The sequence below is a fragment of the Cervus elaphus genome, chromosome 18 (assembly GCF_910594005.1).
Source record: "Cervus elaphus chromosome 18, mCerEla1.1, whole genome shotgun sequence".
Lineage (NCBI taxonomy): Eukaryota > Metazoa > Chordata > Mammalia > Artiodactyla > Cervidae > Cervus > Cervus elaphus.
The window spans coordinates 56250944-56539301 of NC_057832.1; the positions used below are offsets into that span (position 1 = coordinate 56250944).

The 288358-nt window shown below is 40.1% G+C and overlaps 2 protein-coding genes, 1 long non-coding RNA gene, 1 other non-coding gene and 1 pseudogene across 10 annotated transcripts; 2 read left to right on the forward strand and 3 right to left on the reverse strand.

The window, feature by feature from the left end:
- Positions 1–835: 835 nt before the first annotated feature.
- CCDC71L (coiled-coil domain containing 71 like) lies at positions 836–2704 on the reverse strand. Its single transcript, XM_043872821.1, has one exon. The coding sequence runs from the start codon at positions 2433–2435 to the stop codon at positions 1734–1736; it is 702 nt and encodes a 233-aa protein (XP_043728756.1). The 5' UTR covers positions 2436–2704; the 3' UTR covers positions 836–1733.
- A 25446-nt stretch (positions 2705–28150) lies between these two features.
- LOC122674533 lies at positions 28151–142071 on the reverse strand. The gene is made up of 3 exons (XR_006334989.1): positions 141948–142071; positions 139417–139547; positions 28151–28421 (listed from the first exon to the last, which is right to left on the reverse strand). It is a non-coding gene; the product is annotated as an uncharacterized LOC122674533 (long non-coding RNA).
- Positions 92463–92565, forward strand: LOC122674965. The gene has a single exon (XR_006335126.1). It is a non-coding gene; the product is annotated as a U6 spliceosomal RNA (small nuclear RNA).
- Positions 142072–154292: 12221 nt separating the features above from the next.
- PIK3CG (phosphatidylinositol-4,5-bisphosphate 3-kinase catalytic subunit gamma) lies at positions 154293–190009 on the forward strand. 7 transcript variants are annotated; one of them, XM_043872844.1, is made up of 12 exons: positions 154349–154659; positions 154789–154867; positions 156554–158560; positions 161931–161996; positions 162107–162332; positions 163717–163820; positions 166273–166419; positions 167953–168043; positions 168947–169077; positions 170054–170165; positions 171518–171675; positions 186421–190009. In XM_043872844.1, the coding sequence occupies exons 3-12, from the start codon at positions 156566–156568 to the stop codon at positions 186697–186699; spliced, it is 3309 nt and encodes a 1102-aa protein (XP_043728779.1). In that variant the 5' UTR covers positions 154349–154659; positions 154789–154867; positions 156554–156565; the 3' UTR covers positions 186700–190009. The 7 variants fall into 7 exon arrangements, with proteins under 7 accessions (XP_043728775.1, XP_043728779.1, XP_043728778.1 ...); XM_043872843.1 differs by having other exon boundaries at positions 154789–154824; XM_043872840.1 differs by lacking the exon at positions 154789–154867 and having other exon boundaries at positions 154293–154392.
- Positions 190010–255457: 65448 nt separating this feature from the next.
- LOC122673859 lies at positions 255458–256104 on the reverse strand (annotated as a pseudogene).
- Positions 256105–288358: the final 32254 nt, after the last annotated feature.

The following is a 288358-nucleotide window of genomic DNA, read 5'->3' on the forward strand; positions in this document are numbered from 1 at the left end:
ATTTGAAATCTAAGAACACAAGAGTCAAAATTGCAACTCTTACTATTCTCCTAAGAAGCTGCCAAGCAGAGACAAATCTTAATATTGAGGACTTCCTATGTTAAGTTCCAGCCAGTGTAAGTAGTTTCATGGCAGAATACTTAAATTTGAAAAACTGTGGTACAAAAACACCACTTGACCCTTTAGATATTGCAGTAAAATCTGGCTGTGGCACCACTGGCTAAAAACCATTAAGTCTTGCTGCCACCAATGACCAAAGGCACTTGGATAATCAAGAATTCCACTCTGGGCCATATGGTATAAATGCTATTACAAAAGTGTATAAGAAGGGTCAATACTCAGTGTGAATCGCCCGTTGGCTTCCTGTGGTCTTCAGCTGTCAACAAAGACAGGTAAATGCAAACATAATTATGAATGGAATTAAGATAAAAAAGGATACTCGTGGAGGAAAAAAGACAAATGTCACGATGTCTATAAAGGTGATGGGTATTAGTCGGGGCACTTTCTGCTATTCAACACAAAGTAGAGAAAGATCTATTTTGCCCAGAGTAACTGCAACAAGTTATTTGATAGCAAGAAATGCCCCCACCCCTCTAAAGAGCTACTAGTTCTGAGAACTCTAATGGGTATTCTGTTTACCATTTTAATCACCAGGTTTACACACATTCATTTCTCCTACGTGGCTCCCAATTTAAAATAGGTTACCTTTGAACTTCTCCTGGATTTGTATGTTAGACCAGTACAAAGAGGCCAAACCATTTCCAATAGGATTCCATCCATCTCTTTAACCAACACCAGTTCTTTGTAACTCATTTTTTCTTTATCACAAGCCATGTGGTTTCAACGTACTTTTTTATTTAATCAAAAAGAATTTAACAAATCAACTTTTCCTAAACAGAACTTTATATGAGTTTCTACCATTTTCTTTAGGAGCTCAGTAAATATAAACATTAAATCTCAATATAAAATCTTTAGAAACACCTCAAAAATGTTGAAATAGTTGTACTTTGCATCTCTTTGTTTGTAATCACTGAGCCCATGGCATTCAAATCATACAAATCCTTGCACTCTTAACATTAAGTCATAAGCTTGAAAAATATCCTTGGTCAAAGCTTTGGAATCCGGTTAAAATTAGGAAACGAGTGGGATTCAGAATACCCTGAGCACAAACGGGTGCAACAGCACAAAACAGGTTCGATCTATCGTCCAGACAGGTTCGATCTTTCGTCCAGAAAGAGGGGTGGCAGTTGAAAAGAAAAAAAATGGGGGTAGGGGGTGGGAAGGAGCTCGGGATAGAAGAGCGGGGTGAAAAGCAAGTAGATTCTGGCTTTATTACACAAGCACGAAACCAAATTCCTTTGGAAAAAATAACGACTTCTTCGGAGGACTTCCAGACCAGTGAGGTAGAGTCCAAAGGGAGGAAACGGATCTGCCCCTTCAGTCCTGGAGACGTCTCAGTCCGGGGTACGGAAGCAAAGGGCCCTCCCCCCTCCCCCCGCGGGTCCCGCGGTCTCCTCTGCTGCCCGGCACTGGGAGGGGGTGGAGGGCGCACCTGCCCCGGAGTTCCAGACGGCGGTGCCGCGGGCCCGGGAACACCATCCGGTGACTTCTTCGCCCGTAAAGTGCATGAGGGGACGGGGTCCTGGCCGGATCTGTAAACACTCGACTGACACTTGTCCATCCCTCCGGGCGGGAGCTCCGTCCCCGGCTGGGAGGGTGACGCGGGCTGCGCGTCACGCCCGGGGCACCGGGAAGCGGCGGAGCCTCACCACGGGTTCCAGGTTCACTCGCAGGACTTGGCGCGCTCTACGCCGTGCCGCCGCCAGGCTGCGCTCGCCCCACACGTCGCCGCCGACGCGGATGGTGGGGAAGGTGGTCAGCGTCGGGGTGGCCGCCCTCCAGATCTCCTCCAGGGTGCGGCCCCCGAAGCAGGGCTCCGGGGCCGCGGGCTTGACGGGGCAGCTCTCCTCGGGGACCGGCGGCGGGGGCGGCGGCAGCTTCCTCCGGCGGGCGGCTGGCGCCCGGGCTCCGCGGCGCCTCCTCCTGGCCGCCGCGCTCGGGGCCGGCCTGCGCGTCGGGCCGCGGGCGGCGGGGCCCCTCGGGGGGTCGGGGACGAGGGCCCGGCAAGAGGAGTAGCCGTAGACGTCCTTGCTGCGCAGGATGTGCGGGGAGAACTGGTGCTTGAGGCTGCAGAGGAAGCTCCAGAGCTCCGCGTCCGAGCTCATGAACTCCGTGCTGCGGGGCATGAACAGCTTGAAGGCGTCGCCCAGTGCCTTGGTGCTGTCGGCCAGCGACAGTTGCGACCGCGAGTACACCACCTTCTCCTCCCGCGCCTCCAGACCGGCCCCTCCTCCCGCCCTAAAGCCGCCGCCCCGGGCGGCCGCGGCCGGGGCCGCCGGGGGCCGGCGCCGCCGCCTCTTCACGCTGCGCCGCATCGGAGGCCGCTCGGGGCCGCCCGCGCTCGCCGGGTCCCGCCGCCGCCGTCCCCGCCCGTGTTTGGCTCCGCGGCGGCGGCCGCTGCTGGCACCTCCCGCCCGGCGCGTCTCTCGCTACTTTTCTCGCCTCCGCCGCCCCTCCCCCTCCGAGGGCGGAGGACGCGGGTGAAGATCCTGCTGCCCGGTACAAGATGGCGGCCGGCGCCCACCCCTGGGCTTTGTCATTGGACGGCGCCTCGCCCCCCTGGTTTCTCTTTCTTCTCCTCTCTTGCCTCCTTTCGCCCTCTGCCTTTCTTTAAATGTGCCCGCCTTTGGCCCCTCCTACTGCAGCCCCGACTCCACCCATTGGGTGCTCTCAGAAGAGGGCGGGGACTAATGGGGGAGAGGCCAGTTCCTGGAAGATGGTGCTGGGGTGGGTGATGGTGGCTCTTGAACACGCGTCAACAGTTGGGTGGGTATATGGGGAGGGTGCCTTGTCTAGAGTAAGGGGTGGACATCAGTTCCACTTTGGGGGGAGTCACTCTACTCTCGGAATGAGTGGATGTGCATTTATGGATTGAGCTGGGAGGTCTACCAGCCTGAATAACAAAGGGAGACCTACCCAAAGGCTGTAGTTTGTATCACAGAAAGGGAAATTGGGTGTAAGTCTAGAGGGAATGGGCCTTCCACAATTCTCTTCTGAACCTCCAGAGGCCTCTTTTGCATCTTCATCCAACTCTTCCCCACTTTGACCCCAATCCATGTCAAGCAACATGGTAGTAATCCAGAATCATTCAGATAATACGGATGCTGTCAGTAGCATGGTCTCCTTCTAGACAATGGAACCATGTTCACATTAGGAGATGCTCTGTTTATCAGGAAAGTAAAGCCTGTTATACCCATAGAACTTTGCTCAAGTTGATCAAAGATCAATTACAACAAAGCCATTCTCCTTACAGAAAATATAATTTTTAAATATACAGTTGATTTTAAATGAGTGCACTTCACCTTTCATTTAGTTTTAGTATGTCCCTTTGCAGTACTATCTCTAGCGCAGAGAAAGGATGCAGTTTCACAATCAAAAGGTTTCTGTTGAAAAGAACAGGTTGTTAAAACCCCATCACCTTTTGTACTTGAGAGGAGGGGATTGAATGTTTATAGAGTAATGCACAATCTTCTGTCATTTTCTATCCTCAGTACTTAGTTCAGCACCTGTCAGACAGTGGGCACTCTATTTCTGTTGAGTGAACCAATGAAAAACATAATGATGTGAGAAGCATATATTCAAATTGCTAAGAACAGGACAATTTCCCATTTTACGTTTCAGGTTTATCTTAACTCCATTAAAGTTTTAAGGTTAAAAAAAAAATCTCCTAATACTTAGAACTGTGAGGTAGACGCAAATTTTACCCCTGAGTGAGCACTTTATCTTGCAGTAGAAAACTGATAGAGCGGAGTTTTGTGATTCACACATAGCTGCTATTGGTTCCCTCAAATATTTGAGCTAAAAGACACCTAGTTCAATATCCTTATTTCATGGATGAGGAAATTTGGATCCACAGAGGTTGGGTAATAAGGCTTCTTGATTGTAGGACTAGGACTATAGTTTAGGTCTTTGGATTCCTAATCTTAGTGTTCTTTATATTTCACTGGAGATTTTACAAATTGTGCTGCTCAGACTCAAAGAGGTTCAGTAGAAAATGCCTTCTGTAAGAGTGGAGTGACCAAGGAAAAGAGCGGTTCACCTGATTCCACTTCCGGCTGCTCCCAGAATTGAGCGTTTTTAACCTGTCCAGTATACTGGACTTATAGATTATATTTTCTTAGAACCAGATTTTGTTTAACTTCAATAAAAAATAAAACAAAAATATTTTGAAAGTTGCTTCTCTGTACCAGAGCATCCTGTCCATGCACTGGGTTTATGTGAAAACCAAGCTTCCTACCAGAGGACCAGTTCTCAACCTACCTAAATCATGGTAAGTTTCTGAAGAGAAAATCAGTTTCCTAGAAAAGCATATCCTGATCTCAGAACAAGATTATGGAGCCAGTTATCAGCTTCCTAAGTCCTTATAAAGAAATGATATTACAACTCTTTGCATCACAATTAGTTCTGTTGGTAATTTTGGGAACACATACTAATGTGAAATTTGTATAACTTCCAATGGAATGCCCCTGCAAGACAGACATAGAAAATCTCATAGAGTAAGCCAGCAGAATGGTAAAGGGGCTTCATACTGAAAGAAAAATAAGGATTTATATACTCCTAGCTTCTCGTCTTGATATTTCTTCCCTTTCATGTTAATCCTGTTTTAAGTACTTAGGGTTCTTAAGTATGGAAAGGCTTAGGGTCGTTTGCTACATAAATATACCAGACATCTATACAAACTTACAGAATTGATTTCGATTGAAAGGATAAATCTTATGAGACTATTCTCATACTAAGGAAACATAGGTCTCAACAAATTGCAGAGCATTCAAAAGTTCATTTTATAATACATACTCATTTAATTTACTTAAACCAAACAATATCTTTGTGAAATATTTTTAGGAATTAACATCATGTCAAGTGCTTAAATTATTGTATAATTTTAAATTTGGCATTGTTTGATTTCTCTGTTTCTTATTTTTACATTTCTTCCTGCTTCCACCTTTTGATTAGCTTAAATAGTCCTACAAATGGTACTTACCATTCTCCAGAAGTGAGTAACATTTACACATAATTTTTTCTTTTAGTTCCTGAGACTCTCCTAAGACACTACAAAGTTTTTGGAAAGTTAAAATTAAATTTATTTAATCTTATTGCAAATTAAAATCTTGTTCTTGAGGAAACACTGTTTAAAATGCTGAGTTTATTTCTTTACCTCTCAAGGAGAATGATGCGTCCTTCCTATATCTGATAGTGGTGAATAATAAGAACAAACTGAACAAAAAATTAGCTATGTGTGTATATTTCTGAATTTATGCAGTTTAAAATGTAGTTTATAATTTATGTAGTTTAAAAATGAAACTGAAAAGAATAAAGTGATTAGAGAAATTAAAAATAACATATATCTCTTTGCTATCCAGAACTTGTGCTATAAGATTCTACTTCTATAAAATAATTTGCTTCTTACAAAGTGGCCAAAAAATTTAAAAGTATCTGTAAATGGCTGGGAGCATCCACTCTGGAATCAAATAGACTTGGAACCAAACAGATCTTTATAACATAATATCCTTAGATATTTAAAAAATCTTTCTGAGCCTATTTCTTCATTTATAAAATGGGTGTAATCTCTGCTTCAATAGATTATTTTGAGGATTGAAGGAGCAAATATGAGTAAAACTTGTACTAGAGTGTCTGGATCATAGTAGGCATCTGATAAATAATAGTTATCATTATTTGTCTTATCTAATTATGAGGATTTTGTTTGGTTTAGCCTACATATTCCAAATCCTACATTACAGTGGGAGTCTATAGATTTCTTAAGTAATAGATGAGGGGAAAAGAAAAATGTTACAGCAAGAAGGAAATTTAGAGATCATCTAATGGGTCCAACACTCTTAATTCAGATGAGAATATTAAGATGCCAAGAGAGCTGCCAAAGTTTACACAGCCGAATGGTGGAATACTCTGAACTAGAACCTAGGTCTCTAACTGTTAATCCAAAGTTGTTTCTAACAACTCTGGTATTTAATCCAAGGAGATAGCATTAATTTGTAGTCCAAATGAAATTACATAGAACATGATTCATCAATTTCAGCCTTTTCATTAAAATAATTATGAAGTACTGTAGATTTTTCTATAAAAGTTACCTCAAACCTCTGATATGCTCCTGTGTGTGTGTGTGTTAGTCACTCAGTCGTGTCCAACTCCCTGTGACCCCATGGACTGTATTTAGCCTGCCAGGCTCCTCTGTCCATAGGATTCTCCAGGCAAGAATACTGGAGTAGATTGCCATTCCCTTCTCCAGAGGATCTTCCTAATCCAGGGATCGAACCCTGGTCTCCATTGCAGGCAGATTCTTTACCATTTGCTACAGGGAAGTCAAACTGTCTAATTTAAAATACACAAAATACACATATAAACTGAGAGGCCAGGACTTCCACTTCCAAGAAAATAAAATACATGTACTTTCCCTATTCCTCCTGCTACTTTCAGTTTAAAACCCTGGGCATTATATATAAAAGGAACATAAGAAGACTGAAGAATGGAGAGGAGAAAGCCAGTCTAAGGATTTCAGAACCCAAAGAACAACACATTAGTGAGTTCCCTGGGTTTTCTTTTTTCTCTTTTCTGCACATACCTTAGACTGGGTGCTGGAGAAGTCAGCAACCAAGAAACACCAACAGACATAAAAGTGCTGACAAGATCATGTTCTCTCTAACTTTACAACCAAGAAAGGCATAACCTACCAAGACAAAAACTTTCAGAAAATTATCAATCTACCACAGCAAAATAGCACCAAAAAACAAACAAACAACTATGGCTTCTACCCTCTCCAGGCTATAAGTTGGCACTCCACCACCCCCACTGGAGTAGTGTCAGAGAAGGTCAAGTAGAGACTCATCAATCTCATCCCTGCTGGGCAAGAGAGAAGCTATTCTCTTCTAAAATGTCAGTGCAGACCATGTGGGGAGCAGTAATAAGACACTCCTAGTCCTCTCAGTAGAGGTCTAGTAACCAGCTAGCATTCCCACCCCCACCAAATAACAATGAGGCAGAGTGGGAAACTTGGACTTATACTCGGCAATAGTGAGGCAGCATCCCTTCCTTTCCTTTCTGTAAAAATGTCAAAGGAAACCGGCTAAAAACAGATGGTTTAAATAATATCCAGAGTCTCATAACATAATAGCCAAAATGTCTAGGTTGCAACTGAAAGTCACCTAATGCTGAGAACCAAGAAGATCTCAAATTGAATAAAAAGGGATCATCAATAAATGTCAACACTAAGATGAGAAAGATGTCAGTATTTTATAGCAAATATTTTAAAATAGCCATTATAAAGACATTTTAACAAGTAGTTATGAACACACTTGAAACAAATGAAAAAGAGTTGCTGTGAAGAAATAAAACATCTCAGCAAAGAAACAGGAGATATAAAGAGGAACCAACATGGAAATTTTAGAACTAAAAAATACAATGATTGAAATATAAAAAATTTAGAGAATGGTCTCAACAGCAGAATGGAGAAAAAAATCAGTAAACTTAAAGATAAAACAATAGATTTAATCCCATCTGAAAAAAAGAGAGGAAATATACTAAGAAATCAGAACAGAGCCACAAGGACCTATGGGACTATAAGATCTATTATTAGTGTCATCAGAGGACTGGAAGGAGAGGAGAAAGAAGGCTGAGCTGAAAAAGTACTTGAAATAATGGCTGAAAAATGTTCCAAATTTGGCAACAGACATAAATCTATAGATTTAAGAAGCTGAACACGCCTAAGCAAGATACACCCAAAGAAATCCACATCAAAACAAATCATTGTCAAACATCTGAAAACTAAAACCAAAAAGAAGTCTTGAAAGTAGCAAGATAAAAAGTACACCTTACAGATGAAGGAAAACTATTTGAATAGCAATAGATATTCTCACTAGAAACCATAGGTATCAGAAGTAGCTCAACATTTTTCAAGCCCTAAAAGAAAAGAGCTGTCAGCCCAGATTTCTATATCCAGTGAAAATATCCTTCAATAATGAAGAAGAAATCAAGACATTCACAAATAAAGGAAAACTAAGAGACTCTGTCGCCAGCAGATCTACCTAAAAGAATGGCTAATGGAAGTTCTCTGAACAAAAAGAAAACAATAAAATGAGGAAAGCTGGGACATTGGGAAGGAAGGAAGAACAGAGTAAGCAAAAAATGAGTAAGTATAACTTCCCTTTTCAAAATTATGTTTGATGATTAATATGAACTGAATGTTTGTGTCCTCCTGCCAAATTCATTTGTTGAAGCCCTAAGCCTCATTGTGGAGTTGCTGAAAATTAAATAAAGGTCATAAAGGTGGAGTCCTATTTTGATAGGGCTGGTATCCTTATGAGAAGAGAAAGAGACTCCAGGGTGCTGTCTCTCTCTCTAACATGTGAGAATATAGAGAGAAGGATACTATCTGCAAGCCAGGAAGTGGGCTGTCACCAGGACTAAACCAGCTGGCACCTTGATCTGGGACTTCTCAGCCTCCAGAACCATGAGAAAGTAAATTTCTGTTGTTGAAGCCACACTGTTTGTGGTATTTTGCTATGGCAGCCCAAGCGGACTAACACAATGGTTGAAATAAATATTATAACACTAATGCATGCATTAAGTATATATGTAAAGGAAATATTTAAGACACATATATTAGAAATGGAGAATAAAGGGACATAAGGGAGATAAAATGGAACTCGTACTTCACTGTAACTCATAAAATGACATGAGTTGCCTGGGATAAGTTATGTTTATATAGGATAATACCTAGAGCATTCACTAAAAAATATAAAAAGAGACATACTTAAAAATAATATAGGTAAATAAAAATAGAATTCTAAAAAAATGTTTAAGTGACCCACAGGAAGGCAGGAAAAGAAAATAAATGAAAAATAGAAAACAGAAAATGAAATAAAATGAAAGGCTAAGTCTACAACATAAAATTAATATAATAGTAGTTACTTATAAATGATTAATCAAATCAGCAATTGACCAGATGGGAAACAGACTAAGAAATAGATCAGACTTGAAATTAGCTCAGTTCAGTCAGTTGTGTCCGACTCTTTGCAACCCTATGGACTGCAGCACGCCAGGCCTCCCTGTCCATCACCAGCTCCCAGAGCTTACTCAAACTCATGTCCATTGAGTTGGTGATGCCATCCAACAATTTCATCCTCTGTTGTCCCCTTCTCCTCCTGTCTTCAATCTTTCCCAGCATCAGGGTCTTTTCCAGGGAGTCAGTTCTTCACATCAAGTGGCCAAAGTAATGGAGTTTCAGCTTCAGCATCAGTCCTTCCAATGAATATTCAGGACTGATTTCCTTTAGGATGGACTGATTGGATCTCCTTGCAGTCCAAGGGACTCTCTCAAGAGTCTTCTCCAACACCACAGTTCAAAAGCATCAATTCTTCAGCGCTCAGCTTTCTTTATAGTCCAATTCTCACATCCATACATGATACTGGAAAAAACATAGCTTTGACAAGACGGACCTTTGTTAGCAAAGTAATGCCTCTGTTTTTTAATATGCTGCCTAGGTTGGTCATAACTTTTCTTCCAAGGAGCAAGCATCTTTTAATTTCAGGGCTGTGGTCACCATCTGCAGTGATTTTGGAACCCAAAAAATCAATTCTGTCACTGTTTCCATTGCTTCTCCATCTATTTGCCATGAGGTGGTGGGACCAGATGCCATGATTTTAGTTTTCTGAATGTTGAGTTTTAAGCCAATTTTTTCACTCTCGTCTTTCACTTTCATCAAGAGGCTCTTTAGTTCTTCTTTGCTTTCTGCCATAAGGGTGGTGTCACCTGCATATCTGAGGTTATTGATATTTCTCCTGGTTCTTTGTTCCTCAGGTCCAGTTAAAAGATTTTTCTTATATTTAATTAAAATCTCTTCTATCATTTACCCATTGTCTGTATTCATAGAACCCATCTGGAAAACTAAGTTTTTGATGGTCAAAACTGCAAGGTAAGCAACTTCTTCATACTGTTAATTCATATTAAATTTAAAGTCAAATAAAAACCTTAATATTTTCCCCATATGAACTTTTCCAAAATCATGTATGCCTCTACCATACAGTACTGTACATGGAAGACTTTATATTTATCTTTGTTCAGTTTCCTTTTGTTAATGTCAGTCCAACATTCTTACTTACCTACTGTGATACTTTTGAATCTGGATTCCGTCACGTCTGATTTTGATGAATCCTTTCAGTAAACTAAACAAGCACGCTTCCACGTTAAACCAAGTCATCAATGACATAATCAACTAGCACAGATTTGATGAAAGACCTATGTCACTCTACTGGAAACTTGTTCATGCTGGTACATGTTCACTCTTTGGACATGATTGGTTCATTAGCCTCAAGCCTGCCTTATATTATCATTACCCAGCTCATGCTCTCTTAATGTTATAAAAATATTGTCACGTTTTTGTTGAAATCAAAATATGCTATGTTGAAATCAAAATATACTGTAGGCCTTTCCAAAATCTACTAAAACTGATATCCCTATCAAAAGTGAAATAAAGTCATCACATTTTTTATAATCTCTGTTTGATGTCAACTGAAGATACCCACTTGCCCTATTCATTTTCTTGATAATTTTGGAGCTCAGCTGTAATTATAAGGAAAGATAAGTAGCCAGTTTGAGACTATTAGCATCAGATTGGAAAAATATTAACATATTGAACCAAAAATGGGGAAAAGACAACTAAATAAAATAAATAACTAAATGAGTAAGAGTCAACAAACTAGTACCATAACTTTAAAAACAATATTGCCATTTGGACACAAAAGTAGGATGCATACATAGACATGTAAAATTCTAGAATCACAAAGTAATTTTTATAATCTTCTTAATATCGCTTAGATTAATCTCAACACACAGTTCCAATCCCACTCCTTTAACACTGAGAAATCTTCAGTGAATCTCCATTGCCTACCAAATTAAGAATAAATTCTGTAGCCTGATATTCAAAAAGTTTCAAATTATGACCCTAACCTACATTGAAGCCTTATTTTGCCTAGACCAAAACAAAACGTCCTGCCAAACTTCACCATAATGTATTTCTAGAATGTCTGTTCATTCAACCATTCAAATAATTTCTCTAGAGCCTACTATACACCAAGCCAAGTGCTGGCAATAAACCATAAGCAGAACTGTATCCGGAACCTGTCTCTTGATGCTTATAGGTTAGGGTTATTAGTTTCCTATTGCTGCTGTAACAAATTACCACAAACTTGGTGACTTAAGACAACACAAATGTATTATATTACAGTTTTAGAGGTCTGCAGTTTGACACTGGATTAACTAGGCTAAAACCAAGTTGTAAGCAGGACTTCATTCCTTCCTGGAGGTTCTAAGGGCAAATCCATTTCCTTTTCTTTTCCAGCTTCTTGAAGCCATCCATATTCTTTGGTCTTTTCTCTGGTCTTTTCTCCATCTTCAAAGGCGGCAATATTAAACACATGTGACCATTCTTCAAAAGTTATATTTCCTACTGACTCTTGATGCTTCTGCTTACTTTTTGAACTAAGATCCCTTACAATTACACTGGGTTTCCAGGGGTAATCCAGGATAATCTCTATTTTAAAGTCAGCTGATTAACAAACTTAATACCATCTACCGTACAGTTGTGTTTATTTCACCTACTAGTAAGGCTGTGCTCACGAACCTTCAAGTTAAGCTTCAGCAGTATGTGAACTAAGAACTTCCAGATGTACAAGTTGGGTTTAGAAAAGGCAGAGGAACCAGAGATCAAATTGCTGACATTCTTTGGATCATAGAGAAAGCAAGGGAATTTCAGGAAAACATTTACTTCTGCTTCATTGACTATGCTAAAGACGTTAACTGTGTGGATCACAACAAACTGTGGAAAATTCTTAAAGAGATGGGAATACCAGACCACCTTACCTGTCTCCTGAGAAACCTATATGCAAGTCAAGAAGCAATAGCTAGAACCTTACGTGGAACAACTGACCAGTTCAAAATTGGGAAAGGAGTATGACAAGGCTGTATATTGTCATACTGTTTTTTTAATTTACATGCAGAGTACATCATGCAAAATGCTGAGCTGGATGAATCACAGGCTGGAATCAAGATTGCTGGGAAAAATATCAACAACCTCAGATATTCAATTGATACCACTCTAATGATGGAAGGCGAAGATGAACTAAAGAGACTCTTGATATCAGAAGGTGAAAGAGGAGAGTGAAAAAGCTGGCTTAAAACTCACCATTCAAAAATGAAGGTCATAGCATCTGGTCCCATTACTTCATGACAAATAGAAGGGGAAAAAATGGAATCCAGTTACAAATTTTATTTTCCTCAGCTCCAAAATCACTATGGATGATGACTGCAGCCATGACATTAAAAGATGCTTGTTCCTCGGAAAGAAAGCTGTGACAAACCTAAACAGCACATTAAAAAGAAGAAACATCACTTTACTGACAAAAGTCCATGTAGTCAAAGCTATGGTTTTTCCAGTAGTCATGCATGGATGTGAAAATTGGACCATGAAGAAGACTGAGCACCAAAGAATTGATGCTTTTGAACTGTGGTGCTGTGGAAGGCTCTTCAGAGTCCCTTGGACTGCAAGGAGATCAAATTGGTCAATCCTAACGGAAATCAACCCTGAATATTTACTGGAAGGACTGATAATGAAGCTGAAGCTCCAATACTTTGGCTACCAGGTGGGAAGAGCCGACTCACTGGAAAAGACCCTGATGCTGGGAAAGACTGAAGGCAAACGGAGAAGAGGGTAACAGAGAATGGGATGCATAGATAGCATCACTTACTCAATGGACATGAATTTGAGCAAACTCTGGGAGATAATGAAGTACAGGGGAGCCTGGCAGGCTGCAGTCTTTGAGGTTGAAAAGAGTCAGATACAACCTAGTGACTGAACAACAATTCCATCTGCAACCTTAATTCCCCTTTTTCATGTAAACTAACACACCTTCACATTCCAAAGACTAAATGTGAACATCTTTGGGGAACCATTATTTTGCCTGCAGAATTATAGGTTTAACTAGTAATAGCACAATTTTAACATAAACTGGATATTCATATTCTATGCCAGACCCCATGTTAACCATGTCACAGGAATCACTTCATTTAATATTTATAACAGTCCCATGAGGTAAATACTGTTCTATCTGCCCCACTTTACAAATGAGCAAACTGGGACTATTCTTTCCCATCTACTTTTCCACTCATTTCTCCCATCTTCCTCTTTGCAAATCTTATCCATCCTTTGAGGTTCCTAGCAAATGCCATATTATCCCCTATGTTCTCTCTTCCTTCTCTGAAGTCTGTGTCATTTTGCTTTCATCTTCCACACTTTGCCATCCATATCTATATTCCACTTTAAACTTGCCTCCAGGAGAATCATTGTTACTAAGCAGAATGTATTGTCTCTCTCAGTTGTGATGGGACAGAAGAAAAGTTGCAAACCATCTAGATTATAAACTCCTTCACAGCAAGACACATGGAAAGGGAAAAATATTGAAGATGCATCTTACTCATCTTTCTATTTGTCATATTTGTCACATATATAGCAATAACTCCTTAATATTTTGCTCTGCACATAGTACTTTATAGTTTAAAAAAGTACTTTATCTGATTGGATCCTCAAAGAGCCAAGTCAGTGAAACAAGAAAAGAATGTTATTATACTCATTTTATGGAGGAGGAAACTGAAGCCCAGTAAGGGTCACTGATGTGCTCAAGGTGAAAATGATAAAGCTGGATCCTGAAACAAAGGTTTCTGATTCAAAGACCAGTATTCTTTTCAATACTGTTTCTCCTTACTCATGGTTTTTAAAAAAACACTCAACGATTATTTTTAAACAAATCTTTTTAAATATTATAGAATGATTTATGGCTATCTTTACAACTTCACCCTTTATGTTCTCATTTTGTTCTAATTTTATCATTTGGTGACATGAACCAACTAGATAATCCATTAAGATGACATTAAGTTCTAAAATTCATTGAACAAAAGGGATAGAAAATAAAGCCCTTTTAAAAAATGATTAGACACAGAAAGTTCAACAAGTGGTTCTCAGTCAGTTAGGAAGCCAAGCCCAGGCAGCTGAGGCAGTGACCCAGGTCCTATGTTAAGTGCATCCTGTGTAGGAAGAGCCCCAGCCCAAGTGAACACTGGACAACCCCAAGGCAAGGGTTCCCACAGCAATGATCTCCTTCCGGTAGTTTCCACCACATCCCAGCCTGGGCACACAGTTGGTGGAGAATTCTCAGGGGATAAAATTTGTTATGATTATGAAAAAGAAAGGGAGAAGTTAGCTTAGATCCCAGTTTGTGACCCTTTGTAAGAGCTACCAAGAACCTTAAGGTGGAAGCTGCCTTAGACACTGCATATTTGCCTGCCACTCAATGGTGAATTCCTGCTACCAAAAAAGAAAAAGCACTGACCCCTCTGTTAGTCTCTTCACCATACAAGAACCTGTGCTTCTCAGCCAAATTCGCTTCCTCTGACAGAGGAACTTTTATTGGCCGTTCACCAAGAGGGAGGTCCACAGAAGCCTTCACTAAGAGACTTGTTTTTACTACTTTACCATCATAATAAACACTTTATCCAATCTAACCAACATCTGAGGAATATGACACATTACTTGTCCTTTCTGCTTTGTGCTCTAGAGTGGGAAGCCATGATGCTTCAACTTTTTGTAACCCTCTTGCAACTGGGAGGCAAAAATCCTGGGGATGAAATTTAAGCTGAGAATGGGGGTGAGGGGTGGGGGCTGGGAACAAGAGCCTATATTCTCAACCATATTGTTGAACCATCAAATCAACCCCAACATTGCTCATTTCCAGACATCTAGTTAAGGAATCAGTAAATGTCTGTATAACTTAAGCTATTATTACTTGAAGTCAAACACATCCTAAATGATACAGACACCAGGTGATTGTGAAATGCACTGCACACCCCTTTCACAGATGCTCCCTAATCCCCCTGCCCCCACTGACTACCAACGTTAGGGACTGTGCCAAAGCTCTTTGAGATTTCAAAATATATGGAAATTACCCTCCTGAGACATTCCCCCCACATTCAAGTAGAAATTCATAATAAATAATCACTGTCTCAAGCTAAACACAATTAATTTACAAAAATATGTTGAAGAAGAAAAGACCAAAGACCACAGCATTATGTCATTTGTAAAATATTTCCACTTAAATTATTGAACTCTTAGTTTAAAAGATCTGCAGCTAGATTTGCTGAAACTGCTTTCTCCAAATTGTGGTGAGCAAAACATTTCTACTATCTTGTCAACCCGCCCCCACCCTCTGTCCAGAACCTAGATTATATCTCAATGACTCTTCCCTTCCATACAGACAGAGGATTAAGGATCCTCTCCCAGACGGTTTTTCCAGCTTCTATTGCACTGTTGCACTGTCCTCACCAAGGATTTTTCAAACTAATCAGACTGCAGTATATATTTTTATATGGTATTAGTAGGAAGCTTTAACATAAGATACATTTATTATGGAAACAATATTACATTAACATTGATTTTTAAGATGTAAATTAAAAACTCACTTCATTCTATCCACAATCAAATATCTATTTTCATATTTCATTAGTCTAATTTTATGTGTCATATGGTTTTTCACTTAACATATAAATATTTCTCTGTAAATAAATAAATATTTCTTTTACCAGGATGTTTGTATATAATATCTGTATAATATTTAGGCCATAAGGACATTGTTTTCACTTTTTTTAGGGTTATAAACAATGTTCTAAAGCACCTCTTCCAGTATTTTTTCTTCTTTTCATTACTTCCGTAGCATAAATTTCCTGGGCCAAGAAGTAAAAAATCTGAGACTTCTTAATACATATTGTTATACTGATTTCTAACAAGATCACAACCATGTTACAATACTTCCAGCAGTATATGACTATGTATTTTATCTTCCCAGAACTAGGTGTTTTACATATTTTAAGCATTTTTGCCTGCCATAATTATTATTTTAACTTGTATTTCTTCTATTACTAGTGAGAGTGAACTTTTTCTCTTATATTTCTTACCTTGCATTTATTGTTATTTTAATTATCCCTTCATGATCTCTCACAACTATTTATTGTGAGCTCTTGGTGGTAAACACTTAAAAGAAAACATATTGGCCTAGTATGTTATTAAAATATTAACTCTTTTATGACATATCTATGTATATATTCATTGAAATTTGGAATTAAGATCTACAGAGGCGGTATTCTCTTTAAAATGTAGCTTCTTTATAATTGCGCTTATGTAGGTATATACCTTGCTTTAAATTATTAGTTTCTGTTTAGGATGTGAAAGAGCAATTTCCTATGCTCTGTCTTTTACCATTTTCAACATTTTGATCAGTGCTTTAGATAAGAGGATGGGTGGTGAACTTATCGAACTTAGAGATTCCATGGAGTCATTTAAGATAGCTAATACCTCCGTCTAAGCCATCTAAAACAATGAACCAATTCTTTTAAAAATGTAATTTCATAGAAACAAGTATAAAGTCTAAACCTGGAGTCTAACAACTCAACTGTAGAAGTATTGATATAACACAAAAGAACTATGCTTAATAGCAACACACACTTATTACTCACCCATTAAAAAGAATGAAATAATGTCATTTGCAGCAACATGGATGGACCTGGAGATGATTATACTGAGTAAAGTAAGTTAGACACAGAAAGAGAAGTATCATATGTTATGGTTTATATGCATAATCTAAAAAAAAATACAAATGAATTTATTTGCAAAACAGAAACAGATTCACAGTCTTAGAGAATGAATTTATGGTTACTAAGGGGAAAGGGGTCAGGGAGAGGGATAGATTGGGAATTTGAGATTGACATGTACACACTGCAATATTTAAAACAGATAACCAGCAAGGACCTACTGTAAAAAAAAATAAAATAATAAAATATCAAGAAGGGTCAGTTGGTAGCAAGCTTAATACGGTTGAAAATTTGCCCAAGACCTTATGTGATCCTACAACTTTATTAATCATAATCACTATGGCTCTGCACCCTTCAGACCATTCCTGGAGTACTGTATCTAGTCTTGGGACATGGGCACACAGGAGCTTACTCTCTAGAAGAATGAGGTGGGAGACAAAATGACTCAACACTAGGTCATGGAAAGAATGGACAGATAGTTTGGAGTATTTTGTTTGGAGAACAGAAGTCTCAATAGGATATTATTAATGACTCTCAAACATTTTAATATTTGCATATTCTCTCTAAACAGGAAGCAACTTGATTAGAAAAAAGCACCCACCTCTAGGCAAATGAATTAGAGAAAAGTACCCCCGCCTCTGGGCAAGTAGAATGTCATACTATGGCACAGGATATGGCAAAGGAAATATGGGTACATTTCAGTCCACACTTGTCCCCTTTGTCACTCATTTTTGTGCAAAGATCAGTCAACTTTATGCAGTGGCCCTAGCTCTATGATAGGGTCAGCAATCTATGGTCATGGACCAAATCAAGCCTATGGGTTGTTTTTTTAAATAAAATGTTGTGGATGAGAGCTACATTCATCTATATTGCCTGTGTCTGCTTTCCCACTACAATGGCAGAGATGAGCAATGTAAATAGGGCTGTATGTCCTGCAAAGCCTCAAATATTTACTCCTTGGCTTTTTACAGAAAAAGTTTACTAACTCCTGCAATATAATGCTTTTTTAAAAATTATTAAGTTATGCTTGACATATACTATTAGTTTCAGATGTAAAACATAGTGATTCAATATTTTTATACATTTTGAAATCATCATCACAGTAAGTCTAGTTAATTTTCTTCTACTCACAAATACAAGGATTTGGAGAGGTGGGCAATTAGGAATTTAAAGGTAGGTGTTCATTTTTAAGAAACAGATTTGGGGGGAAATTTTCACTCCTTGATTTTCCCAGAAGCAACCATTTTCAATACTAGCATTTTCTCTCCATGTTTTGAAATAACATGTTTATACTGATATTCCTTGCTTCCTTGGTTTTAGATATTATTCATGTAGTTCTTACTATATAAGATGGGGATTCTCCTTTCCTCTACCTCTTAACATATTTCTATCACATATTTTTGCTAAACCTGTATCTGGCATTTACACTGCCATGACTATGTAAATAAAGCAAACTTTCTAACCATTGAAGCCTTCAAAAAATGGAAAAATATCTTGCAAGATTAGCAAGTTCCTGTAAATATCTGGAAGGCAGATATTTCCTTATTTCTCTTTATATCCCCAGTACCTGCTACAGCTGCAGTATATGTGAGGTAATCTTTAAATGGGAATGTTTATTGTGAAAGAGTTTAGCATTTCCTATTTCCCGAGAAAGCATCAGAGTAGCCTCATGGGGGAAGTAAAATCAGAAGTGTGTTAGATTTCCTGACTCTTAGTTGTGATTGGAGATCATAGAGAATGATAGATAAGAAGAAGAGTGCTACAAACTCTCCAGGGCTTCAGGTTTCCAATGGCATCTGGAGGTTGCGAAAGTGTGGATGGATATGGCACCCACATGTCACAACGTGTGGCTGCGGTGGCTTGGATACAAGTGAAGAGAGGATGTCTAGGAATGGAGAGTCCTTTAAAAACTAGGAATAAAACCACCACATGACCCCGCAATCCCACTGTTAGACATATACCCTGAGGAAATCAAACCTGAAAAAGATACGTGTACCACAATGTTCATTGCAGCACTATTTACAATAGCTAGAACATGGAAGCAACCTAGATGTCCATTAACAGATGAATGGATACAGAAGCTGTGGTACACACACACACACACACACACACACACACACACACAATGGAATACTACTCAGCCATAAAAAGAAACTCATTTGAGTCAGTTCTAATAAGGTGGACGAACCTAGAGCCTATTATACAGAGTGAAGTAAGTCAGAAAGAGAAACATAAATATCATATACTAATGCATATATATGTAATCTAGAAAGATGGTACTGATGAATTTATTTTCAGGGGGACAATGGAAAATCAGACGTAGAAAGCAGACTTAAGGACACTGTGGGAGGGGGAGAGAGAGAGGGTGAGATGTATGGAGAGAGTAACAAGGAAATTTATGACATCATATGTAAAATAGATAGCCAATAGGAATTTTCTGTATGACTCGGGGAACTCAAACATGGACTCTGTGACAGGCTGGAAGGGTAGGATGGGGAGGGAGATGGAAGGGAGTTGTAGTAACGATGAATCCTTCATTCACTCGACTGTACATTTATTGAATCTATCAATTTGTCTCTCAGTATAAAATAGGGGAGGAGAAGAGGGTGTTATTTTTTATTCAACAGTGCCAGCCTGAGTTAGATGCTTTACCACACTTATTTAAGTAATATACCATGAAAACCAAGAAGAAACCAATCTGAAATTTTCTTAACTTTGAGCATTGGTTATAACATTGGTTTTCAGTGACAGGACATAGACTCTCCCAAGATCTTCTATAAGATGAATTCCAATTTTTATATAGGACTATAGCCTTGGCGCGGGGTTGCGACTCTACAAAAATGCTTCATTTGAACCTGCACAGAATTATAGTAACCATGAAACTTTAAAAGAATTACAGTTCTCTGGCTGTTCTTGAAAAATGTTACTCCTGTCACTACTGGGTCCTCTTTCAATATGGTCACAAGGCTGGAGCTGAGGCTTTGTAACCTATATGCCCTCAATAATGTGTGAGTCTACAATCCTTGGACTGTATGAGATTTCAAGATTGTTAGATCAAAGTTTATTGTCTTAATACTGGTGGTACTGCTTGTCCCCACTTCAGTACTGACCAAGTTTTGGCTAGCTTCAGGAACTGAAGTCACATTCTGGTGACTTGAAAAGTAGGGCTTATATTGGGAATAATACTAATAGAGAAGACTTTTAACACATGTGATGGACACAGCTTTGTCGTGGTGATGTCTAGCACTTCACTTTTTTTTGACTCTGCCTTCTTGAAACCAGTCTTCTGTTTTTATTTGCTTATTTGCAAAATGTTTGGACAGTATTTATGAGGCAAAAGCCCTGATAGGCATCAATCCTATTGAAAAGGTAGGGCAGAAAGTCAATGGAAAACATATTCTTTTAACAGGATACCAATGAGGATTACATTAAGTAAATGATTAATTAATGTTAGAAAAACTATTACATAGTACAGTACTAAAACCACCGGACAACATTTCCCTGAATTCTGTAAGGATCTTTGTAAATCACTAAAAATACGCCTCGATGAGAAAACCAGAAACTCCAGTGCAGAATCATGTGGATAACAGTGTGCTGATACCTGGGAACTTGTTTTGTTACAACTATCAGCATTACTCCTTATGTAATATTTTATCCATATCTGCCTTTTAGCACTTAACACAGTATTTTGTAGTTTGTTTCCGTGTTTCTTTCCTAAAAGTCTTTAAGACATGAATCAGGTTCAATTTCCTTTACATCCTCAGCTCTTAACGGAGTACTTGGTATTTAGGTGTTCAGTAAATATTTGTTGAATGAATGAATATATCAATTCATTAATCATACAACAGGCAACTTTTGAAGTAATTAACTATTACTACTCAGATGTTCACATTTTAAAACTTGTGTCCTGAAATAACCTGAATGATTGGTCTCTTCCTTAGTTTCAAGCCCACGCTCCTGCATGCTTGTGTGCACCTCTGTGTGCACGCACATGTGCATGCGCATGCTTTCCCTACCATCTCCTCTCACTTGGCATCCTCTGAAGATGTTTATGCAGCTGACGTCAACCCACAGAAGACTTGACAAAATGCCCAGCCTGGACCATGAAGCTTACAGTAGTTACAGTTCACTGCAGTAAGTATGAAGGGATGATTCTCAGCCAAGAACACGAGGATTTCAGTGTGGTTTCTTGAGTCTTAAAGTGAGAGACTTCAGTTGATGGCAGTAATAATCTGCTTGTCCAAGGTAAGGTCCTACCAGGGGCAGGAAACCCTTGCGCCTAATCAAACCTGTAGTGCCCTCCAACCAGGTCACTCTTAAACTCCAGCATAATTTCCTTAACTGGCCTGTAGAAATAAAAAGCTGCTTCTCACAAGCTAGGTTCCCTGGATCTCCCATTGAGATGGCAGATACTATTACCTACTGTGCCACCAGGACCTTCCTGCTACATCATCTACCTGTTACATAATAGTGACTGGGTGTGAAATATACTAGCTGCATTTGTAACACTGACCTGACTGTGGGCCCTCTGTGGGCACACCCCCATCATCAGAGTGGTTTGTTGACTTAGTGTACATCAGAATCACCCAAGGAACTTGATAAACATACATTCTTGGACGCCTACCCCTAGATATTCTAACTTAATAAGTCCAGGATGGCGCCAGTTCACCGTCCAATTTTAGCAAGCACCTCAAGTGATTCTGATCAAAGTAGCCCACAGATAATGCTTTGAGAAACTCTTCATTAGAGACTAAATTACGCTTTATTATTTACCTTTTCTACAGCAGCTATCCACTAGCAATCTTTCACTCCCCTTTCCCTGATCTCCACAAGTTCTTTAGAAAACTTCTTTGGTTGTAACTTAGTTTTCTCTATAATCTAGGCACAGACATAGAGCTATTACCCTTCTGTTTTTAAATAAGTCCCCCATATGCTTTCCTGTAGACCAGCAGTTTTTGTGCTATGCTCCACAGATATTCAGGATTGTATGAAGACCTTCTAAGGGATTTTAAATTTTTCATATGTGAAGAAATGTTTTCCTTTGATGTGTTGCTTTATTTGAGACACACAAAATATGTACAATTTCCACAACCTAAAACAGAAAAGGAAAAACAGCCAATAGAATGGTTGACAACTTCATAATACAATACATATTTATGAATGTTTGCTTAATTTCAAATAAATACTTAAAAACTTGTGTTTCCCTCTACAAAACTTCCAGGAAAATTCACAGTTGACAAAAAGAGTTAAGTCAGATAAGAATATATCCTAGGTTCACTGCACAGCAGACAGGCTTCCCATAAGTCTGATTGCTTTGCAGCTGTATGCTCTCCAATCAAAGACAGGCTTTAATCTTTATAGCATCAGGGGTTCAGCCTTCATCTGTAATATTTGAAGCATAAGAATTAAAGGCAGAGTAGAGTTTCCAGGACCTACATTTTGATTAAACCAAATTCTTCTACGCTCCTATGCTTCCTGTTTTCAAATACTTTTCATTCTTTTGTGAGGATTTGGTCCATTAAGATGTCTGAAATGTTCATCCTTTGGGCGTGCTTAACAAAAAGCCCGGCGTGGTTGGTCTGCCAGAGTCCATCCCCTGTGAATGAAGCTGAATGCACTTGAATAAGCAGTGATGTATGAATACCCTTAAAAAGAAAGGCACTGGTGATGGAGCTTCAGCTCCATTCTAAGTACTGAACCCTTCAAGATGCAATGGAGCAGTCTCTGCCAAGTCAGATGACCACACAAACACAAACCATCAGCTCTATTTACATAGCCAGAGGAAAATGGAGGAGAATGAATGCATGCTCATGATGAGGTTTTAGTGTATCTTTCAGAACAAGTCAAGCTAGCTCAGCAAATATTTATTGAGCACCTTCTATGTGCAAGAGTATCAGTGAAAATATTCGTATTACTGAAGGACCAAGAAATCTTTTCCATTCACTGAGGCACAACCAAAACTCCAAGCTTGTCTCCAGAGAACCTGATGGAGAATTGTCTGGTTCAATGTGAGATGGTCCTATTGGACCCTCCCCAACCCCACACCATGAGAGTGTGATTGAAACAACTGGCCCAGGGATCATATTAGGTGGGAATTTCCTGTGAGGGATGGAGTCCAAAACAGCAAATGGTGGTGTTTTTTAAATTGCTGGTTACAAATCAATTAATGCCACAACCCAACATGTGTTTAAAAAACAGAATAGAACAGAGAAAAGGAGAAAGTGTCAGCATATTACAAATAGTAAAGCTAAGCACTGCTTCATGAAATATGACTTAGTTGTGTGGGAGGAGAGACAGGATGAGTATGCCTGTGTGCATGTGTGTCTGTGTGCCCTGTGTCTCTGTGTGTGTCCTAGGTTATTACATGAATATATTCAGATGGTGAGTAGAGGTCAAGAAAAATTGAAAGCCGTTGAACAAATGATTCACTAAAATCTTTTCCAACACCAAGATTCCACAGTCCCCAAATTTTCTAACTTCCACGTGATTTTTAAATTACCTTGTATCAGTTATACTTGTAAACAGTTTTAAAACTCAAATAATTCTACAATTTAAAAAACAATCAAAATTCTAAATGTTACCTCTTCCCTCCCCAATTTCCATGCCCTAAGGAAAGTAGTAAAAGCTTACATTAATTTAGAGGTGAGACTGTAAATTCTGTTTATAGCTGTTATTCATAGTTAGCTCCATATTTCAAAATATGGATAGTACGCTTATACTATTCTTGACTTGATTTGTTGAATCTTAGAAATTATATATTTTTTTCTATGAAAGATGAATACTGAGCTCTCTTACATCACACACACACACACACACACACACACCCTACTCCAACAGCTAATCCCATTTCTATTAAAATTATCTAAATCAATTATCACTATGATTAAACGACTCTATGACTTATTTCCAGCTGAACAAGTAGGATAATATGATTATATATTTTTGCTTATTTTCTGTTATCCTGGAGTTATATATAGCTTTTTTTTTTTTTTCATTTCTTTAGCTTCCACGTATATCTCTTACTCATACATAGACTTTCATAAGAGCTATAAATACTCTCTTAAGACTGTTAAACACATCTGGCAAAACATCAGTTTCATTACTTCTTAGACACCTCCTCTTGACCTCCTCAGCCTTCTTGTGCCAAACTGAATTAGTGTTTCTCTTGACCTGATTCTCTGCTATCATCCTGGGTTCTCTCTCTTCCACCATTGTGAATTCCCTTTATCTTTTTCCTAGGATGGATTTCCTCAGATATCTGGATCTTATGTCATCATCTTCTTTCTTGGTTTACTCCTTTGTTTAGTGGAATACCTCTTCCTATAGTTTCTTTAAAAAGAAGGTGCATGTGAGTTAAATCTTTGGAGAGCTTTGTACCTAACTCTCACAACTGATTAAAAGTTTGACTGGAAATGGAATTCTGAGTTGGCTATCACTTTCCCTCAGCATTTTAAGAAGACTGTTCTATTTTCTTCCAGTTTCCAATTTTTCTGTTGAGAAATATAATGCCATTTTGATTCCTGAACCTTTGTATATGACTTGTTCTTTATTTCTGTAACTGTTAGCATCTTCATTTTGTTCTCGAGAGGCATGAAAATTAATGATTACAATAGTTTGCAGTTTGTTCCCCATGCATCATGCTGGGTGCTTAATGTGAAAACTCAAACCTTTCCATTCTGGGAATTTTTCATATTATTTCTTCATTTTCTCCCTTCTACTTTCCTATCTTTCTATTTCTAGAACTTATTCCTTCGGATATTTTTCTTACTATTTTCTTCTTTCTTCCTAACTCTATTTCTTTCCTGCCTACTGAAATATTTCCTACCTTTATCTTCTAACCTTCCATTTTTCATTTCTGCTATCATAAACTTAATGTTAAGACACTGTTGTCATTTTCTGAATGTTTCTTTTCATGCAAGTATTATCTTCTCTTACCTTTCAAATTTTCATTGTAATTTTCTAGTGTTTTCTGCTTCCTGCCTTGTCTATGTAGCCTCCAAATTTCTTTTTTTTTTTTTAAAATTTCCCTTCAGTTCTGTATACTGTTTTTCTTATTGCTATGTAGACGCTAGGTCATGTCACACTCTTTCGACCCCATGGACTGCAGCATGCCAGGCTTCCCTGTCCTTCACCATCTCCTGGAGTTTGCTCAGATTCATGTCCATTGAGTCACTGATGCTATATAACCGTCTCATCCTCTGCCACATGCTTCTCCTTTTGCCTTCAATCTTCCCAGCATCAGCAACTTTTCCAATGAGTCAGCTCTTCTCATAAGGTGGCCAAAGTATTAGAGCTTCAGCATCAGTCCTTCCAGTGATTTCCTTTAGGATTGACTGGTTTGATCTCTTTGCTGTCCAAGGGACTTTCAAGAGACTTCTCCAGCACCACAATTCGAAAGCATCAATTCTTTGGTGCTCAGTTTTCTTTATGATCCAACTCTCACATCCAAACATGATTACTGGAAAACCATAGCTTTGACTATATGGACCTTCATTGGCAAAGTGATGTCTCTGTTTTTTAATATGTTGTCTAGGTTTGCCGTGTTTTCCTTCCAAGGAGCAAGCATCTTTTAATTCCATGGCTGCAATTACCATCCACATTGATTTTGGAGCCCAAAAAAATAAAATATGCCACCATTTCCACTTTTTCCCCATCTATTTGCCATGAAATCACAAGTCTGGATGCCATGACCTTAGTTTTCTGAATGCTGAGTTTTGAGCCAGCTTTTTTACTCTCCTCTTTCATCCTCATCAAGAGACTCTTTAGTCCCTCTTCACTTTCTGCCTAGGGTGGTGTCATCTGCATATCTGAGACTGTAGATGTTTCTCCTGGCAATCTTGATTCCAGCTTGTGAGTCAACCAGCCGAGAATTTCATATGATGTACTCTGAACATAGTTAAATAAGCAGGGTGATAATATATAGTCTTGACATACTTCTTTCCCAATTTCAAACTGCTGTTCCATGTTTGGTTCTAACTGTTGTTTCTTGACTGGCATACAGGTTTCTCAGGAGACAGGTAAGATGGTCTGGTATTCCCACCTCTTTAAGTTCTTTAAGAATTTTCTACAATTTGTTGTGATCCATACAATCAAAGGCTTTAACATAGTCAATGAAGCAGAATTAGATGTTTTTCTGGAATTCCCTTGCTTTCTCTGTGATTCAACAAATGTTGGCAATTTGATTTCTGGTTCCACTGCTTCTTCAAAACCCAGCTTATACATTTAGAAGTTCTTTGGTTCAAGTGCTGCTGAAGACTAGCTTGAAGGATTTTGAGCATAATCTTCCTAACATGCAAAATGAACACAATTGTATAGTAGTCTGAACATTCTTTGGCATTGCCCTTCTTTGGGATTGGAATGAAAACTGATCTATTCCAGTCCTGTGGCCACTGCTAACTTTTCCAAATTTGCTGGCATATTGAGTGCAGCACTTTAATAGCATCATCTTTTAGGATCTGAAATAGCTTAGCTGGAATTCCATCACCTCCATTAACTTTGTTTGTGGTAATGCGTCTTAAGGCCCACTTGACTTCACACTCCAGGATGCCTGGCTCTAGATGAGTGACCACACCATCATTGTTCTTTGGATCATTAAGACCCTTTTTTGGATCGTTCTATGTATTCTTGCCACCTCTTCTTAATTTCTTCTGCTTCTCTTAGGTCCTTACCATTTTTGTCTTTTATCGTGCCCATCCTTGCATGAAATGTTCCCTTGATATCTCCAATTTTCTTGAGGAGATCTCTAATCTTTCCCATTCTATTGTTTTCCTCTACTTCTTTACATTGTTCATTTAAGAAGGTCTTCTTATCTCTCTTTGCTATTCTCTGGAACTCTGTATTAGTTAGATATATCTTTCTCTTTCTCCCTTGCTTTTCACTTTTTTTCCCTCAGCTATTTGTAAAACCTCCTCAGACAACCACGTAGCCTTCTTGCACTTCTTTTCCTTTAGGATGGTTTTGGTCACTGCCTCCTATACAGTGTTACAAATCTCTGTCCATAGTTCTTCAGGCACTTTGTCTACCAGATCAAATCCCTTGAATCTATTCGTCACTTCCACTATATAATTGTAAGTGATTTGTTTAAGGTCATACACGAATAGTCTAGTGGTTTTGCCTACTTTCTTCAATTTAAGCCAGAATTTTGAAATAAGGAACTCATGATCTGAGTCACAGTTAGCTTCAGGTCTTGTTTTTGCTGACTGTATAGAGCTTCTCCATCTTCGGCTGCAAAGAATATAATCAATCTGATTTCAGTAGCACCCATTTGGCAATGTTCACACTCTATCTCATGTTAAATGGGTTTTACCCTCAATTTTCTGGTGACCCTTGATCTTTGATCATATTTAAAGATGGAGCACTGAAACCTGGGTAGTGGGTGGTAAGGATTTTACCTTCACTGATTGGACAGGGATGCAGCTATTTTTTGGGAATTCTAAACCATCAGGATCTGTTGGTTTTTCTCTTGGGTTGACCGTCCCCCAGAGAAGAATTCTGCAAACTCCTGCCTAGGGTGTGTAAGCCTCTCGATCAACATTTTTTAGAGCTGTGTAGGCTATAGGAAGGAATCATTTTACCCATCTAATACATAGATTTACCTTGTTTTCAGGGCAGCCCTCTACCCACAGGTGAGTCTGCTGTCCGTGATGCCAGAGTCCATCTAATTCAAAGACTTCACTTCCATCTCTGGGAGAGTAGTTGCTGCTTGGTATGGAGTATGGGTTGACAAGATCAAATGGAAACCCACTCCAGTATTCCTGCCTGAAAAATCCCATGGGCAGAAGAGCCTGTTGGGCTACAGTCCATGGAGTTGCAAAGAGTTGGATGCAACTGAGCAACTGAACACACACACACTAAATACACATTGAGTATGATAAGAGGACCTGACTAATTCTCATTTGGAGTTTCAATCCAATTCACATTCAGATTCAATTTCTGGGTGTTTTGGACGTTCACAAGCAAAAGTTTACCTCCTCCTAAGCACTCTTCTGGAGAAGGAAATGGCAACCCACTCCAGTGTTCTTGCCTGGAGAATCCCAGGGACAGAGGAGCCTGGTGGGCTGCCGTCAATGGGGTATCACAGAGTTGGATACGACTGAAGCGACTTAGCAGCAGCAGCAAGCACTTTTCACTGTTGAATTAGCCTCTAGCTTTCTGTGATCTCACTATTTGCATTTTCTCTCCCACAGTGTTGTTGCCATCACTTTCTTTTCCATTCTTCTTGTCTTTTGGGGATATGTGCCTTTATTTTACTTTGGTGGATTTGCCAGACGTTAATAGATGCCATGTTTTTTAAGCTTTTAAAAGACTATATTTAATGTCACATTTTATGTATGATTTTCACAAATGAATTTTAAGTCCTGCATTCCAATACTATGCAATAAATTTAGGGTGGGTAGCAGCTTAAATTGGTATGATGTTTTATACAGGTGGTATTTTTAAATGCAGTTTGGTACTGAATTATCAATATGGCATTTTTATCTGATGCATTAGAGAACTGGTTTTAATTCAGTTAAATTATGCTTGATTCTCCACAGTGACAAAGCAGGATTACATCAAAGGGTATATTCCTCCTTTCCTCCCTGCTTTCTCCCCATTGCATTGTATCCCAAATATCTTTACGTCACACGAACATGTTGTTCCCAGGCATAGTTCAGGATCTGAAAGAGAACACAGATGACAGCAAAGTAGAAAACAAGTGATCTAATGCATTGGTTGATCAGTGCCTGCCTTGCAATTAATCTCTATGTCCTTCTTATATCAGGAGTGAACTTGTGGTTGCTTCACTGGCTTCCTTTCCTCGCTGTATTCAGATTAGCTGCCATCAGGTGCCGGATGCTGTGCAAGAAAATGAGGAAGCAGGATGGAAAAGAGGTTTTCTTGACTCAATGCCTGCACTGTCTTACTAGTTGCAACCTTCTGGGGGCAGAGGAAAGATCAAGGCAAAACACTGGTGACAAGTAGAAAAGAGTTTTCCATAAGATGAATGAGATGAGACACATCTCTTTCAAATACTTCCTTCTCTTTTCTTTCCTCTTTTTAGATACAGGTGCACTGATTAGGGATAAAAAAGTTCCTCCTCAGTGCAGTCATGAAACAAGGTCTCCTACCAAGATCTTTAATTCACACTCAGAATCAGCACAGAGCACCAAGGGACCACGAATTTTATGATTCCACTCTTTTTATCAAAACTAATGAAATAATTTGGTCTTCATTTATGAGAGTCCTTTAAGTTTTTCATCATACATCCTTGTTGATGACAAAGTCTGAAACTGACATAACCAGCCTCACTGTCCTGGGAGCAGCCTTGCTCCCCGCATTAGATGCACTGTGACCCGTGCAGACACATCTCCCGCTGTGGGCAGAGGAGGCAGCCTGGAGTGCTGGACGGGACACTGCTCTGGCAGCAGATAAGCTCAAACTCTGGCTCTGCCAGTTATGAGCTGGTTGATTTTCTTTGAGTATGAATTTACACATCCTTTCAACAGAAACTGAAAGTTATTCAACTTCATTTCTTCCTTTTTTCTCCTTAGTTTCCAGAAAATTTAGAGCTAAACCATTACTCTGTTGTACCAGATGACTTACTTCAAGGAGCTGGTAGGGTCTTTTCCCTTTGTTTCTTTAGGTGATCTTTACTGTGTTTGATCATTCGTGCCTCATGTTATATTTCAGTCTATTTTAAAACAAATAAAGTCATCAGGTAAGAATCAAAAATACTTTTTAAATATTGATGCTTCTATTGATGTCTCTAATCCAGGCTAACGTTTCTCTACATGGCTCTTGATGCCACTCTACTCTCCCTTTGGCAATTTTGATTGGGTAAGTAGTGTGACATGCTGATTTCAGTTCATTTTATTTACTCCTTTAACAGAAAGGTGAGTTGGTGTTGATATTTTAAAGTCTGATTTTTTAAATTGTAGAGTTTTCTGAAAATTTAATGCAAAAGGTAACATGTTTGGAGCTACAGTTTTCACTTCCTATCAGAAGAAATCAGTTAAGTTCATAAAGTAAGGAATTCTCCTTAGAACTGCCAGCAAGCATTAACTTCTATTTCCTTTAAGTATACATGTAACCCATTAAGCAAGCATTTACTGCCAGAACTGTCCCCATCTCTCAGAATACAGACACAAAGAGGCAGAATTTGTTTTTGAAACATCTGGCAGCCCAGTGGGAAAAAAAAACTAATAAAAAATAAACAAGTACAATAGTGTGATAAATGCCATAGTAAAATGCTATGGGATCAAGGAGCTGAAGCCAACTCTTTCTAACAGGAACTGATCCTTGAATGCTTTTGAATATGCTTACCTTTCATAGATATCAGCTTCCCAAAGTGGCTGGGCCAACTTATTCTTTACTAGCCATGTATTTGTCTTTCAGTGGATTCCAAATCTTCACCCACTCTTGCTATTGGAAGTGTCCTCCTTTAGCCATTCTGGTAGATATGTCATATGTTGTGGTATCCATTCTGTTTTTAATTTGCATTTTCTTATGAGTAGATGTTGGTGGAGACAACAGGTAGAGAAGGGTGAGAGGAGGAAAGTGCATTACAGACAGTGAAACGCAAAGAGGACTTGAAGACTGGAGATATGATGGGTATGGGTATGCAGAGTATGGCAAGAGATGAGGCAATAGAGAAGACAAGGAGGAGTGTGAAAGGCTTAGGATAGCACACTAAACTTCCCATAGAATCACTGGAAGGTGAAACCACTAAGATATTTAAGTAGGAGAGAAATATAACCCGATCTGTAGTGAAATGATCCCTCTGACAACAGTGTGGAGGACAGATTGGAAGAAGCACTACCAGAGTAAACAGCTAGGGACGGAGACAAATTGGGCCTGGATACAGGTGATGACACTAAGAACTGTACTAAGAAGGTGGTTTTCAGAGACATTTAGCCAACAGAATTAGCAGATTGCCTGGACAAAGCAGGGGAGGAGGAGTATGGAGCCCAAGATGACACATAGGATTCTGGCCTGGTAACTAAATGCTGCTGCTGCTGCTGCTAAGTCGCTTCAGTCGTGTCGGACTCTGTGCGACCCCATAGACGGCAGCCCACCAGGCTCCCCCGTCCTGGGGATTCTCCAGGCAAGAATGCTGGAGTGGGTTGCCATTTCCTTCTCCAATGCAGGAAGGTGAGAAGTGAAAGTGAAGTCTCTCAGTTGTGTCCGACTCTTAGCGACCCCATGGACTGCACCCTACCAGGCTCCGCCGTCCATGGGATTTTCCAGGCACGAGGACCGGAGTGGATTGCCATTGCCTTCTCTGGTAGCTAAATAGATGCTGGTAATATTTACCAGTCCAGTGGATAAAGAAAAAGAAGCAGATACAGCGCAAGATAGGATGGGAGAGAGAAGCAAAGTTCATTTTAGTTATGTTATATTTAAAGTGGGGCTTCCCTGGCAGCTCAGTTGATAAAGAATCCACCTGCAAGGCAGGAGACTCCAGTTCAATTCCTGGGTTGGGAAGATCACCCTGAGAAGGGGTAGGCTACCCACTCCAGTATTCTTGGGCTTCTCTGGTGGCTCAGACAGTAAAGGATCCACCTGCAATGTGAGAGACCTGGGATCTATCCCTGGGTTGGGAAGATCCCTTGGTGGAGGGTATGGCAACCAGCTACAGTATTCTTGCCTGGAAAATCCCCATGGACAGAGGATCCTGGTGAGCTGCAGTCTGTGGAATCACAAAGAGTTGGACATGACTGAGCGACTAAGCAGAGAACATAGTTGAAGTGATGGCAGAACAACCAATTAGGTAGACATTTTCCCAGTACAACCCAGAAATCCTACTACTGGGCATATACCCTGGGGAAAAAGACACATGTGCCCCCATATTCATTGCAGCACTATTTATAATAGCCAGAACATGGAAGCCACCAAAATGTCCATCAACTGATGAATGAATAAAGAAGATGTTGTATATATATATATATATACACACACACACACAATGGAATATTACTCAGCCATAAAAGGGAACAAAATTGGGTCATTTGTAGAGATATGGATGGACCTAGAGTTTGTCATACAGAGTGAAGTAAGTCAGAAAGAGAAAAACAAATATAATATCTTAATGCATATATGACTAATCTAGAAAAATGATATAGATGAACCAATTTGTGGGGCAGGAACAGAGATTTGGACATAGAAAACAGACACAGGAGGCAAAAGTGGGGTGGAATGAATTGAGAGATTAGGACTGGCATATATACACCGCCATGTATAAGACAAATAACAGCACAGGGAGCCGACTCAGTGCTCCATGGTGACCTAGACGGGTGGACTTGGGGGCTGCGTGCAGGTGGCTGGAGGGAGGTCCAAGAGGAAAGGGATATATATACATATAGTTGATTCACTTTGTTATACGGCAGAAGCACACTGGGCTAACACATTGTAAAGCAACTATATCACAATAAAAATTAAAAGAAAAGAAAAACCCTATCCCAGAAGCCAAGCAGAGTATCCTTGGGTCTGATATTTCTTTGCCTTAGAAAAGAATTAAGAGGATATTGTTTTCAAACCTTAATCCATAGGAATATCACAGCTATATTTCTAAAGGGCCAAAGGGGCCCTGAGGATTGAAAGAGGAAATAAACAAAAAGTGCCATGGCCTTTGAGAGTAGGGAAAGAGCTCCCCGAGGAAAAACACCCTGCAGAATGAAGAGGGATGCTAGGAGGGGGATTGCTGTATGTCGCTTAGAGCAGCTGGCAGAGTCAAAAGCGAGACTGCATAGCAGAAAACAAAAGTATAAATTGCTGAGTTCTCCAGATTACATGCTGGTCACCATCATGTGTAGGGTGGTTAAAGCCACAGAGAAGGGTGAACTTACTCTAGGGCTGCTTGTAAGGTAAGAGGAGAAAAAGTCCAAGATGATGGGAAACATCAGTGTTCAGAGGTTAACAAGGGAACAAAAGGAGTCTGAAAAAAAAATTGCCCAGAGTGGCAAGAGAACCAGCAAAGTACCATGACTGGAAGCCAAGGAAGAGAGAGCTTCTAGAAGGAAGTCATCAATATGGTCAAGTGCTGGAAAGGAAAAACAAATAAATTGAGGATTTTCTTTTTTTTTGTTTGTTTTTTAAATTTTATTTATTTTTTTTTTTATTAGTTGGAGGCTAATTACTTCACAACATTTCAGTGGGTTTTGCCATACATTGATATGAATCAGCCATAGATTTACACGTATTCCCCATCCCGATCCCCGCTCCCACCTCCCTCTCCACCCGACTCCTCTGGGTCTTCCCAGTGCACCAGGCCCGAGCACTTGTCTCATGCATCCCACCTGGGCTGGTGATCTGTTTCACCATAGATAATATACATGCTATTCTTTTGAAATATCCCACCCTCACCTTCTCCCACAGAGTTCAAAAGTCTGTTCTGTATTTCAGTGTCTCTTTTTCTGTTTTGCATATAGGGTTATCATTATGAGGTACCATTACACGCCAGTCAGGATGGCTGCTATCCAAAAGTATACAAGCAATAAATGCTGGAGAGGGTGTGGAGAAAAGGGAACCCTCTTACACTGTTGGTGGGAATGCAAACTAGTACAGCCGCAATGGAAAACAGTGTGGAGATTTCTTAAAAAACTGGAAATAGAACTGCCATATGACCCAGCAATCCCACTTCTGGGCATACACACTGAGGAAACCAGATCTGAAAGAGACACGTGCACCCCAATGTTCATCGCAGCACTGTTTATAATAGCCAGGACATGGAAGCAACCTAGATGCCCATCAGCAGACGAATGGATAAGGGAGCTGTGGTACATATACACCATGGAATATTACTCAGCCGTTAAAAAGAATTCATTTGAATCAGTCCTAATGAGATGGATGAAACTGGAGCCCATTATACAGAGTGAAGTAAGCCAGAAAGATAAAGAACATTACAGCATACTAAGTTGAGGATTTTCAAGAGTCAGAAAGTCATTAAAGACTTTGCCAGACATTGAAACAAGTATACTATCAAGGGTGAAACAGACCACCAGCCCAGGTTGGATGCATGAGACAAGTGCTTGGGGCTGGTGCACTGGGGAGACCCAGAGGGATGGGATGGGGAGGGAAGTGGGAGGGGTGATCGGGATGGGGAACACATGTAAATCCATGGCTGATTCATGTCAATGTATGGCAAAAACCACTACAATATTGTAAAATAATTAGCCTCCCACTAATAAAAATAAATGAAAAAAGAAAAAAAAAAGACGTTGCCAGAGCCATTTCACTAGATTGATGGGTTATAGGCTTGATTATGGGGAGCTGTAAATGAATGAGCAATGAAGAAATGAGGGAATGTTTTATATTCTTTTATGGGGTTAAATAATGAAGTGGATAAAATATAAAGTGATCTCTAAGAGGGATTACAACTTTGGGGGAGAAAATTCTCGTTTAATATGGTAGAAATTTTAGCATAGTAAAAGCCTATGGAGAAAACAGTGACAGAGAAATTGAAAAAAAGGGAAAGAGAAAAGGTTAAGGAGTGACTGAGGCATCAGAAGGAAAACCAACAAAGAGGTCAAAGGGAAGGGAAGGCTATCAACTATACCAACTGCTTTTAAAAACTCATGAAACATAAGGAGAGAAAATAGTCTGCTGTGTTTGACAACTAGGACATCAGGAATGGCTTTTTGGCGAGCGGTACAACTGAGTGTTGGAGGCAGAAGCAAAGGTGCAAGGAGCCAAGATCTGAAGAGAATTTGGGAAACTGAAAACAGAAAGTTTAAAGTTATGCTGTCAAGACGCTAGCCTGTGGTGGAAGAAAACAGGTCAATTCACTAAACCTATCACCTCCACCAGGTCCAAGGTCCCTGGCCATTGTACAGGGACCCTGCCTTGCTTACTGGATAGGGGTGGGCACTAGAAAGGTGAAGTGAACTTTATGGGCACAGATGTCAATCGAGGTGGGACACCTAAAGTAACAACACTGACTTATTCTTGGTGGAACCTCTTCTTGAGGGAAATAAAAATTTATTCATGGTTCAATGATAGAAGCACAATACATGACTGGAAGAGATTCTTCTGTTTCTGGATAAAGGAAATATTCCCTTTTTCTTGGAGATTAATTGATCTCCCTAACAATTAGCTGTTGAAATAATGTTCAGAGATACACTCTCTGTCAGACTGCTTTCCAGAGACACATTCTCTACTAGATTGCCTTTCAGAAATCACATTTTTCCTTTTCTATATTCCTCATTATTTTGAGCCATGAATAGGAAAGCATAGTGCCAGTATGCAACCTGTGAATCAAATACTTTTGTTTACATACTCATGATCTCAGAATAGCTAAGAAATCAGTCAATACCAAAAAATAATTAGCTAAATAAGTTAATAAGCCAAATGAGTTAATAATCATTGATGAAGTCTGGCTTTTTTTGTATCAACTTACTCATTCTGTAAGTATGGACATTTATAATTATGCCCTTGAAGCTAACCAGGATTTTCAAAAGTCAAGTGTAACCATGGGTTGTGGCTTTTATTAGTCACAGCCTCCAGGAGTGTTGATTCAGCTGAGCAGGAAGCAACAGGAGGACTCACTCTGACTTAGTTGTATTCATGTGTGGGGGAAGGGCGTGGGACTGGGTAGAAGATGAATAAAAAAGAAGCAAGTAATTTTAAAAACACCTTTTACTGTGATTAAGAAAGTAGCATTTATTTTTCATTCCAGACGTGTTCAGTTTCACAATAGCTTATGAAGTTTTCTACATTCCTTTAATGATATCTGAACAGAGTAACAACAGAGAGGAAATTACTAAGCATGACTGGTAATTGGTGATAAATACTTTTGCACTGTTTAAAAATATTTAACATCCTCTGCTTTTGTTGTGCAAAAGGCTACACTGCCATCTTATTATCATTTTTTGAATGTTACAACTCAAGTTGTTGAGTGCCATGTCTAGTCTATCTAAGGTGAATGAAACAAAATCATCACTATTGAAAAAAGTCTCAAACACAAGGATAGGTTCATCAGTTTGTAGGTAACCTGCTTTTCTGAATACTTGACACCATTCTTTAAAACTATGAAGAATATAAAATTAAATTAATTTAAGAATTAAAGAAAAAGTTAAGAATTTAAATTGTAAAAATACAAACAAAAGGCAAAGCTAACTTGAGATAAAACTTTTGATCTTAAGAATCCTTTAAGATCTATCCTTCATGGATAGACAACTTTTCTTAGAGTAAGGGCTTTTGGTCCACTTTTTAAATTCTGCTTCCACCCATCTCACCCACTCTACAATTTCATACAGCACCTGACGCATATTTATTCAAGAAATATTTCTTGAGGTCAAATGTGTGCTAGGCATTTGCTAGAGGATAAGGACACAGAAATGGGTAATAAGGTACCTACTTTCTGTTGGAGGGTATAACGACCAACACCAAAAATATATAAATAAACAACTTAATGACATTAAGAGCTAGGGTTTATAGATGTTACATCAGAAATTGGTAAAAGATAGAGTACCAACTATGCAGAAACATCCAATGGGTCCAATGGGTCAGAAAAGACTTTACAAGAAGTGTCATGAGCCATATTTGATTCAAATATTCCTCACTGGGGAAAGGGATCAAACCAAGAGATGAGATGTCTAGACAATGAGATAGTTGAGAGTTCCACAATATAACTGTCTGGGCCCTGCCTTATGGCCTTCCAGCAAAGCCTGCAAACAGAAAGCCCAGCCTCCCCATACAGAGCTTGGCATCAGTATTTAGTGCCTGCTCATAAGCATGGGCACACAATCAAGAATCACCAAATATTTGAGGAAAGCCTCCAGCATGAAAGACACAATCCAAAACAAACAACCAAAAAAGCAATCTGCAGGAAAATCCAATTGAAAGAGAAATAATTTCTAAATATCAAAAGTGACATTCTTAGGAAAAATAAGAAAGGTAGAACACAAATAGGGATGGAATGCTATGAAGAAGGACAGAGACTAAAAGAAATTTAATGATATTAGAAATACAAAACTCAGTAGAAGAGTCAAATGAGAAAAGTGAGGAAGTATCCTAGGATGTAAAACTCAAGATGTTAGACTCTAGATGAGTCTCAAATCACAAGTTTTACAAAAAGAGAACAGAATAAACAAAGAAAGGAAACAATCAGTGGAAAACCTTCCAGAATTTAAAGACAAAAGTTTCAAACTATGATAATCCACGGAGGGGCCTAGCACAGCGTGGCAAAATTTCAGAATCCAGAAGAAAAGAGAAGCTTTAAAGTTTCTGGGGTAGGGGTGGGGGGTGGATTACATTCAAATAATCTAGAATCAAGATGGCATCAGACTTCCATTGCAATGCTGGTAGCAAAAAGACAATGAATGAACACTGCTCCCAAAATCTGGAGGAAAATTTACTTCAACCTAGAATTCTATACTCAGAAAAACTAATCAATCAAGTGGTAGACGGGACTAGAGTCATTTTAAGACAGACAAGGAGTCAAAACATTTACTTTTTCATCATCTTTTTGAGTTTGCTACTAGAACATACACTCCACCAAAACTAAAGAGTAAGGCAAGAAAAAGGAAAGCATGCAATACAAGAATTCTGAGATCTAACAGAAGAGGGATGTGAAGGAAACCACAAAGTGAAAGCTAATGGAAATGTCAGGACGGCAGTTAATACAAGCCTAGAGAGTACCCCGTCCAGAAGGGAGCAAAGCAAATCACACTCAAAGAAATAGTACCCTAGAAATAAAATGAGTGGGATATCTGAGCATTTAAATGTATTTATAAAAGATACAGGTTTTCCCAACAGTTTGGACAAGAAACAGAGAAATGGAAAACTAACCCAACAGATAAGGGAAATTATTAATTAAAGCAAATCAAAAAATTATACAAGAAAGAGAATTAATAGTTCATTACATGGTTCAGGTGGGAATACTGTTAACACAACCACAATAATGTGAACAATGAACACTAATCTAAGAATTATAATTGTATTGGGAAGAGAAAGAAAGGGGAGAATATGTACAATGTCTTGAGGGGTGAGAGGTGGTAAAAGAGCATGAAATATTTATTAAATACTTGTTTGCTATAATGAGAATTCAATAGAGAGGTCTAACTGGAAAAGAAAATCAGAAGAAAGCAGTATAAGGATGATACTTAGAGAAAAAGAAGCAAATACCAGAAGAAACATCTAAAAGACTAGATAGAAAGTAGTTGCCTCCAAGAAGGAGAAACGAAGATATGTGCCTACAAAAAAAAAAAAACCTGAGTTTTATTTAAAATAGAAAACTTGGAGAATTGCTATACTTCACTGAATTTCAAAGTACTAAAATGTAGTAAAATGCTCTTCTACAGTTTAGAAGTTTTTACATTGATTGAAAGAGCTATTTTGGCTTAGATATTTTTCTCATATCTCACTGTTACACATTCATAAAAAAGAAACTGTAAATTAAATAAATGTAGCCATATTATTTGTAAAATGTCCTTACAGAGAACTCTACTGAGTTCTCTCAGACTCAAACTTGTTGATCTCCATATTTTTCCAGACAGTATTTATCTCAGTGCTATTAGAGTATTAGCAATATACCGTATCTATTAAAAGAGTGCTTACTTAGACTTCCTAAGTAAACCACTTAATAATCTAATATTGTGTTTGGGTTTTCTTCCAAGCTGCTGACATCCATTCTGCAGGTTTTCATACTGTCATAACTTAATTTTACCAGGAGTTATCAATAAAAGTTTATTATAAAACAATTAAGACTCATATTCCTTCCTCAGATGGTCCTTCAATGATTACTGAATAAAACATCAGGGAGTTGCAGTTGTCCAATCATATCACCTTAAATAATAATCAAGTTTGTGCAAGAAGATAATAATCACTATGTTAGAATGACTTCTTGGCTGACAGCAAGTGGAAGACCTCATTAATTATAAGTGTATCCCAATTTCAGACATGTTAAAACATTAAAACAAAAAAAGCCTCAAAATTATCTTCAATACAGACTTTAAACTCAAGAAGAAGAGGAGGAGGATGAAGAAAAAGAGAAAGACTATTCTAACAATCCTGACAACTAAGGCAAAAGCAGTAAGAATGTAGAGAAGAATGGACACAGGTATATTTAGAAATTACAACCAACAGGTCTTGTGTGGATAGAAAGTTGAGAATGAGGGCAAAAAGGGAGTAGAGGATAACTTTCAAGACTCTTAGGTTATATATCTGGTTAGGGAGCAAAGAAAGTATTGGGCAAAATTAGTTCAGTTTTTGGATACAACAAATTTGAGGTTTCATTTGATATTCAGATAGAAATGTCCAATAGGCAATTGGACATATAAATCTGGAGCTTAATGGAGTTGCTTAGTCTGCAGATATAAAATTAGGAAACATCAATCTATAGTTTTGTTGTTATTGTTTAGTCACTAAGGCTTGTCTGACTCTTTTGCAACCCCATGGACAGAGGAGCCTGGCAGGCTGTAGCTGTCCATGGGATTTCCCAAGAACACTAGAGTAGGTTGCCATTTCCTTCTCCAGGGGATCTTCCCGAACTAGTGATTGAGCCTGCATCTCCCACAATGGCAGGCAGATTCTTTACCATTGAGTAACCACAGAAGCCCTCAATCTGTGGTACTGGATGGCCCATGGACAGCCAGCCTATTAAAACAGAAATAAAATCAAAACAAACCAAAAACACAAAAATCCCCCAACAATCAGTGCTGCATTGGTTAGTATTTATAAAGTATATACAAAGAAGAGAATCTACTGTGATTAGTTTTAAAGGAAAGAGATTTATTACAGAATAATTATAGAATAATTAAGTGGCTTCCTTAGGAAAACTAATGAAAAAGACTCTCCTAAGCTTTCAATATTTGGGAATAACAATTTCCAAAGCTACATTGCTGCCGTTAAAATAATCAGACATCTGTAATCAGGAAACTGTCTGCCACACCAGAAGCTATTGTTACAGCCACCTTCTCCGTAACTACCACATCATGCCCCAGAACTTTTCTAAAGGCCCTTTGCCCTGAGTCCCTCCTCTCAAACTAGCCTGAAATCTAAGTCTTATACAAATACATCTACCTGATTGGCAGAATTTAAATTATATCTAGAATTCTAGGATATTTAGAATTAGAAAATGTTTTGCTTTTTTTTTTTTTTTTTGCTGGGCAGTGGGGACTTGGAGGTTTTATTTGACTTTCTAGCTTCCATAATTAGAAGGAAGCTGGCTTGAAATGCATGATGAATGAGCCAAACCATGTTACTTACCAGGAGAATAAAAACAGAACACTGGGGAAAATGAACAATGCAAGTGTGAGAAATGAGTAAGAAAAAAGAGACAGCATGGTCAGAATGGTAAGCACAATGGTGAGCACAATACAAGCAAAGCCAGTAGAAAAAGGAATTTTTAGAAGAAAAAATGATTTAAACAAAACCCTGTCTGGTAGGAAAACATGAAGAAAAGCCAAGAAAAGGATGGAGAGAACAATGGATGTTTCCTATCGGGTCCTTCCTCAAGGACCATAGATACAGGGGAAGTCTCCCTATCTGAGGGTCTTGGGCATCTCTCACTGCCCACAAACAAGATGACATCCACATCATAATCCATGCATGGTAGAAGTGGAGTATGGCCAGGGTGACTATGTCTCTCCTCTAATCTATTTTTCATTTGTTACAAAAGTTCACAAGTAAATGAATTGTTTGGGGCAGGGTCAGCAGGACCCAATAGCCTTCACTATACTGATCATTTAGACCAATAAGTAGGTAGCTTCTGTTCTTCAAATAGGACACAGTTATGATAAAGAGATACGCAGATGCTCAAATTCTCCTTTAAGAAATTATTTGCTGCCCAGCAGCCAGGAGTATAAACAGCAAATGGCCTCCAGCTGACATCCTCTTCAGAGTCTGCGTCAATGTCAGAGCTTCCTCATCTGACCCCACACCACTGCCAAGCAGCCTGCATGCAGTGACTAACTAAAGCAGGGGTATAAAATTCTGGCCATTTTGCTCAGATGCAAGATGTATCTGATGTGCAATATTTGGTCCAGAGCTTACATGCAAGTTCCCTGAAACTTTCTTGAGCCTGCACTGCAGTTCACTTTTCACTTCCTCTTGCTTAACCTCCTTTCCTTTCGTAGATGTTGATCTCTAATAAATACTCTGCATCCCAAACTCAGATGGGATGTAGGGAATAACAATTCCCAAAGCTACATTGCTGCCATTAAAATAATCAGACATCTGTAAAATCAGGAAACTGTCTGCCACATCAGAAGCAATTGTTACAGCCACCTTCTCCATAACCACCACATCATGCCCCCAAAACTTTTTAAAGCCCCCTTGCCTTTAAAAAGGCACTTACCATCCACATCAGCAGGTAGGGAAAATAAAGATTAAATTAATAGCAAACATGGCTATTTCCTTTAACCTTCTGAAAGAGGAAGACTTCCAGACCAGCTTTCATAAGGATGCCACCTCCCCTCTGCTTGTTAACCTGTACCCCAACCTTTCTGCCTCACTCAATTTCCCATCACCCAACACGCAGTCTCCCTTTCATGATTTCAGTTTGATGACTCAACTCACCTCCCTGAAAAAAATCCATCTCACTCCCTAGGAGACTATGCCCTCCCTAGCCTCCTCCCATATTTGCTAACATGTGTAAAGCCTCGTGACTTCAGCCAGATGCTTACTGCAAGGCTCTCCTCTGTTGGTTACCACTGGCTCCTGAAGGTGCAGATAAGAACGGCTTGGGCTCAAGCTCTGAGTCTGAGTGCATGTGAGTTCTTTAAACCTGGTTTGGAGTTTCTGCTAGGGAGAGCTGTACTTACATACATCTGATAAAGGACTTGTATCTACAATACATAGTGAACTCTTACAACTCAAAAATAAAAAAAAGTAAATAACCCAATTTTTAAAGGGTACAGGATCTTATCAGACATTTCTAAAAAGAAGATATACAAATGGCTAATATATACATGAAAAAAATGCTAGACATCATTAGCCATCAGAGAAAAATCATAATGAGATGCTATTTCATACCCATGATGATGCAATAACCAAAAGGGCAGATAAGTGTTGACCAGGATGTGAAGAAATTGGAACCATCATACACTACTGGTAGAAATGTAAAATGGTACAGCCACTTTGGAAAACATTCTGGTAAGTCCTCAAATGGTGAAACAGAGTTACCATATGACCCTGCAATTTCACATCTAGGCATATACTCAAGAAAAAAGAAAATATATATTTACAGAAAATCTTGCACATGAATGCTCACACTAGCATTATTCAAAAGAGGATTTGTCCAATCCAAATGGCTTGCATCAAGTGATGAATGGATAAAAATATGAGTTATAATCATATATTGGAATACTATTCAATCAGAAAAAGGAATAAAATACTGATACATGCTAAAATATGGATGAACCATGAAGCATTAAGTTAAAGAAACCAGTCATAAAGGGTCACATACTGTATGATTCCAATTATATGAAATTCCTCAAATAGGCAAATCTATAGAAAAAGAAATAGATTAGTGGTTTCCTAGAAATTGGGTTTTGGGAGAACTGATGGAGTGGTGGCCAAGGGGTTTCTTTGTGTGGTGATAAAAATTTTTTCAAAACTGATTGTGGTGATGGCTATGCAACTCTGAATATACTAAAACCCACAAAACCATACTTTAAATGACATGTAAATTATATTTCAATAAGGATTTTTTTAACAGTGAATTTCCAAAACTGAATATAATAAGTGAGAGAGGTTGCCAGTCTAAATAAGTTCACTGGTTGGGGTAAAAAAAGAAAATTGACAAAATTCCCAACTGAAAATCTTTGCTTTCTCACTGAAAGAGAAGGCAAACGCATCTACTAAGGAGTTTTAATACATCCAAGGTAAAGACTACCAAGGTGGTCCAGTTCCTTGAAATCAACTTCCAAGGTCTATCATGAAAGAGGGTAGCTGAGGTGAAGTGGGGAAAGAACTGGTGGAGACTCAGGAAGTCCCTTACTACACATCTACTTATTGGACTGAATCAAAGAATTACTTCCTTGCTAGCACTTTATGAGTCAGCATTAAGGTATCAATATAATCTTTAAAATCTTAGAAATTATCACAGCATTTATTCTAGGCAATTTTCATTTTTATTCTACTCAATTCAGGGATAGTTGTATGAGCTCAAATGGAGACCATACTCAAGTTACCTTTCATCTATGGAAGAGGAAAAAAAAAAGATTTTTCAAGTACATTGTAATTGCATTAATCACATTAAAAGCTACTGAGAAGAAAATATAACAGAAAACCTGATTCCATATTTGATCTATTCCTTTAGTTCCAACCTTTGTGCTCTGCAACTGTGCTTAGTCATGCTGGCTCTGCATTTTTGAACAGGAATGTTGCCTAGAGCCTGACATATACATAATAGCCCTTTGTCAAGACTCTGTCTCCCAGGCATGATCTTTTAAGGTATAACACTTTTCATTCATATAGAGATTAAAAGTTACAGACTGGTAAGTAACATTTGTCTTATTGGAGGTTTACAAAAACACTGTGACCTGACCCACTTGGACCCCTGTAAGAATAAAGGATTATCACACTCCCTTTGGGGTCTGGCTAGTACTAAGAAGTCTGCAACAACCTGCCATACCTCCTCCCCTTTTAGTATAAAAGAAGCCTGAATTCTAACTCAGGTAAGATGGTTCTTTGGGATGATACTCTGCCATCTTCTTGGTATGCTGACTTTCCAAATAGAGTCACTATTCTTTGCCCCAACACCTCATTTCTCCATTTATAGACCTGTCATGCAATGAGCAGTACAAGCTTGGACTCTGTAACATGAACTTTCAGAAATTTAGAAGAAAACAATGAACATTCAGAATAATTAATAAAATACTAAACGCCTTTATCTACTGATTGAAGAAATTTCCCTAAAGCCCTTTTTCTTTGCAGTTCCAAGGTCAACAGAATCTGGGAACTCTGAAGGCACTCCCTCCTCACCCCACTCTGATGCAGACCTTCTCAGGTCCCAGTCGATCTCCCTATGATCAGACAATTTTCTTTCTATAAAGGTCACCAGTCTCACCTGCGGGGGTCCCTATATATCCCTATCTCTAAATAAAGTTTGGAGTTGATATAATCTCCACACCTACCTTGCCCCGCAAATCAGCCTCCCCTTACTAACACAAACACACAATGACAATCAGCAGTCAAGGCCAGAAATGGAAACCAATCTTGTTGTATTAAGCACTAAGGAATTTAATAAAGGAATTAGGTGTCTGCAAGGTAACTAGAATGGCTGGAGGAGCAGGCTGTAGGGTGGGCCTTCAGAAATAACCCCCAGAACAATGCAAAACTGACAAACCAGGCAACTGGTAGCTTGCAACAATCAGGATGGTGAGCAATCTGTAGGCGGACACTGGATGGAACTACTGAGTTCATAAATCATATGGTTCACAAGCAAAGCTGTGATGCAGGGATCAGACAAGGAGGATGAGGAAGCTATGGCTGCCACACAATTGCCTCTCCACACCCATGAAACTAGTGGCTGGGTACTAGAACCACTTCAGAAAATGCCCCCGAGATCTTGTTCACCAGCAGAAAATCAGCCAAATAGTAGAAGGAAGATAGCTTCTACTTCACTTCTGCTTTCGACATGTAAAGCAATATGTACATAATAAAATCCATCCAGAAGAGTCAAGCAAATGTAGTTTCCTGCTTTCCAGTCTCGGCAGTACAGGAAACCACCTAAACATGATGGAAATAGATACTGAATACCAGTCAGCTATATCCAACACACACACACACACACACAATCCATGATAACAATATTACAACCCCTTTCATTATGTGAATTTTTCAATAACACTTTCAGAAAACAAAACAGGAATAATAAGAAACAAGGAGAATTTCACATAAGCTTCAGTTCTGGCCTCTACAGTTCCTGGTTACTGATTTTCCCTAAGAGATTATATAGATGTCTGATGGGGCAGCTCTGTGCTTTTAATCCTCTTGAGGTCCAGGCTCACCAAGGCTCTCTGATACTCTGTAATAAAGAGTCTTGACTTAATTTTTTATGATTTGAGGTTGACAGCTTTCAAGCCCTGCCAAGCCTCCTTCCCCTTATACCTCCCCAATCTGGGCAAGGTGATAAAAAAAGACTAGGTGCTCCCACCTTTGGCAGTGTTAGGAAGTTCGAACCTGGTAAATCTTGGCTAGCGTGAGGGAACTCTCACCCCAGGCCCACCTTCTAACAATTATAAAACCCCAAGCCAGCCTCCTTCCCTGTTCTCTCAAACTATTTTCAGACCTATTTGGGAGTATGTTCTACTCTCCCAAGAAAGCCTTACTGTGGGAGTGATAAATCTTTCATATCTCTTGACCCACATGGCATCATCATTCTTGATGTAAGAACCACAAAGTGGAACATCCATCTTGCCCCTGAGGAATGTTCACAAGATACTCCACTCCACAACCTTCCCACAGCATACATTTCTGACTCCCAGCTTTATTCCTGTTAGTCCCTGTTCCCTGTCAACAGAGACAATCAAGGAAAAATGATTATTTCTTTGTCTTGAGTGGGCACTTGGCTTCTCTGGAGAATAAGACTGGGTGAGGTTCAATTAACTAGGGCTCTGCTATGCCCAGGAATGTTCTTCTCAGATCCCTTCCTCCCAGGGACCACATTCACCTTTCTCGCCCATTGGCAAATCCAGATTAATGTCTCATACCCACATGAAACCCTTCTACTAGACAATTTCATTCACAGTCACTTGTTGCTGTCATCTGTGTCTATTTTTAACTCTGCTATGTTCTTTGGGAACTTGATGCCTACTTTAGTACCTTGACCTCACCTCAAGACTCTTTTAACCTGGGAGCACAAGTGATGCTATCTTCAAAGTTCAGAGACCTTTAGTTCCAATGATATCTACTGGCAAACAACTAATACCACTACCCTACCTTTCATCATGGTTATCCTTCACTGCCAACCCAAATTCACACCTCTCCAGCCACTTGTCTTCTCCCGTACTTTCTTCTTAAAACTGCTCATTTTGCCTGGAATAAACTACCTTTAACATCTTCATCAGGCTTCCCTGATGGCTCAGTGGTAGAGAATCCTGCTGCAGAAGACATGGGTTCGATCCCTGGGTTGGGAAGATCCCCTGAGAAGGAAATGGCAACCTACTCCAGTATTCTTTCCTGGGAAAACCCATGGACAGAGGAGCCCGATGGGCTATAGTTCATGGGATCACAAAAGAGTTGAACATGACTTAGTGACTAAACAACAGCAAGACCTTCATCTGGAAAATTCCTTCTCATCTAACTAGTTTCTTTTCAGAGCTTTCTGTTCTCCACCGATGCTAAGACTGCCCTTTCATTATCCCCACTATAAAGGTAAATAAATATTAATAAAAGATAATAGGGATTGCAAATTGGCAGCTTGTAGTCTGATTCTGGCTAGAAGCTCTATTTCATTTGGCCTTAAGAGAGATTTTTTTTTTATTAAAAAAAAATTTTTTCCCAAAAGAATTTATATTGCAGCATTATTCACAATAGCCAAGAAGTGGAAGCAACCCAAATGTCCATCAAGAGATGAACAAGTGAAAAAAAAAAATGTGGTGTACAATAGAATAGGAGCATACAATAGAATGTATTGTACAATAGAATGTATTGTGCAAGAGAATATTCATTCTTTAAAAAAGAAAAAAATCCTGTTACACAGTACAACATGGAGGAGGCTTGAGGATATTTTGCTATACTGAACCATCTCCAAAACATTAGAATAAGACTTATTTGCTTAGGGTGTATGATCTTTTAATATCTTGCTATTATTCTCTTCTCCAATTTTTAAGTTACATATAGAGTTGGCCAAAAGTTCATTTGTGTTTTTCTATTACATCATATGAAAAAAACCCAAAGTGTACATTTTCAAAGTCCTAATTTGTTAGTGATATATTATGAAGTATTTATAGGTGAAAGGCTATGGTGTATGGATTTTCTTAAAGTACTCCAAGAGAAAAAGAAGTGGGGAATGGAGAGAATACAAAAGAGAGGAATAAATAACAAAAGTGGCAAAATGTTGATAATTGTTGAAGCTGACTGATAGTACTTAGCAAAGTATTGTATTATTGGAAATGTCTAAAATTTTTTCCTTCATCTGTATTAGTTATCCCTTTCATCTGTCTGAATGTTATTTATATTTTCTCCCTTTCTTCTAAATTAGTCTTCTGGAGATTCTTTTTGTTTCAGAAAAGAAATGTTTAAATTTATTTACTAATTATTTTGCTTTAAAAGTGAGTAATTTAAGTTTTTATTTTTAAAATAATTCATTCATTTGTATTTTTTAGGTCAATTTTGTTGTGTTTCATACAGCTTCTAGAAATGAATAGTTAGTTCATCTATTTTCTTTTCCTGGTTAGCAATTACAGCATGTAAGGCTATGAATTTCCCTTTAGTACAGTGCTGGTGGAACCCTTAAGTTTGCCAAGCTCAATTTTGTTTGCATGAGAGGCTACAGTGTACATGGTAGATCGGCACTTAATATTCATTGCATTGTGCTTCTGTTGTGCCTTCCTGAACATCAGAGCCCAGAAAGCTAAACACTGCATTTCCCAGATTCCCTAGCTGATAGGGTTTTGAAAGATACTTAGATCTGGCCAATCAGATGCAGCCGTGCAGATTTTGGAAAGTAGAAGAAAGGCAGAGGTAGAGACAGAAACAGATCCTCTACTGTTGGGTGTACCTGGAAGTGATTAATTTCTCTGCAGCTGAATTCGCTTTGGTCCCGGTGCCAGTCACTAATTTTAGAGATGCCGTAAGGCAGGCACAGGGCATCATTTCACTGGTGCAGACCACAGCTGAGGCTGTGTGGTTCTGGAGCCTGCGGTAGTAACGATCATTTCCTGTTTGTGGTGGCATCCTCCCTAAGACAGTCTGTTTGGTAGCAGCAGCTTTTATAGGATGGAAGACACAGCAGCTGCTTTGGTGACACCATTTTCAGTGTGGTTTTTCAGAGTCATTTCTGAAAGCTCAGCCTAGCATCTGGTCTTCAGCTCACTCTTAGCATTACTAAAAGTCATTTAATTCCCTATACTAATCTCCCTAAACTTGCCAGAATGAATTCTATTATCTGTAATTGAACCATAACTAATATAATAAATTAAATCAGCAGTGCGGTTCCATACTACTTATGATACAGGTTGGTTGCCCTTGACAGACGCAAATAAGCGGTGGCTTTTAAAAGAGAACTGTGTTTCTAACATAAATTTCTGAGCTAGTATTGCTGTTTCACTCTGCAAAGTTGAGGCCCTTTCTATCTTTTTGTTCTGATATTCCTCAGCTATTGCCCTTACCCACACAGTCAAAAATAGCTCTCCACTATGTCTGCATTCCAGCCAGAGAGAAGAGAAAGAAGGGGATGGAACATCTTCCATTCAAAGGCATAACCCAAAAGTTGCTCACGTGACTGAGGCTCACATCCCATCGGCCAGAACTTGGTTGCTAGGAACGGTGACCTCTTTTTGACTGGTCTCTGCCCCTTGATGTCTTGAATATCTTATTAGGATTATAAAATTCAAAGAGTGGCCTGACCTAGAAAAGGGAAACATCCCTAATTGTTCCATATCCTTACTGCTTATGATGTTCTAAATATGTGGAGGTAGTAGTTTTCTTCACCCAAGAGTTATTTGCTACCCTGGTATTCAAAGTGTGCCCTATGGGAACCAACAGGACAAGCATCACCTGGGAACTTACCGAAATGCAGGATCTCAGGCCCAACCTTAGACACCCACTGAATCAGAATACACATTTTAACAGGAAATACTGGTTCAGAAGTCAGAATTCTACCTCCAGACCTTGAATTATTAATAAATGAAAATGCAGCTCTCTTTTCCTCTTCCCCATTTCAATCCAACCCACTCTCTAAGAGGGATTCAAGGAAGTAGTTTCTCTACAGAGTCAATTTACAGGAAGCCCCATTTGTGATAAAAATAGCAACATAAGATAATGAGGTGTCACTGGAATTTGCTAGGGTTCAATTTCAGTCCCCGCTTTCTCTCTTGCTTTCTCCCCCTTTTCTCCTCTCCATTTTTTTTTTAATTTTAGGGGTTGCAACAAGTTGTCCAGGACCTAGGTTTGTATGTTTTGATTGGCTGTCATAGTTAAGAAAATCTGAATTTGAATGGCTTTAGATAAGTGTGTACTCTTGAGACCACCACATTCCCTACTAATTCTTACCCATTTTGCAGCAGCCCAGCCTGACTCACTTGTTTACCCTACTTCCCATTTGAATTAGTGGATCAAGCAATGCTCCTTTTTCTTCTGCCTGCTGGAAGAATACAGAGTTGAAGAGTCCACCAGCCCCCTAGGGATTTAAAGTACTGCTATTGATTGACCAAGACCTTTTTATTCATTTCCCTCATTTTATATTATCGGATTCCTGACATAATTATTTCCTTTCATTCAATCAAACTTTCATATTACATCATCTCCAGCCTAGTCTCTTTACAGTGTGAACCTGAAAAACTGGTACTACTGGATATGAATTTTAAAAGAGTTTGTAACTAATCATTCCTGGCACCTGACTTAAGTTCAGTCATCATTGATACTATGACACCCACAGTTGTATTATTTTCCTCACCATAATTTATCAGGAGATTGTTTTTCATTTTCCTGGAAACCAGTTTTCCTCTCATACTAAAAGTTCACACAAGGAGGAGATCAAGAAGGCAGAAGAGGAAGACTCTGAGCCCACCTCCCTCCATGAACACATCAAAAATACATCTACATATGGTGCAAGTCTCATTGAAAACAAACTGGAGACTGGCAGAAAGATTCTTACACGACCACAATCGTAAGGAAACTTCCACACCAGAGTCATTAGGAAAGAAAAAGAAGTGATCAGGTCAGGACACGGGCAGCTAGAAGACACAGATGAGGAGGGAGAATGCACAGGCTCAGAGATCCTACCTGGGGTATGAGTAATTCAACACATATTGGGCAGAATAGTACTGGGCTCTGACACTAGGAAGATGAGCCCCCTTAGGTGGTCTGAAAACCAGTGGGACCAACGGGAGGGCTGTAGGAAACCTAGACTTTGCTCATGAATAGTATGCACATGCTGCTTAGTCCCAGAAACAAGTCAGAAGAAGCAGATTGAAACAGCCTGGGACTGTGGCTAGTTTTCCACGACTGTCCCAGCCTGTGTCCCAGACCACAGCAAGCACCTGCTCCAGACCACTCCAGATGGGCACAGCTTCCCACCAGGGCAAAGACTGCTGTTGCTGAGGAAAGCGCATGGTTGTGGGGGACAGAGCTGGCTCAGACATGGCTCTGCACCTAATGAGGCAGTGCAGCCATTGCTGGCCCTCGTGGAGGCGACAGAGAGGGAGCAGTCTGGAGCTAGGACCGTGGGTTTGGACTGCCCCAGCATGCTCCACAGCCCACACCAGGCACCTGCTCTGGTCCCACTTGCTCCAGCACTGTTCCACTCGGGGGCAAAGGTGCTGATGCTGGGAGGGGTGAGAGAGAACATTGGAAGGATACAGAATCAATCCGGATCTAACCCTCAGAGCTTCTGCTCCAGCACCCTGGACCAACCTTGTCCCTGACAGGGTGCTGTCAGTCGCTGAGCATAGGAGAGACCCCAGCTCACACCTAGCTCTGACTCTAGCCCCTCCATCTCAGGCCCCACCTCCCACCAAAGTATAGCTGCCAGCACAAACTGAGGGAAGACAGGACTGTGCTCACTCTGGATCCAGCCTTCCCACCAAAGCCACTGGTCACACAGAGTGCAGAGGGACACGGCGACACAGAGATACCCCCTCAAGAGTAGGACAGGTAACAGTTTCACCTAATTTTATAGAGATAGAGAAAGTTATGCAAGATGAGAAGGCAGAGGAATTTGATTCAAATGAAAGAGCAAGAAAAAAATAGTTAAAAACAACTAAAGGACAAGAGATAAATAATTGAAAGATAAAGAGGTCAAAGCATTAGTAGTAAGAATGTTAGCTGAAGTAGGGAGAAGAAGAGATGACTACAGGGAGAAGTTTAAGAAGGAACTAAAAAACATAAAAAAGAACCAGTCAGAACTGAAGAATACAATAACTGAAATGAAAAGCACATTAGATGGAATGCACATCAGATTAGGTAGTATAGAGGAATGTATAAGCGATCTGGAAAACAGGATAATGGAAATAAACCAATCAGAAGAGCAAAAAGAAAAACAAATTAAAATGAGAAAGTTGAAGGAATCTCTGAAACAACATCAAGTATACTCACATTCACCTTAAAGGGGTTCCAGAAGGAGAAAATAGAGAGAAAGGGGTTGAAAATGTAATTGATGAAATTATGGCTGAAAACTTCCTAAACCTGAAAAATGAAACAGACATCCAGACACAGGGAGCATAGAGTCCCAAACAGGATAAGCCCAAAGAAACCCACACCAAGACTTACCATAATTAAAAAGGCAAAAATTAAAGAGAGAATTCTAAAGGCAGCAAGAGAAAAACAAAAAGTAAGTGTTTGTGTGTGTTAGTCACTTAGTCATGTCCAACTCTTTGTGACCCCATGGACTGTAGCTCACCAGGCTTGTCTGTCCCTGGAATTCTTCAGGCAAAAATACTGGAGTGGGCAGCCATTCCCTTCTCCAGGGGATCTTCCCGACCTAGGGTTTGAACCTGGGTCTCCCACATTCCAGGCATGTTCTTTACCATCTGAACCACGAGGGAAGCCCAGTCAGGGAAGCATCCAAATTGAAAGTGAAGAGGTAAAACAGTCATTATTTGCAGATGACATGATACTACATAGAGAAAAACACTAATGTTTCCCCCAAAAGAATTTTAGAACTAGCAGATGAAGTCAGCAAAGTATAAAATTAATAAACAGAAATCTGTTACATTTCTTTACACTAATAATACCACAAAGAAAGCAAGAAAATTATCCCACTTAAACATCACATCAAAAAGAATAAAATAACTAGGGATACAGTTAACCAAGGAGTGAAAGACCTATACTCTGAAAGCTATAAAACACTGATGAAGCAAAATGAAGATGATACCAAAAAAATGGAAGATACACCATCTTGGATTGGAAGATTAATATTGTTAAAATGTCCACTGTGCCCAAAGAAATCTATAGATCTAATGCAATCCTCATCAAAATACTCATAATAATTTTTACAGAACTAGAACAAATAATATAAAAATGTATATAAAACCACAAAAGGCCCCAAATAGCTAAGCAATCTTGAGGTAAAAAACAACGTTCCCTGACTTCAGACTATACTACAAAGCTACAAAAATCTGACAGTATGGTACTGACACAAAAACAACTGGATGTAGAAAAACTGGACGGCTATATGTAAAAGAATGAAATTAGAACATTTCCTCATGCCACATAAAAAATAAACTCAGAATGGACTAAAGACCTACATGTAAGAGCTGGAAACCATAAAATACTTAGAAGAAAACATGGGCAGAACATTTTTTGACAAAAATCATAGCAATATTTGTTTGGATCTGTCTCAGGCAAAGATAACAACAACAAAAAAGAACCAAACGGGACCTAACTAAACTTAAAACTTTTTGCACAACAAAGGAAACCATCAACAAAACAAAAAGATAGCCTACTGAATTGGAGAAAATGTTTGCTAATCACATGACCAGTAAGGGTCATATTTATTTAAAATATATTTATTAAAAAATAATTCATATAACTCAATATGAAGAAAAAACAAACTTCACTTAGAAATGGGCAGAAGACCAAAATAGACATTTTTCCAAAGAAAACATACAGATGGCTAACAGGTACATGGCCTATATGTATAGACACACATAAGCATATGCTATAAGAAAGAATTAAATTTTGCCATTTACAACAACATGATTGGATCTGGAGAGTATTATGCTTAGTGAAGTAAATCAGACAAAGACAAACTATATGTTATCACTTATATGTGGAATCTAAAAAATAAAACAAATGAATAAAAATAACAAATCAAAAACAGACTCACAAATATAGAGAATAAAGTAGTGGTTACCAGTGAGGAGAAGTAAGGGGAGAGGGGCAAGATAGGAATAAGGGATGAAGATGTACAGATTACTATGTATAAAATAAATAAGCTATAAGGGTATATTGTACAGCCCAGGGAATAGAGCCAATTTTAATAATAAGTTCAAATGGTGTTGAATCTACAAAAATATTGAATCACTACGCTGAACACTTGAAACTAACATTATAAATCAACTATACTTCAAAACAAAACAATACCTAGCAAATTAACAAGAAAAAAGAAAGAAAAAAAAATGCACACAAGAAACATAGAGTTACCATGAACCAGCAATTCTACTCCTAGGTATATACCCAACATGAATGAAAATATGTCCATGTAAAAACTTGTATACAAATGCTTATAGCAACATTGATTACAATAGCCAAAAGGTGGAAACAACTCAAATGTTCATCAACAGATGAATGGATAAATAGACGTGACATATCCATGCAAAGAAAGGAAAGTGAAGTTGCTCAGCTGTATCTGACTCCTTTGTGACCCCACAGACTGTAGCCTACCAGGTTCCTCTGTCCATGGGATTTTCCAGGCAAGAGTACTGGAGTGGGTTGCCATTTCAGCCATAAAAAGAAATTAAATACTATTATGTATTACAATATGGATGAAAACTGAAAACATTATGCTAAGTTATAGAAGGGAGTTACGAAGGGATACATACAGTATGATTTCATTTATAGGAAATGTCCGTAACAGATAAATCTATTAAATTTGTATATTAGTACTTGCCTAGGACTAAAGTGAGGGTCCCTTATGACTATACAGTGGAAGTGAGAAATAGATTTAAGGGACTAGATCTGATAGAGTGCCTGATGAACTATGGGCGGAGGCTCGTGACATTGTACAGGAGACAGGTACATGTACATCTCCATGGAAAAGAAATGCAAAAAGGCAAAATGGTTGTCTTAGGAGGCGTTACAAATAGCTGTGAAAAGAAGAGAAGTGAAAAGCAAAGGAGAAAAGGAAAGATATTCCCATTTGAATGCAGAGTTCCAAAGAATAGCAAGAAGAGATAAGAAAGCCTTCCTCAGCGATCAATGCAAAGAAATAGAGGAAAACAACAAAATGGAAAAGACTAGAGATCTCTTCAAGAAAATTAGAGATACCAAGGGAACATTTCATGCAAAGATGGGTTCAATAAAGGACAGAAATGGTATGAACCTAATAGAAGCAAAAGATATTAAGAAGAGGCGGCAAGAATACACACAACTGTACAAAAAAGATCTTCACGATCCAGATATCACGATGGTATGATCACTCACCTAGAGCCAGACATCCTGGAATGTGAAGTCAAGTGGGCCTTAGAAAGCATGACTGTGAACAAAGCTAGTGGAGGTGATGGAATTCCAGTTGAGCTACTTCAAATCCTAAAGGATGATGCTGTGAAAGTGTTGCATGAAATATGCCAGCAAATTTGGAAAACTCAGCAGTGGCCACAGGACTGGAAAAGGTCCGTTTTCATTCCAATCCCAAAGAAAGGCAATGCCAAAGAATGCTCAAACTACCGCACAATTGCACTCATCTCACATGCTAGTAGAGTAATGCTCAAAATTCTCCAAGCAAGGCTTCAGCAACACATGAACCGTGAACTTCCAGATGTTCAAGCTGGTTTTAGAAAAGGCAGAGAAACCAGAGATCAAATTGCCAACATCTGCTGGATCATCGAAAAAGCAAGAGAGTTCCAGAAAAATGTATATTTCTGCTTTATTGACTATGCCAAAACCTTTGACTGTGTGGATCACAATAAACTGTGGAAAATTCTGAAAGAGATGGGCATACCAGACCATCTGACCTGCCTCTTGAGAAACCTATATGCAGGTCAGGAAGCAGTGGTTAGAACTGGACATGGAACAACAGACTGGTTCCAAATAGGAAAAGGAGTATGTCAAGGCTGTATATTTTCACCCTGCTTATTTAACTTATATGCAGAGTACTTCATGAGAAACACTGGGCTAGATGAAGCACAAGCTGGAATCAAGATTGCCAGGAGAAATATCAATAACCTCAGATATGCAAATGACATCACCCTTATGGCAGAAAGTGAAGAGGAACTAAAAAGCCTCTTGATGAAAGTGAAAGAGGAGAGTGAAAAAGTTGGGTTAAAGCTCAACCTTCAGAAAACTAAGATCATGGCATCTGGTCCCGTCACTTCATGGGAAATAAATGGGGAAACAGTGGAAACAGTGTCAGACTACTTTTCTGGGCCCCAAAATCACTGCAGATGGTGATTGCCACCATGAAATTAAAAGACATTTACTCCTTGGAAGGAAAGTTATGACCAACCTAGATAGCATATTAAAAAGCAGAGACATTACTTTGCCAACAAAGGTCTGTCTAGTCAAGGCTATGGTTTTTCCAGTGGTCAGGTATGGATGTGAGAGTTGGACTGTGAAGAAAGCTGAGCGCTGAAAAATTGATGCTTTTGAACTGTGGTGTTGGAGAAGACTCTTGAGAGTCCCTTGGACTGCAAGGAGATCCAACCAGTCCATCCTAAAGCAGATCAGTCCTGGGTGTTCATTGGAAGGACTGATGCTGAAGCTGAAACTCCAATACTTTGGCCACCTCATGTGAAGAGTTGACTCATTGGAAAAGACCCTGATGCTGGGAGGGATTGCGGGCAGGAGGAGAAGGGGACAACAGAGGATGAGATGGCTGGATGGCATCACCGACTCGATGGACATGAGTTTGAGTAAACTCCGGGAGTTGGTGATGGACAGAGAGGCTTGGCATGCTGCGATTCATGGGGTCGCAAAGCGTTGGACATGACTGAGCGACTGAACTGAACAGAACTGAACTGAAAGTGAGGGTCATTTGCACGTAGAAGGTAAGAACTAAGGGATCCTGGGTCTTTTTTGGGGTTGATGAGCATATTCTAAAACTCATTGGGATGATGGATACACAACTCCACCCAGTATTTAATTAATATACTAAAAAGTATATTCAAAATAAAATGTACATTGAATTGTACATTTTAAATGGGTGAATTATATCTCAATAAAGCTGTTTTTAAAACCTGTATATGAGCCATTACATATAAAGTCAAATAATTTTCAACAAGAGTGTCAAGCCCATTTAATGAGGGAAAAGAGCATCTTGCTAATAAATTTTGTCAGGGAAGCTATATATGCATATATTAAACAATTAATATGGACCCTTATCTTACACAATATATAAAATTAAATCAAAATATATCAAAGATCTGAAACCTTAAAACTTCTAGAAGAAAACACAGGGATAAGCCTTCAATGCATTGGATTTGGCAATGATTTCTTGGATATGTCACTGAAAGAACAGGCAACAAAAGTGAATATATTAAGATAAATTTTACTACATCTAAATTTAAAAGTCATTTACACCAAAGGACACAAGCAACGTAGTGAAAAAGAAACCTTCAGAACAGGAGAAAAAGATATGTAAATCATATACCTGCTAAGAGGTTAATATCCAGAATATATAAAGAACCCCTAAAACTTAAAAAATAACCCAATTTAAAAGTGGACAAAGGACTTGAATAATCATCTCTCCAAAGAAGATAGGAAAGGACCCACAAACATGTGAAAAGATGCTCAATATCACTAACATTAGGGAAATGCAAATCAAGACCACAATGAGGGACTTCCCTGGTGGTCCAGTGGCTAAGACTCCATACTCCCAATCAATGAAGGAGGCCCGAGTTCAATTCCTAGTCAGGGAACTGGATCCTGCATGGCCACAGTGAAAACTGGACATCCCATGTGCCAAGAATTTAAAGCAAAGTCTCAAAAGAATATTTGTACACCCATGTTCATAGCAGCATTATTCACAACAGCCAAAAGTGGAAGCAACCCAAATCTCCATTAGTAGATGAATGGATAAACAACATGTGGTATCTACATGCAATGGAATATCATTCAGCCTTAAAAAGGAGTGAAATTCTGATATATGCTATAGCATCAGTGAACTTTGAGGACATTACACTAAGTAAAATAAGCCAGTCACAGAATGAAATATACTGCCTTATTCTACTTGATTAAGGTATCTTGAGTCACCAAATTCATAGAGACAGAAAGTAAACCCCTTGCAAGGGGTTGGAAGGAGAAAGAAAAACAGTGTTATTCAGGAAAGGGGGCCATAGAGTTTCAATTTTGCAAGATGAAAAATTCTGGATATTTGCTATACAACAATGTGGACATACCTAACATTACTGAATCATAGACTTAAAAATGGTAAGATGGCAAAGTTTATGTTTATTTTACTACAATTAAAAATAAAATAATTAACAAATCCATATTATTGGGCAGAATGTGGTGATTGATCCCTCGTTCACTGGCATAACTGTTACTTGAAAAAAAAAACAGATGTTAATTGCAGACCCTTGCTTCCCAGGTGGCGCTAGTGGTAAAGATCCACCGGACAATGCAGGAGACACAAGAGACTGGGGTTCGATCCCTGGGTCGAGAAAACTGCCTGGAAAAAGGAATGGCAGCCCACCCCAGTATTCTTGCCCAGAGGATCCCATGGACAGAGGAGCCTGGTGGGATAAAGTCTGTGGGGTCGCAGATTTGGACACGACTGAAGTGACCTCAGAGCAGCATGCACTACTAGTTCAAGGTAGCTTTGTGTTTATTTTTAATCAGAATGGTATGCAGCATATGCTATCTGCTGGACTTAGTGTTTTCTAAGAAGGTTTCTTTTTTAATTCATTTATAATATGACTAGTGTCCAGCAGATATTAACAAAGTTACTCAAAATCAGTGTTTTTTTCTGTTTATGGGGCATGGGCGGAAAGTAGGACATGTCATACATGATTCCCTCATACAGGCATATGGTTTTGTTTTTTTTGTTTTTATTAAATGAAAAGTTATTTAAATTCTATAGTGCTTTACAGTTTTCAGAAGGTTTGCATACATGATTTCATATAATTTTATAATAACACTTTTTCCCCTACCCCATCTTGCCCCTCCTCCCTCCCTCCTCCCATTGGTAACTAGTTTGTTCTCTGTATCTGTGAGTCTGCTTCTTCTTTGTTCTATTCATTAGTTTGTTGTATCTTTTATATTCCACATAAAAGTGATCACATATGGTAATTGTCTTTCTCTGTCTGACTTATTTCACTTAGCAGAAGAAGCAACTCCAGAATCCCTACAACCCAAAATGGCTCTTTCCACCTGACAACCTACCCAAATCGAGCTTAGCTTCCCCTCAGTCTACTTCCTTGTCACAAGGGCTCTTTCTCCCTTTTGTCTTGGACTGCACAGCCAGGTATGGGCTAGTATTGTGTTTCAGCAGCCTTATGCCAATGCCCATCAAGAAGTGGGGAGTTGTTGACCTTCTAACATTTTTATTTTGAATTAGCAGAAGAAACATTAGAATCTTCCTCATTGAGGGCAGAAGGTTCGAGAAAACCAGGGTCTCCTTCTTCCAGATTCCTCATCTGCATTCTTTTGCTTGCCGACTTCTCTGCACACTCTCAGTTCTTCTGAGCTTGCTGGCACCTGCTCCCTGCTCTGGCTCATTCCCTGCTTGGTTCCCCTTTGTCTCCTGATCCTCTGCTTGGGCTTACCTGCACACTCGGCCATGAGTGGTGTCAATAGGTGGATCTCCACTCCAGATTACACACAAGATTCTAGACACATCTAGCTCCTCCCCTCTTCGTGATTGGCCTCAAAGCTACAGCTGTTCCCTGGCCTATCGCTTCCAGAGATAGGTATGCATTAGAATCACCAGTGTGAATATCTGGAAGTTTTAAAAATAAATAGATGGCTTCTGAATTAGCAGTTCTAGGAGTGGGTCTCAGCACTGTGTCTTGTTAAAAGGACCCCAGGGATGGGGAGGGGACATATATAAACCTATGGCTGACTCACGTTGTTCGGCAGAAACTAACACAATTCTGTAAATCAACTGTCCTTCAATTGAAAAATAAATTTAAAAAAAAAGGACCCCAGAGAACTCTGATGATGTGAATGGAACACATGTTCCAGCCTTTGCTGATTAGCCTTCAGAATCACTCTGCTCTCTTATCCCCTTGCTGTTGTTATTGTCTAGTCACTAAGTCACATCCAACTCTTTGTGACCCCATGGACTATAGCCTGCCAAGCCCCTCTGTTTATGGGATTTTTCAGGCAAGAATACTGGAGTGGGTTGCCATTTTCTTCTCCAGAGGATCTTCCTGACTCAGGGATTGAACCCAAGTCTCCTACATTGCAGGCAGATTCTTTACTACTGAGCCACTGGGGAAGCCCCTCTCATCCTCTTGGAGTCCCTGAAGTCACAGTTTTTGTTTATAGAGGGGCAAATGTAATAAAATATTTCATTTAAATTGGGAGTAAGTTCTTTCTACCCCATGGCCCTTCTATCATTAAGACTAGACTATGGGACTAAGGACTAGTGACCCTAAGACAGACAGATCATGGCAGACAAAAGACAGATTTTGGGCTCATGTATTTCCAAAAAAAAGATCCTTGAAATTAATACCAAAGAGAATATATTGCAAAACCAAGGAATTCAACAGCAAGAACAAGAGTACATTCTTTGGGTGTCTGTTCATATCCAAAAAGTTAAGAACTTCATGCATCAACTTTATGCCATAAGCAGAAAAGCTGAGAAGATTCCTTGATTAAGGACTTAAAGTAAGTCCAGCAACAAGAGACAGAGGAGATTTAGTCTCTGACCTTGTGCTTCACCTCCACTCAGCATAGCCACAGGAGAGGACCCAAGTCACATCCCAGGGAAGCCTGGGGAGGCAGGAGACTTTCCAGAGAAACCTTCAGGGTCAACAACATGCAGCAGCAGCTAAGCAACAGAAATGGCATCATGTTGTGTCGTCCAAGAGGGCACATGCTGGTCTTCTAAGTCCCCTTTAGATCCAGAGGGACAAGTAGACTTCCCAAGGTTTCCCATGCTGCCAGGAGAGTTGCAGCAAGGCAGAAAGAGGGATGATGGATGAGAAGGGGCTCTGTGGCCACAAGGAGAGGATACCATCAGAAGGAGAAGCCTGTATGACACAGGCTGGCGTCTACAGCCAGACCCCTGGTTTCCATAGCACAATGGAGCTGCTGACCAAAGACCAGACCATTACATCTCAGAAGAGGCTGGAGAGGACACAGAACCATCAGGATCTGATGCCCCTTCCTGCAAATGCCTTAAGCTCTTCTCCCCATCTCACCTGTCCACTCCCTTTCCCAACCCCCACCCCACCCCCACAAATAAAACTCCAGGAGATGGGAGAGACAGTTCTCTGAAAGAAATGAGAAATCACTGAAGTGACTGAATCTGATGGGAAATAACTAGGTCACATTTTTGCCATCAGCAGAAATGGGAGCTTGAGGTAAGATTAATAACGGAGGGAGAATGTTGTATGCCTGAGATCAGCAGGGAATAGTCATTCCGAGCTGATACACAAGAAACTAATAACAGTCTGAATCTCATACATTCAGTATAAATATGATGATTCTTAATAGTACATTAGTTGGACACTTTGAAATACTCGGCGTAAATATGCTGACAGAGGTTCTCTGGGCAAGTCTTGATTCCAAAGGGAGGTAAGGGCTGCTGGGAATTTATAAAAGCTGGCTTAGCAGAAGGCTGGTTTAGCAACAGACAGCAGTGTGTTCAGGAATCCTGTGAATCATTTTCATCAGAAGCCCAAATTTGTACAGAGATGTCATTAGTGCTAATAACTTTTGAACTATTATTCTGGGCCATGGTTTATCAGATAGAGTGGCAGCTATTGTCAGATTTTTAAAAATTAGATTTTCAAGTATAGATTTTAAAGCTAATTTGGAAGATCTTACATGGTCTAGAGCTGTGTTCTTCAGACTTCCTTATCAATCCATCAATCTGAGCAAATAGACCCAACAATTGTGTGCATGCAGCCCCAATACTGCTAACTTGGGGAGGGGAGGGGCTTGAGTAACCCCTGGCAAACTGACTACAGATCCTTGGTTCTTTCACTTTTACCCTCCTATGGATTATTTCATTCCCTCTTCACTCTTCTCAAACCTCTACTTCTCCCCAGGCTTGCTCAGCTAATAATCTTGCCCTTAAATCTCTGATAAAACAGTCATCAAAACAGAAAGTCCACTTCTTCTATCCCCACATCTACTGAGCCACCTACTCTGTGGCCTACACTCCGCTTTCTGTCCAGGTATTAGGGATACTGTCTCTGTCTGAGACCCCAACTTCTTTCCTCTCAACTACCCCATGACATGTCTCAGGTGAGGGCTTTCTTAATTTTTGCACCCCAGATGCCTTGCTGGCCTCATCGAGTCCTGGTTCTGCCTCAAAAGTGTCCACAGCATCCCCAGCATCTCACCATCTCTACCTCTGCTGGTCTCAGCTCCTCCAGAGACATAAACTCACTGGTCTTTTTTGCCATATCACCTGCGCCATCTACTCTCAACACAGCAGTCCTAGTTCTTTCCCAGTGCCAATCAGCTGAGGTCTTTATTCACACAAAACTCTCCAATGACTTCCCCTCTACTCAGAGCAAAATCCAAAGTCCTAGTGGTGGCTGGAAGACATGACATGATCTGGAGGCCAGCAGCCCCTCTGACCGCAGCTCCTGCAACAAGGCCTCCCCACCCCACTGCCGGCCTCCCCTCTGGTCCTTGAACTCATGGAGTCAGGCCCACAGACAGATGCCGCTTTCGCTACCTCCTCTGCCTGAGATGCTCTTCCTCCAGGAATCTGCATGATTCAGCCTCTTTCTTTATATCTCTGCTCAAATTCAATCTGTCATCAAAGAGGCCCTCCCTGACCACTCTGCCAAAAAGAATGGTCCCCTTTATCCTGATATGTTGGTCTTCCACAAGCATGTCATCACCTGGAAGGCTTCATTCTCTCTCTCTTTCCTCCCATCTCCACCCAACTAGAATGTAACATTATGGCACCTCATTTGATTTTTTGCCTGTTAATGTAAAAATGCATCCCCACCACCGGCTACACAGCAGGACCTCCATAAACGTGTCTTAAATTATTATATGCACACTTATTTATGAGTTATTTTTATGCATGCCAATTGATCCACACATATGGTATTAATAATCTTTATTCCTTAATAAAATTAAGTTCTAATAGTCCTCTTTCTCCTCACCCCTACCTCTGCCTTATTCTATTAAGCTTCCTTAAGCTGGACCATTGTGCCCACCTCACGGACCACCCTTTGTTCCTTGTCACGGTGACCCGCTAGAGGGCCAGTATCATACTGTTCCTTCATGCTCAGGAGGAGAACTGGATGAGAACTATTGGCTCAGAACTTCCTCTGTTATTTTCACCGTAACATTTCAGAAATGGTCTAATGTTCCATCAAAGAAATACAACTATTCTCTAGAATTCTACTTTTAAACCACAAAAATATCTTCCCTCCCCCCCCCAAAACCCCCAATTCCATCACCATTATTCACTAATAATAAATTTATTCAAATCTGAATTAAAAATTAGGGGAAAAATCACTTTTATATATAAGCATGTTCATACTGGTATACAGTATATGTGCAGATAAAAATGTTTCTACTTATATAAATGCATATACATGTCCATCAACCTAGCAACTTTGTATATAGGCTTCCTTTAAAAAAAAAAAAAAAAAGCTGTAAAAATTAACACCAACTGTTAACACAAAAAAAGCACTTTAAAATGTAGCCTGGATGTTTCAGAATACAAAGCTTTAAGGGTGGTGCTCATCTAATGCAACAATTCTCTGAAAGTTAAGCAAAGATACTTTTCTCCCCTGTGGTTTCTTTTTGTGAATATAATGAGTCCTGGCTACCCCTCACCCACTCGTGCTTTGCGACCAGAGGCTTGATCATCTCCCATCTTTAGGCTTCATGCAAAAACAATGGGAGCCATGAGAATGGTGGCCACAGAAGCAAATGCCTGGCATTTTATCAGGGAGTGTATAGAGGTAAATGGCCTGGGGGTAGCGGTGGGGAGAGAGGGTGGGGATCGGAGAAGGCCTGATTTGTCCAGAAGAAAAAGAGATGATGCCTATTTCCTCCACGGAGAGGATGTTATATGAGGTGAGAGTCAGTGCAAATCAAGATTTCCACTGGCGGTGGGAGGTAGTATATAGACGAGCATTCAGGGTGTGGGAAAAGGGAAATCGCACCTAATTTCTTTCCTGCTTTTACAGTTTTGAAGGCACAGTCAACCTAACTTTGTGCCAGCCTCTTTTCCTTTTCTTTCTAATTAAAGGGCAGCACCAAGGGATAAGCGTGGCCAGAACAAAACCATGAGCACTGGGATGCTTATAGGAATGACCAGTGAGGGGGCGACTGAGACATTCTGAACAGCCAGCCTTCACCAGAATTGAACACAGGTGGTCCTCGAATTGGCTTTTATTTGCTTCATCTGTCTGGTCCTCAGGTCCTCACTTCTGCTTTCTAAGTGCGTTTACCCAGCCTGTATCTTCAACAGGCCCTCAAGGTGCCAAAGCTTAGAAGGCCCATGGAGTGGGATGGGGGGTATTATTCTAACTATTCTGTTGAAAAAACAAGATGTAGACTCAAATTTGCACTAGGCCTGTGAACAACACATACCCACACCCACCCCACCCACCCACACACACTACTTACACCACCACCACCCCTCCCTGCCCCATCTCCACCCCCACCTTTCCCACTGCCTAGCCAGACAGTAAGACTAGACTTGACTAAACTAGACTCCTCCACACTTATCTAGCAGCTACCCCCTCCAACTTCCCCTCTTCTTTGGGCCTCTCTCCATGTGCCCAAGGACAGGGGACAAGAAAAGAAAATCAAGCCAAGTCAAGAACCTCCCCACCCCCCACCCGCCCCAGACTGTCTCCATCGCTGGTGCTTTGGAGCCGGCTTGTACGGCTGGCTGGAGCATCCCGTCCAAATCCACCAGCATGGTGGTGATCACCAGGGTAGTCAGCAGGCAGCCTGAAGGCAGCTGGAAGGGTGGGCATGTTTACAGAGAAATCAAAATGTTACAAATCAGAGTGCAGGTTCTTTGGGGCAACCAGTTGTGAAACTTACCAGGACACCATTGCTCTCAACCCAAATATTTGCCTGGGTACTTTAAATGTCTAGGTGTCCTCATAGCTATTTCTGAAAGCACAGGCCCAAATTTAAGCCTGGTGCTCCTGGCAACATGAATGTTTAGTATTTCTGGGTAATGCTGGAAAATCAGTAGCAAGAGGGAAACTCCACTCTAAAAAGTTTTTTTTTTTTTTTTCATTGAAATGGTTTTTCTGGTTTGATGATAATAGGCTGGGAAAATACAGAAAAGAATAAAGAATGTAAAAATCTGTACTGTAAGTTTACTGTCTTAGAACGGAACAGTGCTGTTGTTTTTATACAGATCTTTCCAGGTATGTGTATCTGTGTCATGTAACCTCTTTTTTATAGGTTATTATTTTTACAAAATAATACTTATCTGTAAAAAAATTTTTTTGCTTATTTGTAAATATTCATATTCAAAAACAATGCTTGTTCCTTGACACAAATTTCAAGCAATATCATTGAAATAAAAAGTTAAAGACCCATACTCAACCCTTCTCACTTACATCAAACTCCTACTACCCCATGTGAACATTGTTCATGGTTTGCGGAACATTCTAGACCCTTCCCAGATGATCAGACCTTTAAAAAAAACAAAGGCCATATCCTATATAAATACTGTCTCACAATCTGATTTTCCCTCAATAAAATAGTACCATATCAATACATATAGATTTGTCTGAGTCTTTTAATTATTGTAGAGTTTTGTAACAGGAGCATACTACATCTTATCTAAGGGTAACTGAGCAGGGCTCTATGGGACCTCCCCAGAACAGGACTCTCCCCAGTGTCCTCTGCCTGCTTTCTGAAAAATTTTGGTCAAAGAATAAATTTAATCAGAGAAATGAGAAAATGCAGAAGGGAAAACAGTCAAGGAAGACAAAATAATAATAGTTATAATTAAACAAACTCAAGGACCTTTGGTTCCTCCTCAAGGGCTATAAATAATATTCTGAGCCATGTCCTTTGAGCTGTTTTGCGGATACTGAGACCACCACCAGGCAGAGAAATTGTATGCTGCCCACAAGCACATGGACCCCTAGATGGATCAGAACTAGATGGTTGATGATGTTAATTCCCATGTGTCTCACCATCAGCCATTCAGGAGAATGTCCACAAGCTGATCATGCACCCCACAACCTCCCTCCCTCACTCTTCTTTAAAAATCTTTCCCTGGAAGCCATCGGGGAGCTCAGACTTTTTGAGCACTAGCTGTCCCCAATTCTTTGTACAGCACATTACAAGAAATGCTGCACTTTCCTTCCCCACAACCCCATGTCAGTAGCTAGACTTTACTGTGCACAGACAAGGGGACTCGAGTTTGGTTCAGCGACAGAAGTATTCCTCTATTGGTGCAGACATTTGTCATCTTCTCCCATTCTTCCTTCATCTATTTATTCCTTTTTGCTATCAAAAATAATGCTGCAGTGAGCATCCACACTTCAAACACCAGTTTGAGAGCTCCCCTTTGTCTATTGCTATTTATAAGTGAAGAGAGGTGAATTTACACAAATGGGTGATCAGGCTCTCCCCGGAGCCAGGGAGTCTTGCTTCTCATGAAGGAGGGTTCATTGCAGGTTCTCTGTTAATGGACAGCGGGCTTCATTAGGCTGCTTCCTCTGAGGTTCATGGTCGGGGAACAGCCAATATTGGAAGAACACTGGGCAAAATTTTCTTGCATGAGTTGTTCTTTCTCTTAGTGCTTGGTGTGGACATCTGGTAGCAGTTCAAGCCCAGTTCTGTTTATTCATCAGAACCAACACCCATAAGAGCCCTCTCCTCTCCGGACAAATCCTTTATTTCCTATTAACCAGATGCAGTCACTTGAGCCACAGAGGGCATGAAAATAAAAATATTAGCATTATTTCTATGTCACTGTTAACCATGATTATGATAGAAATAATCCACATCAGCATGCTATAATATTGGTTTTATTCTTAAATGTTGTAATCTCTGAGAGGAAAATTATCTTTATTTGAAAAAGATCAAAAATGAAAATACAAGTTACAAGTCTTTGCTAGAAAATCATGGGAAATGGGTTAGATAAAACTATATGGAGTGGGAGAAGGTATCAATTAAAAATAGAAATCTAAAAACAGAGAAGGGAAGATAGAAAGAGCCACGGTATAGTAAACTTTACTGTAAAAATGAGCTTCAGGGATCTGTATAATAACTGTTCCCTAAAATTCAAGATGCTGTAAGTCATCAGTTAATTCTGCTTTTAAGCAATGACATATGGTTCTGACCAATTACCTTTAATTTTTCACAGTTTGAATTATTAGTTGCCTTCATGGTATAGCAGTCATAATAATCAAACCAGGAGTCTGGGACATTATTGTATATCTTCTCAGTGTGACTTTGAGCCTTAGTTTCCTCATCATTAAAATGAGGAGACACACACAATTTCCAGCTCTCAAATGCTATATATATCCTTCAGAGAGAGGCATTTCATTTATTTCCTTATTATCCCCATTATTTCTGAATACTCATATGCCAAAATGGCCTGTGCATGCCAGAAAAATTACCATGAAGAAAATCACAACCTAAATTGGTAAAACTCAGGTAATGTAAACAAATTCACATGAATTCTTAGGTATTATCTAATTCAACGCTGTATGTATATTCCCTTTTGTCAATATAACTTTAGAAAATTCTCCAACTTACCCCCAGAAAAGTCCCTTTTGAATCCAGTGACTGAGAAAACACACTATATAAAACCACTAGGATGCATTCTATAATGTTTTTAAATTGAAAATCTATTTCATTTATCATATATAACTGAAAAAATAATAATAATTCACATCACTAATATGAAGACAATGCTTGAGGTGTATATGATCTCACAGACCCAGTAACCAGTGTCTCTGTCCTCTCGCTAACCCCACCTCAGTGGTCTTCAGCCCACATGTCAAGAACTACTCCTCTACAACCTGCCACCACAAGATAACTTTAGAGGTAAAGGGACTTTCAGTTCAGTTCAGTTCAGTCGCTCAGTCGTGTCCGACTCTTTGCGACCCCATGAATCACAGCACGCCAGGCCTCCCTGTCCATCACCAATTCCCGGAGTTTACTCAAACTCATGCCCATCGAGTCAGTGATGCCATCCAGCCATCTCATCCTCTGTCATCCCCTTCTCCTCCTGCCCCCAATCTCTCCCAGCATAAGGGTCTTTTCCAATGAGTCAACTCTTCACATGAGGTGGCCAAAGTATTGGAGTTTCAGCTTCAGCATCAGTTCTTCCAATGAACACCCAGGACTGATCTCCTATAGGATGGACTGGTTGGATCTCCTTGCAGTCCAAGGGACTCTCAAGAGTCTTCTCCAACACCACAGTTCAAAAGCATCAATTGTTTGACCCTCAGCTTTCTTTGTAGTCCAACTCTCACATCCATACCTGACCACTGGAAAAACCATAGCCTTGACTAGACGGATTTTTGTTGGCAAAGTAATGTCTCTGCTTTTTAATATGCTATCTAGGTTGGTCACAACTTTCCTTCCAAGGAGGAAGCATCTTTTAATTTCATGGCTGCGATCACCATCTGCAGTGATTTTGGAGCCCCCAAAAATAAAGTCTGACACTGTTTCCAATGTTTCCCCATCTATTTCCCATGAAGTGATGGGATCTGATGCCATGATTTTAGTTTTCTGAATTTGAGCTTTAAGCCAACTTTTTCACTCTCCTCCTTCACTTTCATCACGGGGCTTTTTAGTTCCTCTTCACTTTCTGCCATAAGGGTGTGTCATCTGCGTATCTGAGGTTACTGATATTTCTCCCGGCAATCTTGATTCCAGCTTGTGCTTCTTCCAGCCCAGTGTTTCTCATGATGTACTCTGAATATAAGTTACTTTACTGAATACAATTTCCAGTACTCTCATTTTACCAGATATTAGCTATGGACTATCCAAAAATTATCAGTAGCAGAACTAAAGCTAGAACTCACATGTCTGGATTCCTTGTTCCCTTACTATTCTGGAATATGGCCAATCATCCCCTTTGTAGTAGGTTCTATGGGTGCCCTATCCAGACTCCATTTACCTGGCCAACGCCTCCATCCTCCAAAACTGTCGAGTGTTGCTGCTGACAGCTCACAGTTATACCCTTTACCCGGGAATTGCCTTCAGCAGAGCTGAGTTTCCTGGAGATGCTCATGAGGGCAATGCCTCTCCCGTCTCCCCCATGGGCAGTCCACAGGCAATGATGTAATGGCTTCAGAACTTCCTGTGGGGTCAGGTTGAGATTAGACTTTAGTTGAACTTCAAATTTAGTTGAAGCTCAGCTTCTTCTCTGGCCGTATCTTGCTTCCCTATTCTTCTGTAGTTTCCTCCTGAGAGGACATTCTCAATAAATCACTTGCACAAGAATCTCCATTTCAGGCTTTGCTTCTAAAGAACATGACCTAAGACCCTCATTTCCAAAAACAGAGCTGACACCCGTACGAGGCTTGCTATTCTGTCTTGATATAGCTCGAATCTTTAGAAAGGTTTTTTTATTATTATTTTACTAAGGTTACACCTGCCTCTATAATTTCCACCCATGGTTCTATGTAGAATAAATCTCATCCCTGTCCAAATGACAGTCCCTCAGATATTTGAAAGGGGAAGAACACCATGTCTTCCTTAAATCTTTTTTCTGGGATGTGAGGAAAAAAACAAATTTTTTAAAAAATCACAGAATGACATTTTAACTTAAGGTAATGTCTGAAAACAGACATTTCATGAAGCAAAATGATGGAACATCAACCAGAAGAGAATTTTAAGAAGGTTATGTTCAAATCCTCTGGGGAAGTGAAGCTATAATGCAGTATAGAATTGAGGAGGAGACCAACCCTCAGGGGGAAAAAAAAGACAGAAATTACTTAAAAACACACACAATGAATAACTAAAAGAATTCCATGGAAGAGAAATCTCATAATTCTCAGGATAAAATATCATAGAAATAGGTCACAGAGAAACTCTGGAACTCAAATGTCAATGCACAAACATATATATATATGTGTGTGTGTGTGTTTCTATATATATATATATATAGAATATATCTTATGTTTCTATATATAAGATACACATATCTTACATATATAAGAAGTATATATATATATATATAAGATACATATATCTTATATATATATATAAGATTTTTAGATAAGTAATGGTAAACAGTGTCTCAGAAACATCAAGACATTGATAAGATGCATACAATACAATATAGGAATATAACTTGTGCAAAGGGAAAATGTTTCAACGAAGGGATAAGATAGGAAAACTGTGTCAGAATGTCTACATGGGGATACACTGTTCTATTCTAGGCATGCATTTCATAAAAAAAAAAATGTATATGTTCCCATGGAAGTTCAAAATATGAGGGCAGAAGCATTTAAAAGAAAACAAACCCTGAAATAAAACTACTATCTTCATGAGAAAATAATAGAGATACCCAGCCAGATGAAAGTTTTAAAAATGCTGAACAGTATTTTGTGGGGACTTTATAATTTTAAACATGCTTTCTCAAATTTTTATAACTTTTACACCCTCACAGTAACCCTAGCAGATGAGTAATGTGTTATCACCATTTTATGGAAGTTATGTGAGGTTAATTATAATTTGCAAATCACCCAACTCTTAAACGGTAGATCTAAGGCTTGAGCACTAGTCTTCTCACTCTAAAGTCAATGTTCTTGCCACCTCACCACTCTGGCTTCTAACACACAAAGCAAAACTACTGAAGCATTGGCCATCTGGACCCTGGTGGTGGTTTTATGCTATTAACAACATCCTACGGTTGCCATGTATATTACCACAAACTAGGTGGCTTAAAACAACAGAAATGTATTGTCTCACAGTTTGGCAACTAGAAGTCGAAATTTAAGGTGTTGGCAGGGTCATGCCGCCTCTGAAGGCTCTAGGGAAGAATCCTTCTTGTCTCTTTCTAGCTTCTGGCATTGACTTGCAATTCTTGCCATTCTTTGACTTGTAGACACATCACCCCAGTCTTGGCCTGCAAGGCCTTCACATGGTGTTCTCCCTGGGTCCAAATTTCCCTCTTCTTATAGGAACACTAATGACACTGAATTTATTCCCCCACCCCCACCCCAGTCCAGTAGGATTTAACTTGATTATATCTGCAAAGACCCTGTTTTTCCATAAGGTCACATCCACAGGTTCCAGGTAGACATAAATTTGAGGGGACATATTCAAGCCAGGTAGCACTAGTGCTAAAGAACTCGCCTGCCACTACGAGAGACATAAGAGTCAGGGGTTCGATTCCTGGATTGGAAAGATCCCCTGGGGGAGGGCATGGCAACCCACTCCAGTATTCTTCCCTGGAGAATCCCATGGACAGAGGAGTCTGGCGGGCTGCAGCCCATGGGGTTGCAAAGAGTCAGACATGACTGAGCGACTTAGCACACAGCTCAGCTTTCAAGTCCGCACACGGCAGGATGAGTGACCTGTTCTTGGCCTGTGTTGCTGAAAATTTTCCCTCCGAAGGGAAAGAAAGAAATTATTTTTAAACTTTTATTCTGGATTCCAGTTTGACCGACGAGAAGAAAGAGGTTTCAAATGTCAAAACAAGGAAGCCTTGGAAGAAAGTGGCCTTGATATTGCACAACAGTGAAAAAGGTAATGGTCAGGCCTTCAGAAATGGGGCCTCAAAAAAAAATAAATAAATAAAATAACAAGGAGATATATTTAAAAGAGGGATGTGGACTTTAAAAATAGAATTCAGCGCTGTGATGTGTTTTTACGTGGCCGCCTGACGTGGAGCGGGCAGCGTGGGGCTGGCTGGTGACGGGCCTGCCCACGCTGGTCTGATGCCCAGTGAAGCACTGACGCGAGTGAGGGAGGGCTGTGGAGAACACCTTTCAGTTTTATCTCCATCAATAAAGTGGCCTTTCTGAAAAAAAAAAAAAAAATAGAATTCATTCATCCTATTATTATAAAAAATAGATAACTGTGGAGGAAGAAAACATGTTGCCTGGAAAGCAAATGTAATAAGTATCAATAGTCTCTCATAATTGACCAAAACTGAAGTCCTGGGGTTGAAACAAAAAAATCAACAGTGTGAATAGAGAGGTGGCCTTAGAATAGATGGCTCTCTGAGAGGAATTGGATGAAACACTGGATCTGGAATCATAAGACGTCAAATTCCTATGGCCCAGAGGGGTCTCTGATGAGTTCAGAAAGATGGGTGGAAGTGGACAGAGTCATGAGTGAGAAGAAAAAGAAGAAAACATAAAAACTAGAGTAAATAATATGAGAAAATAAAGGGCCAAAATAAGTTGGGACTAAGATAAACACTGAAGAAAACAAGAGAGCTGTTGTTCTTTTTAATCTCTGTAGTCAGGAAAAGATCAGAGAAGGAATAGGCATGCTATCTCTCAGGTAGTATAAACTTAACAAATAACAGCACAACAAAAGAACTATTCAATTTTCTGCTTTATCAATTTTCTACTCATGAAGCATCAATCTCTCTCGTGGAGAATGAACATCAGTTACAGAACAAACATTATTAAGAGATAATTAAAATGTACATTAGGAAAAGAGATAGATAGTAAGAGAGCCCTCACCCATTCTAAATGAGTTCAACTTCTATCTCAAAGTATGGAGAAAATTTGCATATGAAATCAGACAATTGCTGCTGAGAATGAAGAATAAGAGAGGTATTGAGTGGCTGGAAAATCTCTCTACTCCCAAAAGGGTGAAAGTGTGAGATTTGTATATAAATTAGTGAGCCTCATGCAGATTCCAAGCAAAATTCTAGAATGTATGATTTGTAAGCGATACATGATAAGGAATACTGAACACTGGCAATGAGAATGGATTCACTAAAGGCAAGTTATGTCAACCTCATCTCATTTCCTTTCTTAGATTTGGTTGCCCGTGTTTCAAAGAAACACACATGTGCACAGAAAGTGCTCGTTTTAACATAGCATTTACCAATTCTCACAGTGTGTTACTCTTATTGTTAAAATGGAAACATGTAGGTCAGGGGCTAGGAAGATGGTTGGGTAGTTTGCTTCATAGTTAGGAAACCAACCTCACTCAAAGAGTGTTGGTCAAAGGCTTGGCTTCAACATTGATAGAGAATTCAGGGAACTCCAAGAATTTATGATTTGCTCATTCCCATTCAATATAATAGTCAAAAACATGGAGACCAAACAATGTGTGTATGAGTACTTGGAAGACAAAAAAATTTGTTAGGGAGATCTAAAGCACAAGCTCTTCATGTAGAAATCCCCAAACAAAGAAAATGTAAGTTATTTAGAATAAATGTAGGTCCCTGTGCTTAAGCCAAAAAATAAAGAGAATAATAACAATAGCTAACATGTTGAACACTTGCTATGCATTATATCTTCACATGCATTGTACCTGTTTAACCTTACAATAGCCACATTATAATTAGAATAATAACTACTGTTGTTGTTCAATCACTCAGTCATGTCTGACTCTTTGTGACCCCATGGGCTGCAGCACGCCAGTCTTCCCTGTCCTTCGCCATCTCCCAGAGCTTGCTCAAACTCATGTTCATTGAGTTAGTGATGCCATCCAACCATCTCGTCCTCTGTCATCCCCTTCTCCTCCTGCCTACTTTCCCAGCATCAGGGTCTTTTCTAATGAGTCAGCTCTTCACATCAGGTGGCCAAAGTATTGGAGATTCAGCTTCAGCATCAGTCCTTCTAATGAATATTCAGGATTGATTTCCTGTAGGACTGACTGGTTTGATCTCCTGCTGTCCAAGGGACTCTTAAGAGTCTTCTCCAGCAATGCAGTTCAAAAGCATCAATTCTTCAGCATTTAGCCTTCTTTATGGTCCAACTCTCACATCCATACATGACTACTGGGAAAACCATAGCTTTGACCATACAGACCTTTGTCGGCAAAGTAATATCTCTGTTTTTTAATATGCTGTGTAGGTTTGTCATAATTATTATCCTTCACACAGAGGTCAAGGCTCAGAGAGACTAAATAACTTTTGCAAGTTACATAGCTAGTAAGTGGTGGGTCTCAAATCCAGCTCTGCCTAATTTCCAGAGTCTGTGACCCACTCTGTTATTCTCATCAATGCAGGAATGGAGACATGTGGTATAGCCTTTTTTTGAGTTTTAAGTGAAAACACCTAGACAAAAAGCAGCTAATATTGCATAGTAGCCACTCAATAACATCATCTTCTTTCCTTCCATAATATTGAAAATTTATGAGGAACATGATAGTTGAGTTCAAATATTTTAAGAATTGGTAAAACCCATGTAGCTCAAAATGAAAAACTTGGCCTATTTTTAAAAATTACACAGAGACAGATTTTTGTTCAGTAAGGTGAACTTACTTCTCTTTTGGGTCTACTAAGTCATGGAACAAACACCTTGCCCTGGAGTGAGGCCCTTATCAGCCTTTCTCAGGACTGTCTGAGAAGGGGTGCCTGAGCCATGAGGAGAAATCACTAGATTGACTTCTAGGAGTCTTCTGAAGCTAAGATTCAGTAAATAAACTCCAAGTTAAAGAAGTTGTAGTCTAAAGCCTAATTCTTCTGTTCTAACTCTACTTGGGAAGCATGAAACAGTTGGAGCACTTCACTTAATGTGTCATTCATCCTTAGAGTGTCTCTTGGAGGTAGAGCAGTCATTAGTATCTCTGCTTTATTTGATCAGAAAATGGGAGTAACTCCACAGCTCATGTGTGGTGGGCAGGGTGGAAAGGCAGTTCCTTTAGGCATCTGGTAATCTTTCTATGACCTCATTGCTTTCCCAGCACTAATTATCTCAACAGATCTTGCCAAGATTTTTAAAAACCAAATTTAAAAAAGTTAACTTTGAGTCCTTTCTTTAAAGTATATATGTGATATTTATAAGATAACATTCAAGAAAAAAACCTTGTCATTACAATTTCAAATAGACTGAAAGTCATGTTTATTTAAGGCTTTGGGTCATTTACTACCCCTTTGTCAAACATGTACTCATGTGATTCAGACCTCCATCCAAATGGTTTTGTGCAAATCCATCCACAGCCAGTAAATAAGAGCCACGTTTAAACAGAATTTTGCAAAGGCAGTCCTGGAATGTTGGCATGGGCACGGCATGGCATGCTAAGGAAGCTTAGTACTAGAAATCCAGGGTTGTACCCTAGCCCTTGGCCCTGATGCTGGGCCATGTGACCTTGGGCAAGTCTAGTAACTACTCTTGGTTCAATTTCTTGGTTTCTAAAATTTATAAAGTGCTTGAACTACATTGATCTCTAAAGTAGAGATTCCTCTAACTTGTAACATCTCTCTAAGTCTTGGTCTATTAGGAACACTAGCTTACTTGTGACAGCATTTCGTCTTTCACAGAGGAAATGGTTTAGTTTATAATCCCATTGACTTTTTAAAAATTTTATTGGAGTATAGTTGATTTACAGTGTTATTTTAGTTCCAGGTGTACACAAAGTGAATCAGTTATACATATACATATATCCACACTTTTTTAGATTCTTTCCCCATATAGGTTATTATAGAGTATTGAGTTCCTTGTGCTGTATAGTAGGCCCTTACTAGTTCTCTGTTTTATATATAGTAGTGTATACATGTCAATCCTAATCTCCCAAATTATCCCTTTTGCTCTTTCCCTGCTGGTAACCATAAGTTTGTCTTCTGCATCTGTGACTCTCTGTTTTGTAAATAAGTTCATTTGTACAATTTTTTAGATTTCACATATACGTGATACCATATGATATTTGTCTATCAATTTTTAATATTTCATACCTAGGTCCTATCAACCAAAATTCTGCATGATTATTGAGTCTGATTTCAGCAATATTTTTCTCTAATAATCTTAACCAAGTAATTTTTTGGTTGGAATAAATTTAAAAATAGGAAAATAATTTTGTAACTTTTTAACTGTATTCATGTATGTTGATTTAGCAATATGCCTTTTTCCCCCAATGAATTCAACAATGTTAAAATACACTGTTACACAAAAGACTCATGAAGGCAGAGAACTTTCTGACATAAATCGCAGCAAGATCTTCTTTGATCTACCTAGTAGAGTAATGGAAATAAAAACAAACAAATAGGACCTAATTAAACTTAAAAGCTTTTGCACAGCAACAGAAACCACCAACAAAACAAAACAAAAAATCCCCACAGAATGGGAGAAAGTATTTGCAAATGAAGCAACTGACAAGGGATTAATCTCCAAAGTGTACAAACAGCTCATGCAAATCTAAATCAAAAAACAAACAACCCAATCAAAAAATGGGCAGATCTAAATAGACACTTCTCCAGAGAAGACATACAGATGGCCAAAAAGCATATGAAAAGATGCTCAACATCACTAATTATTAGAGAAATGCAAATTGAAACAACAGTTTTCAGTGGTTTCACTACAGATACAGTGGTATCACCTCGCACCAATCAGAATGGTAATCATCAAAAAGTCTACAAACAAATTCTGGACAAGGTGTGGAAAAAAGGGAGCTCTTCTGAACAGTTGGTGGGAATGTAAATAGGTACAACCACTATAGAGAAGAGTATGGGGTTCCTTAAAAAACTAAAAAGATAATTACCATATGACCCAGCAATCCTACTCCTGGACATATATCCAGAGAAAGCCATAATTTGAAAAGATATTTGCAATCCATTGTTCATTGCAGCATTATTTATAATAGGCAAGACATGGAATGAAACTAAATGTCCATCTAGAGAGAAATGGATAAAGAAAATTGTGGTACATATGTACAATGGAATATTACTCAGCCATTAAAAAGAATGAAATAATGTTATTTGCAGCAATGATGAACCTGGAGATTATCATACTAAGTGAAGTAAGTCAGACAAAAATGACAAATATCATGATATCACTAATATTTAGAATCTCATTTTTTTTAAAAAGTATATAAATGAACTTATTTATAAAATAGAAACAGACTTACAGATACTGAAAACAAATTTATGGTAACCAAAGGGGAAATGTGGGGGGATGGATAAATCAAGAGCTTTGGGATTAACATACACATACTACTATATATAAAATAGATAACCAACAAGCACAGGTAATTTTATAAAAAAACACCACAAATTCTGTGATAACTTATATAAGAAAAGAATCTGAAAAAGAATCAGTGTATGTTTATGTATAACTGAATGATGTGGATGTACACCTGAAACTAATACAACATTGTTACTCAACTATACACCAATAAATATTTTTAATGAAAAAAAAAAAAGACTCATGGAGGATTAATACCAAGTCTCATATTTTGGCACCCATAAGCAGTCACCCACTGTTCCCATCTGAGAACTATCTAAACGGACCTCAAGTCTATATATTTGGTTGGTAGATGTTCGAGTATCTCCATTGTCTTCAGCCCCTTTGCACTCACTACCAGGCACAAGGGTACACTTTGAGTGAGGTTAACTCCTAGGAAATGATTGGATAGTGTATTGCTGAAACAAAATAACCTCCCTCCCTATCACATCTCCCAAGTCCTCCCCACCACAGCCCCCCTGCCTGGCTCAGTAGGCCTGAGCTGATGGCCCTCGCTGGTCTCCCACAGATGAGCCAGGGGAGCTGAGACCCCTGGCTTGGTCTCCTGGGGGCTCCCAAGTTCCTGCTGCCCACCCAGACCCTTCCCCTAACCACCTAGGTCCCAAGAATGGCCAGAGCTGTCCTCACAACTCTGAGCTATCTCTTCAGACCCCCAATGTCCAGACACCCACCTCTAGACAGGTTCTGTTGACAAAAAAATGTGTTGCTTTGCAAAAACAAATAAAAAGAAATTAAGGATATGCTAACATCTTTGAACTTCTAGTTTCTTAAAAACAAACTTTAAAAAATGGCAATTTCATCTCACCTAGTATATTTAATTCTACACTAAAAAGAATTTCACATTTATTATCAGACTGGGGGCTCAAATTAGGACTTTTTTCTAAGGAAAATCTCCAGAATGTCATGACCTAGTAAAGTTCAATTTTTTGCACATCATGATCTGTTACCATAAATACAGATGGAAATGAAGTAGTCAGAAATTTTTGTCACTTTAAAACAAAGAGACCAATTAGTAAATAACTTGCTTAATATATTTGTATTTTCAATATAAAATTTTCTAAATAAATAGTATAAAATATTAGTGTTTCTTTGAATGAATTTTAATAAGTGTCAATGACAAGGGTATTTTGGAGGGATTTTGTTCTCCATGAGGAGTCTAAGAATGTTGATTTTGCTGCCATTCTGTATTCACTGCAAATATTTCAGTTCAAAGAATAGTCATATGAGAGTAAGTGGCTGGATCTTCCTGGGCTTAAAAACAAAAAGAAGTTTTGCTTTCTCCATCATGTACCCTATCAGCAGTGACCTAACCTAGCTTTCTGATGTTATGCAGGAAATGAATGCTTTTAGATAACAAACTCTCACATGCTCACTTTTTTCCTTCTTTGAACCCTGCCTCTCTGCTGCTTTGTGATGTCAAACACCACAAAGCTTTCACTCGAATGGTGTCAAAACATAAAGACACACAGGACTGAATCAGCTCATGAATCCTCAAAATCAAAAGTCATTCTATCTTAGCCACACATCCAACATTTGTGACTTAGCTCAGTGAATCACAGGGCAGCAAAGTGAGAGCCACCCAAAAGTTCTTTTTTTTTATTCTATCACCTGTTTCTGTTTTCTGCAATGAAGAACTGTAGAATTCTCAATTCAAAGCGTATCTACAATGTACTGAAATGGACCTTTTCCTCCCCACAACACATTAGAAATTATAATATCAACCACTTTCACAGCAGTTGTTCATTAAAAAATTAAAGCAAGCATGTTTTGAAAATGTAGTTCCAACAAACAGCCACAGAAAACACTTTATTAATTTTACCATTATTTTATTAGGGCTTCCCTGGTGGCTCAGATGGTAAAGAATCTGCCCTTCAATGCAGGAGAACTGGTTTTGATCCCTGGGTCAGGAAGATCCCCTGGAGAAGGGAATGGATACACACTCTAACACTCTTGCCTGGAGAACTCCATGGAATTGCATAGATTAACTATATTGTTAATCCAGTACATGTTACCTCAATAACATGAAAAGGTTTTTTCTTCTTCTCTCATCCATTTGTCCCACTAAGTGGACCCCTGCATCCCTTATATAGCTCCCTTATACAACTCCCTCCTCCTCATCACCACTCCTCCTTCTTCCCGTGCCCCCCCACCCACCACCACCCTGCCTCCATCTACCACAAGTCCTTAAGGAGGATTGCCCCAGGGCTGTAATAATCAGAAAAAGTTCCTGGGGTTCCAAATTTAGGGGTGTCAGGAAAGCCTTACACAAAGAACCTGGGAAGACAGAGTGACTCATGTAAATTTACCCATGGATTCCAAGTGGGTAAGGAATTGACTAACAAATATAAATGTAAAGTACTAAAATTTACATCTTTTCCAAGCAACCAATTTTGTAAAAGAATTACTTTATTTTCAACAATTTGTTCACTCCATATTTGTCCCTTCAGTCTTTCCATTGTTCATGATTTCATCTTTGTATTCTTTTCCTGAGCTTTGGGCAAACGACATCACTCAACACGTCCAAAAATTGGAGGAAGTTCAATTGTTCATATTTGTGTTAGTATTTGCTGAGGATCACCAACATAAAAGAAGATATTCACTAGCACTAGAAGACCAACTTTTGGGACTTCCCTGATGGTCTAGTGGCTAAGACTCCTCAGTTCCAATGCAGGGGGCCTGGGTTCCATCCCTGGTCAAGAAACTAGATCCCACATGCTGCAACCAAGAGTTTGCGTGCTGCAACTAAAGATCTCACCTGCCACAAAGAAGATTCGCCACAGTCAAATAAATAAACTAATAAATAACAGATGTCTTTTTAAAAAAGAAGAAAGAAAAAACTTTCAAAAGATCTACTACTAATCAGAAAACCCATGCAAACTGCCAGAGGGAGATCCCACAATCGGACAATGTGATACAGCTTCACAGTCTTAGGGCCTCGTACTTCTTTGCTGCTGATGAATGTGTCCATATCTTAGATGCCACCTGTTATCAGTATGGACTTTTTTGGAACTTCAAGCAATATGCATAGACCTAATTCATGATTTATAATTGTAAAAAGCATTGAGCAGGCAGAGAGCTTGGCCTCCCCAAGGTGTGGCTTAACCAAGAAAGTTCAACAAAGTAAGAGTTGCCATGGGTGGGCAAGGGAGTGATTCTAATGAGATACTGTAGTGTTGCAGCTGGGTTTGGAGGGAACACACAGGATAAGATTATAGGTCCCAGTAGAGGTGAGGGATTGCTGGAAATGGGGTGTATTATGGGTTACATCTGTATCCTCTCAGATTCTATATGGTAAAGTCCTAGTACCTCAGAATGTGACCTTATTTGGAAATAGAGTCCCTGCCAATGTCATTCATTGCATTAAGGGGAGGTCATATTGGAATAAAGTGAGCCTCTAAATCTGATATGACTGGTGCCTTTTTAGAAATGAAGATTTCCACACACACACACACACACAGGGAGAATGCCATTTGAAGACAAAGGCAGAGACTGGAAGCCAATATGTCATGTGTCTGCAAGCCAAGGAAGCCCAAGGACTGCCAGCGAACCACCAGAAGCCAAGGGAGAAGTGTGGAGCAGATGCTCCCCCAACAGCCCTCAGAAGGAATCCACCTGCTGACACCTTGACCCTGGACTTCCAGCCTCTGACCTGTGTGAGAACTGTCTGTTGTTTAACCCACCCTGTCTGTGGTGCCTTGTTATGCAGAAAGGAGGGTGCTGGAGGATGTGTACTGGGAAGAGAAGAGGTGGGGGTCAGAGAAGAAGTGCATATATGGAGATTATGGAGGGCATATAGGGATGGGTAATGACGAGGTCTGGTTTGACCATGGGAGGGACAAAAGGTGAAGGGCTAGGGGGATGGAGAGACGGTCTACGTGTGTATTGAAGTTGCCAAGAGTCAAAACTGGAATAGGACTGTGGCCATAAGGCAGAAGCATAAAGGAATGACCTAGAGACGATGGATATCAGCAAAATGGGAGGAATGGATTACATTATCTGACGACCTGACATGCAATTCAAGATGTATTTAGGGAGGAAAGAGAATGATGATCCAGAAGTAACAATGAGGCTGTTGCTGCTACCAAGTCGCTTCAGTCATGTCCGACTCTGTGCGACCCCATAGACAGCAACCCACCAGGCTCCCCCATCCCTGGGATTCTCTGGGCAAGAACACTGGAGTGGGTTGCCAGCAATAAAGAGTGAAAAGTAAACGCGTCCTACCTCCAGGCCCCATAACATAAGACTGGGGGAGGAAACCATGGTCACCACGCACCAGGGATGCAAGAGAATAGGAAGGGAAAGTTTTCAATAAACAGTCATGTCTCTGTAACGATGACCCTATATGTGAGACAGAAAAAGAGACACAGATGTAAAGAACAGACTTTTGGATTCTGTGGGAGAAGGCGAGGGTGGGATGATTTGAGAGAATAGCATTGAAACATGTATATTAGCATATGTGAACTAGATTGCCAGTCCAGATTCGATGCATGAGACAGGGCACTCAGGGTTGGTGCAGTGGGATGACCCTGAGGGATGGGATGGGAAGGGAGGTGTGAGGGGGGTTCAGGATGAGGGACACATGTACACCCATGGCTTATTCATGTCAGTGTATGGCAAAAAACACTACAACATTGTAAAGTAATTAGCCTCCAATTAAAATAAATAAATTAATTTACCAAAAAAAACAAAGAGTCATGTCTCCATCAGAGCAGGGTGATGGCGGGAACATCCAGGGATGAGAGGTTGAGGATATTGGGATTTGTAAGAACAGACTCTGCGCTCCAGCAGGCCCAAAGAGAGCCGGGTTGAGGAAGAGTAGGAGATGTCCTCCTCTATGTTCATAACCAATGCTGATTCAGCTGGACTAATTTAATGCCTTTGTTCAAAGCCTGTATACTAGCCAATATATTATATATAATAAAAAGTCAATATAATATTCAGTTTCCAACTGTAATTACTCAGACACTTTCTCTTCCAGAATCCTCATCAACTCCATTTTCTGGCTGTTGCTAATTCTGTTCTAGTACCTGATCATTCCATAGTTAAAAGCAGTAGTGAAGCTTGGTTTTCTTCTGGGACTTATAGAAATTATGGCTGCTGTGGATGCCTATTCTTGCCCTGAAAAGCAATCTATCTCTTTGCTATAATGGAGAAGGGGATCAAAGGGAAAAGAAACCAAATATCCAGCTGAGCATCTCCTAAGACACTCCTATCATTCTCTAACATAAGCATCATCCTGGCACTTTTAATCTGTAGTGACTTTGGGGTCTCCCAGCAGATATATCCTTTTCACTACAGCCCAGGGTTTATTGATTTCATGATCACTTAGGATGGACCATGAAAGGGAAGTCTTCATTCCTAATTTATAAAACCTCACAGCAACTTTTCCAAAGCTGAGGGTTGTATCTTTGTGGGTCATTCATTTCTTCATTCAACAAGTATTTACTGAGTGCTTCTAAATGTGGCAGGAACTCAGTAAGCAGTGAGTCAAGAAACTAACTGATATATAAGACTCAGCAGTGATAAGGAAGATGAAGAAAAATATAGCAGAGTAAGAGGGTAGAAAATGCATGCAGAGAGTGATAGTTTAGTATCAGTTTTCCTTTCTTCACATCTACAAGGTAAACCCCTATCACACTGCAACAGATTTCAAGTGATTTCAAAAATTTTGTGCCACAGGCTTGTTGTTCTGCCTGGGCCATCTGAGGCTGCAAAAAGTCCTCTCCACAAGTGTACCATCTTTACTTTGTTGAACTAGAAATCCAACTCTATCCATCTACCCAAGGGAGATCAGACTCTGAGGAGCTGTTTTCAGCTAATCATACTAAAGGAGATAATTTTATAAGCCACAGTGTTAACTGCTTGATCTATAATAGGAGCCATATCTGACCAGGGAGCCATATCTCTGCTTTTTGCTCAGGTATGTTTTTCGGACAGGGAAGTCCTCTTAGAGAAACACATTATTTCATATTTAAATATTTGACTACCATGACAACTGATAGGGATCCTCCTGCATGGACCTAGGCCTGGAGGTATGTGATTAGAAGAGTTCAGTTCAGTCACTCAGTTGTGTCCAACTCTTTGTGACCCCATGGACTGCAGCACGCCAGACTTCCCTGTCCATTACCAACTCCCGGAGCTTGCTCATACTCATGTCCTTTGAGTCGGTGATGGCATACAACCATCACATCCTCTGTCATCCCCTTCTCCTCCTGCCTTCAATCTTTCCCAGCATCAGGGTCTTTTCAAAAGAGTCAGTTCTTTGCATCAGGTGGCCAAAGTATTGCAGCTTCAGCTCCAGCATCAGTCCTTCCAATGAATATTCAGGGTTGATTTCCTTTAGAATGGACTGGTTGAATCTCCTTGCTGTCCAAGGGACTCTCAAAAGTCTTCTCCAACACCACAGTTCAAAAGCATCAATTCTTCAGTGCTCAACTTTCTTTATAGTCCAACTCTCACATCCATACATGACTATTGGAAAAACCATAGCTTTTACTAGATGGACCTTTGTCAGTAACGTAATGTCTCTGCTTTTTAATATGCTGTCTAGGTTTGTCATAACCTCTCTTCCAAGGAGCAAGCATCTTTTAATTTCATGGCTGCAGTCACCATTAGAAGAATAATCAGTGATTTTGTGTGATTAGAAAAGGGCACCCTTTCTTCTGGTGGATGTAGGCTCATGTTAGGGCACTCAACTTGATGAAGAGAAGGTGGACTAGATTTCAACTCCCACTCATTTTTTAGGGTAGGTACTGTTATGCTGTGTACAACCTAGAAAACTGTATATAGAAGACCAAATTGAAGCAGTAAATTAAAAAAAATAGTAATTGGATATTTAAAGGGATATTTCCATTAAAGTATGTGGTATATAGTATCAAGAAGACTGAACATCATGAAATGATGCCTCTTATACCATCCAGTGTGTGTAAAACATGAAAAATCAGTCAGAGTTTTTTTTCATTTATCCGCTTATAAAATAATTGATTTAACTCTGAATAGGCCTTTTTTTTTTTTTTTTTTAAACATGCAACTATGGTTGAAGATATTTTAAAGTCATTCTGGAAAGTGTTCACATTTACACACTCTATCTCACTCCAAGAAGTTAGGGACAAATTCACTGCTGGGGGAGAAGCTGAAATCCTGGAATGAAAGAGATTAGATAACCTGGCTTTGCCCCTCCCCAAATCAGATAGAATTACACTGAACCCCATTCCCCACTTGTTAGAGGACAGGAGAGCAGGCAGGCTTGGAAGGGCTGCACCAAGCTTCATCCTTCCACCTAGTTCTGACCTACTTCCTCACTGGGACCCGCAGAGTGGTCAAGCCCCGAGGTAACATTTCCTTTCCTTCCCCTCCATTTGTCCTTCCCTGGCACTTGGCTTGAAGGACAATTTTTTGAACAGACGAAATCAATTCTAAGATGTTAATCATTTGAAAACATTGATCAGGTCTGCCCTTAGTGTTTGTGGGACCTAAGGCAAGAATCCAATAAAGGCCCACAAACCTAAAACTTCTGCTTATTTAGAAGTTATAATGCATACTAACAAGTTGCTGAATGATACATGTTATGTTCTTCATGATAAATGTACCTTCAAAAGGACCCAGAACACCAGGCACGGGAATGCAGCAGTAAGGGAGAGCCAGAAGCAGGCCCACAGCCACACTCCTGTGGACCACAGCCAGCCGTTCATGAGGTGCTTCTTCCCGCCACCGGTGGGTACATCAGCTGACACAGCCGTGCTCCACATCCTCACAAACAGCTGCCCCTTGCCAACACTGAGGCTGAAGGCCGCCTGCAGCAGGATGTGCCCTCTGGAGCTCAGACCAGGGAAGAACTTCATGCAGAACCTGGGAGGCAGCTCAGTGCCAGTTGGGCAGAAAATTTCAGGGGCCCGGTACCCAGATCACGGTCTAGAAAGTTTGCCCTAGACGCTTGGTGGTATATCCCCTTAAGTCGACTGATCCCTCATCACATGGGCAGAGCAGGATCCTCTAAACCTAAGACCCCAAAGCAGAAGCCCTTTGGTCTGCACCTAAGGGTGATACTGTCACTGATTATTTAATTTTTATTCTAGCCACTTCAATTATGCATCTCATCTTATCAAAATGTAGTCCAGAAGAAGCCTGTTAAAATGTAAATTCCTGAGTCTTGTAAGACCTATGAATTTACATTATCTGGATGTTGTTTCTAGTAATCCACATTTTAAAATGTTTTTTCTAAATGATTCTTAAAAATTGAGAACTGCTATCAAACAGCTAGGGCCCTGTCTTTCACATGGAATTCATCAACTCTACCAAAAGCTGGGCCCCTGAATGATCTAATGAACTGCTCTCCATTCTAGAGACATTACCATCCAGATAATCCTGCTGGTCCTCAGAAGCTAAGGTCAGACTCTTCAGCACAGCATTAGATAAACACTGCCCACACTGTACTCTCCAATTCCAAGAACACCATTACTTAATTCCTGGCAAGTTGCAGTGTAATTGAGTAGGTTGCAATTTCCTTCTAGCCAGTTTCCTGGGAACACCATGATCTCTTAATGAGAATTCTGGAAACACGCATGGTTTCCCAGTAGTAGTGGGGCAATTTTTAAATTATCATTAAACTCTGTGCCTTTTAATTCCTGTCACCCTTTCCTTTCACCCACCATTCAGCAGACAGTGAACACTTTCTGTATATATCACCTTCAAGGTAGGATCAACCAGGCAGAACTAAAATTATGGCTTAAGAGCTACCAGGAAGACTTGGTTAATCTGTAGCAGAGACTGTGGTCTGCGAGGCATGACTTTCTATTGTAAGTGGCATGAGTTTAAGAGAAGAAAGGAGGCTTTCTCTTTTTTAAAACAATTTAAACACTAAAGGCTTAACTCTAAATATCAAGATCCAGAGCCCACGGATTCAAGAATCTTATACCATAAACCATAGATGAGAAAAGAATGTAATTGCTGACTGAAAGTAGGTTAAAACATAATGAATGGGGCAAGAATCATAGCAGATATGACTAGGATTCAGACACGGGTAAGTCCCTGAGAAAGTACCCAGTTCTCCGTCCCCAACACCAAGTTCTGAAGGGGGTGTGGGAAACAGCAAGTTAGAAATCCAGATGGAAACCCTAAATGAGTCTGTGGAGGGCCGAAAAGGAGTAGGGCCAGAGCCTGGCCTCCGAGTGAGAGGCACAATTCCTGAGAGTCTGCAAACTTCATAGAGAAATCCCATGTCCAACATGGCACCTAAGTGAGAGATGAGCAGTGGCTGAGGCAAATAGCCAAGCAGATGGGCCTCAGAGAGGCCCGCATACCCCAACAGGGCACAAAAGTTGGAACTAAGAGCTACTATAATCTGGTAAAGGGCACTCAGACCAGAAGAGGTCCCTGACTGGCAGAGAACTCAGAATATATGAATTTGACAACGGAAGGCCATGATGGGGCTAGAGATATCATCATTCATGCAGCAGGAAGAGACAAGAGGCCGAAGACTGGGTGGGACAAACCACACCTCAGCAGAGGCCAGCAGGGACAGAAACTAGCTTAGCCCAAATGTACCTCATCCCACCCCACCCCTTAGATGTATCTGGGAGAAATAAAGAATAAAGATGGAGGGAATCTGAGTTTTAAACTTGAAACAACTGAATCACTTTATTAAGCTGCTATTACTATCATTAGAATTAGAAACATGTTAGTTGCTCAGTCGTGTCTGACTCTTTGAGACCCCACGAACTGTAGCCCACCAGGCTCCTCTGTCCATGGGATTTTCTAGGCTAGAATACTGGAGTGAGTTCTCCAGGGGATCTTCCCGAATCAGGGATCGAACCCCACATCTCTTGCGTTTCCTGCATTGGCAGGCATTCCTTACAATTTGAGCCACCAGGGAAGCCCATAGGCAAAGTTAAATTTCATTACAGAAAAACAGATTTTTCACACCTGGGTTACACAGCCTGATACTGGAAAATAGATAAAATATCCAACCTGCCACATAAGCAAGAAATTCCTAGAACCTAATCTGTTCTATTTCCAGATAAGGGTGTATCAATTTTTACCAGCTTCTTTTCCAGAAGAACTATTTCTGGACTCTTGGGTTCCTGAATTTAGATTCTGGGGCTATACCCCATTTAAAGCCCCGTTTGAGGCTTGTCATACTTTACACATCCTTACACATCATCCTCAAACATCTAACAAGTATGTGTCCTTGCTATGTCATCAGTTCAGTTCAGTTCATTTCAGTCGCTCAGTCGGGTCCGACTCTTTCTGACACCATGAATCGCAGCACACCAGGCCTCCCTGTCCATCACCAACTCCCAGAGTTTACTCAAACTCATGCCCATCGAGTCGGTGATGCCATCCAGCCATCTCATCCTCTGTCGTCCCCTTCTCCTCCTGCCCCCAATCCCTCCCAGCATCAGGGTCTTTTCCAATGAGTCAACTCTTCACATGAGGTGGCCAAAGTATTGGAGTTTCAGCTTCAGCATCAGTCCTTCCAATGAACACCCAGGACTGATCTGCTTTAGGATGGACTGGTTGGACCTCCTTGCAGTCCAAGGGACTCTCAAGAGTCTTCTCCAACACCACAGTTCAAAAGCATCAATTTTGGCACTCAGCTTTCTTCACAGTTCAACTCTCACATCCATACATGACTACTGGAAAAACCATAGCCTTGACTAGACGGACCTTTGTTGGCAAAGTAATGTCTCTGCTTTTTAATATGCTATCTAGGTTGGTCATATCTTTCCTTCCAAGGAGTAAGCGTCTTTTAATTTCATGGCTGCAGTCACCATCTGCAGTGATTTTGGGGCCCCCAAAAATAAAGTCTGACACTGTTTCCACTGTCTCCCCATCTATTTTCCATGAGATGATGGGACCAGATGCCATGATCTTAGTTTTCTGAATGCTAAGCTTTAAGGAACTTTTTCACTCTCCTCTTCCACTTTCATCAAGAGGCTTTTCAGTTCCTCTTCACTCTCTGCCATAAGGGTGGTGTCATCTGCATATCTGAGGTTATTAATATTTTTCCCAGCAATCTTGATTTCAGCTTGTGCTTCTTCCAGCCCAGCGTTTCTCATGATGTACTCTGCATATAAGTTGAATAAGCAGTGTGACAATATACATCCTTGACATACTCCTTTTCCTATTTGGAACCAGTCTGTTGTTCCATGTCCAGTTCTAACTGTTACTTCCTGACCTACATATAGGTTTCTCAAGGGGCAGGTCAGGTGGTCTGGTATTCCCATCTCTTTCAGAATTTTCCACAGTTTATTGTGATCCACACAGTCAAAGGCTTTGGCATAGTCAATAAAGCAGAAATAGATGTTTTTCTGAAACTCTCTTGCTTTTCGATCATCCAACAGATATTGGCAATTTGATCTCTGGTTCCTCTGCCTTTTCTAAAACCAGCTTGAACATCTGGAAGTTCTCAGTTCATGTATTGCTGAAGCCTGGCTTAGAGAATTTTGAGCATTACTTTACCTGCGTGTGAGATGAGTGCAATTGTGCGGTAGTTTGAGCATTCTTTGGTATTGACTTTCCTAGGGATTGGAATGAAAACTGACCTTTTCCAGTCCTGTGCCCACTGCTGAGTTTTCCAAATTTGCTGGCATATTGCGTGCAGCACTTTCACAACATCATATTTCAGGATTTGAAATAGCTCAACTGGAATTCCATCACATCCACTAGCTTTGTTCATAGTGATGCTTTCTAAGGCCCACTTGACTTCTCATTCCAGGATGTCTGGCTCTAGGTGAGTGATCACACCATTGTGATTATCTGACTTGTGAAGATCTTTTTTGTACAGTTCTTCTGTGTATTCTTGCCTCCTCTTCTTAATATCTTCTGCTTCTGTTAGGTCCATACCATTTCTGTCCTTTATCGAACCCATCTTTGCCTGAAATGTTCCCTCGATATCTCTAATTTTCTTGAAGAGATCTCTAGTCTTTCCCATTCTGTTGTTTTCCTCTATTTCTCTGCATTGATCACTGAGGAAGGCTTTCTTATCTCTCCTGGCTATTCTTTGGAACTCTGCATTCAAATGGGAATATCTTTCATTTTCTCTTTTGCTTTTCGCTTCTCTTCTTTTTTCAGCTATTTGTAAGGCCTCCTAAGACAACCATCTTGCCTTTTTGCATTTTTTTCCATGGGGATGGTCTTGATCCCTGTCTCCTGTACAATGTCACGAACCTCCGTCCATAGTTCATAAGGCTCTCTATCAGATCTAGTTCCTTAAATCTATTTCTCACTTGCACTGTATAGTCATAAGGGATTTGATTTAGGTCATACCTGAATGGTCTAGTGGTTTTCCCTACTATCTTCAGTTTGAGTCTGAATTTGACAATAAGGAGTTCATGATCTAAGCCACAGTCAGCTCCTGGTCTTGTTTTTGCTGACCATATAGAGCTTCTCCATCTTTGGCTGCAAAGAATATAATCAATCTGATTTCGGTGTTCATCATCTGGTGATGTCCATGTGCAGAGTCTTCTCTTGTGTTGTTGGAAGAGGGTGTTTGCTATGACCAGTGCGTTCTCTTGGCAAAACTCTATTAGCCTTTGCCCTTCTTCATTCCATACTCCAAGGCCAAATATGCCTGTTACTCCAGGTGTTTCTTGACTTCCTACTTTTGCATTCCAGTCCCCTATAATGAAAAGGACATCTTTTTTGGGTGTTAGTTCTAAAAGGTCCTGTAGGTCTTCATAGAACCATTCAACTTCAGCTTCTTCAGCATTACCAGTTGGGGCATAGGCTTGGATTACCGTGATATTGAATGGTTTGCCTTGGAAACGAACAGAGATCATGCTGTCATTTTTGAGATTGCATCCAAGTACTGCATTTCGGACTCTTTTGTTGACTATGATGGCTACTCCATTTCTTCTAAGGGATTCCTGCCCACAGTAGTAGATATAATGGTCATCTGAGTTAAATTCACCCATTCCAGTCCATTTTAGTTCGCTGATTCCTAGAATGTCAACATTCACTCTTGCCATCTCCTGTTTGACCATAGCTGAGATTTAATTTTACCCTGCCTATGAGGTGAGTTGACCTGTTACTATTTTGTGGATGCTAGAAGAAAACAAGAGGCGTCTGGCCCAAAGACAAAGGTCTTTATTACCCATGACACAATAAAAAGCATGATTATCAGTATACTTGCCTTGGTTTCCATTGTCCTCAAGATATACAGGAGCAACACGATGGGCCCCAATGGATAATATGCAGTGGGTTTGTGTAACAACTGAGTTTGAATAATGTATATTTTTATAGCAAATAGTAAGCAAGACTTTCTGCTTGGGGCAATTTTTAACTGACCTCTCAAAGTTACTTTCTGCATTAACAACCCTGAGAAATGGTCCAGGTAAGAGTGGTCAGGGTCTTGCAGATTTGGCACACCCAGAATGATGTGGAGGAACAGAAGAGGTCAAGAGAGAGCTGTCTTTCTCAACATACAGGATAGGAGGCAGTGATTCAGGCTACAACATGGGCAAAGTTCCCAACCAGGAGCCTGAGGGACCAGGGTTCCCTGCTGTTCTGCCTTTCAGTGGTCACGTGATGTGCTTCAACCCTAGTCCTTCTAGACCACAGTGTTCTCATCTCTAAGTCAAGAGTAATCACATGTGTCTTGTCTACTACAAATGGCTGTTACTAAGACCAAAAGATCCACTTCATATGAAATCATCTTCAGTCAGTCAGTTCAGTCAGTCATGTCCAGCACTCTGCGACCCTGTGGACTGCAGCATGCCAGGCCTCCCTGTCCATCACCTAACCCAGAGTTTACTCAAACTTATGTCCATTGAATCAGTGATGTCATCCAACCACCTCATCCTCTGTCATCCCCTTCTCCTCCTGCCTTCAATCTTTCCCAGCATCAGAGTCTTTTCAAAAGAGTCAGTTCTTCACATCAGGTGGCCAAAGTATTGGAGTTCCAGCTTCAGCATCAGTCCTTCCAATGAATATTCAGGGTTGATTTCCTTTAGAATGGACTGGTTGGATCTCCTTGCTGTCCAAGGGACTCTCAAAAATCTTCTCCAACACCACAGTTCAAAAGCATCAATTCATTATCCTCAGTGGTGAAAAATTGAAAGCATTTCCCCTAAAGTCAGGAACAAGGCAAGGGTGCCCAGTCTCACCACTACTATTCAACATAGTTTTTGAAGTTTTGGCCACAGCAATCAGAGCAGAAAAAGACATAGAAGGAATCCAGATAGGAAAAGAAGAAGTGAAACTCTCACTGTTTGCATATGACATGATCATCCACATAGAAAACCCTAAAGACTCTACCATAAAATTACTAGACCTAACAATGAATATAGTGAAGTTGCAGGATATAAAATTAACACACAGAAATCCCTTGCATTCCTATACACTAACAATGAGAAAACAGAAAGAGAAATTAATACCATTCACCATTGCTACAAAAAGAATAAAATACTTAGGAGTATACCTACCTAAAGAAACAAAAGACCTATACACATAAAACTATAAAACCCTGATGAAAGAAATCAAAGAGGACACAAATAGATGGAGAAATATACCGTGTTCATGGATTGGAAGAATCAGTATTGTGAAAATGACTATACTACCCAAAGCAATCTATAGATTCAATGCAATCCCTATCAAGCTACCAACGGTATTCTTCACAGAACTAGAACAAATAATTTCACAATTTGTATGGAAATACAAAAAACCTCGAATAGCCAAAGTAATCTTGAGAAAGAAGAATGGAATTGGAGGAATCAACCTGCCTGACTTCAGGCTCTACTACAAAGCCACAGTCATCAAGACAGTATGGTACTGGCACAAAGACAGAAATATAGATCAGTGGAACAGAACAGAAAGCCCAGAGATAAATCCACGTACCTACAGACACCTTATCTTCAACAAAGGAGGCAAGAATATACAATGGAAAAAAGACAACCTCTTTAACAAGTGGTGCTGGGGAAACTGGTCAATGACTTGTAAAAGAATGAAATTAGAACACTCTAACACCATACACTAAAATAAACTCAAAATGGATTAAAGATCTAAATGTAAGACCGGAAACTATAAAACTCCTAGAGGAGAACATAGGCAAAGCAATCTCCGACATAAATCACAGCAGGATCCTCTATAACCCACCTCCCAGAATATTGGAAATAAAAGCAAGAATAAACAAATGGGACCTAATGAAACTTAAAAGCTTTTGCACAACAAAGGAAACTATAAGTAAGGTGAAAAGACAGCCCTCAGATTGGGAGAAAATAATAGCAAATGAAGAAACAGACAAAGGAGTAATCTCAAAAATATACAGGCAGCTCCTGCAGCTCAATTCCAGAAAAATAAATGACCCAATCAAAAAATGGGCCAAAGAACTAAACAGACATTTCTCCAAAGAAGACATACAGATGGCTAACAAACACATGAAAAGATGCTCAACATCACTCATTATCACAGAAATGCAAATCAAAACCTCAATGAGGTACCATTACACGCCAGTCAGAATGGCTGCTATGCAAAAGTATACAAGCAATAAATGCTGGAGAGGGTGTGGAGAAAAGGGAACCCTCTTACACTGTTGGTGGGAATGCAAACTAGTACAGCCACTATGGAGAACAGTGTGGAGATTCCTTAAAAAACTGGAAATAGAACTGCCATATGACCCAGCAATCCCACTTCTGGGCATACACACCGAGGAAACCAGATCTGAAAGAGACACGTGTACCCCAATGTTCATCACAGTACTGTTTATAATAGCCAGGACATGGAAGCAACCTAGATGCCCATCAGCAGACAAATGGATAAGAAAGCTGTGGTACATATACACAATGGAATATTATTCAGCCATTAAAAAGAATTCATCGGAATTAGTTCTAATGAGATGGATGAAACTGGAGTCCATTATACAGAGTGAAGTAAGCCAGAAAGATAAAGACCAATACAGTATACTAACACATATATATGGAGTTTAAAAAGATGGTAACAATAACCCTATATGCAAAACAGAAAAAGAGACACAGATGTACAGAACAGACTTTTAGACTCTGTGGGAGAAGGCGAGGGTGGGATGTTCTGAGAGAATAGCATTGAAACAAGTATACTATCAAGGGTGAAACAGATCACCAGCCCAGGTTGGATGCATGAGACAAGTGCTCAGGGCTGGTGCACTGGGAAGACCCAGAGGGATGGGATGGAGAGGGAGGCAGGAGGGGGCATCGGGAAGGGGAACACATGTAAAGCCATGGCTGATTCATGTCAATATATGGCAAAAACCACAATCTGTTAAAAAAAAAAAAAAAAAAAAGAAAAGAAAAAATGAAAGTTTGGTATTCTATAAAGAATAAATAAACTAAATATTGACCAGATGAAAAATATAGTATGATTTGTTTCAGAGAAAAGAAAAAAACACAAAAGCATCAATTCTTCAGCGCTCAGCTTTCTTTATAGTCCAACTCTCACATCCATACACGACTACTGGAAAAACCATAGCTTTGAGTAGACGGACTTTGTCAACAAAGCAATGTCTCTGCTTTTTAATATGCTGTCTATGTTGGTCATAACTTTTCTTCCAAGGAGCAAGTGTCTTTTAATTTCATGGCTGCAGTCACCATCTGCAGTGATTTTGGAGCCTGAAAAAATAAAGTCTGTCACTGTTTCCACTGTTTCCCCATCTATTTGCCATGAAGTTATGGGACAAGATGCCATGATCTTAGTTTTCTGATGAAATCATCTTATAAACTATAAAATACTACACACATTAAGGAATTGTTAGAATTATCACAAATCCATCACCACCTTTCAGAGAAGATTAGCATGGCACCTGCGCAAGGATGACACGCAAATTCGTGAAGCATTCCATGTTTTTTTCTTTTATTTTCTTTTAAAATCCTCTATTACTCTTCTATTACTCCTTAATTTTCATTTTCATTTCACTATAACCTTGCAAAAAAAAAAAATAAGACCCTATTTTTAAAGCGAACTTCAAATATATTTCTTAAATTTTTTGTGTTTTTGTTTTTGTTTTTAATATTGTATTTTTAAGAGTCTAACCTCCACTCTAGAATTTTAATCTTTGTTTTTCAGTATTTGATATCAAGTTTGGACATTTAAGAATCCAATATTCAGTACCCATTTTTACTCAGGAGTGTGATGATTACTCTCTCCCCCTTTTGACTCTCCTTTTTCTCCCCCAGATCACCTCTATTTCCTCCCTCCCCCTTCTCTTCTCAATCCAATTCTGTGAATCTCTGTGGGTGCTCTGGGCTACGGAGAACACTTAGGGAACAGAGTACTGTTTAGATCTGTCTCTCTCCTCTTGAGTCCCCCTTTTTCTCCTCCCGCTCATCTATATCTCCTTCCTCCCTCTCCTCTTCATGTAACTCTGTGAACCTCTCTGGGTGTCCCTCACGGTGGAGAATCTTTTCACCATTAACCTAGTTTTATTATCAGTGCTGTATAGTTGGAGAAGCCTAGAGGCTACTGGAAGAATAAGACTGAAATCCAGGGGCAGGAGACTTAGGCCCAAAACCTGAGAACAACAGAGAACTCCTGACTACAGGGAACATTAAGTAATAAGAGATCACCCAAAAGCCTCCATACCTACACTGAAACCAACCACCACCCAAGAGCCAATAAGTTCCAGAGCAAGACATACCAGGCAAATTCTCCAGCTACGCAGGAACATAGCCCTGAGCATCAACATACAGGCTGTTCAAAGTCACACCAAACACATAGACCCATCTCAAAACTCACTACTGGACACTCCATTGCACTCCAGAGAGAAGAAATCCAGTTCCACGCACCAGAACACCGAAGCAAGCTTCTCTAACCGAGAAACCTTGACAAGCCAATTGTCCAACCCCACCCACTGGGTGAAACCTCCACAATAAAAAGGAACCACAGGCCACCAGAATACAGAAAGGCCACTCCAAACACATCAATCTAAACAAGATGAAAAGGCAGAGAAATACCCAACAGGTAAAGGAACTTTTAAAATAATGCAAATGACATATACTTCTAATTTTTTCACAGAGAATCATGGAATTTGGATGAAAAATACTCAAAAGCACATGATCATTGACTTACAACTTAAGAATATATATACCAATGTCTAGCTTTCTTCTGCAGTGTAAACTCTTTAAGGGACTTTTCTGTGTGTTCATCTTTGCTTCTCATGCACCCAGCCCAGTTTCAGATACCTATTAATCACAGGTATGATAATGGAGTCATTAATCCCTTCAGAGGCGAGAACTGACTTCATAAATCTGCTTGCAAAGTTCATAAATAATGGATGAGGCCATGTCTCAAGGTGCTGGCCAAAAATTGAGAATTTTGAAAACTACAATTCTTTTTGTTACTATTTCTCCAGCTCTATTTTATGATCAGAAGAGCTCAAATAAACAGCATTACTATGTCTGCCCTTTTCTCTGTGCTCTAAAGTTTTCTGTCTACTTTTCCCCCATGAAGTTCATTATCATCAGTGGTTAAAACTGTAAAGATTTGACCCATTAAATTATTCATCTTCAAACTTTTTTCTCTCATACCCTCTAAAAGAATTTTGAAAAACTACATATCCCTTCATTTTTCAAGTAGATACCTAAAATTTTTATGGCAAGTTTGAATAGCTTCAAAATGTATACTTTCTAGCATATTGTAAATATTCACTTAAATAAAATTTGTGTCATAATTTGTGTGCAACAAACCCTAAATGCCAAAGCAATTTGACATCTATTCCCACTCACTAAAAATTTCCCAGACGATCTCTTTTTTAACAACTGGAAAATTTTTCTCTGTGATCTCATATTTTCCCACAGAGAATGTTATTAATGTGATACATTTTTATAATTGAAAGATTTTATCTGATCACCCTTTTAACTTCTCTACAATAGCAAAAATAATTGTTTATGGGTTGAAGTTTAAACTGTGATTTTTTATAACCATAAAGTTCTAAGTAATTTTAAAGTTTTCTAGGTTGAGCTGCCTTTACAATGATTTTAGTACACAATTGGCCAAAGCAATATAAATTTGCAACATATTTTGAGATGCAATTATAAAACATAGCATGTAAAGTCTTATTGGAAAATTAATCTAAGTGAATAGATAGATCTTTTTAATAAGTTCCTCTTATAGCTTTGGCTTTGACTTACTATTTGAATGACCCAGGATTCAGCAAGCGTTCTATTCCTGCTTTTCATTTTTATACACATAAGCCCTTAGAAAACTTAATTAATAAGTAATGAGAATGTTAGGCATTTTCTTATGGAAATATCATTCTGTTACTTGAATGCTTTCTTAAATATAAGCCAAAAAGAGCATAGTGGTCTATTATCAAAGAAATATTTTAATTTTCTACTTAATGACAACTTGGATAAGTCCTCTTCTTATTTTACTGAAAGCAAAGAATTGGGGAAAAAAAAAAAAAAACCCAAGCATTAGAGTTTATAATTTTCTCAATTTCTAGGAAATTTGACCAAAAAAATTTAACCAAGTCTTATCATGTGCTATTGATTATACAACTCAATTTTTTCTAGAGGCATCTTGCTTATGGAGCTAAAATAGATGAAACTGGGGTTAAAAACAAAATTGTAAATTGTGTATTTTAGGACTTTTCCCTTTGTAAAAAAAAGGACATATATGAATATCGCGTTTCGTTTGTAAGGACATCTCAAAATGCATAGCAAAGATATGACAGAAAAACAGACACAGAGAGTAGAGGATATTTATTGGTATATAAGTGATTTCTTCCCAAAGTAGGTTAAAGTCAAATATGTTGATGTAATTACACACTTCACAGAATTGGAATCAGCATATTAACATTTGAAAAGGAGAGATTAATACTAATTAAATCAAGCTGGTTTTCTAAATATGTAACATATTTTGCTTAGGTCATTTTATATGTTTTTAGACAGATTTGCATTTGGGGAAAATTTTGATTTACTTTTGAAGCTAAATAGATGTTCTGCTATTAAGAATATAGTTTAAATATTTTATGTAAATTGGCTACAAGAAAAAGAACTCAGTCATGAATAAGCACAGGCTTAAAAACTGTGCATTAAGGATTGTTGAGCACATTATTTAAAGTATAGTCTGCAACATATTCCTGTTGAGTTACTTAAGCCTAATGCTTTAGACTGAGTTTCATCCCCCTAACACTCCTCAGTTGAGGCCCTAATGCCACCCCACAATGTGGTTTTATTTGGAGAAAAGCACCTGTGAGAAGGTCATTAAGTTTTGCCAGGAAGAGGGACCTCACTAGAACTGGACCATGCTGGCATCCTGATCTCAGACTTTCACCTCTAGAACTACAAGAAAATACATTTCTGTTGTTGAAGCCCCCTAATCTCTGATATTCTGTTACTGTAGTCCAAGCTAAGACATGTAAGACATGTCGTAAGATTTAATAAATGAGCGTAAAGGAGACTGATGAGTGACAGAGAGCAGAAAACTTTCACCTTCTTAAAAAATGAGCATTGTGGGTCTTTTCACCTTGAAATCATGCAAATTATACCAGTGAGGCTAGACTAAAATGCAGGTAAATGAGCATATTCACTGAGCTCATCCTCATTACTGAGATGGTGAAATTGCAGAGAAAGGGTGTTTCATAGCAGAGTGGCATTTCCCAGCATGCTTCTTACAAATCTTGAATATTTCAAGAAAGCTAACTAGCTAAGTACAGAAATCCATCATAAGTTTGTCACCTGGGCAAATAAGGTGCTGCCATCTTCAATATTTCCAAGAAATGCTCTTTTTACTCTGTTCTCAAGAGTTTCTTTTCTCAGGAACAATACCTTCTTTGCCAGTTAAGACAAAAAAAAAAAAAAAAAATCAACCCCCCACACTGCATAATTCCATTGTATACTTGAAATAAAAAACACCCAAATATATAATCAGCATATCTGTTTAAGGTATTGTCTCAATCCATGCAGGCTGCTATAACAAATGACCATAGACTATGTCATTTAAACAAGAAACACTTATTTCTCACAGTTCTGGAGCCCATGAAGTCTAAGAACAAGGGCCCAGAAGAGCTGGTATGTGATGAGGGCCGTCTTCTTACTGTAATCCCATATAACAGAGAGAGAAAGTGCAGGCTCCCTTGTGTCTTCTTATAAAGGCATTAATTCTATTCATGAGGGCTCTACCCTCAGGACCTAATTATCTTGCAAAGGCTTTGCCTCCAAATACCATTAGATTGGGAGTGAAGATTTCAACATATGAATTTTGTGGGGATACATTCATTCCATAATAGTTATGCATTGCTCTTAACAGAGATAAGCACAGGACATGATACCCTATTACTTTCGGTTCATGGCGCCATTTCGATTAAAGGGAGCTCTCAAATGCTTGTAGTTTCAGTTGCCTCTGCTTGGTGTCCCAGAGGCTTCCACACCCAAGAGAACATATGGTTTGGGTTGGATGAGACCTCTCCCGTAAAGCAGAAGAAGGGTGATTGTGAAACAAAGAAAAGGAGAAGCAGCCTGATATAGGTGCATTTGTAAAGAGGCAGATAAATAGAGAAAAGGAAAGGAAAAATAATATATATAAGGGCTTCCCTGGTGGCTCAGATGGTAAGGAATCCACCTGCAATGCAGGAGACCCAGGTTCAATCCTTGGGTTGGGAAAGTCCCCTGGAGAAGGAAATAGCAACTCACTCCAGTATTCTTGCCTGGAGAATTCCACAGACAGAAGAGCCTGGCGGGCTACAGTCCGTAGAATCACAGAGTCATTTATGTATGTGTATGTGTGTGTGTGTGTGTATAAAATCTGGAAATGGACTCCTTTGAAATTATCTGAATCTGTATACCTCATGAAATTTCTTCATGTACTGCCAAAGCTATGCAGACCCCAATTCAAATGAAACATTCCTACTATTGCTAATGATTTTCATTGCAATGTACTAAGAGCCTACTTTAAGTGTTATACTAGGTTCTTCAAATATATCAGCTCATTTAAATTGTGTCTTTCATGTGGTAGTCATTATTAACCCCATTTGACAGATAAAGAAATTGGGACTCAGAAAAGGTAAGTAATTTGCCCAGAATCTCACAGTTAGTAAGTCCCAAAGCCAAATTCAATCCTTGTTCCCTCTGACTCCAGAGCCTGTGCTTTGTGATAATCTTGTGTGGCCTTGTATACATGTTCTTGATTGACAGCAGCTTAATAGGTATCCCTCCTAGATAATTGGTATTCCAAAAGAAGGATTCTCTAATGGTGGATTTTCAGAATTATGTGGCAGAGCTCTGAGAAATATTTTCATCAAAGCAACCTTCCCAGTCCTTCCTCAAATCATTAAATAAATATATTTCTCTTCTCTTGATACACATATTACCCTATTTTAATGAGGTTGCAGTGGGGAAATCAAATATGAATAGCAAATAAATGTTCAAATTAAGAAAACTTGAAATAATTCCAGAGTCTTTATTTTGCCCACTGTTAACATTTCTCTCCTCATGTTTTCATACTTGATTAAGGGACTTTGTGGTCACTGGATTTTTTTCCCTCAAAATACTCTCCCCAAGAGATTAATTCTTTAACTCTCCATTAAATAGCTAAAAATTGAAGGTAATAATGATCATAACAGCAAACCTGAAAGAATATGGCTTTCTGCAAAAAAATAGACAAATTTATGGTACTTTAAAAATAAATAGTGTCTTCTTCAACCTATTCCACACATGTACACACACAAGTTTCACTGTAACTAAGTAAAGTGAATCTACATTTGTACTTCATGATGGAACCTGAGCTAATATTCAGCCACTTATTTTCTTTTCTACTGAAGTGTAATCAATTCACAATCCTGTGTTAAATTTCTACTGTACAACAAAGTGATTCAGTTATACATAAGATACACTCTCATATTCTTTTCCATTATGGTTTATCATAGGCTACTGAACACAGTTCTCTGTGCTGTATAGTTGTTGCTGTTGTTATTCAGTCACTAAGTTGAGCCTGACTCTTTGTGATCCCATGGACTGCAGCACCCCAGACTCCTCTGTCCTCCACTACCTCCCGCAGATTGCTCAAATTCATGTCCATTGAATCGGCCATCTCATTCTTCGTTGCCTCCTTCTTTTGTCTTCAGTCTTTCCCAGCATCAGGGTCTTTTCCAATGAGTCAACTCCTCGCATCAGGTGGTCAAAGTATTGGAGCTTCAGCATCAGTCCTTCCAATGTATATTCAGAGTTGAGTTCCTTTCGGATGACTATTTTGTTCTCCTTGCTGTCCAAGGGACTCTCAAGAGTCTTCTCCAGCACCACAGTTCAAAAGCATCTAATTCTTCGGCACTCAGGCTTCTTTTTGGTCCAACTTTCATATCTGTAAATGACTAGTGGAAAAACCACGGCTTTGACTAGATGGACCTTTGTCAGCAAAGTGATATCTCTGCCTTTTTATACTCTATCTGGTTTGTCATAGTTCTCCTTCCGAGGAGCAAGTATATTTTAATTACATGGCTGTAATCACAATCTGCAGTGATTTTGGAACCCAGAAAAATAAAATCTGTCACTGTTTCCACTTTTTCCCCTTCTATTTGGCATGAAGTGATGGGACCAGATGCCATGATCTTAGTTTTTTTAATGTTGAGTTTTAAGCCAGCTTTTTCAGTCTCCTCTTTCACCCTCATCAAGATGCTCTTTAGTTCCTTTCCACTTCCTGCCATTAGAATGGTATCATCTGCATATCTCAGGTTGTTGATATTTCTCCTGGAAATCTTGATTCCACCTTGTGATTTATCTAGCCTGGCATTTCACATAATGCACTCTGCATAGAAGTTAAATAAATAGGGTGACAATATATAGCCTTGCTGTACTCCTTTCCCAACTTTGAAACAGTCAGCTATTCCATGTATGGTTCTAACTGTTGCTTCTTGACCTGCACACAGGTTTCTCAGGAAGCAGGTAAGGTGGTCTGGTATTCCCATCTTTTTAAGATTCTTCCAATTTGTTGTGATCCTCATAGTCAAAGTCTTCCTAATAGTCAATGAAGCAGAAGTAGACATTTTTCTGAAACTCCTTTGCTTTCTTCATGATCCAACAAATGTTGGCAATTTGATCTCGGTTCCTCTGCCTCTTTGAAACCCAGCTTGTACATCTGGAAGTTCTGGGTTCATATACTGCTGAAGCCTAGCTTAAAGGATTTTAAGCATAACCTGCCAGCATGTGAAATGAGTGCAATTGTGTGGTAGTTTGAACATTCTTTGGCACTGCCCTTCTTTGGGATTGGAATGAAAACTGACCTTTTCCACTCCTATGGCCACTGCTGAGTTTTCCAAATTTGTTCACATATTCAGTGCAACACTTTAACAGCATCATCTTTTAGGATTTTAAACAGCTTAGCTGGAATTCCATCACCTCCACTAGCTCTGTTTGTAGTAATGCTTCCTAAGACCCACTTGACTTCACACTCCAGAATGTCTGGCTCTAAGTGAGTGACCACACCATCATGGTTATCCAGGTCATTAAGATCTTTCTTGTATAGTTCTTCTGTGTATTCTTGCAACCTCTTCTTAATCTCTTCTGCTTCTGTTAGGTCCTTACCATTTCCGTATTTTATTATGCCCAACCTAGATGTCCATTGACAGATGAATGGATAAAGAAGGTGTGGTACATATACACAATGGAATATTATTCAACCATAAAAAGGAATGCATTTGAGTCAGTTCTAATGAGGTGGGTGAACCTAGAACCTATTATATAGAGTGAAGTGAGTCAGAAAGAGAAAGATAAATACCGTACTCTAACACATACATACAGAATCTAGAAAAATGGTACTGAAGAATTTATTTACAGGGCAACAAGGGAGAAATAGACATAGAGAATAGACTTATGGACATGGGGAGAGGGGAGGAGAGGCTGAGAGGTATGGAAAGAGTAACATGGAAACTTACATTACCATATGTAAAATAGATAGCCAACAGGAATTTTCTGTATGGCTCAGGAAACTCAAACAGGGGCTCTGTATCAACCCAGAGGTGTGGGATGAGGAGGGAGATGGGAGGGAGTTTCAAAAGGGAGGGGACATATGCAATTATCCTTCAATAAAAAATAAATTAATTTTTTTAAATGTTCAAATTTCTAATTTTCTTGAAGAGATCTCTAGTCTTTCTCATTCTATTGTTTTCCTCTATTTCTGCAGTAGGGTCTTGTTTATCCATTCTGTTTGTAATAGTTTACTTCTGCTAACCTTGGGTACTTACACTTTTATTAAATGAGTACACTTTATAAATATATTATAAAATATTAAAACAAATTAAAGTCTGTTTTCTGGGGTAGAGTTGCAATCCATATTTTTTCAGGCCTATAAACATTTGAGATGTGGCAAGGCATAGTGTGAAGAAGCCAGTTCAGTTCCAAACATTAGAGATTTAGGAGAGTCAGCATAATTACCCAGACTAGGAACACCAAACAGCAGTTGCTGAGACAAAAGAGTATATCTGGCAAACGCAGTTATACTACACTGCTGAGACATTGCTAAATGAGGTAGAGTAGGGAACCCTCCCTCCCCCAAATCTAAGGAATTTAGTAAGGCACAGAGTGGGAGAAAGAGATTGTGCTAGTTCTTAAGAGCATCTTCCATCTTAAAAAAAAAAGTACAAGTGCACTTAACTATAAAACAGAAATAGAGTTACAGATGTAGAAAACAAATGAATAGCTACCAGGGGGTAAGTGGGGTAGGGGGGATAAACTGGGAGACTGGGATCAACATATACACACTGCTGTATATAAACTAGAATACTAACAAGGACTCACTGTATAGCACGAGGAACTCCACTCAATACTCTGTAATGACCTATATTGGAAAAGAAGCTAAAAAAAGATTATGTATGTGTATATCTGATTCACTTCGTTGTATAGCAAAAACTAGCACGATATTATAAATCAACTATATTCCAATAAAAATGTTTGAAAAGAATATATTCCATAAAAAAAATTACCAAAGATCCACCATGAAACAATAACAAGGTCATATATTCACGTTTTATTTAAGGAAATTTCATGTAAATGTATTCTTCACAACAACCCATGGAGTTTGTGGAGCAGACACTATTTTTATTATGTGGCAGAAAAGGAAACCCAGGCACTGAGAGATTGTGTGGATTGCCCAGTGACCCTCTGCTGCTTCTTGTAATGACCACACATCCAAAGGGGTCCCACTTCTTTCTAGTAATCTGAAGCACTGTCGGTTTGCTCTTCCACACTCTTCTAATATCAAATATTTGTAATAGATTCTTCTTGTCACTTCTGGTAACCCCTTCTCCATCTACTCAATCATCTTATGTCTTCATCTCCCTTATTCCTCATTTTCAGCAAAGGTAGACACCATAATTATGATCCATGCCCCAACATTCTGTTAGTGGTACTGAGGGCTGGGGACCCGGAAGTCCCCACCATGAGAAGTTGAGAATTTCAACTATGTAGTTTGACTTCACATCAGACTATGATAATGAACTCTGCCAATGTCCTTTTAGCCTAAGCTGGATTACTACACTTGCACAGAAATACTGATTGACTGTTTTCTTGTAACTGATAGCCTAAAACAATGACTTTGCTGTGTATTAATATAATCTCAACAAGAATACGGGAAAAAATTGCATTTTGAGTACATGCACAGTCCTAAATGGACTCTGATTTCCACTGAATGGATTTAAATGCCTTGTCATTTTGATCCTGCATACATCTTGCCATTTCTGGATGAAGACATATATTTATAAACATATACAACTGAACAAAAATTAAGCAGACATTCAAGTTAAAATTTTCAATTAAGTCTATCTCTCTACTTCTCTAAATATACTGGATTTTTTCACATGATTCCCTATTTTGTCACATCTCCCCTATAACTGTCCAACATTTAAACCAGTGTCTGGTTTCAATAATAATAATAGGTGTCATTTCTTGGAGTTTGGATCTAAGTGTTCTTCGTTTTCTTGCTAAGCTCTCACAATAACCATATAAGGCAACTACTCTTCACTACTCCCATTTTGCAGATGCAGAAACTAAGACAGAAGAGAGATTATGGAGCTTCCCCCGAAGCCTTCTAGGCAGCTCAGGCATTTGAATCTAAGCAGTGTGGCTCCAGAGCCCACGTTCTTACACCACACTAAACTCTCTCTGATATTGCACGCTTATATACTGTATCTTACTAGTTTCATCACTGTATTCCAACTGCTTGTGTCACCTACATTCCTACCATATATTCAAACTCTTTGACTTTAAAAGTTAAACAAATTAAGTTATAATGAATTGCAGATTTAAAGGTAAAATATTGGGTTGACCAAAAAGTTAATTCAGGTTTTTCCATACATACTTGTGGACATACTCGAATGAACTTTTTGACCAATACACTATAAAAGAATAAAATTTTTAGAAAATAAGCAGAAGAGTACCTTTAGGAATAGGAGAAGAGTTTTTAGACTTGACAACAAAAACATGATCCCTTAAAGAAAAATTTGATAAACTGGACTTCATCAAAGTGTAAAACTTTTGCTCGGCCAAAGACCCTGTCAATTATCCTCCAATTAAAAATAAATAATTTTTATTAAATTGCATCAAAAAAAGAACCAAAGACTCTGTTAAGAGTATATAAAGATAAATGACAGATCAGGAGAAAGTATTTACAAATCATATATTCAATAAGAGACATGTATCTAGAATATATGAAGAGCTCTCAAAACTCAACAGTAAGAACTAATCCAATTCAATCTGATTAGAAATGCACAAAAGACACAAACATACACGTAATTGAAGAGGATATACAGAGAGCAAATACTCATATGAAAGATGTTCAACACCTTAGCCAATAGAGAAATGCAAATTAAAACCTCAGTGAGGTATTTCTACACACATATGAGAGTGACTGAAATTAGAAATACTGAAAACATCAAATGCTGGCATGGATATAGAGAAACTGAATCACTCACATTGCTAATAGGAATGTAAAATAATACAGCTACTTTGGGTAATAATTTGCCAAAGTGTTGTGAAATTATAAAGCTGTGAAACAGCTTTATTCATAATAGTCATAAACGAGAAACAACCTAAATATCCTCCAGCAAAAAAACAGTTAAAAAAACTGTACTATTTCCATACAATGGAATAATACTCAGCAACAAAAAGCAACAAGGTATTAATATTCAAGACAACTTGGATGGATCTCAAGGGAATTATGCTGAGTGGGAAAAGCCAATCTCAGAAGATTGCATGCTGTATGATTCCATTTATACAACATTCTTGAAATAACAAAATTTCAGAGATGGAGAACAGATTAGCAGTTTTCAAGTGGTATGTTGATTATGATAGTGTTACATGAATTCACACATTAATAAAGTCACACAGAACTATACAGACAGAGATATAAATACAGATACACACACACATACACACACACACATACACACACAAAACTTGAGGAAATGCAACAATGGTGAAATCTGCTCACTTTTATAAACTCAGTGGATTGTCCCAATACCAATTTTCTGGTTGTGATATCATACTATAGTTACACAAAGTGTTGCCATTGGGTGAAATGGAGTAAAGCATACATACAACCTCCCTATATGTTCTTTGTTACAATTTCCTGTGAATCTATACTTATTTCAAAATGATTTTTTTTTTTAAGTTGGACAGTTAAGACCAAGACCTTAACCTTGAGGCACTCCTTTAGATACCTCATTCCAGGCAGAAAAATGCCATAATCAACACTAATTGGGGCTTCCCTGGTGGCTCAGATGGTAAAGACTCTGCCTGCCACGTGAGAGACTTGGGTTCAATCCCTGGGTCAGGAAGATCCCCTGGAGAATTCTTGCCTGGAGAATTCCATGGAGAGAGGAACCTGGCAAGCTACAGTCCACTGGGTCACAAAGAGCTGGACACGACTGAGAGACTAACACACGTACACACAACACTAATTGAATAAAGTTGTTTCTATCAGCTGTAAATTAATCTAACAGTATGATCATCAGGACTTCATTTCACCATCTTAAACAAAAAAAGATCAAGGGGGACTTTAGTTGCTTTTCTGAAATTAAGATAGACTTATGTCCACTGGTTGCCCCCAACCTACAAGTCTAGAGACTAAAAGTGAGATAGCTAGCAAGACCAGTCTTGTTGAGGCCAGGCTGGGTCCCGATGATGATTTCTTTTCTATGTTCTCATAAACCACGTTTAGTAATTCTTAAATTTGATCCAGGATTAATGAAAACCTAGTCATGTGTCCTGATTTCTCCAATTCCCTTTACCTATTAGTTGGTCTACCTTCCTGACATTTTTCCATCTATTCATTCATTCATCACACACTTAAGTAGTGTTCATCTTATATGCAACACTGCTCCTGCATGGGGCCATTTGTCTTTCTCTATCCCATGGTTCTAGCTTGCTCTTTACCTCTCTGTGGAAACGGAGAAGGCAGCACCTAATTTAGCCCAGAGGAAAAAGGCATCTGCACAATGGGGGCATCTAAGTTGGTTTACCAGAATTCATTTCTTCCTCCTCCAGAAGACTGAGACTAAAAAACCCCTCTTGAATGAATCAGCAATTTTCCTGCCAAACAAATTCTTCACAATCTTTGAAAGATATACTCTGATATGTTAGGCTATTATCCAAGAAATCTAATCTACTTCTCTAAACCAACAACAAAAGCCAACTCTTCTTTCCCTACATCTTTTTCTTCCAAAATCAACTGAAAAGGAAAAATGAAATGAAAACTCAGCCTATGCTCTCAAGTCCTCTATCTTCTGTTCAAAACTCCAACAGAGATAAAATTCTAACTTCTTAAAGTCATGGATTTTATATCAGAAATGGATGTTAGAGATCAGCCTCATCATCAAAGTGAAAAAGAAAGACTTGGAAGGGTGAGTGCAGCAAGCCAAGAGTTGGCCAAATGGAAAAAGCAGACTTTCCTCTCCCAGCCAATGTCCCTTCTGCTCTGTCTCATTTGCTCAACCCTGTCTTAGGGATATTTCCCGGTATCACATCTTACAGTAGCCACTGAAAGAAGAGGGCTGTCCCCTGATGGGCTTTCTCAGGGGATGATTCATGTTCCAAAGGATGTGATGTGCTCCTTGAAGAAGATAACATCTGATTTCCTTCTTCTTTTTCTATGCTTATCAGGGTCTGAGTTTCAAGAAGTCAACATTTATGAAGTCCCCACTTCATAAACCAGGACTTTGTAAATCAAAGAGAAGCCTACTGACTCCTCTTGCAGTTAAAATCAGGGAAGCCCTCCCCACATTGTTCCCTTCCACATCACTTTTCACACGAATGAAGAGGGGATCCATTCATGCTTCTCACAGTCCACGCCGTTATCTTCCCTGAGACCATCAGGATCAACCTCAGCATACTTTTAACCCTATTTATGTCACCACAAGAAGCCTAGGGCTCCCGGGGCAGCACTGTCCCCCCAACAGCCCTAAGAGCAGCAAGGGAACCACCACCCCAGTTACACACACATGTACACACACAGTCCCCATCACCCGTCTTGCCTATTTTTTTTACTTAGCATTTATGATCTATTTTAGCAGATCTGACAAACCATCTACTTTACTTGCTTCTCTATCCTCTTCTCCTGGAATAAAAGCTCTGTGAGGACAGGAATTTTTGTATGTTTTCTTCATTGACCTACCAATGCTGCTACCACTTTACAGGAGCTCAAAAAATACTGGTTAAATAAATAAGCCCCCAGAACCATTTTTAGAAGTCTGAAAGTTTCAAAGTCTGAAAGAAGTCTGAAAGGACAAAGTGATGACTGAGAAGTCTGAGAGGAAAGCAGAGATCCTGGTTTCCTGTGTATGGCAACCAGAAAGCGTGAAGAGAAGGTGGCTTCAGCCCCAAGGATCTCCAGAACTGGCATCGATCACATGAAAGAACTGGTAACAAGAGGGTAATTTAGACAGCACACAGGGCCAGACATAGGTAAACAGCATGGCTTGTGAAACAGGGACCAGAAATACCTTGCACAGAAATAGCTACAATGTGTCAAGCACTATGTCGTTAACTTATCACAAGCACCATTCAGAGTGGTCTTGTTCTCACCCACAGATGAAGAATCTGAGACAAAGAGGAGTCTGAGATCCACAACAGGGAAGCGGCAGAGCACGTTTTCAAACCTAAGTCTTGTGGAGTTCCAAACCCATGCCCTTCCTTCTCCCTGAGCCTACCTGACCTCTTCACTCCAGGTATCAAGGCACCTTCCAAGATTACCTGGTCCCACTACATCAGAGGCTCCACCTCCAAGCCCCAGATAACCAATAGGATCTATCAGTTCTCCACTTGTGGTAATGAAGACCAGGCTGAGACCATGGGTGCTGTCTTCCTTTCTCTCTTTTCTATTATCAGCTTTATTGAGACACAATTGATAGATAAAATTACATATACTTAAAGTGTACAACACAATTTATGGTATATGTGTACATTATAAAATGTTTACACAATCAAGCTAACACAACCACCAACTCACATAGTTAACTACATGTGCATATTTGCGTGTGTGTTGTGTGTGTGTATGTGTGTGTGGTGAGAAAGCTTAAGATTTACTCTCAGTAAATTTCAAGTATATAACACAGCATCTTTAAGTACAGTCAGTATGCTGTACATCAGATCCTCAGAACTTATCTCACAACTGCAAGTTTGTACCCTTTGGTCAATATCTACTTCCATTTCCCCCACCCTTAGCTCCTTGCAAACACCATTTTACTCTCTGTTTCTATGAGTTTGACTTTTGTTTTTTTAGATCCCATAGATTCCATATAGCATTTATGTCTCTGTCTGGCATATTTCACTTAGCATCTTGCCCTCCAAGTTAATCCGTGTTGTCATTGTAAACAGTAGGATTTCTTTTTTATGCCTGAATAATATTCAGTAGTATATATCTACCACATGGGGAAAACTATAGAACTCACTAGAAAGTATTATACTTTAAAAGATTAAATTATCAACTAAAGAAAAGTACAGTGAAAAGGAGTGGGAAAGGAGGTGATTAGAATATAATCTACTGGTATATTTTGTGAGTAAGGTCTGATTAATCGTTGCCAGACCTCAGGAGAGCAAACAAAGGAAACTTCAAAAGCAGAAGAGAGGTTCATTAGGACAGTGAAACACTTGAATGAATTTTCTCTGGGGTGGTGATCCCTGGAGAAACCTTCAAGGAAAGAATGTACACCCTTCATCCTGGATGGTTCTTACTACCATTGGAGAGAGGTTTTGATCCAGATCAGATGGCCTCTTGCTGTTCCTTGGCATGCCAGCTTTTCAGAGCTGCAGTGCTTGCAGAATTAAAGTCACAGGTAATGACTATGATTATTGCTCATCATTAAACTTGAAGTAAACCTACAGAAGGACATTGTTTAAAGTTAGTATAGGTTTTTAGCATCTTAACTGGATAGAATCTTCACATCCAAGAAATCTAAAATCTAATATGGGACATTAGGTTTAATTGGAGAAGAGAGAAATAAAAATGTGAAACTAGTATAGTTGTAAGAAAGATGGTCATTAAAAATGAATGAAATGAGGAAGACATAATTTTCTCTGCCTCTGTTCCTAACAAATGGTAGTGTTCTGGCAACCGGTTATTTTTCAAACTGTCCAGTAGGTGTCAGCATAAGACAGTGTTCCTAGAACTGACCAAGCTTTAATCAGATACAAAAAAATAGACTAATAGACTATCAAGTTATAAAATAGAGAAAACATAATAAAGATGGGACTAGAAAAATTCCACAGGAGCTATTTAAAAACAGAGCTGACATAAACAAACTTTCCTTATGGGTAAGATGACAGTTGGATGAGGTGGCTCAGAAGACCCCATCTGGCTCTTATATTCTTTGCCAAGTCAGCATCTTCCAGAGCTCGAGCAATGCTCAGCATTTCTGGAAGAGTGGGTCATTATTAACTAGTACAGGAACCAATAAACATTCCCAGGAAACACAGATAACAATGCTCAGGTAGAGGGACCCTCTTTAAAAAGCAGGTACCCATTTCACGCCAGTCAGGATGGCTGCTATGCAAAAGTCTACAAGCAATAAATGCTGGAGAGGGTGTGGAGAAAAGGGAACCCTCTTACACTGTTGGTGGGAATGCAAACTAGTACAGTCGCTATGGAGAACAGTGTGGAGATTCCTTAAAAAACTGGAAATAGAACTGCCATATGACCAAGCAATCCCACTCCTGGACATACACACCAAGGAAACCAGAACTGAAAGAGACACGTGCACCCCAATGTTCATCACAGCACTGTTTATAATAGCCAGGACATGGAAGCAACCTAGATGCCCATCAGCAGACAAATGGATAAGAAAGCTGTGGTACATATACACAATGGAATATTACTCAGACATTAAAAAAAGAATTCATTTGAATCAGTCCTAATGAGATGGATGAAACTGGAGTGAAGTAAGCCAGAGTGAAGTAAGCCAGAAAGATAAAGACCAATACAGTATACTAATGCATATATATGGAATTTAAAAAGATGGTAACGATAACCCTATATACAAGACAGAAAAAGAGACACAGCTGCATAGAACAGACTTTTGAACTCTGTGAGAGAAGGCGAGGATGGGATGTTCTGAGAGAATAGCACTGAAACAAGTATATTATCAAGGGTGAAACAGATCACCAGCCCAGGTTGGATGCATGAGACAAGTGCTCAGGGCTGGTGCACTGGGAAGACCCAGAGGGATGGGGTGGGGAGGGAGGTGGGAGGGGGGTTCAGGATGGGGAATACATGTAAATCCATGGCTGATTTATGTCAATGTATGGCAAAAAACACTACAATATTGTAAAGTAATTAGCCTCCAACTAATAAATGAAAAAAAAAAGAAGAAGAAAGCTGTGGTACATAAACACAATGGAATATTACTCAGCCATTAAAAAGAATACATTTGAATCAGTTCTAATGAGATGGATGAAACTGGAGCCCATTAGACAGAGTGAAGTAAGCCATAAAGAAAAACACCAATACAGTATACTAACACATATATATGGAATTTAGAAAGATGGTAACGATAACCCTATATGCAAGACAGAAAAAGAGACACAGATGTATACAACAGACCTTTGGACTCTGTGGGAGAAGGCAAGGGTGGGATGATCTGAGAAAATAGCATTGAAACATGTATATTATCAATTGTGAAACAAATCACCAGTCCAGGTTGGATGCATGAGACAAGTGCTCAGGGCTGGTGCACTAGGATGACCCAGAGGGATGGGATGGAGAGGGAGGTGGGAGGGGGGTTCAAGATGGGGAACACATGTAAATCCATGGCTGATTCATATCAATGTATGGCAAAAACCACTATAATATTGTAAAGTAATTAGCCTACAACTAATTATATTAGTTAGTATTATTATTATTTATAATAAATGAAAAAAAAGAAAATTCAGATTTGAAAACCAAGCTTTACTATATGACTCAGAATGTGTACAAAATTTTAAGTTTCTTAAAATAGATGGAATATAAATTTCCAAAGACTAGAAAAAATAAAAATAAAAAGCAGATACCTTCCCAGCTTCTCAGAGATTTACAATGTAAAAATAAAAATCCTCTAATTCCCAGAGGATTACAAAAATGAACCAAGGAAAAGGGAGGAAATCAAAGTTCGTATGAGCAGTTTGCTGAATGTGTTGAATCAGTCAAGGTGAGCTTCCTGATGGAGTTCGCCTTTGGCCTATGATTGAAGAGAAGAGAGCCACAAAACCAGGTCTCCAACCTAGCTCCACTCTTCTGCTCTTTAGTCAGTTTTCTTCCTCCAAATTTGAATGTATTCTACTCTGAATGTATTCAGAATAAAGAAAAAGGGCAAACAATAAAGAACATAAACAGGAATTATGTTTCCAATGCACTACATAAAGGTGGCTTTCCTCCTAGCTCAGTCAGTAAAGAATCTGCCTGCAATGCAGGAGACCCAGGTTTGATGCATGGGTCAGGAAGATCCCCTGGAGAAGGAAATAGCAACCTACTCCAGTATTCTTGCCTGGAGAATCCCATGCACAGAGGAGCCTGGCAGGCTACAGTCCATGGGGTCACAAGAGTCGGACACGACTTAGTGACTAAGCCACCACCACCACATAAAGGTACTATTGATACTTTAAAGGAAAAATAGGGGGAGAGGGTTTATCTATCAACTACCTAACAAACACAGTATGTCTATCATACAATACTTACCGAAATCCTGAGATATACTGAATCACTACACTGTATACTTGAAACTAACACAATATTGTAAATCTATTATATTACTTCAGTTTAAAAAGAAGTCCTAAGATGCAAGAGATACTGTTCTTATTTGTAGATAAAGCATCCAAGGCTCACTGAAGTTACATAACTTGCTCAATATTATGAGATCTAGAGTTTACAAGTTATTACACTGCACCAGCAGTGTGAATGCACTTACAACCACCTTATGAAGAAGTTTCTAGGATTCCCATTTTGTAGATATGGAAGTGAAGTCTTAGAGAAAATAAGGTCTAGCTTCCCCAAGGTCACAGAACTCCTCATTAGTCAATCTCAAACTCAGATTCATGTGCTACAAGCTGCATTCTCTTGAAACTGACTCTGAAACATAATTAAGACTCTGAGTGTTTTGGGGGGAATGTCTGTAGGATTGGCACCTGTGGAAGGAAATGAACGAAAACAGGATTAGGAGGCCCATCTGAGTTGGGCCAAATAGCCAGGCTTTTCTACACCTGCCTTCAGTCATTGGATGTGCACGTGGCCTTGGGGGAGGCAGCCCTCTGAGGCTGAGGCAGACCCCGAAGGGCTGATGGCCTGCACTCCTTCCAGGAGGGGACATCTCCACGTCCCTCACAGGGTGCCTGCATTTAGCAGCTCATCGTGTTCTTCTGCTCCACCATGATAATGGCAGGCAGTCGACTTTGGTGGAGTTGTCATGGTGGGTACAGAGTGGTAAGCCCAGGGCCCAGGCCCCAGGGGGAAATGAGCACCAGACTCTCACCTCTGGTATACCTCAAATAGCATCAGCTAGAAACTGAGAAAGGGGTGGAAGCATACAGTGCTGACTCAACAGTAGTGTTGGTCATCAAATGCTGGTTGTTGATTGACAACATCCAGGTGGCCTAGGAAGGGAGGTACCAACCCACTTGCAGACCCAACAGTTGTTCTGGGCCCTTGTGCTCTGTGGTAACATCTGATCTCCCTGCTGCTCATCACTCAGTCTCTGCAGGCACCACCAGAGATGGCAAACCTGCCTGGTGTCCCCGGTGCTGGCCTGGCCCCCCGCCGGCCTGCCTGCCCTAGTGAGGCAGGCACTGAGAGGCAACTTTCTATTTGGAAATGCAGCTCAGGGACACAACAGCACAATTCCAGCCTGAGTGGCAAGACATTCTCAAACTTCTACTTGAATTCAGAAAACAGCTGACTTAACAGAAGGCAAAAAGCGAGTGAGCTGAGCTCACTCGGGGACAAGTGGGCACCAAGCCAAGCCAGCTCTCCGAGGTGACATTCTTCTTCACCGTCATGCTAGGTGGGCATGGAAGAGGAGCCCGTGAAATTGCAGAATGGGAAACATGTTGCCTGGCGGGCTTGCAGCCCGTGTCTGCCAGAAACCCCAGCACCGTCATCTCCACCCTGAGCTGCAGTCACTGGTTCCCCATGAGTTTCACTGCCTTGGACCAGCCATTCCTCACCCTGGAACAGCACATCCCCTTGGCCACAGGCAGCAAAACTCAGCCAAAGCCTTGGCTCAAATTCTCCTCTGTGAAACCATCCATCCTCAACCTCCAGTCAAAAGTAATTTCTCTTTGAATTCATTTAGCAGCTACCACAAAGCAGCAGGAGTTCGAACATTTTAAATTGTGCCTAAGAATCACCCCCAAGCGCTTGATTAAAAGCCAAATCCCAAGGAGAGGGTAGGATGTATGGAGATAGTAACACAGAAACATATACATTACTCTGTGTAAAACAGATAGCCAGTGGGAATTTACTGTGCCACTCAGGGCACTCAAACTGGGGCTCCGTGACAATCTAGAGGGGTGGGATGGGGAGGGAGATGTGAGGGAGGGGACATATGGATACCTATGGCTGGTTTGTGTCGACAGAAACCAACACAGTATTATACAGCAATATCCCTTCAATTAAAAATAAATAAATTTAATTATTTTTAAAAAGCCAAATCCCTTGGCTCTAGGCTTCAGACATGCTGATTCATCAAGGATGGAGAGGCCTGGGAATCTGCATTTTCACTATCAGTCCTGATACTCCTGATGTATTTGGTCTGAAAAGGATACTTTGAGAAGAATTAGCATCATAATTTTAAAAGATTTCTCTCCTCCAGAAGAAGAGGAAGATGCACTTGCTATAGAGTTTATTTCCTCCTCTAAAATACAAGTTTATATGGTGATAGAAACCCTGTCGTATTCGTTGGAATCTCTCCCATAGTTATCTAGCATAGCAGTTTGCATACAGTAGGTGCTCAGACATTGTTGATTGGTCAGCTAAGAGTCTTTTCCATCTCTTGGTTTTCTTTTTACTCTTCCAAATGATTTGAGGTTTGGAGGAAAGCCTGCATCTAATTCCTGCTTCACCCATATTTCCCTCCTGGGCTCCCTTCTGTTCTGAGATCTACATAAGCCACTAAGCTTGCCCATCACCCCTTCAATCTGCTCCTCTTTTACTCGAACTTTTAGTTGTTTAATGAGAGATTTGGGCAGAATTTTTAAAAATTCACTATTTTATAAAAGATGATATTTTATTCTAAATTTTAAATATATATATATATATATTCACTGGGTGTATTTTAGAAAATAAAAGCATTAGAACTGCCATATGACCCAGCAATCCCACTTCTGGGCATACACACTGAGGAAACCAGATCTGAAAGAGACACGTGCACCCCAATGTTCATCGCAGCACTGTTTATAATCGGCAGGACATGGAAGCAACCTAGATGCCCATCAGCAGATGAATGGATAAGGAAGCTGTGGCACATATACACCATGGAATATTACTCAGCTGTTAAAAAGAATTCATTTGAACCAGTCCTAATGAGATGGATGAAACTGGAGCCCATTAGACAGAGTGAAGTAAGCCAGAAAGATAAAGAACATTACAGCATACTAACACATATATATGGAATTTAGGAAGATGGTCACGATAACCCTATATGCAAAACAGAAAAAGAGACACAGAAGTACAGAACAGACTTTTGAACTCTGTGGGAGAAGGTGAGGGTGGGATGTTTCGAAAGAACAGCATGTATATTATCTATGGTGAAACAGATCACCAGCCCAGGTGGGATGCATGAGACAAGTGCTCGGGCCTGGTGCACTGGGAAGACCCAGAGGAACTGGGTGGAGAGGGAGGTGGGAGGGGGGATCGGGATGGGGAATACGTGTAAATCTATGGCTGATTCATATCAATGTATGACAAAACCCACTGAAATGTTGTGAAGTAATTAGCCTCCAACTAATAAAAAATAAAATAAAATAAAATAAATTAAAAAAAAGCATTAAGAAAACTTAGCTGTAATCCCCATTTCCTGTTTAATGCACTTTTTCACATATCCTGAAAGATCTCACTTTCTGGGGGCTATATCAACAGACTTCATTTTCCTTTGAACCTCCCCTTTTTTTCTGAGAAGTCTGGCATATTATTACAGATTGAGAAGGGGGACTGAAGGGAAGAGGAATCTAAAAGCTGTTTTAAATGAACAAAACTTGTTCTGCAGGTTAGCCTCACCTATCAAAAAGTAAACAAATATGAAATTTATGGCACAAGACTTTCCGGACTTGATTGTTCTCCTGAATTCCTTTAGTCAACAAATTCATTGAGCAATACTATGTGCCAGGCATTATTCTAGGTTCTTGGCCCAAAAGGTCAGTGGTCTGTGTTGTTTACCCACATGGGAAGACTGAGCCTCATGGATTCATGGCCACGGATGGATGGGCGAAGTGGGGATGGGCTGCATATTCATACATGGGAAACTGTTATATAATAAGTGAGCTTGGCTCTAAAACCAGCATACTATGTAACCAAATATGGGATACCTGAAGTATAAGAAACCCAAGTCCTATGTGGGCGGTGAAGCAAGCATTCTTTGTTTCGCTCCTAACAAGAAGAGCCATAAATCTTACCATTGCCAGAGCCAGTTATCCACCCAGCACCCATGTCTGCTGGCACTTTGAGCTATGCTGGGCCCTAGTCTCACGGTGCTGATTTGCATAACCATCTCCTCCTTCTAGCTTCACTGCCTTCTACAGTGAATAGTTTCTGTAATTTGCCTAAGAGTTCAATACTTTCATGTGTTATCCCTGAAATAGCCAAGTGCAGTAAGTCCCCTACATATGAACTTTCAAGTTGTGAACTTTCAAAGATGCAAACATGAATTCGATCAATGTCATATGTGAGTGAAACTGCAGCTTGCACTCCATCTACTATTGCTCACGATACTTCAGCTCTATGATCTGAAGGTGGGAACCTCCTCTCCCTCCTTCAGTCAGTAACTCTTCTTGACTTTTCTTTCAATCCCAGCTCCTGTATGCCAGCTACTGTACTGTACTACCGTACTTTTCAAGGTACTGTACTGTAAGATCAAAACATATTTTCCTTACTTTTTGTGTTTTTTTATGTATTACTTGTGTGAAATGTATCATAAATCTATTACAATACAGTACTATTATAGTCAATTGTGTTAGTTGGGTACCTAGGTTAACTTTATTGGATGTAGGAAAAAATTGGACTTAACAACACACTCTTGGAAGGGAACTCATTCCTGTAAGTCCATGTAGGTGACTTACTGTAGTCTAATCAGTGAACACAACAAAGATCTGCCATTGTGAAACTTACATTCAAATAAGGGAGACAGGCAAGAAACTGCTGCTGCTGCTGCTGCTAAGTCGCTTCAGTCGTGTCCGACTCTGTGCCACCCCATAGACGGCAGCCCACCAGGCTCCCCCGTCCCGGGGATTCTCCAGGCAAGAACACTGGAGTGGGTTGCCGTTTCCTTCTCCAATCCAGGAAAGTGAAAAGCAAAAGTGAAGTTGCTCAGTCATGTTTGACTCTTAACAACCCCACGGACTGCAGCCTACCAGGTTCCTCTGTCCATGGGATTTTCCAGACAAGAGTACTGGAGCGGGTTGCCATTGCCTTCTCCAAGGCAAGAAACTAGAAATGCTCAATATAATGCAGAAAACAAATGATGTTAAATGGTGACAAGTGCTCTGGGGAACCAGAGCAGAAGGTCAGAGGTGCAGAAGTAACAGAGGAAAGGGGTACGATTATCGATTATAGACAGGAGGTGCATCAAGCAGGCCTCACTGAGAGAGTGGTATTTGAGGAAACTTGTGAGGGAAGCCTTAAGGTGGGAAGTTACTTGCTGAGCTGACAAACAGCAAGGAGACCGGCAAGACTGGATCCCAGGGAGCAAGCAAGGCAGGGAATACAAGGCTAAGGAGGGAGGTAACGGTGCACCAAACCTGCTGGGCTGCTTACCCCTCATGGACTGGCTCTTACTGTAGGTGGGATCAAGAGCCATTACAGAGCTTTTTTTTTTTCCCCTCTTTTTCTTTTAATAAAGTCATTTTTAAACTTTTTTTATCTTTGACTGAACCATGCAGCATGTGGGATCTCAGTTCCCCAACCAGAGACTGAACCCATGCTCCCTGCTTTGGAAGCATGGAGTCTTAACCCCTGGACTACCAGCAAAGTCCCATTACAGAGTTTTGAACAGGGACATGAATAGGGTTTTAACAGGATCTCTCTGGCTGTTTTACTGAGAATTGATCGCAGGAGGCTGAGGAAAGAAGCAGGGAGACCAGTTAAGAGGCCATTGTAGCAATCCAGGCTTGAGATGACCATGGCTTGAGCCAGTGTAGTAGTACAAATGATCAGAGTCTGGATGCTTGTGGAAATGAAACAGGTGGAAAAGGGGCAGGATATAACTTTTAAAAGAATGTCCTAGCCGTAGGATATGATGAAAACTGGTTAGAACCAACTAGGTCCAAGATGGCAGAAGATTCGACTTTCAGTAGACCTTGGGCCTCATTAAACATGCACTGTAATATATTAGCAAAGGCTAAGTGACACACCCACCAGCACCATCACCATTCCGAGGCCAAACATAAAATGTCAAAAAGTGGACAGTGGCCCAATTCCTGGAAATACCCATCTCTTCCCCGAAATAACTAGAATAATCCTCCCACTTATTAGCCTATTAAGTTACTCAGCACATAAAAACTAACCATGCTATATTTTGGGGGCCTCTCACCTTCTAAGATGACCCACACTCTGTCTGTAGAGGGTGTTTCTCTCTAAATCCCCTTCTTACTTGTCACTTTGTCTCTTGCTGAATTCTTTCTGCAAGGAGACATCAAGAACCTCTAATTCACCAGCCATAGAAGGGAGAGCATATTGGTCAAAAGAGACAGTTATGCTGCATTAACAAGACACCCCCAAAGGAGCAGCTTACTGCACTTCACGTCCAGTGTGAGTTGGCTGTGGCTCTGCTCCCTGTGACTTGGCTCTGGCTTCAGGCCGGCAGAGCTACCTCTGTCTGGACCATCATGGACTGGCTTTTAGAGCAGCAAAAATCATATCCATCAGTTCTGTCCACATTTATTCAGTTAAAGTAAGTCGTATGGCTATGCCTAAACTCAACAAAATGGGGATATTTAATTCTGCAAGGAGGTCCACATCAGGAGAGAAACTGGATTAGTGGGTGAAAAGTAATACGATCAGCCACAGAGAGCCAACAGAATCTTCTACTGGATTGGATGTGGGGTATGAGTGAAGGAAAAGTGTCAAGAATAATGTAGAGATGTTGGTCTGAGCAACCACAAAGAGAGATCATCATCAACCCAAATGGCAAAGCTACAGCTAAAGGACAGCAAGGAGATCAAACCAGTCCACCATAAAAGAAATCGACCCTGAATATTCATTGGAAGGACTGAGGCTGAGGCTGAAGCTCCAATACTTTGGCTACCTAATGCTAAGAGCCGACTCATTGGAAAAGATCCTGATGATGCAAAAGATTGAAAGCCAAAGAAGAATAGGGTGACAGAGGATGAGATGGTTGGACGGCATCACTGACTCAATGGACATGAATTTGAGCAAACTCTAGGAGACAGTGAATGACAGGGAAGCCTGGCGTGCTGTAGTCCGTGGAGTCACAGAGTTGGACGCGGCTGAGCAACTGAACTACAACAACAAGTAAAGTGGTTTATAGTAGAGGATTAAGAGTTGAGTCATGGGCATGATTGCGTCAAGTTGTCCATCAGATATACAAGTAGATATGTCAAGTGGGAGGCTGGATAATGTAAGTGTGGATTTCAGTTCTGACATTTGGACTAGAGACACAAATCTGGAAAACACAGTCATATGGTGGAACTTAAAGCCATGAGCCCAACTTGATCCCTAAGGGTATGTAGATGTGGCTGAGCCTGAGGCATGATGACATCAAGTTAAGGAAGAAGACAAGAACCAACTGACCAAACTGAGCCTGAGAAGAACTGAGCAGTGAGGAAACCCAAGCAAGTGCTGCAAAGGCCAAATGAAGACATTTTATCAAAGGAGGAAAGAGGGGCAAATCATGTCAAATCCTATCAAAGACCTGAGAAGTTTATTATTGGATTTTACAATGCAGAGGTCCTTTGGTGACCTTGAGAAGAGCAGTCTCCATGGAGTGGCAGGAGTAAAGCCAAATAGAAAGGATTTGAGAGAGAATAGGGAAGAATTAAAGCTAGAGTATAAACTACACTTGAATTTTTGCTACAATGAGGAGCAAAGAAACAGGAGCTGGTTGGGGTGATGGGGTCAAGGAGGCTTGTTTTATTTCCCTTTTAGGGTAGGATATATTAGGTTGGTGCAAATATAATTGTGGTTTCGGAATAAATTTTACATCATCATAACCAGGCTCAGACAAATCTTTATTAATCAAAATAGGAATCATTACTCTGCCAACAAGGTCCATCTAGTCAAAGCTATGGTTTTTCCAATAGTCATGTACGGATGTGAGAGCTTGACTACAAAGAAAACTGAGCACCGAAGAATTGATGCTTTTGAACTGTGGTGTTGGAGAAGACCCTTGAGAGTCCCTTAGACTGCAAGGAGATCCAACCAGTCCATCCTAAAGGAAATCAGTCCTGAATATTCATTGGAAGGACTGATGCTGAAGCTGAAACTCCAATACTTTGGCCACCTCATGCAAAGAGCTGACTCATTGGAAAAGATCCTGATGCTGGAAAAGATTGAAGGTGGAAGGAGAAGGGGACAACAGAGGATGAGATGGCTGGATGGCATCACCAACTCAATGGTCATGAGTTTGAGTAAACTCCAGGAGTTGGTGATGGACATGGACATGGACTGCAGCCTGGCATGCTGCATGGGGTCACAAAGAGTCAGACAAGACTGAGTGACTGAACTGAACTGACAATCAACATATTTTTGGCAACAAGAAATAAGTTTGCTTATTCCTGTGGCATAAAAATATGTGCTCCAGGATTCAACAAACTCTTGGAAAGCATTTTCTGCCTCCTGCTGGTTGTGGATGTGTTTTTCCTGCAAAAGGTTCTCAAGATGCTTAAAGCGGTGGTATTCAGTTGGCGAGAGGTCAGGTGAATATGGTGGATGAGGCAAAAGTCCGTAGCTCAATTCTTTAAGTTTCTGAAGCACTGGTTGTGTGACATGTGGTCAGGCGCTGTCCTGGAGAAGAACTGGGCCCTTTTTGTTGACCAGTGCAGCTGCAGGTGTTGCAGTTTTCAGTGCGTCTGATTGATCTGCAGAGCATACTTCTCAGATGTAATGGTTTCTCCAGGATTCAGAAAGCTGTAGTGAAGCAGACCACCAAACAGTGACCATGATCTTTTTTGGTGGAAGTTTGGCTTTGGCAAGTGCTTTGGAGCTTCTGGTAGGTCCAACCACTGAGTTGATCATCACCGGTTATTGTACAAAATTCCCTTTTTGTTACATGTCACAATCTGATTGAGAAATGGTTCATTGCCATTGCATAGAATAAGAGAAGACAACACTTTCAAAATAATGATTTTTTTGATTTTCAGTCAGTTCATGAGACACCTGCTAATGGAGCTTTTCCACCTTTCCAATTCACTTCAAATGCCAAATGACCATAGAATTGTCAGTGTTGAGTTCTTTGACAACTTCTCCTGTAGTTGTAAGAGGATTAGCTTCAATGATTGCTCTCAGTTGGTTGTCGTCAACTCCTGATGGCCAGCCACTGTGCTCCTCATCTTCAAGGCTGTTGTCTCCTTTGCAAACCTTCTTGAACCACCTCTGCACTGTACATTCATTAGCAGTTCCTGGGCCAAATGCATTGTTGATGTTGCAAGTTGTCTCTGCTGTTTTCCAACCTGTTTTGAACTTGAATAAGAAAATCGCTCGAATTTTCTTTTTGTCTAATGTCATTTTCTTAGTCTAAAATAAATGTAAAATAAACAGCAAGTAATAAGTCATTAGCAAAAAAAAAAAAAAAGTAATAAATGTGCATTAAATTGATGTATAATATAACCACATTTAAGAATGTACTCCAATATCAAACAGCAAAGTTCAACAATGCAAAATTGTACTTACTTTTGCAGCAACCTAATAGCATAGAAATAAATGCTGATGGGAGTGGATCCAGGAGTGTGTGGGAAGTTAAATGAGAGGAAAAGGAAAGAACTGCTACCATGAATGTTCTTGACTACCTAAGAGAGGATGGGAGGGCTCAGCTTTAGACAGGAACAGGGATGGTCCATGAGCTTCCCTGGTAGTTCAGGCAGTAAAGAATCTGCCTGCAATGTAGGAAGCCTGGGTTCAATCCCTGGGTCAGCAAGACCCCTTGGAGAAGGAAGTGGCAACCCACTCCAGTATTCTTGCCTGGAGAATTCCATGGACAGAGCCTGGCGGGCTAGAATCCATGGGGTTGCAAAGAGTCAGACATAACTGAGTGACTAACACACACACACACACACACAGATGGTCCATCCAGGCACAGACAGGAAGGATGCAGATGTCATGTAGATTGATGGAAAGAAGAAAAGGTGAGTATATGAAAGTTCTCTTCTTGCTGCTCTCATTTTCTCCGTGAAGTAAGAAACACGATCATCAGCTGAGAGTTTAAAAATGAGGAAGAAGAGTTAGAGATCTGAGGAGAAAGGTAAAGTGTGAGATATTTACTTTAGATAGAAATCAGAACAGTTGTTGTCTCTGGAGGTGGTGGTACAGGAATGGACTGGCAAGAGACTTAAGGGAATTTTCTGGGTGTGATGGTAGTATTCTATATCTTGATGGGGGTGTGGGCTACACAGTGCATGCATTTGTCAAACCATCATACTTATAATCTGCACATTTCACTGAGCATAAGTTACCCCTCAGTTTAACAAGAAGGAAGAGGAGGAAAAGGAGGGGAACAGGGAGAGAATAAAAGTCACCCAGGAGGATGGAAAAATGGATGGAGAAGTGTGGTGTTAAAGGCCCACTTCGGGTTAATGGTCATTAATTCAATCAACATCCAGGTGATGGTGTGTTATTCAGCTCACACATTTAGCTGTACAGGTACAGGGCAGAGTTGGGTTGATACAGGACTGTGGTTTTGCCAAGCAGGTCTTGTGAAGTGAAAGAGCTACGCAAGGGAGTTTTTGTAATGATTGATTGCAGTGATTGTGGCTTTCAAAATAAGGCTGAATACTGTGTGGACTGAATATCAAATCCATTAGCACACTAAAATAGATACCTTGACTGTCAAGGTAGAAACATTCATGTATTTTAGAGAAAACACTTTCTTGTTGATCTGTCTAGTAATCAGCTTCATCGATGCTTCTAATCATCTCTGATTGCATCTTATCCTGTTAAATGTATTCATGTGCTCTTTGAAGGCCCCCCTTTGTGAGCTCAGGAATACATTATTCAACACAAGCACATTCTCTGGCTATCCACCACTTAGCCAGCGACATGTCTATCCTTGCTTTTCTGAGTTTTAGGTAGTAAATTCTGCCACTGTCTTCTGCCAGGACTGACCTCATGGTAAATGCAGTGAACAATGGTCCAGGAGATAAGATTTCAGTAGTGCAGTCAAATTTCTTACCTCTGAATGCAACATTTTTTTGCCTAAGGTCTCGGCTTATATCTGAATGTCACCAGAATTATAATGTTCCAGCTTGAAGTTTTATTCATAAATTAAAATTCAATGAATCTTGTTATCAATAAATTATACCTTACACTTGAAATTTCCCCTCCTACTTTCTGAGCTCCCACATTTGGACAGAAGGATGAAGAGTTGGGAAACTTCCAGGATAAAGAGTTTCATCTTCAGACTGACAGCCTTCGTGCCCCTCTCTTCGCTGAAGACACCACTCATGGTCCCACTGCTCCTTGCTGGGTCTGCAAACACAACAAAGAACCTCCCTTTTGCTCCTTGACCCTGCAATCCTTTATCCTGCTCCCCCCACAATTCATCCACACCAGTTGTTTGGGACAATTTTAGTGGCTTCCCCAGTGGCTCCACGGGCAAAGAATTCGCTGGCCAGTGGAGGAGATACAAGAGACGCGGATTCTATTCCTGGGTCAGCGAGATTCCCTGGAGAAGGAAATGGCTGCCAGCTCCAGTATTCTTGCCTGGAAAATGCCATGGACAGAGGAGTCTGGTGGGCTACAGTCCATGGGGCCGCAAAGAGTCGGACATAACTGAGTGCACACACAAACACACACAAGGTCATTTTGAAGGGAACATAGGCAGGAAAAGGTTAAGATGAGTGTTAGGTTGGACTTCCTTCAGAGTCCAAAGGCAACAGGAACCTAAGATGTTGACTGTTACAGGGTTCTGCTTGGGCTCAGACCCAATCTGATCACATCTTGAATCCAATGCCCTCATATCTAAGCATCTCCCTCGAAGAGATTCTTGCCTTTAGTTTTCAGAATGAAAATCATCTCTTCTGGAAAATTGTGTCCCTCACCTAAAGGAATCCATTTGCATCCCAGAATCTACCCTCCTCCCCCTAACTAGAGAACATCCCTCATCCAGGCCTTTCAGCAGGGTCTTCAGCAAGACAGTCAACAGTTAGACATTGACACCCTCATGGTCCTCTAGATGACCAGGGGTTGGAAGGGGAGGGCTTGTCCAGAGTGAGCATAGCCCTCCCACTCACTCTTCTTTTGCAGATTCCCCACAAGGGTGAGCTGAGGGCATTCACCTGTTTCACCATATATTCATATTCACCATATTCACCATATATACATCTTAAAATACTGATAAGATGGTGAATAAAATCGAGAAGTAGTTGGCCAGGGATAAACTGGTTACTAAATATTAGTACAGATAAAATAAGATACCAGTAGTAAAACACGAAGAGCTACTATAAATCATCAGTACTTTAATGCCAAAATCTTAATTCTGTTAAAGTTTATTCACACCTATTTTTATAAATCCCAATTATTAACACTATTACCTAAATTTGCCCAGAAAATGCTTTCACACACACACATTACTTCATAAAAAGCCTATAAGCAGAGTATTATTATCTTTACTTCTATTCATGAGAAAAGGGCTGGAGGAATTCAGTGGGTTGTTCAAAATCACATAGCAAAAATGAGACAGCCACCCACATCAAGGGGACATGCCTATTTCTGCCACAAATCTTTGATAGATCTCTTCCCTCTGCTTGAAACGCCCCTCCCCCAGGCTTTGCCTGGCTGGATTCTCATCATCCTGCTGTCATCTCAAATGCTTCTCCCCAGAGGACTCTTCCCTAAACACCCTGGTCTAAAGTCACCATCCCTACCCCAAGTGCCTCTCTACCCCAGGAGGCTTTAAAGTATTAAAGCTTCCCTCAAGCAAAACTGGCCCACCACCTGTTCACCTGCTGTTTTTGTAAATACAATTTTATTGAAACACTGCCGTGTCCATTCATTCACATACTATATGTGGTTGCCTTCCCACCACAACTGCAGAACTGAGTAGTTAAGACAGAGATTGTATAACCACAAATCTAAAATATTTATTATCTGGCCTTTTACAGAAAGTTTGCCAATCCTAGCTCTATCCCATTGCTCCATTCATTTTCTTGATAATACTTTTCATAATGTGTGTGTGTGTCCCCTGCTTTTAGAATGTAAGCTCCACGAGGGCAGGGTTCATCTGTGGTCTTCACCATTATATCTCTAGCACCTAGGTGATCAATGAATACTGTTGAGTGATAAATGGCTCTTGGTTCATCCCAAGATGATTGTCCCAAGATGATCATCCCAGATGATTGTCTTTATAGTTAGGATAAACAAAGGAGGGAAATATGTGATCTCCTTTGCTGTAATGTATTTCATTGGCCATTAACAGTACTTTCTTTGCTTTAAAAATAGGTGTCTAAGAGCATTGTCATACAATTTAAGATTATTACATTAAATTATTTAAATTAATTGATTGTTATTTAACCAATATTAACCAGGATGGTGTGCTGCAGTCCATGGGGTCATAAAGAGTCAGACATGACTTGGCGACTAAATAACATTTAATTTTTAAATTGTAATAAAATGTGGCATTTTGATAATAATATTAATGCTCATTGATGAAACTTCAAAATCCACATTAGTGTAAATTCTTAACATTGTATATGTTTTTTTCTAATAAAACAGAGCTGGGAAGCATTACCTACTAAAAATTACACAGTGTGGCCATTATAATTTATGCCATACATTATTTCTTCCCAACTAGAAGAACCCTGAAATATTCATCATAGAGAATAAATGAGAAAGAAAACTATTCTGTTTCTTCTAGCAAATTCCTATTTGGCCTCATCTACCACCACCTCTTGCCTATCGCTCTGGCCCAAAAGACCAAAGAAAAATTAGGGCATGGTGAGACAGTAGTTAAATGAGGTTACCAGAAGTTGCCTGAGATGAAATAATCAGGGGAAAGAATTTCTAAAATGGCACTCCCCAGTAAGATCCCCTGCAAACATAACCCCAGGTATTGAGAGATTGGTAGTCACTTGTGAGTTTTAGTTTGAGTCAGTGACCAAGAGTCCAGTCACCTCTGAAATAGAAGACACAGCATGTGACCTTGATTGTCACCTCTGCAACACTGCGACCTCATCACATATCCTTCTTTCAAAAGTCTACTGTGTCATTTAGATTGTCCAGGGTGTTCCACTTAAAATGTCAGATAGTTTTATGTTCTAAGCCGAATGACTGTGTTTTCCTCCTCTTTTACTCATTCTCCCCCCAAAAATTTGGATTTTTTTTTTAAAGCTCTTAATCAGAATTGAGAAGCTTACCAGCAGATATTATAAGAACTCTTAACACACAAAACCAGTTTTCTTTCCCTGCTTTCCCCAATATGTGACTTCAGAATTTTGGAATAAATGCCAAGGGAAAATTTTTAAGGTCTTTTACTTTATGTTTATTGTTCCTATGTCAAGAATACCTATTGTGATAGTTTTATTCAAAGAGGAGGCTTACTTCCCTTCTCTGAGCTCCATGTGAAAGGAGTTCCCATGGCTAGAAAACAACAATACACAATGCCAGTACTTCCCTGAAGGACAGACCCATGGAAACTTAAGTACGTTTTGTATATAGTGTGTTTATTTAATTTACCCTGATTACCATATCGAATCTAGCATCCCTAATCCTTGTCTATTCTCTTGCCCTGCTTTATATTCTTCGTAACATGAGTCATGTTGTTACTGTTATGTTATCCATGTTATATTGCCTTAGTTATGGTACTATCTGTCTCCCACATTAGCACAGAAGCCCCACGGTCTTATACTCCGCTGAGTCCTCAGAGCTTTGAACAGGACTAGCACATAGTCCCAGGGACAGGGGAGCCTGGTGGGCTGCCGTCTATGGGGTCACACAGAGTCGGACACGACTAAAGTGACTTAGCAGCAGCAGCAGCACATAGTAGGTGCTCAGTAAACATGAGCTGAGTGCATTGGACAGCTCTGGTTGTCCTTGCTGATCATATCCTTGTACTCTCATATTGTTTCTGGGAATCCCTTTATGTGCCTTTGATTGCGGTAGCCCCACCCCTCCAACTCTTCTTCAGAGAACAGCTCTGGGGTTACCCAAGCTGTTTTGCCACCTCATGCAGAGGACCTAAGTGCCTGGGTGCTTACACCTCCCCTGGGCACCCACGGCCAGTGACTGACTGAGGGCCCAGCTTACTTGCCCATAAGTCCTCAGCTCAGCATCTGTTTCTACGGAACCAAACCTAAAACCCTGAGTAATTGAACATGTGCGCGCTATTTCACACAAACTCGAATTATTTCTTAAAATGTTCGCAATAATAACAAAAATGTTGACCACATTTCATTTGATTCCACAGTAAAGGATTGACATTTCCCACATGAATCTATGGTACAATGAATGATGTGGGGCATTTTCTTTTCGGCCATGCTGCATGGCATGTGCGATCTTAGTTTCCTAACCAGGAATCAAACCCGTGCCCCCTGCAATGGAAGCACAGTCTTAACCACTGAACTGCCAGGGAAGTCCAATCTGGGGCATTTTAGAAAGGGTTTGGCTTCAAAAGTAATTTCACAAACAATAACTATAAGCACTGGGAAAAAGAAGTGGCTGAGTCAGCCCCATTAACTATGCAGAATTATACTTCTCTTGATTAATGCTGTGATTTGAAAAGCACTGCTCTTTTAAAAAAAAACAGAATTATAACAAAGAAAAATTAAAAATGCATTTGCTCTTAATGTTGCCTGCTTCTCATAACTTCCTGCAAATGTCTTCATTTCTCAGTGAAAATGTGGGTAAAAGAAGTTTACTCTGCATTCTCCAGAATATCATTAGCAAAAATGAGAATATATCTGCAAGACTAATTTTGATCAAATTGTGCTTCATCTAAATATCCAAACACCAGGTTTGCTTCTGCAAATGTCCTTTACTTAGCTTGCCTGTCTCTCAGAATACATTTTCTTCTACTCGTGCGATAAAAAGGGACACCAGGTCAAAGGTCAAACCCCAAGTATAACTGACAGATTTAGAAATAGATAATGGCCCACATTTTGGAGTAGAGGTCAATACAATTTTCTGAAATCAATTCTAATAAAAAAGACAACCATTTACATTTTCATTTTCCTGCCCTACGAATTTTGCAGTGATGCAGGCAGCAGGCAGTTTCCAGTAACGCTTTTAGAAGTATGACTAACACTCAAGGAAATAAAAGATGACAGTTTGTATAAGCAGTAGCTTGAATTAGTAAGAAAATCTGAATGCCTCCATTTTTATACTTTCTGTTTTCAGGTATGTAGTCTCCACAGCTTCAGTCATCTTGTTACTTCAGCAAAATCTTTATGTCACGCCTGACACCAAAAGTGTATTAATCAAGATCATCAAAAAGCTTATGTCTCATTTTACTGGGTATGCATCTCTCAAGGCCTGCATAGTCCTGGCTCTGACAATACTACAACTTCATGGGATTGCTCTCTCTGGGGTTAGTTCTGAGGAACTGATTCTAGAATCTACACCTCAAGAGACTTTGTTCATTTAGTGATCTCTGCTTCCATGGACTTAGTGTGAACTCATGCTCACTGTAGTTATTTTTGGTCCTGACTCTTTCTCTTTCAGAAGCCCTGGGCCCACTCATTGGCTTCACCCCAGCTCTTCCCCCACTTTAAACGGCTCCAATAGGACTTCCAGGGCATCACATGTTTGGCCCATAGCGGAGTATCCATTTTCAAACGTCTCATCCAACTTTCTAGGGCAAAATATCTATGAAGATACATAAATGCTAAGAATTTAACATAGTCACAGAGAGTGCAACTTCTATTTATTTTATGCAAAGAATCAGGCGACACATGCAAAAATTTTGATAACTGTGTATTTGTGACTTGAGTTTAGCATTATCAAGACTGTGCAGAAAAGCACATCTGGAATCTTTCTGGGTATGTCTATTTAATATTTTGTTGCATAGTAATTATGTATGAGTTGTAAGCAGTTTTCATAAGTTACTGATTATTTTGACCAAGCCACGTTTTATAGTTTTTGTTGCGTGTTTCTTTGTTTTTTAATGTGTATGTACATGTGATTTAATACAGTTTGTAAATATCAATATGAACATATTTCCCTAACATCATATGTAACCAAACAATAATGATCCTAGCCTAGAGACTGACCCCCAATTGCTGGGGTGACCAGGGAGCTGTCCTCACCCACACCTTCTGTGGTCCTAATTCAGCCATGAACTTCAGTCCTCCATCCAGCCCCCATCCTCAAACAAGGATAAGTTGATCATAAAATTCCTAGGACATGTGAGGTAATGACATGGAAAGAAGAGCAAGGCTAGATGGGAAGATGGCAGGCAACCCCAAATGAGAGAGCAGGGAGGAGGGTAAATTTCTGCAACAGACCTGGAAATTTCTACAACCACTGGTATAGTCCTGGAAGTCCTAGGTGAGTACAGAACACTCAGAAAGGTCCACATTGATGTGAAAGCTATCATGAACCACTACCAGCAAGACGGTCCTGCAGACCCACAGAACTCCTGGCCAGCTCGCTACTTGGACTCATCCCAGGTGTTTCATTACTCAACCCACACAGTTTAAGTTATCGAATTGTTTAGATTCTGCTTCTCCCAATTCTTTATAGTAGATATTTAGTGTAGATTTTGCTACACATACTTAAATGGGGAAAAGGGAACAGGAAAAATATAGGAGTAAAATAAATATATGTTTTTAACCAAATGATATCCTACTGCAAGAGGATGCAGGAAATCAGGTAGTATTAGGTCATCCAGGCATGACAGTGGGGCTCCCTGGACCAGGGTGTGGCTGCAGGGCAGAAGGAAGTGGAGGTATTCTGAAAGCTATTTTGTAGTTAGAATCAACAGAAAGTGAGGTTGGTCGGGTGCAGAGTGTGAGAAGCAGGAAGGGTCAAAGTAAGCCCCAGATTTCCGACTTATGCCTCTGAGTAGACGTCAGTGTCATTTATTGACATAGGAAACACAGAAAGAAGAAGAGGTTTGAGCAGAAGCAATGAGGTGTTCAGCTTTGGGCCACTGGTTCTGAGCTACCTGTGGGACACTTCAGCAGACTTTGAAGATGCAGTTGTGAATCCAAGCAAGAAGCAGCCACTGATGTCAGCAGTGACAAACAGTGGCCCTCTGTTCTTTGCAGCCAGGGAGGCCTCTTAAAGACAGGCTGATTATCCCACTCCTGGGCATATATTCAGACAGAACTATAATTCAGAAAGATACAATCACACCTATGTTCATAGCGGTAGTGTTCACAATAACCAGGACACGGAAACATCCTAAATGTCCGTTGACAGATGAATGGATAAAGAAGATGTGGTACATATATACAATGGAATACTACTCTTTTTTAGTTCACAAAAAAGAATGAAATACTACCATTTGCAGCAACACGGATGGACCTAGAGATTACCATGCTAAGTGAGGAAAGTCAGATAGAGAAAAACAAATATCATATGATATGACCTATATGTAGAACCTAAAATATAACACAAGTGAATTTATCCATAAAACAGACTCACAGACATACAGAACAGACTTGTGGTTGCCAAGGGGGAGGGGTAATAGGGGAGCAAAGAATTGGGAGTTTGGGATTAACAAATGCAACTTATTATATATCCTGTTACATAGCAAAGGGAACTACATTCAATCTCCTGTGATAAACCACAATGGGAAAGAATACAAAAAATAATGTATATATATGACATGTATATGTATATTTAATATATAAAATAATGTATGTTTATAATGTATGACTGAATCACTTCTGTACAGAAGAAATTAACACATTGTAAATCAACTACAGTTTAATAATATAAAATTTTTAAAAGTATGGGCTGACTGACTGGTAATTACATACATTGGAGTGCATCTCCTTTAGGGCCATTAACACACTCTGTAGCCCTCTTTGCTTACACTGCTCTCAAATAAATAGCACATCTGAAAGATCAATGCCAATTCCACATCCATTAGAGTCTGCAAATCAAAATTTGTTGTCGAGTAACATGTGAAGTGAAACAAAATGGCACTCAAAGGTATGTAAGAGATTCTTCTGTGCTAACTGATACTATTCATGAATCTCTCTGTCATCATTCATTAGGCACAATTTTCAACCCTGGGCAAGGTGGTACTGTGTCACCTTCCAGGGGAAGTCACAGACACAATCAGAAATGGTGCTGATTCATAAATGCCTCCTAGTATATTGTCTATCACATCATCAACAGCAATTGTCCCCATTTGATACACTGCCTGACAAAAAAGAACTTTCTTTTCTCCTGAAATTTGAAACCCAATGTAAGCTGGAGTTGAGTTCACCTTTCTAGGACAGGGATATCAACATTTCAGTGTTGCAAACCACCCGAAGCTAATTTAATCAATCAACAACTGTCAGATTAAAAGGAAGACTCTTGCCTCTACAAACTCACTACTGGGCTAATGTTATAGCAGAAATCTCAGACCAAATGTTTCCCTGTATAGAAATAGCTTCATAATCAGGAGAAAAACCTGGTAATTCTAAGAGAAGTCCTTGTTCTCTGTCCTAAATAACATACAATTAGCATACTGCAAGAAGAGGGCCCTCTAAGTCAGAGGCAATGATAATCCTAGGGTTATCAGGTGGCATCCACTGAGTAGGGAACACAGGACAAATGGTATTCTAGATCTTGGGTCCTAACTCCAAACATGTTTTCCTGCTGTTCCTGTTTATTCTTGTGGTTTATTTAATCAAAGGAGGTAGGACCCATTAAGTCTTTGTAACTAACCACATATCATTTACACTGTGGATTCCACCAGTAAAATATTATTCCTAACATCTCCTATGCTAATCAACAAGTCCTATGGTATAGCTTAGATGCCTAGGAATTTCCCTGGTGGTCCAGGGGTTAAGACTTCACCTTTCAAGGCAGGGGGTGCAGTTTTGATTCCTGGTAGGCGCTGCAGCTGTGACGGACCGCACAGAAGCCTGGCCATGCAGAAACGTGGCTGAGAGGAGCTACACCTCGCCCAAGGTCAGGGGTGGCAACGGAGAGCACCAGGCTGCGACGGCGCAGGAGCGGCCGAGAGGAGCTTCCCCACGCCGGAGGCCACGGGCGGCTGCCGAGAGGAGCAACCCCGCGTCCAAGGAGCGGCAGCTGCACTGGCGCAGGTGGGCCGAGAGGAGCTACTCCACGTTCAAGGTCAGGAGGGGCGGCCGTGAGGAGATACCCCTCGTCCAAGGTAAGGAGCAGCGGCTGCGCTTTGCTGGAGCAGCCCTGAAGAGATACCCCACGTCGGAGGTAAGAGAAACCCAAGGAAGACAATAGATGTTGCGAGAGGGCGTCAGAGGGCAGACACCCTGAAACCATAATCACAGAAAACTAGCCAATCTGATCACAGGACCACAGTCGTGTCTAACTCAATGAAACTAGCCATGCCGTGTGGGGCCACCCAAGACTGACGGGTCATGGTGGATAGGTCTGACAGAATGTGGTCCACTGGGGAAGGGGATGGCAAACCACTTCAGTATTCTTGCCTTGAGAACCCCATGAACAGTATGAGAAGGCAAAATGATAGGATACTGAAAGAGGAACTCCCCAGGTCAGTAGGTGCCCAATATGCTACTGGAGATCAGTGGAGAAATAACTCCAGAAAGAATGAAGGGATGGAGCCAAAGCAAAAACAATACCCAGTTGTGGATGTGACTGGTGATAGAAGCAAGGTCCGAGGCTGTAAAGAGCAATATTGCATAGGAACCTGGAATGTTAGGTCCATGAATCAAGGCAAATTGGAAGTGGTCAAACAGGAGATGGCAAGAGTGAACGTCGACATTCTAGGAATCAGCGAACTAAAATGGACTGGAATGGGTGAATTTAACCCAGATGACCATTATATCTACTACTGTGGGCAGGAATCCCTTAGAAGAAATGGAGTAGCCATCATGGTCAACAAAAGAGTCCAAAATGCAGTACTTGGATACAATCTCAAAAGCAACAGAATGATTTCTGTTCATTTCCAAGGCAAACCACTCAATATCACAGTAATCCAAGCCTATGCCCCAGCCAGTAACGCCAAAGAAGCTGAAGTTGAACGGTTCTATGAAGACCTACAAGACTTTAAAAATGATTCACATTAAAAAAAAAAAAAATAAGAGAGAGAGCAATCCTATTTAAAAAAACAAAAAACAACCAACCACTAGAGGGAAACTCCTTGGAGGCAAATTCCTAGTTAGAAGGCTTACAACCTTGCCTGGAAAATGTATTTTTAGTTTAAGCATCTCCAAATGTTAGTTTTAGGTCCCCAGGATTTACATTAATGTTAACTTAAACCTCTATATATCACAAACAGAAATATTTTAAAGCAAAAATCACACAAAGACAATATGACACTCTGGTGCTTAATTTTGTTATTGCTTTGATGTTAAAAAATAGAACCAAAACTTCAGAGCATGAGTTATATTCCAATTATCTTTTGCTATGTAACAGATCATCTCAAAGCTTAATGGAATCTCACATACAGCATGGTGATTGTAGTTAATAATACTGTGTTGTCTACTTGAAAGTTGCTAAAGGAGTAGATCTTAAACGTCCACATCACAAAAAAAAAAAGGAATGGTAATTATGTGACCTGATTTATAGTCATCAACATTTTGTAATAGATAAGTGTATCAATTCAACATGTTGTACACCTTAAACTTACACAATCTGCCAATTATATCTATTAAAAAATAACTTAGAGTATAAAAGAACAATCATTTATTGCATCACAAATCTACAATTTGGTTATGGCTAGTTGGGGGCCACAATTCCCCTCTGCAACAGGACATCTGGTGCCTCAGCTGAGGAACTGGAAATAATGAAAGTGGGAGGGGCACTTAAATTCCAGGAAGTTCTGGACTCACCTGTCTGGTCTTGAACTTCGAAGACTCAAACAGACTCAGCTGGAACTGCCAAGCTGAACATCCATAGGTGGCCTCTCCGTGTGTTCTGAGCTTCTGACAGAATGGCAGCTGGACTTCCAGGGGGAGATCTCCCAGAGCTAGTGCTATGAGAGGCTCAGAAATTGCACAGCTTCACCTCTGCAATGTTCTATGGTGACAAGCAAGTCCCAAGACACCCAAGATCCAAGGGAGGGGAATGAGACCTCATCTCTAGAAGGGCAGTGGAAGGTTACATTGCAGAAAAGCAGATGGGAATGGGAGATGTCATGGTAGCCCATCTTTGGGAAACACAAGCTACACAGGCTAGGACACTAAAATGAGTAACACACAGTCTCTGGGTACTTATCCTCAAATAACTCATAATGTAGTTGTGCAAGTAGAAAAATCAACTAATAATTACAATCTAAAACAGATGACAATAGATCAGGGGTCAGCAAACTGAAGCTCACTGCCTGTTTTCGTAAATAAATTTTTCAGTAAATAAATCAGTACACAGCCATGCTCATTCATTTACAATTGTCTACAGCCGCTCTCATGCTACAATGGCAGAGCTGAGTCATTTTGACAGATAACATGTGGCCTGCAAAGCCTAAAATATTTATTTACTTGCCCTTTAGAGAAAAAAAATGTGCTCACCCTTCCAGACAATTCTAGTATAAAATGCTTTGGCAGTACTGAGGAGGGAAAAATTAAAACTTCTGTGGGAATTTCAAAGATGTCACCCAAAAAAGGAAAAAATTTAAGCTAAGTTTTATTCAGTGATTTATTCTTATTTACCTTGTCTGGGGCTTCCTTGGTGGCTCAGACAGTAAAGAATTGGTTTGCAATGCAGGAGACCTGTGTTCAATCCCTGGGTTGGGAAGATCCCCTAGAGGAGGGCATGGCAACCCACTCCAGTATTCTTGCCTGGAGAATCCCCATGGACAGAGGAACCTGGCAGGCTACAGTCCATAGGGTCACAAAGAGGAAGGATTTAAGGATATTTACAAAGATATGCAGTGGATAGCAGAAGTGTTGGGAAGCAGGCATTCCAGGCAAGAGAAAGAACACACAATAAAACAAGTCTAAGCAGGTGAAGAGGGTGGTATGTTCAGAGCATTAGAAAGAGCTCCATGTATTGGACCATGTGGTGGATGTTCCAGGCCCAGGAAGGAATGAGAGTTCACAGGAGAGCCAGAAATATGAAATTTGAAACATGGAACCCAATAACTCTCAGGGGAGCAGTGATGAAGGCTGAACCCCGGCAGGGCCACTAAGAATGCAAAAGCAAGATTATGTCCAGATACCTACAGAGATCATTACCTCTCTTATTCAGATGCCTCTTCCTTTGTGACCTCATCAGAGCAGTCTTCTCTAATCAATGTTTCTAAAATGGCAACTCCCTTCTGTGAGTCTTTGTCTCCTTACCCTGCTTCACTTTTCTTCCTAGAGCTTAATACCAGCTACCATTTTATAGTTATTTGTCCACTGCCTATTTAAGAACTTGGACTTTATCTGCCTTGTTCCTTGCTGCGACCCCAGTACCTGGCACACAATAGATGCATTTGTTGAATGAAAAAATGAATGAATAAATAGAAAAATGTCAAAGGGCAGTGGCCACAATTCAGAGACAAACGGGAGAAATGGGAGGTGGGCAGAGGAAAACACCAGGGATCACTCCAAGTTTCCTAGCTCAAATGGCTGGGTAGATGCTTCAGCCATCAACCATGGGGAGAAGAACAGGTTTGGAGGGGAATGAGGCATTGGGTAAAGAGATGCAAGTTTGATTTTCGATGTACTGAGTTCAAGGTTCCTGGGAAGCCTCTTCAAGGAGTTGTTGAATAGGCAGCTGGGGATATAAAAAGGAAGATTAGGAGAAAGGAACAGATCAGGTAGATTTTAGATCACCTGAGGACAGGAAACAGGTGATGCCATAGGAGGATATGAGATCTTCCAGGAAAAGGCATCGAGAAAGAAGAGAGGTGGTGACTATATCTGGGAGGAGAAAGCACCCTTTATAGAGCTGCCAGAGAAAAAGCAATCCAGGAAACTTGGGGACAGTCAGAGAGGAAGAGACAAGAGCTGGTGTCAGATGAACCAAGGCAGGATATTTTCAAGAGAGAGAATGGCCAACAGATTCAGATACAGCCAAAAGCTTGTGATAGGAGAGGTGGTGAGGGGGTCCCCCAAGGAGTTTCTAAAATGGTCCCATGGTGACTCATACTGTTTAGCATCAGTTACAATTTAGAGAATTTGCTGTAATTTCTATGACTTGATCCCTTGTTTTCTGCCAGGCTTGTTTTCTGCTATGGATCTGCTCTTAGATCCATAGATCTAGAGACCAAAATCTTATTTCTATAGTTGACAGTCTCTGCTGTCTCTGTGAACAGATAAATCTGTGGTAAAGGGGATACTAATCCAAGCCATTTTAATAATACCACAACTGCAAACTATCTGGGCAGATCATTAGGCTGTCTGTTCCCTGACTAATGAACTCCTGTCTTGGGTATGTAACAACAACAACAACAAAATGTAGTCTTTGTTTTGAGTATGAATAGACACTTAAAAGGTTTATTTCAGTCATTAATTGAGGTAATGAGGCTCTTCAACAGACCCAGCAGAGAATGCTTGGCTAAAGATGCTCAAAACTTTCTTTGAATTTCAACCAATGTCTTTCATCCTCTCCTACCCACTGTCATCTCGATTTGACAACTATCAGCCCATGAAACTGTTCTCTCCACGTCAGGACCAAACACATCCTGACCAAATTCAATGATCCCTTCATTCTCACTGACTGCTTCTCACCTGTTAGCTACCATCTACCTTTACCCTCTCCTGGAAAGCTCTTTTCCTTTGGTTTCTCTGATACCAGGTTCTCCTATTTCACTACATATTTCTTCTTTATTTCTTTTAGTGGCTGGATTTTCCTTTTTATTCTGTTCCTAACTGTAGTCTTCTCCTAAAATCCAGTCTTCAGTCTTCATCCTCTTAAACTCATCCTTGTCTCCTCTGCTTCTCTGTTCTCCTATAGTTTTCTAACTGGTCTTGTGGTTTACATATTCTTTCAAAGATGTCATTACACAGAACATGATCATATATAATATATATGCTATATACAATATGGCATATATACAATGCATTAGTAAGGATGCTGCTTGTTTAAGTGGTCAGTGGTCAACTTAGAGAATTCCTTTGTATTGAATTTAGAGAAGATATTCTGACATAGGATATATATATATATATATATATATATGTATATATATATATAAACAAAGCACTTTGAAAAAGACTATTTAAGAATTATCTAAGGATCAAATTGGGCAGAGTTTAATCCAGATTGAGCACAAGACCAGTTCAATTAATAAAATGCATATTCTATTATAATTATATTACATTAAGATTAAATTTCATTAAAATTAAATTGTTAATTGAAGGGCACTGTGGTAGGTGCTGGGGCTTCCCTCGTGGCTCAGATGGTAAAGAATCTGCACGCAGTGCAGGAGACCCAGGTTCAATCCCTGACTAGGGAAGATCCCCTGGAGAAGGGAATGGCTACACACTCCAGTATTCTTGCCTGGAGAATTCCATGGACAGAGGAGCCTGGTGGGCTACAATTCATGGGGTTGCAAAGAGTCAGACGTGGCTGAGCAACTAACACTTTCACACTTTCACACATGGTAGGTGCTAATAGACATAACAGCATAAAGGCAGTCACACTGAAGCTAATTAAAGCTATTTCTACAATTCATCACAGAGGTTAAATGTACTTTCTTTAATAAGAATTTAAGTTATTTAATATTACATAGGCTTATCTTCTACATATTTAAAGTTTATCATTTATCTGTAAGCATTAAGACTTTAAAGTCTTTAAATAAATCTTTTAGAATCTAAAAGTGTACATTGCACACTGATAATATTATAAAATTTTCTGTCATTCCCATCAAATACTAGATTTTGCCCGGCACCTGCTGTCAACAGATCCTTAGAGACAAAGACGTTAATTTGTTTCATGGAATGGATGAAGTCAGTTAAGCCCAGTCAAAAATAAACATGCAGCCCAAATACAGTAAGTGATATGAAAAGTTGGCCCTTCAATGGAATCCTTTTCAAGTTTTCCAATTTCTGCCACAAGTGTCATTTTCTTACTGGTCCTCAGGCTTGATATCTTGGAGATTCCTTTGCCTCTGCCCACCCCTGTTTTACTTATCTCTGGCCTGTCTCCAATTACCACTCCTGCTCTTTCTTTATTTTCAGAGCCACTACCTGGTCTGGACTGTGAGTACTCCAACATGGATGAGATGGATGAGATGAGATGAGAGATGGATGAGATGGTGAGTACTCCAACATGGAGAGTGAGATGGTTTCTCAATAGCCCTCCTGCTCCCAGTCTCTCGCAGCTTCAGTTATTTCTTGCCAGATCAACCTTACATATGATGGCATGGCTTTCCATGTTTAAGAGTCATCAGAGGTTTTCTTACAATATATTCCAGCAATCCCACTCCTGGGCATATATCCAGAGAAGACTCTAATTCAAAAGGATATATGCACCCCAATGTTCATAGCAGCAGTATTTACAATAGCCAGGACATGGAAGGAATTCAAGTGCCCATCAATAGACAAATAGATAAGGAAGATGTGATGTATATACATATATGTGTGTGTGTTTGTGTGTGTCTGTGTGTGTGTATATATATACAGTAGAATACTATTCAACCATAAAAAGAATGAAACAATGCTACTTGCAGCAACATGAGTGGACCTAGAGATTATCATATTAAATAAAGTAAGTCAGAGAAAGACAAATACCATATGATATCACTTATATATGGAATCTAAAAAATTGATACAAATGGACTTATTTACAAAACAGAAATAGACATTTCTATTCTTATCTCTATAAGATCTTATATTCTTATAAGAATATAATCTTATATTCTTATTTTATTACATTTTCTTATCTTTCTTATTTTCTTATAGTCTTATATTTTAATTTCTATTCTTATCTCTATAGAGATAATAAATTTATGGTTACCAAAGGGGAGAGGGATAAATTAGGAGCTTGGAATTAAAAGATACAAGCTACTGTACACAAAATAGGTAGAGAACAAGGTCCTTCTATATAGCACAGGAAACTATATTCAATACCTTGTAATAATTTAGAAAAGAGTATATGTACATGAATTGTTTTGCTTCATACCTGAAACTAGCACAACATTGTAAATCAAATATACTGCAATTTTTTAAGAAAAAAGCAATCAAAGCTTTCTATCACCTGTCACAAGAAAACCAAACTGAATCTGGACTACAGTTTCTTCAGTTGTAAAATGGCTATGCAGCTCTTGAGGGGTGATTTTCAAACTTTTGAGCAGCCCCAAGCATAAGCCAGATTAAAGGAGAGCTTCTAGATTAAAGCATACAAAGAAACTAGATCCTACCACCCCCACCACTGCCTCTTCCCCTTGCCAAGCAGCCTCCATAGATAAATCACTAATCTGACAGTCTCTAAGCTCCTTTCTTGCTGCTGCAATACCTGGGATTATCTCCTGAATTTAGATCCAGTGTCCCCCATCACAAAGTCTTGTCTTTCTTTACCAAACTTGGGTTTTTCCACCCTGCTCAGGGTTCAGGACACTAGCCCAAATTACCCATGGACAGGATGAAGATTGAGGCAATGCAGAAGTTCAGCCTCATCCAAAGAACTTACAGGCCCAGAGTTGCCAGATCTTTCCAGTTTTCCAAACAAGCTAGAAATCTGACTCCTCCTTATAAAATCAAATCTCTTGATGTTTGTAGCTGTAACGGTTAATTTATGTGTCAGCTTGACTATGCTGTGGTGTTCCATTGTTTAATCAAACAGTGGTCTAGATGTTGCCGTGAAGGGATTTTGTATATGTGGCTAACATTTACAATCACTTGACTTTAAGCAAAGGACACTACTCTCAATAATGTGGGAGGGACTCATACAATCAGTGGAAGGCCTTAAGAGCAAAGAAACTAACATTTCCTGGAAAGGAATGAAGGATTCTGCTTCAAAAATGTGACATGGAAATTTCATGAATTTCCAGTCAGTCAGTCTGCCCTTCAGATTTCAGATACCACCCCCAAGATCACATGAACCAATTCTTAAAAATCAATCAGTCTCTTTATATACACACACACAAACACGCACATATATACATATTCTTAAATAAACAAAATAAATGAAAAAGGAGAAATATCAACTGAAACTGAAGCAATACAAAAAGCCATAAGAGAACACTTTGAACAATTATATGCCAACAAATTCAGCAGCCTAGAAAAAATGGACAACTTTCTCTAAGTATACAGCACCCCCCAAAACTGAATCAAGAAGAAATAATTTGAACAGACCGATCACTAGAAGTGAAGTAGAATCTATATTACATACAAATCCTTGGTTCTGTTTCTCTGTAGAACCTTGACAGATAGAGTAACCAACTCAAATTTTTGTCAAACTCCATAGGCCAAACAGAAATATACCTGAACCCCACTTGCAAGCTATCAGTATGAAACTCAGTTCCCTACAATACGACTCATCTCCTCATGAGCTGCTGCTTCACACATACCAGGTCATTGCTGCCGTTGTGCCCCTTTCCCACTGGGAAAGACTTTTCTTCCCAGTTCATCTTCTCAACAAAATGCAATGCTTCCTAAAGGCACTAGGCTCAGGCTCTTCTCTTTCAGGAAGCTTCTATTATAATTTGATGCCATGATGATCCCCATGCATTACTTTTCATTCTTTCTACATTTAATGTTCACAGATAGGATGTACTATGTTATAGATTTATAGATTTATGTTATAGATTTATAGATTTATGATTGCTTCTAGATCTATGATTTCTTAAATTGCTCTCAAAATGTTATCCACCTTATCTTTCAAATAATAATAAAGATCTCACCTTTAGAGCTTATTTGCCATCATTCTACAACTTGTACTGAAAACAAATTGCTCTGGAAATGAGGAGACATGAATTCCAGTCTCAACTCTTTGGGGAGGTCACTAGGCATCTCTGGGCTGGATTTCCTTCATCTGTAAAACAGGATAGAACTAGTTAAAGGCTAAAATTTACTTACTGCTTACCATGTTCCAGGCACTGTTTTATGAGCTTTTACATATATTCATTCACTCACTTAATCCTTAAAATTTTATGAGGTAGGTACTAATATATAGAGGGTTTTCCACGTGGCTCAGTGGTAAAGAATCTGCCTGCCAATGCAGGAGATGCAGGTTTGATCCCCAAGTCAGGAGGATCCCCTGAAAAAGGAAATGGCTACCCACTCCAGTAGTCTTGCCTGGAAGATCTCATGGACAGACAAGCCTGGCAGACTACAGTCCATGGGGTCACAAAAGATTCAGATATAACTTAGCAACTAAACAACAACCATATAGAATAAACTGAGATTCAAAAATATGAGGTAAATTGCCCAAGGCAGGCTTACAAGCATTGGAACTGGGATTTAGATCCAAGCAGTCTGGTTCCTAAGCCCATGTTCCCAGTCCCATATAGGAAACAGACTTCCAGTACATATTGCATAATTCCCAGCAGCTCTAAAATTCTATGATTCTAAAGTCACCTTCAGTGTGCCCTTTATTATAAGCCACAACAAGGACTCATTAAATGCTTACTTAAATGAGTCAACTACCTTTCAGGTCATTTCCGTTTTATTAGCATGATGGCCTGTCACGTTGTATATAAGCGTATGGTGCTAGATTTGACTGGACCACCACTGGTCACTAGTGACAGGTTCCAATCACAAGGTCTGACTTGGCCATCAAATGTCCTGTCTCTGCTTCATCCTATACGTAGACTTTACATCACTCATAGGTCAGATATTTTTGAAACCATTGTTTTCTGAAACATAAGATGAACAGGTGTCTTTACAATTAATTTGTAAGGCAGGGCTTTCAAAATGCATCACAGGCTACCACTGATCATACAGTTGGGATCAAAATAGACAGTTCCAGCTGGTAACATAAGCCCAGAACAAGAGGTAACTTTTTGCCAAAAAAAAAAGCAAAAACAGTGACAATAAAAGATGAGATTTAACTTAGATATAGCAGACAATGACCCAGTCATATACTCTTGCCCACCCCCGAGGTCTTCAGGAAATAGTTCCTACACACACACCAACAGCTTCCAACCACAGGCACCTGTGTCTTTCTGCCCCAGAGCATGCTCACCCCAAACATAGCACAGGCCTGAAATGCCAAAGAACTTATGTGGCCAAGAGTAACCCTCAACCAATGAGGGATAAATAATCAACTTTCTCTCCTACCAGCAGGATGGCTCTGGGGCATGTTCTATACATTTTCTTGGAGGAAGGGAAGGGAAGGCTGGTTGCCCCATGTGCTGGCCTCTGGGGGCCTCTATGGCCTTTGCTGAGATGGACTCATCTGTTCACTAGCATCAAACTGGAGAGACAGTTTAAAATGCAGATTCCCAGTTTCTTTTTCTGGATGTTTTGATTCAGAGAGACTGGAGTGAAGCTAAAAACCCATATTTTGAACAAGTCTCCCAGAGAGTTCTGATGTTGTCTGACCTTTGGGAAACACTAGCATAGCCCCTCCTGTTTCCTACCAAACACTGAACTTCCTGCTGTCCTGTGAGATAGGAAAGCCTCATGACCTACTGTCTCACACGGAGGTGGATGCACACAGCTTAGTATCGTCATGATCTTTGTTCATCATGAGGCATGTTGGGGCAGAGGATATAAGGCATCCATGGTAAATCTTGGCATTGGTGGCAAATAGACTGATATGGCAACTTAAATATGGAAATCATAGAATTTTCCCATCCAAGTACTAACCAGGCCCGACCCTGCTTAGCTTCTGAGATCACACAAGATCGGGTGCATTCAGGGTGGTATGGCCGTAGACTATAGAATTTTCAAAGTAGAACTGAGGAAGCAAAAGAAGAAAAAGATCTTTTGGTATTAATTCTAGTTATTTCAATACCATTAAAAAGGAGGAGGTTCTAAGAAAAGCCACACAAAATCTCTGAGGGGAAAGAGGAACAGTAGCACGAAAAAAGACAGAAAAAAATTACGTGTGATCTTTTACTAAAATCTACATCTAAACCCTGATAATTATCTTACTTTAAAACAGCTGGAAAAAGAAATTAGCAAGTATCTATCTATAACTGTGTACCTTAAACATTAGGTAAAATGTTTGCTCTTTGATATTTTATATAATAATGAATTTTATAACATCACTTTTGAACATTTTCAAATTGAATATTGTATTTTAATGAATAAATATGATTGATTTATGTCACTTAAAGTTGATATCAGCAAAATCTTCCACCCAAAGCAACTTTAGATTTCCAATCCCATAAAGTAAAGTTTAACTTTTTAAAATCTGATTTGAAATCTTATGTCAGCCTACTTTTTTCAAGAAGAACCTTTACCTGATGTAATAGTTAGAACATACCGGGTTGGACTGCAGTTATAAATCACTTCAAGATTTCAGCAGCTTGACCCACCATATACATGCTCATCACAAGTAACCAGGGGAGTTCTGCTCATCCCAGTCTTTCAGGGGCCGAGCTGACAAGGTTTCATCTCAACATGTCCTTCCAAGTTCTCCACAGCACAGGGAAGGAAATATGGTAACTTATGACACACTCCTGCCCACATTTCATTGGTCAAAGCAAATCAGTGATTATCCTAACTTCAAAGGGGGTGGAGAGTATCATCTTACCATCTGGCTGGAGTGTTTGTCACCAGCCCTAATGACTATCATATCTGATTTTGCATTTTACCTTCTTTGGACTTTTGCACCACATAACAGTTGACTTTATCTATCCCCCTGTTTGGAATTCATAGTATCAATTCAATAAACTTATATTGTCAGTCCAACAACAACAAAGCATTTCGGTCTTTTAGAACCACTGTATTTACGCAAGGTCTCCATTGTTTCTTAAAACCAGCATCCCTAGTACATCTCCTTTTGGCAGACCCAGGGTGCTCTATGCAAGTTTAAAGAGAAGTTGGTAGCCCCAAGTGTGGCAGAGACAACTCGCTCACCAGACTGATGATTCTCCTTACACCACATAGGAGAGAGTTGCTGAGTTCCTACAGAGCCTGTCTTTCTCAGACCCTTGCACTAGGTGTGGTTACATGACTGAGTTCTGATCAAAGAAATGTAGATGGAAATGACCTTTACCACTTTCAGGTCCAACCCACAAATATGTCCTGCACCATCTGATGCGCTCATCTCCTGGCTGGATGTTGATGCCTGAGGCAACCTAAAAGCCCCATGTTGGAGATGGCAGAGCCTTTGTCAGCCTGCTCTTCAAATGACTACATGACCCAGACCTTCCACCGATCCCCTACCCTGTTAATGATACATATACACTTTTATTAAAAAATAATTTTCCTTTTGAAGTTTATACAAATAAACTTTTATTATGAGAAATAAGCTTTAACAGTGATGGGGTAGTAGGATAAATGGACAAAATACTTCAAACGTGAATTTTTTTGGTTGTCCTCAACAATGACAAAGTCAACTAATATAATTCCTTTAGCAATCTATTAATCTCTCTCTGTTCTCTCTGTGTAACTGCTGCCCTGTGTGATTACAAGAGAATTTCCCAGTAAGTAAAGGAGGAACTGAATTATTATAGAGGAATTTGGAGACAGCAAGAGGGAGAACTGCCAGTTTCTGGTTTTGTAAAGGTCTTCAGTTATCGCCAACCACACAACATAGAAAAGAGATGTAATCCCAACATCGATGACTGCCTAAGGCTGATGGGCCATATTCCAAGCATCTCATGATAGAAATAATGTGTAATGCATGAAATTAGACACACGATGGCATTGAAGTTTTTTATCATGCTCATCAAATCCTATCCTCTCTAATATGTCGTTGCAAATGTAATGCTGTTTTGGCCAAACTTATCCCACCCCACCCCCAACCTCCCCAGGCACAAGGATAGGCTGTATTTCCCAGCCACTCTTGGTGTGAGGTGGGTCATGTGACAACGAAATATGGGCATATGAGATGTGAGCCCTTCTCAGACCCAATGGAGGACTCAAGACCCAAGAGGAAAGCAGAAACACTAATTAGGAGTAGCTGTGTCCTAAATGAATGCTTAGAATGTCACCTCCCCCACCCAACCAGCTTGGAGCTATGATGTGAAAAAGAGAGAAATCACTGAGATTTTGTTACAGCAATTAGGACACTTCATTTCAGTTCCGCTGCTCAGTTGTGTCTGACTCTTTGTGAGCCCACGGACTGCAGCACTCCAGGCTTCCCTGTGTTAATTAGGACACAGCATACCTTAATGAATACATCAAGACTGTTGTATTTGCCTTAGAGAACCATGTGAAAGGTTAAAACTGAACAGGGTGGTTTGCAAAGTAACCTTTAATAAAGCTGTCAATCAAAATAAGAAAGCCTAAGGGGCCCTAAAGGTGTACTCTAATCCTCCCCCTACTCCCACCCACCCTGTTCAATTTGGCTCTTCCCAGTGGCTCAACCACTCCTCCAGAATGCTTCTTGCCAGTGTCCCGGCAGGAATAGCATGACTTGGTCACCTCCCACCCTCTCTCGGCCTCTTCTCCCTTTCCTGACTACTTAAGGAAATTTCACTCTTCTGGGCTTTAACTGCTATATATTATTCCTTCTGCTAGACTGCTCTTTCCCCCTTCTTTGCCTGTGAGCCCTACCTGTTCTACCTGCCACCCCGATTGAGGCCATCCTTCTGGAAGGCTCAGTTGGAAAAGATTGCCTCCTGCTCTGAACTCCCATTCTTCTTTCCCGGTGTGACTCTGAGGGTCCAACTCATGTTCCTGCTGTGTGATGGTGACAAGTAGACATCTTCTCTGCTTGATAGATTGCAAGCTCCTTGCAGACAAGGATCCACGTGCCAGTACTCAGATGATATTCGGTAATAAATGTTAAATGAACTCATGAATAAATGGTAATGAATGCACAAGTCAATTAATATTTAAGTAGAATTCCACACAGCAGCTTGGATCAGAGATTCAGAGATCCCTTTTCTTCCAAATTAGTCCACATGAAAGTATGTTTCCTTTATGACATTCTGCCCAGCCTCATGGCCCTCCTATATAAAGATGGAGCATTTGGGCAGAGATCACTGCTTGTGAGGAGCAGACATGATGTTCAGCACTGGCCTCCAACTGAAATATCAAGATTCAGCTGGAGACAAGAGTCTCCAAGAATACGGGGCGGGGGGGGGGGGGGGAACAAAACAACAAAAAACAAATTTAAGAAAATAGGGGAAGTTGCTTAAATTTGAGACATTTTCAAGTAAAAATAATTTTAGGTAAATATTATTTTTTGAACTTTCATTGGCATACAACACACACACACACAGAAAAGGGACTATTGAGCGGACAGCATGGCAACTGTTCACAAACTGTGCACACCATATAGCCAGCACCTCCTCAAAAAACAGACCATTCCCAGCAGCGCAGAAGCCCCGCCCCCTCGAGTCAGTAAATACTATTTTAAAAGAAAAGGAAGGAAGGAGAGAGGGGAGGGGTGATCAGGAATCTACTTGAAAAGAAAAGGAGAAACCCAGCACTGGCAGGCAGGGAGAGGAGGGGACAGCCCAGGGGAACTCACAGACTCACTGAGATACACCCCTCAGGGCTTCCGATCTGCCGAAAATTCTCATGGTACTGAACAAACCCACATCATGGGTAACTGCAGCAAAGGCGGCCCAAGCTTTGGAGGTGACAAGGATTCCTACCAGGTACAGAGCAAGGAAATGCATGCGCTGAACCCCAGCCTGGGAAAACCTGGCTCAGGCCAAGTGCCCCCCAACCATTTCCCACTCCTAGCCTGTGCCCCTGGGCCCTTTCTCTACACCTGAAAGGCAGAGCATCCTCTGTGCTTCCTTCCAGTGGGATGTGATTCCTGCCATACTCTAGCCAGAATCCTGGGCTTAGGAAGGAACAACCTCTAAGGTAATGGCCTCAGCAGCAGCTTCTATTGTACTTTGTCACTTCTGGGGTCTCAGGACCAGGGCTCTGAGAGCAGGTTCCATTCAAGCTGGTCCACTAAGTCTTCCTCTCTCCCAGGACACTCTGCTCTGCCCCTGAACAGGGAAAATCTCAGGAGTGCAGGATCTATCTTTGGCTTGGAAACTTCACTCTGTCTTTATTACAAACAACTTTGTTTCCGTCGGGATCATGGGATGTGTGTAAGAGGTAGATGGAGATAGGTAGGTGACTAGACAGAGGTATAGGTAGACAGATGCAAATACTTGACGGTCTTCAGGTAATCTGGAAGGCACAGTCCCAGGGATGGGTCTCATAGCCATTATATGGAAGGATTTCTTGCTCACAAGGATGTACAGGCAGTTTTCGGTCTTATATTTCTGTTCACTGTTAATAAGGGAACAACAAAGAGAACTAATACATTGGATCAGCCACAGGGGCTATAAAGAGCCTCTTGAGCATTGTTGTTCTTGAAAATAAATGTCAAAATGGGGTCCGTCCCAAGTCCTACACACATCATTATCTCTACATACCACTATCCTCTGAAGATTTCTGTGCTGAGGTTTTAAGAGGTGGTAGACTGCAGGGCTTTGGGTTAGGTGGTTCCATGCAAAGGAGGGAATGCCTGGGATTTGGTTGCTCTGGGAGGCTTTGGGGTAGCATCCAATATTCCTGTTGCTTCCTTTAAATGCAAGGGAATCCACTGACTTTCAAAAAATAGATAGTTCATACAAATGACCCATTCCACACTTAACTGAGGCCCTTGCTTTGCCAAGCACTGTGTTAGGTCCTGAGGAATTCAGAGATAAACAGAGCATTCACTGTCCCTAAGAACTCAGACTCATGGAGGAGACAGCCTAGAGGGGATAGTAGTAATACCCTTCTCCTCAGAGGCATCTCCTTGGGATATTGTGAGAATTAAATAAATGAATATATTAAAGTACTTCTGCTTAGTCACTCAGTCATGTCTGACTCTTTACGACCCTTTGGACTTTAGCCCACCAGGCTGTCCATGGGATTTTTCACAGCAGAATACTGGAGTGGATTGACATTTCCTACTCCAGGGGATCTTCCCAACCCAAGGATCAAACCCAAGGAAACATCTCCTGTGTTTCCTGCATTGACAGGCGACTGAACAATAACAACAATTAAAGTGCTTAGAATAATGTACGACACCTGGAAAGTGACATGGAAGAATTTGTTCTTGGTGGTGGTGATACTACTGTTACTTTTGTGGTGATCCCTAATGGAGGAAAGCTTTCCTCAGTCAGCCTGTCAGTTCAGTCGCTCAGTTGTGTCCCACTCTTTGCGACTCCATGGACTGCAGCATGCCAGGCTTCCCTGTCCATCACCAACTCCTGGAGCCTGCTCAAACTCATGTTAATCGAGTCAGTGATGCCATCCAACCATCTCATCCTCTGTCGTCCCCTTCTCCTCCCCCCTTCAATCTTTCCCAGCATCAGGGTCTTTTCCAAGAAGTCAGTTCTTCACATCAGGTGGCCAAAGTATTGGAGTTTCAGCTTCAGCATCAGTCCTTCCAATGAACACCCAGGACGGATCTCCTTTAGGATGGACTGGTTGGATCTCCTTGCAGTCCAAGGGACTCTCAAGAGGGTTGTCCAACTCCACAGTTCAAAAGCATCAATTCTTCCACACTCAGCTTTCTTTATGGCCCAACTCTCACATCCATACATGACTACTGGAAAAACCATAGCCTTGACTAGATGGACCTTTGTTGGCAAAGTAATGTCTCTGCTTTTTAAAATGCTGTCTAGGTTTGTCAGAGGTTTTCTTCCAAGGAGCAGTGTCTTTAAATTTCATGGCTGCAGTCACCATCTGCAGTGATTTTGGAGCCCAAGAAAATAAAGTCCCAAGCTGTTTCCATTGTTTTCCCCATCTATTTGTCATGAAGTGATGGGACTGGATACCATGATCTTAGTTCTTTGAATGTTGAGTTTTACGCCAGCTTTTTCACTCTCCTCTTTCACTTTCATCAAGAGGCTCTTTAGTTCCTCTTTGCTTTCTGCCATAAGGGTGGTGTCATCTGCATATCTGAGGTTATTAATATTTCTCCTGGCAATCTTGATTTCAGCTTGTGCTTTCCCCAGCCTGGTATTTCGCATGATGTACTCTGCATATAAGTTAAATACGCAGGGTGACACTATACAGCCTTGATGTACTCTTGTCCCAATTTGGAACCAGTCTATTGTTCCATGTCCGGTTCTAACTGTTGCTTCTTGACCTGCATACAGATTTCTCAGGAGGCAGGTCAGGTGGTCTGGTATTTCCATCTCTTGAAGAATTTTCCACAGTTTGTTGTGATCCACACAGTCAAAGGCTTTGGCATAGTCAATGAGGCAGCATACCAGTGAAATTGCTTAGTCGTATCTGACTCTTTGCGACCCCATGGACTGTAACCTACCAGGCTCCTCCATCTATGGAATTTTCCAGACAAGAGTACTGGAGTGGTTACCATTTCCTTCTCCAGGAGATCTTCCTGACCCAGGGGTCGAATCCAGGTCTCCTTCATTACAGGCAGACGCTTTACCATCTGAGCCACCAGGGAAGCCCTAGCCAATGAAGCAGTAGACATTTTTATGAAATTCTCTTACTTTTGCTATGATCCAACAGATGTTGGCAATTTGATCTCTGGTTCCTCTTCCTTTCCTAAATCCAGCTTGAACATTTGAAAGTTCTTGGTTCATGTACTATTGAAGCCTTGCTTGGAGAATTATGAGCATTACTTTGCTAGCATGTGAGATGAGTGAAATTGTGTGGTAGTTTGAACTTTCTTTGGTATTGCCTTTCTTTGATATTAGAATGAAACCTGATCTTTTCCAGTCTTGTGACCACTGCTGAGTTTTCAAATTTGCTGGCATATTGAGTGCAGCACTTTAACAGCATCATCTTTTAGGATTTGAATTCCATCACCTGCACTATCTTTGTTCATAGGGATGCTTCCTAAGGCCCACTTGACTTCAGACTCCAGGATGTCTGGCTCTAGGTGAGTGATCACACCATTGTGGTTATCTGGGTCATTAAGATCTTTTTTGTATAGTTCTTCTGTATATTCTTGCCTCCTCTTCTTAATATCTTCTGCTTCTGTTAGGTCCATACCATTTCTGTCCTTTATTGTTCCCATCTTTGCATGAAATGTTCCCTTGGTAGCTCTAATTTTCTTGAAGAGCTCTCTAGTCTCCCATTCTATTGTTTTCATCCATTTCTTTGTATTGATCACTGAGGAAGGCTTTCTTATCTCTCCTTGCTATTCTTTGGAACTCTGCATTCAGATGGGCATATCTCTCCTTTTCACAGCTGTTTGTAAGGCCTCCTCAGACAACCATTTTGCCTTTTTGCATTTCTTTTTCTTGGGGATGGTTTTGATCCCTGCCTGCTGTGCAATATCATGAACCTCTGTCCATAGTTCTTCAGGCACTCTGTTGATCAGATCTAATCCCTTGAATCTATTTGACACTTCCACTGTATAATTGTAAGGGATTTGATTTAGGTCATACCTCAATGGTCTAGTGGTTTTCCCTACTTTCTTCAATTTAAGTCTGAATTTTGCAATAAGGAGTTCTTGATCTGAGCCACAGTCAGCTCCCAGTCTTGTTCTTGCTGACTGTATAAAGCTTCTCCATCCTCGGCTGCAAAGTCTGATTTCGGTATTGACCATCTGGTGATGTTCATGTGCAGAGTCATCTCTTGTGTTGTTGGAAGAGGGTGTTAGCTATGGCCAGTGCCTTCTCTTGGCAAAACTCTGTTAGCCTTTCCCCTGCTTCATTTTGTACTCCAAGGCCAAACTTGCCTGTTACTCCAGGTATCTCTTGACTTCCTACTTTTGCTATCTTGTTCTCTATGATGAAAAGGACTTCTTTTTTGATGTTAGTTCTAGAAGGTCTTGTAGGTTCTCATAGAACTGTTCAGCTTCTTCAGCATTAGTGGTTGGGGCATAGACTTGGATTACTGTGATATTGAAAGGTTTGCCTTGGAGACAAACTTTCCTAACCCTATTCTAGAAAGCCCTCCCAGAGGAGGTTATGCAAACTGCATCCAGTGCTCTGTGGGTATCCTCAGGGGATTGGTTTAGGACCTGAGCAGGTACCAAATTCCAGGGATGCTCAAGTTCCTTACAGAAAATGGTTATTACAATCATAGACCATAAGGGATAGATTATAAAGGGTCTGACATATCACACTAAGGAATCTGGATTTTCAAAACTCAATTTATAGAAAAATCTTTTCTGGAAATTTGCAGAGGGCTGACTAAACTATATCTGCTAAGATGAGCTGAACAAGAAAATTGAGAAAACTGACCTCAATGGTCAATTTCTGATAATAAGAATGGAAGGTCCCCACAGACCCCTGGATCTGGCTGTGGATCCTTGGGGTTGTGTTGGCTGTGACTGATTTCCTGTGGCTTTTTTCCTCAGATCCTGGAATGATTCCCCTCTACCCACATAGCATGCTGACATCCAAGGCTGCTACAAACTCTTCTGTTATCCTCCCCAACACGTCAGAGCCTTCACACCTTGTTCTGGTGTCCACCCTTCTCTACCAGCCAGGAATCCAGCAGGATTACCTTATCACGCATGCAATTCTATCCCCTTTCCCTGTGATTGCCTGAGGGAGAGATGGGCCAACAGACAGGAAGGAAGGCTTCTGGGAAAGTTTTCCTCTCTGCAAAAGACACACACAAGCCCACTGTCTTCTCTTCCTTTGTACGTTGTATTGGTGTGTGACACCTAGAATTGCCTGTCCTCTATAGCATCCAACACAATGTCTTGCATATCTTGCATAGTGTAGTTATATAAGTGTATGTTTCATTGAAAACGTATAAAGACTTCCCATCAGTAGAATGGCTGCTATCTCTTTAGTAGATTAGGAAACTGAGAGAGCTGTATTAGCATAGATCAGGCCTAGAGAATAAGTGGGAATAAACCCAGGTCTCATGATTGCTAGTGCTTCGACATTACCAGGCTGCTTCTCTTTTAGCAGATTCAGACCAAAAAGCTTCATAAAGATTGGCATTTATTAATTCAGACAGAGAAAGACAAATACTGTATAGTATCATTTATATGTGGAATCTAAAAATACAATAAGCTAGTACATATAACAAAAAAGAAGCAAATTTACAGATATAGAGAACAACTACTGGTTACCAGTGGGGGTGGGTAGGGGTACAGAGGTGGGGGAGTGGGTGATACAAACTATTGCGTGCAAGACAGGATACAAGGATATATTGTACAATATGGGGAATTTAGCCAATATTTTATAATAACTGCAAATAGAGTATAACCTTTAAAAACTGTATGCTGCTGCCGCTGCCGCTAAACCACTTCAGTCGTGTCCGACTCTGTGCGACCCCATAGACGGCAGCCCACCAGGCTCCCCCATCCCTGGGATTCTCCAGGCAAGAACACTGGAGTGGGTTGCCATTTCCTTCTCCAATGCATGAAAGTAAAAAGTGAAAGTGAAGTTGCTCAGTCGTGTCTGACTCTTAGCGACCCCATGGACCACAGCCTACCAGGCTCCTCCACCCATGGGATTTTCCAGGCAAGAGTACTAAAGTGGGGTACCATTACCTTCTCTGTTAAAAACTGTATAACAGTTTTTAAAATAAATTTTTTAAAAGATTAGCATTTGTACCTAGACAACAAAGCTAAGTATGAAGGTGAAGTAAATTATTAGATGAGATTTAAATGACTTTAAATTGATTATTTCATTATATAAACCATCTGAGGCTGATCTACAAAAATATGAAAAGATGGATTCCAGTGCTTTGTCAGGTTGAGAGATATGCACACATCTGAGTCAGAGAGCTATCCTATCCAGGAACAATAACCAATAACAGCTTCCTAATCAGTGTGCCTCAAAGGTCCCTGGGGAATACAGACAATGTCTCATGAATTGAAGAACCTCTTCCCTTATCCCCATGTCACAGTCAGTTCTGGCTGCTACAACAAAATATCATAGATGGGGCAGCCATAAACAGCAAATTTATTTCTCATAGTTCTGAAGGTTAGGTGCTTGAGATGAGGGTAGTTGCATGGTCAGGGTCTAATGAGGGTCCTCTTCTGGTCTGCAGACTGCTATCTTCTCATTGTGTCCTCACAGGGCAGAAAAATAGCAAGAGAATTCTTTGGAGTCCCCTTTATAAGGGCACGAATTCCATTCATAAGGGTACCACCCTCATGACCTAATTATCCCCCAAAGGCCCCACCTCCTGATACTATCATACTGGGGGTTAGGATTTCAGTAGATGAATTAGCAGTGGAGGGGAACACAAACATTTAGTCCACTATACCCAATGTACCATACAAATACCATTACAATGTACATGTGCTGAGACGTGAAAGAAGTTTGGGAACCACAGGCCTATCTTCCCATGTCTTTTCCATATCTCCCATTGCTGTCTTTCACAAATTCTCCAGGTCGGAGAACTGATCAGTTCACTGTTTCCCAAATACTTTTTGGCTTAAAGACTTCCCCCTCTGATTCCTCTTGCCTTACATCCTGCACCTCCCCTTGCATATTTGAAATGTTTGAAATCCCACTCATAGTGACCTCCTCCAGTAAACTTTTGTATTATGGAAGGAACATAAAATATAAACCACTTGGCCTACACTATAACATTACAGTTTTTTCATCTGCATATCTTTTCTCTCCAGGATACAAATGATATCTCTAAAGCCTGTCTTAAAGAACCTTCCTCAAAGCAAATAATTCATTCGTCATCTACTTATTGACCATTGGCACATCTTACTGTGTTCTTACTTTCTAATCTGCTTGATTTTGTGGTTCCCATAATGTTGAATGATAATAAGGTCAGACTATTTGATTATATTTTTTCAATAACAATATAGTGTGTGTCTACTCTATGGAAAACATAGTGCTGGATGTATGGAGATTCACAGAAGGGCAAAAAAGAAGAAAATAGAAAAACATATTAATAAAATAGGATAGTGATAAGACCAAGGGGGGTTCTACCCTAAAAAATCTGGGGATACAACTAGTAAAGAATTCCTCTGTGTGGAGGAAGTAGACACTGGCCATTATTTCTCCCCTGAAACAATGACTACATATAGTCAAATTTTAGGGGCTATATTAGGACTTGGGGAAGAGCGGGGTTCTTAATCTCAAACCACTAAAAAAGTCTGAAGTATCTGCAAGTTTAGTCATAGAACAGACAATATTTGCATAATTGGACTTAGCTGAGTAGTTCCTACAGAAGCAAGAAGATTCAAGAGGTAGAGTCTAGCATTTCTGAAATAATGTGTGTGTGTGTGTGTGTGTGTGTGTGTGTGTGTGTGTGTGTGTGTGTGTGTGTGTGTGTGTGTGTGTGTGTGTGTGTGTGTGTGTGTGTGTGTGTGTGTGTGTGTGTGTGTGTGTGTGTGTGTGTGTGTGTGTGTGTGTGTGTGTGTGGTGTCAGCTTGTCAGGACTTAGTCTCCTCTGTCTGTTGAATGATCTGGGGAACAGAGTTGGCCAGGCTTATGGTCCCTCTGTGGTCAGCCCTACCAGCCCCAAACTGCCACTCCTACTCCCCCCACCTACCTCTCCACACATTCTAGGTAAATCACAGCTTGGCCAGCTCCTGTGGGGTGGCTTCTTGGTGTCTCCCTCAAACCAACCAAGAAGACTAATTTAGAAGCTTCAAAAGCCACCAGGCTCCTATAGGAGTATTCCTTTATAGGAATACACTTTGGAAAGCTGATAAGATCCCTCTGAATATTGGAGAGGTGGCCCTTGAGTTAATGGCTTAGCTGTTGATGTCAACTATTACAGCACTGTTTATAGAAAGCTAAGATCCAAGAGGCCTGTGGTGAAAGGAGACAGATTAGACAATCATTTATCTCTCAGAGTAATTGAAAGAAACTCTTAATTATCCATCTCTAAGGAACCTGTGAGGCCAAGGCTATGTTTACCTGTTGTCCCTGGGCCTCTGTGGATTCCATGAGAGCCTAGGTTGAAGGATGAACTCTGGTACAGGAAACCCTTAATGGAGGAGAAGGGCCACTGTTTTAGGATCTAGAAGGAACTGAGGTTCCTGGAATATACAGAGCTTCTGTAGAAGTGACTAAGGATGGCCTTTCCATGGATTCTCCACTCCCCTGGGAATCAGGAGCCCCCTCCCAGAGACCCTCTCGCTGTTGGGGCAGTACTCAGCTCCCAATCCGGTGGCACCAAGAAGCCTATTTTGTCTGCAGTCAATCACTGCTCTCAAGAAGTCTCCACCCCCAAAACACACACACACATGCACACATACACATTGTACTTTCAGTCTGAGCCAGTGGTATTTTGGAGCCTAAATGTTTTGAAAAATTGAAAACTGTCTCACCAACGTAAGGAAATGAACTTCCAGACCTTGTCTTTGAAAATGTTTAGCTTGATAACCAGTCCTCTGGATCACTAGGTTTCTCTTCCCTCATCCCTCAGTTACAGGGTACGAACAAGGGGTCATTTGCATTTCCATGAGGGAAAATTCATTGAACGGGCTTTGCAGGACTAATGGGTTTCCTTTGGCTCTTTAAAATCTTCCCACCAGGCTGGCTGTCTGCTACTGTAGCTAGGAGGCCTTTCTCTCCACTGAGAACTAACTAGAAAAATAGTTCACATGTGTGTGTCTCATGAATGCATATTTGGTTTGAATCTATGTCATTTTATAATAATTGGTTTGCACTCTCGAAATTTAAAAAAAAAAAACAGTAGAGTAAAAATACATATACTTTCATGCTTAGTTCTCTGTGTGTGCTTTAACAGGAAATGCATTTCTTACACTTTTAAAATGAGCAATCACACGTATAATCAACTTGGTTAAAACTTCCTTCCTGGTAACTGCAACACTTCCTCTGCATCTGGATGTGAAGGGAGACCCAGAAAAGCGGAAGAGTTTAGAAGCACACTGGGTACGTTTGAATTTGTTTTGTTTTTAGAAATTAAACAAATGATCCTTCAACATCGTCGCCTCTGCTGCTTTATCAGGTATTGCTTCCTTCTATTTTTTGCCCTTTGTTGGGTCTGACACAGAATAGTGACACTTCCTTCTCGGCCAGAATATTTTTATATGGAACTGCTGTCGTTCTTCTGATGATGCTGCCACTGACTGTCCGTTTCAACGTCTAGTCCAACCCGTGTGTGTGGATATCCACAAGGTTCCGGCAATAGCTTTGCAGGTGCATCAGTCCTTTTTTGTTTTTGTTTGGGAGGAAGAGGGAGGGCCAGCCAGCCTTCAAGTTCTTACAAATGCATGATTCGCGATTAGCGTGCTAAACAGTGTTTTTAACGTCTCTCTCTCATAAAAGGAGAAAGCTTCACAGCCTCAACCATGAAGGAAAGCAGTGAGTATTTAGTCAGCCAGTTTTCTTCTGCATCTCATATCTTGTAAGTCTGTTTGATGTCATGAAGGGAGAAGTGATTGCTGTGTATTTGCATGTTGCCTAAATTTGGATCTATTTTATTTCAATTTAGTGCCAGTATTCGCAGCTTACAGTTCTCTTCTTTGTCATTCTGTAAAGTAGCAAAAGACCAAATAGTGAAGGGCTTAAGCTGCAAGAGACAGTTCTTTGGGACAGTTTGTTTCATGTATTTTGTAAGTGTAACTTCATAATATGTTGAGAGAGGGACTGTTGTCTTTAAAAGTAAATTTAAGTCAAGATTTGAACAGAAGTTTGTATCTAATGAAACTTGCCTTTCTTGCCTTTTAATCAAACTCTTCTTTTTGGTGTATATCAAATGCTTCACTGTTTCTTAAGGAAATAAATAATTACTTATATATTTCACTAACATTAGTCCTTTAAGAATAATATTATCTTAAACATTAATTTTTGTTTCACTAATTGATTTTTAGAATAAGAATCAAAATATTAAAGGGTACTACTAAATAGTAAAATCAAAATACCTTATTCATATTTCAATTTTAATATTTTAAGCATTTCGATTGTTATTTGAAGAGTTTCACACTGCAATAAGTAACATTTATACTTAAATACTTTGTGAAAGTAGGTCCTTATTAACTATTTGTGGAAATAGTGGGTAAATTATTGAGAATATATTGATGAATTCTAGTTATAGAGATGAAAATATTAGAGCAAAAAGAAGTTAAATAGTCAATAGGGGTCCCACAGCAGGTCCTTCTGTCTAGCCTGTAGGTTCTCCAGAAGCAGATGAGATGAAATGGTACAAAGGTAACACTATTTGAAAGTTCATATTTGGAGAGGACAGCCCTGGGGCCTCCCCTGAGATACTGCCCTAATGGAGCAATGACAGCCAAGATACTTACACACATGATTCACAGCTACAAATGTCTGCAAGTGTTCTTGAGAGGAGCTTGACCAATTCTGATCTTTTCGAGTTTTATCAATGAAATGACTACCTCTCCTCACTAGAAAGGAAAAAAATGAAGAGAAAAAAAAAATGGACAGGAAGTTGATGAGGGCTTAGATACCCGATCCAGACAGTTTGAAAAGGGATCATAAGGCAACTTGGATAAGGTGTCTGAGTCCCCCAGGAGACACGTGAGACAGAACACAGAGGAAATAAACCAAAGGCCTGCTTTCAAAGGGAGTTGTTTCAGCATCTCACATGGCACCTTGTAAACTAGGACTTGAGGCTCTAGTTGGATTATTTGACTCATCCATGCATTTCAATATGCTTAAAACAATTACCACTTAGAGCCATTACAGTTCATCAGACAGCATGCTAGACCAGTGCTTTACCTCTCTCTTTTTTTAAATTAAAATTTCAAACATAACAGAAGTAGAATAATCAGTGAGTCCCCATCTACCCATGGCCCACATTCATCAAGTTATTACCTTATTTAATGCTCCTGTCTACCCTCTGAAGTATTGCTAACCCCAGTTGATGGATAGGAAGCAGGCTCAGAGATTGTTTAAGCAGCTCCTCCCCCAGTTTCTAAGTGGTGGGGCCCGGATTCCTGGGCCCCTACTCCAAACCTCCTGCACACATCCCTGTCATTCGTCTACACCTTCTCCTTGCCAGCTCACGGGCCACCATAAAAGGCAAGCGCCTTCCCTCTGAAGAGTCTTCTGTTCCTCTCTCTGCTCCCAGGTCACATAGGGCATGGAGCTGGAGAACCATGAACAGCCTGTGGTGCTGAGAGAGGACACCTGCCGCAGGCGCCGGAGGATGAAGCCGCGCAGCACGGCGGCCAGCCTGTCCTCCATGGAGCTCATCCCCATTGAGTTCGTGCTGCCCACCAGCCAGCGCAACACCAAGACCCCCGAAACGGCGCTGCTGCACGTGGCCGGCCACGGCAACGTGGAGCAGATGAAGGCCCAGGTGTGGCTGCGCGTGCTGGAGACCAGCGTGGCCGCCGACTTCTACCACCGACTGGGCCCCGACCACTTCCTCCTGCTCTACCAGAAGAAGGGGCAGTGGTACGAGATCTACGACAAGCACCAGGTGGTGCAGACCCTGGACTGCCTGCACTACTGGAAGGTGCTGCACCGGAGCCCCGGGCAGATCCACCTGGTGCAGCGGCGCGCGCCCTCGGAGGAGACGCTGGCCTTCCAGCGCCAGCTCACCGCCCTCATTGGCTACGACGTCACAGATGTCAGCAATGTGCACGACGACGAGCTGGAGTTCACACGCCGCCGCCTGGTCACCCCGCGCATGGCCGAGGTGGCTGGCCGCGACCCCAAGCTCTACGCCATGCACCCCTGGGTGACGTCCAAGCCGCTCCCTGAGTACCTGCTGAAGAAGATCACCAACAACTGCATCTTCATCATCATTCACCGTAGCACCACCAGCCAGACCATCAAGGTCTCGGCTGATGACACCCCGGGCACCATCCTCCAGAGCTTCTTTACCAAAATGGCCAAGAAAAAGTCCCTGATGGATATCCCCGAGAGCCAGAATGAAGAGGACTTCGTGCTGCGTGTCTGCGGCCGTGATGAGTACCTAGTGGGCGAGACGCCCATCAAAAACTTCCAATGGGTGCGGCAGTGCCTTAAGAACGGTGAAGAGATTCACCTGGTGCTTGACACTCCGCCGGACCCAGCCCTGGACGAGGTGAGGAAGGAAGAGTGGCCGCTGGTGGATGACTGCACTGGAGTCACCGGCTACCATGAGCAGCTGACCATCCATGGGAAGGACCACGAGAGCGTGTTCACTGTGTCCCTGTGGGACTGTGACCGCAAGTTCAGGGTCAAGATCAGGGGCATCGATATCCCCGTCCTGCCCCGGAATGCAGATCTCACGGTTTTTGTGGAGGCGAACATCCAGTATGGGCAGCAAGTCCTTTGTCAAAGAAGAACCAGCCCCAAACCCTTCACGGAGGAGGTGCTCTGGAATGTGTGGCTTGAGTTCAGTATCAAGATCAAAGACTTACCCAAAGGGGCTCTGCTCAACCTCCAGATCTACTGTTGCAAAGCGCCGGTTCTGTCTGGTAAGGCGTCTGCAGAGACTCCCAGTCCCGAGTCCAGAGGCAAAGCTCAGCTTCTCTACTACGTGAACTTGCTGCTCATCGACCACCGATTCCTCCTGCGCCACGGTGAGTACGTGCTCCACATGTGGCAGTTATCTGGGAAGGGGGAAGACCAAGGGAGCTTCAATGCAGACAAGCTCACATCTGCCACCAACCCCGACAAGGAAAACTCAATGTCCATCTCCATTCTCCTGGACAATTACTGTCACCCCATTGCCTTGCCTAAGCATCAGCCTACCCCTGACCCGGAAGGGGACCGGGTACGAGCAGAAATGCCCAACCAACTTCGGAAGCAACTGGAGGCCATCATAGCCACTGATCCACTTAACCCTCTCACTGCAGAAGACAAAGAATTGCTTTGGCATTTCAGATATGAAAGCCTTAAGGATCCCAAAGCATACCCTAAGCTCTTTAGCTCAGTGAAATGGGGACAGCAAGAAATTGTGGCCAAAACATATCAATTGTTAGCCAGAAGGGAGGTCTGGGATCAAAGTGCTTTGGATGTTGGATTAACGATGCAACTCCTAGACTGCAACTTTTCGGATGAAAATGTAAGAGCCATTGCCGTTCAGAAACTGGAGAGCTTGGAAGATGATGACGTTCTGCATTACCTGCTCCAACTGGTCCAGGTAGGGGAGGCACTCATCTCAAGGAATTTATCTGCATGTGCAGACAGGCGCCATATTAAGCCATCTTCCAGTGCACATTGTCCAAAGAGTCAATTATCAGTCAAAGTAGATCTACTTTAGTAGTCAATGTTCCCTTTTACTTTTTTCTGTCTTTGAGGGCTTTCTGACCAGCATTTTGATGACATGAATAATTCCACATTTTTAGGAGAACTGGCCCAGTGGGAATGAGAGTTTACTCTGTTGATGATAGACTTGACTTATTGAATGCTCCGTTATGCCAAGGTTCCAAGTGATCTACGTATTTTTCATGTATTATCACACTTAACTCTCCCAACAATGTTGATAGCAGTCCAGTTAATATTTGCATTTTATATATAAGGAAACTGAGACACTGAGAGGTTAAGTAATGTGCCCAAGGTCACATATTTTGAAAGACAAATTCAAACCCAGAGGTCCGACAATAGGTCTGCTCTTTTCATTGCTTCCCAATATCTGCATGTATGCAGGATAGTATGTCCTAGAGAGAAAAGGTCATACCCTCTGATCATGTTTGTCACAATTCATAGAGTAACATCTCAATTCTGGATGGGACCTTGAAAGCCCCTCTCTTTAGACAGGTCTGGTACTCTGTTTCTACTCTTCTTCATATGCCTTTCCCTGTGTCCAGAGAGACTAAATCATTTGTCAAAGGTTTCCTTAGGAAGTTAAATAAAGGAGGACCGGTTCTCTTGCTCACTATAGACATTCTCATAGTATATTGTGCTGCTTGACAAGGAAGAGGGAAGACAGGAATTGGAAGAGAATTCTATTTTACAGAGCAGATGTGTTCATTCATTAATTCAACAACTCAGACCGAGTGCTTCCCCTTTTCTGGTTGCTGGATATAGAGCAGTGATCAAAACACAGCTGGACTCTGCCCTAGTGTAGCCTGTAGTTCATGGAGACAGACATCAAATGAGTGTACATACAGGCAGATACTGAATAACATATTGTGACAAACGCTTTGAGGAGAAGCTATAGAATGTTATGAGAAAATAGTCAGGGGTCCTGAGGACACTTAATTTAGATTGAAGAAGCCAAGGACAGTTCTGAGTAGGTGATGTTTGTCAGGCTAACTGTTGGACACCAAACTGTCTAATCATTATCTATATTTATAGGCAGTTTCTGGAGTTTTCTGATACAAATTTTGGATAGTCCAAACTTTGAATCTTCACCTTCCCATTACTCAGATACTTGAAATAAAGTTGGCCTTTGTCTTTATCTAATCAAATATAACCAAAGTTTTTCTCTGCCCATGAGTTCAGAGGCTAGCCTAAACATTAATGAGAATTTAATAAAAATTGAAGTATCCTCAGTCTTCTAGCTCGCCATAACAAAAAGAATATGAGGCAAATTTGCAAGGGATCTGTTTCAAGTCCCAAGTCCATCATTGGGACTTGAATTATTTTACATTGTCATTTTCACAAGTGAACTTTGTAGGCTCGGAAAATGAATAGTATTCTTCTTAGAAACGTGTAAATAAAAGAGGTCAGTGATATTAACATTGAGTTTGTGGTCCTAAATTTGAAGAAGAGTAGTCATTTGCAGATGTGGCCAAATGACTCATTCATTCCTGATTAAAATGGTCTCCTGGTTGAGACCTGCATCATCTTTACAGAAGTGAAACACGAAGAAGGTCAAAAAGACTCACGTTTGGGTTAAAAACTTAGTAACATTTCTGAAGTGACTACTGGTGGCTAAATAACCACATTCTCAGAATTAAGATCTTAACTACAGTTACAGTGGCACCAATTTGAGCGTATGTCATCTTTGAAAGCATGGGGATAATTGAAATATTATCAAGTCAGTATTGATCATTTCCAAACTGGAAAACCAAAGTAAGGATTAGAAATCATACCCAAAAGTTCCCAGACCCTAAAACATAAAGTGAATGGAAATTTCTCCTGTTTCTTAGGGAAAAGGATAGACCATGTCTATTTATAAAGGAAATACTCCTGAGATATTTAATTTTAAACTTCTCTTTATACTTATATATCCCATCTATCCTGTAACTTTATATATGCACCTCTAATAATCAAACAGTATTTGTTAGTCTTACTGCATTTTTTTTTCATTTATTTTTATTAGTTGGAAGCTAATTACTTTACAATATTGTAGTGGTTTTTGTCATATATTGACATGAATCAGCCATGGATTTACATGTATTCCCCATCCCGATCCCCCCTCCCACCTCCCTCTCTACCCGATCCCTCTGGGTCTTCCCAGTGCACCAGGCCCAAGCACTTGTCTCATGCACCCAACCTGGGCTGGTGATCTGTTTCACCATAGATAATATACATGTTTCGATAATTATGATCCATTGCAGACATGCAGAAAAGTACAGAAAATGATGTAATAAATATCCATGCACCCATTAGAATTTAATTATTTTTCAGGTTTTTTTTTTTTTTTGCCAAGTAGCATGTAGGAGCTTAGTTCCCCCACTAAGGATGAACCCATGACCTCTGAATTGGAAGCACAGAGTCTTAACCACTAGACCATCAGGGAAGCCCCTACATATTTATTTTTAATTGCCCAGGTTGCCCTGGGGAAGCAGATGAGGTAGGGGGTAGGGGCAGAGTTTGGGGCAATCACCCACCTGGGCCCTATTTTGTTTTTTTTTTTACTTTTAATTTGTTGTTTTCTTTTTTCAGCCATAGGGCTGCCACCTATGTAAATATCTCTGTATTAGCCAAGTGATATGAAAACTACTAAACACTGCTAAACTTGAGGAAGCAGATAAAATGAGAGATTTTCAGGCAAAAAACCTGTATACTCTGAATTATAGAAGGGAGTAATGATTACTCTGTTGCTTTAAGAACCTGGGAGGCCATTCAGTGACTTGCTAGTGAGATGCCAAGCATATATCTTGAGCAGAAGAGGAGCTACACAATTTTTAGGATCTTCATATCTAACAGATATTTTTCTCCCCAAGTGTACAGTATCCCCACTGTCTATTTTCTTCCCAACAGCCTATCTTTCCTTACACTTATATAGTTTTGTCTCCATCTTTCTCTTCTATCCTTCCAGTAAAAATCAGGCAAGCCCTTTATGGGAACAAAAGCCCTCACCTCTTCATTTTTAAAGTTATCAAGAGCACATTATTGTGAGTCAAGAGTTCTGGCTTCTAATCCTGGTCCTTAAGCAAGTGGTTCACTCTGGCCCAAAATGTCCTTGAAGAGAAAGGGCTGAACTTAAGTGACTGGTCAGATTCTCATCCTCCTATCCACACAAACCCACTAAGACAGAGACCAATTTTTCTCCATTTCCTGTTTCCTGATTAACCAATGGAGAATGCAGTCCCACAAATGCCAATGTGTTCTTTCCTTAGGCTGTGAAATTTGAACCATACCATGACAGTGCCCTTGCCAGATTTCTGCTGAAGCGTGGTTTAAGAGTAAGTACTTCCATTTTGATAAGAGCATGGCATAAAAGGTTATCGAGAATTGACTGATAGATCTGGAGCATTAGTCATAATAATTTTAACCTTCTTGTTTCCACCCTCAGAACAAAAGAATTGGTCACTTCTTGTTTTGGTTCTTGAGAAGTGAGATTGCCCAGTCAAGACACTATCAGCAGAGGTTTGCAGTGATCCTGGAGGCCTACCTGAGGGGCTGTGGCACGGCCATGCTACGGGACTTCACTCAACAAGTCCAAGTAATTGACATGTTACAAAAAGTCACCATTGATATTAAATCACTCTCTGCCGAAAAGTATGACGTCAGCTCCCAAGGTACGGGTGGCTCAATTTTCTTGGTGCTCTTTCCAAATGCCTTTCTCTCCATATACCATCCCTGGATCCTTCTTCCTTCTGGAAGGCAAGTCACACCTTCCTCACAGTAGCCAAGAGTACATTTTTTAATTTTCCATCTTTCTTCAGTAAGCAACTTTCAAGTTCTCCCTTTACAAGTTAATAAGTTTTGAAATTACATTTACATTCTAATGATGAATGTCTGATAATAGATGTTAAACTCTTTGAAAAATTAAAACTGCATTATGTAGATGTAAGATGTATTTTTAAAGAGCAACTGTGCATGTACACACAAAGATTAATTATTTCCAAATAGTTACCCTTTCTGCCCCATCTTTCAAAACATGCGTATAATTTTCAAATCTTCACTCTTTCAAAGTAATGAATTATTGAGAATTTTTTCAATTTTTTAATATATATGTATATATATACATCATACATTGCAAGATGTATATTTATTTATATATGTACTTCTTATAAAATATATATATCACCCCCTTTGTGTTCCAGTGTTGTCTTATCTCTAAGAAATTCTAAATGACTCACTCTTTATCTATATTCCCATTGGTTTTAGTTGATACTATGTTAAATTAAAGCTATTAACACATTTTTCTGGTCTATTGAGCTGTATGAGCCTTGAGCTAGGAATTATCTCTTATGCTTGTATACCTAGATTCAGCATTATAGCTCGTAATGGACCCTCACTAACATACTCAACCAATTTTAAGCTTTTGAATATTTTGATTTTCCATTTTTCCCTTTGATTCTTTTTCAATATACCTATAATGCTGTCTCCTAAAAATAATGGTGATAATAATCGTACCTTTTTTGTAAGAGAGAAAGGGGAAAATTTGTACCAACCTCCAGTCTGTTACCCAGGCAGTAATTTTCCATTTATATATTTGCCTTTAGAATTTTGAGGCTGTCATGTTATTTCCATACAACCTAACTTCCTCTTTTGAAAGGAATTTACCAAACCCTAACCAAATTCCATTTATTATGGTCTTCAGATATGTTTCCTAAATCAGATGGCAGTTTAAAGTTTCACATGTTGGAAAGAAAACTACAGTAATTCCCTAGCATTATTCATAAAGCATCCTTCTGTACCTGTCTGGGTATGCATATTTACATATTCAGATATTTCTGTCGCCTGTTGTAATGTGTGTGCATAGTTTGTTGCTCTCAGTAAGCCTGTCACCGTGAAAGGTTAGTTCCTCAAGGACAGAGACCTACTCCCTTTTCTCCTATTCTTCACCTTACCAAATGTATAGAATGTTGTGAATATGTGTGACTTCAGGAAATGTTATAGGTGACATTGGTAATTTCTTAAACTCATATAACTCTTGTGTGCTTTTGACAATTACAGTTATTTTCCAACTAAAGCAAAAGCTTGAAATCCTGCAGAATTTGAATCTCCCCCAAAGCTTTAGAGTTCCATATGACCCTGGACTGAAGGCAGGCGCACTGGTGGTAGGTATCGTCTTGATGTTTCCCTGTGGTCTTCATGTCTTGACAATGTCTCTGCCTGCTTCACCAGGCCTTAGTGGAGAAAAGCTGACATTTACAGAGAGACAGGGAAGCTGGAAAGTCCCTGGATGGGCTTCTGTCAAGCCGTTCCTCAACTGCTGTGTACTAAAAACCTCAGCACTGGGCAATCTCCCATCCATTTTAAGTCAGCTTTGTTGAGGAACCATTTATATACAATAAAATGTATCTGTTGCAAGTTTAACAGTTCAGTGAGCTTTGCCAAATGTACACAACCACAGAACCATCACCACCACTTCCAATTATTTGGCCACCTGATGTGAAGGGCTGAGTCATTAGAAGAGACCCTCATGCTGGGAAAGATTGAAGGCAGGAGGAGAAGGGGACGACAGAGGACGAGATGATTGGATGGCATCACCGACTCAATGGACATGAGTTTGAGCAAGCTCTGGACATTGGTGAAGGACAGTGAAGCTTGGAATGCTGCAGTCCATGGGGTCGCAAAGAGTCAGACATGACTAAGCGACTGAACCGAACTGAACCATCACAAAATCAAGACAGAATATTTTAATAGAAATTTGTAGAAAAAATTCTTTCATACCGCTCTGTGATTAGTCCTTTCCTCCTTCCGTACTCCATCCTGGATAACAGATCTCTTTTCCATCATGAAATTTTGCCCCTTCTAGAATGTCACAGAGTGGAATCATACAATATGTAGTTTTTGTTATAATCAATCTTTTTAATTTTAGCCATTCAAATGGGTATGAAGTAGTACTTCAATGTTATTTTTATTTTCATTTCCCTAATGATGTTGAGCATCTTATGTGTTTGTTCTCCATTTTTTTTTTTTTTTGAGAAGCTTCTTTTCATATCTTCCATTCATTTTTAATTTGGGCTACCTTTTTACTCTTATTTACGAGTTACTTATATATTCTGGATACAAATCCTTTATCAGGTATATAGCTTACAAATATTTTCTCCCAGTCTATGGATTACTTTTTCATTTTCTTATTAATGTATTTCAAAGAGCAGAAGATTTTAATTCTGATTAAGTTCAACTTATCATTTTTTCTTTTATGGTTCACACATTTTGTATCCTAAGAAATATTTGCTTCATCCAGTGATTTTCACCCAGGGTTGAACCCCCACCTCCTCCACCAAGGGATGTTTGGTAATGTCTGGAGACATTTTCGATTGTTCCAATTGGGACAATGCTACCAGCATCCAGTGGGCAGAGACCAGAGATGCTGCTAAATATCCTACAATACACAGGACAGCCTCCCCCCACCCCCACAAACAAAAAATTATCCAGTCCAAAATGTTAGTAGTGCCAAAGTGGAGAAACACCTCCTAATTCAATGTGACAAATTTTTTTCCTAAAGTTTTAATTCTCATATTTAAGTCTTTAATCCATGTTTAATTTTATATACAATCAGCAGTAATCTGGCTCTTTAGCAAAAGCACACACTACCTACTCTCCTTTTGAAGTTAGAAATTGGTGCATGCTCAGTCACTTCAGTCCTATCTGACTCTTTGCCAGGCTCCTCTGCCCATGGGTTTTTTCTGGCAAGAATAGGGGAGTGGGTTTCTGTGCCCTCCTCCAAGGGAGCTTCCCCACCCAGGGATCAAATCTGCATCTCTTGTATTGCAGGTGGATTCTTTACTGCTGAGCCACTGGGGAAGCCCTAGAACTTGGTAGGAATAATGATATAGTAATACAGCTTCATATCATTTGCCTTTTTTTTTTAAGATCACACTTTTTATTATTATTTTTTTTAAGATCACATTTTTGATCCATAATGAATTCACTCTTGGCTATAACTCCTAAGATTTTCTATTTGGGAAGAGTGGCTGCTAAATCACCTTTCTCCCACCTTGAATTCATTTTGATGTTATGCAGGTTTTTTGGAGGGGAAAGGCATTGTATAATATCTGAGTGCAAGGGTTTCATTTATTGCTGTTAAATTTCATCTTCTGAGATTTGGCCTAGAATTAGATTGCATCTAATTTTGCAACAACCACGTTTAGACACTATGGTAGCAACAGAACTCTTTTTTCAAATTAATTCTTAGAATGAGGCCAAATATATAAACAAATAACAGCAAAATTGCTCTGTGTTAGAGGGGACATAAAAGTAGAAGAATCCTTTGAGTAGAATATCAGAAGATGGGATATGCCATGCCTCTTAGGCACTCCACAGATGCTTGGGTTTCCTTGGAACACACTTTGAGAGCCACTGGTTTAAGTGTTGTGAATTGGTTTCACTAGCATTTTGCATTTGGTGAAAATGCCATGTGCATTATACCCAAATCACTGAAATCCTTCTCCAACTGAAAACTTTTTCCTAGGTGTTTATGGTGATGCTTTGCAGGAAGAGGTATGTCTCCACAATGTGTTTTCAATTGTGTGTAGGAAACATGTGGCTGTTTTCTTACAGATTGAAAAATGTAAAGTGATGGCCTCTAAGAAAAAACCCCTGTGGCTTGAGTTTAAATGTGCCGACCCTACAGCTCTATCAAATGAAACAATTGGAATTATCTTTAAACACGGCGATGATCTACGCCAAGACATGCTTATTTTACAGGTATACTGCTGTTAAGGATTTTTTTTTTTTCAGTTGTTCAAAAAAAGAAGTCTATACTAGTTGTAAAAAAAATACCTTCTACTGACCCTGTTCCATTCTCCTATTTTGTATAATGAACAGTGATCAAAAATAACATATGAGTTTTCACTGGGGGAGTATGGCCACAGACCATTAGATATGAATCTAGTGAGCCTCATGGTTCTGTCCACTCCTGAAGAGATGCATATCCAGCATTCCCAAATAACCTGAAACACATCCCTCACCTAACTTCTTTTCTATACACCCCATTCCTAGTGTGGTAACATGGAATAGAGATACATTGACCCCCAAGCATCCACTTTATTCACATTCATTGACATTCATTGATTCATTCACATTCATTCATTACACATTCAATGGACACGAATTTGAGCAAGCTCCAGGAGACAGTGAAGAACAGAAAGACTAGCTGCAGTCCATGGGGTCACAAAGAGTTGGACATGATTTAGCGACTGAACAACGAACAACATACACTCACAGATGTTCTCTTTACATACGTCACCTTTGGTATATATCCACATACACAAATTCAAGTAAATGATCTGATAGGATGGCGGGAGAAGATGAATAGGGAGATGATTGGAGAATTCATGCAGTTTACATAATAAGAGTGAACAGATTTTTAGAACAGAAGGTGGATGATGAAGGTATCAATGTCGATCATTTTCATACTTTTAAACATAAATTTTAGCTTTGCAGATTTGTAAAGTAATATTTGCTGAACCCTAGTTGTTCAATACTGTAGAAGTAACATAATTTCTAATATGTCATGTGGTTTATTTAAAATAGGCAAGCCATGGAATCAAAAATATGGTACAAATGAACTTATTTACAAAACAGAAATAGACTCACAGATATAGAAAGCAAAACTATGGTTACCAAAGGGGAAAGTGTGATGGGATAAGGTAGGAGTTTGGAATTAACAGATACACACTGCTATATATAAAATAGATAAACAAGGACCTACTCTATAGCACAGGGAACTCTACTCAGTATCTGCAATAACCTATAGTGGAAAAGAATCTGAAAAAGAATGGGAATAATATTCATACCCACACTAGAGGGTTAATGCAAAGGATCAACATAAAACAGCCTCAGTGAATGTCAGTTATCATTATTGTCATTGTTACTGCTGCCCTGGCTGGAGCCCAAGAGGGCCTTATGGATAAAAATGTGTAAAGATGTTAGAACGGAACTTATATTTATTATGGCAAAATATACATAACTAGGAATAATAGATGAATCATGGCTAAAACCTACCCCCAAAGAAATCCAACTTTCCTCTTCTCCAAAGTACCACTCAGGAGCCAAAACTGAGGCTCCCAAGGAAGGGAAACATTAGAGTACCAGGTTGACAAATAAAAGTACATTCACTACTTATATATTTTACATTCACTTCACTATTTTGTGTTACCAAAAAAGATTGTTGTCATTTTTAATGGAGAAGAGAAATATATATTTGTAAGAGAAACGGTTTTGTGTTTTGATGCCCAGATTCTACGAATCATGGAGTCCATTTGGGAGACTGAATCTTTGGATCTGTGCCTCCTGCCATATGGTTGCATTTCAACTGGTGACAAAATAGGTATGTGGGGACCTCGGGAGATGAATATACTGCTCAGCTCATTTGAAAGGCCATCATCCCATGGGACATCCCTGCTGGTCCAGTGGTTAAGACTCCCATTTCAGGGGGCACGAGTTCAATCTCTGACTGGGGAACTAAGATTCTGCAGACCACATGGTCCCGCCCAAATTTTTTTAAGACCGTGTAGGCCTTTAATAAATGAAAAATTACAATCATAATCCACATAAAAGGAAGATGTTCCAAGGCTAGTGAATGTTACTCTCAGTTTAATATGCACATGTTGAAAATACATGAATGCATGATTTAATTCCTTGTAACTACATATGGAAATGATTTTAACAAGAACTTGTTCCCTCCTCTAAACTTTCACTCTTTTCATTGCACAGTAAACTTCTCTCTCACAAAAAAACATTCAAAAGTAAATGGAAAGATCTACCACTTGTTTTATGAGCCTGACTTCACATTATCAAAGCTATTATGTACTCTCCTCTTAGGTGCTTTTGTAGACATTTCACATTTTAATTTCAATTAAACAAAGTTTTATTCCAGTTTCCAATTTGAGAAGTATAGAACAGCCTTCCCATTTGACTCTGGAATTTAAAAAAGAAAAAGGAACAGGTTGCCAAGTGAAGAAAGATGTGCTTGGCATATTAATGGTTTTGCTTATCAAAAACCAGCCCTTTCCTCTTTTCATTCATGGATACTGAAAGCAGGTCCCACACAACTTCCCTATCCGCCTCCTTTTCTTTCTCTTCCTCATAAGGAAACCACCAGCACGAACCTGGAAAATAACCTTCTGGTTAAGAAAGCTCTCTGCCCGCCTCTGAACAAAGACACAGCCTTTCTTCCTCTGGGTCAGGTGCTTGGCTCCAGTTCACATCAGATCTGTTCATCTTCCCACAGGAATGATTGAGATTGTAAAAGATGCCACAACGATCGCCAAAATTCAGCAAAGCACAGTGGGCAACACGGGAGCCTTTAAAGATGAAGTGCTGAGTCACTGGCTCAAAGAAAAATGCCCTATTGAAGAAAAGGTAAGCTCCTGCTTCTCTCCACTCCCAAGGCTCCTGAGAAATTGTGAGATACAGCAGTCTGATGACATGTTTTCAAAGGGTCTGCATTGCCATGCCTCCTAACACACTGTGGAACACTTTCTTCCTGAGCTCATGCGGGTTTAAATGCTGGTGACATAGTAGATCTGTGCAAAACAGAGGCGCTCATTCAGATCTCACTAAGCATTTGCTTCTCTTTTGATTATCAGACCTGCTTTGCATAAAATTTGGTTCTGGGACGTAATTTGTTAGCACTTTTTCGGACCATCTATTTTTTGTCGTTAAGCAGAAAAATTTAGTTACCGCAGACAAACTCCTTCTGATCTGGAAACACTCCAGATCATAAAAAGTAATTTGCAATTTACCCCTGCACCCTAATCTAAATGGTAAATTAAGGATGTTGAAAATGCTACTTCCATTCCTCGGAAATACATGTGCAAGTCCTTCACAAGCTGTGTGGTTAGGCTGCTTGGCTGCTGGTTAAAATTCTGCTATACAGGATTAGCACTTCTCGTTTGCATGGGTAGCAGTTTTTTGGGGGAGGGAATATAATTAGTAGCATTTATTAGTCTGCTATACGTGTGGATTTGTGAACCCATGCATACTTTAAGTGGTCACAAGCAAACATATGTTCACCAACAAAGGAGGAATCATTATGGGGTCTGGATTGTTGTTGGCAAGCGATGCGTGGAGAGGCAGTGAACCCTTTGATTACATTACTGTTGTCCTTTTACTATCGTTTCCTTCTCATGCTGTGAGTCACTGTATCTTCACCTAGAATGTAAGGAGAGCAATGGAGAAAGTTGGCACCTCAAAGACAAAACTTTAATGAAACCAGGTACCACTGACTTGCTCCCTGAAAATGCCATAATAGCATCTTTTGGGGAGTCCTTTGTAATAGATTCATGCCGCTCTTTGTAGTTAGAACACAACTAATATTCAGATGCATTTTAATTAGTTTCAGGCAGCGGTGGAGAGATTTGTTTATTCCTGTGCTGGCTACTGTGTGGCAACCTTTGTTCTTGGGATAGGCGACAGACACAATGACAATATTATGATCTCAGAGACAGGTGAGTTTTATTTTAGAGTAATGTTTTCTGATTATGGTAAAATATGCCTAACATAAAATTTGCCATTTTAACCAGTTTTAAGCGTCTGTTTTGGTGGCATTCACTGCACTCACATTGCTGTACAACCATCACCACCTTCCATCTCCAAAACTTTTTCATCTTACCTAATGGGAACTCATTGAATACTAACTACGCAGCCTGACCCTACCCACCTCCCCTCCCCCACCCAGCACAGAGTCACTTTTAAATGGAAGTCAAGGTTGGAGCACAGATCTAGAAGTCATTATTGTATAGAGACACAGAGGCTGTGATCACCCTAGGGGGGACCCAGGAGTGAGTAATGGAAAAAGATGCAGGAAAGGGGACTTCAGAAGGACAAGCTGGACAGTAGCTGGAAAGCTAGGAAGGTGGCTGTGATCAGCAACGTCAGATGGTACAGAGAAGCAACGAAAAAGTCACCAGTAAGGGAATTTGCTGGGGGTCCGGTGGTTGGACTCCATTCTTCCAATGCAGAGAGCACAGGTTTGATCCCAAGTAGGGGAACTAAGATCCCACATGCTGCTCAACCAAATAAATAAGATGTTTTTAAAGTCACCAGTGCCCTTAAATCTAAAATGCTGCGCCTTCCTAACTTACCCATCCTTTCTGGTTCACTGTCTAACAGTGGTCAGTATTGGCAGCATGCCATGACATTTTTCTCTAAGAAATTTGATTCTTTACCATCTGAGCCACCAGGGAAGCCCCAATGTAAGAGTGAAGCCTGGGGAAAAAGAAAAAAACAAAACAAAACACCATATTGGGGTAAATTGCTGATTACCTTCGGGAATCAAGAGATAATGCACTTATGGACCGTTCAGATGACAGAGGGCTGAATAAATGAAAAGAGATGAAGGGAGGTGTGATGGTGACAGGGACAGTGGTAGAAACTGACCCAAAGGAAATTCAAATGTTTTATTTGTAAGAGTGAGACATCTCTGTCCCTCCTGAGTTCCATAAAGGGTGTAAGAGAGTCTTAGGCATAATGGTGACATATATACACCAGAGAGTTTGGATTTATATTTGTAAGAATAGTTCTGAGACAAGAGTTTTTGTAATGGCATTTGGCTGTCATTTAAAGAGCATCAGAAGGATATCAAAACTATGCATGTTTCGAAGAGTGCTTTGTGGCTACTTACGGCACGCACCTGCTAAGACAAAATATATCACAAGCAGAGAGTAAAAATAGCTCTCACACTCAAGATAGCTCATTTTCAGTCAACTGCAAAATATGTCAAGAAATGAACAGACCAGGGTGTTGTTTGCAAGTGCCGTTGCCGGTATAATGACGTCAGACATTTTTTTTTTTTCTTAAGGAAATCTATTTCATATTGACTTTGGGCACATTCTTGGAAATTATAAAAGTTTCCTGGGCATTAATAAAGAGAGAGTGCCATTCGTGCTAACTCCAGACTTCCTGTTTGTGATGGGGACTTCTGGAAAGAAGACAAGTCTACACTTCCAGAAATTTCAGGTAATTGCTTCCCTCTTGACCGCCTTCTGGGAACACCAACCAGATGGTACCGCAGTCTCACCTCTCACTTCGCTCTGCGTCTCCTCTTGCCTCTGCCCACCCGCTGCTCGCATGACTCCCCCCGCCCCCCACACCCCACCTCCTCCCAGTCTCGTCTGTTCCTGCCCCAAGTGGAAAATGCTGCTTCCCACTCATCCCCTCCTAAAACCAAACAGCAAGTAGGGGTATTCCATCATCAATGGGACTGGTTAATATAGTCCCATTGATATATAGCAGGATGATGTGGCCCTGAAGAGAGGGCTTTTAGGAAGAACTCCTGGCAGGCAGGTTTAGCCTTTGAATATTTACCTAATCAAGATGCTGCCTAGAAGATCCAGATTTTACATGTCTTTTTAGGACTCACCAATGATGGTGAGCTTCTCTTGATTTTTGCTCCAGGTGTGTATTTATCAGTTACTATTAATAACACAAGGAATTCTTGCTTGTCTCTTTCTGTAAAGGAAGGTCCCTTCTCTCATTGGAAACCTTGTCAGCTCTATTACAGGTTGTCCCAAGAGCTTCAGGTTGTCCCGCTCACCTGTCCACCTGCTCCTCCGTGGGTCTCCCATCTCTCTAAGGGTGTCCGCATTTGACTCTCTTTTATTCCTTCCTGGTCTACATCCACTTTTGACTATCAAATAGTATTTCAAATACCCAAGGAGTAAAATGTTTGCTCCTTCAAATTTAATAACTGTGAATGAACTCAGAAAAGTTGTCATGACTATTGCAATACACCTTTTTTAAAGCCATCAAAACACAAACCAGACCAGCAGAGGCAATGAGTGATTACTTTATATGCATGTTGGTCTCAAGCTCCCTTTAAATAGCCTCCCCCTTAACACCTTTGAAACATGGTTTGATTGGCATCCAGCATTTCAGAACTCACGCTCTTTTCTGAGTGTCATCTTGAGGCTCATATTAACCTTGGGAGATGCCATGGGCCTTGACATTCAGGGGAACAGGAACTGGAATGTATTGTTTTGAAACCTGTCTGTGCTTGTTTGTTCTCCTGGCTGATTTTCGATGTGGTGGTTACCGGACTTCCCCTTCCAACAGCACCAGGGGTGTTGTCAGAGAAACTGCGATCTCTGTGGCCAGATGGTCTTAGGACTTATAGTGTTTTTCTGTGTAAACTCAACTGGGCTGCAGCCTATTTCCAGGGATTTGACACATTTCAGTCCTGTTTTTCTTTAAGGTTAAAAAGATCACATATTGTGACAGCTTTCTGGAAGAGAAAAATGGTTACACATACACACACACAACCTGGAAGAGTTTTACCATTTAAAGGGGGAGCAGGGAAATACTCATTAGGGCTTCCCAGGTGGCTCAGTGGTAAAGAACTCACCTGCAATGCAGGAGCTGCTGGTTTGATCCCTGGGTTGGGAGGATCCCCTAGAGAAGGAAATGGCAACCCATTCTAGCTTTCTTGCCTGGAGAATTCCATGCACAGAGGAACCTGGCAGGCTAGAGTCCGTGGGGTAGCAAAAGAGTCGGACATGACTTAGAAACTAAACAACAGCAGCAAATAATAAATAGTCATTTCTCGTCTCCTGGAGATGAGGTTCATCCGCTTTGAACAAACACAGCAGCAATGGTGCCATTTAAACACCTAGACAGAAACGAGGGTCTTGACAACAGTCTCTCTATGTGTCTCTATATATGTTCTGGCCAGGGGTTGTCCCTAAAATGACTGCTCATCTGAACTATTGTTGACAAAATTCCCATCCTACAGTGCCCGTATCACCCCACAAATCCCAGCAATACTTCCCCTTTAGTCTTCCTTGTTGTCATTTTTAAGTTTCAAAATATTCTTTAATGAAAAGACTTGGGGTTTGGGGAGGCCACAAACAGGCTCACTCCCTGTCCGGACAGCTTCCTCCCAAAGCAACAATTCTTTGCAGGGAGCCTGTCCCTCCAGTCTGGAAGCGTTTCTACATCCTCTGTGACTGAAAGCTTGTTTTTTGAGCCATTAGAACTGCTTTCATTAAAGCAACATTCTAGGTGCATGTGTACTACCAAAAACATACTTTGTCAATTTTATTGTATTTATCTATGACTGTTTTACAGGACTGGCATACTCTATAAGTGCCTGTAAATGAACCTTAAACAAATCAGCATGGCATTGTAGTTGAAAGGATGGGCTTTGGAGCAGACCAACTTTAGTGTGCATCTTGGCTCTGCGTCTTAAAACCTACGAATATAATACAAATTACGTACCCTTTCAGAACCTCAGTTTCCTCCCCTGTGGGGTGGGAATTCTAAGACCCACCTCAAATAGGGTTTTTAGGGATTATTTACATGAAATATGTAGAATGCTTGGCTCAGGACCCGGACTAGAGCAGGAACTGTCAATGAGGTGTCCATGTCACATGTATAACAGCAGCTCTTCCAACTTTGAACACTTTTAGGATGAGAAGCCCTCTCTGAAATGAGATCTCAAGCAGCACTACAATATAGAAAACATGAAAAATAGCATCGTTCCTATTAAGGAGCAAGTAGGGGTCTGAGCTCTGCTTGTTCTGCCTGCCCTCTTCTCTGCTCGTCTCCCTGCCTTTCCCCCTCCTCACTCTCAAGAGGAAAAAGGCTAAACACTTATATTATACATGTATGTATACAATGTTACATATGCAGAATTGCTAAAATTTCCAGCTTGACAAAGATGAGCAGCAAGTTTTTTCATCATTTGACTCAGACCTGCTGACAGTTGTGTTTGTGTGTGTGTTGTTGTTTTTTTTAAACATACTACTAAGCCTTCTAGAATATTTTCTGTTTCTCATCTTGTGCTCCTTTTTGAGATGAAGTCCTGCAAAGTCAGGGGAGGGGAGCATCTTCCAACTCTCTAAAGAGCATCCAAGGATCATGTATGACAAAGCTGCCATTTCTAGGTTGGGTAGGAAGCGTCATATATATTTATTCTTTGAAGGAAAGGTGTCCTTGGTTCCAGCGAACCACTAAATTTTAGTTGATAAGGTTCATGAATGCACGCAGCACATTTAAATCACCGTAAAGAGTTGACCCACTTTTGTCAAGGGTGAGGGGAGCCTGCTCCACAAAGACAGAAAAGCCTACTGAGTCCGTAATGAGAGGACTGGGGTCAGGGGAACTGAAAGAGGAAAGTGTGGCTCTGTCCCACCCCCTCTCCTTTCCGAAGTAGCTGGTTGAACCTAGGACCAGATTCCTGAGTCATTTCTAGAATAGGGCCGAGTTCAGGAGCACGCTGTAATAAGACACAGCAAGGCCCACTCCTCGAACCCAAGATCATCTGGTTTGCTTTCAGCAGCGCCCTGTTTAGGGTGCTAAACAGATATGTTGCAATGATGATGATTTTGATCAATAAATTTCTGCGGGGGGGGGGGGTAAATAACTCTCCTTTACTAAAGAGATTTTTAAAAAAAACAATGATTTTCCCACTGGTGGTGTATTTGAGGATCATTTTGTTTGAAATGTCCCTGAACAATTATACAACATACTCCCAAACAAATACACCGATAACCCTGGAAAATGAAACTTGGCTTCCCATTTACTTTATCTAAGAATGTGGGGTTTTTTCCTAAATTTTAATTTTGTTTTTTGGTCCCATCACGTAGCATGTGAGATCTTAGTTCCCCAACCCAGGATGGAACCCACGCCCCCTGCATTGGAAGTGTGGAGTCTTAACCAGTGGACCACCAAGGAAGTCCCCTAAGTTTTAAAAGTAGTAAATGTTTCCTTAAAAAAAAAAAAAACGCCAATTAAATATTTAAAATATCAGGATATAAAATGCTTCCCACTATACCACCTTCCAAAAACAACAGTGTCAGCATTTTAGCTGATGTTGTTCAGTCACTCGGTCATGTCCTACTCTTTGCGACCCCATGGACTGCAGCACGCCAGGCTTCCCTGTCCACCACCATCTCCTGAAGCTTGCTCAAACTCATGTCCATTGCATCAGTGATGCCATCCAACTACCTCATCCTCTGTCATCCCCTTCTCCTCCTGCCTTCAATCTTTCCCAGCATCAGAGTTTTTTGCAGTGAGTCAGTTCTTCGCATCAGTTGGCCAAAGTATTGGAGCTTCAGCTTCAGCATCAGTTCTTCCAATGAATATTCAGGATTGATCTCCCTTAGGATTGACTGATTTGAACTCCTTGCAGTCCAAGAGACTCTCAAGAGTCTTCTCCAACACCACAGTTCAAAAGCATCAATTCTTCGGTGCTCAACCTTCTTTATGGTCCAACTCTTACATCCATACATGACTACTGGGAAAACCCTAGCTTTGACTAGACAGACCTTTGTTGGCAAAGTAACGTCCCTGCTTTTTAATATGCTGTCTAGGTTAGCCATAGCTTTTCTTCCAAGCAGCAAGTGTCTTTTAATTTCATGGCTGCGGTCACCATCTACAGTGATTTTGGAGCCCAAGAAAATAAAGACTCTCACTGTTTCCATTGGTTGCCCATCTATTTGTCATGAAGTGATGGGACCAGATGCCATGATCTTAGTTTTCTGAATGTTGAGTTTTAAGCCAGCTTTTTCACTCTCCTCTTTCACTTTCATCAAGAGGCTCTTTAGTTCCTCTTCACTTTCTGCCATAATGGTGGTGTCATCTGCATATCTGAGGTTATTAATATTTCTCCTGGCATTCTTGATTCTAGCCTGTACTTCTTCTAGCCTGGCATTTCAACTTTCTACTGTTTCCTTTATTCTATTATGCATTTTGTCTTTTACCTAAATAAGTTCTTTCATCAATGATATCATTGCAGCTTTAAATATTTCAAACTTTTTACTTCTCTTTTGTCATTTGGATTAGGAAAAGAATGAGGAGAGAACATTGTAGTTGGAAAAATGCTGAATTTGAGTTTGGATCTGACTTCTAGTCCCATTTCAACCACTATCACCTTCAAGACCAAATGAATCAGAATTTGGTTAAAAACTGAACCTAAGAACCAGACACAGTGTTACTCCCTCTCCTTAAACTGTTTAGTGGCTTCTCATCTCCTTTTGAATTAAATCTGAACATCTAAGCTTGCCCTGCCAGACACTGTTCCTCAGAGACCCTGTCCCCCTCCAGCCTTACCCTATGACTCTCACCTGCCTTCTCTCACTGGGTCAAGAAGGCCTACCTCTGCTCTTCCCCCCAGTTCAGCTGCCCCATGCTCAGGCCTCCTCCCCAGAACATCCTCCACTGCCCTTCTAGATGAGGTCCCTAGTGTTATCCCAGCCACAGCCCCCTGCCTGTTGCCTTCGGAGGATCCATCACAGCAGGACCACGTCTGACCTGCATCCTGCACGTGGTTCCAGTTGGTAGAGGAGCAATTTCTGCCCCAGGAGGAGTTAGATGAGACTAGGGAACCCCTCAGGTTTCTTCCTTTCCCACAGTTCATTGTATTTAGTGAGTTTATGAAGTGGTGACATGCACAGATTTACAGGCTGCCATTGCCTGGATGTTAGTTAATAAGCCTTTACAATGCATTTTAAATACCATACCTCCAGAGAGGAAGTAAGCCTAATTATGAAACCTAATGCTTTGGTAAATAACACAGACATGTTAATGTCATCTGATGCCTAATCACATTTGTAGAGATTTCCTCACTGACATAAACAGGACTTCCCCCCACCTCCATCAGAGCAGTAGTCACACCAATAGGACATGCAGTATAGACCTAGAGTGTACATTCAGTATCGTTTGCAAGGAGAATGAAACTTGGCCTTGTGGAGGCAAGCATTGTGAAGATGTTCTTTGCACACAATAGGCACTTAGCAAATGTGTGTCAGATGGAGCTGAAGAAGTCAGGGGAGTCAGATAACCTCTTCACATGCACAGTTCACACACGGGTGGTGATGAGCATACTTAAAAGGCACTTGCCCCTAGGTGTCACTCTTCAAAAGGGTTTGATAAGAGAGCGGTCTGGAGTCTATTCATGGTGTGGCTTTAATCTAGGAGGTTCTGCTGTGTCACCTCCACAGGCAGTGTTGTCCCCAAGCCAGAGCATCCCCAGGCCCCTCAACCATCAGGCTCAGCCCTGCGCCAAGTCACTACACAGAGTCCTAGCTCCAATGCCTAGGAACTTTTATTCTAAGTCCATTTCTGCTGGTCTCGCTCTCATCTCAGATCCCAGGCTACTATAGGAAAAGCCTTAGCTTTTCCTACTAACCTGTCAGTCCTGCCTGTTTACTTGCCTCTAGAACTGGGACCGTGCTCCCTCCTGCTGCTGCCTTGATGGAGAGTCACGTGCGCTCTCTGACTCCAGCCACAGAGACCCCAGCATCCGACACTCCTCTGAGGACTGAGGCCACCCCACCATCACTCCCCAGTCCTAGGCTCCCATTCCCTTCCTTGTGTGATGACCCCTGCATTTGTCTACACCTCTGGCTGTCTATACCTGTTGCCTGCCAGGCTGGGCTTTCTCAGCCTCCTGCTCCATCCTGCTGGATTCACCAGGCCCTGTTTCTCCCGGTCCACAAGAATACACCCATTCAACACATGACTACCTTTTGGGACCTGTACCAGATCCAGGGAGGGCTTGCACCTTTAGTTTAACCCTCTTTATATATGACTGGTCCCTGATTCACCCTCATTCTTTTATTTTTTAAGATTATTATTATTATTTTTTTTTAATGTGGACTGTTTTTTTTTAAATCTTCACCGAATTTGTTACAATATTGTTTCTGTTTTATGTTTTGGCTTTTTGGCCACGTGACATGTGGGATTGGCTTCCCGAACAGGGACTGAACCCACACCCCCTGCCCTGGAAAGTGAAGTCCTAACCACTGGACCACCAGGGAAGTCTCCACCCTAATTTTAAAGCAGTGAGTCTTGCCCCACACTGAACTTGGCTTTGGCACAGAAAGCATTCATCCATCATGCACTGGCAGATTATTAGCGGTGTGGCGGCCGCACTGCTGGGCACAGCTGGCATGAGCAGAGGTTCGGCCCAGCGCACGGAAGAAGAGACAAGCACACGGCTCTGAGGTTGAGGGCTTTACCCGTGGTTTGCAGAGGGAGCAATGACTCCCGCCCTGGGGGGTAGAAGAGGAGTGTGGCAATGAAGGGAGAGTTTTATCTGAGGCCTTATCTGAGTTCAGTTGTATTTTGCCAAGCAGATGCAGGGAGGGGAAGAAACAGTCAGGCAGAAAGAAGAACATGAGAAAGGGCATGGAGTTATTATTTAGTATCAATATTTTATGAACGAAAAGTATAGTTATCTGGAATGGGTTGAACCTAGGTATATGTGGGAGAGTATAGCAGAATTTGAGTCAAGAAGGGAACTTTGTGTCCAATTTGAAGCAGTGAATTGGCTGGATTGGAAGGTGGAGAGACAAGCAAAGAAACCACTTGGAGCTCAATTGATTTATCACAAATTAATGTGATCAAGGCCTATTATAGCTCAACAGGGAGATGAGTTTATCTATTGAATTGCTATACCGAGTTGATAAACAATCTGCATCCTCTCAGGATTTGCACCCTGGCCCACTAATGACATGGAGCTCAGCCTCCTCCACCCAGGTCTGAAGCCTGAAGTTTCACCCTTTCTTCACGCTCTCCATGGGAATATGCCCTCAGAGAAGGGTTTGCATCAGCCATGGGTAGGAGCTGGAATATGTTGGTGTGACTTCTCTGCCAGATACAGGCTTGCACGGGCTTGTAGAGTTGCTGGAACTTAAGATAAGCTTTGCTGAATTTTATCACTTTTCTGGAAAAGATAGGAATACAAGACTGGAGAGATGGCCTTGGTTTGGATTTGTGCATTAATCCACCAGCATGCGATGTCACTCCGTTCCTAAGATCAGACCCCTGTTACTTCTAAACATTTATCAAGAGTAACCTTCCAACTGGCATCCTTCTCTGTGTTTAGTTTCTCTTAGAGAACTGTTTTGTCTACCATCAGAATATTATCAAGAACATTATTCACCATGTTACAAAGTAAACTCCTTATAAAGATCCTCTTGCAAAAGTTCTATTAGGTCTTGGTCTCCAGAAAAGCTGTGTTTCTCCTAAACAAATAGATTTTTTTTTAATATTCTGAACATTGGATGAAGTAACAGATTCACCTTTCCTTTTGACTGAAGATTTATTTGAAGGCTGCCCTTAGCAAGTCTGTAGGATCTGTGATATATAGTTTTAAATTCATCTCTTTTCCAAACCCATTGTGGATCATTTCCCGTGTTATCCCCTTTGCTTTTACTACCCACTTCTAATTAATGTTATTGTGACTCTTATGTATCTAAATAATCCACCTTCAACCCTCTTTTCGTACAAAGCTAAAAGACAAATACACACACGCACACACCCCTACATACAGTCTATTTAGAATATTTAAAGTAGGACAGTTTAATTGTAACCTTTAGATTTCTAATGAGTGCCTAGCCAAGTACTTGAGAAGAAGGCAGTACAGCCCTTCCCCTGGTAGACAGAGCTAATCTGGGAATCATTTCTATTTCCTTACAACAATCCTAAGTCAAACTCCGCAAATGCACAGCAAAGAGTTGGACACACTCTTCTTTCAGACTTACCAGATTCCTACATTGTTAGGTCTGCTAATTAGTGACCCTCTCTGTTTTGCCAAAATAACTTCTAAAGGCATTGCTGAGTCAGGTGAATTATTTTTATTTAAAGAAATGAAATCCTCTTCAAATGAAATATCATTTTCCCTGTTGTCTCCTTCCTCTAATAAAACAGAGGCCACATTACTAATTAGGAAAAGTAGGTGGGTGAGAGCATTTCTGTCTCATTGCTGAGTATTTGTGAGTGTTATTTTTCCCTCTCCTCTCAGCACTAAATTCTTTTTCTGGAGTTTCTGTTTTATGGCCCTGAGGTTACTTCCTCATTCCTATGGCTGTGTACAGTAGTATTTTACTTCCTCTTTGTTTCTAGTTGAGAATGGAGGCATTTGGTTTTAAGAAAAAGTGGAACTATTTCACATGACGTTGGACCATTTAAGCAGCCATAGCTCACTGGTGGTTAAAAAATTAATAGATTATGCATAGAAAGGACTTTGTTTTCAGCAGAGTGAACTGATAAGTTGATGCTGAATCAAGTCAAAGTGTTGACCCTGAAATGGTTATGAATTCCTTTGTTCCTAAGACTTACAAGAAGGGTAGCTCTGTAAAGGAATCTTTCTTTTGGTTCTTGATATTGTCAGTGAAGGTATTTGAATCAACTCTGAAATAAAGAGCAGGTATACTATGTAGGCTCAATCTACTTATTCATGAGTAGTGGTCCAGCCAATGACAGTAATAATGTTACACTGTTCCCTGGGCTCACACTTGTTAACAAGTGCCTTAAACCAAGTCCTCCAAATCAGGGTCTTCCCTTCCCCCTTCTCCTCTGCTCAGTAGTACAAAGCCTCAACCGATGGCTGAGAAGGATAGAATGAGGATGCCTGAGGCCAGTGCCCCACAGTCCTGGCACAAGGGAAAATTCTGTTGCTACAGCCAGCAATTTCTGCATTCTGTGCTTCCTCCTGAGTTCCCCCAAGCCACATCCTCACAGCTGCTCAAACCAGAGGCCTGTGCTGAGACAGCATGGTCAGGACACTGGGAAAGACCCTTCATCTGAGTCTAAAATCAAACCCCTGGGGTTTGGGTGGAAGGAACGAGTGTCCATCGGAGCCCCTGCTGGCTAGAGAACCTCCTATAGATGTAGCTGGGTGCCATAGGCTTCCATTGTCCTGCCCACCTCGGGGGCCAGGACCAAGACACCCCCTCCATCAACACTGGTGGGAGTGGGGCTTATCTCCCCAGCTCACCACACCCTTAGGTCTCTGCTGTCAGAGGGATACTTTGGACAGGTCTAGACGGCAAGGTGAACTCCTCAGCACTGAGAAGTGTGTGCTCAGTCAGGCAACACCTCATCCTGTCAGTAATAGCCTACCGCTTACAACAGCACTTGAATCTCACCACAGCTGCATGGCATGGGGTTATTGTTACTGTTATTCAGATTCTGAGATGAGGAAACTGAGCTCCAGAGAGGTTAAATAACCTCTCTGATGACAAACAGCTTGTCAGTAATAAAGTCAAGAGTTCAATCCAAGCACTGAAGTGTGACTCTGTGTTTTTAACCACTGCCCTGCACACCTTTAAGCAAAGGATAATTAAATCTGTACCACATCTCTAAGTCTGCACCACCAGTCAGAACTTAGACATTGTGTCTTACCAATATGGGGTGTGTGGTCGTTCTTACAGAAGTGGCCCTTGCCTGTGAAAATTAGAATTAACTAAATAAATTCAAGCCAGCAGAAAGTCCTCATATAGAAGAGATGACTCTGGAGAGCAACGGAACAGTTTTTTCCTTTATGTGTGTCTCTGTGGCTACAATGATTAGTGGATAGGTGCATAGCCACTTAAATATTTTCTTAGCACCTGTGGATTGGTGTTATAATAACCCGATTCTAGATTTATTTTTCGCCTCAAAATTATTCTGTTAAAGAGCTTGACCACACAGTGGGTTCAGACAGCAGAGGGTTTGCCCAGAGCCCTCCATGTACAGACAGCTAGAAGATGATTAAAAATCAGAACGTCACCTAATTCAAAATCAGAAGGTATCCTCATCTCCACCCTTGTGAAGACTGTGCAAGTTGGCACATTAACAAAACTGTTGCCCGGGGTAAAGTCTGCTTCTAGCCTGTATCATTACCAAGAGATGAGAGAGATGTCAGTGGGTCCTGCTGCTGCTGCTGCTAAGTCGCTTCAGTCGTGTCCGACTCTGTGCAACCCCATAGACGGCTCCTCCTTCCCTGGGATTCTCCAGTAAAGAACATTGGAGTGGGTTGCCATTTCCTTCTCCAATGCATGAAAGGAAAAGTGAAAGTGAAATCGCTCAGTCGTGTCCGACTCTTAGGGATCCCATGGACTGCAGCCTACCAGGCTCCTCCGTCCATGGGATTTTCCAGGCAAGAGTCCTGGAGTGGGTTGCCATTGCCTTCTCCACAGTGGGTCCTAGGGATGAGCAAAAGACAATGATTTCCAGCCATAAGTGGAGTCATTAAGAATGCAAGAGTGCTAATGCACCAGGGCCGCTTCCAGGGCAAGGTGATGGCTGGGCCACGCCAGGAACAGCCCCAACAGTGCTGTGGGTCTGTGGGCCTCCTGCTTTGTGGTGGCTAAGCAGAGAGGAGATGCAGAGTTGCTCTCCCCTCCAGGTAGGGAAGGGAGAGAACGAACATTTATTGAATCCTCCCAATAGGCCAGCCTCTATGCTGGGCATTTGATACATATTGTCTGACTTCAAAAATGCCAGAAGAGTCCATGGGATTTTGTATCTGGACAGGGTGATATATACACAATCCAGCCTTGACATACAGAATGACAGAGGCCTGACCCCCACTATCACTGCAGTTACATTGCCCTATTCAGGCGACACAGACAAGACCATCTCTAAAGACAAAAGGAAAAATCACTACTAACATTTTGGCCTGTAAACTTACATTTTTTTTTCCTATGTATATATTTTGTGTCCACTTACCAAAATGGGATTATACTATATGTGTTGCTCTGTACCTGCTTTTTAACTCATTTTTACATGCTTATTATATACCCTTCTACAGAGTCATTAAGTAGTTTCAGAGCATGAAGCCACAGAAACTTTCATAAACCCTTCTTATCAACCTCCAAGTGTAGGATATTTAGGTTGCTTTCAAGTTTCTACAATATTAAATAATGTTCTAATGAAAATCCTTATAGATAAATCCCTGCAATATTAACAAAAACATTTCAGGGTAAATTCCTAGCCTGGAATTGCTAAGTAAAAAGATGCTGACATTTTTTAAGTCAAGTTTTTACTGGAACATAGTTGAGAGAACAGAATTCAGTCTTTTTAGGTGTACAATTCTATGAATTTTGACAAATGTATCAGTTACGTAACCATCACAATTAAGTTTTATAACATTTATAAGTATTTTAAAGCTTTTGATACATGTTAGCAAGTTGTCTGCTAGTGAAAGTATAACCATTCCCATCTACCATCAGCTTATGAAAGAGAACATTGAATATTATCCTTAAAAATTTTAAAAAAAGACTTTTCAGTTTGGTAGGTGAATGTTTCCACCTCATCTTAAGTTATATTTATTTGATGGACTAATGAAGTTGCATGTTTTTTTCAAATGTTTATTATCTGGCTTTACATCTTGTAGTATGATATACTGTGGTCATCCAGGGTGGCACTAGTGATAAAGATCCCTCATGTAGGAGACATAAGAGATGCAGGTTCAATCCATGGGTTGGGAAGCTCCCCTGGAGGAGGGCATGGCAACCCCCTCCAGTATTCTTGCCTGGAGAATTCCATGAACAAAGGATCCTGGCGGGCTGCAGACCATGTTGTGAAGAGTCAGACATGATAGAAATAACTTAGCACGCATGCATGATCTACTGTAACCTTGGCCTACATTTCTAGCCAACTTTTTGTCTCTTTCTTACTGCTTTGTAAGAATTATGGGGGTGGGGGGGAGGCTAGGAGTAAAGAAGTGATCTATCATTTGCAAATATGTTTTTTGTTTTTTGCCTCTTTTGTTTATAGCTTTTTTTCCTCAAAAATTTGAAGTTTCCATAATTTCTCCATCTTCCATTTGGATTCCACCTTGGAAATCATCTTCTTGAAGTCCTTCCGTTCTCATTTCCTGATTATTTAAAAAATATTTTCCCTTCTTACATTTTTTTCAAATTTTACTTTTTTAAAAAATATTTTTTTATTTGACTGCACTGGGTCTTAGTTGTGGCATGCAGGATCTTCAATCTTCACTGTAGATTGTGGAATCTTGTAGTTGTGGCATTCAAACTCTAGCTGCAGCATGTGGACCTACTTCCCTGACCAGGGATCGAAACCAGGCCCCCCACATTGAGAGCATGGTGTTTTAGCCACTGGACCACCAGAGAAGTCTCCCCTTCTCATATTTAAATGTTTAAATCTTTTGGAATTTGTTTTGGTATATCATATGGAATCAACTTTATTTCTCCCCCACTCCAAATTATAAGGCAATTGTACCAGACCCACTGATAAATAATAGATATTTCCCCTACTAATCTGAGAAGTAGCGTTTATTTTATGTTTACTAAGTAATATATAATATTTAAAGTTAGATATCTCTGAACTTTCCCCACTGTTTCACAAAATTTGTTATCTCTTTTGGAACAGAACAGACAGTTACAAATATCATAACCTTATAATGTGCTTTAACAGCAAGCAATGTTTTTTGTTACTATAGTTTTTCAAAATGTTGTCTCAGGCCCTAATTATTCCAGAAAAACTTAAAAGCTTATCTGAGTTTAAATATCTAATAAGAATTTTTATTCAATTTCATTATATTTATATATTAATCTGAGAACATTTATCTTTATAATAAGCGCTTTTATCAGTGAGGAACATGCCTTAGCACTTCACATGTTCAAGTTTTCTTTTACATGCTTCAGTGAATTTCTACAGTTTTAAAAAATGAGTTCTGCATGTTTTTTGTATAGGTGTTTACCTCAGAAATCATGGGGGGTTTGTTACCATTATTCACAAAATGTCTTTTCTCTTTCCTTTCTAGCTGGTAGCTCCTACTTATAGCATTCTATTTATTAATTTCATAAAAAGTTAGTTTAATAAAAACTAATTTCAATAGTATTTTAGTTCTTTCCTCTGTCAATGTTCCAAGAAGACAATTGTTATTTGTAATTACTAATGATTTTACCTTCAACTTTCTAATTTTATGCATTTCTTTTCCCCCAACTCATTATTCAAAATGGTCTTGACTGGTAATTTCATATAATTCTTCACATTATTACATGTTCATTATATATTAAGTTACATGTTACTTTTATAAAACTCAAAAGTGGATTTTATCCCAGTACCTTATGATGAACTACCTTGCAATTTTGTGATAAACCCTAGCTGGCTATGGAGTGTTATTCTCTCAACACTTTACCCAGTATTTTATTTAAAATTTTTAAGCCCATAATCATTCCTTTCAGTTTTCTTTAACACACCATCTTTGTCAAATTATGATATAAAGATTGGGCTATCCTCATGTTGTAAAGTTGGGAACCTTGTAGCTTTTCCTCACATTGGAACAATTTGACATGCGCATGCCTGCTGCTTCAGAAGTGAGTTTAAATCACCTGTGTCACCCACTCTAAGGCTTTTAGAGCAGGCAGCAGCTGTGTCATTGTCGTAAACTCTCTCTCAGTATTCAGAGTTTATATTAAATTTCCAAATGTCATTCAACAATTTTGAGAGTCAGACAATGAAAAGCTAATTCATCTGTTTTCTTAAAATAGGACACATTGGGAAATAAAGAAGAAAACTAGCTAAATCTCAAAAACCACATTTCCATCTCTTCTTTGGATTCTGTTAGCTCTTAGCAAACATTATTTATGCTTACAAAAACTTAATTGATTCCAGTATGGTGTTCAAACACTGACTCATTCCTCTTCAGAGACTACAGAAATGTCCACCCTCAATTCCTTAGGAAAGAAATCAAAGAGATAGAATAAGAAGTAAGATGAAACTTTCTGTATCAGTTTTCTTTGAGCATACCCTGGGTGTTTGTAAACATTCTACAGTGCTTCAGAGACTGTAAAAGCAATCTATATTCTTGTCAAGTGTTTTTCATCTGAGGCAAGGGACTGCCTTGCTTGTGATGATTTTCTCACCGGGACAGGATAATGCCATGTAAATTCCAAAACAGTCTGCTGGTCCTTATCCTACTTTGTTACTGTAACAACAGTTAACAGCTTTTTCTTTTCCTTTATCCAGGATGTGTGTGTCAAGGCTTACCTAGCCCTTCGTCATCACACAAATCTACTGATCATTCTGTTCTCCATGATGTTGATGACAGGAATGCCCCAGTTAACCAGCAAAGAAGATATCGAATACATTCGGGATGCCCTAACAGTAGGGAAGAGCGAGGAGGATGCTAAAAAGTATTTTCTGGATCAGATTGAAGTTTGCAGGGACAAAGGATGGACTGTGCAGTTTAACTGGTTCCTACATCTTGTTCTTGGCATCAAACAAGGAGAGAAACATTCAGCCTAATACTTTGGGCTAGAATTAAAAGGCTTTAAGTAAGCACAACAGTCATTGAACTTGATTTAAAATGCCCTACAACATTATGAAAGCTGCCGCTTGAGAAACATAGTTCTTTTTCTAGCTGAACTCTTCACTGGAGAAATATCGGCCTGATTGTTTAAGTGCTGTTCAGTTTTAGGTTTATTTGCAGGTTTGTTTGTTTCTCATTTGTCTCAGTGATATTGGAGAACATTCTAAGTTTAAACAGCCTAATTACGCCTTCACTGTGACTGATGTTTTGACTATCACATTATTGGGTGCTTCCCGAAATTCTTCAGAATCATTGGTAACATCTCTTCATCTGGGTTTCCTCTCACTTTTAGTTATCCTTGACTTTCTCAAATTCTTTATAGGAAAAAAAATGCTCATTGTAACCTTTGTCTCATTTCTCTAATGCTTCTAAACTTTCCCTCTGTGTCTGCAGATGTTACTAATGTGCTAAAAGCAAGGAAAGCGAGCCCCTCTTTTCAGGGTCTTTTGTCATCAGATTTTATTACCACTGAGACTCACAAACACCAAATGGAAAATGGGAACCTTTGTGCCCTGGCCCTCATCTGCTGCTCTGGTTCCACAATTATGAATTGCAAAATTTGTCTCAACTCTGCCCACAGAGTAAACTCTCAAGTACAACTGTGATAACCTGCTTCCCTGCAAAAGCAGGAAATAACCAAAGGGACGCATCTGGGGCTTTTATATTCCTCCCCCTGAGCCCTCCCCACCTTCCTCCCTGTCTCTCTTCTTCCTCACTTCCAACCTTCTCAAAGTTCTTCATGCAGAGTTGTGAAATTTTCAAAAACACTTTTACCCTAGAATTCAACAATTAGTTGAAAAACAATTTTTCCTCTAGGGATACTAGAATTGTAGGTACTTGTAGAGATGTTTGTTGGGGTTTTTGAAAGGTACATTATTAAAGGAGATAGTCTAGAAAATATGCATGAATTTCCAAATGCCTTAATTTTAAATTTTGACCTGAGAAATTTTTTTCTTTCTTTTTTAATGGAAGAAGATATTTAATATCTAAAAAGATCTCCAGGTTAGGGAGAACACTACTTGCTCTATGCATCTCACAACTTAAAGGACCTTTACACTCTGATGATACAGTCTTCAAATTTCCTACAAATAATTAAAATGTCTTCTTTAAAAACTATTTTCATCTCTTAAACATTTTACTATTTATTGGAAGTGTTAACAGAGAAAGATGATTATTTATAAAATATTTTAGAATTATCTATAGTTAATACTTGACATAGAAATAACTGTTAATGGTGTCTGTGTTTAAATATGCATGCATGCTAAGTCACTTCAGTCATGTCCAACTCTTTGTGACCCCATGGACTATAGCCCACCAGGCTCCTCTGTCCATAGGATTCTCCAGGCAAAAATACTGGAGTGAGTTGCCATGCCCTCCTCCAGGGGGTCTTCCTGACCTAGGGATCAAACCTGCATCTTACATGTCCTGCATTAGCAGGTGGGTTCTTTACCACTAGCACCACCTGGGAAGCCCTATGTTTAAGTATACTGGGATATAAATAAATACTTAATTTTTAAATGTTCTAAATAGATACATGTTGGACTTTGGTGTAGACCAAACTTTTCTTTATGAGTACACAAAAGTCCAGTAGGTCTTAACTCTAGCTGCAAATCAGAATCACCAGGGATACTTTAAAAACACCCTGCCTGAGCGCCCATCTTGGGTTGTAATTAGTTTGGGATGAGGCCCAGACATCAGTGTTTTTCTAAGTACCTCCAGGAGATTCTAACAAGCAACCAGTGTTCAAAAACCCTGCATGACCTTTAAAGGTGCAGATAACACTGCTTTCTTGCCACTGAGCCTTTCCTTGACTCCTAAGGTATCTATCTAGAAAAGGCTCCTCTTCCTTGACAACTCACCCTTTTAAAATCACACTTATCACCTTGTACATAAGACCATACCTGTAATCAAATGTTTATTCCTCTGTGTTAATGGAGGATAGACATTTTATAGTATTTTTAAATCATCTATTCCCCACCTTCTTTGTCAATAACAGGAAGATTGATGCTTTCTCATTCAGAAGAGGATGTTTCGTTAATTTCATAAAGCATAGTCAAGCCCAGACCTTGCACAGATTCCACTTATTTGCTTTGCTGAAGCAATCATCTTGATAGAAGAATTACAGAGGAGTGTATTTATATTTAGCCCATTGGTGCAGGTGTGTACAAATTTGCTCAAGTGAACAAGTTCTTTAGTTATGCTGATTCTGTACCTATGCATATCACATTGAGCTTAATTTTTCCAGATTCCAATGAAGGTACAAGTTTAATTCTATAGACTGGCAAATAAACAAAAATCACCTTTGTGTGCTTCCTTCATTGTCCCTAATGAATCACATGACCCAGAACTTTTATACCTTTGAAAATGTGCTAGAACCTGAGTCATCTTTCTATGGAGCTGGCATCAGGCATATCTGAATAATGGCTTTGGTGCTCAGCTTACATTTAGACCACATCTGTGTGAGTACAGATAACAATGTACCTGATAAAAATGTTGCTTCTGCTCTAATTGAAATACTTCATCTCTGTGGCTGTACATTAGGTCTTTAAACACTGATCCATGGCTTTGGAACTGGGACTATGGCCACTAAAGTAAAGTAAAACTAGAGAATATTCTAGACCTTGTCCTGGCATTTGCCTGGCTTTGGTGATACTGGTGAGAGAAGGCAGACATTGTAATAAAATATATAAACTCCTAGAGGAATCTCTTGATTTAAAAAAAATTAACTTTGTTAAATAAATCCTTCACAAGAGATGAATTAGTTAGAAAAGTTTAGATGTTGGAATTCTGCAGCATAATTTAGAGGCTGTTAGCTCTGTATAAATGGAAATTATTTTTTGAAATGAGTCTGAAAAGTAATTTAGAAAGTTAGTTTCTGGAGCAAATTCTGGCCTTTATTTGCTAAGTGAGGCTCCTTTGCCCTGTGAAATAAATTTTCAATTATACTTTACTATATAAAGAAAAAAGAAATTTGGAATTTTAACGGTCCTGGTGTATTATTTTCTGTTTAATCCAACCAAATAACTCTGGTCACAAAATCAAATGGTTTTATTCTTGGTGCTTGTCTGCATTTTCTCAAAGATTCATTTTCAGGGCAGATGCTACAGAACTAAAGCACATACTTTGGCTTAAGTGAATCCAGAGCTGGTCCACTCCCTCTCCAGACAGCCCCATCCTCTCCACTTGAGTTTGTATTTACATTGTGAATTGTTACATGAAAATGTAAATAAAAGAAGGAATCTTGTATCTTGTGTTCTCTGCACACATTTTTTTTAATGTCTGAAAGTTAAGATAGTCCTAAAACTCAAATTCTTTCTTTCAAGAAATCTTTGCTGAGTGCCCACTACCTATGAGACACTGTCCACCCAGGAAAGACACAAAGACACAACAAAGCTGACTGACTCCCAGTCCTTAAAACATTTATAATTTGTTGGTGATAGCAGACACTTCATGATGGGGGTTGTGGTGGGTTGCATGTCCCACCAAAACATATGCTGAAGTCCTAACCCCTGATATCTGTGAATGTGATCTTATTTGGAAATAGGGTCTACACATGTAATCAAGTTAAGATGAGGAGGCCCCTACATTTACCTGGACAAACCTATAATTCAAAAAGACACATATACTTCTATGTTCATTGCAGCACTATTCACAACATCCAAGACACGGAAGCAACATAAACATCTACAGACAGATTAGTGGATAAAAAAGATATAGTATATATATGTGATATAGGACTATCCTAACTTTCAGTTTAGGACTATCTTAACTTTCAGGAATACTATACAGTCATAAAAAGAGTGAAATAATGCCATTTGCAGCAATATGGAAGGAACTAGAGATTACCATCTAAGTAAAGTAAGTCAGAAAGAGAAAGATATCATATGATATCACTTATATGTGGAATCTAAAATATGGCTTAAATGAATCTATCTACAAAACAGACGAACAGACATAGAGAACAGACTTACCATTGCCAAGGAGGAACGGGGAGGGAGAGGGATGGACTGGAAGTTTGGGGTTAGTAGATGTAAACTATTGCATTTACAATGTGTAAACAAGGTCAGGCTTCAACAATACATGAACCGTGAACTTCCAGATATTCAAGCTGGATTTAGAAAAGGCAGAGGAACCAGAGATCAAATTGCCAACATCCATTGGATCATCAAAAAAGCAAGAGAGTCCAGAAAAACATCTATTTCTGCTTTATTGACTATGCCAAAGCCTTTGGCTGAGTGGATCACAACAAACTGTGGAAAATTCTGAAAGAGATGGGAATACCAGACCACCTGACCTGCCTCTTGAGGAATCTGTATGCAGGTCAGGAAGCAACAGTTAGAACTGGACATGGAACAACAGACTGGTTCCAAATAGGGAAAGGAGGACATCAAGTCTGTATATTGTCACCCTGCTTATTTAACTTATATGCAGAGTACATCATGAGAAACGCTGGGCTGGATGAAGGACAAGCTGGAATCAAGATTGCCGGGAGAATATCAATAACCTCAGATATGCAGATGACACCACCATTATGGCAGAAAGCAAAGAGCTAAAGAGCCTCTTGATGAAAGTGAAATAGGAGAGTGAAAAAGTTGACTTAAAATTCAACAGTCAGAAAACTAAGATCACGGCATCTGGTCCCATCACTTCATGGCAAATAGATGGGGAAACACTGGAAACAGTGGCAGACTTTATTTTGGGGGGCTCCAAAATCACTGCAGATGGTGATTGCAGCCATGAAATTAAAAGACGCTTAGTCCTTGGAAGAGAGGCTATGGCTAACCTAGACAGCATAATAAAAAGCAGAGATATTACTTTGTCAACAAAGGTCCATCTAGTCAAGGCTATGGTTTTTCCAGTAGTCATGAATGGATGTGAGAGTTGGACTATAAAGAAAGCTGAGTGCCGAAGAATTGATGCTTTTGAACTGTGATGTTGGAGAAGACTCTTTGAGAGTCCCTTGGACAGCAAGGAGATCCAGCCAGTCCATTCTAAAGGAAATCAGTCCTGAATATTCATTGGAAGGACTGATGTTGAAGCTGAAACTCCAAAACCTTGGCCACCTCATGTGAAGAGTTGACTCATTTGAAAAGACCCTGATGCTGGGAGAGATTGAAGGCAGTAGAAGGGGATGACAGAGGATGAGATGGTTGGATGGCATCACCGACTCAATGGACATGAGTTTGAGTGAACTCTGGAGTTGGTGATGGATAGGGAGGCCTAGCGTGCTGCAGTCCAAGGGGTTGCAAAGAGTCAGACATGTCTGAGTGACTGAACTGAACTGAAACAATGTCCTAAAGTATAGCACAGGTAACGATATTCAACATCCTGAGATAAACCATAATGGAAAGGAATATACAAAAGAATGTAAAATTTTTTAAAAAGATGAAGTGGGTCCTTATCCACCATCTACTTAACAGAAGAGGAGGAAGAATGCCTTGTGAAGGAATTAGAGATTATAATGATGTATCTACAAGCCAAGGAACTCCTGGGGCTACCAGAAAAAAGAACAGGAAAGGAAGGATTCTCCCCTGGAAGCTTCCAACTTCAGTACTGCCATACTGGCAGTATGGCCCTGCCAACACCTTGGTTTCAGCTTTATAGGCTCCAGAACTGAGAGAGAATACATTCTTATTGCTTTATGCCATCCAGTTTGTAATATTCTGTTATGGCATCCCTAGGAAACTAATATAGTATCAATAATGAAAAATTCTGTGGGATTTGGGGGGCTAAGAGGATCACAGAATTTAGGTAACTAAATCTATTTATATTTTCTGCTATTCCAAAGAGATTGAATTGTGAGCAAAATATATGACAATGTGCTTATATTATTAATGCATTTTAAAATCTCTAATAATTCACCAAGTGAAAGACAAGTATCTCATTAGAAAATATTTAATTGACACACACACACACAAAAAAATGCATTGTGGCTATTAAGCACATCACAGCAGAGTCCAAATTACTACTGATTAAACAAACGCAAATTAAAACCTAAGTTCCTTTTCACCATCCAATAAACAAATACTAGTAATGCCCAGAATTCGTGGTAATTTGAGAGAAAGAGCACTCTATTACAGTGTTGCAAGCAGAGCAACTTGGTAAATTCATATATGGCATTTTGTCAAAATTAAGAACATGAAGAAGCAATCTATTCTCTAGCCCAGCAAGTCCACATCCAAGAATTTATCTTTCAAAAATTCTTGGACAAGTACACAATGACTTTGGATAAAAACAGTTACCAGCATTCTTTGTAATAACCAAAAATTGGAAACAACTGAAAATTCCCTCTCAGTAGCAGACTGGTAAAATCACATCCTTACAATGGACTATTATGAACCCTTAAAAAGGTAACTCAAAGTCTATTGATAACCAGGTAGTATGACCTGCTGAGGAATGAAACAACGTGGTAATAAGACAGTGTTGCTTTAGTTATATTCAAGCTAAAATGTAGGTTTGTATATGCCTTGAAGACTGGGGGATATACTCATACCAAACCATTAGTAGTGACTTAATTTTTTACCTTGTAGTCATTTTTTTCTCTTGGATCTTGGGGAATTTGAGTTTCTATTAGTTGGATTTCTTAACTAGGGAAAAAAATTAAGTCATTCACTTTGTGAGGGAAAATGCAGTCTGCATGATAATCTTATCCTATAACTTACCATAGAGCCTCATTAAAAGCTAAGAAAATTCTGTTTTTCAGAGGGAAAATGATCATGTGAAGTCAATAATTATCAAGCACTGGCATGAAAGCTGTTGTTGAAACTTCTTGGCATGAAGAAGACAGTGTCAAAGCCTTCTGCCTTACCTGACTCTGCCTGACTGTTATCTGCTTTATGCTAAGACAGCCCCATCCATCTCCTAAAATGTCAGTGCTTTGGGAGGGAGGCCTCCAGGGATGCTTTCTTCAGTCATTAACTGATTGCTCTCAGCTCTGCAAACCTGTACAGCCAGTGCAGCCACGCTCAACTCTCCAGCTCACGGTTAAGGCTCCCCTCGGAGGTGCAAACTGCCTCATTTTCACTTCTCATGAATGTCAGCTATTTTTCTACACATTTGCTTATTAGTGTGGCTTAAATCTCACTGCCTACTGCTTTGGTAAGAATTTTCCTTTCTGGGAGCTGAGCTTTGAGTCTGGGTTCATCATGCACATGTTTTTCTGACTTGGAGGATGTGATGGAGACCTACTAAGGAACATAAAATCCCTTTGCAGCATCTCAGCAGCACTTCTCTCTGTCCTCACAGCAAATGGCCGGTCATCAAAGTTTTATACTCAGAGAATCAAACTAAGAATTCTTTTGATGACAGAGAGTTAAAATGGGTGCCTAGTGTCTGCAAATGCACCCACCACTACCCCTAAAATTTCCAGCCACAAGCAAGGTTTGTGGCTGAGCAGCATCTCCCACCATCAGTCATATGACTCCAGCTATTAGGGACCAGTCTGGCCTCCGACCCAGCAGCTTGCCTTTGCATCATCACCAAGCACCTGTGCTACAAAACAACTGGTCTGTGACTACAGACACCTTCCATCGGAGAAATCTCATGCCCACAAACCACTGCCAAACCCCTGACCTGTCTCCAACTCATGGTTCTGGAGACCAGAGACCATTATTCATTTTGGAAGCACCTCCTTGCCAAGGTAATCACTGTTCATGGTGACAGAGCACAATATGCAGGTTTCACTGGGTAGATGGTTTTGACTCCTTTAATCTATGCAGATTGAGAGGAGTTTGAGATATGAGAGATCCTGGTAGAAGTGCTGGACCATAAGCCAGCATTTTGGCAATAATCTATGTGAGAGTCTGAACCAGATGCTGCAGCAGCAGGTGGATTAGGTAGGGCAATAAAGAGAGCAATTAAGTGACTTTGGTATTAAATCATTCCATATTCAAGCAATGATTGTCTCTTGAAAAAACTATCTAATCTCTAAATTTCAACCCTCTCCTCTGGAAACTGAGAGGACAGTAATCCCTCATTTGCAGATTTGACTGTGCAGATTAAATGAAATAATGAAAATGAAGCATTAAGTGGAATGTCTGGCTCTATATTACTGCTATTGTTCAATAAACAGAAGCTGTCATTTCTCTGTTCCTTTTCAATGAAGGCTGAAGAATCTTAAGAAATAAAAATGAAAAGTTCAATGGCATCATCCTTGGAGTGTGACCCTTCAGAGTATTTTCAATGATGGAAATCTTAACAACTTTCTAAGTACGGTGTCTTCCAGAAAGGATTTCAAAGGAGAAATCATTTCTATTTTATGCCAACATCAGATACCAAAGAAATCTAAATAGCTTCTTTCTCTGATGAGTTATTCCAATCAATAAAAATTAGTCCCTGGGTTTTTCTGGGCTTAAGGCAAGTCAAATAAACTAGAATCAATTGACAAGGCTACTAATTTCTATTTACTTTTTTCCATCAGCTTTATTAAAAATCAATTTACATAAAATAAAATTCATCAATTTAAATGTGCAAATTGATGAGTTTTGACAAATGTATGTATCCATGTATCAACTACCACAATCAAAATATCAAACAGTTTCATCATTCAAAAATTACCTCTGATGCTTCTTTGTAGTCAATACCCTCCCACAGAGATGCTTCCTATGACTACAGTTTTGTCTTTTCTAGAAATTCATATAAATGGAAACATAATATGTGATCTTTTGTGCCTGGCTTCTTTCACATGGCATAATACTTTTGAGATTCATCTATATTGACTAGTAAAACATAATTTCGGAAGGCTCACTTTCTGGACAGATTTGCTGCAGTTCACTCTAGAGCCAAAAAATTCTCTCCCTGCAAACCAGCTTTTCTCCTGTTAGTTGAGCAGGTAACTAAGCAGGGCTACTTCTCAGCTCTCCTCTGGTATGACTGTCTAGTTAAGCCTCTATCATATTTGAGAACCAATCGAACTGCACTTAAGGTTGTGATTGACTCAGCTTTGGTTAGGTGTCCACCACTAGGCCAAGCAGTTATGATCAGGGAGACACAGTCACATGGTGAAAACATGGCTACAAGGATTTACCACTACTACACTGGAAACAAGGGCAGGGTAACAGGCTAAGTTTCTGAAAGAGTTTGACCTTGAATGAAGATATGTAGGTATAGAAACATTTTGGTCAAGTTTTCTGATTTTCTTGAATATTTCTTTGAATATTAAAAAAAAATACATAAAGAGATGCTATTGTATTCAAATATTGTACATAGCCTAATATAGAATCTAACTTGTAGGACACAACTGCTGAATGCAAACATCACTGTGTATCATTCATTAGTAACTATCACAATAACATGGAACAGAGGCAATTCAACCAAGCCAAGCTAGTCTTCTTTACCTTTCACCCCACAAATGAACCCAGGTCATTTGTTTCTCACCAGCAAAGTATGCGCTGACATTTAGTGCAGGAAACATAAAATGATTTCTGGCTATGTGGGTGTGTTTCATGCAAACACTTTTTTTCAGCAGTTTCTGACTTCAAATAAGAACTCCAGACACTAGAAGGCACATTTAGTTCTTAATGTATTAAAGAAAAAAGGATAGAAGTTATATCATTAACCTAAAAACCTTTTCTAAAGAGACTTGCACCTGCACATTCTCAAGAAACAGGTGTCACAGCCTGAGAATTCTCCCCTGTCCCCCACCCCACTGAGGCCATATATTAAAGAGTCAAGTCCAGGCTTCTCAGCTGTAGTTCCAGGAACAGTGATTGGTCTTGCTTATTTTGCTTAAGGTTACTGTAGTATCAAGGGGCTTCCCAGGTGACCCAGACAGGAAAGAATCTTCCTGAAATGCAGGAGACCCAGTTTTGATCCCTGGGTCAGGAAGATCCCCTGCAGAAGGAAATGGCTACCCACTCCAGTATTCTTGCCTGGAGAGTTCCATGAACAGAGGAGCCTGGAGGGCTACAGTCCATGGGGTCACAAAAAGTCGGACATGACTGAGTGACTAACACTCACTCGCTGTAGCATTAAGTCTTTCTTTACCAGTTGGTTCTATAAGAAAAGTTTTCCCAGGTAGCTTTTGGCATCTTCTGAAGCATTTGCAGTTTCTGACTTACTGAAGGGAAGCAGAAGTCCTGTCGTATGTACCAGAATGGGTGGTGGGGATTCTTCCTCTTCTTCAAGCTAGCTCATGGATTATTATTAGCTATTTGAATCTGAATTCTCAATCCTCTCATGTTCAGATTAGAATAAAAATGACTTGGAACAGAGCCATGCATATTTGGTATCAGTTCTATAACTTTTTCTAATAGCTATGACCTTACAGAGTTCTTGGGTAAACTTACAAAAACAAACCTAACCCATCAGATTTTACACAATTTTAGGAAATTACTGAGACCTTGATTCCCAAAGTGCCACAGGATCAAGGTTGAGAATGAGTCTCACTTGGCTCAAAGGAATATATTACAAATAATGAGGTTTCTATAAGTAACTCCTCCTGCTACAACACTTCACAATTCTCTTCCTGTTTCCTCCCCTTCCCATGTTCATAATAATCAGGGTTTTTATCTAGGAGAAATTAGCCTGCCTCTCCAAACTTTGCCTCCAATTTAGGGATGTTTATCTTGAGAGGTCCATATTATTTCTTCCTCGGGAACTCTTGACATTTTAAGGCCTCAGCTCAATATCTTGGTTTTAAGGTCCTCTCCCATGTTTAAAGCAAGAGAAAAAAAATGAAAATCAAGCAAATCACGTAGGAAAAGAGAGTATCATTCTAAGATATGGAAGAGACTGCTTGATACTATTTAATAGATCAGGAGCAAAAGTTTAACACTGATTAGTCTTGGATGGACAAAAGAAAGAAATATTAGGACAGCACTTACAACAGATCCCTTACTAAGCAAAGCCTCCAAGACAATAGCCCTGTTTCCAATTGAAGTCATTCTTACCACTTAGGATGCCATGAAGCCAAGGCTGAAAGCATCCAACTTACTTTCAAGATAATGTCCTTGTTCTTTCAATGTGATTACCAAACATGTATGTGTCAGGAACCATGGGCAATCTTTGGAACTCAGAATTGACAAGAGACAATTGCTTCAAAGACAGAGTAATTAAGTCTCCTGTCTAAAACTTTTAGGAAAAAAAAATCACATTGCCTAATTAATCCTGATTAAACAGTATTCAGGAAAAACTTTCATGTATCAACTTGGCTTTTTAAATTTTCTAAAACCCAGGAGTTCAAGTTCTTCAAATGTTTATTACTGATGAATGACTGTTATCTTTCCTGTCCCTTGCTCTTCTTAGAAAGAAAATGAAGCAAGTAACCCAAATTAACATAGGATTTGTATAAGCAAAAACTACCACTACTCTCCTGCAAAATTCAGTAAAGGCTCATCATTTTTCTAGTGGCTCTGCCCTTTAAATTCAATCCTCTGTTTCTGCAAATCACAAGTGAAATATGCTGTTGATTCAAAACTAAAAGCTGTGCTCCCTTTTCCTCAAATTTCCTGGAACTCTCTTAAAATTTTATGTTTATCTTGGTCAAATATGTAGGGCATGTTTTGAATTCTTGGAATATTTTGTCTTCACCAAGTATGTCAATTGACTTAAGTCAATAGTTTGAAGTTACACAGTGGAATATAGAAACTGCAGAACAGAACAAAGATTTCAGAATAATTGGACTAAATAATCAAAGGACTGATATTGTGACAACTAGAATTACTAGGATCTAAATGTATTCAGATTTTCAAAAAACTCATTTCAAACTTTCATGAGACAAGTGCAAAATACACCACGAATACCTGCAGATCTAACATCCAGGAGTTCAACTACTGATGGGCAAATGTCAAGGTCCATCCATGGTATGCATTAACTGATTATTTTCTAGGAAACCAAGTTTGAACCCAAGCTTTGAGGCTCATGTAGAGTTGAGGCATTTAGCTCGTCTAAATTAGCATCACATCCATATCTCTATAATCCTTTTAGGTACCAAAAGCCTATACAAGTAATGTAGCATCACATGCCTTGCATGTTTGGTAGTGGTCTGTGTTATGCTTTTACAGTTGGAAAGTCCACTTATTCACTTGTGCATCAAAAATTAGTATGAGTTAGTCACTGGGAATTCTGTAGTGAACAAATACAGGGAAAGTCCCTGTTCTCATGGACTTAAATCATATGGTAAAGATAGAAAGCAAACAAATGAGATAATTACAGACTGTAATCTGTGATTTAAAAAATAATAGGTGATGTGTTACTAAGTAAATGCAGGAGGACAACCATGCATAAATGGGTCAGGAAGGGCCTTCTCAGAAATTAACATCTGAGCCAAGACTTGAAGGAAGAGAATTAGGGTACCAGCCCCTAATTAATTATTAGCTTTTGCTAGAGAAAACTAAGTATCTATAGAAATAGATGATGCTATTCACCCATCCAGGGGTATTTTAGTATCAAAAGCCATCTCATGGAGAGAACAAGATGGCAAAGGAGTAGGTGGATGTGGAGTACATCTCTCCACGGATACATCAGGAATACACCTTCAGATACAGAAGTGCGTGCAGAATACCAGCTGAGAGTGGACAGGAATACCTAAATAATGGAAAAGAATATAAAGACCCTGCAAAACTTGGTAGGATGAATGAACTAGGAGGGACAACAGTAGTGTTAGTAGGACTGGACCTGCCCTCAGTGGGTGGGGGAACTGAAGCAGGGGTCCGATCGCCACATCAGGGCAATTGTCTGAGTCAGAGGAGAAACATTTAAGATTGAGAGGGAAACAGCTGATCTGTGACAGCCTAAATGGAATGAGAATCAGACAGTCCTTGCCGCAGCCATACATACCCCGGATGGATACATAGATCCCCTGGAAGATGCAGCGGCTGGGAACTGGAGTTTAGGAATTGTGGAGCAATCCCAGGGCGAGGGCTGCTGTTGACTGCAGAGAGACAGATCCAGGGGATGTGAGGGAGGAGATCGTGGTGGGAAATGCCTGTGGAAGAAAGCCGGGCAGCCATGGAAGCAAGACGATACCGCTGAGTCATGCGTAGGTGATGGAGCCATCACCATAGCCTCTCTTCCCCAACACGCCAGCATTGGCAGCTGAACAATAGAGAGGCTGGCCCATCAAATGCCTGATGCACTGAACTACAGAGTAGGACCCCACCCAGGGTGCCCCTTTAAGTGCCTGACCTGCCAATCTACAGAGTAGGACCCCAGCCAGGGGGGCCCCCTCTATGTGCCTGACACAGGGAACAACAGAAAGGACCCCAGGCAAGGGAGCCCTCTGAGTGCCTGAACCGGTGGAGTTACAGAGAAAGACTGGCCAAAGAGGCCTTCTGATCACCAACTACAAGAGGCTTGAAAAAAAGACTCTGATAGGGCCATAACTCCTGCGGCAGAGGCAGTCCTGTCCCTGCACACTTGGCACTGCCAGGGTCCCCGCAAGCCAAGCAGCTGCACACCTCCACACCTGGCCCTCACAGGGGCAGACCCAAGCCCTCCAGGGCAGCCTCAGGAACAAACCCCAGTGGATGACCTACATGCAGAGGTGGACATAAAACCACAGTTGAAACCCAGGGGCAGTTGACTAAGGAAGAAGACCCAAAACCTTCCCACCAGCTGTACAAGCTGCAGACTAAATCCACACGATCAAGTAGGCAGACTCTGTGTCTCTGGAATATATAAAAGGTCATTGAGAGCTGCCACAAAAGCAAACGTGCTAGTTCTGATAGCTGTGGACATTGGAGGCAAGAACACATAGGAGTAGGACCAGATTAGAATCTGGGCTGCCCCCACAGCAGGTCCAGAGATCAGCTCAGTGTTGGAGGGCATCCTAGGGAAGTGAGGTGGACTGTGACTCCCAGCGAGGGAAAAGACTGACAGTGGTGACTCAAGAAAAACATTTATTATTCTTATGTTTTGACTTGTTCTGTAGATTGTTAGATTTCTTTTTCTTTTTTCCCTTTTCCTCCCCTCTCTGTTGTAGTTGTTGATTTTATTGGCACTATGAAATCCAATTAAGCTTTTGAGCTTTTTTTTTTCCCTCAGTCACATTTTTTTTGTTGTTGTTATAAACCTCTGCCTCTATGTTTGGCTTTTGCAGTTCTGGGGAGTTTTCCTTTTTTTTTTTTTTTTTCTCTTTTATAATTTTAATTTTTAATTTTTTAAACCTATTATTATTTTTTCTAATTTATTCCTTTGTTTTCTTTTCCTACTGTTCTTTTCCCCTTGCAGTTAATCTTTAATGTATACAAATCTTTTTATCTACCTCTATTAAACTTTGCATATCCATTCTTTCTTTTTTCGTTCCTTTCCTCTCAACATATTTGTTTTATTTTCATAGCTTTATTCCCCACTTGGCACCTTGCTTTAGTTTTGTTTTCCAGTTTGTGCTTTAGTTAGTTTTGTTCTTAACTGGTAAATCTAATTATGATTTCTTTGTTCTCCAGATCTGTTGTACTTTATTTCTGTTTGTTTTGACTTTGCTCATGAATGTATATGTATATGTGTATATTCCATTATTTTAATTATTATTTTCCTGATTTTGCAACTGCCATTTGTCTGAGATTCATTTTTGGTTTCTTGTTTTGGGATATTTCTTTTAATCTCACTTAATGCCATAACAAACCACTTGTGGAATCTTTGTTCCTGACTCGAGATCAAGCCCTGAGCCTTTGGAGTAGGAACACTGACTCCAAGACCCTAGACTACCACAGAACTAACCCTAGGGAGTATGAAATAGTGAGAACTCACACAGAGGTAACCACTGGAATATAAGATCTGGCATCACCCAACCACCACTAGCACCCTGTGCAGGATACCTCATCCAAACAACAAACAAAACAAAAATACAAGCCCAATCGTCAGCAGACGGAATTACCACTTCACTCAGCCTTGCCCATCAGAGGAGAAACAAACAAAGAAACAAAAACTCAGGACAAATCTCACCCTATACTAAGCTTACACAAATCACTGGACCAACCTTAGTAGGGCAGAAACCAGGAGGAAGAAAGAATTCAACCTTGAAGCCTGGGAAAAGGAGACCTCAAACACAATAAGCTAAAAAAAAAAAAAAAAATGAAAAGGCAGAAAAATACTACACAAATGAAGGAACAAACTAGAAACACATAAGTCCAAATAAATGAAGAGGAAACAGGCAAACTATCTGAAGAAGAATTCAGAATAATGATAGCAAAAATGATCAAAAACCTTGAAAACAAAATGAAGAAAATGCAAGAATCAATTACAAAGACCTAGAAGAATTAAAGAATAAACATACAGAGACAAACAACACAATTACTGAAGTTAAACATACTCTAGAAGGAATCAATAGCAGAATATCTGAAACAGAAGAACGAATCAGTGAGCTGGAAGATAAAATGGTGCAAATAATTTCTGAAGAGCAGAATAAAGTAAAAAGAATGAACAGAGCTGAGGATAACCTCAGAGACCCCGGGACAATATAAAACACACCAACATTCTAATTATAGGTGTCCCAGAAGAAGAAGAGAAAAAGAAAGGTTATGAGAAAATTTTTGAAGAGGTTATACTTGATAATTTCCCCAAAATGGAAAAGGAAATAGTCAATCAAGTCCAACAGGCATGAAGAGTCCCATACAGGATAAACCCAAGGAGAAACACCCCAAGACACATACTAATCAAACTAACAAAGACTAAACACAAAGAAAGAATATTAAAAACAGCAAGGGAGAAGCAACAAGTAACATACAAGGGAAACCCCATACACTTAACAGCTGATGTTTCAGCAGAAACTCTGCAGGCCAGAGGGAATCGCAGGATATGTTTAAAGTACTGAAAGGGAAAAATCTACAACCAAGATTACTGCACCCAGCAAAGATCTCATTCAAAATTGATGGAGAGATCAAAAGCTTTTCAGAAAAGGTAAAGTTAAGAGAATTCAGTACCACCAAACCAGCTTTACAACAAATGTTAAAGGGACTTACATAGTCAAAATACACAACAGAAGAAAAAAGATCTACAAAATCAACCACAAACAATTAAGAAAATGGCAATAGGAACATATATATTAATAACTGTTTTAAATGTAAACGGATTAAATGCTCCAACCAAAAGATACAGACTGGCTGAATAGATCAAAAAACAAGACCCATATATATGCTATGTACAAGAAACCCACTTCAAACCTCAAGATACCCATAGATGGAAAGTGAGAGGATGGAAAAATATATTCCATGCAAATGGGAAGCAAAAGAGAGCTGGTGTCACAATCCTCATATCAGACAAAATAGACCTTAAAATAAAGATTGCAAGAGGTAAATAGAGAAAGGAGTATGTCAAGGCTGTATACTGTCACCCTGCTTATTTAACTTATATGCAGAGTACACCATGAGAAACTCTGGGCTGGATGAAGCACAAGCTGGAATCAAGATTTCCAGGGGAAATATCAATAACCTCAGATATGCAGATGACACCCTTATGGCAGAAAGCAAAGAACTAATGAACTTCTTGATGAAAGTGAAAGAGGAGAGTGAAAAAGTTGGCTTAAAACTCAACATTCAGAAAACTAAGATCATGGCATCTGGTTCCATCACTTCATGGTAAATAGATGGGGAAACAGGGGAAACAGTGGATACAGTGACAGACTTTATATTTTGGGGCTCCAAAATCACTGTACATGGTGACTGCAGCCATGAAATTAAAAGACACTTCCTCTTTGGAAGAAGAGTTATGACCAACCTAGACAGCATATTAAAAAGCAGATTCATTACTTTGCCAACTAAGGTCTGTCTAGTAAAAGCTATGGTTTTTCCAGTAGTCATGTAAGGACGTGAGAGTCACACTATAAAGAAAGCAGAGCACCGAAGAATTGATGCTTTTGAACTGTGGCATTGGAGAAGACTCTTGAGAGTCCCTTGGACTGCAAGGAGATCCAACCAGTTCATCCTAAAGGAAATCAGTCCTGAATATTCATTGGAAGGACTGATGCTGAAGTTGAAACTCCAATACTTTGGCCAACTGATGCCAAGAACTGACTCACTGGAAAAGACCCTGATGCTGGGAAAGATTGAAGGCAGGAGGAGAAGAGGACGACAAAGGATGAAATGGTGGATGGAATCACCGATTCGATGGACATGAGTTTGAATGAACCCTGGAGTTAGTGATGGACAGGGAGGCCTGGCATGCTGCAGTCCATGGGGTCACAAAGAGTCAGAGACAACTGAGAGGCTGAATTGACTGACTGACTGACTCTGCGTATAAGTTAAATAAGCAGGGTGACAAGATACAGCCTTGACATATTCCTTTCCCTATTTGGAACCAGTCTGTTGTTCCAAGTCCAGTTCTAACTGTTGCTTCCTGACCTGCATACAGATTTCTCAGGAGGCAGGTCAGGTGGTCTGGTATTCCCATCTCTTCAAGAATTCTCCACAGTTTGTTGTGATCCACACAATCAAAGGCTTTGGTGTAGTCAATAAAGCAGAAATAGATGTTTTTCTGGAACTCTCTTGCCCTTTCAATGATCCAATGGATGTTGGCAATTTGATCTTTGGTTCCTCTTCCTTTTCTAAATCCAGTTTGAACATCTAGAAGTGCATGGTTCATGTACTGTTGAAGCCTGGCATGGAGAATTTTGAGCATTACTTTGCTAGCGCGTGAGATGAGTGCAATAGTGAGGTTCAGTTCAGTTCAGTTCAGTTGCTCAGTCATATCTGACTCTTTGTGATTCCATGAACCACAGCACACCAGGCCTCCCTGTCCATCACCAACTCCCAGAGTTTACCCAAACTCATGTCCATTGAGTCGGTGATGCCATCTAACCATCTCATCCTCGGTCATCCCTTTCTCCTCCTGTCCTCAATCTTTCCCAGCATCAGGGTCTTTTCAAATGAGTCAGCTCTTCACATCAGGTGGCCAAAATATTGGAGTTTCAGCTGCAACATCAGTCCTTCCTAGTTTGAGCATTCTTTGGCATTGCCTTTCTTTGGGATTGGAATGAAAACTGACCTTTTCCAGTCCTGTGGCCACTGCTGAGGTTTCTAAATTTGCTGGCATATTGAGGGCAGCACTTTCACAGCATCATCTTTTAGGATTTGAAATAGCTCAACTGGAATTCCATCTCCTCCACTAGCTTTGTTCATCATGATGCTTCCTAAGGCCTACTTGACTTTGCATCCCAGGATGTCTGGCTCTAGGTGAGTGATCATACCATCATGGTTATCTGGGTCATGAAGATCTTTTTTGAACAATTCTTCTGTGTATTGTTGCCACCTCTTCTTTATATCTTCTGCTTCTGTTAGGTCCATTCCATTTCTGTCCTTTATTGAGCCCATCTTTTCATGAACTATTCCTTTAGTATCTCTAATTTTCTTGAAGAGACCTCTAGTCTTTCCCATTCTATGGTTTTCCTCCATTTCTTCGCATTGGTCACTGAGGAAGGCTTTCTTATCTCTTCTTGCTATTCTTTGGAACTCTGCGTTCAGATGGGTTTATCTTTCCTTTTCTCCTTTACCTTTCAATTCTCGTCTTTTCACAGCTATTTGTAAGGCCTCCTCAGACAACCATTTTGCCTTTTTGCATTTCTTTTTCTTGGGGATAGTCTTGCTCCCTGTCTCCTGTACAGTGTCACAAACCTCCATCCATAGTTCTTCAGGCACTCTGTCTATCAGATCTAATCCCTTGCATCTATTTGTCACTTCCACTGTATATGGGATTTGATTTAGGTCATACTTGAATGGTCTAGTGGTTTACCCTACTTTCTTCAATTTAAGTCTGAATTTGGCAATAAGGAGTTCATGATCTAAGCCACAGTCAGCTTTCGCTTATTTTTGCTGACTGTATAGAGCTTCTCCATCTTTGGCTGCAAAGAATATAATCAATATAATTTTGGTATTGACCATCTGGTGATGTCCATGTGTAGAGTCTTCTCTTGTGTTGTTGGAAGAGGGTGTTTGCTATGACCAGTGCATTCTCTTGCCAAAACTCTATTGGTCTTTGCCCTGCTTCATTCTGTACTCCAAGGCCAAATTTGACTGTTACTCCAAGTATTTCTTGACTTCCTACTTTTGCATTCCAGTCCCCTATAATGAAAAGGATATCTTTTGGGGGTGTCAGTTCTAGAAGGTCTTGTAGGTCTCACAGACCTATTCAACTTCAGCTTCTTCAGCATTACTGGTCAGGGCATAGACTTGGATTACTGTGATATTGAATGGTTAGCCTTGAAAATAAAGAGATATCATTCTGTTGTTTTGAGACCACATCCAAGTACTACATTTGAGAACTTTTTGTTGACTATGATGGCTATTCCATTTCTTCTAAGGGCTTCTTGACCACAGTAGTAGATATAATGGTCATTTGAGTTAAATTCACCCATTCCAGTCCATTTTAGTTCGATGATTCCTAAAATATCAATGTTCACTGATACCATCTCCTGTTTGACCACTTCCAATTTGCTTTGATTCATGGACCTAACATTCCAGGTTCTGATGCAATATTGCTCTTTATGGCATCAGACTTACTACCATCCCCCATCACATCCACAACTGGGTGGTGGTGTTGCTTTGGCTCCATCTCTTCATTCTTTATGCAGTTATTTCTTCACTGATCTCCAGTAGCATATTGGGCACCTACTGACCCGGAGAGTTCATCTTTCAGTGTCCTAATCTTTTTGCCTTTTCATACTGTTCATGGGGTTCTCAAGGCAAGAATACTGAAGTGGTTTGCCATTCCCTTCTCCAGTGGACCACATTTTGTCAGCATCTCTACATGACCCGTCCATCTTGGGTGACCTTACATGGCATGGCTCATAGTTTCATTGAGTTAGACAAGGCTGTGGTCCATGTGATCAGATTGGTTAGTGTCCTATGATTGTGGTTTTCAGTCTGTCTGCTTGCTGATAGAGAAGGATAAGAGGCTTATGGAAGCTTCCTGATGGGACAGACTGACTGAGGGGGAAACTGGGTCTTTTTCTGATAGGCAAGTCCATGTTCAGTAAATCTTTAATCCAATTTTCTTTTGATGGGGTGGGGCTGTGTTCCCTCCTTGTTATTTACCTGGGGCCAAACTATGGCAAAGGTAATGAAAACCGGCAACCTCCCTCAAAATGTCCCAAGCATACACTGCTACACTCACTGCTACTGGAGTGGCTGTGAGGAGATACCTCATGTTCAAGGGCAGAGAAGCCCCACCAAGATGGTAGGTGCTGGAGCAACAGCTGTGCGGTGCTGCAGCAACTTTGAGGAGATACCCCACACCCAAGGGCAAAGGAGAAGCCCCAGCAAGATGGTAGGAGGGGCAAAATCATGTTTATAATCAAACTTCATACCTGCCAGAGACACTTGAAGGGCTCAAACAAACCTTGTGCACACCAGGGCCCAGAGACCCCACAGAGACTGAGACAGAACTGTGTTTGAGTGTCTCCTGCAGAGTTATGGGTCAGCAGTGGACTGCCACAGGGGCAGGGGCTCTGGGTGCAGCAGACCTGGGTATGGAATAAGCCCTCTTGGAGGAGGTCGTGTGAGAATTTACACAGGACTGGGGAAACAGCCTCTTGGAGGACACAGACAGAACCTTATGCACCAGGACCCAGGAGAAAGGAGCAGTGACCCCACAAGAAACTGACTCAGACTTGCCCATTAGTGTCCAGAGTCTCCAGTGGAGGCGTGGGTGGGCAGTGGGCTACTGCAGGGTTGGGGGCACTGAGTGTAGCAGTGCGTGCATGGTATGTTTTGAAGGAAGTCGCCATTATCTTCATTACCTCCACCATGGTTTGGCCCCAGGTAAATAAAAGAAATCAAAGGGTATCTAAATAAATGGAGAAGCATCCATGTTTGTGGATCAGAAAATAACATTGTTAACTTGGTAATACTCCCCAAACTGATCTACAAAATCAAGACAACGTTCAGGAAAATCCCAACTGGCTCTGTTGTAGTAGTTGATGCGCTGATTCTAATATGGAAAGGCAAAGCTCCATAATAACTGAAGCAATTTCAAAAAAGAAAAACAAAGTTGGAGCACTCAACATTTCTCAATTTCAAAACTTAACTACAGAGCAGAAATAAATGAAAAAGAAATGAAGGAGACAATAGTAAAGGTCAATAAAACTAAAAGTTGGTTCTTTGAGAAGATAAACAAAATTGACAACCAATAGCCAGATTCATTAAGAAAAAAGAGAGGAGACTCAAATCAATAAAATTAGAAATTAAAATGGAAAAGTTAAAACAGAGAACACAGTAATACAAAGGTTCATAAGAGACTACTACAAGCAATGATATGCTGACAAAATGAAAAACGTGGAAGAAATGAACCAATTCTTAGAAAAGTATAACTTTCCAAAACTGAACCAGGAATAGAAAATATGAACAGACCAATCACAAGCACAGAAATCAAAACTGTAATAAAAAATCTTCCAATAAACAAAAGTCCAGGGACAGATGGTTTCACAGATGAATTCTACAAAAAATTAGGGAAGAGCTAACACCTATACTGCTCAAACTCTCCCAGAAAATATTAATAGCAGAGGAAGGAAAACTCCTGAACTCATTCTACAAGGCTACCATTACCCTGATACCAAAACCAGACAAAGATGCCACAAAAAAAGAAAATTACAGGCCAATATCACTGATGAACTTATATGCAAAAATACTCAACAAAATTCTGGCAAACAGAATCCAACAACACATAAAAAGAATCACACATCATGATCAAGTGAGCTTTATCCCAAAGATGGAAGGATTCTTCAATATAAACAAATAAATCAATGTGATACACCATATTAACGAATTAAAAGATAAAATCTATATGATCATCTCAGTAGATGCAGAGGAAGCTTTCAACAGAATTCAGCACTCATTTATGATAAAAATTCTCCAAAAAGTAGGTATGGAAGGAGCATAACCTGACATAATAAAGGCCATATATGACAATTTCACAGCAAACACTACTGTCAATGGAGAAAAACATGAACAAACCTACCTAAATAGACAAAAGACCTGTATGCTGAAAACTATAAGACACTGATGAAAAAAATCAAAAATGACACAGACAGATGGAGAAATATTCCATGTTCTTGAATTGGAATAATTAATATTGTGAAAATAACTATACTATCCAAAGCAATCTACAGATTCAATGCAATCCCTATCAAAATACCAATGGCAATTTTCATAGAACAAGAACAAACAATTTCACAATTTGTATGGAAACACAAAAGACCTCAAATAGCCAAAGCAATCTTGAGAAAGGATAATGGAGCTGGAGGACTCAACCTTCCTGACTTCACACTATACTACAAAGCCACAGTCAACAAGACAGTATGGTACTAGCACAAAAACAGAAACATAGACCAATGGAACAAAATAGAAAGCCCAGGGATAAACAGATGCATCTATGGGCATTTTATCTTTTACAAAGGAACCAAGAACATACAGTGGAGAAAAGACAGCCTCTTCAACTAGTGGTGCTGGGAAAACTGGACAACTACATGTAAAAGAATGAAACTAGAATACCTCCTAACACCATACACAAAAATGAACTCAAAATGGATTAAAGACTTAAATATAAGGCCAGAAACTATAAAGCTCCTAGAGGACAACATAGGCAGGACACTCACTGACACAAATCACAGCAAAATCCTCTATGACACACCTCCTAGAGTAATGGAAATAAAAACAAAAGTAAACATGTGGGACCTAATTAAACTTAAAAGTTTTAACACGGCAAAGGAAACTATAAACAAGGTCAAAAGACAATCCTCAGAATGGGAGAAAATAATAGCAAATGAGACAACTGACAAAGAATTAATCTCCAAAATATACAAGCAGTTCATACAGTTCAATACCAGCAAAACAAACAACCCAATCAAAAAGTGGCAGAAGACCTAAACAGATATTTCTCCAAAGAATACATATGGATGGCTAATAAACACATGAATGATGCTCAATGCCATACATTTTTAGAGAAATGCAAATCAAAACTACAGTGAGATATCATCTTATGCATGTCAGAATGGCCATCATCAATGATACAAGCAATAAATTCTAGAGAGGGTGTGGAGAAAAGGGAACCTTCTTGCACTGTTGGTGGGAATGTAAACTGATACAGTTGCTATGGAGAACAGTATGCAGATTCCTTAAAAATCTAGGAATAAAACTAGCACGTGACCCAACAATCCCACTACTGGGCATATACCCTGAGGAAACCATAATTGAAAAAGACAGATGTACCCCCAGTGTTCATTGCAGCACTATTTACAATAGCCAAGACATGGAAGCAACATAAATGTGCATCAACAGATGAATGAATAAAAAAGTTGTGGTACATATATACAATGGAATATTCAGTTCAGTTCAGTCACTCAGTCCTGTCTGACTCTTTGCGACCCCATGAATCACAGCATGCCAGGCCTCCCTGTCCATCACCAACTTCCGGGGTTTACTCAAACTCATGTCCATCGAGTCGGTGATGCCATCTAGCCATCTCATCCTCTGTCATCCCCTTCTCCTCCTGCCCCCAATTTCTCCCAGCATCAGGGTCTTTTCCATGAGTCAACTCTTCGCATGAGGTGGCCAAAGTATTGGAGTTTCAGCTTCAGTGTCAGTCCTTCCAATGAACACCCAGGACTGATCTCCTTTAGGATGGACTGGTTGGATCTCCTTGCAGTCCAAGGGACTCTCAAGAGTCTTCTCCAACACCACAGTTAAAAGCATCAATTCTTCAGCACTCAGCTTTCTTCACAGTCCAAATCTCACATCCATGCATGACCACTGGAAAAACCATAGCCTTGACTAGACGGACCTTTGTTGGCAAAGTAATGTCTCTGCTTTTTAATATACTATCCAAGTTGGTCATAAGTTTCCTTCCAAGGAGGAAACATCTTTTAATTTCATGGCTGCACTCACCATCTGCAGTGATTTTGGAGCCCCAAAAAATAAAGTCTGATGTAAGGCAAATGCTAACAACAATGAAGGGGGAAATTAACAATAACACAATAATAGTGGGAGACTTTAATACCCCACTCACACCTATGGACAGATCAACTAAACAGAAAATTAACAAGGAAACACAAACTTTAAATGACACAATGGTCCAGCTAGACCTAATTGATATCTATAGGACATTTCACCCCAAAACAATCAATTTCACCTTTTTCTCAAGTGCACACAGAACCTTCTCCAGAATAGATCACATCCTAGGCCATAAATCTAGCCTTGGTAAATTCAAAAAAACTGAAATCATTCCAGTCATCTTTTCTGACCACAATGCAGTAAGATTAGATCTCAATTACAAGAAAAAAAACTATTAAAAATTCCAACAAATGGAGGCTAAATAACACGCTTCTGAATAACCAACAAATCATAGAAGAAATCAAAAAAGAAATCAAAATATGCATAGAAACGAATGAAAATGAAAACACAACAACTCAAAACCTCTGGGACACTGTAAAAGCAGTGCTAAGGGGAAGGTTCATATCAATACAGGCTTACCTCAAGAAACAAGAAAAAAGTCAAATAAATAACCTAACTCTACACCTAAAGCAACTAGAGAAGGAAGAAATGAAGAACCCCAGGGTTAGTAGAAGGAAAGAAATCTTAAAAATTAGGGCAGAAATAAATGCAAAAGAAACAAAAGAGACCATAGCAAAAATCAACAAAGCTAAAAGTTGGTTTTTTGAAAATGTAAATAAAATTGACAAACGGTTAGCCAGACTCATCAATAAACAAAGGGAGAAGAACCAAATCAACAAAATTAGAAATGAAAATGGAGAGATCACAACAGACAACACTGAAATACAAAGGATCATAAGAGACTACTACCAGCAGCTCTATGCCAATAAAATGGACAACTTGGAAGAAATGGACAAATTCTTAGAAAAGTATAACTTTCCAAAACTGAACCAGGAAGAAATAGAAGATCTTAACAGACCCATCACAAGCACGGAAATCGAAACTGTAATCAGAAATTTTCCAGCAAACAAAAGCCCAGGACCAGACAGCTTCACAGCTGAATTCTACCAAAAATTTAGAGAAGAGCTAACGCCTATCTTATTCAAACTCTTCCAGAAAATTGCAGAAGAAGGCAAACTTCCAAACTCATTCTATGAGGCCACCATCACCCTAATACCAAAACCAGACAAGAATGCCACAAAAAAAGAAAACTATAGGCCAATATCACTGATGAACATAGATGCAAAAATCCTTAACAAAATTCTAGCAAACAGAATCCAACAACATATTAAAAAGATCATACATTATGACCAAGTGGGCTTTATCCCAGGAATGCAAGGATTCTTTAATATCTGCAACTCAATCAATGTAATACACCACATTAACAAATTGAAAGATAAAAACCATATGATTATCTCAATAAATGCAGAAAAAGCCTTTGACAAAATTCAACATCCATTTATGGTAAAAACTCTCCAGAAAGCAGGAATAGAAGGAACATACCTCAACATAATAAAAGCTATAAAAGACAAACCCACAGCAAATGGTGAAAAATTGAAAGCATTTCCCTTAAAGTCAGGAACAAGACAAGGGTGTCCACTCTCACCACTACTAGTCAACATAGTTTTGGAAGTGTTGGCCACAGCAATCAGAGCAGAAAAAGAGATAAAAGGAATCCAGATAGGAAAAGAAGAAGTAAAACTCTCACTGTTTGCAGACGACATGATCCTCTACATAGGAAACCCTAAAGACTCTACCAGAAAATTACTACAGCTAATCAATGAATACAGTAATGTCACAGGATATAAAATTAACACAAAGAAATCCCTTGCATTCCTATACACTAACAATGAGAAAACAGAAAGAGAAATTAAGGAAACAATACCATTCACCATTGCAACAAAAAGAATAAAATACTTAGGAGTATACCTACCTAAAGAACCAAAAGACCTATATGTAGAAAACTATAAAACACTGATGAAAGAAATCAAAGAGGACACAAACAGATGGAGAAATATACAGTGTTCATGGATTGGTGGACTCAATATTGTGAAAATGGCTATACTACCCAAAGCAATCTATAGATTCAATGCAATCCCTATCAAGCTACCAACGGTATTTTTCACAGAACTAGAACAAATAATTTCACAATTTGTATGGAAATACAAAAAAACCTCAAATAGCCAAAGCAATCTTGAGAAAGAAGAATGGAACTGGAGGAATCAACCTGCCTGACTTCAGACTATACTACAAAGCCACAGTCATCAAGACAGTATGCTACTGGCACAAAGACAGAAATATAGATCAATGGAACAGAATAGAAAGCCCAGAGATAAATCCACAAACCTATGGACACCTTATCTTCGACAAAGGATATACAATGGAAAAAAGACAACCTCTTTAACAAGTGGTGCTGGGAAAACTGGTCAACCACTTGTAAAAGAATGAAACTAGAACACTTTCTAACACCATACACAAAAATAAACTCAAAATGGATTAAAGATCTAAATGTAAGACCAGAAACTATAAAACTCCTAGAGGAGAACATAGGCAAAACACTTTCCGACATAAATCACAGCAGGATCCTCTATGATCCACCTTCCAGAATATTGGAAATAAAAGCAAAACTAAACAAATGGGACCTAATGAAACTTAAAAGCTTTTGCACAACAAAGGAAACTATAAGCAAGGTGAAAACACAGCCCTCAGAATGGGAGAAAATAATAGCAAACGAAGCAACAGACAAAGGATTAATCTCAAAAATATACAAGCAACTCCTGAAGCTCAATTCCAGAAAAGTAAATGACCCAATCAAAAAATGGGCCAAAGAACTAAGCAGACATTTCTCTAAAGAAGACATACAGATGGCTAACAAACACATGAAAAGATGCTCAACATCACTCATTATCAGAGAAATGCAAATCAAAACCACAATGAGGTACCATTACACACCAGTCAGGATGGCTGCTATCCAAAAGGCTACAAGCAATAAATGCTGGAGAGGGTGTGGAGAAAAGGGAGCCCTCTTACACTGTTGGTGGGAATGCAAACTAGTATGGCCACTATGGAAAACAGTGTGGAGATTCCTTAAAAAAAAATGGAAATAGAACTGCCATATGACCCAGCAATACCACTTCTGGGCATACACACCAGATCTGAAAGAGACACATGTACCCCAATGTTCATCACAGCACTGTTTACAATAGCCAGGACATGGAAGCAACCTAGATGCCCATCAGCAGATGAAGGATAAGGAAGCTATGGTACATATACACAATGGAATATTACTCAGCCATTAAAAAGAATTCATTTGAATCACTTCTAATGAGATGGATGAAACTGGAGCCCATTATACAGAGTGAAGCCAGAAAGATAAAGACCAATACAGTATACTAACGCATATATATGGAATTTAGAAAGATGGTAACGATAACCCTATATGCAAAACAGAAAAAGAGACACAGAAGTACAGAACAGACTTTGGGACTCTGTGGGAGAAGGTGAGGGTGGGATGTTCTGAGAGAATACCATTGAAGCAAGTATACTATCAAGGGTGAAACAGATCACCAGCCCAGGTTGGATGCATGAGACAAGTGCTCAGGGCTGGTGCACTGGGATGATCCAGAGGGATGGGATGGGGAGGGAGGCGGGAGGTGGGGTAGGGATGGGGAACACATGTAAATCCATGGCTGATTCATGTCAATGTATGGCAAAAACCACTACAACATTGTAAAGTAATTAGCTTTCAACTAATAAAAATAAATGGGAAAAAAAAAGTCTGACACTATCTCCACTGTTTCCCCATCTCTTTTCCATGATGTGATGGGACCAAATGCCATGATCTTAGTTTTCTGAATGTTGAGCTTTAAGCCAAGTTTTTCACTCTCCTCTTTCACTTTCATCAAGAGGCTTTTTAGTTCCTCTTCACTTTCTGCCATAAGGGTGGTGCCATCTGCATATGTGAGGTTATTGATATTTCTCCTGGAAATCTTGATTCCAGCTTGTGCTTCTTCCTTCCCAGTGTTTCTCATGATGTACTCTGCATATAAGTTAAATAAGCAGGGTGACAATATACAGCCTTGACGTACTCCTTTTCCTATTTTGAACCAGTCTGTTGTTCCATATCCAATTCTAACTGTTGCTTCTTGGCCTGCATATAGGTTTCTCAAGAGGCAGGTCAGGTGGTCTGGTATGCTTAGCCATAAAAAGGAATGCATTTAAGTCAGTTCTAATGAGGTAGATGAACCTAGAGCCTATTATAAAGAATGAAGTAAGCCAGAAAGAGAAAAATAAATATTGTATATTAACACATACATATGGAATCTAGAAAGATGGTACTGATGAACCTATTTGCAGGGCAGTAATGGAGATGGCATACATAGAGAACAGACTTGCAGACACAGTGGAGGAAGGAGTGGGAGGGACAAATTGAAAGAGTAACACTGAAACATATGTCTTACCATATATAAAATAGATAGCCAGTGGGAATTTGCTGTATGATTCAGGGAGCTCAAACCCAGTGCTCTGTAACAACCTAGAGGGCTGGGATGGGGTGGGAGGTGGGAGGGAGATTTAAGAGGGAGGGAATATATGTATTCCTATGAGTGATTTATACTGATGTTTGTTGGAAACTAATACAATATTGTAAAGCAATTATCTTCCAATTAAAAATACAATAAAAAATAAAAATTTAGTAGAATTCACATGTAAAAAAAACTTAACTACAAAGGTACAGTAATCAATACCATGTGATACTGACATAAGAATAGACATACAGATCAACAGGCTAGAATTGAGTCCAATTTAAAAATGAGTAAAGGATCGGAATAGACATTTCTCTAGAGAAAATATGAAATAATGCACATGAAATAAGCAATGAAATAAGCTTATCAATAAGCACATGAAAAGATCCTCAGCATTTTTAGCCCTCCAGGAAATGTAAATCAAACTCTCAATTAAATGCCACTTCCTACCCACTGGGACAGTTATAATAAAAAAGAGAATAATGAACATTGGTGAGGATGTGGAGAAACTGAAACCCTCATACACTACCAGTGGAAATGTAAAATGACACAGGTGCTTTGGAAAACAGTCTGGTGATTCCTCAAAAAATCAAACATCGAATTACTATATGTGTGTGTCAGTCACTCAGTTGGGTCCGACTCTTTGTGACCCCATGGACAGAAGCCTGCCAGGCTCCTCTGTCCATGAAATTCTGATCCAGCAATTCCATTCTTAGATAGATATAAGAGAAATAAAAACTATGTCCAGATAAAAACTAGTATGAAATAGTCATAGAAGCATTAGTTACAATAGGCAAAAATTAGAAACAACACAAAGTTCACCAGTTGATGAATGGATTAAAATGTAGTTTACAATTGAATATTATTCAGCAATAGAAAGAATAAAGTGAAAACATTGTGCAAAGTTTATGTGAAAGAAGCCAGTCACAAGGGTCACAAAGGGCATGTATTATATGATTTCATTGATATTTAATGTCCAGATTTGGAAAATCTATAGAGACAGAAAGTAGGTAAGTAGTTACCCAGGCCAAGGGCAGGGTGTGGTAGGGAGGAAATGAGGAGTGACTGTTCATGGTTGTGGGGTTTCTTTTTGACGTGATGAAAATGAACTAAAATTGATTGTGATGATGGTTACATAATTCTGTCACTATACTAATAAAACATACACTTTAAATGGGTGAATTGTATAGCATGTGAATTATATCTCAATGAAACTTTTACATTAAAAAAAAAGTAAATAAAAAAGAATGTGTGGTGGCTCAGTGGTAAAGGGTCTGCCTGCCAATACAGGAGACACAAGTTTCATCCCTGACTCAGGAGGACACCACTGCTGCAAACAAGTAAGCCAGTGCACCACAACTGTTGAGCCTGTGCTCTGGAGCCTGGGAGCCACAACTACTGAGCCCAAGTGCCACGCTACTGAAGCCTGGACCCCCTAGAGCCCGCGCTCTGTAACAAGTGTAGTCACCACCGTGAAAAGCCCATGCACCGCCCCTAGAGAGCAGAGCTTGCTCTTTGCAACTAGAGAAAATGCCCACACAGCAATGAAGACACAGCACAGCCAAAAATAAAATTATATATAAAAAAAGAATCTCTATGTGTGTATAACTGAGTCACTTTGCTGTAGAGATTGGCACAACATTGTAAATCATCTATACTTCAATGAAAAACAAAAATTTTTAAATAAATAAATAAATGTAAATCGGAGATAATATCAGGAAATATCAATGTTCCTATCATTTTCTGAACTTTAAGATCAGAAGAGTTAACAACAATTTATTATTTTCAACTTTCCTATTTTGCTTTCATATGTGACCTCTTTGGAATGACACTAGATGAAAATCTGTTGTGTTCACTGGCTTTAAGAAAAGGATCATCCATCATGACCTCAGTAAACCACTCCAGTTCTGACAACAATTCCATGAACCAACAGTCTTCCCTAAGACCAACCTCATCTTAGATTTTTGGCTAAGATTAATTTCCCTTAGGGAGAAATATTAATACAGTAATTACAGTGTTTCCTTTTTCTTTTCTTTTTTTTTTTTCTGGTGTTTCTCTTTCTAATCTAGAACCATGACTGTGGTCATATCATGCCTCTGCTCTATTGGTCTCATCTTGGACTTGATTCTTTATTACAAACAATGAGTAAAAGTCCCTCATCTTAACTTAGGACAAAAGTGATGCTGTACAGATAAGTGACTTGCTCCCTGCTTTCATTTGTCTCTGATATTATTCCTTTTTTCCTTATAATATTTATTTATTTGGCTATGACGTGTCTTTGTTGCAGCATGTAGGATATTTAGTTGTGGAATACAAACTCTTAGTTGCAGTGCGTGGCATCTAGTTCCCTGACCAGGAATTGAATCCAGGCCTCCTGCATTGGGAGTACAGAGTCTTAGCCACTGGACCACCAGGGAAGACCCCCTGTCATTATAAAATGAGACTATCTGATCATGTCAATTTCAAGGAATACTATGATAAATGAATCACATATAAAAAGAAAATGATTACCTAGTAGCAACAGCGTCATTTTAAAAAATAATATGATACTGACATGGAACAACAGACTGGTTCCAAATAGGAAAAGGAGTATGTCAAGGTTGTATATTGTCACCCTGCTTATTTAACTTATATGCAGAGTACATCATGAGAGATGCTGGGCTGGAAGAAGCACAAGCTGGAATCAAGATTGCCAGGAGAAATATCAATAACCTCAGATATGCAGATGACACCACCTTTATGGCAGAAAGTGAAGAGGAACTAAAAAGCCTCTTGATGAAAGTCAAAGAGGAGAGTGAAAAACTTGGCTTAAAGCTCAACATTCAGAAAACTAAGATCATGGCATTTGGTCCCATCACTTCATGGGAAATAGAAGGGGAAACAATGGAAACAGTATCAGACTTTATTTTTGGGGGCTCCAAAATCACTGCAGATGGTGACTGCAGCCATGAAATTAAAAGACGCTTACTCCTTGGAAAGAAACTTATGACCAACCTAGATAGGATATTAAAAAGCAGAGACATTACTTTGCCAACAAAGGTCCGTCTAGTCAAGGCTATGGTTTTTCCAGTGGTCATGTATGGATGTGAGAATTGGACTGTGAAGAAGGCTGAGTGCCGAAGAATTGATGCTTTTAACTGTGGTGTTGGAGAAGACTCTTGAGAGTCCCTTGGACTGCAAGGAGATCCAACCAGTCCATCCTAAAGGAGATCAGTCCTGGGTGTTCATTGGAAGGACTGACACTGAAGCTGAAACTCCAATACTTTGGCCACCTCATGCGAAGAGTTGACTCATTGGAAAAGACCCTGATGCTGGGAGGAATTGGGGGCAGGAGGAAAAGGGTATGACAGAGGATGAGATGGTTGGATGGCATCACCGACTCGATGGACATGAGTTTGAGTAAACTCCGGAAGTTGGTGATGGACAGGGAGGCCTGGCATGCTGTGATTCATGGGGTCGCAAAGAGTCGGACATAACTGAGTGACTGAACTGAACTGATGAGACTGATTACTATTTTACAGCTTTGCCAAACCCAAAAGATCTTGTCTTGTTTCCGTGATTGCTTTTAAGTGCCTTAATTTAAGGTTATTAACTTTTTTACTATACCACAGCCTCTGAAAATCTGAAACTAGTATAGTCAAAGCTATGGTTTTTCCAGTAGTCATGTACGGATGTGAGAGTTGGACCATAAAGAAGGCTAAGTGTCAAAGAATTGACGCTTTTGAACTGTGGTGCTGGAAAAGACTCTTGAGAGTCACTAAGACAGCAAGGAGATCAAACCAGTCAATCCTAAAGGAAATTAACCCTAAATATTCATTGGAAGGACTGATGATGAAGCTGATGCTCCAGCTAATTACTTTGGCCACCTAACACAAAGAGCCAACTCATTGGAAAAGCCCCTGATGCTGGGAAAGATTGAGGGCAGGAGGAGAAGGGGGTGACAGAGGATGAGACGGTTGGATGGCATTGCTGACCCAATGGACATGATTTTGAGCAAACTCCAGAGGATAATGAAGAACAGGGAAGTTTGGTGTGCTGCAGTCCTAGGGGTTGCAAAGAGTCAGTCATGACATAGCAACTGAACAACAACAGTGACTGGAGACTGTGAAAAAAGGTTTGAAAAAGTAACCTTTCCTGGGGGAGGAGAGTTCTCTAAGAAGACAGAAAGGAGGAAGAGAAGAGTGACAGGGAAAAGCTAATATGAAGCTTTTAATTTGGCATTCTATCAATTTTCCTTCTACCCAGCATATTTAGATGGGAGTCTGTCCTCAGTTTATACTTTATATTCATTGCCTCTGAAGTTGTCCTAGAGAGTTCTGGCTGAGGTATTTCCCATCTAGAAAACTTTAATAATGGATCAGGGAATAACTATATCTTAATGCAATAAGAGCTTGCCACACTAAGATAGCCTTTTCTCCAGATTATGTTGTGCTTAATTTATGCTTTTTTCAGATTTTTACCCTAATGGAATCCTTGTTTCCTTAAAACTATGAAGTTTTTGTCTTTAAGTGAAATTCCATTTTGGCACAATGCTTATTGAAAGCTTTGTTGCTGTGAGGGTAAAGAAGATGACTTGGCTACAACACTCTAGGATCTTAGAGTGTAAGGAGGGGATAAAGGGACAAACAATGTGGACACAAGCCAGAGCATGACAAGGGTCAGCCATCAGTGTTGGTATTCAGTTGATGATTTTCCCCAAACTTTCCTTTCGTGTTTAATTCCCAGTGGCAAGTAAGAATCTGAATAAAATGCAAACATTGAGTTGGCCAAAAGTTTGTTCGGTTTTTTTCTTTTTTTTTTTTTTGATATGGACCAGTTTTATTGATTGTGGACAGGCTTTACTGAATTTGCTACAATATTGCTTCTGTTTCGGGTGCATGCTCACTCATGTCCGACTGTTTGTGACCCTATGAACTGGGGACCAGCAGGCTCCTCTGTCTATGGGATTCTCCAGGTAAGAATACTGGAGTGGGTTGCCATGCCCTCCTCCAGTGGATCTTCTGACTCAGGTATCAAACAGGAGTCTTTACCACTGAGCCATTGGGGAAGTCCTTGCTTCTGTTCTATGTTTTGTTTTTTTTAGCTCCAAGGATCTTAGCTCCCTCACCAGAACAAACTAACAACCCTGCATTGGAAGGCAAAGTCTTAACCACTGGACTGCCAGGACAGTCCCACATTATGGAAAAACCCAAACGAACTTTTTGGCTAACAATTATCCCAATATAAGGCCTTCAACACACTATTATATATTATTTTTTCCAGTTTACAGTCCCGCTCAATAACAATACTCAAGCCCTCTAATACTCTAGCACTTTGATCTCTTTTCAGTAGATTTACTCCCTCTAAAAGAACAAATCATGATAAGCCAGAAAAGCAGAGGAAGTCTCAAAAGTAAGCCAGAGACTCCAGTAGAAAACTATTTAATTCTCTATAATCTTAGAAGATTCAGCTGTTTTTAAATTGCCTTACCAGTTGGATCCTTCTTTAGATAGCTCTCACAAAAACACAGGTAATACTAACATCTTAAAATCCACCAATATGATGCATAAATATTAGAAACTTTCACAAATGCAAAACTCCAACTCCCTTTATACACCAAAGAATTAATGGAGTGTTCTCACAAAGCAGACGATGAGGTCTCTCTGGCAGAGATACAGAAAAACATTTTCATTTAGAAGATGGTTGTAAAGGCTCTTAATCCTCTAGGTGTGCATGCCATCTATTTGAAGCATGTGTCACATCCATTATATTTTCTCATTTTCCTCTAATGCTTCAACTACTAATGCTGCAATCTAATATGCTACTCACTATTAAACCTGAGAGTTTAGTCTTGGAAAGGCCAACCAGATAAAGCTCACTGATAAGTGTGACTGCCCAGCAGATCTAGTGAACCTGTTCAACATTTCTTAGTTGCACTGCTATGGCAAAAATCCCTGATCCCATATGAATTCACCTGTCTCCTAAGGCAGGTTGTTTCTGCCCTCCAGAAGTTTTACTGAAGTTCATTTGCTCGTGTTCAAAATCCCTACATGGACCTGGGTTTCTTTTCTAGGAGGAGACAATAAAAAACAAACAAAACAAGCAAGCAAACAAGAAGAGTAAGCACTATCCACATGAGGTAATTCAGAGGATGTACCAAATATATGAGCCATGATGCCTGTCCCGCCACAGTCCAAGCTAGGGAGCTCTGCTCTGCTCCAAGAACTGTGACTTCACCTGGAGACAGTTGAACATGAGCCAATCCATAGCTTGGCTAATGACTTGTGAGCTATCCTAGCACGGGAAGTTGATCAATCCTTGTCTTGAAAGTTTTTAACTAAAGAATATTGAGAAGATAAGGGCATAACGATCTCACACTCTCAGTTTCTCATGTTCATAATGGAAATGGTAATATAAGCATTCACAACATAGCAGGGATTAATCAACAATAGTAAAGCATTTTGAATAAGATCTGGCACTTAATAAACATACAGTAAATGCATTGTCATCATCATTATCGTGAGTGATTGTCTATTCAAAAAATCTTGCATGAGAATGCATATGTATATATATGCAATGAGGTGAAAATGAAAGGAATGAGAGATGATTAGCCCTACCAGATATGAAAATAAAAGAAAAATAAAGCTACTTTAAGTAAAATGACACACAATTCATTAGAAAGAGGCAGATATAAATTGTTCTTGAAATTGACCCAAATATATATGGAAATTTAGTATATAAAGGTGGTATTTCAAATTAGTGAAGAAAAAGTACATTAATAAATTATTTTTAGAACAACTTGGCAGTTATTTGGAAAATAAATCTCTAACTCACCTCTGATATAAAAAAAAATTCTAGATGGGTCAAAGATTTAAACATAAAAAATGAAAATAATAGAAGGAAATGTGGATGCATATTTTATAATATTAGCAGATGCTTTTCTAGGATGAAAAAATTCTGAAGGTATTAAAAAAAAACTGTAATTAAAGCAAGCGTTGGAAGAAAAGTTAGAAGCAAACATTTGGGGGCAGAAATAATGACGTGAAAGACAAATAGCAAATAGAAATATCTGCAACACAAATGAAACTCTGAGGACTAATTCCTATAAAATATAGAGAAGTCTGACTTTCCAGGTGGTACAGTGGATAGGAATACGCCTGCCAACGCAGGGCACATGGGTCCAATCCCTGATCTGGGAAGATTTTACAGGCCTTGTAGCAACTAAGCCCATGCATCCCAACTACTGAAGTCTGTGTGCTCTAGGGCCCAGGAGCAGCAATTACTGAGCCTGTATGCTGTAGCTGCTGAAGCTAGTGCACCCTAGAGCCCACAGGCCACAACTACTGAGTCTCTGAGCTGCAGCTACTGAGGTCCACACGCCTAGAGCCTGTGCTCTGCGTCAGCAGAAGCAACCACAGTGGAAAGCCTGTGCACCACAATGGAGAGTAACCCCTGCTCACTGTAGCTAGAGAAAGCCCGAGTGCAGCAATGAGGACTAGGCACCACCAAAAATAACGTAAATAAATAAAATCAAGCATCTCTTTAAAAAATACAAAGAACTCTTAAAAATCCGTAAGAATGATTTTTCTTTCTTTGTCTTTCAAAAGAAAAGGCACAAAGAGTGTAAAAATAACTAACAAATACAGGGAAAATATTTAATCTCTTTATAATTCAATACATGTAAATTTTAAACAAAATTCAGTATCATTGCAAAATTATCAGATTAGCTAAGACTTCATTTATAACCATCTGTGTTGTTGAGAATGTGGGAGAAGCTATTTGATTCACTGCTAGTGGGACAGTTTGATCATATATTTTCAATTTTCCTTTTCCTAGCAATTCTCTTTCTACATACTTGGACAAAAATACAAGAGTATGTATAAAGATGTTCACTGCAACATTGTTCTTAACAACAAAATACTGGAAACAGTCTAAATGCCTGTTAATAAATGCTAGGTCATTCAGTAGTGTCTAACTCTTTGCAGCCCTATGGACTGGGGACCAGCAAGCTCCTCTGTCCTTGAGATTCTCCAGGCAAGAATACTGGAATGGGTTGCCATGCTCTCCTCCAGGGGATCTTCCCGATCCAAGGATCGAAACTTCATGTCTTATGTATGTTATGTAGGTGGATTCTTTACCACTAGTGCCACCTGGGAAGCCTGCTAATAAGGCACTAGTTTAAAAAATTCCATACTCTAGAATACTGTATAGTCATTAATAAAACCATGGGTAGATGTATATATTGCATGTACTGATATGATGGCGCTAGTGATAAAGAATTCACCTGCCAATGCAGCAGACTCAAGGGAGGTGGGTTTGATCCCTGGGTCGGGAAGATCCACTGGAGTAAGAAGTGGCAGTCCACTCCAGTATTCTTGCCTGGAAAATTCTGTGGGTAGAGGAGTCTGGTGGGCTATAGTTTATGGGGCTACAAAGAGTAAGACATGACTAAGCAACTGAACATACACTGACATGGAAAATGCCCATGATATATTTTCGCTGGAAAAAACAAAATGACAGAAGAGAATTTTTAATAACCCATTGAAATATTTCAATATCAATATAAATAAGCATGATATTTCCCATCTATATATTCATACATACATAAAGTATATTCATACTAAAATATATGCATGAGGCATATAATGCATGTATCTTAAGTAGTAGTAGTGGTGGTAGTTTTGTACCTGTGGTGATCATGTTTGTATATACTTTGAAAGTGTCTAAGTGGTATCCCTAACTCCTAACCTCTGGGGAATGGGGTGGTAGGTAGGAAACAAGATAGTCAGGAAGGAAATCAAAAACCTTTACTTTTCAATCTTATACATTTTTGCAGTTAGAATATTTTCATAATGAATGTGTATTATTTTTATGATTTTAAAAACTCAAAGAAATTATTAATCCTGTAATGGCTCATTGTGGCAAAAAAAAAAAAAATCTCAAACTCCTTAGGGTCTCACAAAATTGGACACAACTGAAGCAACTTAGCACGCAAGCCATGGGACATGGTCTTTCATGGACCTAGTGCCCGTAAGCAGGTCTACATTCACTGCTGCTCCCTCAAGATGGTCCCAGATCCCAAGGTCTGGTAACATCTCTCTTCATCTCTCCAGCCCAACTGGAGGCAGCAGCTTCCAAGCTGTTGCTAAACTTGGAGCTGCCTCGCCACCTCTGTTGGAATTATTAGCTCTTCCATTGGCCATGTAACCACTTCTCTACATTCAGTTTTCTCCTTTTGAGATAACTGAAGTGCTATGTGTTTTCTGGACTGAGAATGATGTCCTATTCCTTCTTCATATGGTAATAAAAAAACTAACAGTCTGTTCTACCTTGTTATAAATAAGCCCAGCAAGTACTCCAGTACCTTTGGGCTTTTGTTCAAGTTATTCCCTCAGACTGGAATGTAATTCTTTCGTCTTTCAGTCAAAAACTTACTCATTCCCTAAAGCTCAGCTCAAAGCCTATCTTCTCCAGGAATCCTCATCTATGTCTTACACATATTCACTGGCAGCCTGCATTCCAACCACATGTAGAAGCCAGTGGATTATCCCAATGCACTTTGTGTAAAGTGTTGAAAAAAGACACTCCAGTGGCAGGGGACATTGTAGGCCAATCACCTAACACCTTATTGGTTACTGAATTATCAATTTTTTTTTTTTCTATTTTGAAAAGCTGAGAAGTAGTCACCTCATCATAGAGCCTTCTGTAACCACCCTATAAATAATGCATCCTTTTCTGGGGAAATGTAATTGCCAGTAAATTCCAAAGTCCTCTGTTTTATTTTTTAATGAGCTCACTTTCGCATTTAGGTGCCTTTTAATACCACTTTTCTCTTTGGTTTGGTCATAAATGGCTCCACATTCTTGCTCCAGTTCAGTGAAAGTTCTTTTTAAAGACAGTGCCAGCTGAAGTGTAGACATGTGTGTCCTATCCCAGTGTGTAGACGCATTTGTGGAAGCCAACCCCCAGGGGTCAGAATTAACAAACTAGAAGTAGACGCAGGGATTTGGTCATTAGCTCAAGAACACTCAGCTCTGTTTCTCTGGAGAGTAACCTCTTATCTGTTGTGAGAATTGGGGTTTTCCCCAAGAAATTTTTGACTCCCCATCACCCGGTGATATAGGAGTAGGTCTGAATGACAGAGAAGACGATGAGTAAGCTAATGAACCTTTTGTATATTGCACTGACAATTTTGATGACTATTTTAGGTCTTTTTTAATCCTTTAACAAGGAAGAAGCTGTTAAAGCTGTTGAAGCTGAAACTCCAATACTTTGGCCACCAGATGCAAAGAGCTGACTCATTTGAAAAGACCCTGATGCTGGGAAGGGTTGAAGGCAGGAGGAGAAGGGAACGACAGAGGATGAGATGGTTGGATGGCATCACCGACTCAATGGATATGAGTTTGAGCAAACTCTGGGAGTTGGTGACGGACAGGGAGGCCTGGTGTGCTGCCATCCGTGGGGTCGCAAAGAGTCGGATGCAACTGAGCGACTGAACTGAACAAGGAAGAAAGTTCTTTTCTGACTTGCCAACTTAGACCAAATAGGCCCTATATTTACCCTGAAAAATTCTTCCTTCTTGTTACAAAACCACAATATGTATCTTTTTAGGAAAAAATTACATTATGTAATACATACATATAATTAATGAATGCGCTTCAGAAAATCATTTCATAGATGCACACTTGTATCTGACCTCAGTTTGTAGAGTATGGCAAAGGCAAATGGTTGAGAAATGTTTAATGTTTAAAATATTTACAGTATTAAAATTTCAGATTAACACTTAATACCTCTTAGTGGATATTCCTATTAGGAGAGTTGCTTCTTAGGAGAGTTCCTCCCTAGGGAAAATTACTCACTAGGGAGGAAACAAAAGTCCCAGAGTTCCCTGCATCCCAGCTGATGCTACTTTTGCCCCCCAAGGAAGCACAAAGAATAGCATAGGGCACTGGGCATGGTGAACAACCAGGCCTGTGGCACCTGCATTAACCCAACTTTCATCCAAGTTCCAGCAACCCCACTATCATCCTTGGCCATTATCAACATTGCAAACTCCCTTCCCCATTCTGCTCCTCAAATCCAATTTTCTACTATTCACCTACCTGTCAGCTGTCATTCCTCATGTGATGGTAAACAAACCCTTTTATTATTAATCTAATTAAAGAAGTTCCCCACCCTCTGTGTCCTCTGCTTTCCTTGTGTAGAAGGAAACTCCAAAAAAAAAAGGAAACTCCACTCTCAGAGTCCCACCCTTTTCTGCAGTCATCTGCTATAGAAGCTGTGCTGCAGTTTCAAGCTCTACTTGAGTCCAGACTCTGGCCATTTCCACTCCCAAGTCATTTATATCACCGTTAGTCCCTCACTGTTATTTTCATCTCTGACCTCACCACACATTCACCTTAAACTCAGTGACTTATGTTACCACTTCTTTCCAGAGCACATTGTAAAATACCATTCATAGATCACCTTAGTCTCCTAATACCTTGGGCTTTCAAGACCACACCTTGAGTCTAATTGCTCCCTAGAATTTCTGCTGTTATACCCAGTCAATGCTACTTTAATATGGTAGCCCAAGCAAATTGAGACAACATCCAGTATCAACCTGGGTTCTCTATATGAACTTCTATACTGTACTCTGAAACAATGAGTTTTCTTATGCAAAATTTAGATGCACAGTTTTAAGATCAAAGCATGAAGTCATCCTCTGTAATCCTGTCTCCTCCTCTGTAAAACAGATATGACATTTCCTGCTCTGCCACTCTCACATCATTGCTGTGACAATCAAACACACACGGATACACTCTGCAAACCTGTAAGTGCTAGGAAATGCAAGCATCACGTGATCAGGCTCCTGGCCACCTTTTGAGCCCAGAAGGCAGCTGCACATTATGAATGTCAGCTCCTTGCTTCCTTTTTCACCCAGAACAAGCAGTTACTATAATTCTTAGTTGAAATAATTACATGGGGAAGCATCCAGAAGCAGCAGGAAAATTTCAGGCAGCCCATTCCAGGGAGTCAGCCCAGGAGGAAACCTTGGAAAACCTTAGCCAGAGAAAGGAAGAGTAAAACAAATGTGCAATTTAAAGAAGTAATAGAGCCAAAAAGCGGAGAGAACTATGGCTTTTGTTTCCAAGGAAACAGTCTGTGTCCCGCAAGCAAAGGCCCTTCCAAGGGGAAGAGAGAGAGAATCTTCTCTGGCTGTGGGGTTTGGAGAGGGTGTAATAGGGAAGAACAAACCTGACTCCATGTTGGATCTGTTTCTTTAACTTTGGTATTCCATTCCATTTGCTACAAGTCACTCACCACAGCTGTTGCCTACAACTTAAAGTATACATAATAATGCATCTCTGGGGGAACTCTGCCTCGCATGCCTGAATGTAAAGCTAAAATACCTTTGTTTAGCACAGGGCAGACATCCTGACTAGGCCCACCTGTGAATGGCTGCAGGAAAGGAGAATTTAGTACGTCTCTTCTGGAGTCTGCTGCTGCTAAGTCGCTTCAGTCGTGTCTGACTCTGTGCAACCCCATAGATGGCAGCCCACCAGGCTCTCCCATCCCTGGGATTCTCCAGGCAAGAACACTGGAGTGGGTTGCCATTTCCTTCTCCAGTGCATGAAAGTGAAAAGTGAAAGTGAAAGGAAAGAGAAGTCACTCAGTCATGTCTGACTCTTCACAACCCCATGGACTATAGCCTACCAGGCTCCTCTGTCCATGGGATTTTCCAGGCAAGAGTAGTGGAGTGGGTTGCCATTGCCTTCTCCGTTCTGGAGTCTAGCCAGAATCAAAAAAATATTTATAAAAACTTACTGCCTTTTTTTCTTTACCTCCCCACCTCCCCCTCTTCATTCTATAAAAGAAACTAGCATCCAAACTCAGGCAAGGTGGTTCTTCGGGACACTAGACCCTCATTTTCTCCAGCTGCTGGCTTTCCGGATAAAGACTCTATCCCTTGCTCCAGTGACTTGTCTTTCAATTTATTGGCTAGTGGTGCAGAGATCAGTACAGTTCGGATTGGATAACAAGGGGAGGAAAATGTATATTTAAGGCCTAAGAGAAAACAAATCCTTTGCTCTGAGCATGGATAAAATTGAAAGCAACAAGGAGAGGAAGAAGGTAAACAGCCTGAACCTGGACTAAAGTAAATTCCATCAAACATGGTTAAATACACACAATGCCTAGAGCAAAAGCAGGAACTCAAGTTCACACATCAGCAAAACCACAGTCTCTCACCAGAGAAGCCAAGACATAAAAGTGTTTGGTTGGAGTGCTTGCTCTGTGGGATGGGATGAAGGGATGCTGCACTGAAGGGCCTGGCAGCATCACAGGCCCAAATACTGGAGACGCAAAACCAAAAAGTGCACCAGACAGCTACAGGTCAGCTGCAGGCACACTCCACCCCAGCTCTCCGCTCCCAAGTCAAGACTTGGAGATAAGTCATTGTGTTTCAGGACCCCAGTTTTCCCCTCTATAAAATGAGTTGATTCAGCTTGCCTTCTAGGGTTGTTGTGAGACTCAGATGTGTTCTAAGAGAAACCATTTCATAAATGGAAAGGAATCACACACGAGTGGATACAGGTATTTCCACAGAGCCTCATTCCGGGGACTTGAGCACACTCGAGCTTAGATCCGAGCTCTCTGGGGGCCTCAAGGATGTTCATTCTAACCAGGACCACTTGTTTTCTGGTGCACCTAAGCCATGGCACAGAGGCGGCTGTGGTGCCTGTCACCTGAGGCTCTATTTTTTCTCCCTCCTCTCATTCCTCAGGCTCCTGCTCAGAGCAACAAACTATAAATCCTCCAGACCCCCACAATTCCCCACCCACCTCCTCCAGCTCAGATTCCTCATCTCCTGCTTCCCCATCAGGGGAGCCAGAATTCACTAGAACCTGGCCTAGAACCTACAAGAACCTGTAGACCCTGACCTACAGGGTCGGCTGCACCCTCCATTCTCCTCTACCTTTGTTGCCTCTTTCTCTTGCCAGAGGGGGACATGTGTTTGTCCTGGCCAGAAGGGGTCAGAGAGAGCAGTGAGGATATCCTGTGATGGGCTACACCAGCACCACAGGCCTGGCACCCCAAGCCCTCTCGGAGCTCTCTGAGGGGCACAGAGGCAGCTGGGGTGTCATGGGGGCCCCAGAGGAGGCTGCAGGGCTGGCATTGTGTCCTGTCCATGCACTCAGGCTCCAGCCTCTTGGCACCACGCTGGGAGGGTTCTCCCCAGCCCCTGGCCTCCGTGGACTCCAGAGCACTGGCTCATTCCCCTGCAGGCTTCACCTTTTGAACCTAAATTGGAGCCAAGGACTCCAACAAATTCAGTCACACAGGACTCATTATGTTTTCTTTCCTTTTTTGCTCTTTGCTAGAAAACAAAAAACTAACTCAAACCAGGATTCCGCAACAACCTAGAGGGATGGCAAAGGGTGGGATGTGGGAAGGAAGTTCAAGAGTAAGGGGCCATATGTATGCTGCTGTTGCTGCTAAGTCGCTTCAGTCGTGTCCGACTCTGTGCGACCCCATAGACAGCAGCCCACCAGGCTGCCCCATCCCTGGGATTCTCCAAGCAAGAACACTGGAGTGGGTTGTCATTTCCTTCTCCTGTGCATGAAAGTGAAAAGTGAAAGTGAAGTCGCTCAGTCGTGTCCGACTCTTCGCGACCCCATAGACTGCAGCCCACCAGGCTCCTCTGTCCATGGGATTTTCCAGGCAAGAGTACTGGAGTGGAGTGCCATTGCCTTCTCCGGTACATATGTATACCTATGGCTAATTCATGTTGATGTATGGCAGAAACCAAAGCAATATTGTAAAGCAATTATCCTTCAACTAAAACAAACAGCAACAACAACAACAAAAACTGTGCCTACCATCCAGTTTGGCAGTACTGTGGTTACCAAGGTTTACTCACCTGACAGGTTTGCTCCTAACTCCTTGGTATTGAGCCCCCAACTCCAGAGCAGAGACAAGTTCCCATCCTGTGACAAGATGTTTAAGCCCTTTGGAGGGAAAGAGGGCATGGAGGCTGCTCCACGATAATAGAATGTTTTATTGTACTTCACAATGTCCTTTGCTCACCAAATTATTTTGCTGGAGCCTCGCAATCGCCATATAAGGGAGGTTGTTCAGATTAGAAATGGACCTCACAAAGGTCAGACAGCCTGCCCATCAGACACCCAAGCTGACTAGAGATGATCCTGGAGCCTAAGTTGTCTTCTGATCACTTCCCCTCCACAAGTTCTGGAACTGAGGAGGGCTCTGGGGAAGACACTTTTCTGCTCCAGGAGAGAGGATGCCCGGAGCCACAGAGCCAGGGGAGCTATCACTGGGGCCAAAGGAGTGAGAATGAAGTCCCACCACCTCTGAAGATGGCTCCGTGGGTCAGAAATCCTCTCTGCTCCTAGAGTTGGCTTTCCCCAAATGTACAGAAGACTGCATCTTACTGCTTGTTCGATGGCAACCTGTAGGAGGTTTCCTAGGGGGTACATGAGGAGTAACGCCAAAGGCATGCCCCTCCCTCCACATGGTGCCCATTAGAACCACCTGTAGACCTCATTGGCCACACTGACCACCTGGCCCCAGGTGATTTAAATCTCTGCAGATGGTCTGCTGCACAGGGACGATTTAGAACCACTGCCCCAGGTGATGCGAATGAGTGAGGCCAATCTGGGATGATAAGGGTGGGTCATAGAATAGGGGCACTCCGAAACTGGACCAATGTGCTGTCACTTCTCTTCTCTACTCTTTCCCCAAACCGTTCCCCTTTAACTTGAATTTCTGAATCCTTCAATTCTGGTTTGTTTAGGCTCTCACTTTCTGCCAAATCCCACTGCCCAGCCCGAAGTCCCACTGCCCAAGAAGTGTCCCCCGTCTATTCTAGAGCCCCCCCCCCAATTCCATAGCATCACTCCCTGATGGAGAGGAGAAGCAAGGAGAAGAGTGACTGGCCAACCGAAGACCCACAGCATAAGATGAGGAACTGTCTGCCCAGAGATACCAGCTACCACTCAGCACTTTGAGCAGAGACTGAGGGGCCTCACAGAGCCACTTACACTCATTAGCTTTCCTTCCAGGCACTTATTTAACAAACTCTGAGCCAAGCTTCTCCAAAACACCTACTGCTTACTGCCTCCCTGGAGCTAAAGCAAGAGCAAAGTAACACCAGATATATATATATCTCCAGCACCACAGTCAGAATCAACCCTAGAACCTAACAAGCAGTTTTGTCATAACTCCCACACGTCAGAGAGCTGCATGCCCAGACCAGGTCACAGGAGCAGGGAGACAAAATATGGTCTTTTTTTTTTTTTTAAACCTTTTGGGTTTGGTGGCATGTGGGATTTTAGTTACCAGACCAGGGATCCAACCCATATCCCTGCACAGAGTCTTAACCACTGGACTGCCAGGAAAGTCCCTAGATGTGGTCTTCTTTAATGTGGTAACAGAGCAGTCTCTGCAGCATAGGCAATACAAAGAGAGAGGGTAGGTGGTCCTATAACCTGTTTCAATTATCCTCACAACAACCTGTGAGATAACAACTGTGGTCTCTATTTTACATCTCAACAGAAGGCCAAGAAAGACATATACCCAGAACCTGAGAGTCAATAAAGGCAAAAGTGTTTGTACACATACCTCAAGTTCAGGGGAAGGTGGGTATTGATTGCTCATCAACAGCAAAATATCTTAGGGGAGCCTGAGAATAACTTCAACAAGGTCTCAACTAACAAGTAACAAAGGCAAAATGTAAGCCACAGGTTGTCTGAATCTGAGTAACCCACGTTTCTTCTACCCAAGGTCAAGTTCATTCAGTTCCCTAACTCATCAGCAATGCTGCTTGACTCAGGCTGCCTGCTGCCCTCCTGACATGTCACACAAGCCCTCTGCCCTGAGGAGTCAGGGTCTGGGTTAGGACAAGGAGAGGATGGGTACTGGGGGCCCTAGCAGCCCTGTTGGGGAGATTAGGGGAGCCCGGTGGTGTCACCGTGGAGGGTGCAGGAGAACTCAGAGCCTCAGGGGAAACAAGGTCTCTGCCTGATCCCAATACCTGGCCCAGCATCCCACTGTCACATCCTGAGCCTCAGCCCATAAACGCTGTGACCTCAATGACAGCTGCCACTCAGCACCAGTACCATGTGCCCCTGGGGATGCAGCCCCACCCTCATCCCAGACACCATCAGTTCTCACCTCCCCATTCAGCTCAGTCACCAGAGGTCCAGGGACCCTGACACTCAGCGTCACCCAGAGTCTCAGGCTTCCACCTCTGGGCCTTCGTGCTGGCTGCTCAGTATGCTTGGGCCCCTCTTCCCTGGCCATCTGTACAGTGAAACCTTTCACATCCTTCAGCCTTACCTCCAACTGAGGCCTATGCCGACCACTCCATATTAGATCACACACACGTGCACGCACGCACACGCCTCTGCCTGCATGCTCCTCACTCCTTTATCCTGCTCTCCCGAGTTTGTCTCCTTTTCCATAACACGTAACACCTCCTAACCTAGGACATCATTTCCTTGGGCATTACTTTTGTTATTTTCTTTCTTACCCAGTTGGAATAGAAGCTCCACTGAGTGGAAATCTTTCTTTTGTTTGTGGATGCAGCCCAAAGACCCAGAAGAGTTCCTAATAAGTTGTAATGCTCTATTAACACATGTGGAGTGACAGATGAATGAATTTGCATTTTGTTCACTGTGTCCTTAATCTATTAAACACTTGGGGATCCACCACATAAACTTCCCTGAGCCCTCTGGGAACCCTGAACCAGCTCTGAGTTCAGTGTCAGTACCAGAACCTCAGCTTTTTTCAGTCGTTTTTTACCTTTTCACTTGAAGCCAAGCCTGGCTTTTCACTGAGAACCTCTTTAAAAGAGGCAACTTTTTCTCAGCTTAGATTCACCACCCACAGATTCACCTTCTGTGTCTAAAGTAGCCCTGACTCTCTTTCATGACCCTCTTCTTTGAGCTCTTCTTTCTTTCCTTTGAAGCCCTTGTTATAACATGAAATTATTATTTTTTAACTAAAATATGTTAGTGAAATATTTTCATCTTATAATAATTTTAAAATTACCCTATATTCTCTAGCTTTTACAATTAATTTTAAATATATATTCATATTTTGTTGCAATAATTATTTTAATTGATAATTATTATATTATTGTTTAGCATTGTAGCATTTTTCTACAACATAAACATTATCAATGAGATAAAATACTTTATCCTTCCTGCTGATGATCAGTGTAGCAAATGATGTTAACAACCAGTACGATGATTCCACTTGTCCATTTAAAAGGTTAAAATTATGGTTACATCTGTATCTTTAATTATCACCTATGCTAAATACATAATGTATATCTGTTATTGAATAATATAACTTTCCTTTGCCATTGTGATACACATTTTAAGCTTTTGTCAATGTTGAGAATTTTTTTAAATCTTTGACATTTGTTTGTGGTAGCTCAAAGTTTTCAAGATGGTAGAGAAATAAAGATAGAATATATATAAAGGAAATGATAATGTTCTATTTTAAAATTGTTCATATTAATTCTGTAGTCCAGAAAGCAACTAGAGCCATAAGCAATTCTAGAATCGTAATGTAACTGTGTGTTTCAAGAGACTGTTTGCAACAACATGAAGTTACTTCTTTGTCCTTTACCTGTCTGTGATTGTTCTCCCTCTAGATTGTAAGCTCCACGAGAACAGGGACTGCACCTGTTTTCCTCACCACCATATTGCCCTGAGCATTCACGACTCCACTCAAGGAATATGAGGCAGCGCAGAAGAGATGAAGAGCTGAAGGGATGGGAGGCGTCAAGGAGAGCTGGATCTGTCCTTGTTTATTCAGATCTCTCCACCTCATTCAGCTGCAAAGGAGGAAATGATTCCATTGAGGCATAGTGTCCCCTCGTTCTACATTAGACAGTGAGTAGATCTTGAGAAGAAATAGGCCTTTTGGATATTAAAGGGATGAGGCACAAGATCTGCTAAAGAGGATCTGGTAATGGAAGTTGGATGTAGAGGAAAGGGAGGTCCTAGTTCACAGGAAACAGGAATGACTAGAGCCAAGTCCAAGGCTATTGACATGTTCTCTCCCATTTGCTTGATTAAGGGATTCATGGTGGCTAATTCCAGGCTCCATCCATAGACACAGATGGTGACCAGAGAGCTAATTCTTCCATCTATGTGTTGACAGCTCTGTCTCCTTGATCTTCCAAATAAATTCAAGCATTCCATGAAGTGATATCAAATCACACATTTGATTCTCCACATTTAGAATAGCAAACTTGGTTACATGCCCACCCTCTGCTAGAAGATTAACACGCATCTCCTTGCCTGATACTCACCATAATCACAGGATGTAGCTCTCATGGTTCCCATTTTATGAACAAGGAGTCTCTGAGTATGTGAGGAGCATGGATTGGTATTCAGGCAGCCCAGTGCCAAAGCTTGCAAGCTTAACTACCACATTTTACTGCTTCTTTTTACTGTCACCTTTTTAGTAGAACTCCATGGAGTTCCTTTGACAAGGATAATAGTCCAGCACCCCTGTGCTCTTGCCCTCAACTATGACTTGTTTACAAAGCTGGCCCTATGGTTGTCAGCAAGAGAGGTGCCAGTTCACAAGAGTTAGTAGATTAAAAAATAAAGCAGTTGACAATTGCCTATGTGTTATTTTATTTTGAATTTTCATCACTCTGGAAACCACGCCTGTTGTTCCCATTCTGTGAAAATGAGAAAAGCCACGAAGTGTCAGTGACACAGCAGTCGCCAAGTCCTCTCTGTGATGTGGGCTCCTCCTGCTGTAAGAAAAGCTAAGTCGCTGAGGATAAAGTCTGAGGAAAGCGTTTTCACATTGCAAATATCTATCAGTGCATCACTTACTTTTCCAAAAATAGGACTTTTATTCAGATCTACTTTGTTCTCCTTCAAAGAGAAACTACGTTTGAACAAAAGCATCAGTACCACCTGCAGCGCTTTGGCACGTGCACATGAAGTTCTTTCTGAAACCGAGGACTGTGGGCTTGGGGCAAGGGGAGCATCTTCCTGCAAAGTTTCACTTAGGATATTCCGAATTTCAACCTGAGCCACTGTCTGTGATTCTGTCTGCCTTCCATGCCGGCTTTGCACAGAAAGGCTTCCTATCTTTGCCAGACCCTTTTCCGGAGGGTCCCTGGAGGCAGGGGCTTGTGGGGATTCTGTATCTACTTAACAAACAGAATATGGCTAAAAGAAGCATCTAGGGCAACCTAGAAACTGAATAAAAGCAATGGAGAAAGGCTGTCTTTGCACATCTAAAGCTGAGAGGCTAGAAAAATAGAAGGATGAAGGAAAAGGTTGCTACAAGAAGACGTGTCCAAGGAGTGGGGACCTCACATTAGTGAGAACAGGTATTCAAATGGACACTTTCTCCCTTCACAGCTACAGCTGTGAATCTGTAGTCTTCCTAAAGCTGCAGCCCACACTAACTGTTATGAGGAGGGCGGAACACGATAAGAACTTCATCTCTTTGTCTTGACTTGGAAGTAACAGCACCGCTGCCTTTCCTCTGAAGCCAGCTGGCCAGGTGCTGCACAAGAGTGTTCCTTGCCTCTTCTCTAGATGAAAACAGCAGGCATGGGGTGCCCTTTGTGGCGGGGAGGGGGGGTGGTGTACTGCCACTTAATTATAATGAACAAAGCCCCTCAGCAAACAGTGTAAAGCTCAGGACTACTCTAAAACCACTTTGCTGCCTGACTAAAGCTTACATGGCCTGAATACATTCAAAGTAGACTCCGCATGGAAGAAAACCCTTGAGATTCAATTCATAATTTTCCAGTAAGAGAACAATATCCTGAAACAGGGCTTCTTAGAACTCTAGTCTGAACCATCTGTATCGGAATTAGCTAGGGTACCTATTAAGAATTCAGAGTCCTGGGCCTCATCTCAGGCTTACTAAATCAGATTTTCTGGGCGGTGGCACCTGGGAGTTTGCATTTTGCAGAGTTAGGGGCTTCTGAGGCATGGGACAGTTTGGGAATTGTTGGATTTGAGAATTAAAGACAAAGTCTTTCTCAGAAAAATTCGGCCCAGGTGAGACTGCAAACATTTTCAGAGCAGAATTTTTTTTTTTTCAAGCTCTCTGTTATGTTAACAAAAGGACTTAGGGAGCTGCAGATTCATTACAGACAAAAGATCTATACACAGAGAGGTGGCATCCAGTTCATTTCAGTGTGTGTTTCGCTACCAGTGCTGTCTGCTACTTAATGGTAGTTCACCCGAACAAAGGAGCCGAGATGCCAGTGTTGCAGGTGAATATGACTTCTGCTTGCAATTGCCATGGAAACGGCAGCCATTATCACCAGATAGAATCCCCTCCCAGCAATCCTGCTGTTCTATTTTAAAAGCTACTGCTTCTGCTTGCTTCAAATTGGAAATCCTACTTTCTTGGGGCATGGTTCTGAGGGTTTATAAATGTGTATCCAAAAGAGAAATAAACAGGGAATTGTGCTTTCCTGCCACTGTGCTTTCTTCTCTTACATGTCTTCCAAAAGCATCTCAGCATAATCCAAACAGGATGGAAATTCCTCTCATCTTTTGGCACAAATCTCATCTTGCCTCTGGCTTGGAGAGGAATAGGAGAGGGTGAGTTTAGGATTAAAATCATTCATTTTCCCTCCTCCTCTCCCTTCTTAAAATCAATAGGCTGAATTATAAATTCACCTGCACCAGGATATTAAGTTGAAATTTTAAAATGTTTATTTTACATGAGTTAACAGGAATGTTTTAAAGGATGAATATCAGGGGAAATAGTGCCACGCTTTTGTTCTAGAAACCCAGAAGTTAATGTTGGGCATGCCATGCACAGTAAGCGCTGTATCTTACATTATGTATTGAACATTTTATCTTTGTCTAAAAATGGTAAAGCAGCAGCAGCTAGAAGCATATGTGTTTATCACATAGGAAACAAGCCTCCGTGGGCTGTGTCCTCACCAAGGGAACTTTCCTCATTCCAGAATCAGGCCTTCCCCCTTCCAGGTTCTGAGACCCAAGTGCTCCCTGAGTATATTCATCTCCTCAGGTGCAGACTCACATCCACAAAACCCCCAACATAGAATGCCAGATCATTCACTGATAATGAGAAGTACAACTCAGAGAGACAGGAACATGCATATTATATAACCAGCCCTTTCTTCCCTGGTTGGTCAACCTAGAGGGGAAGCCAAATAATCTAGTGGTCAAAATTCCATGTTGTTCATTTACAATAAAAAAAAAAAAAAAGAAATAACATTATAAGGAACAGGATGCTAAAATCCCTTGTAACAGATTCATTTCTGTAGGCAGAACCAAAGAGGAAGTCGGATAATGATCAGAGATCGCCTGGAGAGCAGGAAATCAGAACAAAGAGTTCTGCAGACATATCCAGTGCTTAATAGCATCAGGCTGAGATAGCCTGATGCTTCTACCTACAAAATGGGATTGGTCTGGCCAGTGGGAGGGGATTGTTCCCTCTTCCCAGGACAATGCTTTGGAGGCCCTTGCTAACTGTTCCTGATGACTCAATTTCCTATGCTCCCAAGCTGATCACCATGCTCCTGATTTGCACATTATTTCTTTAGTTCTGCTTAACATCAGTCAGGTTACTGTAGTCTTGTTTTGTGAACTGGGGCTGGGAGTGGGGGAGGAAACATCTTTTAAACAGCTTTGTATTCTGTGCTATGTTGATTTTATAGTTTAATAACTCTTTGCCAGATACCCTAATTCAGTTTCTTAAGAGCTATCTCTCTGAAGCTCCCAATAGGTGGGCAACGTATCTGAGTACAGTGTTACATTTCTTCAGATTTGCAAGTGATTCCAGCTTATATTTGAGACAGTAATAAATTCACAAACCGTCTCTTAGCAGGGTTCTGAGAGTTAGCTGGGCCAAGCCACCATCTAATGTCATTGTAGGGGCATCGTTGGTTGCTTAAGAGTAGCCACCTTCCTTATTGTCCTTGTCTGTCTCCTGCCCTAGTTACCACATGTCCATCACCCACCACGTGAATGCTTGTCTCCTGAACTGAGAGGAAGGACAAGAGGCAGCTGAGGGGTTAGGAGAATCAAGCAGAGGCTGAGCAAGAGGGTGCAGAGGGGAACATAGGTCCACTGGGTCCGTCTATGGAGGCAGCAAACAGACCAGTTAGAGAATTTATTTCAATTTATTCTATTAAAATGCTTTTATTTGTTGAACTGAACATCTTTTGCATGAATGTACCTGATTTGACACCTAACTTACTCATTTTCGGATAAATTCTAGTAAATTCAAGGAAAGAGGGAACATGCATTTTATATAACCCGGTTGGATAGCATGACCGACTCAATGGACATTGAGTTTGAGTAAGCTCTGGGAGTTGGTAATGGACAGGGGACCTGGCGTACTGCTGTCCATGGGGTCGCAAAGAGTCAGACACAAATGAGTGACTGAACTGAACTGAACTGAGAGGCAGTCTGCTCTCTTTAGGTTACTAGGGGAAAGGAGCTGGGGACTGAAGTTCTTCTAAAGGTTTTAGCCTGGAATAAAACTACCATCCAGAAACAAAGGATCAGTTTAGGGAAATGAAACAGAATGTAAAAAAAAAAACAAAAAAAACAGATAAACTGGGACACTCAGCCTGTTACCTTCCTTTCCTAATCTATGCCCTACAAGGGTCCTTCTGCCCCCAGACAGGCTGAGGGTGGGGCTGCTTTTTCAGAGAGCTGGAGGGGACGGAGCTCTGGGTCTGGCACAGGAGCCCTGCTCACAGCTCCAGACTGAAATACCTGGCATAGCATCTCCGCACACAGCCTGCTGCCACCAGCATCCTGAATTGCCATGTCTCTGGCTGTGTTTCTCCACAAGGCCCACCCACCCAGCTGAAGTGTCAGGCGCAGCAGTTCCATGCTGGGAACTCTAATGCAATATGTTAGATGCAAGGCCTCTGCACATTAACCTCTACAGGCAACTGAAACTAGACTAAGAAGAGGTTAGACCTTGTCGCCCAGGTTCCACTGTATTTTCCCCAGGGATTCCAGAGGGCTTTGCCAGTAACAAATCCATAGGTTCCAAGAGAGATGTGTGGGGTGGGCACATCAAGGAGTGGGAACATATTTGAGGGGTCTGGGCTCCACCTTCCCAGGCCCTTGGACCCTTAACTCTGCTTCCAGCCTGTGCATCTCCTGGGGTGAAGCAGAGCCTGCTAGTTCTTGGCTGCAGGGGCACCATTAAGATTTCTGGGTGGAAAGTGTGAGTTCAGCATTCAGCCTCCACCCTCAAGAGACAGTAGACTGGAGTGGCCTGCATGGGGCATTTGGGGGGTCCTGCAGCCATTGGAAGGTTTGGAGAACTCCAGGGTGGGCTTTTGCCATCTCCAGGAAACTGGGGATCCCATCTAAAGGAGTGTTGTAGCCACATGTTCCAGGAAACAAACTCACTCAGAAGGACAATGCAGATATTGGAGTGCAGTTTATTACACCAGCGGGCTGAATGTAGTCTTCTCTTAGCCAAGGACCCCGACTGGTTTTTGTGAAAACCTTATATACCCTAAGTGTATGTGCCCAAACCCACTTCCCCAAATTCCCTGAAACTAGTCTGAACAGAGGAAAAGAAACATACAAAGTTAACCTGTGATTCATTTGCCTTAAGCCTAGGTAGTCAACAGTGGACAATTATCAGTAGAACAGTGGTCATACCCCACTAAGCATAATAGAATGTATGATTCTATTCTGTTACACAGGTAATTAGGGTATTCCTTTAGGCAATGGAGAGCCCTGAGGCCCTTCCTTCTGGGGACCTGGCTTTCCAGTTGGTATGTCGTTTCCATAGGTACTGGGCATATAAAGTCCACAGTCCAGCTCGAGCTGGAGTCCTGCTTTCAAGATAGAGCCTGTTCTGTTTCCTCCTTCAAGAGGAGTCTTAATATTCTGCTGAATGAGGCTGGGGTTGTTGAACCTGACTCACCATATTGAGAGTCATGCTGATCACAAAGGAGAAAACGCCAGCATCCTCTGTGAAGTTAGCAGGGTCTTCTCTTCAGTTTACAGAGTAACCCCAGGAAGGAAAAGATATGACATGCCCCAGGATCTACCCAAAGTTAAAGTCTAGGACTTAAGTAGAGGCAATCCAGATAAGTAAAAGAACAATATACCGATTTGGGGCCACAAAGACCCTACTGCCTTAAATTTTGCAATGTAGAAACAAGATAAAGTTCAGTAGGAGTCAGGACTCCCATAATGGATTCTGAAAAGAATTGATTGAATAGACATTTTCTGAACAGTTATTAAACTTCCATGTAGGAAGAAAGAAGAAACTAAGGAAAAGCTGAAAGGCTGGGAAATGTTTTTTTCTTTTGGATGTAATAGAGTTTTACTTCATTTTTAAGTGGAACCATTGAAGCCACTCAACTCTCCTTGGACTAGTTGGTGAAAATATAAAAGCATAGTTTATATATAGTATAAATATATATGTATATATATGCACACACAAATAAAATGTTTAATTTGGGGGCAGAAAAAATCTTGGCACAGGGGATTCCCTGGTGGTCCATCCACTTGCTGCTTTCACTGGTTTGATCCCTGGACAGGGAATTAAGATCCCGCAAGCTCTGAGGTGCAGCCAAAAAATTAAATAAAGCTAGGTATATAGCCTAAAGCAACATTCAAATAAAAAGGGAAGGGGGTAAGAACTCCAGAATTTGAGTTTAATTACTACAAAAATGTCTACCTGAACAGCTGTAGAAGCCCAATATGAATTGGTGAATAATCTTTTAAAGAAACCAATTATGGCATTAAATACAGTCTTTCATCTACACACTCTAATTTTGTAGGTTTTTGATTGCAAGTAAATTCATATTCAAAATTTAAAAACTATTTTGAATCCTATTTTAAAAAGCTAGTTTGCTGCTGCTGCTGCTAAGTCACTTCAGTCATGTCCGACTCTGTTGCCATAGACGGCAACCCACCAGGCTCCCCCATCCCTGTGATTCTCCAGGCAAGAACACTGGAGTGGGTTGCCATTTCCTTCTCCAATGCATGAAAGTGAAAAGTAAAAGGGAAGTCACTCAGTCATGTCCGACTCTTAGCGACCCCATGGACTGCAGCCTACCAGGCTCCTCCGTCCATGGGATTTTCCAGGCAAGAGTACTGGAGTGGGGTGCCATTGCTTTCTCTGAAAAAAGATAGTTTAAAGCTAATTTAAAACAAAGCATTCACACTGGAAAAACTTCATTGGTATATACAGACAGTCCCTGACTTAGGATTTTTTGACTTTAAAATGGTGTGAAAGTGATACACATTCAGTTGGAACCATTATTTGAATTTTGAACTGTGATCTTTTCCAGGCACGATATGCCAAGCAAAACTCTCTCTCTCTGTCTTGATGCTGGTCAGATCAGAAGCATAGCTCGCAGTCATGAGGGTAAACAACTGATACACTTACAACCACTCTATCTGGACAACTCTCCTTCTTTTCTTATTTTGTACAATATTCAATAAACGACATGGGATGTTAAACACTTTATTATAAAATAGGCTTTGTGTTAGATGATTTTGTCAAACTGTAGGCTAACGTAACTGTTCTGGGGTCTTCCCAGGTGGCACTAGTGGTAAAGAACCCACCTGCCAATTCAGGCAACGTAAGAGACACAGGTTTGATCCCTGGGTCCTGAAGATTCCCTGGGGGAGGGCATGGTAATCCACTCCAGCATTCTACCTGGAGAATCCCATGGACAGAAGAGACTGGTGGGCTACAGTCCACAGGGTTGCAAAGAGTTGGACGCGACTGAAGTGACTTAGCATGTACAAGTGCACAAGTGCTGTGAGCATGCTATGCTATGTTATGATATTCAGTTGGTTAGGGCTATTAAATGCACTTTTGACTTATGATAGTTTCAACTTACTTTGGATTTATCAGTATGTAACCCCTCTTCGTAAGTCCAGGAAGATCTGTACTATATTTTCAAACTTGAACCATTTTACCTACCTAACTCCACAAGAACTAATTGACAGAAGCTAAGGTTTCTAGTGTGGATGATGGTGTCTGTGAGTGAAACCATTTACATTCAACTGCTTGGAAGGATCCATAGACTGAGGACCCTACTCTGCTCATCTGGGAGCAAGACTATGAGCCACAGCCCTGCCTTCTCAATGTTACCCCATGTAGTGTGTCACCTTGAAGAGTCCTTACATTACTGCACAAGAAAGCCACACTGGGTATTTAGTCTCTCCTTCTTCTATAGACAATTTAGGATTGCCAGGCATAGGAAGAAAACCAGCAACAAGAAAGCAAGATCAAGATAAGTAATTGGAAAACAGAAACAATTCAGGAAACAAAGCTATTATAGTTAAAATCTTCAGAGAGATGATCTATCTGTAAACCAAGGTGAAGGTACTATCAATAAGGAGCAATCAAAAAACAGAATTAACCATTAGAAATTATTAATTACTAGTATTTTTTAAAACACAATAAAAGAATGGAAAAGTCAAGGTGTTGCCCAGGCCTTAGAATAAATAGAGATTTTGTTTTGTTTTGTTTTTGTTTTCAATTTCTCCTTTATTTTTTTTTCCAGTGGGTTTTGTCATACATTGATATGAATCAGCCATAGATTTACACGTATTCCCCATCCCGATCCCCCCTCCCACCTCCCTCTCCACCCAATTCCTCTGGGTCTTCCCAGTGTACCAGGCCCGAGCACTTGTCTCATGCATCCCACCTGGGCTGGTGATCTGTTTCACCATAGATAGTATACATGCTGTTCTTTTGAAACATCCCACCCTCACCTTCTCCCACAGAGTTCAAAAGTCTGTTCTGTACTTCTGTGTCTCTTTTTCTATTTTGCATATAGGGTTATCATTACCATCTTTCTAAATTCCATATATGTGTGTTAGTATGCTGTAATGTTCTTTATCTTTCTGGCTTACTTCACTCTGTCTAATGGGCTCCAGTTTCATCCATCTCATTAGGACTGGTTCAAATGAATTCTTTTTAACAGCTGAGTAATATTCCATGGTGTATATGTGCCACAGCTTCCTTATCCATTCATCTGCTGATGGGCATCTAGGTTGCTTCCATGTCCTGCCTATTATAAACAGTGCTGCGATGAACATTGGGGTGCACGTGTCTCTTTCAGATCTGGTTTCCTCAGTGTGTATGCCCAGAAGTGGGATTGCTGGGTCATATGGCAGTTCTATTTCCAGTTTTTTAAGAAATCTCCACACTGTTCTCCATAGCGGCTGTACTAGTTTGCATTCCCACCAACAGTGTAAGAGGGTTCCCTTTTCTCCACACCCTCTCCAGCATTTATTGCTCATAGACTTTTGGATAGCAGCCATCCTGACTGGCGTGTAATGGTACCTCATTGTGGTTTTGATTTGCATTTCTGTGATAATGAGTGATGTTGAGCATCTTTTCATGTGTTTGTTAGCCATCTGTAAGTCTTCTTTGGAGAAATGTGTTTAGTTCTTTGGCCCATTTTTTGATTGGGTCATTTACTTTTCTGGAATTGAGCTTCAAGAGTTGCTTGTGTATTTTTGAGATTAATCCTTTTTCTGTTGCTTCATTTGCTATTATTTTCTCCCAATCTGAGGGCTGTCTTTTCACCTTACTTATAGTTTCCTTTGTAGTGCAAAAGCTTTTAAGTTTCATTAGGTCCCATTTGTTTAGTTTTGCTTTTATTTCCAATATTCTGGAAGGTGGGTCATAGAGGATCTTGCTGTGATTCACGTCGGAGATTGCTTTGCCTATGTTCTCCTCTAGGAGTTTTATAGTTTCTGGTCTTACATTTAGATCTTTAATCCATTTTGAGTTTATTTTTGTGTATGGTGTTAGAAAGTGTTCTAGTTTCATTCTTTTACAAGTGATTGACCAGTTATCCCAGCACCACTTGTTAAAGAGGTTGTCTTTTTTCCATTGTATATCCTTACCTCCTTTGTCAAAGATAAGGTGTCCATAGGTTCATGGATTTATCTCTGGGCTTTCTATTCTGTTCCATTGATCTATATTTCTGTCTTTGTGCCAGTACCATACTGTCTTGATGACTGTGGCTTTGTAGTATAGTCTGAAGTCAGGCAGGTTGATTCCTCCAGTTCCATTCTTCTTTCTCAAGATTACTTTGGCTATTTGAGGTTTTTTGTATTTCCATACAAATTGTGAAATTTAAATAGAGATTTTAAAAGTGAGATAAAAGCTGAGACAAGTTTATGTTTTTGTGTATTTTACCACAATAAAAAAATTTTTTTAAGTTGAGAGAAGACTAATTCAGCAAGTCTTGCATTCAACAAATCAACTTTCAAGAGAGCACAGAGACCATGATAAAGAGGAAATTAGCAAAGAAATAATGAAAATCTTTTAAAGCCAAGGGGTCACAAACCTTCCAGTTGAGAGGATCTATTAAATACCTAATTCAAGAATTTAAAACTACTCTTTCCTAAACATGTTACTATAAAATTTCAGAACATTAAGCATAAAAAGAACATCTTCAAATCTTCCAAAACAAGTCAGCCATAAAAGAACACACCAAACTGGCATCTAATTTCTCATTAGTACAGTGGCTGCTGAAAAGCAATAGAGTTATGCTTTCAAAAGTTTGAGGGCAAATAATTTCTAATCTGTTGTGCTAAGATTATATCTTGAAGTATTAATCTGGATATTTCCTCTGCATTTCTTTAACTTCTTTACTTAACATGAACCCCAAGGGTCTATATTTTTTCACATATTTCTACTCAGATAAGCATGGGTCACCCACTTTGGAAGTAGCAACAAAGACTCTAAAATTAAAAATAAAAAGCCTTTAGACAAAGAATCAGATGGAAAGATATATCTTCATGTTTGCAGAGCTAGTTTTTCCACTCAAAAGCCTAGATAAAAGACGGAACCAGGAAAGGGGAAAAAAGAGGCAAAGGGACCACTTCAGAAAGGAATGACAAAAACTCTGAGAGGAATTGGGTTGGAGTAAGTTTGGTTGCCTGGAAACTGATTTGTTCCTGAGTTGTGCACACTGGTTGCAGTCTCCAGTGAGAAAGTCTACCCTTGTGATATGATGGCTGGTCACCATCTATTGAGTGTCTAATGTGATGGGACACTTATTAGTATGAATGGCTTATCCACACTCTGATGGTACACACTTAAGACATTTTGTGGGATGTTGGCAACATGAATATATGAAAACAGGGCTGGACAAAACCAACTGAAAATTTCAGTGGTTTGGTTATCCTTGAATACTATACCCAATCAAACTATCAAATGCATTAATAAAACATAATTTGAGACACTTATATCTTAGTTTTATGCCATTCTTAAGATGTTTCTTGATCTATTTTATCAAAATGAGGAATAGAATCAAGAAAGAAAATATGGAATTAGGAAACAGTAGATGTACAACAAAGGAGCAGTAAAGGAAAGAAGTTCACGTATTCCTAGAATGATAGCTGCACTGCAGGCCTAGAAAATAAGCATCTCCTGTAGGAGCAGGAGGATGGGGTTCTCTGGAAGAAAGAAAGGTCTATAGAAGGGTGATCCTGATGGTAAAGATGGTGTATGGACAGAATGTTTGCGCCTCCAAAATTCACATGTTGAAATCCCATCCCTTAATATGATGGTATTCAGAGTTGGAATCTTTGGGAGGTAATTAGGATTAGATGAGATCATGCAGGTAGAGCCTTCATGAATGGGATTAGTGTTCTTACAAGAGTCATGACATCTTGCTTCCTCTCTCTGCTCTCTACCATGTAAGGACACAATAAGAAGTTGTACTCTGCAACACAGAAGAGGACCCTCATCAGAACTCAGTGGTACTGGCACTCTGATTTTGGGCTTCTAACCTCCAGCACTGCGAGAAATAAGTTTTTGTTGTTTAAGCCACCCAGTCTATGATATGCTGATGTAACAGCCTGGCCTAAGACAGATGGTAAAATGGAATAGAATTTGTCCAAGCCAATGTTTTAAGGAAAAACAGAGAAAGAGAGAGACATTTAGAAACTTAAAAATAAAACTCCACAAGAAAAATATATCTAAATATGTAGCAAACTCAAGTATATAATGGTTTTTAAATTTTTCTAAATTGTAAGAAAAGAGAACTCCATTTGACTTTGAGGAAAAGATATCCTCCTACTGGTGCTGAGTTTCTATCATTTGGCTCAGTAAAGAAGTGAAAGTATTTCAAGCATGTAAGTTAGACTAGCATTTGCACAGCCCTAATAACACAAAAGCTGCTTTTTTGATTTGTAAGGAAAACTTGACTGTAGTAGCAGAACAGAAAATAAAGTGGTAATCTTGATAATGTAAAAGGTTAAAATAAAAGAAGGTGGGTCATGGCAGGAGGAAGAAAGCTAGAGAAAAGAATGGAACATGACTCTCTCTTTATAAAGTTGGGAGTCGATAGATAACACGGAAAAATGATAACAAAACAAACAGGTGCAAGTAAATCATTTACAGTCAAAAAGATAACGAATAGAAGAACTAGGGGGAAAACAACAAGATAGGCATCTAGCATTGGAAGGAGTAGAGAAGAATGTCAAATATGAGAACTAAAACAGAAACATTTTAAAATATTGTCTTTAGTTCAGGCTGTTACGACAGAATATCATACATTGGCATTGGTAGGTTTAAACAAAAGAAATTATTTTTCTCATTTCTGAAAGTTGGGAAATCTAAGATCAAGGTACCTGCAGATCCAGTGTCTGGTGAGAGTATTCTTCCTGGTTTGTTGAGGGCTGTATCCTCATAGGCCAGGGGGAGGGGAAGGGAGGGATAGCAGGGGGAGAGGGAAGAGGAAGAGTGAGGGAGAGAGAAAGTTCTCTCCTCTTTTTTCTCTTCTTATAAGGGCACTAAGCCCATCTTAACAGCTCCACCCTCATGACCTAATTAACCCCCAAGTGCTCCACTTTCAAATACCATCACACTGAGGATTAGGGTTACAATATTTGAATTTTGAGGGGATACAAACATTCACTCCCTAGCATCAACTATGAAAAGTGAACCTGAGCCTGAAGAGAGGTGGGTAGATTACTGTTTTTTATTATATACTCCTCTCTGCTCCTTGATTTATTTTGAGCATATACTTCTTTGATTAAAACAGTTTATATACATTTCAGGAATCACCTCCTCTGTGATGTCTCTTCTGACCTCCCTCTAATAGTAGACCTGGTCACTTATCTATGCCCTGGTTGTACTTAAACCAGATGTTACGGCCTAAATTGTATCTCCCCCCAAAAAATGCATGTGGGGGACTCTAACCCCCATGTGACTACATTTTGGAGCTAGAGCCTTTAAGGATGAAGATTAAATGAAAAACAACACAGTTCTACTGTATAGCACAGGGAACTAGATTCAATATCCTATAATAAACCATAATGGAAAAGAATATTAAGAAGAATATATATGTGTATTTATATATGTATAACTAATCACTTTTCTGTACAGAAGAAATTGACACAACATAGTAAATCAACTATACCTCAATAAATTTTAAAAAAAGAAGTTTACATGAAGTCTTAAGGGTAGAGCCATGATGCAATAAAACTGGTGTCCTTACAAGAAAAGGAAAAGATACCAGAGCTTTCTGCCAAGTGAGGACACAGCAAAATTACAGCTGTTCAAAAGCCAGGATGAGAGTTCTTACCAGAACTCAACCATTTGACCATGCTGGTACCCTGATCTTAACTCCTAGCCTCCAGAACTGTGAGAAAACAAATTTCTTTGTTTAAGCCACCCAGCCTATGATATTTGTTATGACAGCCTAAGCTATTATACCAGATTTCACTGTCATGACTTGAAATATCTATCTCTTCTTCTGGATTGTAGACTCCTGAGAGCAAAGTCCCAAATTAACATAACTGTCATGTCCTGAGGACTTACTATGTGCCAATCACTGTACAAGATACTCACACACTATCTCATTTAAACCTCACAACTTTATAACATCAGAACTATTACCCTCATTTACAAATAAAGAAACTAAGCCTTGAAGAAATAATGTGGTTTGTCTAAATTCATTAGAATCCATTTATACCCAGATTCTCCACACTATCATACTGCCTTCTTTGTCTTCTGTTTCCTTGCCTCCTAGAAATTCCCTACATGAAGCTGATTTTGAGGGGTTGCCTGTAAATTTCTTGGATAAATGTATTCCAATCTCATTAAGGGAAAAGGACCTGTTTATCTTTACAATGATATATTCCTGAACTTAGTATTTTTGAACCCGTCCACCTGCCATGATAATAAAATGAAATAAAATGTAAAAGCCCCTCCTCTAGACAGATCCATCTATATAACTTACAGAGCTCAGTGCAAAAAGAAATTGCAGGGCCTACTGTCCAAAAATTATTAAGAATTTCAAGAGCTTCCAGGATGGTGAGTACATGGAGATTTAGGGAGAGTGGTGCATCATGGAAGCTCCACGCTCCTTCCTACATACCTTGCCCTATGCTTCTCTTCCATCTGGCCGTTCCTCAGCTAAATCCTTTTAAGATAAACCAGTAAACATTGCCCATTTTGGACACCCACCTTGCATTATTCAGAGAACAACCCACTCCATTGATCTCTCTGCAGCAATATGTTGAGATCTTCCTCGTTCCTTTTTCAGCTTCAGAGTCCTCCACTGTGTGGTTTATTCACCCACTCCATGCTGATAGACTTTTTCCCTGTTTCTAGTCTTCTGCTATTACAATAGAGTTACAGTAAATTAAAGAAAAAAAATTCAAGATGGCAACAACAGGGCATTAAGTGAAGTGCAGGGCCCTTCTACACACAGGCTCTTGTATAAATGTATAGTCACATGTCCATGAAGCCAGCCAAGCCCCTACCTGCAGTATTTTCAGCTACCTTTCTTTTGAAATCAATCGTAAGTCAAAGTTTCTCGTCATCACACATGAAATTGTTAGTCACACAAGAGCATAGGTTCGGGTAGAGTAAGGGTAATTGTGCATCACACACCTACTTCTTTCTTTATGGAAAGTGGTTATCTTTAAAGTGGATATCTTTATCCATTCATCTGTTGAGGGATATTTAGATTGCTTCCATATCTTGGCTATTGTAAATAATGCTATGAATATTGGGGTGCATATATTTTTTGAATCCCTGTCAAATGCTGGTTCTTGATAGACAAATGAACCACTTTCAGGGACTAGACAAACAAAGGGGAAGTGGGTGTGTGCAATGCAGGAGCCCCTGGTTCAATCCCTGGGTCAGAAAGATCCCCTGGAGAAGGGAATGGCTACCCACTCCAGTGTTCTTGCCTGGAGAATTCCATGGATAGAGGAACCTGGCAGGCTATAGTACATGGGGCTGCAAGGAGTCAGACATAACTGATTCAATAACATTTTAAACATGTATACACACACACACATATACATACATACAAAATGGAATATTATTCAGCCATAAAAAGAACAAAATTTTGCTATTTGCAACAACACAGATGGACCTGGAGGGTAGGTATTATGGAGGGTAAAATAACTCAAACAGAGAAAGAGAAATATTGTATGTTTTCACTTACATGTAGAATTTTAAAAATAAAACAAACAAATATAATAAAACAGAAACAAACTCATAGATACAAACTAGTGATTATCAGTGGAGAAAGGGGTGGGAGGGCAAGATAGGGATAGGGGATTAACAGGTACAAACTATTATGTACAAAATAAATAAGCTAAAAGTATATATTGTACAGCACATGAAAAATAGCCAATATTTTATAATAACTATAAATGAAGTGTACTCTATAACAATTTGATTCACTATATTATACACCTGAAACTAATATAGTAAGTAAATGATACCTCAATAAAAATAAATAACATAAATAAATAAGATACAAGGATGTAATATACAGCATAAGAAATATAGCCAATATTTTATAACAACTTTATATGGAGTACAATCTATAAAAAATATTAATCATTATGTTGTACAGCTGAAACATATTGTAAATCAACTATTCTTCAGTTTTAGAAAAACAAACCGTGGACTTCTTGGTGGTGCGGTGGTTAAGAATCCTCCTGCCAATTCAGAGACCATGGGTTCTATCCCTGGTCTGGGAAGGATCCCACACGACAAGGAGTAACTAGGCCTGTGCACCACAGCTGCTGAGCCCAGCGCTCTGGGGCTCTTGACCCCCACCGCTGAGCCCGAGTGCTGCAGGCCCCGGAGGCCATGCTCTGCGACAAGAGGAGCCACTGCAATGAGGAGGCTGTGCACCACAAGGAAGAGTAGCCCCCCACTCACTGCCACCAGGGAAGCCCAAGGACAGCAGTGAAGACCCAGAGCAGCCATAAACACATAAATTAAAAAAAAAAAAATTTAAATGCTGCCAACCCTAGCAAAATTATTCTTTATGGAGTGCCCCACTCTCAGTCAGTAGTTATGGAGTTTTTAAACCAGGAATTGCAAATCCAGCACCTCTAGGAGCCAGACATGGATAAGTGAGGTCAGCCAGCTGAGGACTCAGGAAACTGGAGAGCACTTGTGGGTCTCTACTGCAGCTGTTCCCTTGGTCCAGCTGGTTCTTAGCTCACACCAATGAGGACTGGTGTGGTCAGAATTTCTGAATTTTCAAGCAAATCCAGAAATAGGTTTATCCCAAATTGTAAACATTAGCAACTAATTTTAATAATTACAAGAAAAATACGGCCAAATAAGAATTGTCTGGGGGCTGGAAATGGTTTGAGAGCCCTTAACTTGAACCCTCCATGACAAAAGATTAATTTTATCCTACAGAGTTCTGAGAAAACTAAGTTTGGGCCAGAGTCCCGTAAGAATCCAACACTCTTAAGAATGCTTAAGTGGCTAGGATGTCTGAATGAGGAAGAGCAAAATGTCTGGAGACATTTTTGTTTGTCATGATGGGTGGGAATGCTATTAGCATTTATCTAGTGGGCAGAGGCTAGTTGAAAGTGAAAGTCGCTCAGTCATGTCCGACTCTTTGTGAACCCATGGAGTCCATGGAATTCTCCAGGCCAGAATACTGGAGTGGGTAACCGTTCCCTTCTCTAGGGGATCTTCCCAACCAAGGGATCAAACCCAGGTCTCCTACATTGCAGGTGGATTCCTATAATGCCGAGAACAGTTCCCACAGCAAATAGTCATCCAACCAACATGACAATAGTGCTGAGGTTGAGAAATCAGTTCTAAGGCACTGATTTACCCCCAGAATGTCTCTCTCAGGCAGAGCTTAAAATACAGCTCCTTGGGTTCCCACCCAGTCTTAGGCCCTGTGAATAACACTCAGATATGTACATTTTAGAAATCTGCCCAGGTGATGTTAATGCATGCTAAAATGTAAGAGCTATTGACCTGATATAACAGAATCTAAAGAACTCATTTATAGCTAGAGAACTACCATCACATGTTTAGCAACGATACATGTTTAATGATAACAGAGAAAACTTTTCAGCTGCAAAATACTGCAGAGACAAAGCAATAGCATCAGAATAATCCACCCACAATCACAACCTGCTCCAAAAGTCTAGGGGAGTTATAAAGAAGATAAACTGTCATCACAGCTTTACCCTCTAAGTAGAAAAGATAATTTCCTAGACTGCTGAAGGCATTTTTTAAAAGTTTATCAATATGAAAAACAAATCAGCTCTAAAAATCACAATTTTAAAGGCAATCTGTATTCCTAAAGTATCGCAAATTCAAGAATTTTGAAATTGAGATATAGGAAATTAAAGAGAATTTATTATAAATATCCTTACTACCAGTACATGTCATAGCAATGGGAAACTAATTTAAGCTTTAAAAAGCAACCTGTATGTAAGTTTGTTTTGTCATGTTCCATTAACCCTAAAAGTGTAAATTTTAAAAGAAATACTGCCAGGAACTCTCCCTCTCTTGTGGGGTGCATTAGAAGCTCCCTCGTTCCAAAAAGGGCAATAGATACACTTTCCTTCTTCTCTGTCCAATTAAGTCCCCTCTAGAAGGAGTTGCTCTTATTTACAGAAATGCATCCCACCCCTTGAAGGTTGGGAATGTGTGGTGGTCATCATCCCTGGACATAAATGGAAAATTCAGGTCAGAAGCATAAGCACAGATAAGGGGAGCTTTGTCCCTGGGTTGATGTAATGAGAAATTTCAAGGCTGTAAACCCAGATAAGCAGTTTGAGAGAAACAACTTCCTGGGCAATAAAATTATTGCCTTGTTTGCAAGAGTAAGTTTTTTCTGACTTGGGGAATAAAAGGCATTTTTGTGGACTGTCAAGCCCCCTGAACTCTAGAAAGGCATCTAGAAGATAAGGGAGACAATGGAGAATGCTTTCACACTCTGGTAAACCTACCTTGTTTATAACCTTTGTGCTGGCCTTTTTCATTTCTTTTGGAGGAAACCAAAGTTAAATTAGCCATACATAAGCCAAATTGCCATTACAGTATTGCTTATTCTCAAACCCAGATAAGCTTCTTTGGTCTGGACTAACTCAGAGTGAGTAAAAAGGTTAAGAGACACAGTTTACCCTGGGGAGTAGCATTCTGTGGGTTTCACTCCCAGAAGCAGCAACACATATCCACAGAGGAAGAAGAGCCATCAAAATCCTTAGGACAAGACAACTAATAAGGACCTACTATATAGCACAGGGAACTCTATTCACTACTCTTTAATGACCTATATGGAAAAGAACCTTAAAAAGAGTGGATATATGTATATGTATAACTGATTCACTTTGCTGTATGCAGAAAGTAATACTGTAAACTAACTTTACTCCAATAAACTTTTTTTAAAAAGAAAACAAAATCAAAAACCAAAAATCCTTAGAACATTACAAAAAGAACTCTCTCAGTTTTAAACTTTTTTACAAAAATCCTTAGGACAGAAAAGACAACATCCCCAGGGCCTCCCCTATCCTCCCAACATCACCCTATTGACATCCTTGATAATCACACAAGGCCACCCAGGCCCTTTTTCGTCCTTGGGACTCTCATACCTTGTCTCAATGCCTATCCCTCATAGCGTTCAAGGCTTTCTACCTCCCTCCCCAAAAGAGAGATATTCAAGGCTCATTCTGCTCAGTTCTTTGAAGTTGAGGAAATTAATGTGACAGAACTCACTAACGCACAAAAAAAGCAATTTGTTACCTTTGTGGGGATTCAGAATATATCACCTCCAAATATGCCACTTAGGCATCCTGATTATTTTGAATTAGGGTACTTGAGAGTTTGTGCAAGAAGAACAGTCTGACTTACATATGACCTCCTGAGAGAGAGATAAATCTCCCATGTAGAAGATACCCTGTGGGCTTCCCTCTTGGCTCAGATGGTAGTGAAATCACCTGCAATGCAAGAGACACAGGTTCGATCCCTGGGTCAGAAAGAAGCCCTAGAGAAGAGAATGGCAATCCACTCCAGTATTCTTGCCTGGAGAATTTCATGGACAGAGGAGTCTGGTGGGCTACCATCCATGGGGTTGCAAAGAGTCAGAAACAACTGAGTGACTTGCACTTCACTTCAGAAGGTACCCTGTAGCAGGAGAGCAGAAGGCAGCCCTGGTACACCACTGTACATATGTAATTAAAATCATTTTATTTCTCTTGTTAATATGTCTTTCATTACTAGGGGTTCTCAGCCAAGAAACTAGAAGGATAGAGAGAAAATAATTTTTCCTTTCCTACACCTCCTTCCAGAAAATATTTCTATTTAAGAAGCTGTTAATAACAGAAAGGTAATTGTTAATCCAACATAAGTGATCTGTAAAGGTAAATTTTCAAGGACCAAATCTCCCTGATGGAGATCTTCCACCCCCCAAATCATCTTGGGTAGTTAGAATGTAAGCCCTGGAAAGATGAATCTTGTAAAGACAAGTCAGCTGGAGAGTTCTCTACTGTTAAAATCCCATTGAGAAATGGAAATGCCCTTCCCCAAGATTATGTTTGAAACAGAAAAGTTAGATAGCATTATACTTGGAGCCTGCAGTACAAATTCCTTTATCTTCAAAAACAACAACAGTAAATTCCCAAAGAGAGAGCACCTCGAACTGAAAAAGCAACCAGCCATTTTCCACTACCTTTGCAGGGAATGAGGGGAAATAAGAAAGACTGTCTCCCCCTTGGCCTCCTTCTGAACCAGCTTACCCACCTTTGAAGCTGAACTGCTTCCAGTGCAGATATCACAGGTGTTCGTGGTCTCATTAGCTAACTGTCTCTCCACTAAGAATAGCAATGGTTTTAAAGCAGGCTGTTATGTAAGGAAGAGTTTCCTTCTGTTGTTATAATAAATATTAAGTTACAGAGCTGAGAATGTGGCAAATATTTTCAAAACCACAAACAGAAGAGGCATCAATGAAAAAGAGCTGCAGCTCAGAGTGAAAACACTGGAGAACTGAGCCTCCCTCCTGCTCTAAGAGACAATTTCTGCCCTTCAGGTTGTGCGGTCCCAGCTGAGGCAGGGAAAGGTAGGTCGAACAGCCTTTAATAGTTTACAGCTGAAGACCATTTAGATATCAACCTTTCAACAGAGAACCCAGGTGGCTTGTGGGTAGTGGGTGAAACATAAATTCTAATCTTGAGTCATAAGACTAATAAAGTTTAGCTCTAAGATATAGAATAAGTGCTTTGCCTGCCATTAAGGGAAAAAGGTATAAAGAAAAGAGGGAAAGAGAGATGTAGCACTTCCAATTCTGTCAGTTGGTTATCCTTATTCACTGAAATGTAAGCTGTATGTGGCAGGGCCTTTTGTCTGTTTTACTCACTGCTGTATTCCCAGCACTGAAGCACGATGAGTGGTACATATTAGGCGCTGAAAAAATATTTTCCAAGTGAATCAATATATTATTGTTGTCTTGAAGAAGTCAAACAGACAGCCCTTAGGGACTATTTCTTCACTGATTATTTCCCTATTTGCCCCACAGCATTGCTACCCTTGTCCACAGAGCATGAGTGCCTGAGTGGTGTGTGAAAAGAAGCTGATAAAATGTCGATGGTGATGCACTGGAGGAAAGCCGCAAGGCCTGAAGGTACAGATGGGGGGTCGCGGTGGAAGTTTCACTGGTCAGAAGGTAAGGGTGGCCAGAGCTACATGTGAACGCAGAAATGCAGATGCTAGAGGAAAGGAAGAGTGGCAAGGACAATGACAGCGGCAGCCAACCAGAGGGAGTTTGTTTAACCAGAGTAGAAAGGCTGTTTAAGCAGCCAGTTTTCTGCTGGCTTTGGCCTAGAGCCTAGTGAGAATGAGCTACCAGCTACAAATGGAGCCGGGTAAGAGGAGGGCGAGCAGAGGAAAGTTGAAGAATTAGGGCAGACTGGTCAAAAAGGACTAGCCATTTTTAGCCTTCCATAAAAAAGAAGAGCAAGAGGGACAGAGAGCACAAAGAACAGAAGAGAATCTTATCAGACATCCTAGAGCTTCCATGATGGTCTCAATATTGTATCCTTTTATTGTTTTCACCGAAGGTATTGTGGCCTTGGTTCTCTGAAAAATGAAGACTTTGGAACTGGTAAGTTGTTTTGTTTCATAAAAATTAATTTTTGTTTGTTTTTAGAAAACCAATAGTAAAGTATATACTGTGGATTCTGAATTCCCCCATCATACAGTATCAATGTGATGGTCAGGTTTCAAAGCTCCTGAATATCTTCTTTGGTGTGGGTTACACTGTCTTTGGTGCCTCATGTGGCGGTGAGGGGCCATCCACCAACTTCACAAAATAATCTCATGATCCCAAAGCCACCCCCATTGTATTATCAATGTGTATCAAGTACTGGCCTCGCCCTGAAGTGGACTCAGCCATATATAAGTTGGATCTGAATTCCACATTGTGATCTCCCACTGCTATATCTTGGGCTTTTAAGAGAACCTCTTTCATTATTCGGGCCTCTGTTTTCTGGTCACTGAATTCCAATTGAGCCAAAGTCTGGTCAAAGGACATTCCTCATGTCAATTTTGCTAAATACCACATCTTTGCTGTACTTTGTCTGGAACAATGGTAGATTTCAGCTGGTATCTGAGCAAGTTCTCCAGGTAGTTGTGAAGGATACACAATTTTATTATTCTCCCATTTTCAAGAAATTTCAAGAGAAGCACTAGTGTGGATATATGATTAGGGTGAAATGTTGTAAGATGAAAGAAACCCCAAGATCAGCTTCTCCCTCACATCCATAACACATCCAAACATTCTGGTCTTATAGCCACCATCTTTCCTGGGACTTGTAAGTTGCTTATTTAGGAATGTGATTTGGGGAGCAATAGGGCAGGACAGGGAAGGGGAACAGGGAGGGAAAGATAATCAACACAAGGATTTGAAACTGAGCTGACAATTGCTAAGAACAACAGTGCTTTCTCCTGCCCAGACCTTCCGAAGAACTGATGGAAAGCTCCTCTGAACTGTCTACAGAAGGGAAGACATGTTAGAAAATTAACATTGATAACAGCATTACCTGATTTGCAGGTGTTGGTCAAATTTTCTCACTTGTCCTCTCCTATTCTTTTTTCGTCCATGATCCAATCTGGGGTCAAATGTATTCACAGTTCTCCTGGCTCCTTCATGTCCTCTGATCTGCATGAGTTCCTCAGTCTTTCCTTATCATGACCTTGACACTACTGAAGAGGACTGGCCAGTTATTTTACAGAATGTGACTCAGTTTGGGTTTGCCTGATAATGTTTCATGATTCAACTGAGGTTGTACACTTTTGGCAAGAACATCTCAGAAAAAATATTGTTCACTTCTCAGTGCATCATATGACATTAATGTGTCTTACTAGTGGTGATGTTCATCTTGATCACCTGGTTAAGGTGGTATCTTCTAGGTTTCTCTAGTGTGAAGTTATAATTTTCTCCTATATAACCAATGTATATCCTGTGGGGAGATTCTTTGAGACTATGCAAATACCCTGTTTCTCCTTATACTTTGCTCATTGATTTTAGTATATACATCAGTGGTTCTTACCTATAATACTTACTACTAGATACTGGCCTAATGTTGACTTTCTGTATTCTTAATTCCTTCTACATTTATCAATTGGAATCACAATCTAAGAGCTAAACTTGCCTTTAAATACTTCTGAGAGTTTAACAGCCCTAGATAAAGGTATTGGTTTGAGGCTGACTAAAGGAATAAGTGAGAAACAGAACAAATGGTGTGAGGAGAGGGAAGTTAGGTACTTGCTGGTGGTTTTCATTTAGGGACCAATAATTTGACTTGTTATAGGGAACAGCCAGAGATGAGGAATGCATAGTCAGGAAGTGTTTCAGGTATGAAACATAAAACAGCAGTGTCTTCTATAGTAAAAAGAAATACATTTATGCAAATGTCCCAAGATTAATATCAGAAGAGAAGAAGGGCATAAAGGTACCAGTCGCAAAGATGCAAAATAAAAGCAAAGAAGAAAAAATAAACTTGATACATCCGCTTACAGGAAGACAGAGAAGTTGTCTGAGGTGAAACGAAAAGGGGTGGAGGAGAGATTTAAGAAGAAATGAAGGTTTTAGGTCACAGCTAGTGATCCCAGCAAAGAAAATTAGGAAAATTAGCCAGAGGTGGAAAATTCCAGAACCAAGAAAAGGAAAAGATGGGTCTTGCTGAATAGGGGTATGACAGTCCCAGTTCAGGACAAGGGCCTTGTCACTCAGGGATCTGGGAAGAAAGAAATGGAAGGGAGGGAAGAGAAGAGAGAAGGACAAATAGAATGTAAAGGGCATCCTGGCCATGAGTCTTTTAGTTATAGTGACAACAGCTGAGCTCAAACCACCTTAAGCAAAAAGATACTTTGTGGGCTCCCACACCTGGAAAGGTCAGAAAAGGAGCTGACAGAGGGTTGCCAGCCCCCAAAACTCAAAGTTATAGGCCCATATCTCACCCTCTTCTCCCTACCCCACCACACTACCCCTCAGTTCTTTTCCCTTTTGGGTGTTGGCCTTACTGCTTCCCATCTCAGATGGGCTTCCTCTGTGCAGACAGGGAAGCTGGCTGCCTATATCGCAAAGCTTCCATTGTCTCAGCTTGGCAGCTCTGGCATAAGCACAGACTACTATATTCCAGAATCTCCTTGTCATGACCAAAGAAGAATTCTGATTGGCCCTTCTTGGCCCACACTTTGAACCAGTCACTGCTTCTAGAGGGATGAAATATTGTATGACTGGCCAGGCCTGAGTTAAATGTTCACACAGTGCTTGGGAACCTAGGTGGGACCAGGATTAATAGAATCACTTAGGATGGCAGTTATCCAGAGTAAAGATAAGTGTTCTTACCAGAACAAGGGCAGGCAGGGCTGCTCAAAACATCAAGAGATGCTTCCTACTGAAGACTCCCAGGAAGAACTTCTGGAAATAATAATAGTTAACTTAATTATAGTAATAGAGAATATTCATTAAGAGTTTACCATGTGACAGGCACTGTCCTGAGCCCTTTATGTGTATTAAATCTTTAAATCTCCTAGCATGTCTGGATACTATTTTTATCCCCCTTATATGGAAGAGGAAACAGACACAGGTTGGTTAAGTCATTCATCCAAGGGCCCACAGAAAAGAAGTAGTAGAGCAAGGACTTCATCTGGGCCGTCTAAGTGAAGATCCTATGCTCTCAACACTGACATAGGATCTGAATACAGTAGACATTTGAGAAATAAAGATAAAATCAAGTAAGAAAAAATACAGAGTTTGAAAGGAAGCCACAAAGGAGGGTTGAATAAATCCCCCCAAAGAAAGTATAAATCTATCAAACCCTGCGATATTATAGCACTTATAGGCACTTAGAGTGCTATAAAAATACTGCTTGAAGAAGTCTAAAGGTAGGTACTAGAAAAGAATAATGTAGAAGACCAGTCCATTGTATCCATGGGGAATTCAGATAAAGCTATTGATCATTTTTTTCCAAATTTTTGCTATTGTGGTAAAATACACATAACACAAAATTTACTTTCTTAACCATTTTAAGTGTATAGTTCAGTGCTATTGTGTATATTAACACTGTTGTACAAATATCATCACCATTCATCTGCAAATCTCTTTTCATCTTGTGTTGTTGTTCCGTTGGTAAGTTGTATCCACCTTTTTGTGATCCCAGGGATGGTAGCATGCCAGGCTTCTTGGTCTTTCACTGTCTTCCGAAGTCTGCTCAAATATCTGTCCATTAAATCAGTGATAGTAATATACCTGTTAAACACTAATTCCCCATTCCCCTCCGCTCTCCAGGCCCTGGCCACCACCATTCTACTTTCTGTCTAAGTGAATGTGAGTACTCTAGTATCTCATATAAATGAAATTACACAGTATTTGTTTTCTTATGACTGGCTTATTTCACTTAGCATAATGCCTTCAAGGTTTATCAACATCTTACCTTATGTCAGAATTTCCGTCCTATTTAAGGCTGAATAATATTCCATTATGTGTATTTGCCACATTTTCGCTTATCCATTCATCCATCAATGGACAAGTCTGCTGATTTGTTATTCTTCAGTGGTGGAATAGAGAAGAATTTAAAACATGTTGTTTTATTTACTAGGGAAAGAAATAAATAGGCCATTGTTGTTATCCATCTTTTCCTGAAAAATACCTTGTACTTGCCGCAACTTAAACTAATTGCGGTAGACCAAGAGTAGAAGAAACCCCATGTTCATTGCAGCATTGCTTACAATAGCCAAGATACAGAAAAACTTAAATGTCCATCCATATATGAATGGTAAAGAAAATGGGGTATATATACACACTGGAAGATTATTAATCCATAAAAAAGAACAGAATTTCACCATTTATAACAACATCAATGGACCTTGGGGGCACTATGCTAAGTGAAATATTAGAGAAAGACAAATGCATATGGTCTCTCTAATATGTGCAATCTAAAAACCCGGCCTCATAGATACAGATCGGTGGTTGCCAGAGGAAGGGGTTGGGAGTGGGCCAAAGGGGTAAAGGGAGACAAAAGTTACAAATTTCCAATTATAGAATAAATAAATCATGAGGATATAATGTAAAGCATGGTAACTATAGTTAATCATACTGTATTGAACATGTGAAATTTGCTAAGAGAGTAAGTCTTAAAAGTTCTTATCACACACACACACACAAAAAATTCTGTGTGTGTGGTGATGAACGTGAACAAGACTTACTGTGATGATCATTTCCCAATGTATACAATTATAGAACCTGAAACTAATATAATGTTGCATGTCAATTACACCTCAACTTTTTAAAATGTGAAAGTTCATGTAAAGCACTAAGTCAATAAAAATACTGGTTACTATTAATACTATAATTATTATTAGAAATGTATCAGCCCAGGAATCTATGCTTTTATTAGTGTTTTTCAATACATTTATATAATGTGGGAAAAGGGTAGAAGGCAACAAAAACACCAATACTAAACCAAAGCTCCCTGTGACATACATAGTTTGCTTGGATAACATGTGTATCTTTATAATAAACCTGAAATCTTGAGACTAGAGAATGTCTATAAAAAGCTTTTGGGACATGTACAGTGCTGGAAATGAACCAAGCATTACTGCTATCCTAGGAAATCAGTTCCTTGAAGACTGCTTCTGAAAGTGTGGTTCAGAATAGTCAGCCCAGGAGCCTCTGAGCCAGGCAGCAGCGGTCCTGGGAGGTTCTGATCTAGCTATCATTCTCTGGGCACTGCACTCCACCCTTGTCACCAGTGGCTTAGAGCCCCGTTACTCTTTGCCTCAAGAAGCATGTTGCAAGATGACCCAGACATACAAGTGCCCTCTAACTCTCCATACTATTTCCACAGCTTTGAACTTGCACCCAGTTTGCCCATGTATTTCTCATCTGTGAATTTTTCCCAGTATTTTCTCCATTTCCTCTAACCCCAAGGTCCCTCTGACCTCCTTAGGGGCTGCTGCATGTTCTACAAAGACTCAGAGGGGCATTTGAATTGGCACGCTACATTCTAACAAGCATACAATTCTGACTATAGCAATCTTCCTCAAGAAAGACCCTTAAACTTTCATTTAGTCCAGTCTTTTAACCTTTGTCATTTCTGAATATAAACATTAAGTCCAAGACTGAGCATGAACTGTCCCTTTTCTCAATCCATCTCATTTACAAATGAAACACTATCCCATTTTTAGACATTTGGAAGCATTTCTCACATTTTAAATTAACTGTGTTCAGCAACCTTTACAGAAAATTCTATTATATTCTTACCTAATCTTATTCACTAAAATTTCAACCTGCTATTTGTCGAGGGAGAGATTACTTCAATACTGGTTGTCCTCCAGTATCTTTTCTCCCCTTCTCTTACAGTGAGGGAACCCTTGATTGGTGGACATTACATGGGACATCCAGTGTAAAGTTCAGTATAAAGATGGCATTGTTCAACCTCCTGTACCATTAAGCATGGCCGTGTTACTAACAGCTGGCCAACTGCATATGATGGGAGGTATGTTCAACTCTGGGATGTGTCTTAATGGAAGAACAGGCCCATCTTTCTTCCATTGTCCATCATGCTGCTTGCAATGTGGGTATGGATGTGCTGGTGTGTCATATTGGACTGTTTGGGTAAGGGCAATATCCTAATTATCACAGAACTATGAGATACAACTTGGATCCCTGAATGACTTTATGGCTCCATGCCATGTCTAGAACAATCTATTTCTTGACTGTAACATGAGAGAAGGTAAATTTCTACCTTATGTAAGTCACTGTTACTTTGAGTCTCTGACATGCAGTAGAACCTATATAATAAATACATCTGTAGGTACACTTGATAGAGATAACCCTAAGTATAGCAGATGTAGTGGAAATGCATAGAGAATTTGAAGGAGCCCTTTCCTGTGTTTGCGGGAATTCTCTATTTTGTAGACTTCAGTGAATGACCCTGATCCTTGATTTCACTGTCTCTGGAAGTTTGGGCTCAAGTGTGTAATCCAGTCTTGGCCAATCAGGTGCTTCTGCTCAAGACTTTAAATCTGCAATGAGTGAAGTAAAGGAGCTGGAAGGGTCAAGTATTCATTTGTGCCCTCTGGAGCTTCCAGGGGCACCCAAGCATTTAGTGGGAGCAGCAGACATTTTGCTATCATATGTCCTCAGACATGATTTGGGCTCTGAGTCTTACCTGGGTTTTAAGCATGGCCTACCTGGAGATGCTTGACTTACTCCAAGAGCCTTTTGAGAAATTGCTTTTTTGCTTAAATCAGGCAGAATTTCCCATTTGCAACTAAGAATGCTGACCTATATGCTCAGGGGAGAGCTACCACACAATTATGGTAAAAAAAAAAAAAAAAAACTCTATATGTTTTTTCTTTTACAGCTGTTTCAGTTTAATAATATATCCATATAACCGCTAAAAGCTACTGAATATTTTTCAACTTTGACTATCATATTCATATGATTTTTCATCCTCATACTAAAGACTAAGACTAGAATGAACCCTGGGGACTATGTTGTCTAGTTCCTTCACTGAGGGGTATTGAGACACAAAGAGGTTTTCTCATTTCAGTGGATGAAATTTATTTCTATGCATGGTCTCTGATAACTTCCCCAACTAAATCAAAACCATTCCAAATTAAGGGCCTATCTCTTCTTACACTGAAATTTTATTTTAGGAATATAATGAGTTACTTCCGTATTCCATTACATAAACCACCAAGGGAAATAAAAAGCCCATTGGACCCAGAACTAATCCTAAGAAAATATCACCAATAGTCAATAAACATGAGAGGGAGACAGTTTATAAGTTTCCCTCAGGGCAGCCCTATTTTTATGTATTGAAAACAAGCATGGCTTTTGCATTTGCTTCCACAAGACCTTCTAACTAACACCCAAAAAAGATGCCCTTTTCATTATAGGGGACTGGAATGCAAAAGTAGGAAGTCAAGAAACACCTGGAGTAACAGGCAAATTTGCCTTGGAGTACAGAATGAAGCAGGGCAAAGGCTAATAGAGTTCTGCCAAGAGAACGCACGGGTCATAGCAAACACCCTCTTCCAACAGCACAAGAGAAGACTCTACACATGGATATCACCAGATGGTTGACACCGAAATCAGATTGATTATATTCTTTACAGCCAAAGATGGAGAAGCTCTATGCAGTCAGCCAAAACAAGACCGGGAGCTGACTGTGGCTCAGATCATGAACTCCTTATTGCCAAATTCAGACTGAAACTGAAGAAAGTGGAGAAAACCACTAGACCACTCAGGTATAACCTAAATCAAAACCCTTATGACTATACAGTGGAAGTGAGAAATAGATTTAAGGGACTAGATCTGATAGACTGCCTGATGAACTATGGACAGAGTTTCATGACATTGTATAGGAGACAGGAATCAAGACCATCCCCAAGAAAAAGAAATGCAAAAAAGCAAAATGGCTGTCTCAGGAGGCCTTACAAATAGCTGTGAAAAGAAGAGAAGCAAAAAGCAAAGGAGAAAAGGAAAGATATACCCATGTGAATTCAGAGTTCCAAAGAATAGCAAGGAGAGATAAGAAAGCCTTCCTCAGCGATCAATGCAAAGAAACAGAGGTAAACAATAGAATGGGAAAGACTAGAGATCTCTTCAAGAAAATTAGAGAAACCAAGGGAACATTTTATACAAAGATGGACTCAATAAAGGACAGAAATAGTAGGGGCCTAACAGAAGCAGAAGATATTAAGAAGAGGTGGCAAGAATACACAGAAAAACTGTATAAGAAAGATCTTCATGACCCAGATAATCACGATGGTGTGATCACTCACTTAGACCCAAACATCCTGGAATGTGAAGTCAAGTGGGCCTTAGGGAGCATCACTACAAACAAAGCTAGTGGAGGTGATGGAATTCTAGTTAAGCTATTTCAAATCCTGAAAGATGATGCTATGAAAGTGCTGCACTCAATGTGCCAGCAAATTTGGAAAACTCAGCAGTGGCCACAGAACTGGAAAAGGCCAGTTTTCATTCCAATCCCAAAGAAAGCCAATCCCAAAGAATGCTCAAACTATCCCACAATGGCATTCATCTCACAAGCTAGTAAAGTTATGCTTAAAATTCTCCAAGCCAGGCTTCAGCAATACATGAACTGTGAACTTCCAGATGTTCAAGCTGGTTTTAGAAAAGGCAAAGGAACCAGAGATCAAATTGCCAACATCCACTGGATCATCAAAAAAGCAAGAGCGTTCCAGAAAAACATCTATTTCTGTTTTATTGACTATGCCAAAGCCTTTGACTGTGTGGATCACAACAAACTGTGGAAAATTCTGAAAGAGATGGGAATACCAGACCATCTGACCTGCCTCTTGAGAAATCTGTATGCAGGTCAGGAAGCAACAGTTAGAACTGGACATAGAACAACAGATTGTTTCCAAATAGGAAAAGGAGTACATCAAGGCTGTATATTGTCACCCTGCTTATTTAACTTATATGCAGAGTACATCATGAGAAACACTGGGCTGGAGGAAGCACAAGCTAGAATCAAGATTGCCGGGAGAAATATCAATAACCTCAGATATGCAGATGACACCACCCTTATGGCAAAAAGTGAAGAAGAACTAAAGAGCCTCCTGATGAAAGTGAAAGAGGAGAGTGAAAAACTTGGCTTAAAGTTCAACATTCAGAAAACTAAGATCATGGCATCTGGTCCCATCACTTCATGGCAAATAGATGGGGAAACAGTGGAAACAGTGGCTGACTTTATTTTTCTGGGCTCCAAGATATCTGCAGATGGTGATTACAGCCATGAAATTAAAAGACGCTTACTCCTTGGAAGGAAAGTTATGACCAACCTAGATAGCATATTAAAATGCAGAGACATTACTTTGCCAACAAAGGTCCGTCTAGTCAAGGCTGTGGTTTTTCCAGTGGTCATGTGTGGATGTGAGAGTTGAACTATAAAGAAAGCTGAGCACTGAAGAATTGATGTTTTTGAACTGTGGTGTTGGAGAAGACTCTTGAGAGTCCCTTGGACTGCAAGGAGATCCAACCAGTCCATCCTAAAGGAGATCAGTCCTGGGTGTTCATTGGAAGGACTGACACTGAAGCTGAAACTCCAATACTTTGGCCACCTCATGCGAAGAGTTGACTCATTGGAAAAGACCCTTATGCTGGGAGGAATTGGGGGCAGGAGGAGAAGGGGATGACAGAGGATGAGATGGTTGGATGGCATCACTGACTCAATGGACATGGGTTTGGGTGGACTCTGGGAGTTGGTGACAGACAGGGAGGCCTGGCGTGCTACAGTTCATGGAGTCTCAAAGAGTCGGACACGTCTGAGTGATTGAACTGAACTGATCTCCAATTTCTTGGCAAACATGCTCAACACTGTAATATTTTAAAGTGGACATATACATAGAGTGTTCTAATCTCTCCTGAGCTATTCTCAAACACCTCTTCTTTATAATGCAATTTTGGTTTATTGGTGATTTCCTGCATCCTTAAACTTCCATCAAGGTTAAGCTGTCATGACTAAGTTTATACTTATACATATCTCTTCTATATTATTTAGGATTAGGTTCAACTGTAAGAAACAGAAAAACTCTAAGTACTGTGACATAGACCAAGATATGGGCTTCTCAAGTGCCTTGGTGGTAAAGAATCCACCTGCAAATGCAGTAGATGTTGTTTCTATCCCTGGGTCAGGAAGATCCCCTGGAGAAAGAAATGGCAACCCACTCCAGTATTCTTGCCTGGAGAATCCCATGGGTAGAGTAGCCTGGCAGAGGCTACAGTTCATAGGGTTACAAAGAGTTAGACACAACTTAGCAAGTGAGCATGCAGATCAAGATATAAAGTTGTTTCTCCCTCAGTTAACAAAGTTCAGAGGCAGATGCCCAAGACCAATATGGCAACTCCATGATCATCAAGATTCAGGCTTCAACTGTGTTACTACTCTGTTGCTTTATGCATGCTATATCGCTTCAGTCATGTCCAACTCAACTTTTTGCAACTCTATGGACTAAGACCGCCAGGCTTCTCGGTTCATTGGATTCTGTAGGCAAGAATACTGGAGTGGGTTGCTGTGCCCTCCTCCAGGGGATCTTCCTGACCCAAGGATCAAACCCATGTCTCTCATATCTCCTACATTGGCAGATGGGTTCCTTACCACTAGTGCCACCTGGTACTCTGTCACTTTAGCAAGTTCCCTCATATTACAAAATTGCTGCTGAGTGCCAGCGATCACATCTGCATGACATCCAGAAGATCAAGAACTCTCTCTTTAATGACACTGTCTGAAAATTACTCAATTCTTCTTCTTATATCTCACTGAACAAAACACGGTTAAACCTAACTGTTGAATATGGCCCTTTAGTGATATGATTTGCATTTCCAAATAAGTTTGGGAGGAGGGAGAAAATGAATGTTGGGTACATAACCAATGGTCCTTCTACAATGCACTACTGTTTTACTTTTCTGATAGATTCTGTGTTGCTTTTCAAGTAGTAGATTTGAGTTAAGTCAAGTGGAATAAAAAATACATAGTAGTTAAGAGCCCAATCATCACAATCAGACTAGCCTAGCTTCAAACTCACTAGGTTTGTGACTTTGGACAAAATACTTAACTTCTTTGTGGTCTGTCTCATCAGTAACAAGCAGACAATGATGTCTGCTTCATAGTATTACACAGATTAAATGAGATTTTATATATTCAATATATGGCAGATTAAAGATGACCACAATTTCTTTGACATCCCTCCCATCAAGAGGTGAGGTCAGTGTTCATTCCTCCCGAATCTAGGTTAGTCCTTGAGTATTTTGACCAGGAAACTATGGCAGTAGTGAGGCTGCAGCCCCTATTTAACATCACCTGATGCTGGAGTTAACCAAGTCACCACTGATGGAGTGAACTTCTGAGAGTAGTATAATAGTAGCTTGAATTACTTTTCCTTTCTCATAATTTCACAGAATTAGACTATTAGCAAAGTATCCTTATTTATGCTCTCATTTTCCACATCTGTCTCTTGGAATACTTGATCTCAGAAGCCAGGTACCATCTGGGAAGTATGATCACCGTGAGACCACCATGCTGTGAGAAGCCTAAGCTATGTGGAGATGGGGGTCAAACATGTGAATACAGATGCCATCTTGGAAGATGCCCAGCAGAAGCTCCAGCTTCCCTAGAGGATGCCATATAGATCCTAGACAAATTGCCCAGCACAATAAAAAGGTTGTTTTAAGTCACTAAGTTTTTTGGGGGGAAGGGTAGTTTTACACAGTGGTAGATAATCAGACAGAGAAGGCAATGGCACCCCACTCCAGTACTGTTGCCTGGAAAATCCCATGGATGGAGGAACCTGGTAGGCTGCAGTCCATGGGGTCGCTAAGAGTCAGACACGACTGAGCGACTTCACTTTCACTTTTCACTTTCACACATTGGAGAAGGAAATGGCCACCCACTCCAGTGTTCTTGCCTGGAGAATCCCAGGGACGGGGGATCCTGATGGACTGCCATCTATGAGTCGGACACAACTGTAGTGACTTAGTAGCAGCAGCAGCAGATGATAATCAGAACAGTATACAGAAGCACGTGCTAAATACTCGACTGTGGGGCTGACCCTGATTCAGGTTTAGCAGTGAGCACTCAGTGACTCTTTGGAAGTCCTCCAAAGATGATACCCTGGATGAAAGATATCATACATTGATAAAGAAGCACATACATTACTTTTATCACAGTTTTGTATTCTTACTATTTTGATAACAGTATTAGGATTTAATTGGTTTCCTTTGTAAAACTGTGCATTTTCTTTTATATAATTAAATAACTTATGCTGAGATAAAGTCCATACAATTGCAACTAACTTCCAAAAGAATATGTGACCAAAAAAGGAATAAGGAAAAAAATTAAGAATCCCTGTCGGATTACTAATTATTAGATAAATACAAGTCAAAACTATAATGAGGTCCCACTCACACCAACAGAATGCCATCATTAAAATGTTTATGAATAACAAATGCTGGAGAGAGTATGGAGAAAAGGGCACCCTCCTACACTGTTGGTGGGAATGTAAGTTGGTACAGTGACAATAGAGAACAGTATGGAGCTTCCTTAAAAAACTAAAAATAGAGTTACCATATGATCCAGCAGTACCATTCCTGGAGCATATTTTTGGACAAAACTATAATTTAAAATGATATGTGCATTCCTATGTTCATAGCAGCACTATTTACAATAGCCAAAAATATGCAAACAACCTAAATGTCCATCAACAGATGAATGGATAAAGAAGATGCAGTGTGTGTGTGTGTGTGTGTGTGTGTGTGCGTGTGTATAAACAATGGAATATTACTCAGTCATAAAAAAGAATGAAATAATGCCATTTCCAGCAACATGGATGGACCTTGAGATCGTCATACTAAGTGAAGTAAGTCAGAAAGAGAAAGACAAATACCATATGATATCACTTATGTGTGAATCTAGAATATGACACAAATGAACTTATCTACAAAAGAGAAACAAACTCATAGACATAGAAGACAGACTTGTGGTTGCCAAGGGGGAGGGGAATTGGGAGAGGGTTAGAATGGGAATTTGGGATTAGCAGGTGCAAACCATTATATATAAGATGAAAGAACAGTAATGCCCTATTGTAAGTACATGAAGCAGAGTCCCCTTCCTACCCACCTCCACAGACTTATGGTGAAATTGTGATAGGAGCTTAAAATAAATTTTTATCATGTTAAGCCACTGAGATTTTGGAGTTAAATTAGTTAACCTGTACTTCCTAGGATACTTTTATGTCCATCAAAGAAATGTCCTACCAGAAAGAGAGACTATGATGAGGACAGAAAAGTTTAGCCAGGCTAACATAAAGACAAGAGTGATTTTTGAAGACTATAAGCTATCTCATAAACAATCTTAGCTTTGGCCTTGCTGCTCTGGAGTCCCACCTTGTCTAGGCTCCACTATCTTCCCCATGCAGATCTTGGGCTCCTGGTTTATTCCTTGAGGCCAACCCTCTGCCTCCTTCTAGGCTTCTTCCAGGTTCTCTGAGGACTGGCTGTCGCTCAGTGTTGACCTCTGCTGCCTTGAGCACCAGCCTCTGTCTCCCCTTGGCTCAGGTTGATCTCCTTGGCTTCATACTGTGCCTCATTCTCAGCCTTGGCCTTAGGTCTCCTGGCTTAAATCCCAGCCAGGACCCAAAATGGCCCCTGCCCAACATCACCTGATGCTAGAATTAACCCAGTCACCCTTGGTTGAGTGAACTTCTGAGGGTTAGTCCAACACTAGTTTGAATTATTCTTCCTTTCCCATAATTTCTTTGAGTTCATCAAATTAGAAAAATATCTGCATTTATACTCTAAGCTGTTCACATTATTGATCATATATAGCAGGAAAGGAAAAAAACCCTATTTATCAAGCATCTTACTATGTGTCAGCCAATGTGTTAAACACTTCTGCATTTCATTTACTCCTTGCCAAAATGCTCCTTTGAGAGGGTATTTTAGCTGAACATTTACAGGAGAAAAAAACAAGTGCTACAGGATGAAGTTATTGCCTAAGATCACACAGCTAGAAGTGGAGCAGGAAATCTGAACCAGGTTCATCTCTTTCCAAAGCCCATTGTCTTTCACTCCACAGTGTTAAAGTAACTCTGACCACTCCATTCTGGTATGATTATTCAAACAGACATATAGAGTTCTAGGTGAGCCTGGGGGAAATGCTGTTGTTGTAGCTCAGTTGTCAGTTGGGTCCAACTCTGTGTGACCTCATAGACTGCAGCATGCCAGGCTTCCCTTCCCTCACTATCTCCTGGTGTTTGCTCAAACTCATGTCCATTGAGTCAGTGATGCTATCTGTGTAGCTCACTGTCTCCCTCTTCTCCTCTTGCCCTCAATCTTTCCCAGCATCATGTTCTTTTCCGATGAGTCAGCTCTTCACATCAGGTGGCCAAAGTATTGGAGCTTCAGCTTCAGTATCAGTCCTTCCAGTGAATATTCTGGGTTGGGTTAGGGTTAGGTAAGATTGACTGGTTTGACCTCCTTGCTGTCCCAGGGGCTCTCAGAGTCTTCTTCTGCACCACAATTCCAAAACATCAATTCTTTGGTGCTCAGCCTTCTTTATGGCCCAACTCTCACATCTGAACATGACTACTGGAAAAACCACAGCTTTGACTATAGAGACCTTTTTTGGCAAAGTGATGTCTCTGTTTTTTAATACTCTGTCTAGGTCTGTCATAGCTTTTCTTCCGAGGACCAAGCATGTTTTAATTTTGTGGATGCAGTCACCATCTGCAGTGATTTTGGAGCCCAAGAAGATAAAATCTGTCACTGCTTTCACTTTTTCCCCTTCTATTTGCCATGAAGTGATGGAACTGGATGTTATGATCTAAGTTTTTTGAACGCTGAGTTTTAGCCCAGCCTTTTCACCCTCATCAAGAGGCTCTTCAGTTCCTCTTTGCTTTCTGCCATTAGAGTGGAATCATCTGCATATCTGAGGTTGTTGATATTCCTCCTGGCAGCAATCTTGATTCCAGTTTGTGATTCATCCAGCCTGGCATTTCAAATAGTGTATTCTGCAAAGAAGTTAAATAAGCAGGGTGAAAATATATAGCCTTAATGTACTTCCTTTCCCAATTTGAGCTAGTCCATTGTTCCATGACCGTTCTAGCTATTGCTTCTTGTCCTACATACAGGTTTTTCATGAGAGGGGTCTGGTATTCCCATCTCTTTAAGAGTTTTCCACAGTTTGTTGTGATCCACACAGTCAAAGTCTTTTGCATAGTCAATGAAGCAGAGTAGATTTTTATTTTTGGAATTCTCTAGCTTCTTCTGTGACACAATAGATCTTGGCAATTTGATCTCTGGTTCCTCTGCCTTTTTTAAATCCAGTTTGTATATCTGGAAGTTCTCAGTTCACATACTACTGAAGCCTAGCTTGAAGGATTGTGAGCATTACTTTGCTAGCATGTGAAATGAGCACAATTGTATGGTAGTTTGAACATTTTTTGGCATTGCCTTTCCTTGGGGTTGGAATAAAAACTGACCTTTACAGTCTTATGGCCACTGCTGAGTTTTGCAAATTTGCTGGTATATTGAATGTGGCACTTATAAATAAATAGATAAATAAATAATAAATTAAAAAATAAATTAAAATAAATTAAAAAAATAAATACAAAATAAATAAATAAAAGATAAATAGCATTATCTTTTAGGATTTAAATAGCTCAACTGGAATCCGATCACCTCCACTAACTTGTTCATAGTAATGCTTCCTAAGGCCCACTTGACTTCACACTCCAGGATGTCTGGCTCTAGGTGAGTGATCACACCATGTGGTTAACCAGGTCACTAAGACCTTTTTCATACAGTTCGTCTGTGTATTCTTGCCACCTCTTCTTAATCTCCTCTGCTTCTGTTAAGTCCTTTCTGTTTTTCTGTCCTGTAATGTGCCCATCTTTGCATAAAATATTCTCATGAAATTTTCTTGAAGAGATCTCTAGTCTTTCCCATTCTATTGTTTTCCTCTATTTCTTTGCATTGCTCTCTTAAGCAGACTTTCTTATCTCTCCTTGCTATTCTTTGAAACTCCACATTTACCTGGGTATATCTTTCCCTTTCTCCTTTGCCTTTCATTTCTCTTTTCTCAGTCATTTGTAAGCCTCCTCAGACAACCACTTTGCCTTTTTGCATTTCTTTTTTCTTAAGGATGGTTTTGGTCACCACCTCCTATACAAGGTTATGAACCTTTGTTTAAAGTTCTTCAGGCATTCTGTCTACCAGATCTAATCCCTTGGGTCAACTTATCACCTCCGCTGTATAATTGTAAGGGATTTGATTTAGGCCATACCTGGTCTAATGGTTTTCCCTACTTTCTTCCATTTAAGCCTGAATTTTGCAATATGGAGTTCATGATCTGAGCCACAGTCAGCTCCATGTCTTGTTTTTGCTAACTGTATAGAGCCTCTCCATCTTTGATTTGAAAGAATATAATCAATCTGATTTCACCATTGACCATCTGGTGATGTCCATGTGTAAAGTCTTCTCTTGTGTTGTTGGAAGGGGGTGTTTGCTATGACCAGTGCATTCTCTTGGCAAAAAACTGTTAGCCTCTGCCCTGCTTCATTTTGTACTCCAAGGCCAAACTTGCCTGTTACTCCAGGGATCTCTTGACCTCCTAGTTTTACATTCCAATCTCCTATGATGAGAAGTACATCTTTTCTTGGTGTTAGTTCTAGAAGGTCTTGTAGGTCTTCATAGAACCACTGGACTGTAGCTTCTTTGGCATTAGTGGTTGGGGCACAGACTTGGATTACTCTGACATTGAATCGTTTACCTTGGAAATGAACTGAGATCATTCTGTCATTTTTGAGTTTGTACCCGAGTACTGCATTTTGGACTCTTTCATTGACTATGAGGGCTACTCCATTTCTCCTAAGGGATTCCTGCCCACAGTAGTAGATAAAATGGTCATCTGAATTAAATTTGCCCATTCCCATCCATTTTAGTTCACTGATTCCTAAACTGCTGATGTTCACTCTTAACGTTTTCTGCTTGACCACATCCAACATATCTTGATTCATGGGCCTAACATTCTAAGTTCCTATGCAATATTGTTCTTTACAGCATCAGATCAGACTTTACTTTTACCACCAGACACAACTGAATGTCATTTCTGCTTTGGCCCAGCCTCTTCATTCTTTTTGGAGCTGTTTCTCCACTCTTCCCTAGTAGCATATTGGACACCTACCAACCTGGGGGACTCATATTCCAGTATCATATCTTTTTGCTTTTTCATAATGTTCATGGGGTTCTTGAAGCAAGAATATTGAAGTGGTTTGTCATTTCCTTTTCTAATGGACCACAGTTTTTCATAACTCTCCACTATGACCCACGTGGCTTGGGTGGCCCTGGAAGGCATGGCTCATAGCTTCACTGAGTTACACAATGCTGTGATCCATGTGGTCATTTTGGTTATATCTCTGTAACTGAGATTTTTGTTCTGTAGGTTGTAGGGTTACTGTTCTTGCTTCTTCTGTCTATACTCTGCTGGATGAGGATAAGAGGCTTGGCAAGATTTCTGATGAGGGACTGGCTGTGGGAAGAACTGAGTCTTGCTTTGGTGGGCAGGGCCATGCTCAGTAAACCTTTAATCTAATTATCTGCTGATGTGTGGGGCTATGCTCCCACCCTGTTTGTTGTTTGCTGTTTGTAAACTCAGCCCTGGAGTCTACAGGCTCTATGGTAGGGCTATTGGTGACCTCAAAAAAGGACTTATGCCAATTTGTGCCTCCCAGGACTGCTGCTGTCAGTGCCCCTACCCCTGCAGCAGGCCACTTCTGACCCACGCTTCCACAAAAGACCCTCAAACACTCACAGTCAAGTCTATCTCAGTCTCTTGTGGGGTCACTACTCTCTTCATTGAATCTTGATATGCACAAGATTTTGTTTGTGTACTCCAAGAGTCTCTGTTTCTTCCAGTCCTGTGGAAGTTCTGTAATCAAATCCCACTGTCCTTCAAGTCGGATTCCCTGGGGATTCCCAGTCTTTTTGCTGGATCCCCCAGGTTGGGAAGACTGATGTGGGGCATAGAACCTTCACAAAAGAGCAAGAACTTATTTGATATTATTGTTCTCCAGTTTCTGGGTCACCCACCCAGTGGATATGGGATTTGATTTTATCATGATTTCGCCCCTACCATCTTTGCAGCTTCTCCTTTGTCCCTGGATGTGGTTATCTTTTCTCAGTGGGTTCCAACAGCCCCGTCAATGGGCATTCAATAGTTAATTGAGATTTTGGTGTTCTCACAGGAGGAGATGAGCACACATCCTTCTACTCCACTATCTTGATGATAAAGTTGGGAATAGAAAGTGTGAATGTACAGGACCTGCCCTGAGCATCAGAATATTTCATATTTCTCTAGCAACTTGAGTCATGAAACAGACATATGTCCATCATTTGCCAGTGACATTAAGGTGATTCATTGAGCAGCAGTAAAACATAATCATGGTAAAATTTAATAAACATGAAACTTCAGAAGAAAAAATACAAATGCTTACTTCAGAGGGTTATTTATGCAAAAGTTTACTTAGAAATATTCTCAGGTTCATAATGACTCAGTAGAACAACACTAATGATACATTTTGATGTTGGTAATAGTGTTGAATATTGTGTTGTAATTTTCTAAAGTATGACTCAAGGAGTTATTAACAAAAGCATAACATGGAGAGACCATGATGTAGTTTTCCCACTCTGCTTAACCTTGGTCAGGACTTCATTGGATTATGTGGCCATTTTAGAGTCATGCAAGTCATATGTGAAGATCTTGAGCAAGTTCCGGAGGCCAAGCAATAAAAATTATTAGCTTGGTTAAAGAGCCCTATTAGCAAAGCCCAGGGGGACAGGGTTTGTTGAGAAGCAGAAGAGATCTGTGATTAGGATGAAAAAATCAGGAATATCGGCCATTATTGTAGTATTTCTCTAAGTGTGCACCAGAGCCATAGGCATCAGCATCACCTGAGATACATGTAAGAAATACAAATCTTGGGAAAAGCCCAAATCTACAAAACCAAGTTTCTGTTGAAGGAGGGGAAAGCCCCACAAGGATTATAAGCACTGAAGTGGAGAATATTTCTGTCAGTGGTTCTCAGCCTTCATTGCATGTTGGAATTACCTGGAGACATTTCTCAGAGATTCTGATTAATTGGTCTGGGCTAACTCCAAGACACCCAAATTAAAAGTTCCTCAGATGATTGTAATGTACACCCAAATTTGACAACCTCCGCTTTGTGCTAAAATATAATGTACAAATGCCAGCAAGCAACTGTCCAACTTCCATTGAATAGTTGAGAAATATGTTTATTAAGTTTGTAAACACTTTAACTTGATAATGCCTTAACAGGCATTGTGTCATCTTTCCAACATAAATGCATTTTATTTTCATAAGTGATTTGCCTGTTCTCTTAAATAGGACCTGAGACTCAAAGTCATTGTGAACAAAGTTATTATTTTCTCAGTTCTGGAGACCTTACTCTGCCTTTCATTCTGGTTTTCCTCACAGTGACTGGGAAGTATGATAAAGAAAAAGATGATAGAGTGCTCTTTAACGATGTGTATGTCAGAGCCCCTTGGTCCTTGCTATGGTCTTCCTATTCTCAGTGGTCTGGCATTGCCTTCGACTCCAGGTACCAAATCTGGTCACTAGAGTTGAAGATGATGAGTACAAGTTTATTTGAAGACATATTTGCTCAGAACCCAGAAAACCAGTGCTTCCCAGTTGGGGAGATGTCTTGGTGGTTATCAAGTACAGCAGACAATTCCTCCATATAAGAAGGACAATTACTCTGCTGATATTAGCCATTTGTGCCTTAAATTAAATTGAAGTCCATTACCAGGGACTTTTGCATTCTGGACCTTATCTGATTATATGATGATATTAATTGGCCCCTGAAGGTACTAGACTGCATTTCTAGTAAAGGTTCATCACTTATACTTTTGAAATTAGGCTTTAGATAACCATCTTTCAGTATAAATGTGAAATTTTGTACATTATCTTTTTTTAAATGGTAAAATACACATAACATAAAATGCTCTATCTAAGCCACTTTTATGTGTACAGATCAATACTGTTAAGTACATTCACATTGTACAACAAACCTCAAGAATTCTTTGTATCTTGCAAAACTAAAATTCTTATTCATTAGACAACAAATTCCCATTCTCCCCTCCCCACAGCTACACATTATCTTTTGAACAGGTGAATTGTCAGTTTAATCTCTTTAAAATTCATTGATCTACTTGGTTTTAGCCATATCTGCCAGTCCAGTCTTACAAACTTATAATAGTTTCTACGTCATTGGATTGGTCCACATATCACTGAGCTAAGATATCACTTACTCCAAAAGGAAGTACATTCTGATTTTTCTTTAAGTAAAATGTCCATTTAAGAAAGAATAAAACTTGTTTTCTCGTTAAAGAAAAAAAAAGAAAGAATAAAAATGAAATACTATAAACTGAATTTCTCTTGAGAGAAAATCTAAAAGTTTGGTAATACCCATGCTAAAGTAATAATAACTGTCAAATATCGGTGCAAGAGAAAATCAGTTCAAGATTAAACAATCTCTATCAAAATTTAAAATGTAGATATCTTTTCAGCGATTATTCAATTGCCAAGTCTTTACAGATATATTCATAAAATAAAAACAACTTTATCATCATTCAATTGGGGACTGGTTAAATACTTACAGTATACTATATAATGAACTATTATTGCTGTTGCTGTTCGGTTGCTAAATCGTGTCTGACTCTTTTGTGACCCCCATGGACTGTAGCCTGCCAGGCTCCTCCATACATGGAATTTCCCAGGCAAGAATACAGGAGTGGGTTTCCATTTCCTTCTCTAAGGCATCTTCCTGACCCAGGTGTCTAACCCAGGTCTCCTGCATTGGCAGACAGATTCTCTACCACTGAGCCACCAGTGAAGCCCAATGAACTAGTATACAACTGTTAAAAACAAGGTGATAGCTCTGTGTGTGCTGATATGAGAAGATCTGCAAGTATATTATTTTAAATATATATAATGAAATGAATGTGAAAAAATGTAATTACATACACACACACACACACACACACACACACATATATATATATATATAGGCGTCTAAGAATATATTGTCTTTCCTGGAAGGAGAAACATGCTGTTGTTAACAATTGCCCCTTTGGGAAAATAGGCTGGTGACTGGGGAGGGGTGTCAGAGGGAAGGAACACACCTGTTTTTCATTTGTACCTCTCAGTACAACTTGAATTTTTTAAAACATAGGCTTGTATTACTTTAAAAGCATTTTAAATATCAACATAGTTATCTAGTCAATGAGATTATGGAACATTTAAACTTTACTGTTTATCATTTTCTTTATATAAAGAAGTATATTTTTAAAACCTCTGTTCATATGAAAATCAAAATATAACAAAACATGAAATTTTATTTCATAACTTAGATATTTGGGCAAATAATTATTTTCATAACCAGTTTAAGCCATGTAGTCATCCATGTTTTATGTCTCTACAATAAAAAAACCAAAGCAAACTAAATCAACCAAGAAAACAGTATTTTCTTTTTTGAAGAGACAATAAATGACATTTACTAAAAATCCCATTTCCTTCTTAATGTTCTGCAAACTGTCGCTGTAGAAACTGTAATTTTATTACTTTTTTAAGCTTTAGTACAAGATTCATCATTTTCTATAGATTTTGCTTAGACAGTTTTACTCAAAGATTCTATTGTTCCCTTGAATAGAATATAATATCAAGGGATCCCTCAGGATATGAGACACTTAAAGTTTACCCTTGCAATAAGGTTATCTTGTAATAAGATTTCCACTTTTTCTTCTCCTAGTCCTGGGAGTTAAACTTTGTCACAAGTGAAAATATCCTCCTTTTCTCGGGTTAAAAAGACAGTCTTAATATCTGTATGTCTAACATTCGGTGCAGCAGAACATAAGGCCTTCCTACCTCTGGAAAGAAGCTCAGTATTTCCATATATACCACCCATCGAAAGTCACATAAGAAAATGTTTCCTTTTTTACTGTTGTAAACTGGACATGTGATATTGATTATCTGCTTACTACAGTTAACATAATGTTTGTCTCCAGGCAAGAGTAAACACAGCGAGAAGCTATGCAAATCAATGCTGTTACGTAAATCAACAAATAAGCCTTACTGTTGTTATCAGTAAGTTGTTACCAGATCAGTTCTTAACTTTTATAAAGAAGATGGTTTTGTTTAAAATGGGTCACTTTGAAAGACAGTAAACAAAACTCAAACTCACTTCTATTTACCAGAGTATTAGAGTAACAAAAAAGCCTGAGCTACTTAGTATAATTTTAAATAGTGTTCCTAATAGAACTCATCCTACTTTGTCCCAGCATAAAAATGCAGAATGTACTTATTTAAGAGTTGAGTAATAGTAAGAAGATGGTTTTGTTTAAAATGGGTCACTTTGAAAGACAGTAAACAAAACTCAAACTCACTTCTATTTACCAGAGTATTAGAGTAACAAAAAAGCCTGAGCTACTTAGTATAATTTTAAATAGTGTTCCTAATAGAACTCATCCTACTTTGTCCCAGCATAAAAATGCAGAATGTACTTATTTAAGAGTTGAGTAATAGTCATTGGAAAATAAATTTCTGGCAAATGTACAAACTATGTGTGGTTCCCATAGAATTAAACAAAAATAGATCTTGTTCAAAATAACAATAAAAATCCCATGAGATTGACTAATAAAAGATGGCTGGCACAATTTGAATTCCATGACAAGGGCTAACATAAGACTTTAAAAAATGGTAACAGTAGAATCATTTATCATTTTTTTGTAGCTGTGGCAGTCATCTTGGAACAATCCTGGTGACCAGAGCTTCAGAGAACTCAGGCTACTGACCACACTGGAAAAAGAAAAGTTTCTCAGTGTTTTCAGTTTTTAATAAACTAACAGTGGGCCATACAGACACCACAGACTTAGGTTTTGTGCTGATTACAAAAGAATCATTCCTTAATGATTGTAATCATTCATTACAATTTGTTTGTGTGCTAATGTTTCTAAAATCTTATTCCATGGGTTAAAGGTTTTTCTTGCCATTGTTACTGAAAGGCAAATTCGAGTGCCCCACACACAGGGAGGCCAAACAATACCAAAACATGAGAGTTTGGAACAGGGAGAGGTTTACTGAGGGCCATGCAAGGAGATGGGTGGTTCATACCTTAAAAACCCCAAACTCCCTAAAAGCTTTCAGCAAAGTTCTTTTCTAGGAAAGGTGATGGTGGGGTGTGGTTAGTTGTTGCAAATTTCTTGGTGTCAGAGCCTTTATTTGTGAGGTCAGGTCATGGTCAGGTAATAATGTTCCTGTAAATCTCCACCAAATGAATGTTGTTCTCTGTTATGACAAGAGAGTCAGGCCCCCAGGCATAGCTTTCACCCTCTGAGGTCCAGTCCTGGCTAAGAGGAAGCAGATCTCAGCTGGAAGCTTCCTGGGTGCTGAGGAAGTCAGGCACCCAGAGCCCAACTGGCCCTCAGGCTCCTCAAGCCGCCCAGAAGCTGGGGCCAGCTCCCGTCAACTGTGTCCTGTGCAGACTGCTGCTGCCATTAGATCACAGAGGCGGGGATGGAGGGGAGGTTCACCACCACCTCAAAGACTGAGCCAGTCCAGTAGGCAGCCTTGGCCAGGGCTGGAGCCCTTAGGACACAGCCCTCAGCCTGTCTCTGAGCAACCTCCTCCCCACCCGCCTTGAGGCTGCAAGCTTGAGGCTGGGTGAGCTGCAGAGCCCCAAGAATGCCAGGATCTGCCTCTTACCTCACTCTCCACCTAATGACCACCATTCTGCCAACAGTTGGTTGAATTCTCTCAGTAACGGTTGCTCTTTGACAGTTGGTGGCTTGTGGGAGGGGCCCACTGCAGCACCGACCAATGGTTGAGCGGGACCTGTTGCCTGGTAACAGGGTGGGGAATAATGGCGGCATAGTCACTGTATTGCGGTAAGAGCTGCGCTTGGCCACACTCTGTTACACAATCAGATTTTAAAATAAGAATAATGTGATCAGAGTATATTGTTTGTTATGTTTTTTTACATTAGGATGATAAATATCCCATCAGATTTTAAGTTCACTTTGTTTACTGTAAATACAGCATAGTCCCTGTTACACAATCAGATTTTAAAATAAGAATAATGTGATCAGAGTATATTGTTTGTTATGTTTTTTTACATTAGGATGATAAATAGCCCATCAGATTTTAAGTTCACTTTGTTTACTGTAAATACAGCATAGTCCCGAACCCCTTCCACTGTCGTGTAGTTTTTACTATATTAGCAACTGATTTATAACCATAGCTAAATGGTTATGTAGTTTTTATTTACAAGAATTTTCATATATTAAGCTCAGAAATCAGGAAAAATCCTTTGAATATGTGTCTTAAAAAATAATAGTCATTTAAAATATACGAATGATTCCAATATGCCTACTTTGTTCTCTGGGAAGAGACTCCTAAGAGATATTAGAAGGAAAAGGCTCCAGTAAGGAAAACATAAAATGCAAACAATCTATGTATAAGTGTCAGTTAGCTGGTTTGCCCTTGGAAATATCTGGATGGAGTTATTCCCCATGCTCTAATCCTTTCTAAAGAGAAGGAAAAAAATTCTGCTTGCTGCTATTGGTAGGACAGGTGACCAGGTCCATCTGGGTCCCAGCAGACTAGAGAGGAGTTCTCCACAAGACCTCACTCCTACTAGTGGGCTGGGCTCCTATCTCCCCATCTCAATGGTCTTCGAGTGGCAATGGAGGTACCACAGAGTCACAGCTAATATCAGGGAAAATGTCTCTCAAAAGTGGACATCTCCACAATATGTGTGGCATTGTTACTGAAATGTATGGTGACAGAGCAGAAAGAACATGTATTTTTCTGTTAGAACTAAACTCAACATCTTGGGTCTACCTTTTCCACCTGTCTCATCTTGTATAACTCATTTATCTAAGCCTCAGTTTCTGTATCTATAAAGCAGGGATAATAATTATTTCATAGATTTTTGGAGAGAAGTAAATGCAATTACATTTTTAGTGTGTCTTACACATAAAAATATAAAAGCATAACTGCTGTAGAGTCACATTGGACCCAGTCCTTGAGGCAGTGGCCAGACAAGACATGAGGAAATGCCTCCTTCCTGACACAATATAGACAAGTATGATTTCTGAGAGGCTGTGAGAGAGATGTCCACCATGCTTGTGGGAACCCATTGGGGTTTGCCTTACTAATGGCAGAAAGAAAACTAGTTAGAATAGACACCATTCTCTTTTCCACCCTGAACTCCTGACACTGGGCTAGCAAATGCTTGAAATTCACCAAGTAGAGTTTTATCCCTTAGTTAGAATACCCCTGAGAAAGAAAAGACACCAAACCTTTATTCATTATTTTTCCTTTCTGACTCTTAGGAGAAAGGACTTGATCAAATCCTTTTTGGAGATCAGTGAAATAGAGAATAAGGACCATCAGGTAAACAGAAAACAGAAGAGGGAGAGATGACTTGTCAACTTCTCATGGGTCACGTGAAATAGTTCCCTCTGTCCTGGGAATGTTCTCACTATTAACTAGCAAAGAATCCTAGAACTAGTCCTTTAAAGGAATTGTTGTGTTAGCTAGACTTGGAGATGAAATGTCATTTTCTGCAAGTCCTCTATAACTAAGTTGTCTTTTGCTCAAGATGCTGATATAATGACTCACATCCTAGAGGCTTTGGAAGGATATCCCTATGAGATAGTCTACATTCTTAGTGTGGTCATTATGTCTTAACCAGAAGTGCAAGTTTGGTTTTTTTGGGTTTTTTTGCTGGAAACACTGGAGAACAGAAAGCAATTCAACACTGTTCAACTGCTCTGGAGAAGCTGCTGATAACTTCTTTAGTGCTTCTATTTTCCTCTCCTACTGGTAGATCAAGTTCTTCAAGGCCCAGGACTCAGGCTGGCTTACTTCCTCCTGTCTTTATCAGTGTGACTGCAGCAGGAGCTACAGTGGCGGCAGCTTTGATAGCCCTCCCTATCTCTGTCCCTCTTTTCCTAATTCCAAACTTGGATGTGGTCACCCTTTTCCTCTCAGATACACCTATAGAAACATGACAGTTCAGGCTGCTATTTTGCTGTAATGTAAAGCTACATTTTAAGCATTGTAATAAATTCCATCGTATTTGAAATTACTACATTTATATCTCACATATTATGGATTGTGAGAAAGGTCACCTAAATGAAGATGATATCTGCTTTAAAAAGTCCCTAATGGTGACTATAGTTAACAATACTGTATTATATACTTGAAAGTTCCTGAAGAGTAGATCTTAAATGTTCTCATCACAAAGAAAAAAAAAAAAGTCAGGGAGTAGGGCGAGGCGGGTAATTGGATGGAGACAGCCATAAGGCACAAACTTCCAGTTATAAGACAAATGAACCCTGGGGATGTGATATACAGCAAGATGACTAAAGTTAACACTGCTGTATGGTTTATAGGAAAGTTGCTCTTAAAAAACTTACCTTCAAGCTTCTGAACACGAGGAAATATCTTTTTTTTTGGTAACTGTATGAGAAGATATGTATTAACTAAATTTGTTATAGTAACCACTTCACAATACATGTATGTCAAGTCATCATGCTGTAACTTTAAACTTACGTAATGTTATATATCAATTATACCTTAATAAAGCTGGAAAAATCCCTATTTATTGTAAGGATTCAAAAATAGTACTAATAATTCAGCTGATGCTTAAATAGTGGTCTATGTGAGATGTTCTGGAATATAGTTTTTGACCAAATTATTTTTCTCATTTTGTCCAACATTTGGATATAAACTAAGTTGACATGGTTCTCAGGATAGCTGGCACCTTTTGTTCATTGCTCAACCATGACCCTGAACTTCCTCCATCTCCATCGTCTATAGAACCAAAGAGCAACATGAATACCATGTAGCCTAAGAGCTTCACATTGCCCCAGGAACCATGGAAACCAAAGGAGCCCATGCTACTCTTGTGTAGCTTGCTCAGAGCTCCTTTCAAGTTCTTCTGCCTTGACTCCTATTGAGCCTACTCCCTAAGCCACCCAGTTTATTCTACCTTGATTCTCTAGAAAATAGGTTACTTTAACTTATGACCCAGCTATTGCTAGAAATTCCAAGTGCTTTAGAGACATTTTCCATTCAACAGGCAACACCTCTAATAGACCCTGGGGAAACACAGTTCCATTATTGCAACAGGGAAAATTAAGTACACACAGTCGAAAGTATTTGCACATATCAAGCTGTTAAAGCTTCTAAGACAAGGAATCAAAGCTAAATAATGCACTAAAATGTGATTGCTTTGTTTCCTTAGAACCCAAGATTTTGTGCATGGGCCTTCACTGTGAAAGTATAAATGAGGCAATGCTCAACAAAATGAGCTTATCAAAAGTGAGGATAAATACTCCTTAGTAAATGGAAACAGCTTCCTTTCTGATAGAATTCAACAAGCATGAGGTTGTCGCAATTAGAATCAGTTATCTTTTCCAAATTTAGGTGACCTTTTTTAAGTGGAGCAATTGAAGTCTAATTAAACACAAGGAAGCTACAGTTTCACTTAAGAATCAATTTCTAAATCCAAAAATTATTTCAGCAGCAAAGGTCTGCCCACATTTAATTGAAAAATACTTAATAGAGAATTTTTTTTAAATGTTGAACATGCACATTGAAGTATTTGATATGTTCTCATAAAAAATATATGCAGGGATTTTATTAGCCACTTTTAGATGTCAGAGAAGTATAAAAGACTTGAAGAATGAAGTCATTGGTAAAGAATGCTGCAATCAATGTTGTGTGGCAGAAGGAGTTACCTGGTTAGATAGGAAAATAAAAATGTTCATTACTAGACTGTACCTTTCATTTGTGACAGAGGGAAGGGGTGGGGGATCAACCACAGGCTTTTTATCCAAGATCCACTTAACTCCAGGAATTCCACAGAGAGGATTAGCATAACGAGAAGAACTGAGAAGGATCCAGCATGTTCTTTCCTCTGACCTGATAGAAGCAAGTGAAAGAGTTTCCTCAGGCCTTGTGTGTCTCTATTCACTACTATTCCTCACACTAAGGATGGGGTAGGCACTTAGAAACAACAGTTCTTACACTCAGATGGGACTTAAAGTGTTTTCAAAATATTATCATATCCTCTCTTCTTTTGTCCTCACCCAGCCCATTATCTCCTTTTACCAAATGCAGGCACATTCAGTCTCTCTGAAATCCAGGCTGCAACCCTACTTCAGCACCATGTTGAGAGACAACCCAGAACTGCGGGCAGATAGAAGAAAAATATCTGTGCCCCCCCCTCACCCCTGGCCCCTAAAAGGCGGAGAGCAGAACTACAACCTTTGGATCATCATTGTGAGGTTCTTACAAGGGTGGACAATCTACTGGACCTCTGGATGGGGATTAAGGACAGAAGTTTCTGTGCTCTCCTGCCCCCTCCATTCCAACTTTGTAGGCCGAGACACTGTGTCAGATTAAGTGGAATGTATACTGTTGTGAAATAGGCCGTATGAGGTGTTCCAACATTCCAGCTTCACAGAATGGGTACAGTCAAGCCCACGGCAGAGTATGTCTAGAGAAATGGACAGAGGAGCCTAGCAGGCTACAGTCTATTGGGTCACAAAAGAGTCGGACATGACTTAGTGACTAAATAACAACAAGAGTCAGTGCAGCTCAGACTGGATCGGTTGTAGCACGCAGAACCCATTATAAGATCCACCATGAAAAACTGGACATTCTTACTCCAATATGTCCATAGAGGTTAGTTTCACCCCTGTCCTAAATTAAGTCAAAACAAAGCACATTCAACGTTTTCCAAAAAATAAAGCATAAGTGCATTTTATAGATCAAAGAATATCAAGATAACAACTGGTAGTGGGTTTCAGAGAGATATACATCATTTTGAAATTGAATCAAAATTCACATCTTACCCTCCTGAAAAGAGATTTGCTGTTTTAACCAAAGCTTTATAAGAAAGTTTAAAATTTTCTTTAGAAAATTCCTAGGTTTGGTTACAGTAGTAAAGGGTGATGACTATTGGAATGACCAGCTTGCTTTGGCTCCCGTATTACTTTTTAATGCCAAAAACTTGGCCTCTGCACACTAGTGCCAAATCGAATCTCAGAGAGCAAGTTCTGGGTGAAGTAGAATTGCTTTATTGCTTTGGCAAAGGGAGACACAGCAGGCTCTTGCCCTCAAAACTCTTGTGTCCCAACTCAGGAGAATTTGGTGAGGAGCTTTATAGCAATGGTTCAACATGGAGTTACTGACAAGATTAGGGTGTGTGCAGGGCCTGCAACTCCTTTAATTTGGTCTCAGGTAATCTCTTGATGGTTCTCTGGTTCCTTTAATCTGAACTCAGGTGGTCTTCTCTGGAATGAAGAATGCTGACATCTTCCATTTGTTGGGGATTTTATTTCTGTTGTTCAGTTGCTAAGTTGTGTCTGACTGTTTGTGATCCCACAGATTGCAGTACACCAGGTTTCCCTGTCTTTCACTATCTCCCGGAGTTTGCTCCAATATTCAGTTACTTATTCTTTTTTTTAATTGAAGTGTAGTCTATTTACAATTTTGTGTTAATTTCTGCTGTACAGCAAAGTGATTCAGTTATGCATATATAGATAATATATATCTTCTTTAATATTCTTTAATATTTCTTTAATATTCTTTTCCATTATGGTTTGTCATAGGATATTGAATATAGTTCTCTGTGCTCTACAGTTGCTACTGTTGTTGTTCAGTCACTAAGTCATGTCCAACTCTTTGTGACCCCATATCTCTCGGAGTTTGCTCAAATTCATGTCCATTGATTCAGTGATGCTATCTAACCATTTCATCCTCTGCCGTCCCCCTTCTCCTTTTGCCCTCAATGAATCTTTTTCAATGAATCAGCTCTTTATAGGTGGCCAAAGTATTGCAGCTTCAGCTAGCAATAGTCCTTCCAGTGAATATTCAGGTTTGATTTCCTTTAGGATTGACTGGTTTGATCTCCTTGCGCCAAGGGACTCTCAAGAGTCTTCTCCAGCACCACAATTCAAAAACATTAATTAAAAAAAAAAAATTATTTATTATTTTTTTATATTTGGCTATGCTGAGTCCTTGTTGCTTTGCCTGGACTTTCTCTAATTGCAGTGATCAGGGGCTACTCTTCATTGCTGTGCTTGGGCTTCTAACTGTGGTGGCTTCTCTTGCTGCAGAGCACTTGGGCTTCATTAGTTGCAGCACACACACTCAGTAGTTATGGCTCACGGGCGTAGTTGTCCCATGGCATGTGGAATCTTCCCAGACCAGGGATCGAACCCATGTTCCCTGTGTTGGGAGGCAGATTCTTATCCACTGTGCCACAGGGAAGTGCCCAAAGCATTAATTCTTTAGCACTCAGCTTTCTTTATGATCCAACTCTCAACATCCGTACATGACTACTGGAAAAAAGAGCTCAAAGATATTATTATGTGTATCCCTTTAGGTGGAATCAGAACTCTCCCACAAGGCTGCACTCTTGTTTTTTGGCTGTTCCTCCCTTGTCTCTGCATCTCCTCCTTTCCTTGGTGAGCAACTGTTTGAATTTGCCCTTTGGAACTCAAGGAAAGTCATGGAGCCTGGAGTCTGTTCCCTACAAACAAAAATGGGAGACACTTAAAGGCTTCCATGCCCAGGAGCCAACAGGGTTCTGCTTGGTTTCAATAGCATCATGTCTCCCAAATGCCCCATAGGAAATGATTTCCTGATTTATGTATGGGTCAAGATCTCTATATGTCACTGCAGAATTTTTCATTTTATAATTTCAGAACATTTTGAAATACTGTTATTACCACCATATTTTTACAAAAAGGAAACTCAAGCATGAAAAGACTGTCCAGTTAGAGTCAGTTTAGAGCTGCGGTTGTTAGTATGGGCAAAAGATCCCTGCAAGTCCCCACGACCCTTCGGAAGATCTGCCAGGTCCTTCCTTTTCCAACCACATGTCTGTGTGAAGCAGGGTTTTCTTCAGATACTTCAACCAACACTATATATGGCTATGGTTCAGTGTAGAAGCAGATTGGAGAATCCAGTTGCTTTTGTTAGCCTAGACATTATAGAAATTTGTAAAATATAAAACAATGCTCTTCTTCTCACTGAATTTTTTCACTCTTCGAAATGCAGTTGTTGTTTAGTCACTAAGTCATGTCTGATTCTTTGCAACCCCATGGACTGTAACCCACCAGACTCCTCCATTCATGGGATTTCCCAGTCAAGAATAATGGAGTGGGTTGCCATTTCCTACTCCAGGGGGTCTTCCTGACCCAGGGATCAAATCTGTCTCCTGCATTTTAGCAGGTTCTTTACCACTCGCCACCAGGGACTTATTTGCTAAATAATAAAGATACAGTTATAAAAAACTGTACAGTTATATGTCATCAAATATGTTATTTATGTTAATACATAATAGGCATTACATATTATTGTTACTCTAAAATGAAACAGTATTTTAAAATTTCAGTTTTAATTTCTAATGTGGTAAATAGCAATAGGTATAGCTCACATAAACAAAAGCTCTTGGTAGTCCTCAATAAGTTTTTTTTAATAGTTGTTTTTTTGTTTGTTTGTTAGTTTTTAATGTGGACCTCTTTTAAATTCTTTATTGAATTTGCTACAATACTGCTTCCTTCTGTTTCATGTTTTGGTTTTCTGGCCGCAAGGCATGTGGGATCTTAGCTCCCCAACCAGAGATCAAACACACACCTCCTATATTGAAAGGTGAAATCTTTTTTTTTTTCTTTTGAAAGGTGAAATCTTAACCATTGGACCACCAGGGAAGTCCCATGACGCTAAAACATTTAAGATCTGCTGGATGAGGGACTAAAATTCCATTAAAAGAGAAAATCAAATCCCATTATCAAAAGAGAATAAGAAGGATGGATTTGAAATTTAAATGAAAAGCTCAATGTTGTAATTAAAGGAAGAAAAAATTCAGAAAGAAGATATTTTCAGTAAGATTAAGAGGAAAAAAATGTTTTAGGCAAAAGATCCACATGCAAGGACCAAAGAACGTGGAAAAACAAAATTTAGGCATTGACCCTCTCCTTTTGAGACTTACATGGAAATTTGCTTTTAAAGAGGAATTTGGGTTTATTTGTGCTAGTAGGCTGATAGCAAAATTGAAGGAAGAAAGGGAGTGTTGATAGTAATGAAAACATTGCAGATGGATCAAGATATTTTTAAGTCTAAGATTTGTTACCTAAGTTAATATAAGATCTCAAGTTGACACATGAATTGATTTTATTTAAATGACAAGTAAGGGTACTTCTTAACTGTTTAACAATTGTAAATTAGTTAAATAAATGAATACATCCTTACAATGGCATATTCTGTCAATTATGATCTGGAAAAATATTTAATGACTTAGAAAAATGTTCACAAATCAAAAAGCAGGTTACAAAACAGTATTTGGAAAAATATGAGTATAGGAAAAAGATAGGAAGGCTGTAAACCAAAAATGTTGATTATGGGTATTTATTATTACATTTTCTGTTTTTTACTGTGTATTTTAATTTTTCCAAAATAATGATAATAATAATAGCACGAAATTTTTGTTTTGGTAGAACTGCCTAATCTTGTTTTCTTCAAGCCAGTCCCAATTTGAAGCTGTCTCTCCAGTATTCTTGCCAAGGACAGAGGAGCCTAGTGGGTTACAGTCTGTGGGGTCGCAAAAGAGTGGGACAGGACTGAGCTACTGAGCTTGGCAAATGGCACTACCCAGACAAGCCACACCCATTAACTCCTCCCTCCTTTTAACAAACAGCCCCAGGAAGTCAGTCTCTTACTTCCCCTTACAGGGCCAGGGAGCACTCTGCACTGGTTTTGGATTCAGCAGCTTCAGCAAGTGCTAATTGATTATATTCTGAAAATTTAGAATTAAGT

Coding starts and splice junctions, on each gene's coding strand:
- PIK3CG (XM_043872840.1), top strand. CDS start 156,566: ATGGAGCTGGAGAACCATGAACAGCCTGTGGTGCTGAGAGAGGACACC. Junction 166,420..167,952: donor AAGACATGCTTATTTTACAG/GTATACTGCTGT, acceptor TTTGATGCCCAG/ATTCTACGAATCATGGAGTC. Junction 168,044..168,946: donor TTCAACTGGTGACAAAATAG/GTATGTGGGGAC, acceptor ATCTTCCCACAG/GAATGATTGAGATTGTAAAA.
- CCDC71L (XM_043872821.1), bottom strand. CDS start 2,435: ATGCGGCGCAGCGTGAAGAGGCGGCGGCGCCGGCCCCCGGCGGCCCCG.